This window comes from Saimiri boliviensis, chromosome 14 (genome assembly GCF_048565385.1).
Source record: "Saimiri boliviensis isolate mSaiBol1 chromosome 14, mSaiBol1.pri, whole genome shotgun sequence".
In the NCBI taxonomy this organism is placed as follows: Eukaryota; Metazoa; Chordata; class Mammalia; order Primates; family Cebidae; genus Saimiri; species Saimiri boliviensis.
Window position 1 is genome coordinate 74,533,249 of NC_133462.1, and position 240,740 is coordinate 74,773,988.

Sequence of the window (240,740 nt, forward strand, 5' to 3'; positions counted from 1 at the left end):
AAAACCCTGTCTCAGGAAAAAAGAAAAACAAAACAAAACAAAACGAAAAACAAAAAAGTACCGTAAGTTTCATTTACTTGGATAGGAGAAAGACTTGGTTCTCAAAATAATACATTTTAAAACTAATTAGATAGAATTAGAGTTCCACCTTTATTCATTGTTGAGCAGTGATTTATATTTAGTTATTATATTTAGGAATAGAAAATAGATTTAAATAATTTAACTTGATTAATCAATCAGACCAATTTTGACATCTGGAGAACTTATAAACTCAGTATGTTATATTTGTTTTTCTTGATTTAGGTGGAGAAATGAGAAAAAAGTTTAGTTCCCATTGACAATTCAGGTCAATTGTTCAATCAGCATTCCTATCTTTTAAACCAGATTTCTTTAGGGCACAATTGTTCCTGGAATCTCACTCTTGTTTTTTCACAGTAATTTAAAAATGTTTCTACTTCACTTAAGAATACATATGGGCCAGGTGTGATGGCTCATACCTGTAATCCCAGCACTTTGAGAGGCTGAGGCAGGTGGATCACCTGAGGTCAGGAGTTCGAGACCAGCCTGACCAATATGGCGAAACCCCATTTCTACTAAAAATACAAAAACCAGCTGGGCATGGTGGTGCACACCTGTAATCCCAACCACTTGGGAGGTTGAGACAGGAGAATTGCTTGAATCCAGGAGGCAGTGGTTGCAGTGAGCTGAAATCTCACCACTGCATTCCAGCCTGGGTGACAAAGCGAGACTCCATCCAAAAAAAAAAAAAAAAGAATACATATGATCTTATTATATATGCTGATGAAACAGATTTATGAGAAAAGTTTTTTTAATTATTTAATCCTAAAAAAGAAAGAAAGCCATGTGTTGACTAATAATAATGAGAGTATTATGAATCAAGGATTATAATTAATCCAATTTTGAACATTAAGAGTAAAAAAAGGAATCCCCACAGCAGGTAGAGAGGGAGGTATTTATGAGTTAAGAATCCTGCCCGAGAAGCCTCAAATCTAACAAGCCTGTTCCCACAGCATACCTGGAGGTGAAATCAGCTAGGAAGGTGGTATCCACAGCCTCTCAGTCGCTCTCCCTTGCAGTTAGACTCTATACTGCCTTTGGAAAGAGCCACATTTCCCATCCCCAGCCTCCCAATCACTAGTCCAAAGAGAACACTGAGTTCTCCACTGAGTTTCCAAAGGGGAGGCAAAGGAAAATAAAACGTTAATAGGTTCTTGTTAGACTTTCAATTTATAAGGAACTTTAGAGAAATGCCTCAAGCTGAACCTGTAGTATCCAGGTAGGAACCTGGGCAGATGGTAGCAATTTCTCCAGGTTCATTCCAAAACCCTGCTTGCAGATCCTTCCCACGGCCGCCGTTTAACCGCACGCCCTGTCCAATTGTTGTCGTAACCACCCCTTGGGTCACTTCTTTCCTCTCCATCCCCACGGCCGTGACTTAAGTACAGTTCTTCATTCCTTGTAGCCGGCAGCACAGCAAGAGCCTTCTCAATTTCTCAAATCCCTCCAGTCTCCACAGTCTGACCCTATCACTCAAGGTGCTTCAGTGCTTCTTGCTTTGCCTTAAAAATGATGGCCCAGCTCCTCCGCCCAGCACTGCGACCCTCAGCATCTGCCTGTCTCACCCTGCCACCACCACAACCCTATCTGCCCAGATCTCCTCCATGCAGAACTAACATCGGAGATGCCCCACAAACTCGCAGTGCCTTTTCACACCTCTGTGCTCTTTCTGACCGCAAGGACAGTCACTCTGGTCTCTCCCTGCTTAGGCATGACTCAATTTTCTAGATTAAGTTCAAATATCACTCCTCTAGAAAGTTTCTGAAGGTAAAGGCCAGCCTGTGTGTCTCACTGAATTGTAATCAATAGCTGGCTTCTCCCTTCCATATCTTCGCCACTACTCTCATTAAAGTTGCAATTCCTAGCATGCAGGGACTGTATTTTTCATCCTTATGTCTCTATTCCCTTTATCTCAAATTTCTCTATTTTATTGTTGTTGTTTTGGTTTGGTTTGGTTTGGTTTTGGTTTTTTGGGCTTTTTTGTTGGTTTTGTTTTTGAGATACAGTTTTGCTCTGTCTCGAAGGTTGGAATGCAGTGGCATGGCATGATCTCCACTCAATGCAACCTCCACCCCCACCCCCAAGTTTGAGCGATTCTCCTACCTCGGCCTCCTGGGTAGCTGGGATTACAGGTGCACACCATCACACTCAGCTAATTTTTGTATTTGTAGTAGAGACGGGGTTTCACCATGTTGGCCAGGCTGGTCTTGAACTCCTGATCTCAGGTGATCTGCCCACCTTGGCCTCCCAAAGTGCTGGGAGTACAGGCATGAGCCACTGCATCCACCCTATCTCAAATTTCTTTCTGTGACCTAGTACCTGGCACATAATAGGAGTTCCATACATGCTTGATGAATTAATAATTAGCTAAATGTATAAGTCATATTCAAACTTTGTGTTTCACACTCTTGGACTGGTAAGAGACAGAGTATAGGATGAGGATAATTATATGAATTAAAGTACCATGTATACTGAGGGCTCATTTCACATATGAGTCTCTGAAAATGTTTGCGAGTAAAACTTAAACCAAGACAACCTAAAGATTTTGAGAAGCGCTAAGAGTATCCAGAGAAAATAGGAACCTAGATGCAGCCAATACAAGCTCAAGACTGAGTCTACAATTCTAGATTCCAGCCTCTGCTATGCCACATTCTCGAGTGACCTGGAGAAGTCAGTTTAACCCTGGGTCTTCCTTTGCTCATCTGACACTGAGGGCATGGGAGCCTGGAGCCCAGCCCCCCGTGCACCCTGCCTTGCTACAAGCTGCTTGGCATTGAACACAGCCATCAGCCTGGGAGCTAGGCCAAGCCTCACCAGGGAACAGTGAGGGGCTCCCGGCTCCGACACCACACAGGTGCACACGCCCGCCTGCTCATCAGGCCACCGGCGGAGCCCTGTACACACACCATCTCCTGCTTTTCCAACAATGCCGTGCAAGAGCAACTATCATCAGCTATGTTCTACAGGTGAGAAAGCCGAGCTTCATCCACAGTTCCTCAGTAGCAGGAGTAGAATTGGAACCCAAGTGTGATAGCTAAAAGCCCACACGTTTATCTAATATACCATACTGACACCGTTTAAAGTGACAAACGATCACTTTATGTAGACTGCACCCAGCATATTGAACTGGTGGAGTCTGCACTCTCACCACAGACAGAGTCCCCTCTCCCCTCCACATCTCCCCTCAACCCCCAACTTAAGGACTGCTGGATTCCTCTGCTAGTCCCAGGTAAGATACTCCCTCACCTTCCAGCAGCAGGTAACAAGGACCAGGAGGCACCAGAGACAACCCCAGCTCCTCACTGCAGCCAGCAAGGGAATATGGCCTCTCAGAGCAGCTGAGATTCGAGCCAGCTGAAATTAAACTGCAAGCAGCAACAGCAGTCAGTGGTAATGCGTGTTATTTCAAGGTATCAATGCCAAGGTGTGATGGCTCCAGCACTGGTGGTCTCTGCTGCCCCCTAGACGTCTGTTTCCTCCAACAGGCCTCATAGATTAATTTAAAACTACGTGCTTGGTGTAACATTGCATAGCAACACTCTTTTCCTGCTTCATCGATCATGCATTTATCCTACCTTTCCTGTGTGGACTGTACGTAGTTGACCAGGCAATGCTCTTCTTAAGAATTGCAGCCAGCCAGGCGCAGTGGCTCACAACTGTCATCCCAGTGGAGGCCAAGGTGGGTGGATCACGAGGTCAGGAGTTCAAGACCAGCCTGGCCAAGATAGTGAAACCCTGTCTCTACTAAAAACTACAAAAAAATAGCTGGGCGCAGTGGCAGGCACCTGTAATCCCAGCTACTCGGGAGGCTGAGACCGAAGTATCACTTGAACCCAAGAGGCAGAGATTGCAGTGAGCCAAGATCATGCCACTGCACTCCAGCCTGGGCGACAGAGTAAGACTCTGTCTCAAACAAACAAACAAAAAATAATTGCAGCTAATAGGAGAACAAGTGATCGAGGAGTCACCGTCTTGCAACCCTTAATGAAATAATGAGTCTTGGTAGTCGTCACCAGTGGCTGCTAACACACTTAGATGAAAGGCTAATGGGGAAGTTGATAATAGATGGATCTGACTGAAACACTGAAGCCTGCGTATCAGTCTGTGCATCTATGCATGGGACATTACTGCCGTCTCATAGAATAGGGTGTACAACACAGGCCCATCTGTGAAGTCCTCTGTCGTCCCCCAAAAACGTAAACTGAATCCAATCAAACCTCTAGATTGCACTGCCAGTTTAGAGAAAATAAGACGTTAGGGTTTCTCTTACCTTTTTGCCTCTGCATTATTGACATTTTGGATAACCACCAAAAGGATAGTAAAAGAATATGTAACTAACCAGTCTAATGGCGAAACTAAATAATCAAAATAGTTAATCCAAAAGAAAACAAAAAGCAAGGAGAGGAAGGAAAACAGACTTGATGGGACAAATAAAAAGCCAAAAGAAGAAAGAAGGTTTAGATACAAATATACGAGTAATTCCATTCAACCTAAATGACTTCATTTTAAAAAGCAAAATTCTCAGCCTAGTTAAGGATGGCAAAGTGACGTCGCTTAACTATAAATATATAGAAAGGTTAAAAATAAAAGTACAGGAGAGATCCAAGATGGCTGATCACCAGCGGCTCGGGATTGTAGCTCCCAGTGAAAGCACAGAGAACGAGAGGACGCCACACTTTCAGACGAATTTTTGTTGCTCACGCACCAGGAGATTCCCAGCAGAGGAGCCCCTCAGGTCGCCAGCGCGACTCTTGTGACCGGCATGGCGGTTCTTCGTGCAGAGTAAACAGGACTGGGTCCCCTTTTGGTCGACGTTTGGAGCTCCAGGAAGGCAGAGTCGCCTAGTCAGCTGATTGAAAAAGGGACTCAAGAAGGAAGCCAGACCGGAGATTCCCAGGCAGAAAAGCACCACGAATCTTAACGCCGCTGTTTTGGCAGGTGCAGTGGGTTGCTGGGAATCAACAAGTTGGACGTGCACTCAGAGACCTAATTTGAAAGTCAGTCATTACAAAGACGACAAGGTGGCTAAATTTACAATGATGGGAAGAAACCAGCGTAAAAAGGCTGAGAAAACCCAAAATCAGAATGCCTCTCCCTCTACAGGGGATCACAGTTCCTCATCAACAGTGGAACAAGGCCTGATGGAGAACTAGTGCGTTCCATTAACAGATTTAGGCTTCAGAAGGTGGATAATAAGAAACTTCTGTGAGTTACAAGAACATGTTCTAGCCCAATGTAAAGAAACGAAGAACCTTGAAAAAGGGTTTGAGGCAATACTAACGAGAATAGACAATCTAGAGAGGATTATAGGTGAATTAATGGAACTAAGAATGCAATACCAGAACGCCGCAAACTATGCACAGGTTTTAACAGTCGAATTGATCAAGCAGAAGAATATCTATCTGCTGGGTGTGCGAGAAATTCGAGGAGCCTGGAGCTTCCTGGAGACACACAAGTTCCTCCACAGTCTTTGCTGCTCTTCCTTTGAATCACCCCTCTTCCTTTATAGCATTCCTCATGATTTGAGCTCTGTCATCACAAACAAACCCATTCTATAGCTAATAATGATTTATTATGTCTGATATTAATATCGTTATGCAAGCTTCCTTCTCATTAATGTTCACATAGTATATCTTTTTCCATCATTTTATTTTCAACCTTTCTATATCTGTATCTTTATGCATCATTCTGTTAATATATATCAATCAATCAGTGACTGATTTCCTGATTCCCTAATGTTAAAGCAAGCAATTCCTCTTTTTTTTTTTTTTTTTTTTGATACAGGGTCTTGCTCTGTCACCCAGGCTGGAGTGCAGTGGCACAATCATGTCTTACTGCAGCCTCAACCTCCCAGGCTCAAGTGATTAGCGTCCTAGCAGGACGCTAATCACACAGCGATCTATTAAAAATAAGAGCACAGCACACAGCGCAACTATTAAAACTAAAAATTAAGCTGTCATTTATATGAGTCATTTAAAAAACTCCCTTATCACCAGAAGTAGGCTAACACCATACATAAACTGAACATGTGGGGACATCATTCGACCTGTTTAAAACTGGCTTCAAATGGCCCAACTCTGGAGAATTAGAACTGCTTTTTATTATCTGGGGTCCTCTGGAGAGAGATCAACTTCTCAGAGTTCTAAATAGAGAAAAATATCTGAAGTTAATTAAAGCATGCCAAAACTGTCATTTTCCATGTGGGGTGGAAGCAACTACTCTGCAGTTAGGATAGCAGCAAAGGGCTAGCAGAGACACGAAGTCACTGGTAAACTGAGTGCACAGCTCCTGGGAAGTGATCAAAACGCAACCGTTTTGTATATTCCGCTGCTTGTGCATTTTGTTATTTCTGTTATATGTCTATGGTCACCTACGCAAAAAGTGAGGACCTATTTTCCTGTGAAAGGAACCTCCACAGTAAACACTCTAGCTAAAGGTAGTGGAGTAAACCAAGCCATTCCTGTTCTTAACATATTTTAGATTCAGAAAAAAATCTCCTTTTTTTTTTTTTTTTTTTTTTTGTAGAGATGGGGGTCTAGCTATGCTGGCCAGGTTGGTCTTAACCTCCTGGCCTCAAGTAATCCTTTTTCCTTGGCCTCCCAAAGTGCTAGGATTATAGGTAGGAGCCACCATGTGCCCGGCCAGATTCAAAAAGAAACTATTGAGTAGGGGGAAAAATAATTAATCCAAGAGTCTTTGTCTACAGTATTTTGACTATATCTTCTCAGAAAAGATAAAAAGAACTGTAAACAAATATTGAACCCCAGTTGGTAGTTTTAATTTTCATGGTAGTATGGGTTTGTAATTATAAAACTACTTTCTGTGTATTCTTGAATTAAATAAATTAATAAATATACTCAGAAGGATTAAAGCAATATTTCTCATTGTTGGAGAAGAGAATTACAAATATGGAAAGAGGGAAAATTACAGTAAATCACATGGTGGTCATTTGAAATTGGAGGCCAATTTAAACTCAAGTGGCTGGTATAATTTTTCTTTTTTCTTTTTTTTTTTTTTTTTTTTTTTTGAGACAGGGTCTCACTCTGTCACCCAGACTGGGGTGCAGTGGCGCAATCTCAGTTCACTGCAACCTCCACCTCCTGGGTTCAAGTGATTCTCCTGCCTCAGCCTCCTAAGTAGTTGGGACTACAGGCTCGTGCCACCACACCTGGCTAATTTTTTGTATTTAGTAGAGACGGGGTTTCACCATGTTGCCCAGGCTGGTCTTGGACTCCTGGCCTCAAGTGATCCACCCACCTGAACCTACCAAAGTGCTGGGATTACAGATGTGAGCCACCGCACCCAGCTGGGTTTTTTTTTTGTTTGTTTGTTTGTTTTTTAGATGGAGTTTCACTCACAGTTGTAATTCCCGTACTTTGGGAAGCCAAGGCAGGCGGATTGCATGAGCTCAGGGATTCAATATCAACCTGGGCAACAGGACAAAACCTGGTCTCTACAAAAAAATACAAAAATAAAAATTAGCTGGACATAGTGGTGAGTGCTTATAGTCCCAGCTCCTCAGGACTCTGAGGTGGAAGGATCACTTGAGCCTAAGGAGGTCAAGGCTGCAGTAAGATATAATCAAGCTATGGTTGTGCCACCGCACTCCAGCCTGAGTAACAGAGTGAGACCGTGTCTCAAAAAAAAAAAAGAGAAAAAGAGAGGCTGGAGCAGTGGCTCATACCTGTAATCCCAGCACTTTGGGAGGCCAAGGCAGGTGGATCACCAGGTCAGGAGTTCGAGACCAGCTTGGCCAATATGGTGAACTCCCATCTCTGCTAAAAATACAAAAATTAATCAGGCGTAGGGGTGCACACCTGTAGTCCCAGTTTCTCGGAAGGCTGAGGCAGAAGAATCACTTGAATCCGGGAGGCAGAGGTTGCAGTGAGCCAAGATTGTGCCACTGCACTCCGGCCTAGGCAACAGAGTGAGACTCTGTCTCAAAAAAAGAGAGAGAGGAAAGAGAGAAAGAAAGTTTAGTTTTCAGCTAATTTAAACAGAAAAACAATTTTTGGAAGATTCTTTGTTGTTATAAGATGGACTGTGATTGATGTAAAAATGCCAACAGACACAGTATAAAGATGTAATTCCTCTAAACGTAACTAGAAGAAACAAGAATTCAACAGTATGATCACAGCTGTGCAATACAGGACATTAGCCGGGTTCTCCCCAGTGGAGAGTCGAGTTCCTCCTGCCTTCGAGTGCCCAGGAAGCTGCCCTCTTATCAACGGTACCCAGCCACAGGAGTGAGAATCCTACTGGGTCCTCTGATAAGCTCATTTTGTCATTACTGTCTTTAATTCCCCGAGTGAGATCCCCATCCTCAAATGCTCTGGGAGGCTCGTTTCCATCCTAGCTAACATCCTGACGGGCTGACATGATCCAACCCACTGCAAACTGAGAACGTATGCAGCTTGTCCTGCGCACATTTCTGCACTCTCTCAGGAGCCAGCGTGAGCCAGTCCCGCACATTCCAGAGCAAATAGAGTGCCAGACCGAATCGATGGCCACTGTAGGCCTCTCCGGGATCCAACCATCCCACCTAGGTCTTCTTGAAGTGCTGTCCACTCAAAGATCTGGTTGAGGAAACAGACACAGAGAGACCATGCAGCCAGAACCACAGCCTAAATCATCCCGGAAGAACTAGGTGGGGAGACTGCCACTACTGCCCCCTGCTGGACACTGGGCAAACACAAGCCCTGTGTGTCAGGGCACCTGCTGTCTTCCCTGGCCTCATCTCCCATAACCATCCTCACCTAACAGTCTACACTACAGCTACCGAAACTTCTCGGTTCCCAGTCCATTACTCAATCGGTCTGGAGTCCTCTCCCCTTCCTATCCTCTCTCCATCCACCCATCCACCCTTACACAAATTGAACTCAGCTCTCAGCCTCCAGTTAATGACTTCCTCCCTTAGGGCCGGGCACAGTGGCTCACACCTGTAATCCCAGCACTTTTGGAGGCCAAGGCAGGTGGATCACTTGAGCTCAAGAGTTCAAGACCAGCCTGGGACACGTGGTAAAACCCTGTCTCTGTGAGAAATATGACAGTAGCCAAGTGTGGTGATGCACACTTGTAGTCTAGCCACTTGAGAGGCTGGGTGGGAGGATCGCTTGAGCCCAGGAGGTCGATGCTTCAGAGAGCCATGATCACACCACCGCACTCCAACTTAGATGACAGAGAGAGACACTGCCTCAAAAAAAGGCTTCCTGGACAGCCGTGGTGGCTCATGCCTATAATCTCAGCACTTTGGGAGGCCGAGGTGGGTAGATCACTTGAGGTCAGGAGTTTGAGACCACCCTGGCCAACATGGCAAAACCCCATTTCTACCACAAATACAAAAAAAAAAAAAGCCAGGCATGTTTGCATGCACCTGTAATCCCAGCTACTTGGGAGGCTGAGGCAGGAGAACCGCTTCTCCTGTGGAGAAGTGGAGGTTGCAGTAAGCCAAGATCCTGCCACTGCACTCCAGCCTGGGCGACAGAGTGAGACTCCGTCTCAAAAATTTTTTAAATAATTTAATCTAAAAAGAGTTCCTGCCAAGCACAGTGGGTCAGGCCTGAAATCCCAGCACTTTGGGAGGCTGAGGTGGGCAAGTCACCTCTAAGGTCAGGAGTTCAAAACCATCCTGGTCAACATGGTGAAACCCCATCTTAAAAAAAAATTAAAAATAAAGACTTCCTCAGTGTATGTGGTATATCCAGACAATAGAATATCATTCCACCTTAGAAAGGAAAGAAATCCTGTCACATGTTACAACATCGGTGAACCTTGTGGATATTATGCTAAGTGAAATAAGCCAAGCCTCCCCAAATCTGGGTGAGGATCCTCCGTAATTCATCTCCATAGCACTTACCACAGTGAATTGCAATGGCCTGTTGCCCATTGTCTGTGTCCTCTGTAAGGAGAGTACTGTGGCCCGTTCACTGTTGAAGTCTCAGTACCCAGCATTATGCCTGGCACACCCGTGGTTACAACTATGATAGACAGATGCATCAACAGATGGTTCCGTTCCTAAGGAACTCAGTATCAGACTCCAGAGGGCTTTGGGAGCTGGAGTCATGACTGCCTGAGAGCCGAAGCAAGACATTTTGCCAGTTTTACTTGTTTATGCTGAAAAGTGTCAAAGCCCTTTTGAAGTAGAGGTTTCCTTTTAACACGGCTAACTTAGTTTTCTTGCTTTGAAATACCAACACTGCATCTCTACATCTAGCCACATGATGGAGCCAATGCAACATCAAAGAGGCCCCGGGGTGCCATTTTACCGTCATGACCACCGTGGCTCACAGTGGAGAGCATGATTGTGGTGTAATAATTTTACTACCACAGACTTATTTTTGTTGTTCAGGAAATCTTGGTGACCTTTAAAACACACAAGACACACAAATCATTCCAATTCCACAAAAGGATGGAGTGGCCTATTTTCCCTCCAATGAGAGCCTGTCAGTCTGCTGTGTTTAATTGTGAGTGTGGGCCGGGCCCGGTGGTTCAGGCCTGTAATCCCAACACTTTGGGAGGCCGAGGCAGGTGGATCACCTAAGGTCAGGAGGTCGAGACCAGCCTGACCAATATGATGAAACTTCGTCCTTACTAAAAATACAAAAAAATTAGATGGGCGTTGTGGTGTGCACTTGTAGTCCCAGCTACTCAGGTGGCTGAGACAGAAGAATTGTTTCAACCCAGGAGGTGGAGGTTGCAGTGAGTTGAGATCAAACCACTGCACTCCAGCCTGGGCAACAGAGCAAGAATCCTCAAAAAAACATTTAAAAATGAAAATAAAAATTGTGAGTGGAAATAGACTGGGAGAAACCCCAAAAATTATTGTATCTTCATAAAGCCAAGCTCACACTTGGGAGGCTGAGGCAGGAGGATTACTTGAAGCCAGGAGTTTGAGACCAGCCTGGGCAATATAGTGAGATCCCATCTCTACTCACACACATATACATATACAAATTAGCTGGCTGTGGTGGCACATGCCTGTAGTCCTAACTACTCAGGAGGCTGAGGTAGGAGGATCACTTGAGCCCAAGAAATGGAAGCTGCAGTGAGCTATGATCATGCCTGGTGACTCTAGCCTGAGTGACAGAGCAAGGTCTTGTCTCAAAAAAAATAAAAAATAGGCCTGGTGCGGCGGCTCACGCTTGTAATCCCAGCACTTTGGGAGGCCAAGGAGAGTGGATCATGAGGTCAGGAGTTAAAGGCCAGCCTGGCCAACACAGTGAAACCCACCTCTATTAAAAATACAAAAATTAGCTGGGCTTGGTGGTGGGCACGTATAATCCCAGCTACAGAGGAGGCTGAAGCAGGAGAATCACTTGAATCCGGGAGGGCTCCAGCCTTGGCTATGCATTCCCACCAGGCCATGCCATATTCAGGGTTGAGCCCAATCTCTGTCCTCCCTGCAAAACCCCATTGCAGTGGTCCCTATACCGACTGCAATGGTCCTGCATAAAACCTTCCTAATCATACCTTAACAAGTGCCATCGAATAATTTTTTCTTTTCTTTGACACCAACCTCACATTACCACCACCACCCTCTCCCAGGACCGCACTCCCAGAACACACCCACCCACCCCCATCCCCAAGCACAGAATGCTCAGGGGGCCAAGGGAGCGTCCAGGGACTCTGTGGTTTCTAGGACTTTGTAGAGAGGCAGGGCTGTGTGCTGACGGCAGCAGTCTGGACCCAAGTAGATAGACCCTACAGAGATGTCCTTGGCCCTTCATCTCCCCTCTACACCAGCACCAGCGCCCACACCTTAGGGACAGACCAGTCAGCCCCAGAGAGAGAGAGAGAGAGAGGGAGGAGGGAGCAACAGGAAATGCTTGCACAGATTTGTCCAGCCACATTCTCATCATTCTCCTAGAGGAAATCAAGCATTCCACCCTGGGAGAGGAATCTTCTGCTTCTCTTGTGAAGAAGGAGGGTCCACTCCACCCAACCCTAACTCAGACATCTGAAGCAATCCTGGTGGATAGTAAATCTGGGGGCCTCAAAGCTCTCAATTCAGGGACCCCTTTAGCAGGACCCAGGGCCCAAGGAGCATCTCCCTCACCATAAATCAATGCTTCGGACATGGAAGGTGCCGGCGAGTTTTGCCTGGGAACGCTTTGTGCCTTTGACCCTTTGTTCAATAAACCTTTAGTAAGCACCCACCAGGTGCCAGGCACTATGCCGGGATTACAAAGGTGAGCAAGAAAGACATGGTCTCTCTGTTTCCAAAACAGACGAGCTAGCAGGGAATTGGACACATAAATATTTGTAACACCAGACGATACACGCTCTCACAGAAGTTACATAAAACGTGCTAAAATGACAGCTCTAATTAGTCACTATTGTGCTTTTCCATGTCTATTCAAGTCCACACCCCAGAATACATGTTAGAGAGCACTTATGTCCTGACATGACTTGCATTTTTGAGCAGTCCATGGACTTCTTGGGTAGGAAGAAATTCCTCTAAGACACTCCCTTCTTAGAATGAGTCAGGAAGCTGAGGTCTCCCCAGCATAGCCGGGTCAAAGGCAGGGTGACGGGGTCTCCGGCCACCCAGCATCCAGGCAGGCAGAGCAGAGCCCACAGAGCTGGCGGTGGGATGGGACCTCTCCTGAGAGTCCGGAAGCCCCAGCTGGCTCTGCCCATCCCTAGGGCTGAGGGACCCTCTCTTCTCTGGCCTCAGTTTTGTGGCTGCCTCAGTTAAACTGGACGGAGGAGACAGCCCTGCCCTCCTCTCCGTCTCTGAGCCTGTGCTCTTGTGAGTCTCATTCTTGCCATTAAGAATTGAAGAATCAGCCCGGGCACAGTGACTCATGCTTGTGATCCCAGCACTTTGGAAGGCCGAGGTGGACAGATCACGAGGTCAGTTCAAGACCAGCCTGTCTAATATGGTGAAACCTCGTTTCTACTAAAAACTACAAAACTAGAAATAAATAAATAAATAAAATACAAAAATTGGCCATGCATGGTGGCACACACCTGTAGTCCCAGCTACTCAGGAGGCTGAGGCAGGAGAATCTCTTGAACCGGAGAGGCAGAGGTTGTAGTGAGCTGAGATCACACCACTGCACTCCAGCCTGGGTGGCGACAGAGAGTCCGTCTCAAAAAAAAAAAAAAAAAAAAAAAAAAAGAATTGAAGAATCTTTGTGCTCTGAGTCAGAAGCTGTGTGGCCACTTCACTAAAATGTGACTCAAACAGACTCAGCCCTGAGGCGCCTTTCATGACATTCCCTTATTTGGTCCCAGGCAGCGTTTCCATATTATCTCTGGGGAGCTGACGGGCAGAGCCTGTCTGTGGGCGGAGGAGCTCAGGTGCCAGACACTCGGACTCTGATGGCTCTCTGACTGGCTCATCCTCAGAGAGACTGATGCAAAGGAACGAATTTCCAGAATGTTCAACTATGTGGAGAATACAAAAAAAAAAGCAAAGAAAAATATTTTTTAAAGAAAGAAACAAGGCCAAGTGCAGTGGTTCACACCTATAATCCCAGCACTTTGGGACGCGGAGGCAGGCGGATGACCTGAGGTCAGGAGTTCGAGACCAGCCTGACAAACATGGTGAGTCAATACTAAAATTACAAATATTAGCCAGGTATGGTGGTACATGCCTGTAATCCCAGCTACTCAGGAGGTTGAGGCAGGAGAATTACTTGACCCCAGGAGGAGGAGGTTGCAATGAACTGAGATTTCAGCACTGCACTCCAGCCTGGGCAACAGACTCCATCTCAAAAAAAAGGAAGGAAGGACGGATGGAGGCTCACGCCTGTAATCCAAACACTTTGGTAGGCACAGGTGGATGGATCATTTGAGGTCAGGAGTTCAAGACCAGTCTGGCCAACATGGTAAAACCCTGTCTCTACTAAAAATACAAAAATTAGCTGAGCAGTAGTGGTGCGTGCCTATAATCCCAACTAATCCGGATGCTAAGGCAGGAGAATTGCTTGAGTCTGGGAGGCAGAGGTTGCAGTGAGCCAAGATCGCACCACTGCACAGACTGAGACCCTGTCTAAAAAAAAAAGAAAGAAAAAAGAAAGAAAGAAAGGAAAATAAACTAAACTATATGGAGAATGACTTGGACACCATCAAATTTTCACTAGCTGTCCCTGAAAGCCAAAATTAAGATGCTAAAAAATGACCATCTCTAAGTCCATAGAAAAGCCTCCTCTGTATAGATATCAAGAAGAGAACAAAACAGGGCAGATAGGACATCACCCACCTCCCAGAGGGAGAAGAAGCCTCGGCCAGTGGAAGTGTCCTGGTTGTAGTCCCCAAGCACTATTACATTTACAAGTGGCCCCTGTGATTGGAAATTAGAAGCATAGGAGTTGTTGACCTAGGTAGGTTTTGAGGGAAAAAAAATCCACAAAGGTACAAACGGAGGAAGGGGAGGAAGGAGCTGGTGAAGGAGATTGAGAAAGCACAGCCAGGAAGATGGAGGAAAACCTGTCCTGACAGGGAGGTGTCCATGGCGGCGGAGGGAAGAAGGTAAGGGAACGGCAACAGTGGCAGTGGCAGCCGCGGACACAGCGGGAAGAACCGAGAATTTCCTTGAATTCCGAATCAAGGGAATCATCAAGGACTGTGGCCATTGCACTTCGCAGCCTGCTGACAATTAGGGCTCAGAATGTTCCAAACCCCATTTGCTCTGCAAACCACATTGCCCCTGTGGTTCCCAAAAGCAGTTTTGCAGATTCCACTACCCACTGGCTGTCTAACCCCGGGCAAGTCATCGGATAGGTTGGTGCCTCAGTTTGCTCAGCTGTAAATATGGAAACAATGGCAAGATCTAGCTCATAGAGTTATTCTGAGGATTAAATGAGTAAATATGTGCAAAGCATTTGATTTTTTTTTTTTTTTTTTTGAGATGGGGGTCTTCCTACGTTGCCCAGGCTGGTCTCAAACTCCCAGGTTCAAGTAACCCTCTCACCTCTGCCTCCCGATGTGCTGTGCCCTGCCATGCGCAAAGCATCTGAGATGAGGACATGTTCTCTCCGGGTTGCTCCAGCCAATGACAACACAGTAGAGGTACTGGGCTGGCCATTACTGCCCAACACAGACCTCTATTGGCCCAGCTTTGTCCCAGAATCCCCACCGGATTGGCCAAGGCTTTCTCAGACAGGCAGCGCGGTCTAAGGACCCTCCTCCCCCACTGTCTTTCCTTCCGTCCCCCTCTCTCTTCATAGGTGTAAGGCTTACGTTATCTGAAGGCTTTTCTGGCCTCCTCCTGTTCTCTCTCCCCTTTAGTTACATAGGACATACCTCGAGTAAGTCTCTTGAACTTCCAACTTTGTTTTGACATTTGCCTCCCAGAGGACTCAAGTTGACACACTTGGTTAAACAGAATTCTCTGCTACAGGACTTGTGAGAGCCTTTAATAGTAAAATATACACATTTTAACTCATCAAGAAGGAAATGGTGTAAAGCATATCCCAAATTCACTTGATCACGAAAAACCACACACTCACATCCACATACATCACAGACCCTCTCGTGAATATCTCATGAAACACATTTTGCGGGGTAATGTTTGTTAAACATTGAACTAGGCCGGCCGTGGTGCCCCATGCCTGTAATCCCAGCACTTTGGCAGATCACTTGAGGTCAGGAGTTTGAGAACAGCCTGGACAACATGGCGAAACCCCATCTCTACTAAAAATACAAAAAGTAGCAGGGCATGGCGGTGCAGGCCTATAGTCCTAGCTACTCAGGAGGTTGAGACACAAGAATCACTTAAATCCAGTGGGTGGAGTTTGCAGTGAGCCAAGATCACGCCACTGCACTCCAACCTGGGCAGCAGAGCAAGACTCCATCTCAAAAAAACACCAAAAAACATTGACCCCTAAAGTTCCTAAAATTTCATATGGATCTCAAAGTATGAAACGCCTCAGGCACCTAGGGCCTTATTCTACAGAAGGGAAGCCCAAAGGCTCATTTGAATTGTATTAGCAACTTGAGCTATATTTATAAGCCTCCTCTCATCTGAGAATGTCTTTGTCAGCACCGTTTTCCCTGTTCTACAGATGGAGAAATTGAGGTCTCGGGAGACCAAGACGCTTGTCTCAGATCCACAGTTGAGATCTTAGCTTGCCACTGGATCACGGTCAGTTTGACACAAGGATGGAAAACGCAGGGTGCACAGCTCAGGGAAGGGAAATGAGAAGGTACCTGAAATCCAGGCCCTGGAATAAGTTGGGCCACAGCAATAATGAGATGTCACCGGGCTCAGCCCTGTGCCTGGAAGGAGGGAGGCAGTCAGGAATATCAGCTAGAAAATAGTTCCTGATCCCAGGGAAAATACACCATTGCATTGAGGGGGAAACACAGAAACACATCTAGACGGTCAGAAAACAAATGTAACCAGGGCAGGGGAAATGTGGAGTTGGGTGTCTGTCACATGTCACCAAGCAGGATGGGTAGTTGGCTGCCCCAGCCCCCTCCTGCCTCTCACTGTTCCAGCACCCTGGCCCACCAGCCCCTACTCAGCAACTCTGATACTCCCCAGTTCATCCGCTGAAGGATTAATGGCTAACTCAGTGGAGACTTCCTGCCTCTGGGCCAATACCAGCTTCCCTTTCGGTGGGCCCGTGTCAGGGCTGCAGTGGTTTGGAATACTTGCACTATCACTCCCTGTTAACGACCTGTCCATGGGTTGACTGAGAAACGAAATGGAATTGGGCAAAGTAACAAAACAAAGAGGCGAGACAGAGCCAAATGTCTCCTATGGTTACCTAAATCCCGATTTAGACAAGCCCTGGTGATTCTTGCACGTAGAGCACCTCCACCGAACCAAACTGAGGAAACTGGTTTCTGCCCCAGCAGATGTGTTAGGGAAATGATACTGACCACCATGACTACGTCCTTGGAAGACTGAGCGGCAGAGTGCTATTTTGGCTTTCTTATGACGTCAACTCGGGTGTATATCTGGGTAGTTCTAGAATTTCTGCATGGGAGGAACTTAAGGATTAAAAAATGTGGATGGTAGATGGAGTTTGGACAAGGGATTGGAGGCTTGTCTTGTAGCTATTTTTGCTTAGTAAGCTCCCTGTTCTGGCTTCGAGACATATTTATGAGGGGGCTTGCTGATGGGAATTATGGATGGGGCCAACTCCTATCCCAGAACCCTGTGGTGCTGACATCTGAGGCGATCACTTCCCATGGGTGGAGAAAAGCACACTTCTCTATATTTGTTCCCTACATCAGGAAGCGTGAAGACAGGATTTGCTGCCACATGTCAAATACTCATGTGCCTTTAGAAGGGTGCCACCGCCGATGATGACAATGTAGCATCTAAGGTTTTATAGTTCCCCAAATAATTTCACATACATTGTGATTTGACACTTATTAACAACCCTGTGAACTATGCAAAGTAGATATTAGTTCCACATTTAAAGAGATGAGAGAATGGACAGTTAGTATTATTTTGAAAATTGCACGGTGGCTCACGCCTGTAATCCCAGCACTTTGGGAGGCCGAGGCGGGTGGATCATGAAGTCAAGAGATCGAGACCACCCTGGTCAACATGGTGAAACTCCGTCTCTACTAACGATACAAAAAATTAGCTGGGCATGGTGGCATGTGCCTGTAATCCCAGCTACTCAGGAGGCTGAGGCAGGAGAATTGCCTGAACCCAGGAGGCGGAGGTTGCGGTGAGCCGAGATCCCACCATTGCACTCCAGCCTGGGTAACAAGAGCGAAACTCCGTCTCAAAAATAAAAAATGAAAAAAAAAAAAAGAAAATTGCCAGGCCCTGGCTGGACGCAATAGTTCATGCCTGTAATCCCAGCACTTTGGGAGGCGGAGGCGGGTGGATCACAAGGTCAGGAGATCAAGACCATTCTGGCTAACACGGTGAAAATCCATCTCTACTAAAACACACAAAAAAATTGGCCAGGCATGGTGGTGGGCCCCTGTAGTCCTAGTTACTCGGGAGGCTAAGGTAGGAGAATCGCTTGAACCGGGGAGGTAGAGGTTATGGTGAGCTGAGATTGTGCCACTGCACTCCAGCCTCCAGCCTCCAGCCTGGGCGACAGAGCCAGACACCATCTCAAAAAAAAGAAAAGAAAAGAAAATTGCCAGACCCCACACATATAAGACTTCATGTATTATTGGTTAAGTTATTATGAGGGAACCCCAGCTATGAAAACCCCTCTAGAAAATAGCACTGGTGAGTGAGGGGCAGCAGCTTCAGCTCCAGCCTCCTGGCAAGGGCAGGATGTAATAATACCCCAAGCTGAAACCAAATAGTAAAAGAGAAAAGGGGCTTGGAAAATTGTCTGGGCTGCCAGATTTCTTTCTGGAGTTTCCCTCTCTCCTTCCACTGTCAGCACCTCCCATCTTTTGCAACACCAGGGAGCAGCCTTTCCATCTCCTCTTCAGCTCTTGGAATCCCTCCAGAAGCCCCCTCCCTGCTGAGTGGTGTCTAACAGGCCTGTCCGATACCCATGCTACAGCTATAAGGACAGAATAAACCCTGCAGCTGCCTGTTCAGAAGAGAAAGAAATCTCTTTTCAAATGATACCGTTTTTTGCAGCCCTGTGGAATTCATATTCTCTCTGATCTCCTTTGGATTCAGATCACGAATCTGAAAGAGGGAGGGGAAGAAAACTGGGGCTTTTTTCTCAGCCTCGGCCTGCTGTTCCGTCTGCCCTTTTACACTGGGCATGGACAGACCCCAGGGGACCCTGGTCTAGCTGTCGGCAGCCAGGCTCGCTCTACAACATAACATGTCAGCTGCTCCACCAGGCCTCCGTTTTCTCATCCATAAAATGAGGAGATGAGCTCTCCCTTGACTGGCTTTGACGATTAAGTGCACAGATATGTGTAAAGCACAGAGACTGACATATGGAGGTGCAAAGTTAAAAAGGAGCCGGGCGCGGTGGCTAACTAGCCAGGTGAGTTGGCACACGCCTGTGGTTACAGCTACTTGGGAGCCTAAGGCAGAAGAATCACTTGAACCTGGGAAGCAGATGTTGCAGTGAGCCAAGATCACGTCACTGCACTCCAGCCTGGGTGACAGAACAAGACTCCATCTCAAAAAGAAATGAATAAATAAATACAAAAATTAGCCGGCCATGGCAGCACGTGCCTGTAATCCCAGCTACTCAGGAGGCTGAGGCAGGAGAATTGCTTGAACCTGGGAGGCGGAGGTTGCAGTGAGCCGAGATCATGCCACTGCACTCCAGCCTGGGCAACAGAGCAAGACTCCACTGCAAAAAACAAAAACAAAAACAAAAAACATATATATATATATATATATATATATATATATATATCTCCAAAACCTGCAGATTGTGCCTCTGATACATCTCAAACATCCAGGGGCAGGGAGAAAATAATCTAGAGAAAAATGCTGCTGAAAAAGATTGCATTGCCATGGCATCTGAGAACACACATTCTCATTCTCTTATTCTATGTCTCACTCACTTAACTCACAAGGTCTGTGGTCCAGACCCAGGCGTTTTAATCCCAGCTGTTTCTGACTCACCACCACCCTCAGGGCTGGCTGACTCACTCCAGGAAGGTTTTCCACTGTGCAGTGTGTGTGTGTCCCTGTGTTCCAGTGAAAGGCATTGTGCAGTCAGAGGGAGGAGACTTCGCTGGGTCTGGTGAGATAGCATAATGTGAAAAGCTTGGGGAAGCAGAAAAAGCAACATTTACTGAGGTTTAAAAACTGGACTTCCTTCAAGTGGTTGCAGAATGTAGTCATGTGTGTGTTTGCAAATAAATTTGGGTGGCATAGGACAGCCTAAAGCCCTTTGTAAGCAGTGCACAGCAATCCCTAGAAGGCTGGCAAGGGGAGCTGCCAGGGCTGCACGGAAGAGGGTGTTGCCTAGCTGGAGAAGAAGTTCAGGGTGAGCCAGGAGACTCTTCTGTCCCCAGGCTGCACGAAGCTTCTCATTTGACTGGAATAATCGGCCTGATCTGCCCATTTGTTGCTAAAATGACTTGGGAGGGGAAACAACCTCCACCTGCCTGGGAGGAATCACTTCCTCCAAAGATGAGCTGTCTATGAGATCAGCAAGAGGAGAAGCCTGAGCTCTGCCCCACTGGGCATGGGGACAAGCTTTCTCCCAAGAACCTCGAGCCCAGAAGAAATCAGGGTGGGGCCAATGGAAATCCGACTGTGGAACAAATGAACAGCTTACGGGACAGGGCTGTCTCTTTCCTCTGTTTTCAATTGTGATGTTTTCATAAAACCCTTGCACCAGAAACCCATGAGCTACAAATGAATGCCTGTGTCCCCATCCCTGGACTCAGAGTTAAGAGTGCCAACCATTACACAATGGCACCTGTGTCCCCATCTCATTCAAGAGTACAGAAAGCAAAGCCTGGTGGTGGGCAGTGGTACCTGCCCATCAGGCAGCATGCCCAGACTTGCAAACCAGAGACGGAGAATATCAGATAAAAACAAAACCGTGAGAGGCTGAGGCAGGATAATCACTTAAACCCAGGAGGTGGAGGTTGCAGTGAGCTGAGATCGCGCCATTGCATTCCAGCCTGGGTGACAAAAGTGAAAATCCATCTCAAAAACAAGTCTAGACTTTATAAAGGGACACTTTGATAGAAAGAAAGACCATTGCAGGTTGGGTGTGGTGGCTCACACCTATAATCCCAGCACTTTGGGAGGCCAAGGCAGGTGGATCACCTGAGGTTAGGAGTTCAAGATCAGACTGACCAACATGATGAAACTCTGTCTCTACAAAAAATTAGCTGGGTATGGCAGCTGGTACCTATAATCCCAGACTCAGGAGGCTGAGGCAGGAGAATTGCTTGCACCTGGGAGGCGGAGATCATGCCACTGCACTCCAGACCGGGCAACAAGAGCGAAACTCTGTCTAAAGGAAGGAAGGAAAGAGGGAAAGAAGGAAGGGGGAGCGGGGGGCGGGAGAGAGAGAGGCTATTCCAATGTGGAGAATCTGCAAGTAGCTCAAAGTCAAACAGTAAAAGGTTCTTCTTGTCTAGGGTAAAGGAGGGCAAGTGGAGATAAGCAGACTCTGGAGGGGAAGCTGGACAAACGAGGGGAACTGACCAGTGAGGGCCGACAGGAAAAGGGTCTCGCTGTGTCCAGCCGATTCCCAGGAGATGCTGGGCAGGGAGGCGACTAGGGGGACGCTCTACTTTTTTGTGCTCGCTCAGGCTTGGGGACGAGCAGAGTTCAGGAATCTGTAGAAAAGAGAGAAGTCTGACCAAAGTTTTGTCAAGCAAAGAGAATAAGTAACGGGCGACTGTGGCCACTTGGTCAGGGACAAGAATAGATGGGGGCAGAGGAATAATAGTGACAAAAATACTGTTTTTTAAGAAAAGATAAAATCATAGCTCTCATATTGATATAAAAGATTCCATTTAACTTGATTAAACGAGGCAACCTGGTGGATGTTATAACTGGTTCAAAGGCGAAGCCAAAGCAGCACGAGTGACATGAGGTAAAGGTATTGAAACTGAGGCTGCAGCTAGACAAAACGCAGGCCTCCCTGCAGGGGGAATGCAGCGCTTCTACCCGACAGAATTCACTGGCATATCTATAGGAAAAATTATTTTGCATTGCTACAGTTATCTACAACTTTTACAGAATAACTTAAAAACAATGAAAGGGGCCTGTGCAGTGGCTCACGCCTATAATCCCAGCACTTTGGGCGGCCGAGGTGAGCAGATCACCTGGGGTCAGGAATTCGAGACCAGCTTGGCCAACATGGTGAAACCCCATCTCTACCAAAAATATAAAAACTTAGCCGGGTATGGTGGTGGGCGCCTGTAATCCCAGCTGCTTAGGAGGCTGAGGCAGGAGGATCACTTGAACCCGGGAGGTAGAGGTTGCAGTGAACCGAGATGGTGTCACTGCACTCCAGCCTGGGAGACAGGGTGAGACTCTGTCTCAAAAAACAATGAAAGGCTAGACCCAGGTCTTCTGGAAGGAGATGCTCTAAACCAAGGTTTCTCAGCCTCCGCGTGACTGATATCTTGGACTAGATCATCTTTTGGGTAGAGAATGTAAACCAAAAATAAAATTCTAAGGCCCCCACAACCATCTAAATGAATGGTTCCTTCTCAGCCAGGGCTCTTAAAATTTTATCCAGAAAGACTGGTTCAGGCCATGAAGGAAAGCAGGGGTAGGAAAGCCTCATTATACTTCTCCGGCCAGAACATCAACGCAGACTTTAGGTCTGATAAGAAACATTTTATGGCCTGTTCACTCTGAAGCCTGCTAACTAAAAGCTTCATCTATGTGATAAAGCTTTTGTCTCCACAACCTCTTATCGCAATCCAAACATTCCTTCCTATTGATCCCAGGACTTTAGACAAACTCAGCGAATTGTCAACCAGAAAATGTTTAAATATTTACCTATATCCTGGAATCCTCCCCCACTGCCCCCCACCCCCCGCCCATTTTGAGTTGTCCTGCCTTTCTGGACCAAACCAATGTATTTCTTAATGTATTTGATTGATGACTCTTGCCTCCCTAACATGTATAAAACCAAGCTGCACCCCAACCACTTTGGGCACATGTCCTCAGAACTACCTGAGCTGTGTCATAGGTATGTATCATCAACCATGGCGAAATAAACTTCCTAAATTAACTGAGACCTAGGCTGGGCGAGGTGGCTCACACCTGTAATCCCAGCACTTTGGGAGGCCAAGTCAGGCGGATCACCTGAGGTCTGGAGTTCTAGACGAGCCTGACCAACACAGAGAAACCCCATATCTACTAAAGATACAAAAAAAATTAGCCAGGTGTGGTGGCGCATGCCTATAATCCCAGCTAGTCAGGAGGCTGAGGCAGAAGAAACACCTGAACTCGGGAGGCGGAAGTTGCAGTTAGCTGAGATGGTGCCACTGCACTCCAGCCTGGGTGACACAGCAAGACTCTGTCGCAAATATATATATATAACTGAGACCTTTTTCAGATTTTCTGGGTTCACAAGAGCTTTCCTGAATATTGTAATGTTTAGCAGAATCCCTGTCTTCTACTTAGAAAAAACCGGTAGCACCTCATCTCCTAGCTGTGACAATAAAAACTATCTCCAGACATTCCCAAATGTCTCCTGGGGTGGGACAGGGGATGAAACTGCCCCCAGTTGAGAACCACTGCTGCAAACCATGCACAGTTTTCCAGTGAAACCCAAATTCTTCCCTACTACTGCAGAGAAGAGGAGGTGGTTTCTTCCCATCTGCACTTCTTGGCACGCACGCATGTCTGTGTGTGTGCTGAGAATCACACCCTATCTCCACAACAGAGTGGTCACAGCGGCCAACACAGGCACTATTTAAACGCTCTCCCAGTATTTACCCAACTAATCCTCCCAGTTAAATATGAGTTTCAGATTAACAGTGAATCGTATTTTCTTTTAGTATAAATATGTATGCCCATGCAATATTTGGGGCCTACATATACTTTAAAAGTATCTGTTGTTTACCTGAAATTCAAATTAAACATTTGGGAGGGCTGTTGTTTTATTGGCCAAATCTTTTTTTTTTTTTTTTTAATTGAGTGTGGCTCTGTCACCTAGGCTGGAGTGCAGTGGTGCGATCTCAGCTCACTGCAACTTCTGCCTCCCGGGTTCAAGCAATTCTCCTGTTTCAGCCTCCCAAGTAACTGGGATTACAGGAGCCCACCACCCGCCACCACATATTTTTAGTAGAGACGGGGTTTCACCATGTTATGTTGGCCAGGCTAGTGTCGAACTCCTGACCTCAGGTGATCCGCCCACCTAGTCTTCTGAAAGTGCCGGGATTACAGGTGTGAGCCACCGCGCCCGGCGTTACTGACCAAAGCTGACAACCCTATTTATAATCAAATAAACCGCCGAGCAGTAGTAACTGCAGCATTGTGATTACAGCAGGCCTCGGTGGCTTAGAGTCCCTATTCTGCCTGTGACTGTTGTGCCACATCGGGGACGTCATTTAGCCTCTCCAAGTCTCAATTTTCTCATCTGTAAGATGGGGGCAGTATCAGTGCCTTCTTCAGAGTTGCTGGGAGGATTCAATGAGATGATGTATGCAGAGACGGCTTTTGGCTCAAAGTTCACAGCAGCTGGTGTCGTTTCCTTGACTTCGCTACCTGACCCTCTACTAACTACCGCCACAACTACCCCAGCCTCCGGGGTCGCCCAGCCTTCCTCCCCAGGGGCTGGGAGCGTGGCCTCGGCTTCGGGTGGGAGCCCCAGCTCGTGCCCCCGCGCGATCCCGGGATTGGTCCGCAGATGGCAGCACCGGCCCCGGGCCGCAGCGGTCCGGTCCCGGCGCTCTGCAGGCCGCGGGCTGGCCTGGTCCCGGGCCGGGCTCCCAGCAGGCGGGGAGCGGCTGAGGCCACACCCCGCGGGCCGGGCCGCTTCCCTCCGGTGAATCATCGCTGGCAGCTGGGGCGCCCGCGGAGTCGCCCGGACCTTCCTCTGCGCAGTGCGGCCGCCGGGACCGCAGCATGGCGGGGATCGCGGCCAAGCTGGTGAAGGACCGGGAGGCGGCCCAGGGGCTGGGCTCGCACGAGAGGGCCGTCAAGTACCTCAACCAGGACTACGAGGCGCTGCGGGACGAGTGCCTGGAGGCCGGGGCGCTCTTCCAGGACCCCTCCTTCCCGGCCCTGCCCTCGTCCCTGGGCTTCAAGGAGCTGGGGCCCTACTCTAGCAAGACCCGGGGCATCGAGTGGAAGCGACCCACGGTAGGTAGACACGCGCGGCAGGACGCGGCCAGGGCGGCCGGGCAGGGCGGGGTGCAGCCCGGGTGCTGCAGTGGGGACCCCACCGGCCCGCGACACCTCCGCGCCGCCCGAGCCCGGGACTCCGTTCGAGCGTGGGGGGGACATCGGGGCCTGCCCTCTCTTCCACGCACCGGGCTTTCCTGGGCGGATCGGGGGGAATCACTGCTCTCAAACCCCACTAGCAGGCCCGCCAGGTGAGCCGCTTTAGGACTTAACAGAAACTCAGAGTGGCACAGGAGGCCGGGGTGAAACTTTGATTGGACTCTAGTGGAAGCTGGAAGGGGAGGGGAATCGGGTCTGCAGGGAAGGGATGGTGAGAGGCAGCACCTACCAGAGAAAGTCTCTCTAACCGGGGTTCTGTCTGCGCATGGAAAGGGACAGGACACAGCCTGGTAATTTTGTGACTAAGGATAGTCTCATGCAGCCCTGAGGTTAGATTTATTTTTCCAAAGGGCCAGGGAAACCTCCCCATAACGTTGACACTGGTAATTAACCCAGGACACGGAGGTGCTCCAAGGAGCCAGTGTCTCATGATTTCCCTGGTGGGAAGCCTCCGGGCCCCCTTATCCCGCCCCCTAGGGTCTCTGTCCTCCCTTCCCTGGGACACCTTCTGCTCCCCAATCTGTTTGTCCATTCCGTTTCCCGGACAAACCCTGTGGCTCTTCCTCCTGTGAGACACTTCCCCGGGCTTCTCCCACCACGCCTAGGGAAGCCTGCGGGGAAGTCCAACTTCTAGATTCCTGTTATGAGAACAAGTCTTCCAGCTCTGCTTCCACACCTGGCAGCTTCACAGGTCACCCTGTTACCCTAAATCCAGCCCATTGGTAGCGAGGGCTGCAGCAAGCGGGCTAGCCCAGGTTTGGGGCACTTGGGTTCTTCTTGCTAACCTGCTGGGTGACCTTGAGTGAGTCATTTAACTTCTCTGTGCCTTCACATCTTCATCTAAAAGAAATCACTCTGCCTAGATATTTTCTCTCTTCTGTAGCCCAGCAGGCCCGGCCATCCTGGCTTCCTTTCAGTCTCTCAAAGGGCCAGTTCTTTCTTGGATGAGGCCCTCTCACCAGCAAGGCATGATCCTACCTGCGTTTCTGGAGTGTGGCTCACTCTCGTTCTTTCTGACTTAGTCACATGTTCCCTTCCCAAAGAGGTCCTTTCTGACCCTTCTTAGCAGCCGCCTCCCCACCACCCGCCCCCTGCCGGGTATCCTCTCTCACCCCATGCATTTCCTTCCCAGCATTGTCACACTTGAGAAATATAATCACATGTATTTGTTCTTCCTACTGAACTGCAGGGATCATATGTACATTATTTACCAGTATATCCACAGTGCCTAGCACATAAGCATGCCTTTCACAGTATTCATTCATTCATTTGCTCATTCATTCGACAGCATTGATTGAGCACCTCTTACATGCTAGGCACTGTCCTGAGAGCTCAGGAGATATACATTGTTGAACACAAAAGAAATAACTGTAGAATGAGTGGATACAGGATTGTAATGAGCCTCAAATGAAATTATGGTTGTGAAAGCGATACACTGACTCAACGCAGTGTCTCTCACAACTGTAAGCCCAACACTATGGGGGGTCAAAGTGGGAGGATCGTTTGAGCCAGGAGTCCAAGACCAGCCTGGGCAACATAGTAAGACTTGTCTCTATAAAAAAAAGAGAGAGAGAGAGAGAGAGAGAGAGAGAGAGACAAACCAAGAGAATGTGTTCACTTTACATTCACATGGCACTTTACAGTTTACACAGTGAGTTCACACACTTATTCACTTATTCTTTTGTTCATTCAATAAGGATTTCTCTAATACCTACTATATGCCAGGCACAATGCATATAGTTCCTGCTTCTGAAGACTTACTTTTGAGGCCAGAGGGGACAGAGACAGGTCCCCCAACAGCTGGAAATGCCTGTGGGACTTCCAGATGAGGATATGGAGGTCTAGAGATGATTGAGGGCCACTGCTTAGGGCAGGCTGACTGCACAACCAAGTGAGAGCATGATTGTTACTATCCATCCCCGTTTGCCAGGTGAAGAAACTGAGGCATGGGAAGGTTAAACACTTGCCCAGAGTCAAGCTGGTGTAGGGCACGGATCCAGGGCTGCGTGAAGTCTGTACATGTTGAGCCTACGCCTCATGGCTGCACTCCCGGCCTCCATCCTACCTTCTCAAATGCTGCAGAGGTCAGGCAAGGGGAGCACAATTGTGTCCACTGGATCTGGACATTAGCAAGTCATTGGTGACTTTAGCAGAGCATTTGCAATGGAAAGGTGAGGGCAGAAGTGAAATGGTTGTAGACTCCAGAGTAGAGGAACTGGAAATGAAGAACATGGTCAACTCACTTAAGAAGGGCACCTGGGAAGACAGGAGAGGCGATAGGTAGAGCAGGACCTGGACTTTGAGAGCGTATTTGTTTTCTTTTCTCTTTCTTTTTTTTTTTTTTTTTCATGTGAGAACAACTAGAATGTATCGTATGTTGAATCACCAGGAAGAAGGGATTAAAGATAAAGGCAGGGCGGGGATGGTGAAACAGGGTCCCTGAGGAAGTGAGAATAGGGGTTTCAGGCAGGGCAGGGGAGCAGGTTGGCCTTGCAGCAGGAGCAGCTGCCCTTCCTTGGAGAGGGGATTTCACAACATTGGCAAGAGTGGCTCCATCGCCTGAAAGGGGGATGAAGCAGGAAGGGCCATGGGCCCAGGGTCCAAGGGACAGGCACGGCACAGTGAGGAGAAAGCTGGTGTGATCCGGGTGGCACATCAGATTCTCCCAGCGATCAGTCCTTTAGGAACAAGGGCAGGTGTTGTGAACCCCTGTTTTTCTCCCAAAAACACAAAACCACTGAGAGGTTTCTCACTTGCTTATCTTCAGCTGGCCAAACCCAGCTTCAAACCCCTATGTACTGTCTCCAAGTTCAGTGATCATTATCATCAACTTCTTCAACAGTAGTAATAATAGATCACATTTATGGAGTGCTTATGGCATGTTTACATCATTATCTCATTTGACACTCAGAACATCCTCTGTGGTAGGTATTTCATTGTTCCTATTTTGCAGGTGAAAAATCTGAGGCTTCCAAAGGTTAAGTAACTTCTTAGGGTCCTAGGAGCTATATAGTAAGTGCCAGAACCAGGATTCAAACCCAGGTTATCAGAATAATGCAGCAAAGCCCAAACCCTCCACCCCTTTCCACTGACTGGTAAATCCCATGTTTAACTTGATGCCTTACATGCTGTGCACAAGTTTCCATTTTCTGAAGCATCACTAAGCGCCACTCTGAACTGTGACTTCTCTAGAGAGGCTGCTAAGGCGCTAGAAAGTTTCTGAAGTATAATGGAAAAACCCTGCAGGGGTAAGTGCCTGGCACACTCAGGATTATCAGTGTGATTCTTTATAATAAACAGACTCCCAGCACCAAGCCCAATCTATTCCATCAGCTGGATGGGAGCTCACTGGCAGGCTTTGGGCCAAGCTGGCTTCCTTTCCCTCAACCTAAGAGTGTTCTGATTCTCTCTGCCATTCCCAAAACCGACAGGAGCAGAGAGCAACAAGACAGAGGCTTGAAGGGAATGTGCTTTGCGGCAGACAGTGCTCCCAGAAGAGCTCAAAATCGGAGCCAAGATGAATGGGGGCTACATCCAAGTCTCACATAGGCAAACTTCTGCTTGACAGAGGGGGCATGCTGAGGTCCACTGGGTGGAGGAAGGCATGTGCAACCCAAGCAGACGTGAGACACAGGAGCAGCTCCTCTAAGTCAAGGTTGCCCGAGCCCAGAGAGGCCTAGATTTGTGCCCCAACTTCCTCTGTGGTTTTTGGGTGGAGCTCTTCAGAATCGAAACACACTCAGAGGGCGGCTGAAAGGGCTAAGAAGTGTTCAAGCTTGGCTTCCATCAGGCTGCTCCTGACAACAGCCCCTGAGGTTTTAGCACCCTTAGAGGCTTGGTACCAAATTAATTAGAGGCAGGGCAGGAGCAGAAAAAGTTGGCGCATTTGATCAGTAAATTCCAATGCCAATGCTGTCTATTACCTGTGAGCTGCGTTAACTTTGGACACATCACTTCACCTTTTTGAGCTGTTTCCTCCCCTGTAAAAGGAAGATAACACCCATTCCTGAGAGGGCTACATGAGATAAAGCTTTGAGCACAGTCTCTGATATAAGCAGGTACAGAACATATGGATGCTCCAAGTTTCATGGCCCCGTGGAAGAATTCAAAGGGGTTAGGTACCCCCTGCCCTCAAAAGGGTATGTGTAAGGAAGACAGAGTAATGCCTAAGTCATAAATTATAGAGTACAAAGACTCTGGGACTCAGGCTTGAAGGGATGAGTGAGGATCTGACTAAGAAGGAGGATTTCATGGAGGAGGTGAGAGGGAAGAGAGTGGGAAAGGAAGGAATTTCATGCAAGCAAAACAACTTGCAGGCAGGAACAGAGGAGAGAGGGTGCTAGCCCAGTGGAGAGGGTGGCTCTGGAGTGTGGATGGTCTCAACGTCTGGCAGAAAAGCCTGAACTTGATGCTGCTGTGTGCCCTGGGAAACAGCACAATGAGGGAGGCTCCAGGCAGTCTGGAGTGTGTAGGGTCCAATGCCTGCCCTTCTCAGACAGGACTGCTCACCCACCCATCAGGGCCAGGGAGCAAGGGTGAGAGGACCTCATGACACAGAGCTCTGACTGTGATGACACACTTTCCCCAGAAGGGAGGCGGAGGGAAGAAGGGGTTGGAAGACCCCACTGAGAATGGGGGCATCCTAACTGCAGAAGCACCTGCCTGGTGGGCTAACAGCACTCTGTGGGTCTCGTTCCCAGGAGATCTGCGATGACCCCCAATTTATCATTGGAGGAGCCACCCGCACAGACATCTGCCAAGGAGCTCTGGGTAAGTGATGGTTTCAGAGCAAGCAGAGGGGTCTTGGTTGTAAAGCTGTGTGTGGAAGAGATGAGGGACAATCTGTGGCGTCTCTCCCTTCCCAATCAGCTTGGCAATTTCTATTTGCAGAAACTCTATGGAATTTCTTGGCCCTAGAGGGGCAATGTTTCTACCCTCAGCCCCATGCTGGGTCACACAAATAAGGACTCCTGTGTCCCCTGCACAATGCTAGTTGCTGAAGTTACAGAGATACTGCCACTGGGAGGGCCAGGGGGCTTCTGGATGTCAGTCACCCCTTGGTATGCACCTCCTAAAGCCGGTATTACCGGTGGTTCACCAAATAGTCTCTGGGCCGAGGACCAGGTGGTAGGACTCCCCCAGGCCAAGGACTGTACTGAGACATCAGTTCTCTGAGGTTCAGGGGCCAGGGAAAGTGACTCAGTGTGAAGGAAGAAGAAACTCTAAAGCTCGCTGCTGAAGGAAGTTAAGGTACCAGGACATTCTCAGTGTTTGCAGGACAAGCTCACCATGGTATCAAGACAGCGGGAATTGGATTGTTGTGAAGGCTGTTGTGATGCTCATTTAAGTAAAATTAACTGGAGTAGCTGTATTGTCCGAAACCTTGCTTTCTGGAGCCAAGTTCAGGTTTGTTTCTTGCTGAGAGTTTGAACCCACAGGGTTCCCCACCTTTAGTATGAAAACTCCCAAAGCTTCTAGGAAGTCCCAGCGATGTGGCCTGGGGCTGTTATTTATGATTCTCATAGAATCCACCCTCAATGATCTTTTACTCATAATAAATGTGGGCCTACAATTACTGGAGCAGATTATTTACTCTGATAAACCAAAAATCTATTTCCTGCCATCAGCCTCAGCCGGCTCCCCAGGCAAGTTCATCAGTAACAAAATCAATCAACTAGAGTTGTACTTCCTGTCCTCATCCACCTAGCAGAGGTTCTGGTACTCCTGCATTCCTAGTGCCAGCTGTTAACAGCTAACATTTAATGTGCATATACTGTGAGGTGCTGAACCATGCTTGCAAAATCTCTAAGGCTCCGTGATGATTCCCATTTTATAGATGAGGATGGAGAGGTCCTTCTATAGCTGAAGTGGGGGCTGGTACACAAATGCAGTTAGTCTGACCCCAGGGTATGTTTAAATCCTGAGCTAGACTCCCTAGGAGGGGACCTGGAAAATTTTCTAGCCCTGAGGGATGTCAAGGCATCTGTGTGAATCATTAGGACAGACTGTGAGGGAGAACATGACCTGAGTGAGAAAGCTTGTCTGAGCGTAGGCTCTGCAGATTCCTGAGATGCCAGAGTACATTCTTACCTGCAGAAAATACTCCTTTCATTTCTTTTCTTCTTGCCCCCACAAAAGACAGAAGACAGAGGTCCATGAGCAGCCAAGGCAAATGCTCCAGGAAAATCTCTTCATTAGAGAAAATAGAATTGATGGAAATTGACCAACTCTGGGGGCTTTAGAGAATCGAGAAACAGCCTGGCACAGTGTCTCACACCTGTAATTCAAGCACTTTGGGAGGTCGAGGCAGGCAGATCATCTGAGGTCAGGAGTTCGAGACCAGCCTGGCCAACATGGTAAAACCCCATCTCTACTAAAAATACAAAAAAAATTAGCTGGGCAGGGTGGCATGCACCTGTAATCCCTACTACTCAGGAGGCTGAGGCAGGAGAATTGCTTGAATCCAGGAGGCGGGGATTGCAGTGAGTGGAGATCACGCCACTGCACCCTAGCCTAGGCAACAGAGCAAGACTCCATCTCAAAAAAATAAAAAGAGAGAATCCAGAAACAAACCCAGCAACTGTCTAACATCTGCTTCAAAGTTTAATAATAGCTTAAGGGTCAAAGTGAAAGCAACGAATATGTGATTTAAGTCCTATGTAAATACCACTGGGTCATTTGGAGAGAAGACGGCAAAGCTTAACATTCCTGGGAGAAATTCCTCTCCCAGGGGAATTTTAAACCAGGTGAAATGTAAACCTTTTCAAAATTTACCGTGCCCCATCTGTAATTTCTCAGGGGGTTATGTGTGTGTGTGTGTGTGTGTGATGCAGTATTGGTTATTTTGTTCTTTTGGCCTTTTATTTTGGAGGACTCTAGCTAGATCACAGTCTGTGAAATGTGGTATTCTGTACTCTCAACCTGATTCTGCCATCTGAGCACTGGGTGGTAATGGGTATTGACCATCACCAAATCCCAACAGTCTCACAAGCACCAGGAACGGAGGCCATGACAGCAACACCCTGCAACATGGCCAGAGATACGACCCTACACTCAGCTCTGTCGGTAGCGGGGAGACTGGGCGAGTCATTACCTGGAGCTTCTATCTGGAACCTCCGTCTCTTCCAAAAACGGAGAAGGAAGGAAGAAGGGTAAATGATGTGACCTCAAAGACCCCCTAACATGTTGTATTCAGCTATTCTAAAGTCATTCCCTGGTTTCTGACCAGCTATTCCTCATTCCTTGTGCTAGAGGGCTAGAGCACCATAAAATCATCCTTTTTCTCTCTCTTTCTCCTTTTTTTTTTTTTTTTTTTTTTTGTTGTTGTTGTTGTTGTTGAGCCTGAATCTTGCTCTGTCACTCAGGCTGGAGTGCAATGGCACAATTTCGGCTCACTGCAGCCTCTGCTTCCCCGGTTCAAGCAATTCTCCTGCCTCAACCTCCCCAATAGCTTAGACTACAGGCGCGTACCATCATACCCAGCTAATTTTTTGTATTTTTAGTAGAGACAGGATTGTACCATATTGGCCAGGCTGGTATCGAACTCCTGAACTTGTGATCCACCCGCCTTGGCCTCCCAAAGTGCTGGGATTATAGGTGTGCACCACTGCACCTAGCCAAGAGCATTCTTTTATTACATATGTAAGAGTAATAACAGCAACTCTCACCTACATGACAGTGTGCAATTTATGGAGCATTTTTTCACTGCAGCATGTCACGTACTTACCCCAAATCTAAAGTAAATATTTTCACCCCACTGTACAGATAAAAACACTGAGGCACAGAGAGGGCAGAGTAAGTATAAAGCCACACAGCTAATAATTGCCAAAGGATTGAACTCTGGTCTGACTGTAAATCCTGCACTCTTGGTAACCCATGCTCCCTCCAGTTTGCCATACTGCTGTGCTGAGGAACCGTTCTCAGCAAAATTCATTTGTTCCACCTGCGCTTTCTACCCTGATCCTTACTCAATTCACCCAGGGAATTTGGGCAGGTGACATTCTTAGACCTGTGCCTCTCCCTGGCCTATTTACTGTGCTGCCCAGCAAGGGTTAATCCGTGATCACCCATCCTCCTTCTCAGAAGGCTCAGCTTCCAAGCTTTCCCAAAGCCATTCAAACCATGTTTACAGAGCTGCTCTGACCATGAGCCACCTGCATTGCAGAACGTAGTTGTACAAGAATTGACTCAGCAGAGAAAAATCTGCCCTTTCTGGGGGAAGGGCTGGAGACCCAGCCAGAGCCTCCACCGGCAGGCCCTGCAGCTAAATATGGCTCTGAAATTGTGGGGTAGTAACCACATACTTACAGGTGCTTGCCACTTGAAATGGCTCCCAAGGACCCAGGAAATTCCAAGGCTGAGCTGCTCCTACCTCTGGTGCTTTGCACTGGGTCACCACTGAGCTTTCCCCACAGCCTGCAGAGCTCACATGAAGGCAGCTACCCCAGCCAGGAACACATAGGTGAGCGTATAGACCCCTGGCTTCCTGAGGGAGAGCCCAAGGCTGCCAAGGCTGTTGAAACAGCATACCCGGCCAGTCATGATGGCTCACGCCTGTAATCCCAGCACTTTGGGAGGCCGAGGCAGGTGGATCACCTGAGGTGGAGAGTTCGAGACCAATCTGACCAACGTGGAGAAACCCCATCTCCACTAAAAATACAAAAATTGGCCGGGCAGGGTGGCACATACCTGTAATCCCAGCTACTCGGGAGGCTGAAGCAGCAGAATCTCTTGAACCTGGGAGGCGGAAGTTGTGATGAACCGAGATCAATTCATTACACTCCAGCCTGGGCAACAAGAGCAAGACTCCATCTTAAAAAAAAAAAAAAAAAAAAAAAGCACACCCTCATTTCATTGTAACCCAGCAAATGTTCCCCAGGCCCTTCAGTGGTGGGTCAACGTGCCTCCTCCTCAAGATGTCACATGGACCTCCAGAACCCACTGGGAGGTGTTCGACTGCAGGGCGCTTCACCTCACATTCTAGCTCAGCAGAGGGTGGGGGAGGGGCAAGACCAATGGGAAAGGCAAGCCAGGTGGGGCCATTTTCAGTCCGTTCCTTCTACCACTTATTAGCCGCTTATTTGGACCCAACCTCTCTGAGCCTCAGTTTCCTCCTCTGTGAAATGGGATAATGATAAGGAGGTTCCCTTCCCAGGGCTGTGGAGGAAAGTGAGATTTACACAAGCAAACACACTTGGCACACTACACTGTAGAATCCCAAACCGATTCAAGAGACCAGGGTTATTATTACTGATTCCAGTTATGTGAAAAGTCCTTTCACCAAATTGCAGAAGAAAAGCAGGAGAGCGGAGGAAGAGAAAAGGCAGAAAAGAAAAGAAGTTGGGTTGGAAACCAGATCCTTGTCCTTGAAAAGTTCGTATTCTAAGGGTGGAAATGCTGAGGAGAGACAAACGTGGCCTGTGTTGGGGTAACGCACAGATTGAAACTCAGAAGGAGAAACGTAGGGGGAGTTAATAAACACAAAGGGGTCAAATGTGTATTCTTCAATTTTAAACATGGAATTTTAAGTATTTTAAATAATTTTTTTCTTTCTTCCTTTTTTTTTTTTTTTTTTTTTTTTGAGACAGGGTCTTGCTCTGTTGCCCAGACTAGAATGCAGTAGCACAATCATAGCTCACTGTAGCCTCAGCCTCCGGGGCTCAAGTGATCCTCCCACCTCAGCCTCCAGAGTAGCCAGGAGTACAGACATGCGCCACCATACCCGGCTAATTTTTGTGTGTGTCTGTGTGGAGATGGGGTCTCACTATGTTTCCCAGGCCAGTCTCAAACTCCTGGGCTCAAGCAATCCCCCTGCCTTGTCCTCCCAAAGTGCTGGGATTACAGATGCGAGCCACCACACCTGGCAAATAGTTTTTAAGTTATAAATTTAAAAATGCATTTTTATAATAGGTACCTTTAAAAATGTTAATAGAGTTTATTTTTTAGCACAGGTTTAGGTTTACAGAAAAGCTGAGATGACAATACAGGAAGTTCCAGATACCTCACGCCCAGTTTCCCCTGTTATTAACGTGTTACATTAGTATGGTGCACATGTTACAGTGAATCAACATTGATGCAGTATTATTAAGGTTTATTTTTGTTTTTATTTAATTGCATTTTAGGTTTTGGGGTACATGTGAAGAACATGCAAGATTGTTGCATAGGTGCACACATGGCAGTGTGATGTGCTGCCTTCCTCCCCACGACCTATATCTGGCATTTCTCCCCATGCTATCTCTCCCCAACTCCCCACCCCCCGCTGTCCCTCCCCTATTTCCCCCCGACAGACGCCAGTGTGTGATGCTCCCCTCCCTGTGTCCACGTGTTCTCATTGTTCAAGACCCGCCTATGAATGAGAACATGCGGTATTTGATTTTCTGTTCTTGTGTCAGTTTGCTGAGAATGATGGTTTCCAGGTTCATCCCTGTCCCTACAAAGGACATGAACTCATCGTTTTTGATGGCTGCATAATATTCCGTGGTGTATATGTGCCACATTTTCCCTGTCCAGTCTGTCATCGATGGGCATTTGGGTTGGTTCCAGGTCTTTGCTATTGTAAACAGTGCTGCCATGAACATTTGTGTGCATGTGTCCTTATAGTAGAACGATTTATAATCCTTTGGATATATACCCAGTAATGGGATTGCTGGGTCAAATGGAATTTCTGTTTCTAGGTCCTTGAGGAATCGCCACACTGTCTTCCATAAATGGTTGAACTAATTTACACTCCCACCAACAGTGTAAAAGCATTCCTATTTCTCCACGTCCTCTCCAGCATCTGTTGTCTCCAGATTTTTTAATGATCGCTATTCTAACTGGCATGAAATGGTATCTCAGTGAAGTTTTGATTTGCATTTCTCTAATGACCAGTGATGATGATCATTTCTTCATATGTTTGTTGGCCTCATGTATGTCTTCTTTTGTAAAGTGTCTGTTCATATTCTCCGCCCATTTTTGAATGGGCTTGTTTTTTCTTGTAAATCTGGTTTAGTTCTTTGTAGATTCCGGAAATTAGCCCTTTGTCAGATGGGTAGATTGCAAAAATTTTTTCTCATTCTCTTGGTTGCCGATTCACTCTGACTGTTTCTTTTGGTGTGCAGAAGCTGTGGAGTTTGATTAGGTCCCATTTGTCTATTTTGGTTTTTGTTGCCAATGCTTTTGGTATTAAGGTTTATTCTTTATGCAGATTCTCTTAGTTTTTCCCTAAAGTCCTTCCTCTGTTCCGGGATTCCATCCAGGACCCCACATTCCATTTAGTTGTCTAGTCTCCTTTGGTTCCTCTGGGCTGTGACCGTCTCTCAGTCTTTCCTTGATATTGATGAGCTTGACAGTTTTGGGGAATATTGGTCAGAGATTTTGTAAGATGCCTGCTTATTGGACTTTGTGGTACCTTTTAAATAACTTTGCAGTGGTACATACCTGTAATCCAAGTACTTTGGGAGGCTGAAGCAAGAGGATCGCTTGAGCCCAGGAGTTTGGGACCAGCCTGGGCAACATAGCAAAACTCTGTCACTACAAAAAAATTACCTGGGCTTGTTGGCACACACCTGTAGTCCCAGCTACTCAGGAGGCTGAAGCGGGAGGATCACTTGAACCCAGACAGTGGAGGCTGCTGTGAGCCATGCACTCCAGCCTGGTTCTGGAGTCACTGCACTCCAGCCCCGGCAACAGAGTGAAAATTTATCTCAAAAAAAATAAATAAGTATGCATGTAGTTAAAATTTTTAAAGACTAGCAAATAGATGTTGGCTGGTTTCATGAAGAAAGTAAAAACATTCTTTTTCTTAAAAATGATCTCTTCGGCTGGGCAAGATGGCTCACACCGGTAATACCAGCACTTTGGAAGACCAAGGTGGGCGGATCAACTGAGGTCAGGAGTTTGAGACCAGCCTGACAAACATGGAGAAACCCCATCCCTACTAAAAATACAAAATTAGCTGGGCATGGTAGCACATGCCTATAATCCCAGCTGCTCAGGAGGCTAAGGCAGGACAATCACTTGAACCCAGGAGGCAGAGGTTGTGGTGAGCCAAGATTGCACCATTGCACTCCAGCCTGGGGCAACAAGAGTGAAACTCCATCTCAAAAAATTAAAAAAAAAAAAAATCTCTTCACCACCAGTCCAAGCACCCCCATCAGCAGCCTCCCAGGGCACTATCCATGGGTACACTGTCCATGGACCATCGTGTCCCCTCGGCTTCTCTTCTGCTTGTAAATGCTCTTGCACCACTTCTCTCCCTTGTGGCTGCTGTCCACACTCCCCGCCGCCTTCCCTGTGCATCTAGCATCTTAGAGATGAGATGAGACATCTCTTGCCTTAGTGCATCTAAGACAGCTCATAAGCAGGGCCAGGTGAACTGCTAACCCTGCTGTTTTCTTGGAGGCCCCTGCCCCAACCTGGCTGCCCCAGCTTTGGCCATGGTAAAATCTCTCCTTAGCTGTCCCTGCCCCCTCTCCAGGAATAGGAGCGGTAGGACCCCCTTTAAGAATCCCCTCTTTCCCATATACTTTCCTGCAAAGCCACAGGGCGTGCAGAGTGGGATTCCAGGGCTCTAGCCTGCTACTCATGGGCCTCTGGATCCAGGGGTGACCCTTCGCCTGTTTGGGAGCCCCCTTAGCTTTTCCACCAGCTTCCTCTGACCAGGAGCGGAGCCACGCCCCTATATGGAACTTTAAGACTGTGTGACAGAAAGGTGCCACTGGAGCCCAGGGCCTTGTGGGGTTCCTCCGTCTTCCTGGGGATCAGGATCAGAGTGAAAAAGTTTCCAACATTCTTTCTTCTTGGGCCCATTCTCAGGATGACGTTTCTCCTGTATTTTGCTACCCCAGCCCAAGCGAGACTTGAGTAGTTCAGCACTGTGAATCCCCACGGGAAGTCGGGAAAATAGATACTGTCTTTGCGGTTTCTCCAGGAGCTAGGAAGGAGAGTTCCTGAAGAGCAGGAATTTAAGATAGGAATTGGTGGTCGAGGGCAGGGTTCCACCGCCTCCTCCCTTCTTCTGTGGCGTCTGTGATGACAGCAGGGATTGGGGAGGAAGAGGGTGGGTTTGCCTGTGCCTGGGGGGAGGGCAGTCAGGAATGAGCAGCTAGCTCTGCTGCCGTACTGGACATACAACTCTGATATCAGCTAGTGACTGTGGGGGCAACAGCCCAGCAGGGTCAGGGCTGCAGGGAACAGGCATGCAAAAAAAATGAAACATGCAACAGTTCACATCCTCCTGGTCCAGGGCACGGTTGAGAAGGGCAAGGGAGAGTGAACGTCAGGTGCCGGCACCCTCGCCTCCCTCCCAGCCTCCCTTTTAGAGCCTCCCTTCCTGCAGGTAGGGCAGGGAGAAGGGAAAGGAAAGGCCTGGAGCATGTGGTTTGAATCACTCACTGTGGCTCACAGTTCTGGTGTGTGTGCAGTTTAGGGAAGGAGGCTGAAGACCTCTTGTTAATGAGGGTGGGGCGTAAGTACAATGGAGGATCTTCCCCTCTCCTGCCAGACCCTGATATAAATAAAGCGTGATTGTACATACAAGGGGAATTCCACTTTGGGGGTATCCTTTTCTGCGCTGCTGCCAGACTGTGAAATGAGTAACAAACGGATGGATGGCCCAGTGTGACTCATCAGCCACCCTCTCGCAGGCCCTGCACACTGGCAGGGTGTGCACTTCCTCTACAGAAGCCCCTCCCTGTCAGTTTCAGAGGGGTGGCCCTGAATTGGCTTTTCAGAGGTTCCTTCTCCTCCCTTCAAAGTGAAGACTCACAGCTGCCTGAAAATGGCTCTCCGCCTTCCTGGGCTGCCTAGGACCTTGAGAGATGTGTCTCTTTGGGACGGGGTGTCAAGTCTGCTGGAGATTGTTAAAATGCCATTGTCTCAGGAAGGCTGAAATTTAGCCAGGAGCAGTCTTCAGATCTCGGTCTGTTTTTCATTTATCTAGCTGTCAGCATGGGAAGCAAAGGAACAAAAGTTCTAAAGAAATAGAACACAAAACAAGTAAGATTTGAGATCCACCAGGGTTTCTCGACCTTGGCGCAACTGACTGGATAACTGTTCATTGCAGGGGCTGTCCTGTGCCTTATAGGATGTTTAGCTGCATCCTTGGCCTCTACCCACACACCCTAGGGTGGCACTCAAAAATGTCTGCAGACCTTGCCAAATGTCCCCTGGGGGTTTGGCAGGGTTGGGGGTGCATGGAATGCCCCCAATTGAGAACCACTGGCAGAGAAGGAATGAAGGGAGAGGTGCTGTGGGGGTCACTGGGCATGCAGAATGCCTTTTGTGGAGGTACAGGGAGAGACGTAGCAATAGCAGTGGTAATCAGTAGGTGAGTTGCTGAAGACAAACTAAACATACTTTCTGGCATTGCTTCAGTCAGATCTAGCCACAGTTATGAGTAAATACTGTAGGAAAGGAGAAAGCATTGCATGTACAGGGTCAGGGCAGCATTGTTGGGATAGTTGAGCTTGTGGGAGGGAAGCTCCAAGCTTCCCACTGGCACTGGGAGGAACACAGCAAAGGAGGAGAAGGGTACTCCCTGCATCTCGGAGAATGCTTCCCCTGGCAGGCCGTTTTGTCTGCTCAGCTTCCCAGCTCAGGCGACTTTCCAAAGCACACATCAGCAGGGAGACAGTGGGAACATCACAGCAACTGCAGAGCAGCTGAGTGGCCTGGCTGGCCTGACGCTGGCCTTTCTCAAGTGTTGGCTCCATTCTCTTGCTGGCATCCCCAGGTGGGAGACTCTGTTAGCAGATGTATCTTACTATCCCTGGCTCCCTGTTATGCGTTACAGTTCAGACTCCCAAGCACAAGCTCCCTGTATTATCACACCCGTATCTAGTGTGTGACAATCCACGGCAAAACAAATGGCTTGAAACACAAGGCATTTTGTTGTTCTCATGGTTCTGAAGGAGGATTGGGCTGAGCTGGGTGACTCTCTCCCGGTCTCTCAGGTGGTTGCAATCAGATGGGGCTGGGGACAGAGTCCTCTGAAGGCCCCCTAACCCGCATGTCTGGTGCCACCGAAGGGTAGATCAGCTGGGGCTCCAGGGATCTCTGTCTCTTCTGTGGTCTCCCCATCACAGGGACTTGAAGGTAGCTGAGTTACCTATCTTACAGCAGCTCATGTCCCAAGAGAAATCCCTGGGAGCTGTCTCATCTTTACAATCTAGCCTTGGAAGTCACATAGCATCACTTCTGCCATGTCCTATTTGTTGAGATCAGTGAAGGCTCACCCAGGATCAAAGGGAAGGGACACAGAGCCCACTTCTCGCTGGAGAGTGGCAGGGTTCTGGAAGAACATGTGAAACTGGAAACATTGTTGCCTCTATTTTTGGAAGACACCACAATTCCTCCCTTTGAATAATGGCCTTCATGTCCTTTACCAATAATAGCCCAAGCTGCTTGGGCATTAGCTCATTATGGTTTGGGGGGGTGGGGAGGATGTGTTTTCTGGGACTTCCCAAGGTGCACAGTAGTGAAGGACTTAATAAGCTGGGCTGATGCAGCTTCAGGACTCCACTCATCCCCAAGCGTTTCTGAGATGCTCCTGGGGCCCAGGAGCCCTGACTTACACAAGCCAGCAACTGCCTTTCTGCTTCCATTCAGCCAGCTTTATTGCGCATCTATTACAGGAAGAGTCGTGGGCTGAGACTTCAGCAAAAAAGGTAAAAGCAAAACACAATCCCTTCTCTACGCAGGGTTCTTCCCTCTCCATGTCCAGCTAGTCCCTCCGTTCTAGGCCCTTAGTTCATCACCAAGCCTCCGTTTTCTTCTGTTCCCCCGTTGTTCCAGGGCAGGCCCCAGTTCTCACCAGGACTCTGGTTCGGGATGCCTACAGGTGATCCCAGAATTGTCATGGCCTGCCATGCAGTTTTTCAGCTTTACAATGGCATGAAAGCAATACACATTCAGTAAAAACCTGAAGTATCCATACAAACCATGCTGTTGTTCACTTTCAGTACAGTATTCAATAAATTACATTGAGATACTCAACACTTTATTTTAAAACAGGCTTTGCCTCCTTAGATAATTTTGCCCAACCGTAGGCTACTGTAAGTGTTCTGGGCACAATTCAGGTAGACTAGGCTAAGCAATGGTGTTTGGTAGTGTCAACAAAAGAGTCAAATTCTGTGAGATATTTAAAGAGGTTTATTCTGAGCCAAACATGAGTGGCCACGGCCTGTGACAAAGCCCAAGGAGTTGGTTTACAGCTTGATTTTATACATTTTAGAAGCACAGAAGCTACGGGCAGACATCAATCCAGAAAGGCAAGACAACTTGAAGTGGATGCGGAAGGCACAGGGGCTGGAGGGGCTCCAAGTCACAGGGGAACTGGAATCAAGACCAGGTGCGGTAGCTCATGCCTATAATTCCAGCACTTTGGGAGGCCAAGGTGGGTGGATCACTTGAAGTCAGGAGTTCGAGATCAGCCTGGCCAACATGGTGAAACCTCATCTCTACTAAAAGTGCAAAAATTAACTGGGCATGGTGGTGCATGCCTGTAGTCCCAGCTACTCAGAGGCTGTGGCAGGAGAATGGCTTGAACTCAGGAGGTTGCAGTGAGCCAGGATTGCACCACTGCACTCCAGCCTGGGCAACAAGAGTGAGAATTCCTCAACAACAAAACAACAACAAAAGACCTGAAATCAATAGAAAGGAGTGTCTAGGTTGAGATAAGAGGTTGTGGAGACCAAATTTTTTATCATACAGATGAAGTCTCATAGATGGCTACCCTTAAAGGCAATAGACGGCAAATATTTTCTATTCAGACCTCTAAAAGGTTAGATGCTCAGCTATTCTCTTCAGGATCAGAAAAAGACCTAGAAAGGGAAGATGATTCAAAGCATCAAGCTCGTCCAACCCTCGTGCTGCCCAGGACGGCTGTGAATGCAGCCCGACACAAATTTGTAAACTTGCTCAAAACATGATGAGATTTTTTTTTTTTTTTTTTTTGCAATTTTTTTTTTTTTTCTAGCTCAGCTATCGTTAGTGTATTTTATGTGTGGCAATTCTTCTTCCAGTGTGGCCCAGGGAAGACAATAGATTGGACACCCCTGCTATAGAATGTAGATTTTCCCACAAGAGACCGCTTTGTACAGACATTTCAAAAATATGTCAGAAAGATATATTTTGGCATAAAATACTTGGATTTCTTTCAGGGCCTGTGGTCTGTCATGTGATGCTCTACTAGAGTCTGGTTGGAATTTGGTATCTCCTTCCTAGGAGGAGCCTGTTTCCTGAGTCTTAAGGTCTCTGTTTTCAGTGAATGCTGGTCAGCTGTGCCTGAATTCCTAAGGGAGGAGGATATGCCGAGGCCTGAAGGACCTCCCTTCCCATCTCGGCCTAAACTTGTCTTTCAGGTTTACTTTGGAATCCCCTTGCTAAGGGGGCATCCATTCAGTCAGTTAAGGGGCTTGGACTTTTATTTTTAGTTTATAGTATAGGCTAGCTGTATGAAATGCATTTTCGACTTAATATTTTCAACTTCTGACGGATTTGTTCAGATGTAACCCTTTGTAAGTTAAGGAGCATGTGTACTTGTATCTAATCCACTTCGGGCACTACTGCCAGAGACCCCGTCCTCAGGGAGCTCATGGAAGAAGTGGAGGCAAATGACTAAACAGATGGATTAAATCCAAGTTCAGATCATGTTAGGAGTCGGCTGGGATGCAGTATGAGGGTCTGGAGGGGAACGGTAAGGGGTTAAGAGAGATACCCCAAAGGACGATTAAGGAGGGAGAGTTGGAAGGAAGGTTTCCCACAAAGAGGAGGCAGGGAGAGATTCATTCTGAAAAATGCAGAACGTTTTATTGTGCTTGCAGGGGCTGCTGCAGAAGGGGAAAGGGAGAGAAATAAATAACTTTTAGCTTAAATTCTCTCAGGAACCAGTTCAGATTCCTAACCTGGCCTGGACGTCCAACCCCATCCTCCCCGCCGTAGCCCTCTCTACTTCCTAGCGCCCAGCCCCACCATGCCAGTCCCGCTGGCTGCCTGTTCTGGAGTCTGCACTTGACCTTCCCTCTCCCTGAAAGTGCCCCCTGCCCTTGGTCACCCAGCACCCCCCTCTAAGCCTTCCTCGCCCCTCCGTCCTCCTACGGTCTCAGTCTGCCCTGTTCAGACTCAAAGCCTCATGCTCACCACCATCATCCACAACACTGCTTCCATGTCTGTCTCCTGCTGGCTGTGAGCTCATGCCCGAGAGCCAGCCCCCGTCTCCTCTAGACCCAGCACAGGCCTGGCGCAGAGCCAGGAATGCACCAACAAGGAACCCGAGACTAGATAGAAGGGGAAAGAGACACATCCCCTCCAGAGTCGACTTGCAGGAGGCACGAGCAAGCTGGGCCCCAGCCAAGAAGCATGGGGTGGGGGATGTGTGGCCACACATAAAAATATACTAACACTAATGATAGCTGATGAGCTGGAAAAAAAATAAAGACTTCCCTACTTGGTATCAGTTGCAAAGAAAGAGCACCCCGTTGGAAAAAAAGGCAAGCGCTTTTATTCCTGACCAGGAAAAGAGAAGGAGAGGGCTCTTACTCTAAACACACCTTCACCCTGAGCCGTGGGAACTGGGGAGTTGTAAGGAGTTGTGTGGTGGGGGGAGGTGGTAAGTGTGTGCAGGGTCAGGGTGCAGGGGCGGGCATCTCTAGACGCTCAGGCGCAGGCCATAAACACGCCTCGCCACACAATGTATGACACGTGTTACCAGAAAGGGGTCCTGATCAAGACCCCAAGAGAGGGTTCTGGGATCTTGCTCCAGAATGAATTCAGGGTGAGTCGGTAAAGTGAAAGCACGTTTATTATGAAAATAAAGGAATAAAAATGACTACTTCATAGAGCAGCCCCAAGGGCTGCTGGTTACCCATTTTTATGGTTATTTCTTGAGTATGTGCTAAATAAGGGCTGGATTATTCATGCCTCCCTTTTTAGTTCACACAGTGTAACTTCCTGACATTGCCATGGCATCTGTAAACTGTCACGGTGCTGGTGGGAGTGTAGCAGTGAGGACGACCAGAGGTCACTCTCGCGGCCATCTTGGTTTTGTTTGGTTTTAGTGGCTTCTTTACTGCAACTGTTTTATCAGCAAGGTCTTTATGGCCTGTACCTTGTGCCGACCTCCTGTCTCACCCTGTGACTGAGAATGCCTTAACCCTCTGGGAATGCAGCCCAGTAGGTCTCAGCCTCATTTCCCAGCCCCTGTGCAAGATGGAGCTGCTCTGGTTCACACGCCTCCGACATATGTTCAGAAACAGTAGCGATTTTCTTCTACGGGTGAGGACATTAGCATTATAATGACATGGTAAAGTTTTAAAGGTAACAAGGGATCACCTGTTCCAGCTTGTGCCAGTTCGGGGGGTCTTATCTCCCTCTGGAATTGGGGCAGAGGTCAGGAGGCTCTGGCATCATCACGGATCAGCTTCTTTAAGCAGCTGTGCATACAAATAAGGGGACTAAAGAAAACAGTAAGAAAAAGCACTTTCCAGGTTATTTCCTCTGGGTTGCTGTGATCTCAAGTGTGTTTTACCTTACCAAGCGCACAGTCTTCCCAGCGCAGGCACTGAGTGTCACTGTGACAGCCAGCACCGCCTGCCCACACACCTCCCGGCCCGCAGGACTGTCAGCCACTGTACTCTAGTGTGACTGAGCCACAGCCAGCTCAGGTGTGCCACAGCCCCGCCTCTCCTGCGCCCCCTCCACCCCAGCTTCCCAACTCTGCCTCACCTCTGTTTGTGAAGGCAAGGTAGCAGTGGTGCAAGGGAAAGGAGAAAATCACAGCAAATATTATGCTTTCCTCTTGGAAAACCTCCAGGAGCCGCAAATATTAGTAACCCAGCTGCATCCCACCCACCCCCACCCCCAGGATGGGCTGGGCCTGTCACACAGCCAACCTTCGGTACGTGGACACCCAGGCTAGGGTGCCTCTGGAAATTTACTGACATGGCCCTGAATGAATTTATCTTTTCAGCAGAGGGCCCTGGAGTTTAAAGGAGTCATTCATTAGGGCTGTCTGGGAGTGCCTTGTCCTCAGAGGGGGTCTGGGCGGGCTGGAGTGGAGGGAAGGGCTGGGTACCTGGTGTGCTCTCCGTGGGGCCCCGCTGGGGGCAGGGAAGCCCTTACCCTGGTAGCCTGGATCTTGGAAGAGGACAGCCGCTGTGCTTAAAGGATCAAAAACCCAACTCAAACCTCCTTTCCCAAACATTGGAAGGGGTGGAGGAAGCTTGAATTCGGAGAGGGGCCCATAGGCAGAAGTGGCTTCAGTGCGCTCCGTGGGTGCCCCAGAATGGGCCAGAGAGAATGACACTAAAAAGTCGTTGAACAAATGAACAAATGGATACACGAATGCTTGTCTGCCATAGGCGCAAAAGTGGTAAGCGTCCCTGAGAGAACTGCAGCCCAGGGGTGCAGGGAGAGAAACGCCCCGGCTGCAGACTCGGGAGCAGGGAAAAGTGGGGTTGGCTGTTAAAGGCCCCCCTTTCCTTCTGTTATGCGAGGGGGAAAGCAGGGAAGGGACTGCAAGGCCTGCCTCTCCCGGGAGCTGCAGTTCTCAGCCGTGCAATCCAGCACTGCAGGGCCGGGCAGGGGAGGCTGGACTGACCTGCTGGAGACCCGCTCAGGCCTGGGCAGCCCTCCTCTCTGTAATGGCCACACTCACGTCTCTAGCAAATGCTTTTCTATCTATACCCTTCTCAGTGCTCACCTGTTTTTTAAAAAATGTACTTTCTGCCGGGCGCGGTGGCTCAAGCCTGTAATCCCAGCACTTTGGGAGGCCGAGGTGGGTGGATCACGAGGTCGAGAGATCGAGACCATCCTGGTCAACATGGTGAAACCCCGTCTCTACTAAAAATACAAAACATGAGCTGGGCATGGTGGCGCGTGCCTGTAATCCCAGCTACTCAGGAGGCTGAGGCAGGAGAATTGCCTGAACCCAGGAGGCGGAGGTTGTGGTGAGCCGAGATCGCGCCATTGCACTCCAGCCTGGGTAACAAGAGCGAAACTCCGTCTCAAAAAAAAAAAAAAAAAAAAAAAAAAGTACTTTCTTTTTTTTAAAAAAGAGATGGGTCTTGCTCTGTCACCTACACAAGATGTCACCTATACTAGAGTGTAGTCATGCTGTCTCAGCTCGCTGCAGCCTCCACCGCCTGGGCTCAAGCCGTCCTCCCACCTCAGCCTCCCAGGCAGCTGGGACCACAGGCGCACACCACGATGCCTCGCCCAGTGCTCACTATTTACCTTGATTTGTTCCTTACTCAGACACCCCTTGCTTCCAAAGAAGAGTTTTGGGAGGCTCAAGATGGTGAGACAGGCCCCATATGCACTCCTTCACTGCCCTGAAGCTCCCCTCCCTCCACATTCCCCCCTCAGCCACAACCCTCTCTCCTTGCCCCTCACCAGCCAGCACCCTGGGCAACCTTGGCACCATTTCCAGGGCAATACTGCCAAATGTGGCCAAGGTCTGGCACACAATGTACCAGTCAAGACTCCACTTCCCTCGGGTCTCAGTTCCCACTCCTATAAAATTGGCAAATAAATATAGCAAACACTTGGAGATACTTTTCTCAAAGCTTTGCATATTTTTTCCATTTAATTCTCAGCACCATGAGACAGTCTATTATTAAACCTATGTTATATATGAGGAAACTGAGGCACAGATGAAGTCATTTCCCCAGGTCACCGTGAGGATTTGAACTCCACGTTCTGGCTCTAGTGTTTCCTAACCATTTGGGGTGGGAGTGGGAGACAAACCAGACTGCTCTCCCTAGAAAAAAGCACGTGTTTGCATGTATGCCAAATTTGCACAAAACATTTGGGGTTCCAGGTCTCTGAAGCCCATCCGTGGACCCCCAGTTTCCCTTCTCTCACGTGATCCTAACAACCCACCAAGGATACACCTTTTCACTATCCTCCTTCCACAGCTGAGAACATACAGGCTCAGAGAAACTAAGAAGTGTACTCGAGCTCACACAACTTTAAGTGGCCAGATCAGGACCAAAATCCAGGTCCTCTGGCAGGTGCAGTGGCTCATGCATGTAATCCCACCTCTTTGGGGGACCAAGGCGGGGGGATCACCTGAGGTCAGAAGTTCAACACCAGTCTGGCCAACATGGGGAAACCTTGTCTCTACCAAAAATACAAAAATTAGCTGGACATGGTGTCCAGCAACTGTAATCCCAGCTACTCGGGAGGCTGAGGCAGGAGAATTGCTTGAACCCTGGAGGTGGAGGTTGCAGTGAGCTGAGATGACGCCATTGCACTGCAGCCTGGGTGACAGAGTGAGACTCTGTCTCAAAAAATAAAAAAAAAAAATCCAGTTCTTCTAACCATATATCCAGTGCCCCTCCCCCGAACCTCTGATCCGGCTTCTTAGATCTATCTAGGACATCATCTTTCTCCATCATACTCCTTCCTGGTTTGGGGACCACCTGAAGGCTCAATGTGGCTGTGGGGTGCCCTGTGGAGCCATTTGGCCTGTGCCCAGCAGTGAGGGGACAACCAGCAAAGGTACCTCTGCCCCTGCCAGCCTGCCACCTACTAGGGACCCTTCACCCAGGTGACCAGTGCCCCTGCCCAGTGTGCCCGGTTCTGTCTACCAGGCCAGCAGGGACCCCCACCTGTGGGATTGTTTGCTGGAGAGTCCTGGACAATGTAGAAAGGGCACTGCACAGCCCTGGGCAGGAAGGGAGGCAGGAAGAGAGATCCCCAGGGTCTGGGCTGGAGAAGCAAAGCCAGCCAAAGGGGAGTGAGAGGGCAGCCAAGTGAGGAACCCCAGGAGGGTGGAGCCAGGCAGGTCACTGCTGGTGCCCAGAGACAAAAAGATATGTGGGAAGGTGACAGAATCAAGCAGTGAGGTTAGTGCTTTGAGCGAGCAGGCAACCACCAGCCCCCAGTAACGCATGCCTTTCACAGGGATCCTGGAGGTCCCCATCTGGGAAGGCAGAAAATCTCAGTTCCAAGATAACCAAAAGATACAGGGGCAGGTTTGGCCTTGAGACTCTGGACCACCTCCCCTGGGTGATTTCCTTTCAACAATGCTGGCTGCAGACTCCCAGAACCCTGCTACTTCCATCTTCCGCCATAAACCTGCTTTCAGTCCTTTTCACACGAGAGCATCTAAATCCAAGGGTTCGCTTTCCCACGGGTATTTGCAGCCCATCTGATCTCTAAACGTAGAGCGAGAGCCACTTGTAGAAATTAAGACTAGGCTGCTCACAGTGGCTCACTCCTGTAATCCCAATACTTTGGGAGGCTGAGGCAGGAGGATCACTTGAGACTAGGAGTTTGAGATTAACCTGGGCAACACAGCCAGACATCTCTACAAAAAAGTATTTTTAATTAGCCAGGTATGGTGGTAGGTACTTGTAGTCCCGCTACAAGGTGAGGTGGGAGGATCACTTGAGCCCGGGAGGTCAAGGCTGCAGTAAGCTATGATTGCACCATTGCACTCTAGCCTGAGTGACAGAGCGAGACCCTATCTCAAAAAAATAAAAATAAAAATAAAGAAATTAAGACCAGATGCAGGGGAGATTTGTGGAGGAAGAGGCCAGGAAGCCCCTGAAATCCTCACCCTGTAGGCAGCCCCTGCTTGGCAATGCATGAGGCTCGTGGGGCACCCACGTGGGCTTTATCTGGAGAGGAAGCAAGGCAGAAAACTCCATCTTCCATCCCCAGCCTCTCAGGTCTGTGCCAGGACAGAAGCATGGCTGGGTGTGGGGGCAGTCTGGATGTAGGGATGGCCGGTCTGTCAAGCCCATGGTCAGGACCTTCACAGGGCAGCTTAGGAGCCTCCAGGCAGGGCCTCACCCACTGCCTTTAGTAATAAACATGGCCAGCAACAGCCAGGGCCCTGTGAGCAGGAGATGCCATTGGTAGCCACCTTCCTCCTCTGCAGAGACACCATCTGTCCCATGGATGAGCAGAGTCCCCTAGTGACCCAGCTCTGACACTTGTTCTTGCTCATGTCCAGGGTGCTGGACGGTCTGAGGCAGGTGTCAGGCAAATGAGAGATGGGAGTCGGAGCTTTACAGTGACAGGCAGAATCGCTTAGTATTTACATATGCCTTAGCTCATTCCACAGAGAAATAAGGCCTGTCAGAGAGAGAGAGAATACAATAACACCATGTATTGTAAAGAAAAGCAGTCAGTTCTAAAAGAAAAACAATCCAGAAAGAAGAGAATGTTAAAACCTGGAGAGGAAATAAAAGGGCATCCATGCTGTCAAAAGCACCTTAGGGGCTACAGATGGGCCCTCCGCTTAGTGCTGACACCCAACAGCCATAAAAGAATCTCACTGTGGCCCCCGGGGAGCACAGAGAAGGTCTGATTCTAGGGTTTTTTCTGTGCCATTTATTTATGTATATCCTCAGGCACAACTTCTATGCTGTTTTAATTACAATAGCTTTATATGTGTTTTAATATCTGATAGAGGTAAATTTTTGTATTTTTAGTAGAGACAGGGTTTCACCGTCTTGGCCAGGCTAGTCTTGAACTCCTGACCTTGTGATCCACCCACTTCAGCCTCCCAAAGTGCTGAAATTACAGGCATGAACCACCAGGCCCAGCCCATATTTAATTTTTAAATAAACTTATCAGAATCAGCTAAGTTCAAAAAAATTTTTTAATCTTATTACTTTTTTTTTTTTAAGACAGGGTCTTACTCTGTTGCCCAGGCTGGAGTACAGTAGTAAATCATAGCTCATGACCTCCCAGGTTCAAAGTGATTCTCCTGCCTCAGCCTCCTGAATAGCTGGGACTACAGGAATATGTTACCACACCTGGCTAATTTTTTTTTTTTTTTAATATTTTTTATAGAAACAGGGTCTCAGTATATTGCCCAAGTTGGTCTTGAAATCCTGGGCTCAAGCAATCCTGTTGCCCTAGTCTCCCAAGTGCTGGTAAAGGCATGAGCCACCGTGCCTAGCCCTATCCCTATTTTTGTTAGTATTACATTACATTTATAAGCTAACTTAAGAGGACATGGCATTTTTATGATAATGAGTTTTTGCAGTCAAGAACACAGGCCAGTTTTTTAATGGGGTAGATGATTGTCCCAGCCCCTCCAGGCAGGCTCCCGTGCACACCCTGGAGTCAGTGAAGAAGCTGAACCACTGACAGGGTCAGCACCCCAGCCGGAGGAGCCCTGCACACCGTTGGAGACAAACAGCTTGTGCCTGGAGTCTTCTGTGATCCGAGGAGGAAGCATGGCTGAGTCCCTCCCAGAAAAGGGTCTGGATCTATGAGTTGGGGGCATTTTTCAGGATTCCAGCACTGGGACTGGGTCGTGTACAGATGTACCCTGGAGGGAGCAGTGCCCACAGTCACAGGACACAGCCACCTGGAGCCTAGCCATGCTCTCGCAGAAGCAGTCAGGGAAGAAACACCCTCACTGCACTCCTCCCACCAGCAGCTACAGGCCCTGGACCTCCGGTGAGACCCCCATTGAGGTCAGCTCCCAGGCAGCAGGATGGAGGTTACAGACTGGAAATGAAAAGGCAGCTGGAATGTGCCTGGCATTCAACTCCAGCTCACCACCCTCCAGGCACTAAGTTCCCAAGACAACAGTTTCTGCTCTGAGATAAATGGAGTAGTTAAGGATCAAAAGATTATCAATGGTTATCAACGAATAGCCAAGCATAAACAGATTTTTTTTTTTTTTTTTTTTTTGAGACAGAGTCTCACTCTGTCCCCCAGGCTGGAGCGATTGTGCAATCTTGGCTCACTGCAACCTACACCTCCTGGGTTCAAGAGATTCTCATGCCTCAGCCTCCTGAGTAGCTGGGACTGCAGGCGTGTACCACCACACCTGCCTAATTTTTGTATTTTTAGTAAAGATTGGGTTTCGCCATGTTGGCCAAGCTAGTCTCAAACTCCTGACCTCATGTGATTCACTCACCTCAGCCTTCCAAACTGCTGGGATTACAGGTGTGAGCCACCACGCCTGGCCCATAAACAGATTTTGTACCTGAGCAGGAAGGCTAAGCGCTTATAACAACTGAACATTCCCCCAGGAGAGGATGGCAGGGGTTTTGGTTGTACCAAGCGCACCTTTCAGACAGTCCTGAAGGTACACCAAGGTCCGAGCAGCCATCCCACCCTCCCCTCTGCCAAAATTTCTTATGTGACTGGAGAGCAAAGCTCCCCCTGCTCCAAAAAAAAAAAAAAAAAAAATGAGCCCAAGGAAAATACTATTTGCAGATACATAATGTCAAAACCTATAGATCTTTATTTTTCTGGTCCCATCCATATGGCGACATTCCAGGAGAGGTCTCCGTCATTGAAGGCACCCTCTCCGGGGCTTTCCTGGCGCTAAAAACAGTTTAAGCCAAAAGCGGTTTGTAGCACTGGAGTTAGCCCGTCCCACCCTTCTTGAACTAGCTGGCTTGTTTTATGTGGACCAGGATATAACTGCCCTAAACAAGCTTTGCTGGGAGGAGACGCCATGTACTTCAACCAGGTCACCTAACCAGGAACAAATCACTGCAGGATGATCTGGAAGGAAGGTTTTTTGTATTTTACATAAGGTAGATTCTGACCTCAGTGGGGAGAGCCAAGGATCTGGACCCTCAGCTGTGAAAGAGCGACTAAGGCTACACCTGATGAGGTTGTAGAACAGGTTTCTTGTGGGGAGGAACCCTCTTGTGGACATGGGCGGTCTGGGCGGAGTGAGAACTCTGTACAGCCCAGACACTGAAACACCACTGAGTCACTTCTCAAGGACAAAAGTCCCCAAGACAATGTCCCTTGAATTAGGTGAATTTGAAGTTGACACCAGCCTCTTTGCAGAGGAGACTGTTTTGCTTATTCATAAAAGCCTGTGCTTTGCAGATAGACATGACAGCCGCTGATTAGCTAGGACCTTCAGGTGATCCACTCAACTCCTTAAACCTCAGTTTCCTCAACTATGAAATAGGATGAAAATAGTACCTACCTCAGACTCTTCTGTGACAGTGAAGTGAGATCACAGGATAATGCACAGGAGGCTTTTAGCTCAGACCCACCACATCTAAGCCTTTGTGTAACCATGTAGATCTCGTTGCTGAGAAAGTTTATACAAGCAGATATTAAAGAAGTTAGCTGGGTAAGGGAGCTTCCCAACTTGGTTCAAAATATGTTGCTGATTGGGGTGAGGAAAAGAGGGAAGGAATCAGAAGTGAGAAAGTAGGATTTCAAACGCTTCCCACCTTTTTAAAACTCAAGACATTCTTTAGTGGCCTCTAAGTCTCCCTCAACTCCAGAATTTGGAAAACTGATGAAAAACTTTTTGAATCTTTGGCTGTAAAAAATATATAATTTTTTTCTTTTATCTTTTGGGTTTTTTATTTATTTATTTGGCTGGAGTGCAATGGCGCAGTCTCATCTCACTGCAACCTCCGTTTCCCGGGTTCAAGCTATTCTCCTGCCTCAGCCTCCTGAATAGATAGGATTACAGGTGTGCGCCACTATTCCCAGCTAATTTTTGTATTTTTGGTAGAGACAGGGCTTTACCTTGCTGGCTAGACTGGTCTTGAAGTCCTGACCTCAGGCTGTCTGCCCACCTCAGCCTCCCAGATTGCTAGGATTAGAGGCGTGAGCCACCCTGGCTGGCCTCTTTTATGTTACCTTTTTCTTTTCTTTCTTTCTCTCTCACTCTTTCTCTCTTTTTCTTTCTTTCTTTCTTTTCTTTTCTGAGGCAGAGTCTTGCTTTGTCGCCCAGGCTACTGTGCAGTGGCACAATCTCAGCTCACTGCAACCTCTGCTTCCTGGGTTCAAGCTATTCTTCTGCCTCAGCCTCCTGAATAACTAGGATTACAGGTGTGCGCCACTATGCCCGGCTGATTTTTTTTTTTTTTTTTTTTTTTTTTTTGAGATGCTGTTTCGATCGTTACCCAGGCTGGAGTGCAATGGCGCGATCTCAGCTCACCGCAACCTCCGCCTCCTGGGTTCAGGCAATTCTCCTGCCTCAGCCTCCTGAGTAGCTGGGATTACAGGCACACGCCACCATGCCCAGCTAATTTTTTGTATTTTTAGTAGAGACGGGGTTTCACCATGTTGACCAGGATGGTCTCGATCTCTTGACCTCGTGATCCACCCGCCTCGGCCTCCCAAAGTGCTGGGATTACAGGCTTGAGCCACCGCGCCCGGCCGATTTTTGTATTTTTAGTAGAGACGGGGCTTCACATGTTTCCCAGACTGGTCTCGAAGTCCTGACCTCAGCCTATCTGCCCACTTCAGCCTCCCAAAGTGCTGTGATTAGAGTCCTGAGCCACCGTACCTGACCTCTTTTATCTTTATCTTTTCTTTCTTTCTTTCAGTCAGAGTCTTGCTCTGTTGCCCAGGCTAGAGTGCAGTGATGTGATCTTGGCTCACTGTAACCTCCACCCCCTGGGTTCAAGCGATTCTCCTGCCTCACCCTCCCAAGTAGCTGGGATTATAGGCACCCACCACCATGCCTGGCTAATTTTTGTATTTTTAGTAGAGACAGCATTTCACCATCTTGACCAGGCTGGTCTCAAACTCCTGACCTCGTGATCCAGCCACCTTGGCCTCCCAAAGTGCTGGGATTACAGGCATGAGCCACCATGCCCAGTTTTTTTCTTTTCTCATCTTTTTTGGGAGCACAGATTCTTGCTTTGTTGACCAGGCTAGAGTGCAGTGGTACACTCTTGGCTCACTGTAGCCTCCACCTCCCAGGTTCAAGCAGTTCTCCTGCCTCAGCCTCCCAAGTAGCTGGGATTGCAGGCATGTGCCACCAGCTACTGACTGACTGACTGAGGAGGTATGTCTCCACTTACCACAGATGTGTCATTAGCGCATACAGGCCTCCAAGAGCTGTAAGCAACCATGTCTGAGTGCTAACAGGACAAGCTAGGTCAGGAACTCTCAGGAAGCTAAGTCATCAACCAGAATTCAAAGAATTCAGTGAACTTCAGCTGGGCCTAGTGGCTCATGCCTGTAATCCCAGCACTTTGGGAAGCCGAGGCAGGTGGATCGCCTGAGGTCAGGAGTTCAAGACCAGCCTGGCCAACATGGTGAAACCCTGTCTCTACTAAAAATACAAAAAATTAGCCGGGCACGGTGGCGCGTGCCTGTAATCCCAGCTACTTGGGAGCCTGAAGCAAGAGAATCACTTGAACCCAGGAGGCGGAGGTTTCAGTGAGCCGAGATGACACCACTGTACTCCAGTCTGGGTGACAAGAGCGAGACTCTGTCTCAAAAAACAAAAGAAAACAAAACCAAAGAATTCAGGGAACTTCAATAACATATATCTATGTATATGTGTGTGTAATTGATGTATGTCAATAACAATAATGCATTAAATATATATGTAAATATATTTATTTATTTATTTTTGAGACATGGTCTTGCTCTTCTGTCACCCAGGCTGAGTGCAGTGGTATAATGATCATATCTCACTGCAGCCTCCACCTCCTGGGCTCAAACGATCCTCCCACTTCAGCCTCCCAAGCAGCTGGGAGCACAGGCGCCCACCACCACACCCAGCAAATTTCTGTATTTTTTGTCTAGATGAAATTTTGCCATGTTGCCAAGGCCAGTCTCGAACTCCGTGCTGAAACAGTCCACCGACCTTGGTCTCCCAAAGTATTGAGATTACAGGCACAAACCACTGTGCCTAGTCTTCAGTAACATTTTCAATAAACCTGTCCTTTGGTGAAAATAAATCTAACAGTGAAACTCCTTTGAGACTACTTCCCATGATTGTCATGGGAAATTGTAGGAACGTGCATTCCTTAAGAATGGAGTAAACTTCCTCTCCTCTTCCCAGCCCCATTCCACTTTGGTTTTGTTTTGTGGTGGAGGTGACCCCTCCCTGCAAACCATCTGGGTGCTGTCGCTGGCATCAGCTTGCTTCTAACTGCATGAAATGATTGTGGTGTCTGCTGTGCTGAGAACCTAGCACTTGGCGCCAAATGGGTGCCGAGTGCGTTACGCACCTGCTCTCATTATGCCTCACACTTATCCACGTCGTGGGGAAGGGTCCTGAGGCTCCGAGAGGGCCAGGCTGCCTGGCCAGCTGCTCACTTCGTTGTGTCCGTCCTCGTCTACCCCTTGAAGTGACCTCTGCCCTCTGAACAGAAACTCTTGGAGATAATCCAGCCTTCTACCTCTGTCTCAGGATTTTTCCATCTGCACTGCTCCCCACTTCCTACAATTATACTCCCCGCCGGAGCCTCTTTTCCTGTCTTGGATCCTCCTCCTAGGAGGCGTGCAACGTTTGTCCCCTTCCCGACTAGCACTACGTTTCCTTTCTCTCACTCAACTCCGCTTTATAAATGTGTGTGTGTGTGTGTGTGTGTGTGTGTGTTTAAAGATGAGGGTCTCCCTCAGTTGCCCAGGCTGGAGTGCAAATGGTGCGATCATGGCTCACGGCAGCTTTGAAATCCTGGGCTCGAGGGATGCTCCCACCTCCGCGGCCCAAGCATTCATCTTATAGCTGGGACGCCAGGCGCACACCGCCATGCCAGCTCAAGCTCCTGTCCAAAGCCTGTGTGCTCAGACGCCTCTGCAACTGCGCTGGTCTCCTTCCCTCCACGGGTGCTCACTGTGGAGCCTCTGCCGCGAATCGGGCAGGGCTGGGCTCTGAGGACACAGTTGGGCCGCCAGACTTCTGGGTCTTTGAGGAAATGGAATTTCCCATCTCTGCCCAACCACAACACAGCAAAAACATTTCTCCCTTTGCATTTCCCTCAAAAGACTAGGTTGGTGCAAAACTTGCAATTACTTTCACACCAACCTAATAGCACCCAGACCCTCTGACGCAACCCTCAGAGGGGGACTGCCTGAAATTTCACTCTGTCTGCTCAGGGGTTGTCTTAGACTTCAAGCCCCCAGACGTGGAGACAAGATTTTTAACATGCTCCTGGTTCTGAGACCCTCTAATAAACAGCTCCTTGTGCTGTGTTCACAGGTGACTGCTGGCTGCTGGCTGCCATTGCCTCCCTCACTTTGAATGAAGAAATCCTGGCTCGAGTCGTCCCCCTAAACCAGAGCTTCCAGGAGAACTATGCAGGGATCTTCCACTTCCAGGTAACTTAATGGTTGGCTCAAGTGGTTCCTCATCAGGTCCGGGGGGCTAGGAAGTCTCCTGGCTTGGCTGGGTTCATCAGTCCCCGGTGTTTGCAGACTCCCAAGACCGACGCTGTTCTACAAAGGACACTGGGTGAGACCAGGAAGCTTTCTGGCTTACCCAACGTGGGACCCTGCCAGGATGGCTCTGGGGGGCTTCTTGGGACATGGAAAAAGGAAGGTAGAGCAAAGTGTTCAGGAAATAATTCCCAAGTTAAAAAAAAAAAAAACTGTATTATTTGAAGTTGGAAACAAAACGTTAAAGTTCTCCTCCTTTTATGCTAGTAAATGAGAAATAACTGAAAAAGCTGGCTGAGTGTGGTGGCTCATGCCTGTAATCTCAGCACTTTGGGAGGCTATGTGGGTGGATCATTTGAGGTCAGGAGTTTGAGACCAGCCTGGCCAACATAACGAAACCCCATCTCAACTAAAAATACAAAAATTAGCTGGGCATAGTGGTGCACGCCTATAGTCTCAGCAGCTACTTGGGAGGCTGAGGCAGGAGAATCGCTTTAACCCAAGAGCTAAATGTTATAGTGAGCCAAGATAGTGCCACTGCACTCCAGCCTGGGCAACAGAGCAAGACTCCACCTCAAAAAAAAAAAAAAAGAAAAAGAAAAGGCAGTCCAGGTGCGGTGGCTCATACTTGTAATCTCAGCACTTTGGGAGGCCGAGGCACATGGATTGCTTGAGCTCAGGAATTCGAGATAAGCCTGGGTAATATGGGGAAAACCTGTCTCTACTTTTAAAAAAAAAAAAAAAAAGCTGGGTGTGGTGGCACGTGTCTTTAATCCCAGCTACTCAGGAGGCTGAGGCAAGAAAATCACTTGAATCCAGGAGGTGGAGATTGCAGTGAGCTGAGATCACACCACTGCACTCCAGCTTGGGCAACAGAGCAAGACGTGGTCTCAAAAAAGAAAAAAAGCCTAAGGTGCAGGGCAGAATGCTAAAGAGGCGGGCGTAGATTTGGAGGGATGGACAGGCGCCTCTGTCTTTGCTTTTTCAGTGAAGACTCGGCCTACATAGGCGAGTTAAGGGAGCACCTCGTCCCAGGACGGGCTCAGGGAAGCTATTTCAGGGGATCAGAGCGAGGGGAGCCAGAGGCAGCTGAGGGATTGGGACTCAGAGTCCCAGTACTGCCACCAGCTCCTCCTCCAGCCCACCTCTCCTCTTGTCCTGCAGTTTTGGCAATACGGCGAGTGGGTGGAGGTGGTGGTGGACGACAGGCTGCCCACCAAGGATGGGGAGCTGCTCTTCGTGCATTCAGCTGAGGGGAGCGAGTTCTGGAGCGCCCTGCTGGAGAAGGCCTACGCCAAGTAAGTTGCCGTGCCTCCCCTGGCCCCATGGCCTGCCCCTACTGTCCTGGATTCCAAAAAATAAGACCTATTCCAGGACTACTTTGAGTGGAAGTCCTTTTCTATGGAAGGACTCCTTCGGCCAAAATTCGGCTCTAAATGCGAGGGGATAGTGCATGCCGGTGCCTGGCCGCACCGCGCGCTGATAAATGACAGCTATCACCATCTTTAGCCAAATGCACAGGAACAACTTATGGTACTGGTTGTGCTGGCCTTGAGAAGGAGCTCTACTTCCTTGGCAGGACACATTTGTATCAAGTAAAAAAAAAGTTTTTGCCAATGGGCAAAACATTCATTGCAGAGGTAGGAAACTTGCCCAGAATAGATGATGTCACTGATGAGCAGTGTCTTCCCCACCTCCCCACAGCTGCTTCCCACCCCAGCTGCCCACAGTGGAGTTCGTCCAGTGCCCAGGGCTGCCCATTCTCAGTAGGAAGCCCCACACCTGCCCCTCTCCAGAATGGCCCCATGTTGGCTATGCTGCCCGACTCCTTCCATTAAAGTGACCCCACTCTAAGGCAGCAAGTGGATTTGTTTCTTACAGTCTCAATCCAGGAAGGAGGGATCCGCTGTGAGAACCTGGGGGCTGAGGGATGCTTCAGGGAAGCCACCGGGCTCCAGCATCAGGAGTCAGGAGCACTTAGCCCTTGCCAACACACTGCCTGGTTCTCGGGGACACCGCTTCCATTATTGAATTGGTGTCCCTTTTTTAAGCTATCAATGACAAACGACCCATTAGACCTCCCCTTTCTTGTCAGGATGTAGAAAGAATCAATACGGGAGTTTCATCCAGAAAATTACTAAGGTCCTTCCAACTCTAAGGTTCTGTGAGAACTTTTTTTTGATACAGAGTTTCACTCTGTTGCCCAGGCTGGAGTGCAGTGGTGCAGTCTTGGCTCACTGCAGTCTCTGCCTCCAGAGTTTCAGCAATTCTCCCGCCTCAGCCTCCTGAGCAGCTGGGACTACAGGCATGCGCCACCACACCCAGCTAATTTTTTTGTATTTTTAGTAGAGATGGGGTTTCACCATGTTGGCCAGGCTGGTCTCAAACTCCTGACCTCAAATGATCCACCCACCTCGGCCTCCCAAAGTATTGGGATTACAGGCCTGATCTATCACACCTGGCCTGACGATTTTTTTAAAAACACAAAATACCAGGGAAATGGCAACTGTGGACACCATATCTTGCCTTCCTGGGCACCCCAAGCTGGGGACAAGGCCAATGAGAATGTGAGCAGGGGGTCCCTGCAGCATCAAACCTAAGGGATACTAGGGGGTGGGGGATTATAGCATCAGTAGTGTCAAGGGTAGTGGTAGCATGTAACCCCCTCTTGTAGGATCAATGGATGTTATGAAGCGCTCTCAGGGGGCGCCACCACTGAGGGCTTTGAAGACTTCACTGGAGGCATTGCTGAGTGGTATGAGTTGAAGAAGCCCCCTCCCAACCTGTTCAAGATCATCCAGAAAGCTCTGGAAAAAGGCTCTCTCCTTGGCTGCTCCATCGACGTAAGTCCAGGCTGCCTTCCCTAGCCTCACTCCACCTGCTCTTGCTTAAGGGAGGCTCCCACAGTGCCCAAGGGAACCCACTGCTGCTGTGTACAATGTAATGCAGCCCTCATCCGCGAAGGGGCCAGAGGGAAACCTCTCTCCACCCTCTGAAGGTTTGCTGAAAATCAGCTGGCAAAAGGAAGACTAAAAAAAAAGAAATGGCATACAAATGTATTAATGTGCGTGGGGAGAATCACAAGTGATTTTCCTACCATGCATTGGGATGCAGATGGTTATACACCCTTCCTCATAGGGGAAGGGAGATGGGGAGGTGTGGATGATTTTAGGGATGTCGTAAATGATTTTTAGGGGAATTCAATGGCCTTAAAGAACATAAACAGCCTGTGGTAAAGTCTGTTGGGCCTGCAGAGCCGACAGTGGTTTGTGACAAGTCTGTCTAGGCATGTTGACAGCCTGGTCTTTCTCCTGCAGTACGAGTTCAGTTCATAAAAACTCAAGGAAAGGACCAGAGGTAACTGTTTTCGTCTTTAGCAGGTCTAGGCTTTAGGCAGGTGAGGGAACTTCAGAGAATAGCTTCCTCCTGTGCTTTGTGGGAGAGTGGATTGAGAGAAGGAAAGGGGAGGTCAGCAAGATCTTGAGGCTTCTTCAGTTCAGCATTTCAAAGTGCATCTCTTGGGGTATCGGTTTCTGAGCCTTTATTATGGTGGATGTCGACCATTATTGCTCATCACCTGGAAACCAAGGGTTGCCAGACGAAAGTGAGGCTGTCGGAGGTGCAATGCCTCGGGTGGTGGTGCCTCCAGTGCTTCCCGCTGTCAGCCTGCTCTGAGTCACCCCCACCCCTCTGATCACAGGTTCCCTGGGAGCCCCTGCCACCCGCTGCTCCTGCCACCTTCCCCTCCATCCGCAGGGCTGTGCAGCCTTGCCCTGGACTCTTGCAGAGCTCATAGGTCTGTGGGAGAATTCAGAAGGAAGAGGAGGAACCATTTCCTCATAATAGCCTTGCTGACAACCCTCACCAGGGGATGGGAGGTGGGCACTGCGCCCAGGAGTCTTGGGGCAAACGCTGTGCCCAACCTCTGAGCTTTATCCCATCCAGGTTTGGTCTCTGCCGGGGACAGAGATAAGAAGCCCTGGCTTTTGGAGCCAAAATGTCGGTCAGACACCCTAGGCAGGAATTCTCAGTGTATCAGCAGAACACGTGGGGGCAGAAGACCCTTTCTACTCCGGCCTGTCTTCCCAGGCTCAACCTCCATCAGAATAGATGGGGGAAAGGGGAGGCTGTGAGGAGTTCTTAAAACAGAAGCAAATCCTGACTCAGACTAGAGCAAAGAACCCTCCTGGTGTAAACCCTGCCGCTGGGCTGGGCCAGACCACAGAGCATGGGCTGGTGGTGGGGCGAGGACTGTGCTCAGTGCCTCTGGGCCACTCGAGGCTGTCTGGGTGTCAGCCCTGCGCTTTCGAGGACCCCCACTGGCCCTGTCTCGGCGGTGCGCTTTCCCGCCCTCCCCAGCCTGCAGAAATCTGTGGGTGCGCTATTCACGCGGGAACGCGTGTGCTCGCTCCGCCGGAGGGTTGCATCCCGCCTTTTCTCTGGTTATTCTCGGCATTCAGCATGTGAACGCGGTAGGCAGGGTTCTCCAGGTGCAAGAAAGCGCAGCCCTGAGCCCCGGGCCCCAGGCCTCGGCGCCTGCGCTAGTGCGTCCTGCGGCCCCGCCCGGCTGCGGGACCGGGGACCGGGGACCGGAGCGAGGGAGGGGGAGCGGGCGCGGCCGGGCTGACGGTTGCCGTGTTTGCAGATCACCAGCGCTGCGGACTCGGAGGCCATCACGGGTCAGAAGCTGGTGAAGGGGCACGCGTACTCGGTCACCGGAGCCGAGGAGGTAACGGCCGGCGCGGATGTGCAGGGGTCCTGCTGTCCCAACACGATGGCCACAGTTTGTGGTGATGCCCAAGGGCCCGCGCGGCCCCACGGTGGTCCCGTTTGCACTCGGGCCCCGCACCCCTGAAGTTCCGAGCCGGGGGGGAGGGGCGGGGGCGAGTCTCTTTCCAGCCCTGGCGCCGGGTGCGCCGCACTGCCCCCTGGTGGCCTCAGTGGCCGTCGCCAGGGGCCCAGGTTTTGCTTGTTTGAGATTTTACCGTTTTATAGTTACGACCTTACTATTTTGATCAGCTAAAAACAATAAAACAATGCATTGGAATAGTGTCTTATACTCTATAAGGTGCTTTCACATTTGATCTCAGAAAAGCATTCGGGCCCATATTCAAATCTGCCTCTTACCAGCTGTGTGGCCTGGGCCAGTTACTTGAACTTTCTGTCCCTTCCTTTCCTCATTTTAAAAATGGAAATGATATTAATATCCATTAATTTCAATCAAGTTAATATATGTGAAGTGCTCAGAGGTGCCTCACACATCTTATATAAGGAGGTAGCTGTCCTTGCTGTTGTGATCACTATTGTTATTGCAAATATTATGGGCTGGTAAGGTGGCTCACACATGAAATCCCAGCACTTTGGGGGGCCGAGTTGGGAGGATCGTTTGAGCCTAGGAGTTTAAGACCAGTCAGCCTGGGCTACCCAGCAAGAACCCATCTCTACCAAAAAAATGTTAGCCGGGCATGGTGACATGCAGGTGAGGTGTCATCCCAGTACTCCGGAGGTTGAGGTGGGAGGATCACTTGAGCCTGGGAGGTGGAGGCTGCAGTGAGCCATGATCATGCCACTGCACCCCAGCCTTGGTGACAAAGAAAGACCCTGTCTCAAAAAAAAAAAAAAAGCAAGTAGCTCCAGTTCACTGTTAATTACAGAACCCAGTCTAGAACCCAGGTCTTCTGCATGTTGCATGTTCTTTTATTTAAAACCTTTTATTTATTTATTTATTTTTTGAAGATGGAGTCTTGCTCTGTTGCCCAGGCTGGAGTGCAGTGGCACAATCTTGGCTCACTGCAACCTCCGCCTCCCGGGTTCAAGCAATTCTTCTGCCTCAGCCTCCTGAGGAGCTGGGACTACAGGCACGTGCCACCACGCCCGGCTAATTTTTTTGTATTTGTAGTAGAGATGGGATTTCACCGTGTTAGCCAGGATGTTCTTGATCTCCTGACCTCATGTTCCGCCCGCCTTGGCCTCCCAAAGTGCTGGGATTACAGGCGTGAGCCACCACACCCAGCCACCTTGATTTTTTTTAACTACCGCCCTCACACACACACATCTTTTTATTTGAAAATTTTCAAGTCTGCAGAAAAGTTGAAAGACTAGCATAATAACTATCCAATTGCCACTCCCCTAGATTCACCAATTGCTAGCATTTGCCACGCCTGCTTTATCTCTGTATGTGCACTTTTTTTGAGCCACATGAAAGCAAGTTGCAGACGTTATGACACTTCCCTCCTCAATACTTCAGCATTTATCCTCTATGAAGAAGTACATTCTCTCAAGTAATTCCACTACTGTTCCCACACCTAAGAAAATAAACATTAATTCAGTAATGTCATCTATTATAAAGTCCATATTAACATTTTCCCAGTTGCCCCAGATGTCCTTTCTGGCTACCCACCCCTGCCCTATCCAGGACTCAATCAGAATTCACTCGCTGCATGTGGCTGTTATCACCAACAGGTGGTCAAGCTTCCCTGAGCTCCTTTAACAAAAGCACTAGTCAGTTAAGCTGAGGCTCAGAGGTGAAGCGCCAGCAGCCCCATCTCCCAAGAGCTGGATCCTGGGAGCTTTAATTCTCATTTTCTAAAGCTGGGTAGCAGCGAGAGATCTGGGTGCCAAGCCCCCTCTAGCTTTTGTGATCCTCCCACATATGTGGACTCAACCCCCAAACCCTCCCCACCGTCCTCACCCCCATACCTCCTGGCTCATGCAGAAGGGGGTTTGGGGCCCAAGTCTTTATAGCCCCGGCTTGAACTCAACTTCCCTCTTATCTAATCCTGCAGGTTGAAAGTAACGGAAGCCTACAGAAACTGATCCGAATCCGAAATCCCTGGGGAGAAGTGGAGTGGACAGGGAGGTGGAATGACAAGTGAGGAGGGGCAGGCCTCGGGCCCGGGCCGGGGGGTGTGGTGCTGGAGGCTCTTGAAGAGGGTGAAAGAAGAAGACATGTGCATTATGCTGAGAAATACGGCCTGGAGAGCCCAGGCCACGTGGAGAGAGACCCATGGACAGGGGCCCCTCAAAGGGTCTTTTGACTAGGACACTCCTCCAGCAGCCTAAGGGCCTTCTTCCAGGCCCTAAGCTGCTCCTTGAAGTTCATTCCTTTCACTGCCTCTTGGCTCATCCCTTCCCTGGCTCAGAACCACCCTTCTATGGGGCTTTCAGGGAAAAAAAAAACACCCCACCGTCCCCTAGGAGCTTCTTCTATTCCAGGGATATGAACTTTGTACCAAAAACCAGGCAAGCATCCCCCTGCTGGTTGCCAGGGCTCACTGGTAGGCCTGTTGAAACCTCAGCTGTTTGGGGTAAACACTTGCTTGAGCGTCTGCTGTGGCAACCTCAGCCTGCTTGTTCTGCCTCAGGTTGGAGAGGTGGGCAGTGCGGAGGCCTGTGTGTAATTCCAGCCGAAGCTCAGGCAGTGGTTAGTCTATCCTGTGCACTGCCCCTGTGTACAGCGCCAGGTCCTTCTGCTCCATGGACAGAGACACACCTGCCGAGGCTTCCCAGGCCAGCTGCAGAGGCCAAGACCAGACGCTCCTCATCAGATCTTCAGTTGCCCCTAAAAGAGCTGCCAGGCCCCATCTCAACTGGGCAACTAATGCTACTCAGTCTCCCTCTAATGGACTGTGTTCATTTCTGGACTCTTCCTTCCACTGTCTTCCAGGACAACTCACCCTCTCACTTTGGTCCCTGGTGTGCATCTGAATAGTGTTCTGTAGCCTTTAAAGTTCTGTAAGAGAATTTAAATGCAGCTCTTAGCCAGATGTGGGCTGCTTTCCCGTTTCTGGAGCCTGAGCCCTCAGAGGTGGGGGCAGATGTCCCTCTTCCTCAACTCTGGGACCTGTGGGGAGAAATCATCATACACTAATGCCTCTCTCAATCCTTTGTTCCAGCTGCCCAAGCTGGAACACTATAGACCCAGAGGAGAGAGAAAGGCTGACCAGACGGCATGAAGATGGAGAATTCTGGTAAGATTCGTGGAGGCTTCAGGGAAAGCTCTGTCTGCCCCAACATTCTGTACTAGAAAACTCCTAATAAGAAAGAGTGTCGGCCAAAAGTGAGTTTACCATGTGGAGGACGCAGGAGCGTAGGATCTTGCTTTTGTTGATATTGTCAATTCACTATAAGACCCCCACTATAAGACATTCTTAAGCCCCTTCAGTGGTCCATCTTGACAATGGGGTTTATAAGCCGAGCAGCTTCGCAAAAAGGCTAAAAGGAATTCCTCTGGTAATGTTCAGATCCCAGGAGGAAACAAGGGAAAGATGGGGCCTTTCTCTTCCAGGTTCCTGGAGATTGATCCCAACCCCTTAAGAAACGGGCCCCTTAGTAAGCAGCAATGGACCCACATGTCCGTGTGTCTGTGCCACTCTAAGGACCACCTGCACCTGTACACACATGCACTTTACCAAATGGCACCCATTATTGTCATATTTGATGGGCATGGCTCCCATTTTTGCAGATGAGAGTTCTGAGCTTCAAGAAGTTTAAGTAACTTGCTCAAAGTCACCCAGCTAGAAAGTTGCAGTGCCAGGCCTGGAATCTGGGCCTTCTGATTCTGAACCTGGTTCCCACCCACTCAGCTCCAACGAGCTGCTCTGCCTGGCTTTGGGTAGCTCCTGGTCTGGTGTTGGTGGAAAGTCAAGGCTTACCAGTGTGTCTTCGTATCCCTTGCGATGGCTGTGTCTCCGCTTTTGCCAGGATGTCTTTCGGTGACTTCCTGAGGCACTATTCCCGCCTGGAAATCTGCAACCTGACCCCGGACACCCTCACCAGTGATAGCTACAAGAAGTGGAAACTCACCAAGATGGATGGGAACTGGAGGCGGGGCTCCACCGCGGGAGGCTGCAGGAACTACCCGAGTAAGGGCTGTTGCAATGTGGGGCCACCAAAGGCCAAGGCTCCCCTTACCCCACCCTGTGCGCCACCCCCCAGCAGGCAGCCGCAGGGGCAGCTCCCGCTCACCAAAACCCTCTCTGTCTTCCTTCTCCCTGAGCCTTGTTCTTTCTCAGTCCCTTACCTCCTGCATTCATCGGCTGCCCTACCCAGGCCAAACCCAAGACCTACAATTTCTGTGATGTCCTCTCCAGGCCCTAGATTCCCTGGTGCCCGTTGTGACCTGCCATGACCCTCCGCCATGCTCACAGGAGCAGTGTTCTATCCCTCTTCACAGCCGTGAGCCGCTCTATGCACCCCACACCCAGGCAGCCAGCCCGCATGGGAACCTTGCCCCGAACCAGGGAGGCCTCCACATGTCAAGCCCTGTTTGTGCCACATAATCTCTTGGATGCTCAATTCAATCCGCAAATGTTGACTGGGCCCTGCGCAGATGGGGGTGAAGACTTCTCCTCGGGTCCAGCCTTTGCTGAGCTCCTTGATTCTTCTGCCTTCAGGGCTTAGTCCGTCAGCAGTTGTCGATCATGATAACATCTGCCAGTTACGGGGCACAGCCTCAGTGCTTGGAACTGTCCTAAGTGCTTAGTACACAGCGTGAGGATCCCTCATCTGAAAATGTGAAATCTGAATGCTCCAAAATCTAAAACTTTTTGAGCCCCAACGTGACACCACAAGTGGAAAATTCCACACTTGGCTTCAGGTGACAGTCACAGTCAAAACTTTGTTTCATGCACAAAGCTGTTTTAAATATGCTATAGAATTACCTTTAGCCTGTATGTATTAGTTATATATGAAACAGAAATGAGTTTTGTCTTTAGACTTGAGTTCCATTTCCAAGACATGTTATGTTTATACAAATAGTCCAAAATCAAACACTTCTGGCCCCAAGAATTTCAGAGAAGGGATATTCAGCCTATATAATAGTCTATCTAATCTTCCCAACAAATTTCTGAGGCAGGCACTTTCCTGTCACCTCCATCTTTAAGATGAGGAAACCGAGGCTTGGAGAGGCTGGTGACTTGCCGAAGGCTGCAGGGCATGCTGGGATTTGAACCCAGGCCCCGTGACTATGGGGTCACTCTGTAAGTACAATGGCGGCAGGTCATGGTCACATAGTGATTCTCTGTTACAGATGAGGAAACTGAGGCTCGAATTAGTGTACCAGGGCCACAGAGCAAGGAGTCAGACTGGAACTAGCCGACCTACAGCTCTGGGGCTCTGACTCCTTCACCTCAAGTATGCAGCCACCAAGTGGCAGTCCCAGAGGTGCTGGGAAGGCTCTCTGCCCCCGACAAAGGACCTCTCCTACCCACCAGATCAGGAGCGGAAAACTCCCTCTAAAGGGCCAGATAGTAAATACGTTTGGCTTTGTGGGCCACTCAGGTCTCTACAGCAGCAACCCTATTGCTATAACCCAAAGGCAGCCAAACTTACGCAAACGGCTGTGGCTATGTTCCAATAAAGCGTTACTTACAAAAGCAGGTGGCAGCCTGCAGGACCACCGCTGCCAACCCCTACACAAGACAGTGCCTTTAATTTCACAGTTAGGGTTTTATCCCATTAGGTATGGAAAGGTGATTAGCATAATTCCCCTTAAACATGAATGAATCTTAAATTTTTTTAATACATGGGTTTTGGAAGTAAGGAGGGCGGGGCCCTCAGGAGGAGAGCAAGGAAATAGGCCTGAGAGGACAAGGGACGCAGAACCAGAGACTGGAATTAGACACAGGATGTTCTTGGCCTCCAGGCTCACCGAGGGGGCGGAGACTGGCTAGTTCGGGGAGCAGGGGCCTGAGTCCCCCAGGCCAGCGAGCCCCACCTCCGACCCTCCATCACAGCCCAGTGACGAGAAGGTACCATGAGGGGAAGTCACAGCCCTAACCACCCTGCCTTCCCGGGTGACACACCACTCCCCAAGACAAGCCAGCCTGAGAGCCAGAGAGAGAGAACTGTAAGGTTCTCTCTAAAGCTAATTTAGGTTCCTGTTAGATTCAGACAAGTCCAGTCTATCCTCTCTCCACAGCCACCGCCACCTGTCCCCAGCCTGGCAAGGCCTGCAGTCTGCATCCCGAGCCTGGTTCCTCTGCTTCTGTCATCTCCAGTCACCTTCCAGCCTCTCCCAACATCTCCTGCTGTCTCTGACCATCTTCTCTCATCCTCTGCCATCTCCCACCATCTCCGGTCATTTCCCTCCATGTCCCAGCATCTTCTGCCACCTCTGCCATCTCCCACTGTCTCCCGCCACCTCCTGCCTTTTCCCTCCATCTCCCTCCCTCTTCCTCCATCTCCTGCCACCTCCCGCCACCTCCCGAAATCTCCCTTCATTTCCATCCCTCTCTCAGAAGCCTCCAAGCCTGAGACCAGGGCCACCCTGCAGCTGTCCCCGCCCCCATGCATGTCTGCTCAGGGCTGGGTTCCTCTACCCTCCTCTGGCTACAGACACATTCTGGATGAACCCTCAGTACCTGATCAAGCTGGAGGAGGAGGATGAAGACCAGGAGGACGGGGAGAGCGGCTGCACCTTCCTGGTGGGGCTCATTCAGAAGCACCGGCGGCGGCAGAGGAAGATGGGCGAGGACATGCACACCATCGGCTTTGGCATCTACGAGGTACAGAGAGCAGGGTGTCCTGCCTGCCTTCCTCCTTTGCTTGTCTCAGCCCTGCATGGAAAGCTGACCCCAGAGGCAGAACTGAGGATGCGATCCCAGAGAGGGAGCTTTGCCAAGGAAAAGCAAAGCTACCAGCCTGGCCAGGCTCAGGAGAAGCCCATGCAGGGAGGCCCCTGCAGCGGGTCTAGGTTGTGGGGGGCTCCTAAGCCATTCACGGGGCCCCCACAGCCAGCCTCCAGGGAGTTCCACTCTCACATGACCCCCGTGTTCCTTCTCACGTCCTCCAGGCCTGACCTTCTGGCCGGCCCACCAATCTCCAAAGCACAGAATATGCTGGGCCACATCAGGCAATACTGTGGGGCAGGATGGAGTCCATGGGTCCAGCTGCTCAGAGCTCAGCAAAGGCCTCAGCCTGGATGGTGGAGAGCTCGGGTCAGGGGAACACTGGTCACGATGCTCCCCCGGGGCTCCGCTGGCTGGAGCCCAGATCCCTGCACAGACTCCTGCTGTCTGTGTGTTTTCCTTTCGCTCTGAGCCAAATTGAAGAAAATCCCTGCTTAGCAGCAGCCAGAGGGCAGCCGCCCTGCAGCCTCCTCTCCTGCTTCAGGCTGGGGCTGGGGCACTGTCGCAGGCCTCTGGGCTCTCCCACTTCCTTCTGCAGCCCAAGAAAGAGCTTTCCCAGCCTGCAGTTAGCAGCGGGAGAAGGGGCATGCAAGGAAGACCTGAGGGCACTGAGTGGGTTCTGTTTCGGTCTGAGGGGCTGGCTGGCTCCTCCCAGCTCCCAAATCCGATGTCTTCCCTCTGTCCCATGTCTGCTGAGGTCACCTCGGCAGCCTGAAAATGGCCCTGGCAGGGACCTGTTTACACCACGTAAAGTGGCAAATACTACCAATCAGAGCTTCCACCCTCTCCTGAGAACCAGGTTCCCGGCACACCCCTGCGAGAGTCCAGATGAGGTGCCAGGGGAGGAGGCTCCCTGTGCTCACCACTGGCAATGTGTGCCACCCACGGGACAGTGACCTCCACCTGCTCACCCACCTGAGAAAGGGAGTTGGGCAGACACCATCAGCTGTAAAAATGCACAGACCCCCAAAGCCCTCCATCTCTGAAACCGGAGCGGAGGACTTCAGATCTGGGACAGAACAGCTGCAAGGAGCATGCAGTTGGAATTCTGATACACAGTTCTCTCCCCACAACTTATGCACTTGGAGTTGCAGCCATGGGCTTTCAGAGTTGGGAAGGACCTCAGGGAGCATTTGGTCCCATTTTTGAGATAAGAAAACTGAGGCCAGAGAGGGGAGGGGACTTGCTCAAGGAAATGCAGACCGGACCACTGGACCTGGCTGACACAGGCCGGCCCTCACCTGCTGCCTCCTCCAATGGGGTCCGTCTGGGTGGGAGGTGGATACGGGCTTTGCCACCTTAGACGAGTCTCTTCACATCTCTGCGCCTCAGATTTATGCTCTGTAAATTGGGAATGAAGGTAAGGGCTTATCAACATGAGTGTTGTGTCTTAAGAGGATTTTCTTTCATGTTGGAGAGGCTGTGAGTTCCATGGAAAACAGTTACTCAGTTGAATTAGTTGATATTGCTAATGCTACAGAGAAAAGGCGGCAGCAAAAGGGAAGAGCACAGTGATGCATTTTGTTACACTGCTTTCCCGGCCTCTGAACTGTATCTCTTTTATTTTGCAGGTTCCAGAGGAGGTACGTCTGGCCCATGTTCCCAGGTGCTCAAGTCACCACAAAAACGAGAGGCTTAGACTGCTGAAGCTCAGGGAGCATCGTGAAGCCCGGGCAGGGGCTGGGGCAGTGAAGGATGAGTCCTGGTCACCCCCGGGCCTGCTGGAGTTGCCCAGGTTCTAGATCCCACCGGTCTAAGCTCTGGGCAAGGTATTCTGGGAAGTCCTCGTGGAACTCGCTGCCTCCCTGTGCCCTGGCAGAACCCGTACAGGGTTTGGTTCTGAACAGAAAATCCATGGTCCTAAGACTGCAGGAGGCTCTTCACGGAGTCTTGTGTCACTCTTAGAAGAAGACTGAGTCAGGGAAAAGATGAACCCTGCAGACGGTACTATAAGACAACACAGGAAGGCCAGGTGCGGTGGCTCACACTTGTAATCCCAGCACTTTGGGAGGCCGAGGCAGGTGGAGCATCTGAGGTCAGGAGTTCGAGACCAGCCTGGCCAACATGATGAAACCCCATCTCTACTAAAAATACAAAATTAGCCAGGCATGGTGGCGCATGCCTGTAATCCCAGCTACTTGGGAGGCTGAGGCAGGAGAATCGCTTGAACCTGGGAGATGGAGCTTGCGGTGAGCTGAGATGGCCCCATTGCACTCCAGCCTGGGCAACAAGAGTGAAACCCTGTCTCAAAAATAAAAAAAAGACAACGTGGGATCACAGAGGAGACCAGGGCCCAATTCCCAGACTGTGTGACCTTGGGAACGTTCCAGCTCCTCTCTGCATTGTTTTGTTTTGTCTAGCTCTGTTGCCCAGGCTGAAGTACAGTGGCATGATCTCAGCTCACTGCAACCTCCACCTCCTGGGTTCAAGCGATTCTCCTGCCCCAGTCTCCCAAGTAGCTGGGAATCCGGGCATGCACTAGGATGCCTGGCTAGTTTTTGTATTTTTAGTAGAGACAAGGTTTCACCAGGTTGGCCAGGCTGATCTCGAACTCCTAACCTCAAGTAATCCACCTGCTTCGGCCTCCCATGGTGCTGGCATTACAGGCATGAACCACTGAGCCTGGCTGCATTTGTTTATTTTTCAGTAAAACTAGTCAACCATCCACCTCACTAGACTACCATGGGATGAGTTACATTTTGCGAGAGCATTTGGGCCCACAGTCACTGCTGACTGAAGCAGATGGGATGCCTGGTAGCTGTTTGACTTCCAGGGTCACGACTGTTAAAACAGACACATGGGGCACTTTGACCCAGCTGTAGTACCTTTCTTTCACATTAAGGCGGTGCAGCCAGTAGCACATGGGGCTTTTCTGGATGCTGCTCCAGCCTTGGTCCAGCAGATCATACTTGGTTTGGAAGCTGGGTTGTATTTTCCATGCCCCCAGTCCTGTCTTTGCTTTAATTAGTGCATCACACACCACATAGAACCGAGCTTAGTTTCTGCCATGTGGACCCTATTCCTGACTGAGCATCTCTTAGAGGAAGGCTGGTGAACACTCTTGGAAAGGCCAGCAATTCTGCAGGCAGAGCTGAAGGGATGTGAAACCCCGTTAGCATGTGCATCCGAGCTCCTCACTAGGCATTTGTGTTTTTTGGTAGAAAGTTTGATGTTTTTTGTTTTTTTGATACAGAGTCTTATTCTGTCCCCCAGGCTAGAGTGCAGTGGCATGATCTGGGCTCACTGCAACCTCCATCTCCCGTGTTCAAGCAATTCTCTGGCCTCAGACTCCTGGGTAGCTGGGATTACAGGCGTGCGCCACCATGCCCCACTAATTTTTGTATTTTTAGTATTAGATGGGGTTTTGCCATGTTGGTCAGGCTTGTGTCGAACTCCTGACCTCGTGATCTGCCCACCTTGGCCTCCCAAAGTGCTGGGATTACAGGCATAAGCCACTGCGCCCAGCTGCTTTTTTTTTTTTTTTTTTTTTTTTTTTTTAAGATAAGGTCTCATTCTGTCACGCAGGCTAGAGTACAGTGGTGTGATCATAGCTCACTGCTGCCATCCTTGAACTCTCAGACTCAAGTGAGCCTCCTACCTCAGCCTTCTGAGTAGCTGAGACTACAGGCACATGCCACCACCCCTGGCTAATATTTTTATTTTTTGTAGAGTCAGGAGTCTCACTACTTTGCCCCTGACTCTACAAGTTGAGGCTGGTCTCAAACTGGCCTCAAGCAATCCTCTCACAGCCTCTCAAAGTGCTAGATTACAGGCATAAGCCACTGCCCCCAACAAAAGTTTGCTTTTTATCTAAAATGACTCGGGCGTTGTTACTGCATTGCTTTTGTTGTTGTCTTTTTTTTTTTTTTTTTTTTGAGACGGAGTTTTCGCTCTTGTTACCCAGACTGGAGTGCAATGGCGTGATCTCGGCTCACCGCAACCTCCGCCTCCTGGGTTCAGGCAATTCTCCTGCCTCAGCCTCCTGAGTAGCTGGGATTACAGGCACGCACCACCATGCCCAGCTAGTTTTTTTGTATTTTTAGTAGAGACGGGGTTTCACCATGTTGACCAGGATGGTCTCGATCTCTTGACCTCGTGATCCACCCGCCTCGGCCTCCCAAAGTGCTGGGATTACAGGCGTGAGCCACCGCGCCCGGCTGTTGTTGTCCTTGTTATATAGATGAGGGCTTCCTCTGTTGTCCAGGCCGGTCTCTGACACTTGGCCTCACCTCCTTATGCACCAGGACAAGACTGAGCCACCATGCTACCCAACTGCTTTTATCTCAATGAATGAATATGACACTTGCCTGGAGCCTTCCCCCGCCCCCGTGTTACCCCCTTGTTTCTCTGTTTATTCCTCAGTTAAGTGGGCAGACCAACATCCACCTCAGCAAAAAGTTCTTCTTGACGAATCGTGCCAGGGAGCGCTCCGACACCTTCATCAACCTCCGAGAGGTGCTCAACCGCTTCAAGCTGCCGCCAGGAGAGTACATCCTCGTGCCTTCCACCTTCGAACCCAACAAGGATGGGGATTTCTGTGTCCGGGTCTTTTCCGAAAAGAAAGCTGACTACCAGTAGGTGGTTTGGTCTCTTCCTCTCCTCACCCCTCCCTGTCCTTACCTGTTGGTCTGTTCCTCGGCCCCTAGGGAGCTCTCTAGTCCTCTGAATGTTAGTGACTTTTTCTGTAGCACCTGCCCACCTCGAAGGACTGGTGTGGGGATTTGATGGATTGAGGAAGTTTTAGTGTTATATCAAGGTAAACAGTGGAAAAAGCCACTGTGGATATTTTTGGTTGAGGTGGCTGTACCGTGAATTGCAGGATCTAATTTCACAAGTGTGCCTCTGAATCCTCAAGTTGGTACTTCAGTGTTAAACTGTGAATCCAGGCTCATCATTTGGAGAGAGCCGAGCAATGCTGGCGTAATCCTTGCTTTTCCAGGCCACCTGGTCTAGGAGAGCCACCAAGGGTGTAAGTGACCCTCTCAACGCTTCCCACCTCTAGAACCTCTCCGTTACAGTCGCCACGTTGCCAGCTCCCTCTCCCCTGCCTCGTGGGATCCCAGATGTCTGGGAACCCTTTGTGGCTGACATCACAATTTCCTGCCACTGTGTGGTGGCCTCAATTCACGATGGCTTCTGCCACTTTGACTTCTGCCTCAACCATATATGTTCAGCTGGGCACTTGATGGACAAAGGTACAATCTACCTTGGGTGATTTAAGCAAAAGGGAATTCACTGAAAGACCATTGAAGACTCCAGAACTGACGGGAGGTGGGGCATCAGGCTGGGAAGAACAGAAGCCAAGGATGTGTTGGAGGACCAGGGTGTGGGATGACTCCTCGAACCCTGGGTCATGCGCTCAGGTCTAAAGATCTCGTGGAGTGCGTCTGAGGCGCTGCTCTTGGGTCAGCCACTTGGCCTGCTGGTTCCTGTAGAGGAAGAAGCCATGGGAGGTAGAGGCAGGGAATTGCCCTTGCCCTAAGATAATGCATGATGCAGAAATAATTTCCCATGGGGAAGAGTGAGAAGGCAATGCCAGGCAGCTGCAAACCAATAAATGCCACGGAAATGCGGCTGCCCCTCTGCCACTGACAGGAACTCTTCATTTGCTAAAGCCACCGTGGGGAAGGGCCTTTCCTCTCAGCTCTGAGGATCCTTAGAGGAAGCCTGGTGTATTCACCTGAGTCCTCACTGACAAGACAATAGCATGACCAAGTGGCATTAGAATAACACCATCCTTTGTCAAACTCAGTACTCCCCCTGCCAGCCACAGGTCACTGTCCCAGGGAAGCCTCATCCCCTAACTCTCTCCAGGGTGGGTTCTCTATGCTGACAGGACACCCTACCTCTCAAAGGTATCCAACTTCCTTGTCCCAAGATATGAATCCTTCTGCTCCAGATTCCAATGATCAGCACCAAGAGGTCCCCTTTTCCTCTGCCAGGCATTGGCTCTGCAGATAGGATTCTTGGTCGCCTAGTTTAAGATCACAGTGGCCCAAGGAAGACCCTCCTGAGCTCAGTCACCCTCACTGTGGAGCAGAAGGACCTGACCCTGGACGCAGGGGCAGTCACAGGATAGACTCACCACGGCCTGACCTGAGCTTTGGCTGAAATGACACAGGACTCCGCATCGCCCTCGTCTCCAGCCGGAGGCAGAGCAAGTAGGCGAGGATGTGCACGGCATGACTCTCAGTGTGAACGTCTACGATAGGAAAGGATGTTTCAAGTGGAACTTAGATGTTCCTTTACGTGGGAAGGCCGTGTTATTTGATAAAGACCAAAAACTAGCAAACAAAAGTCTCCAACTGCCCACGCTGCTTTGGTCATGACACTTCCTTCAGATCACTTCTGCCTTTATTTTTGCTGTGTTAGGGTATGTGTTATCACAGAATCTTGGAATGCAGAGAAATGTTATCACAGAAACTTGGAATGCAGAAAACAATTTTGCTGTTTAGGGGAGGTGTTATCACAGAAACTTGGAATACAAAGACCTGCCCCCCAGCCCGCCTCCCCATGCTGGATTTAGCACTGCACTTCTGTGTTAGTGGTGATTCTGTGACACTTCCTTTCTGCCCTCGCCTGCCTTCCAGTAACACGTAATTTCCTTCTATTTCCAGAGCTGTCGATGATGAAATCGAAGCCAATCTTGAAGAGGTACTTATAACTCCTTGAATTTCACCCACTCTGTCCTGGACAATCCAGAGAGCAGAGGAGCAAAAAAAACTCTAAGAGTTTTTGGACTTCTCAAAGCCTGAAACTAAGGCTATAGCACAGCACTGAGAATCTAACAGTCGGCTTCCTGTACCGGCTCTGGCCTCTGTGCCAAGGGTGTGGGCCGGTCCCTGGCCTATTGCGCTGTGCTAGCCACTGTCAAAATCCATCCAGAACATTCCAGCTAGTTTTTATGCTTCCGAGTCCCCACTAGAATAGATCCTAAAAGGCCATTTTGTTTTGCTAGCGAAGATACCTCTGTGAGAAATTGGAATATTACTCCTTCTCACATAATTTACATTCCCTCTCATGTTTTAATTAGAGGAAAAAACTTTATATTCTTCACACTATACCTAATCTCAACCCCAGTAACGGTAGATTTCAGGCCCCAGACAGGGGTAGGGAAGGGGAGCCTGGCCGTGGGAGGCGGCTGCCATGGAAGGGCGGGCACTTGTCACTCCTCGCTCTGACGCATTCTCATGTCTCTGCCTCGCCTTCCAGTTCGACATTGAAGAGGATGACATTGATGACGGATTCAGGAGGCTGTTTGCCCAGTTGGCAGGGGAGGTAAATGTTCCCAAAAATGATGTTATACACTCTGGTTGATGCAAAGGAAGAGACAGTGTGTGTCCCCAGGGAGACTTCAGTTTAAAGGGGGAAAGAGAAACTGCAAATGGCACTCAGGTTCCAGCTCAGCCCTCTGGCACAGGTCCTCCCTAAGACCTCCACGTGCATTTGCATGGTCAGCCCTGACTCTGTTTCCCCTTCCCCAGGATTCCTGGGCTCACCTTGTGGCTGTTTTGTTTTCTCTATTCTACACCAACTGAGGCATGAAACTCAGCCCCTTATCCTTGATTTCCACAAAGGATTTGGGGAGGTGGAAGGGTTTCAAGTCTCAAGAATGCGAGCAACCTGCAACAGAGTATTTGAATTCGGCTTCTCTGTTTTTCTTTTTTTTTTCTTTTCTTTTTTTTTTTAGAGACAGGGTCTCTCTCTGTCACTCAAGCTATAGGTGCATACCACCATGTCTAGCTAATTTTTATTTTATTTTTATTTTGTAGAGATGGGTCTTGCCATGTTGCCCAGGCTGCTGTGGAACTCCTGGGCTCAGCAGTCCTGCAGCCTTGGCCGGCTCCAGTGTTGAGATTATAGACGCATACCACCATGCCCAGCTAATTTTTTAAATTTTTGTAGATGCAGGGTCTCACTGTGTTGCCCAGGCTAGTCTCAAAACCCTGAGCTTAAGGAATCCTCCCACTTCAGCCTCCCAAAGTGCTAGGATTACAGGTGTGAGCCACCATGCCTGGCCACTTCCCTATTCTTAAAAAAAATCTCTCAGTCATTTAGTCCCATCACAAAATTATTTAGCCCTCTTTCTTCCCAACAACTCCAAAAAAAGTCCTCTTTCTTCACTATGTGGAGGAATTCTGCAGTCAGTGAGCTCATCTGGGCCTCCCTTCACTGAGCTAAAGACCCATCAAAGTGCTAAGCTAGGCATCGTCTGTTCCATGCCTCCACCGGCCTCTCCCTCTACTCCAGATTCCCAAGGAAAGGGGCCATGAGAGTCTTCTCTTCCCACTGATTGAATCCCTCACATACACACCCCAAAAAGCCAAAAATGTCTGCAGTCAAGTTTTAAACAAAGGAATTTATCCATGAGTTACACAAATATGTATCAGTGAATAGAGACATCTGAGCCCGTGGCGGGGCGGGGGGTGGGGGTGGGGAGGGTGCCCTGGCATGCTGGGTCTAGAGGAAGGCCAGCTGGGTCTTGAAGGCAGCTGGTTTTCACCAGTTTTACAGGAAGTCTGAGCTTTGAGTTTTACAGAATGAAGAAGATATGCCAGATAAGAGGAATGGTGTAAGAGAACTAAGTTAAGACCACGAACATGGGTAGAGTATTATTTCTGTTCTCTACAGCAAAGACATGGTAAGGGAACTCTTCCCTACTGCATCTATACATGAACACACTGTATCTAGGCTGGGTGCAGTGGCTCACACCTGTAATCCCAGCACTTTGGGAGGCTGAGGCTGGAAGATCATTTGAGCCCAGGAGTTGGAGGTTTCAAAGAGCTAGGATCATACCACTGCAGTCCAGCCTGGGTGTTCTAAAAAGAGCAAAACACTAGATCTAAAACCCAGGATGGGGCAGTACTACTCACAGTGTGGCCTAGGGACAGCAGCCCCAACATGCCCCGGGAGCTTGTCAGAAATGCAAGTTCACAGACCACACCCCAGGCCTACCTAAAGCACTGGTGTTCTGCCCTGTGCTCATCCAGCTCCCACGGGGGCCAGTAACTATGCTCTGGTTGTGTCCCCACAGGATGCAGAGATCTCTGCCTTTGAGCTGCAGACCATCCTGAGAAGGGTTCTAGCAAAGCGTGAGTATCCCCTCATTGCAAACCTCGTCCTGCTCTTTCCCCTCTGGATGGGAGGGGACATGGAAATCCTTCCCCTTCCACATCTGGCTGCTGTGGCTAAACCATCTCCCTCCATTCCCTCCAAGAAGTGAATGACGGATCTGTGTGATGTGATAAAAAAGAACAAACGTTTCTAGCATCCACAGATCAAAGATCAAATCCAGATTTCCACTACATACTAGCTTTGTGTGATCTATTTTTAATCTCTACCTCCCCGATTCAAATGATTCTTCTGCCTCAGCCTCCCAAGGAGCTGGAATCACAGGCACATGCCACCACATCCAGCTGACTTTTGTATTTTTAGGAGACGGGGTTTCACCTTGTTGGCCAGGCTGGTCTCAAACTCCTGACCTCAAGTAATCCACCTGCCCTGGCCTCCCAAAGTGCTGTTACTGTAGGCACGCACACCACCACACCCGGCTAATTTTTGTATATTCATAGAGATGGGGTTTCTCCATATTGGTAAGGCTGGTCTTGAACTTTTGGCCTCAAGTGATCCACCCACCCACCTCGGCCTCCCAAAGTGTTGGGATTACAGGTGTGAGCTGCTACACCTGGCCACATCTTGTAACTTTTTTTTTTTTTTTTTTTAGGAAGCAGAGTTTTGTACATATCAGAAGTTACAATTTATATCAGAGACAAATGCAGTCATGGTCATATGCTGCATACCAGCCCTAGGGATCATCTCGAGAAGTCTCATGGACTTCAAGGGATGTCATTCCCTCTGACAAGATGGCCTCTAGCCTAACTCCATGAGATAAAATAAATTCTCCTTTCAGAGTCAAAGAAAAGTCAAGGGCCAGCTGGGTCTTCCATCCCAGTGGGAACCAAGATGGTTGGGCTGGCCAGGCTACAGTCAGTCCAGTGCAGGGCCTTCCAAGAGTGGCCCCCGTCTGCACCCACCCTCCTCTAATTTTCAGGGAAGACAGGAAGATTGTGTTTACTCTGGAGGCCACCAGGCACAAGTGAGGTCACAGAGCTCTTCGGATGTGTAGTCCTCATGAGCAGAGGAGACTAAAGCCTCATTGTTTCTGCACAAATGGAGGGTGGAGCTGGAAAGTGGGGAAGAAGCTGGCTTGCTTGGATTCAGCCTGCTCCTTGCTGGGGGAGCAGCATTCGCTCCACACGTGCCTGTGAGCTTAGTACCTTACCCCTAGCTGCCTGGTGACTCCAGCCTTCTGCAGGGCTCCATGCCAGGGTCTGCATGCACAGCTGCTAGGTCAGAGCCTCATAACCATCTAAGAAGGGGTTGCTCCCCAGAGTGGCAGCTCTAACCTCTTACAAGGACATAACAAAAAGGCTGGGCTCTTCATGAAGTCCGTGGGGAGCCAGATTCACATTGGTGACTAGGGTCTCATGCCACCTGCCAAACACCAAGTGGCTAGGACTCACTTAGTACAGTACAATAGCTCGTGGATAGATCCCAGGTCTTCAGGTTTCTCAGTCAGCTGGAGACACAGACAGTCCATAAATGTCTGCAGATGTACAGTTCAAGTAAACCTCTTTCACAGGTCACAGCCCAGAATTAACACACCTGCTCTCTGTTTTCCTTTTCCCTGCCCAGCAACTAGAGGTGACTTTATATCCTGTGGGCACCTAAGGCCCAGCCATTGATCAGTCTGTTATTTGTTCAAAAAGCACTTTGGGAAGCCCTGTTTGCTCATGGCAAATATACAGAGACATCGTGACAGTGTGGGCATCCTCTGTACTGTCCCAGTCTGGAGTCACTAGCCACGTATGGCTATTTAATATAATGGAAGTGGCTTCTGTATGTGAAGGGCACAGATAAAGAATATCCCCATGATTGTGCAAAGTTCTATTGGACATCACCGCTCTGAGAGATTTTTCCTGTCACACTGATTTTGTCTTCTAGGCCAAGATATCAAGTCAGATGGCTTCAGCATCGAGACGTGCAAAATTATGGTTGACATGCTAGATGTATCCTTTCATGTGTTCCATGGGATGGAGACTGGGAGTGTTTAAAATCTCACTCTGGAAAGATTCAAACACATGGCCTTCTCCCCTTTCAAAATGGCCAGTTGTTCCCAGCTTGCTGAGTTGCTGTCAGACAGCAGCAGGGCTGACCTCCCTTACTAGGGAGATGCGAGAATCCTCCGGTGAGGGAAAGCAGCTGCTACACACCTCACCTGCCCTGAAAGGCTTCGAATGCAGGCCCACCAGCCCATTCCCGGGGCTGCTGCAGGAGATTCCTGAAAATATGCCCATCAATCATTCTCTGCACAAAGCAGCTTGGATTTGTTTCCACAGTGGTATGTTGCCATTCCTTCCCCTAGGAAAATAGTCCCTAGCCACAGTATTTCTGATGTGAATCTCTTCTGTCTGATCAAGATGGTCTTCGTGATTTAGAGAAGGGCTACTTCAGGAGCATTCTAATTCCCTTTTGCTCTCGCTCCTTCCCAGGCCACCCACCTGTCCCCAAGGCAAACTAGTCATCCATTTCCCCCTTGTTTCCAATGTTTGGTGAGAAGTGGTGGGGCAGCCTAAGCTTCTGTGAAATTTTTTTGTTTGGTTGGTTGATTGGTTTTCTTGAGACAGGGTCTCACTGTCACCCAGGCTGGAGTGCAGTGGCATGATCTCAGCTCACTGTAACCTCTGCCTCCCAGGTTCAGGTGATTCTCCCACCTTATCCTCCCCAGTAGCTGGGACTACAGGTGCACATCACCACACCTAGTTAATTTTTGTATTTTTAGTAGAGACGGCGTTTCACCATGCTGGCCAGGCTGGTCTCGAACTCCTGACCACAGGTGATCTGCCCTCCTTGGCCTCCCAAAGTGCTGGGATTAAAGGCAAGAGCCACTATGCCTGGCCACTTCTATGAAGTTTGATCTAGTTTATTCACGGTGTGCACCTGCTAGCTCCCCTCGCCAGAGGCCTCTTGGGTATACTCCAATATTGTAAAAAAACAGCAAGGGCCCAGCCACTAGAAGCCATCCAAAGCCCTCTGCATGTCATCCGATAGCTCATTTTTAGCAGTATCTGGGGCCTCCACAGCACCCCCAGATCAAAACAGGAATGAGAATCAGCAGGGAGCCAGCAGGTCTTTCTCACCCTTCCTCTACTCCTTTAAACGGAGGTTTAGCCAGTGGGAAAAGCAGGAAAAGGATCCTTCGGCAAACCCCCTCTGCGTGTGTGCAATGTACTCAGAAGATCCAGTTGAGAAGACAAACCAGGTGACACTATGCCCAAACGGACCCACACTCAAGGGCTTTCCTTGACTGAAGGTAGTCGGACGGGAGTGGCAAGCTGGGGCTGAAGGAGTTCTACATTCTCTGGACGAAGATTCAGAAATATCAAGTAAGATCCCAGGAAGGCCAAGAAAAAGGGGTGGGTGGGCTGTGTTGGGGAACATTCTGTGCATGTGCTTTAAGACACAGCAACTCCTCCACAGCGTGGAGAAACATTTCCAAGGGGACTGGGATTTTACCCATAATGTAGCTCAGCGTTGAGTAAAGTCAGAGCTGGGGAAATGCAAACAAAAAAACCAACCAGGACTTCGCAAGTTAAGTGGCCCATCCCCTTCCTCCACCTGATTACTGGGATCATCTAAAGGCCACCATCAAGGATATCCCGAAAAGGGTTTTTGACAGTTAAAGTACAAAAATTATGTAAGACAAGAACATGGGCCTATGGGCGTTGGCTGGCTGATTTGATGGGCATATTTACACACCAGCTCATAGAGGCAGAATACTATTAGTTATTTAGGGAAGAAACATGGGTGATTCTTCCAAGGCCAAACTAGAGGCACAGAGCTGGAAAAACATCCCCACTCAGCACATACGAGGGAAGTAACTTGCCAGCTTTGGGTCATGGTTCTTACAACTAATTTATGCGTTCCAGAAAATTTACCGGGAAATCGACGTTGACAGGTCTGGTACCATGAATTCCTATGAAATGCGGAAGGCATTAGAAGAAGCAGGTAACCCTTTAAACTGCATTTTCTTTCCTATGTTTAATCTGTCTGCAGACTGTGTGAACACTCATCCTATACCATATAATACAAGGTTTGGTAAAGCTATAAAATAGGTGCTGGCTTAATACAAACACCTTTTCATTCCCCTTTCAAAGACTAACCGGTAAAATTAAATGCAGTAAGTAGGATGCTGTGCCTTCTCGAATCCAAATTTCCTTCAGAGCCGCCTGGCACAGCAACTAGGCAAAGCCAGGTCTCAACAGACTCACCCCAGGTACCTCCTTTCTGGTGCAGGGTTGGTTAGGCAGAAATGCAGTGTCTGAGCTCCGCCCTTGGGATAAGACCCTAGCAGAAATGAGTATCAATAAAAAGACACAAGTGAATGGTAGACCAGCACGCCGGAATGCAATGCTGCCAGAGAGACTCCACACAACAGTGGTTTAAACTAGGTATGTCTTTCTGTCGCACAGCAATCCCAGCTCCAGCAGTCCACGGCTAGGACAGTGCCTCCTACTCTCCTACCGTGTCACTATCTGCTCATTCTTCCCCCAGGCTCCCCTTGTCCATGATGCCCACCAGTCCTTCGAGGGTTGCCCTCATCCAAAGGACCTGGGATGGCTTGCCACCACAAACATGCCACCAACAGGTTGACAGAAGAAGGGCTCCTTGCTTTTAAGGGCACACAGGCCATTTCTGCTCACACATCCCACCAGCCAGACTGTGGTCACAAGGCCTCCATTGGCTGCAAGGAAGCTAGGACATGCAGTCTTGATGCTAGGTGGCCACAGGCTCAGTAAAAATTATTTTACTGTGGAAAGAGGGATAACTACTATTAGTTTACCAGGAACAGTTTCTGCTCACATATATCCAGGAAGAATCTGGTCTCCAAGACGATTCAGAGCTAAACAAACAAAAGGAAGCAACGTGGTTAACACCACGAAGCACCGTGACCATGAGAACAGAAGCAGGCAAGAAAAGACTGACATGTCAGCAAGGACCCAGGCAGGGGGAAGGTGGGCAGTTTGGAAACAAGGGCAACAGCAGAAGGTACTGGCTTTGCAAAATAAGACCAGTCTCACAGAAGAGCAGACGAGGGACAAAAGCAATTATATCTCATTTAAATCACCACATTAGTTCCATAGCCTGTGAGCACAGCTACATGGTACAATCTAATGCTTAGCAATCAGTTTGTTTGTTTATGTAACTTCAGGTTTCAAGCTGCCCTGTCAACTCCACCAAGTCATCGTTGCTCGGTTTGCAGATGACCAGCTCATCATTGATTTTGATAATTTTGTTCGGTGTTTGGTTCGGCTAGAAACGCTCTTCAGTAAGTGGATATTTAGGGGAAAGACTCATTTCAGTTCTCTTGGTATTCAAGTAGCCTGCCTTTCACCTCGGTGAAATCATCTAAACTAGAGACATGTCATGTCTTCCAGGAGTTGAGACTGAAATTCCCTCTTTACTAATTTGAGAGTGTATGGCAGTCAATGAAGTCAGTTGCTGAAATGAAAAGAGGATAATGCAATCTCTGTTTCAGCTCACTCACTTATGACATCCTCTTTTTCTCCCTCCACAGAAATATTTAAGCAGCTGGATCCCGAGAATACTGGAACGATAGAGCTTGACCTTATCTCTGTGAGTCAGCAGCTCATACCCCCACCTCGATCCTAAGGGGATGGGGGAGGCATGGGGCAGAAAGAGCTGTTTACTTGAGTGACCAGCGCTTTCAAGTTTTGCTTTAAAGAGCTTTTGGTCTGCTGGGACCAGGCCTGTACACGGTTCTAAGATGCACTTTTACTTGCAGTGATTTTCCAACTACCTATTCTCAAGTCCAAAAAGCACACCTGGCTCCCTCTTCCCATGAGCTTTGTCATGAGTGTAGCTCAAAGTTAAACTAAGAAGGAGGTGGCTGCAGGATCATGCTTAGAAAAATGAACTGCTGATTAGCATGCAAGGAAGAACAAGAAATCCCTTGGATTCAATTCTAGTTGGGTTTTGGAAAGATCTGTCAGTCTTAGAATGGAGCTACTTAAAATACTTTGTGAGCAAACTAGTTTTCTCTACTCCCTCCCCTTTAAGATAAAACCAACACTAGTAAATACGTTTGCCACTTACTATTATTATTGCACTCATGTGTCTGGAACCCTAGCAATGCACACCTCTGAAATGATCTGAATTAAGTAGGTATGCTAATTTCACAAAAAGCAAAGCGTAAAATGTTCTCTTGTCGTCCCAATGACAGGAAGTTGTCTCACTGAAAGAAAGAAGCCAGGTGGGGTATACTTCCATTATCACCTGGCTCCAGTCTGCATTTCCTCTATACTCAGGGAAGGCCACAGAGGGCCAGGGGAAGTGGCCAGCACTGAGTGACGATGGTACTTAAAACAGTCCCCTCCGTGTAACAGAGGAGCAAAGTGGTGAAGAGGGCAGGTCTAAGGCACTGGCAGCTCCTTTCCTTGGATTTTGAACTCTGGAGGAAGCCGGCAACTAAGTAACTCTCTCATTCTGCTATTATGTACTATATAGTACCTTTAGTGAAGTGAAAATATAGTTTATCTTGTTACAAATAACATTAACTTGCTTAAAACTTCACATATTCTAAAAAATACCTCTACTCCAAGATTGCAATATAGAGTCAACCCTGTCTCTAAAGAAATAAATAATTCGGCCGTGTGCAGTGGATCACCTGAGGTCAGGCATCCAAGACCACCCTGGCCAACGTGATGAAACCACGTCACTATTAAAAATACAAAAATTAGCTGGTGTGGTGGCACGCACCTGTAAATCTCAGCTACTCAGGAGGCTGAGGCAGGAGAATCACTTGAACCTGGAAGGCGGAGGTTGCAGTGAGCCAAGATGGCACCACTGCACTCCAGCCTGGGCAACAGTAGCAAAACTCGATCTCAAAAAAATAAATAAATAAATAAAATTAGCCAGGCATGGTGGTACGTGCCGAAAGACCCAGCTACCCAGGAGGCTAAGGTGGGAGGAACGGCTGAGTCCAGGAAGCTGAAGCTGCAGTAAGCCATATCACCCCACTGCACTCCAACCTGTGCAACAGAGTGAGGCCCTGTCTCAAAAAATTTAAAATAGAGTTGACACAACTGTGACATGAAACATGCCACATGTTAAGTTTTGGAAATTCTAGCCTGTCATTCTTGCTGGATATCCTATTCTACCCCAGCTGCCCGCCCCCACCCCAGGGTCACCCTGGCTTGCCTGCTCAATCCTCTCCCTCCGCATCTCCTCCGAGAAGCATCTTCTTACCCACTGGCTTTCCCTGCCACTCCTAAGCCTCACCTTTTGTAGGTTCCTGGAGATCCTCGCTTCTTGTAGTCTTTGCTAAGGATTAGCCATGTTCAGAAGCTCTCCCTTCAGTCTGCAGGGATTTCAACCTTGACTGCTGATTCCATCACGTGGGGAGCTTTGCCAAAGTCCTGATGTTCTGGCTGTACGTCAGACCAATTCAATCAATCTGATTTAAAGTTCTCATATCACTACAATTCAGAACCAATGCTGAACACCACTGGTTGCAGGGATATCCACATCCCAAACTACTGATGTGCTACTCTGAGGCAGAAATGTGAAAATGCTAACTTATGTTGTGTGAATTTCACTTTTCACGCGTGCAATCAACCCTGCAATATGATTCATGACCACCTGATGCAAATCACACAGACTACTGACCTGTTAAAAGCTACTCTAGAAATCAAGTAGGAAAAATATGAGTTAGTGCACTGATATCATAGCCCTCAATCAGCCTTTCCAGTACAACAGTTTTTTGAAATAATCTACAGGTACTTAAAAAGCCTTTAATTTAAAAAGTGGTCACTGAGCTGACTTGGATTTTTTTTTCCTTCCTTACAGTGGCTCTGTTTCTCAGTACTTTGAAGTTATAACTAATCTGCCTGAAGACTTCTCATGATGGAAAATCAGCCAAGGACTAAGCTTCCACAGAGAAACACTTTGTATCTGGCCTTCGAAATTATGGGAACATTTACTTAAACGGATGATCATAGCTGAAAATAATGATACTGTCAATTTGAGATAGCAGAAGTTTCACACATCAAAGTCAAAGATTTGCATATCATTATACTAAATGCAAGTGAGTCGCTTAACTCTTGACAAGCTCAAAGAAAGCTTTAAATCTGTAAACAGTATACACTTTTTACTTTTACACATTTTCCTGTTCATAGCAATATTAAATCAGGAAAAAATGCAGGAAGATATTTAACAGCTATGCAAAAACATGGAGTCACTCTCAAAGGACACGAGGCCCTCACAGGGAATATTTAAAGCAACTTCAAGTTTAAAATGCAGCAGTTTAAAATGCAGCTGTTGATTCTACCAAACAGCAGTCTAAGATTACCATTTCCCATGAGCAAACTGGGAAACATGATATATCATGAAGTAATCTTGTCAAGGCATCTAGAGAGTCCAGGTGAGAAGACTCACCTCCGTTGCTGGGTTAAGCAAAAGACAGACAGGTTTAATGTAAGATGGATTGGTAATAGTAAATCGTTCTCCTTAAACTCAAGTTCTTGACCCTATTCCACCATATACATTGGGTCTTACAAAGACCAAAGGGATTCTACGCTTCATCAACTGAACCAGTATGCCAAAACCAGGCATCTAATTTGTAAACCAATTATGATAAAGGACAAAATAAGCCGTTTGCCACCTCAAAACTTTATGAACTTCACCACCACTAGGGACTGTCCATGGAGTTAGAGGGGACGTTGCTTAGGAGTTCTTGTAGAAATGACACAAGTTTGTTTCCTGGCTTTACCTTGGGAAAAACGCTAGCAACGTTATAAAAATATTGCCTTGTTGCCTTATCTTCTTCCAAATGTACGTTAAATAAAAATAAACGGTTACCCCATGCAATCACACCATGCCATATTTTCCTTCCTGGAGGGCAGCCCCATGGGATGGTTTATGAGCACACACAATTATAGCTTGTCTCTACTTTAACAAGGTATGTGCCTCTGTAAATTCATGTATTCAGAGGAAAAGGCATCCTGCCTATAATTAAAATGTGGAGCTATAGAATTTTCTTAAATACTTTTAATACTCTTACCTCCCACTCCTGTGGCCTCTCCTTCCTCCAGAGCCGGGCTTCCACACTAGATCTCAATTCATTTTCCACCCACTTATCTGGCTCGTCACCTACCTCTCTTTGCTGCTGCTTTTTATGACCACCAGTTAACCTCCTAATGCCAAATCCTATAAACATCTACCAGCCATTATCACCTTGGACCTTTCTGCTGCCTTCAACACCATTTACTATTCTCCTGAGAACACACATTACCTTGGTTTCCTTTGGGTTTGCTTCTCTGGCTGTTTCCTTTGATGTGACACTCCCCGCATCCCCTGTGGCTCCACCGCTGTTAGAATCTGCACAGCTGGTTTGCACACTCTCCCCTTTGGCATGGTCTGTTCTCCACTTGCTTTATTCCCTTCTATTTTGTAAAAACCTAAAAACTGTGCTACCATAAAAACATGACTATAGCATCAATTATAGTACACAGATGTTCAACATTATACAAATGATTAGATAAATGATATGATGGAATATTATGAAGCCATTACAAATCATGTTAATAGGCCAGGCATGGTGGCTCACGCCTATAATCCCCGCACTTTGGGAGGCTAAGGCAGGTGGATCACTTGAGGTCAGAAGTTTGACACCAGCCTGGCCAACATGGCATAACCCTGTCTCTAATAAAAATACAAACATTAGCCGAGTGTGGTGGCTAATAACAAGTTGGGCCTGTAATCCCAACTACTCGGGGGGCTGAGATGAGGATCACTTGAACCCAGGAGGTGGAGGTTGCCATGAACCAACATCACACCACTGCACTCCAGCCTGGGTGACAGAGACGCTATCTCAAAAAAAAAAAAGTATTAATATTTATTATACAATATCAAGTATAAAACAGGGTAATATAGAATTGCTTAAACAATAAGCTCTCAACTATGTAAAGAGAAAAAATTCATATATAAGACTACAAAGAAACATGTCCAAGTGTGAATGGTACCTCTGGAGTGGTCTTTTTCCTTCCCGCCTTCATAACCTTTTTCTGTACTTGTAGCTATTTCTATAAGGTGCTTTGGTATAAGGATACTTACTTTAATAATAAATTACGAACAGAAAGACTAACAATGATGTTCTCAGTTTAGGATTAAGGAATGTAAAAGTGGGATCACAGTTCCCTAATTTTCACACGTTCTGTCTTCATACATCTGTGTAATTCTTTCGTCTGCCAAGTACCTTCATGCCCAGAACTTAGTATGGTTTTCCTCAACAACTCAGAAGCACGCCGAGGCAACAGCATTAACCTCCACAGAAGAGGAACCAAGGCTCAGGGAGGTCAAGTGTCCTGGGCAAGGTCACCTGGTGGGTTAGTAAGTACGACAGCCCAGAACTAGCATCCATGTTGTTTCCGGTAGCTGTAACATATTAACACAAACTTAGTGGCTTAAAAAACAGCCATTATCTCACAGTTCTGTAAATGCAAAGTCCAACACTGGTCTCACTGGACAAACGCATTCCTTCTGGAGACCTGGGGAGGATTCGTTTCCACCCAGGCCCACTCAGGTTGGCAGAGTTCAGTTCCATGTGGCCATAAGGACTGAAGTCCCCATCTCCTGGCCTGGGCCAGCCAGGGGTCATTCTCAGCTTCCATATTCCCTGACCCCCTAAATCAATGAGGATACAGTCTGTTAGAGGCTTTAGGTAAAATGTACAAGTAGGCTTCTATCACCATGATCTCTACAGCATTTTATTTTAAAAACCACTTACATTGAATCACTTGGCTGGTAAAGAACTCTTATTAATAATTATAATAAGTATACTTACATTAGGCATTTGTTCTTTTTCAGCTGAGTAAAATATCCCAATGGCTTGTGGCTATTAAACAAGGTCTGTTTAGGACATCAAAAACAAAAACCGGTAAATGGCTTAGCATCAAAAAGTTTATTACAATTGTTTTTAAAATTAGCTATGATCTTGACAAATATTATGGGTAAGTCTATAGCAAGTTTCTAATTTCTGAGATATAAAAGACAATAAATACAGATTAAAATTCAGCCTACAAACAAGATTCTAATTACTGGTACTGTAGCTTAGTTTCAATATTTCAAATACATGTATAATTCTTAAGATGCTACAAGAACTCATATAATAAAGTTATTGTTCACTGACAACCAACTAACAGTTCTTCACTGACAATATACAAGTGCGCAGTGCCTTCGAGCCTCCACGTGAGTCCCCCGAGGGCCTGTGAGTGCTAGGGACAATCAGAAACAGTGATGTGATGGCACTGGTCCTCTCTGGCGGAGGACTGGCTGAGGAGCAGGCGTTGAAAACACCCACTAAACAGGACAGAGAGCTGATTTCCCAACTGCCCAATAAGTGGTCCTATTGACTGGACAGGATTCTTGTAGAAAACAGGATTGTCACTGTATATTTCTCTGAGTGCTACACCGGACACCTGTGCCCCAACACAGTACGGCCTGCTGACATAGATGCTTTATTTCATCGTGCTAAATGTCCTCTAATGGTGAATTCTTCAATCCTTCATTTTCTTCTAGAGACATTCTTCATCATGTTCGCTACATTGTCATTAAAATAAGTCCTGGGAAGTTTTTGCCAAAAATAATCGTATTACTTCTTCTTAATAAGAGATTAACTCTTCATTGACTAAAATTCCATGTGAAGTTTCAGGCCAAGCTCCTTTGTCTTGGTTTAATTCTTGGATATAGCTGCAAAAGAGTTTAAGAAATATTTACATACTATATAGATGTGTGGGAATATAACAAAATTTCAAGAAATAATGAGGTTAGGGGATGGATGTCACGGGAAGGGAATCAAAGTGAGAAAAGCAATCTTGGTGGTTTGTGAAGCACCTAGAGCTTTGCGTTTAACAATGTGCTGTGCTCATCAGCTAGACTGCACAGGACGTTCAAAGATCACAAGGGCCCATCAACTGTGGCAACTCTACAAAGCAGCGATATAAAATCCCATGACAGTTCCAGATATTAACTCAATCTGCACAGCTTGTTGAGCTGTAAATCAACTGTAACCAGGAAGGCAAACCGCTATATGCTCCAGCATTTGGAGCTTCTATCAGGAAGGAAGAAAGAGATTAAATTATTTTACCTTTATTCACAATTGACATGACATTTTGTCATGGGACTTCAGACGGTCAGAAATGAAATGCCACAGACTAAAAGTCTACAAATTTAAGGAAGGTTAGGTGGAGTTTTTGCTTTAGAATTCTGTGGTTTTGTGTTTTTACAGTAAGAGCTATAAAGTTGAGTCCTAGTGAAGGCTGCAAGGCTTCCAGGCCTGAACTAGGACCAAGTCAAACTGGTAAATTCAACTAACACACCAAACAAAAGCAGTCCCATTTGACAAAAGAAAAACAAAAGGGTTTACTCAAAGAAAGTAAAATCATAGGCTTTAATTACATCCCAATTTAAAAATAAATAAATAAAAATAGTAATTTAAAAAGACTTCCAGTCAAAACTAAAAAACTGGTAGATCCATGTTACAGAAAAGATTCTTTTTCTATCTGAAAAGAAGACATTTAGCTAATACAATTTTCTAGACTTCTACTGAGCCCTGACTACCATATGCACTGCCCTTTAAAATTAAAAAAAATCAGGGAAAAAACTCAAAAGTTGTGTAGAGTATACTGCTAACAAGAAAAGATTTTCAAAGTACTAAGAAAATGTAAATTTAGGAATAAAATGAAAATCTTCAGTCCAGTCTGTTAATTTCAGAATCTTCTGAGCACCACACACATGAGATGGTATTCAATCTTTGAGCGACTGCTCCCACACTTGGGAACATGGAATGTTCCCCGTGTCATTAACCACAGGACTTCTTTGTTAGAAAATTTAAATAATTCAAAAGACCTATTGTATAACTTGGTGACTATAATTAATAATGTACTGTATACTTAAAAATCCCTAAGAAAATAGATGTTCTCACCAAAAAAAGGATGACCATGTGAGATAATGCACGTATTTAGTTCGATTTAGCCATTCTACAAGTATACATATTTCAAATCATGCTATACACCATAAATACATACAATTTTTGCCAATTTAACAAAAAGAAAATAAAATAAGTAAGCAACTACTTCTAAGAAGATACTCTTTCCCAAATAAGAAACTATACAAAACAAAAGGGCTTATTTACCACTGATGTTTATCAGAGAAGGAAAGTGGCCGCATGCAAGAGACTATACCTCTCTAGTGCTAGAGACTTTGGAGAAGCAACTGAGGGTGCTTGAAAGAGAACAACCTTTATATTTATTTCTGCTTTCCTCTCGTAATCTGAAAGCTCTTTTTTTTTTTTTTTTTTTAAGACAGGGCCCACTGGGTCGCCCAGGCTGGAGGGCAGTGGTGCGATCTCGGCTCACCACAACCTCCTCCTCCCAGGTTCAAGCAATTCTCGGCCTCAGCCTCCCAAATAGCTGGGATTAAAGGTGCCTGCCCCACGCCTGGGGAATGTTTGTATTTTCAGTAGAAACAGGGTTTCACCATGTTGGCCAGGCTGGTCTCAAACTCCTGACCTCAAGTGATCCTCCTGCCTTGGCCTCCCAAAGTGCTGGCATTGATTACAGGAGTAAGCCACCATGCTGGGCCCCTGAAAGTGTTTTTTAAGGGCTCCATAGCCTAATTTAATTTTTCACTTTCATTATTCTTTAAAGTTACATTATGATCACCCAAATGAATACTATCTAATCATCTATTCAAAACTTGTTGTGAAATGTTTATTTCATAATAAATGTTTTTGTCAGGACAGCAGCAGTCAAGGTGTGTAAGTCATTTACGCTGCATGTCAGACAAACAACAATGGGGAAGGCAGAGTCAGGGGGAAATGCTGGTCAGAATCCAGGAAGTCAGGTCCCAGCAATGAAGTCATTTCAAGGAATCCCACCAAAAGTCATGCCTAGGCAGTGGATCGTTTGCAGACAGAATCCTATTCATAGCCTAGGTGCCAGAGAAGAAGCTCCATGTGGGTAGAGGCCACCTCTGTCTGAACTTGATGAAAATACCAAGAATAGCATCTACCATTTGCTCTCTATTAGATCTCTGAGTTATCCTCCCACCAATCTTAGGAGACAGAATTCTCCATCCCTCCCCATGTTCCCTCTGCAGCCTGGATACCCAAATAATAGGTGCTGCAGGTGGATCCGAAGCAAAGTGGAGGCCAGTGCTCACGACCTACATACCATTTTCTGTGTATCACAACTGGTTCTTCCTCAACCCTTTCCTTACTTCCTCACCAACAGCAGATTTTGCAAGCACTTTAAACTTTTATCTCAATCTCTCAATTACACTGATCATTTCTCTCACTCTTTCATATACCCTCCACACCCCTTGCACATACACAACTGCTGTAAGAGAACAGCTGAATCTATGGAGCTTACTGCAAGGCCCTGGAACCTGTTATTCTCACTTTCTCTCCTCTGTCCGACCATATGCCAGCCTTCTCCTGAAAATACTCCTGGAGAATTTTACATGATGACAGCAGTCCCATTGTACTATACTACAGAAGTGGTACATATGTGCTGGCATATTATTTTCTTGCTTTTTATGAAATATAAATCAGACAGTAGAGGAAAACAAAGAATCTTGTCCTTAATGCCCTGTTGAAGATCTCTACCAAATTTGCAAATCCTGATTTAGACTAACTAAAACTTGATTTCAGATGTCACAGGCTCAATTCCGATCATATTATCCAGTTACCCTGTGGTCTATTTATAAATGTAGGCAGGACCCCTGACCTCCAGGGGCTGGCAAACATATGTTATTGATCATAATAAGAATCACTGAAAATGTAGCTTTAAGTCTAAGACTATCAAAATGTTTAAATTCCATGTCTTATTAACAAAGGGCAGTTGGGTGCATAACATACAGCAGTTTTTACAAAGCCCCTCTCCGGCACATATGAAAATACCGTAAGCGTCAAGAGTAACTTACTCCCAGCAAGTTGCGTGGAACATATCCCTCCTTATCATTAAGGCGCGCCCACCACCATTCGATTTCATCTTCGTCTTCCCTGTGGATGATTGTCATGCAGTCTCCTTCCTTCATGGGCAGCTCATCATCATTCTGAGGTTCATAATCCCACAGTGCATAAATGACTCCTTTATTCATTATGCCCATCTTCTCCTGAACTCCTAAAATCACGGCAGTAAAATAAAGCACAGAATATACAACTTGGAGTACACCACTCTTTATAACTTCTAGCTACATGAAACAAAATGGGAAGAAATGGGTACAGGCTGGAATGTTAGTACTACATTAAATATATAATAAAATGTCCTGAGGTGGGGGGGTAGAGTGCAGTGGAAGGCAAACAGTGTATAGGGAACATACAGAAGACACATGACTATATGCTATCATCTCTAAAGCAGCTCTAAAACCTAGCACTTCATAAGCATCTCTCAAAAGAGCTGCTCAGAGTACAAAAACTTCTGCAAGCTTAGGAACTAAAAAAAGAACTGTTCAAGTCTAGAATATTAAAAAAGTGAATGATATGCCTGTCCGATTTCAGCCTACTCCCAAATGTAATGATTAAGGAACTCTAGAAATATTACTTCATTCTTTACCCAAAATTCAGAGCAGACAGAAAAAAAGAAGCAAAATGGTCTCTATGAATTTCCAAATGGGGAAAGATGGAAGAAGGAGGAAAAAACATATATATATACACATATATATACGTATATGTGTGTGTGTGTGTGTGTATATATATATATCTATATATGTTAGAATGCAAAAATATGGCATTTTAGACATGATCAAAGTCTTCATATAATCAACTCTAATATAAAAAGAATCAGAATTCTAAAAGATGTTGAAACCCACAAACTAGGGAGGGGAAAAATCCTCAGAAGTCCACTTTCACCAGGGTTAGTAACGGATTTGCAAATTAACTACTACTTTAAGTTTTGCCCTTCTTCACTTATACCTTCCTATCCTAAAAGGCAATGCTAGTAAGAAGTAACAATCATCAATTGGCAGGCAACAGGAAAAAAGCAGAGAAGGAAAAGAATTAGGGTAATAAAGTTCTCAAAAATTCAGAATTATTATTTTCACTTTTACAATAATTTTTTAAAAACCAGAAAAATACTTGCTAGCTTTTGAATAGATTTTTTCAGCTTATGTAAGCACTAAACTATTGATTATTAAATCATTCCTATATCATCTAATGATACAGCACACAGTATATTTCTCTCACTCTGGGAAAAATTTAAACAAGAAATTGTTCCCTTTCTGCCAATCTAAAGAGACAAGTAAATTTTCAACTCCCCTTGTTTAAAGATGACATGCTAAGCATGACAGTCACATGGACAATCAAACTTTACAACTATAATTTCACAAAGTTTTTTAAATGGCCAGATGCACTGAGATGGGAATGGAGAAAGATATGGGAGATTGTGGATATTTTAGTATACTCAAAATAACAGCTCAAGTCTCAATTTCCAATAAATTAGGGACAGGGTCTTGCCCAGACTGGTCCAGAACTCCTGGGCTCAGGAGATCCTCCCACTTCAGCCTCCCAAAGTGCTGGGATTACAGGTGTGAGCCACTGTACCTGGCCGCCAATAAATCATTAGGAATGGAAAAAATTATCATTACTTTGCTGTTTATCAGATTAAGAATTGCAAATTACTTTTTAAAACATTTTTTGAAGGGACTAAAACATGCTCAGTGTTAGTGGTAACTTGGGAAAGGCAAACTAAAGCTACAATGAGATATCACTCCAAATCCACCAAGAGTCAGAGAACGTGGAGTAAAAGGAACCCTCTGCTAGATGTGCATCACTGTGGCCCGCCGAGTCTACGTAACAGATGAACACCACGAGACAAGTACAAACATGTTCACAGGGATGTTTATGGAGAAATGAAAGGAAGGAGGGAAACAGCACACATGTCCTTGGAAAGGAGAATTAAAAGATAAATTGTGCTGTAGTCATCAAATGGAATAGCACAGTGAAAATAAACTATAGCTACAGGCAACATGAGTGAATCTCAAAAACAACGCTGAAGGAGAAAAACAGGCCACAGAATCACCAGTATGATTTTATACAAAGGACAAAAACAAGCAAAACTGAAAATATTATAGAATTCATACACAAAAAAACAGGGAATGCTATACATGAAAGCAGTGGTCACTACAGACATGAGAAGGGGCCACATCAGGGAGGGGAGTCCAAATGGTGTCAGAGAGCGTGCTTATGTTCTGTTTCCCGAGTTGGGTGCACAGTTACTCACTGTGTATAATCTATTATCACTTAAATAGCACATCCTGGTATCTACCATATACTTCATAAATTTTAAGAATCTAACCAAATACCCCTAATGTTTTAAAAAATCATATTCCATATCTAAATACAGGTCAAAATGGTCAATAAATCTAATATGGCAAAATATATATTAACATATTATATATGTATATATGTGTGTACACACACACACACACACACACTTTTTTTTTTTTTTTTTTTTTGAGACAGAGTTTCGCTCTTGTTGCCCAAGCTGGAGTGCAATGGCGTGGTCTCAGCTCACTGCAACCTCCACCTCCAAGGTTCAAGTGGTTCTCCTGCCTCAGCCTCCTGAGTAGCTGGGATTACAGGTGCCCACCACCATGCCCAGCCTGGATTCGAACTGCCCGCCTCAGCCTCCCGAAGTGCTAGAAATACAGGCGTGAGCCACCATGCTTGGCCAACACATTATATTAACATCAGTAACCTCAAAACTTTGGAAGGCCAAGGTGCAAGGATCGCTTGAGCCTAGGAGTTCAGGGTTGTAGTGAGCTACCATCACACCACTGCACTCCAACCTGAGTAACAGAGCGAGACTGTCTCAAAAACAAAATACATATATAAATACATAAGTATTTATATATATGTAATATATATACATTTAAAAATATGTTAGTATATCAAATATTCTACAGTCTAGAGTTCAAACCATAAACAAAGGTTTATGGGCATGGTGGCTCACACCAGTAGTCTCAGCTCTGGGAGGCTGAGGCAAGAGTATTCTCTGAGGCCAGGAGTTTGAGACTAGCCTAGGCAACAGAGCAAGGCCCCGCCTCCAAGACAAATTTAAAAGGTCAGGCATGGTGGCTCACACCTGTAATCCCAGCACTTTGGGAGGCCAAGGCAGGCAGACTGCTTAAGCTCAGGAATTTGAGACCAGCCTGGACAACATGGCAATATCCAATCTCTACTAAAAATATAAATACTAGCTGCGTGTGGTGGCACATGCCTGTAGTTGCCCTGGAGGCTGAGGTGATAGGATCACCTGAGTCCTGGCAGTCAAGGCTGCAGTGAGCTGTGATTGTGCCACTGCACTCCAGCCTGAGTGACAGAACAAGGCCGTCTCAAAAAATGATAATAAAATAAAAAATTAGCCAGGTGTGGTGTGGCAGGTGCCTGTGATCCCAGCTACTTAAAAGCTGAGGCAGAAGGGTCACCCAAGCCTGGGGGCTGCAGTGAGCTATGATCATGCCACTGCACTCCAGCCTGGGTAACACAGTGAGACCTCATCTCTAAAAAAATATAATAATCACAAATAGCAATAATAAAAACTATCAGCTGAGAGAGATGAAGAAGAGAACCTGAGATCTGTGGTTCTCTGACCCCTCTCCCTTCACATCTAGAGCCTAAAGAAAGGCCTAGAGATGGGGAAAAGTGTTCAGCAGAGAGGGCAGAGGCGTATGTCTTTACCCTTAGGGATCTTCCAATCAATTGGTAAGGAGTTTTTGAGAACTTGAGCAGTATGGAGTTCTAGGGCCTCCTCATTTGTCTCTGTCTTCCCTCCTTCAATTCCTCTCAAACCCAACTAAAGAGCAAAATTAACCTCAACTTCTAAGCCTTGTAAACAACAACACCACAAAAATTTCCTTGTAAATAAAAATGCCAACAAACATATATCCATCTAAAACTTCAAGTCCATTTTCCTCTAGGTACAGATCTGATGTTAGCAATCAAATCAAGAAAATGAAAAAGAGGAAAAGAAAAAAGACAGCTCTAAAATATATGTTGCCTTTATTTCACTTTATGACAAGTTTGATTTCTAGGAAAACTTGGACCATTTGGATTCTTAAACTGATCCTGCGCTTCTCTTGATCACGTTATTAGGAGGGGGGTCTGTTTACTTATATGCAAGGATACACCATCAATCTCTAAGTACTAAAGCCTGAATAGAGAATCTTTTATGGTCAAAGCCATTAACACCACTAGGTCAGATGCTGCAGCACTGTCTTTTGTAGTTAAGAAGTCCCTGACAATAGCTGTTTCTAAGCATACAAACAGAAGCTGTATTATTATCTGTAACCAAGGCTGCCCTATCTTCAAGGCCCAGGACTATGGATAATACAAAAGACTTTTTCCAAACAAAAATACTTACTGAATTATATCCTGGAGATATAGGATAAATGAATGCAGTAATCAATACATTTAGTTCTACTTGTCACATACCATAAAGAAACTGGGAGCACTGAGTGTAGCCTTCCTCCATTTCCTCGCACTTGTCTGCAGCAGTCTGCATGTCACTGTAGGTCATGGCAAACACAGCGGCTCCGGACTCCACCAAAAACTTACACACTTGGACATTGTTACATGAGGCAGCACAATGTAATGGAGTCCTGCGAAGCAAGACACAAGGGCTAGAAATCTTTTCCTAAATTGAATGACACCTGCTGGATTAAAATATCTGGAAAGAAAGTTCTCATGTCTCTCATCTACCAAGCTGTTTCTTCTGAAAACCTCCTAAACAGTTTTTTAAAAACCAGTTCAACATAGATGAAGAATTACAGCTACAGATGAAAACTTCAGAGTGTCATGGGCAACACTGGGGCTGAGAGCTTGGTAAAGGGTGAGAAGAATCAAGGGTGTGAATAAGAAGAAATGAAATACGTATAATAGTTTAAGAAAAACAATATAAAATGGATTTAGTTCTATGTCCTGAGCACCCAGCCTAATTACAGCAATCAGAGTAGAAGACCTAATAGTCTTTAAGTTATACATCTTCACTCAAAACATTTGCCTTTAAACATCTATTTATCACCACCAATTTTGAAGAAATTAAGTTGCATATATGAACTTTTCTATTTTTTAAATCCCAAGTTAAAATAAATTTTAACTGAAAAAACTTGTCAAATCAATTAATACCAGAAAAGTAACTATAAAATACACTTTTTTTTTTTTTTTTGAGACAGAGTCTTGCTCTGTTGCCCAGGCTGGAGTGCAATGGCACGGTCTTGGCTCACTGCAATCTCCATCTCCCAGGCTCAAATAATTCTCCTACCTCAGCCTCCCGAGTAGCTGGGATTACAGGTGCACACCATCATGCCCAGCTAATTTTTGTATTTTTAGTAAAGACGAGGTTTCACCACGTTGGTCACGCTGTTCTCTTAACTCCTGACCTCAGGTGATCCACCTGCCTCAGCCTCCCAAAGTGCTGGGATTACAGGCATGAGCCACCACACCCAGCCAAATACACACATTTCAATCTACTATAGGTAACTGGTCAGCGGGAATTTATTAATACCATTAAAGAGAATCTTCTCCAGCATCTCAAATGTTTTATAATAGATTGTCAATGACCCCAGACTAATAGTAAAGATATAAGAGCCAATACTACTGCCCAAACTCAGAAGTTGAGTTTGAAAATGTTAATCAAGCACTGAATTACATAAGATTTAATTTCTTTTTTTTTTTTTTTTACAGTTTCGCTCCTGTTACCCAGGCTGGAGTGCAGTAGCCCGATCTCGGCTCACTGCAACCTCCGCCTCCTGGGTTCAAGCAATTCTCCTGCCTCAGCCTCCCGAGTAGCTGGGACTACAGGTGTGCGCCACCATGCCCAGCTAATTTTTGTATTTTTAGTAGAGACGGGGTTTCAACACGTTGACCAGGATGGTCTCAATCTCTTGACCTCGTGATCCATCCGCCTCGGCCTCCCAAAGTGCCGGGATTATAGGCGTGAGCCACCGCGCCCGGCCATAATATTTAATTTCTTTACTCTTTTCTCTCCTCTTTTAGTCTCCTTGGGTATACAGCCTTGAAAAGAAAAAAAATTTAGGCCAGGTGCAATGCCTCCCAGCACTTTGGGAGCCCAAGGAACGCAGATCATCTGAGGTCAGGAGTTTGAGACCAGTGTGACCTGGTCACGCTGCCCAACATGGTGAAATTCCTGACTCTAATAAAAATATAAAAATTACCCGGGCGTGGTAGTACACACCTATAATCCCAGCTACTTGGGAGGCTGAGGCATGAGAGTCGCCTGAAGAGGAGTCAGAGGTTGCAGTGAGCCAAGATCACACCGGTGCACACCAGGGAGACACAGCAAGACTCTTTCTCAAAACAAAACAAAAATGTTTTTTGGCCATGCAGTGACTCACCTGTAATCCCAGCACTCCGAGAGGCCAAGGAAGGCAGATCACTTGATTTCAAGAGTTTCAGACCAGCCTGGGCAATACAGCAAAACCCCATCTCTACTAAAAACACAAAAAAATAGCCAGGTGTGGTGGCACACACCTGTAGTCCCAGCTACTTGGGAGGCTCTGGTGGGAGGACTGCTTCAGCCCAGGGGGCAGAAGTTGCAGTGAGCCAAGATTGTGCCACTGCACTCCAACCTGAGCAACAGAGTAAGACCCTGTCTCAAAAAAAAAAAAATTTTTTTTAATTCCCCATTCCAGATCACTTTTTTTTTTTTTGAGGGTCTTGCTCTGTCACCTGGGCTGGAGTGCAGCAATGAAATATTGGCTCACTGCCTCTTGACCTCCAGGCTCCAGTGATCCTCTCACCTCAGACTCCCTCATAGCTGGGACTACAGGCACACACCAGCAGTGATGGAATCTTGGCTCACTGCAGTCTTGGCCTCCAGGCTCCGGTGATCCTCCCATCTCAGCCTCCCGAGTAGCTGGGACTACAGGCACAAACCAGCACACCTAGCTCATTTTTTAAATTATTTTGTAGAGACAGGGTCTCTCTATGTTGCCCAGGTTGATCTCAAACTCCTGGACTCAAGTGATCTGCTTCAGCATCCCAAAGTGCTGGGATTACAGGTATTAACTACCATGCCTGGCCAGAACACTATTATTAATAGTCTGGCAAAAATTACTACAGATTTTTTTCACTGCATGGTTTTTAATATTGAAAAATTATATACAACATAAATTCTCAACAATAGGAAAACAAGGGCATTATGACACAGTAAGAATTTGTTTTGTTTATGCTATAATGTTAAACTAAAAATATAGGCTTAAAGCATTACATATATATTAGGAGCTTAACCACATTTGTGAAAAGTACATGAAAAACAGCTTGGGCCAAGTATGGTGGTTCATACCAATAAACCCAGCACTTTGAAAGGCTGAGGCAGGAGGATCACTTGAGTCCAGGAGTTCAAGACCAGCCTGGGCAACACAGTGAGACCCTGTCTCTACAAAAATAAAAATAAAAAAAAAAGTTTTTTTAAAGAGCTTGAAGAAAATATATTAAAATATTAATGGTGTTTACCTCTACATTGCAGGGATACAGATGGCTTGTTTTTCTCTTATTTTTATTTTGCATGTTTTCCACAGTGGACACACATTACTTTTATAAATATAAATGTTTAAAAACTGCAACCAAAATGCTTCTCCAAACATTAAAACAAAACAAAACAAAATTGGAAAACAATCTCAGTGTCTAATAAAAGAGAGACTGTCACAATAAATGAGTACACAGTCATGTGGTAGAGTAATATGAGGCTAATTTAAATGTTTGGATGTGTACACAATCTATATAGGCATACATGAGAATTTTATATCGTAATATTTTCCATGTTGTAAGAAAAACAAGTTGTGAAGCTAAAATACTGGAGTAAATACAGTGTGATTACAACTTTTTAAAATCCTATATAGAAAAAAGTCAATTGTTTGTATTCTTCCACAAAAGTAACACATTATGATTTAAAAGTTTCTTTTTTTAAAATAAAATACAAAATTTGCTATCTACTCTGTTAGTTTTTGGGGGTGACAGGACCTTATTAGGACCTTTATTATTATTATTTACTGTTGACTAACATTTCCACTATCCTGCAAACAATACTCGTTACTTGTAGAACTCCCTGTGTTTTACGTACACGCTAGTTCCATGAAAAATGGATTACATCGTCAAATATATGTGGGATATGCTGCAAGTTATAATCCCCTCTTAGAGACATAGAATGGACATACTGAAGACTCTGAAGCATTTCAGGGGCTGGGGACACCTTGCTTAAATCAGCACTTCCCAACTTTGCTTAAGCATGCTAATTAACTGCATACTACTTTGTGACACTTATTTTTTATCATTAACTACTAAACATTTTAAAACTCCACCTACTTCCAGAATGGGAACGAGATAACTCTTACATGAACACATGTTAATTAACACAGATCTGAGTTGAAGCTATCAAAAATAGGTAGCACATTTCTCCAGCTAGATTACAAGCAGCTTGAGGACACACACTGACATACTTCTTTGTCTTCCAACAGCACTATGACACTGCTTATAAACTAATTACCAAAACTAAAGTTTGACTGGAGTTTAAAAGAAAATCTTACCATCCATCACTATCAGCAGCATTTACATTTACACCAAACTGTACCAGGAACTTAACGATTTCTGTGTGGCCTGCACACACAGCATTGTGAAGAGCCGTGATGCCTTCATCATTGGGCAGGCTTGGGTCATCAACCTATATCAATAAGAAGGGTGAGTATCACTCTAGTTTCTTGTCACCTGAACTGTCACTACTAACTGGCTACTTTAGGGTCAAAAGGACAGAAATAGACTGTTGTGACACTTAAAAATCATAATTAAAACCTATAGGAGCCAAGAAAACTATACCAAGAACAAGTCTAGAAATAAGACAGACAGAATAACCACATAGGCAGTCACTATAAAAAGGTTTTCTTTAAAAAAAGAAGTACCAGAAACTATATCCTTTTAGTCATTTTTGTTTATTTATCCTTCCAACTTCTCACCACAAATTAGTTTCTAAGTAGAAGTTGCATTTGCAACAAGTAACGAAAGCAAAAAAAGTCAACTAAAAATATTTTAAATAGTAGGCTTCTGAAAAGTAGAGACCACATCTCTAACCTAATACAGTATAGTAAAAATCCATACATGAACAATTTCTAAAGCGGAGTAATGATCTCTCTTAAGAAAGAAAAGTACTCTAGAGAACTCCAAGTGAAAACTGAACTTCCAAATGATGACAATTCTATAGCCACACCTTTAAAACAGCATAGCCTATTCCAAGGAGTGCCTAAGCATTCCTGAACACAATCCCACAATTCCAAAAAGAAAAACAATTTGAAAATACAATTTCTCTATAGTAGCTTTCTTGTTAGAGCTTTAAAACAAAATACAAGGTCATATTTAAGAAATTTACCAATTATAATCATACCTCATAAATAATTCTCTGTACAAGGTCAAATTCTCCCTCCAAAGAGGAATCTAGCAGTAAAGCAAGGGGGTTGAATTTCACCCTCATTCCATGAGCAATACGCTCTGAGCCGGCTTTACGCAAGTTTGTCCTTTTTCCCTGTCAAGAAAATGGGTGGAAAATTTAGGATCCTGGAAAATCTCATCCTCTAAGGATGAGAACAGCAGCAGCAAATGGGAAGGAACAACTTCTCAGCTAAATTAGTGAGAGGAACTTTAACAACAATTAGCATATTTTATTCAAGTATAACATTATTCAGAAAGTATACAAATCTAATATGCAGCATAATAAATTTTCACAAAGTGAACAAACACCATGGAACAAAGTTGGAGGAACGTAAGTTTATAAAATCTAATGCAATTACATGGGTACTACATTATAGTATGAACTAAACTAAGAGTATAATCAGAAGTGGCAAATAAGCTAGCTTTCTGTCAAGTATCAGAATTAGCCAAGACTAGTCTTTAGATTGCCTATCTAATATAGTACAGCAAACTCGACTCTCTTAAAGTGGGCAACAGCATTGCTCACAACTACAAGAGCTAACCTACATTGAACGATTAGGCTCACAAAAATCCTACGATCCCTAGTTTACAGATAAGGAAACCAGGGCATATAATCCAGTAAATAGCAGAACTGGGACTCAAATCCAGGTAAGCTGGCTTCTTTGAAGTCTGTCATCTTAACCATTTCACACCATAATGCCTCCTCAGGGGAAAGCATATAATTAAGGTAAATAATACAGATCGTTAGTCTTTCTTAGATATATCAAGGAGAAATCCTACCAGTTTAAACTTTTAATGAATCAGGCTTTAAAAAAAAAAAAAGAGGCAAAATTTTAAAGACTAGGTCTAATATCCTATAAAATAGGTGTCTTAAACACACCCAACAAAGTGGAGACATTTCCTGTTATGAGGTATGACATATGTACTCCACATAGTTCCTTCATTTTATCTCAGATTTGGAAAATTGCCAAGTTTAAAAAAACATTAAGTGACAATCAATATATTTTACAATGTGCAAATGGCTAAAATGCTGTTCTTTGAATGTTATCTGACTGTGGTTAATACAACTCATAAGCAGCACAGTGTAATGACACTTGCCAATCCTACTGTTAAAGAATGTAAGACATAATTGTTTCTATCTCACCTAAAACGAGAAGGAAAAAGAAAGCCACTTTTCTAGGAAGAGAATAGCAGAATCCTAAAAAGAAAGTAAGATACTTTTACCAATTCTAGTTTTCCTTTTTTCTCCTTGAACATGTGGATTATTTTGAGACAGCAACAAAAAGACCAGAAAATAACAAGTGGGTGTAATGTGGATTGGGTTTGGGCAATGTGGCATAAAACTTCCTTCTTTTTTTACGTTTAAAACTCAAAGAGAAGCAAGCCTTAGAACTTAGGAGGCAGCGAGTTGTTTAAAAACTGTTAACCTCTATTTAAAAATTTTTTTTCTAGTTTCAAATGTTTAGTACATTAAACTTTCAAGCAAACATTTACTGTAAATTGTTAAAAATAATTCTGGACAATCTTTGAATACTATCATATCTAAAAGATATAAGGGATCAAACATGCAAGGTACACTTAAAAAAATTTTTTTTATGTTATTTTCCTTTTGACCAGGTTTTAAGTTCATAGTTCAGTATCCTACTTCTTTCCGTGCTTACTGAAGTAAAGTGACTTCAAATTCAACTATGAAGAAGCAGACTTCATTTAGACATTCTGGGATTTTTCTTTTCTCTCATCAAAGTGAGAAAATAGAAGCTTAAATTTCAAACAAAAGCTTACTATGTGGAAGGAGTATGGAAGGTGAACTCAAGCCAAAACATACAAAGTTTTAGAATAACTTTGCATGTTAAAGTACAAAGAAATCTGAGGGATCACCAAGTTAGCCTGAGATTTTCGGACTTCATTGAAGGGAAGGAAAAGGCTTATGAGGGCCCCCCCAACCCGCCAGCCCAGTTACCCCTCCCTACCCTCATTTCATCCAGAACCCTTCCAATTTTACCACTGTTTTAAGTTTGAGGTTTCACCTAACATTTCATTTTTTAAAATTTCACTGCTAGAAAATTTGGAAAAAGACTGACATCACCAATGAGAGAGGTTATACCATCTGCCTGATTTCACACAGCTAAGCTAGTCATCAAAAGTTTCAAACCCAGGTCTTTTGAGTCCCAGTCGAATGTTGCTTCCCTAATTATGTGACATCAGCTAGAGGAGAAACAGCAAATGCAGTGTTTATAGGGATAAGAACAAAACTCTGTTTCTTTCACAAATAAATGGGTTCTCTCTAAAAAAGAAAAATGTTCTTTATGCTGAATAAATTACATTTTGATAACATTTATAAGATCCACTCTGTACCAAGAGAATTATAAAATAAAAACGCAAACTGGAGAAGAAGAATGTGGCCACCAAGAAGACCATAACAAAGTAAAAGACTCAGAAAAGGCCATGAGATTGCACATTACTTACAGGAGGCAGAGAGACCTGCCCAGTGATTTCAGGCGGGCGCATGCTCACTGAGTCTTCTCCCGGCCCTTCAGGCTCCGGGGATGGGTATGGTGGGGGTGGGTATGGAGGGTACTCCTCCAGGTACACATCAAGCAGGTGGGGAGCCTCTGGATTTGGTTCTTCCGGGTTGTTCTGGAGATTTGGGCTGTTGTCTGGGACTCCCTCGGGCACATAATCAAGGCCCTGAGAAGGAGCTGGCATGTCACTGTTCTCTGTACTGGCACTCCCCACATCCTCTGGGGACAATGGTTCAGGAACCAGAGAGACCACCTCCTTCTCGGGCTCCACATGTAAATATGGATTCTGGATTTCTACTGGGCTTTCTGAGCTGGCAGTCACAGAAGCTGACTTGGATGGGTATGATGGGACAGAGATGGTCTCCATGGCCGCTATGGTGGTCCTCTGATACAAAAGCTTCTGAATATTTGGCCCGTTAGGACCCTCTGGCTCTGTAATAGAGCTGCGTTTCTTTAGTGGCCTTGGTGCATTAGACAGTTTCTTTCGTAGGGCTTCTAAATCTGCATCACTCTGGTTTCGGTAAGGATTAGATAAGAAGGGCAGTAATTTGGTTGGGCTGAGTGGGCGAGGAATTCTTTCATTTTCATGGTTCTCCTGAACTGAAGAAACAGGCTCTGTTTCAGGTTCTGGACTGCCAGGCTTGCCCTGGTTATTGGAATAAATGTTCTCTGGGTGCTGCTGTTGATTCTGGGCAGCAGCAATTACAGGCTTACCATATACTAATTGGAAAAGAAAAAAAAGCCCTGATTAGCATTAATTAAACAAAACTGGCAAGAAACAGAAATAGCTAACAATAACTAAAGCCTCTTTTAATTTCATCGTTGTTACTACATAATGCCCTTCAAATATAATTAATTTTTAAAAATAACAAATGACAAAGCAAGGAATCCATCTTTGCATAATAAACTTATTACAGAATCAAAACCCCCACTGATTGTAACATGCACCATTATCCCATGAAACAGTAAGAAAATGTTGCCAATTTTAAGAAATCACTGACTGTAGCATCCAAATTTAAAATAACAAAATATGAAAACCATTTAGAACCGATGAAAACAGATAATCCTCTCGTGTCCAGATTAAAATTAAACATGTACTATCCCATCTTTCACTTTTCAAAAGTGAATCAATGTGAGAAATCCTATTTGGCTCATAAAATTATTAAGAACCACTTAAGAGTTACCAAAGCTATTCCCTGTTAGCATTCTGATTATATTAACATTATCTAATTCCCAAATTATTCCATTTTCATCAAAGGCCCACGAAAAGAAAACATTCTTTGCTGTCGAATTTTAATTATAACATCTTAGGTCACAATTATATAGTTATTTCATTACTACAATGCTATTTCCATTCAATTAAAACATGGTCAATTTTATTCTAGTCCTATAAACTAATAATTTACAAAGAACCCAACAAATTTCCAAACTGTGTATGTTTAACACAAACTAACCTTAATTATATTTTTACATATAGTTAATGGCTATGTCCTCATTACAATGACTTAAAATACAGTAGAGAATATTTCTAATAATATATATAGACACATACACATATATAAAGGGAGGGGTGTGTGTGTGTGTGTGTGTGTGTGTGTATGTGTGTTTGGACATGGGCAGTGGTCCAGTCCTCTATGTGACAAGAACATCTGGTCAACCTACAGTGAAGACACACACCTTCCTTCCGCACTGTAATGAACCATGTACATTTGTTTTCCACTCACCAATAAGCCCCTCCAGACTTGAGACCACACTTCATTGATCTGTTAACTTTAGTGCCTACTACTACAGGAGCAGACACTTAGCAAGCACTCTTTTAAACACCCAGTAAAGAACAGAAGTCACAGTTAAACAAAACCCTTAGCCTCAGTCAGAACAGGGATTCATTATTTTGCTGTCTGCTGAGAGATGGCAGCTCTGGTATAGAACTTAAGAACATCACCTATGAACATGAAGAACCTTACCACTTGAAAAGTGTGGCCCTCTGGTATGAGTCTTGGTCAATGCACTCTGCACAGCCTGCTGGAAGTTTTTTCCTGGAGCCTGCTGCTGTGTGTACATGGAATATATTGAACTTGCTGCCACGGTCTGGGGTTTTCTGAAGGGTGGAAGTAAGGTGTCTTTGGAAGGCTGGGGAGTAAAGGGCCGGACAGCAGCAGCTGGTGGACTTTCTTGCTTAGAACCTGGAGAAAGGGTCTGGTCTTGACCAGCTGAAGGTATGCTGGGAGACAGCAGCACTCTTGGCTGCTGACCTGCTGGTTTTGGTTTAGTTCCCATGGACGGAACAACTGTTGACAATTGCTGAGAATTTCCATCTGGCTTAATGTCTGAAGGTGGCTGATTAGTTTGTCCAAAATAAGGTAAATTAATCTGTTTTGGTTTTGTAGGAACAGGAGGTGGTACTTTAGCCACATTTTTATTTGCAGCCTGTAACATACACATTAAAAGAAGTCAGTTAAAATACTACATAACTAGGTACACAGGATGTTCTAGATAACCTAATTTAACAAATGTTAAGTATTCACTATAAAAAATTAGCTCTATTTTTTTTAATGTTAGTTTTTGTTTTGTTTTATATGTTTGTTTATCTTATTTTTGTACAGACAGGGTCTCATTTTGTTGCCCAGGCTGGCACTGAACTCCTAGTCTCAACTGATCCTCCCACCTCAGCTTCCCAGAGTGCTAGGATTACAGGTGTAAGACACCACGCCTGGCTGTTCACTAGTTTGAAATCTCTGTATTTACTCACATTGAATAACAGACTTCAATAATGTAATAAAATATCTCCCCTTTAGGATTTCCTCCTTGTTTCCACTTCCTATCTGGGCAATTTTAATACATTTAAGTGCCCACTTGAAAACTTTTATTGTCATCTTTCATATTCACAGATGGCATCCATAATGGGAAACCATTCTTGTTCACTCGAATTTCATGCAATTTAGACAACTGCCATAAAACACACCTAATTTGGAACACTCACACATAACCTGGTTATCAAAGGTTAAGACTGTAACAGTTAAAAGAAAATTCATCAAACAATCATTTTGTAATTTTGAAGAAATAAGATACTTGAACAGTACAAATACAATGTTCTTCAATGTACTTACACTTTTTTTTTTTTGAGACGGAGTTTCGCTCTTGTTACCCAGGCTGGAGTGCAATGGCACGATCTCGGCTCACCGCAACCTCCGCCTCCTGGGTTCAGACAATTCTCCTGCCTCAGCCTCCTGAGTAGCTGGGATTACAGGCACGCACCACCATGCCCAGCTAATTTTTTGTATTTTTAGTAGAGACGGGGTTTCTCCATGTTGACCAGGTTGGTCTCGATCTCTCGACCTTGTGATCCACCCGCCTCGGCCTCCCAAAGTGCTGGGATTACAGGCTTGAGTGTACTTACACTTTTTAAAGAATCACACAAAATATGACCCAGCAGCAAGTATGTCAGCCGCTGCCTCTGGTCTGAGAGCACAGACTCAGACAAAAGAAATTAAAGTAACAGAATGCTAATATATTTTCTAATCTCCTAGGTACATCCTGTTTCTTCTGTTCTCCCTCATATAATACTTTATCCCTTCTAAAAACTGCATTATAGAATCACTACTAAATTTTCAAAACCAGGATATTCATAGGTACCTGAGCATCCCGCAAAATATCTTCACTGCTCTGGTTCTTCCTCAGAGTACCGAAGGAGGGAGGGGCAGCGGACTGGTCTACTGCATCAAACATTGAGAACGGACGCACTTTCTTCTCTTTCTCCCTCAGGGGAATCTCTCCATCATCAACTAAGGAAAAAAAAATCACAATGACATTCAAACTGTTTGGAATAAAATATCTTATTCACTCGTGTCTCTCTCCTAAATCTCTCTGAAAATCTGTGTCCACAAAGCGTGTTCTTATTTTTTAATTAAATTAATAAAAGGATAACTCAAGTGCTATAATAATAGAACCTGAGTTCTCCAGCTAAATTAAGGTGTTCTGGAAATAAATACCGTTATATATTGTCCCTAGTGTTAATACACTAGAAAATGAACTATCAGCCGGGTGCAGTGGCTCACGCCTGTAATCCAAACACTTTGGAAAGTAGAAGCAGGCAGATCACTTGAGCCCGGGAGTCCAGTCTGGGCAACATGGCAAAACCTCATCTCTACAGAAATTAGCCAGGCATGGTGGCATGCACCTGTATCCCCAGCTACTAGGGAGGCTGAGGTGGGAAGATCACTTGAGTCCAGGAGGTGGAGGCTGCACCAGTGAGCCATGAGCACACATCACTGCACTCCAGCCTGGATGACAGAGTGAGATCCAGGAAGGAAGGATGGGAGGAAGGAAGGATGGGAGGAAGGAAGGATGGGAGAGAGGAAGGGAGGAAGGGAAGAAGGGAGGAAGGGAGGAAGGGAGGAAGGAAGGAAGTAAAGAAGGAAGGAAGGAGAAAAAAAGGAAGGAAGGATAGATGGATGGACAGACAGAAGGTAGGAAAAAGGAAAGAAAATGTGCTATCTAAAAAGAATACACAGCACCTTTTAGACGACCAAAATTTAATATTCAGGAGAGTAGCACAAATAAATCTCACCTTGATCCAGAGCATTCCCAGAGCTTTGAGGTGCAGAAGCAGAGCCTTGGCTCAGGAAAAGATCTGCATTTGAAGGACTCCAATCAGAGCCAACTGGATGGATTTTAGAGCCTAAAATACAGAAAAGCAGCTACAAATAACTCAGCATTCTAAAGAGATTTTTAATGGTTCTTTTTGCTAAGACTTTTAATCTCTAAAAACAGCTTTAAATTCCAGACTCACAACACCCCAATAAATTTACTTAGAAAATACTATATTAGATTTTATATTTCTAATTTTAGATTATTCCACTTTACTCAAGCAATTTAGAATTAGTCACAGCAAATAGAAAGTCTGCTTGAACCAGCAAAAACACGTTATTCTTTACTGTGCTAGAAAACATCACCCTCACACCCAGAAAGTGATTTCCAATTCAGGAGACCTCAGGGTCTAAGGTGTATTTTATAAACAATATTTTAAGATTTCCAAATCAGAAGACCTAAGGGTCTAAGATGTATTTTATAAATGATATTTTAAGTGATACATGCACAACAAAAAAGTAAGTATGTGGACTCTTAATCCAGGACTTCAACTGTAGTCTTTCACACATCAGTGTAGTCAGACTTTTTCTGCACTAATACTTAAATTTCAAAAGCCACTGCTTTCATTTTTCCTTACAGAAACAAAGCAAATATAACTCTTTCACAGTAAAACCCAGACTACATGATACTATTGCTTCACAGTAGTAATTATGGTAAAATAACAAATGATTTGAAAAACAGCTATTTTTTGCATATGATTATGATTAGAGAACAGAGACAATACTGGCTATTACTTCTTCCGTCCAGGGGTCTGAATAAGGTCATTAAAGGATGCTTTATCCCAGTTTTCCTATAATTCTCCTACACTTTCTCCTCCCATTACCAAACTCTGGCTTGCACCTCTCTATGTATCTGACATCTACACAGAATGCAAAGATCATTTTGTATTCTAACACAAGGAGCCTCTGCTATTTTCACTTTTAATCTCCCAATATGTTTAAAGTTATTCTAAAAATTAACAGCAGACAAATTCTCACATGTAAGCAGATATGAATATTTAATACCACTCATCAACATAATAGGTTCAGAACCTCACCGTCTGTAAAAATGACACCAATAACACTTACATATGTTTTTACACAAAAAGAAAAGTTCTCAAGTTACTCATATCAGATCAAAATTTCCTTAGTAGCAAGAATGAACTTTTTAAAACACTTTCCAGGTTTACAAAGATACTGTACTTTATTTCATTTTCTGAATAGAACTGTATTATTTAGGGTTAAAAAAATCATCCTTGTATAACAATGATATCCATTTTAAGTTTTTTTTAACTTATCATTACACTAGCAGAGAATACAAAAGGATTTTTAGAATTCAAACACGAACAATGAATTTTAACAAAGATTTTTTTTTAAACTCAAACTTCGGAGAAAGAATAGTGGGGACAGGAAAGAACTAGGCTGTGCAGGACTTGGAAATGACCCATTTTTACCTTTAGTTTGTGAAGCAGCCCCAGATCTCATGTTGGGCAGTGTCTGTATTTTCTCTGAAGCCTGCATGACCAAGGAACCATCCGGCAGGGCTGGCTTCACCAGCAATTCAGGCCTTGAGGGCATCCGAGGCATAGTAGATGACTGGATATAGGGGCCTACTGCAGCCACACGGCTTGGGGCTGACACGGCTTGCTGGGGCAGATTTCCATCAGACGAAACCTTAGGGAAAAAAGCACAGGTCCTCCAGCGTTAAACATCGTCTTAGATTATCAGACTTATAAAAAGATATGACATTTTCTTATTTTTTAAAATGAGCACTTTCAGAATCTAGCCATAGAGTCTACAAAAAACATCCCAAAATAAACACTCCCCAATGAACTCTCACCCACACTTTATTAAAAGATTAGACAGACAAACAGAGCTACACAGGTAGTAACATTAAGAAGTAAAAAAAGCAGCGGATTATCTTTTGAGGATCCATAAACAGCGTCTGTGTTCTCAGGGCACACTGACTAATGATTCTGAAGAAGGAGCCTATGAATAGCCTCACTGGGCTGGTCATCTTTTTGCCTCCTCCCCCAAACCATTACAAAACGGCCCACTTACTGGTAGGTTTTCTTTTTGCTGTAGAGCTGCCTTCTTCTTCCACAGCCGGTCCCTCAGCTCATTAACACGCTTATCCATGACTGCCACTTCTGAATTACGCTTATTCAAACACTCCCTCTGTTGTTGTAGCTTGGCATTCTGCTCTTGATTCAGTTTGTTTCTTAGCTGAATAAAAGAGAGGGGGAAAAAGGTAGCCAAGCAGTAGGAAGAAAATGTCTCAAACAGTTAATCACATGGTTAACTATTATATAATTTCTAAAAATATGAGGTCCCTCCACCCCTCCACACTTGTCATGTCATGGTTGAACATTAAGTGACACCTGTGCGAGACCACCAGCTGCGGTTATGAGGAATGTCTCACATCTCCTGTCTGGGGTACTAGAGTTTACTCCGGATTCTCTGGAGTTTAGGTTCTCCCCACAACCTGCTCCCTCTTTAACGAAAGGCAACTGAAATCTAGCACCTCTTGCCACTTAGATGAACAACTCTTGTTTCTGGAAAGCAGCCTGCACAGCATTTAGCAAACAACTTCGGTCTACCTGCAGCTCCTTATAGAGGCGATCAAGCTCAGCCACCGCAGACTGACTGTCATGGTGGCCGTCGATCCTGCCGTTCTTGAGCATCTCTAGCTGCCTGGTCAGTTCTTCTACTTTTGACACAGCCAGGACGAGCTCCCTCTGTTTTTGCTGGAACAAACTATTCATCTGTTCAATTTCCTCCACTAGATGAGAAAGAGAACAGCAACAACAGTTGAAAAGAAAAATAAGAATGGACGACTTCCCAGGCAACCAGCTTTACAATAAACTTTCTAATAAAAAGTAGAAAAATTTTTCAGAATGTCCTAGAAACAAGCGAAATCAACAGAGACACCTCTAAATCTCTGTGCTTCAATCTCAATGTATCTTTATTGGAATCTGCATTAAAATTATTAAACTCCAAATTTTAGAAACAATAAAAATTTCTTTAGAACTTTCAATTTTATAAGATTATGTAGATCTATTAAATCACTAACATTCTGATTAAAATTGTATTGTAATAGTTGGAGCCACTACATGAATAAAAATCGTTGCCTTCATCAAATTCTCAGTCAAAAATATTTAGAGGGGAAAAAATTCTACGTTTCCAAAAGTATCTTAGAAATCTTGTATAAAATATTCAACAGTTGAATTCAGTCAGAGGAACATGCAGCATCAAAACTGCAGTGAATTACATTTTTTCAAAAGATTCCCTTTAAAGTTATCTACAGATCAGCCATGGTAGCTTGCACCTGTAACCCCAGCTACTCAGGAAGCAGAGGTAGGAGGATCACTTGAAGCTAGGGTTCAAGACTAGTCTGGGAAACACAGTAAGACACTGTCTCAAAAAAATTAATTAATTAATTAATTAAATGTAGAAAGAAGTAAATCTACAAGGAACAACTCACCAAGTTTCCCATTGCTTAGTCTCTTCTGTTCCACATGGCCTTTAAGTGCTCTCACTTTTTTTAGCTTAGCTTCCTGATTCTCAGCTATTTCTTTTAGCCTTTTAAGCTTCTCCTGTTCAGCAGCTTGTTGCTGTTGTCGCTGATCTTGTTGTTTCAAAAACTTTAAACGCTGTTCCTAAAGATAAAAGCAATCATTAGGTATGTCATTTTAGGTAGGTATACCACTAAGCTCAAAAATAATCTATCTACTACACTTAGATGTTGAGACTGAGGTACACTGTAACCCTGGTCTGGTCTCACCTTCTTCCTAAACACTACCATTATAATCACATTGGAAGTCTGTTAAAAACAGATATTCCTGAGCCCACCTTAGAATCTTCTGGGGATAAGGTCCAGGAATCAGTTTTTTGTTTGTTTGTTGTTGTTGTTGTTGTTGTTGTTTGAAACGGAATCTTGCTCTGTCTCCCAGGCTGGAGTGCAGTGGCACAATCCTGGCTCACTGCTATCTCCACCTCCCAGGTCAAGCAATTCTCCTGCCTCAGCCTCTCGAGTAGCTGGGATTACAGGTACCCACCACCATGCCTGGCTGATTTTTGGATTTTTAGTAGAGACGGGGTTTCATCATCTTAACCAGGCTGGTCTTGAACTCCTGACCTCGTGATCCACCTGCCTCAGTCTCCCAAAGGACTTGGATTACAGGCATGAGCCACCATGCCTGGCCAGAAATCAGTATTTTTAACCCAAGTGGTTCTTATGCAGCAAGGATGCAGTGATTCTTGAACTACTTTTAATAAACTGTTGCAACAATTTTAAAAAGCAGTAGAAATGGGAAGCATTGTAAGAAAGTATTTAAATGCACAAGGTCTGGCGTACATTTAGATTCAAACCCAAGCTCTGCCACTTATTAGCTATGAGGCCTTGAATATACTACATAACCTCACTAAGTATGCAAGTCTGTGTTTCTTCATTTATTAAATGGGGATGATCAATAGTAACTACCAATGTTACTATAGTGAAGATTAAACAAAATGTGAAATGTAATCTCTGAATAGTATTTTACATAGTATATACTCAATAAATGGTCACTGAAAAGAGCTGAAGAAATATTTAACACCTTTAGAAAGCTGCAATCATGGAATCTGAAATTCTGTTTCTTCCCGCTCCCCAAGCAAAATTTCTGCTACTTTCGTTATAGCAGAAATTTTGTTTCTATTACATTAAAATTTGTATCTAAAACTGAGTAACAGAGCCACATAATTTATAATCACAGGTAAACTATTTCTTAGATTAATATGCCTAAAACATGTAAGTAGCATGGAATAATCAAAACAAAAACCCTAGATAAAGCAGGGGGATCACTTGAACCCAGGAGTTCAAATCCAGCCTAGGCAACATAGAGAGAACCCATCTCGAAAAAAAAAAAAAAAAAGCCACAAGGACTTTTTAGTCTTTGAGACTAAAACGGTTAGAAATTATCAACAATCAACCTTTTTATTTGACTATATATCCTTACTACTAAATGCAATGTGCATCAGCATCACCTGGAAGCATTTGAGAAATACAGAAGCTCAAACCCCAGCTCATACCTACTGAATCAGAATATGCATTTTCAACACCATCCCTAGCTGATTTGTATGTATCTTAAAGTTTGAGAAGCGATGATATATATGACTTTGGAAAAGCTGGAGTCTGGTATTACATACAGAAACGAATGCACAGGAACCCCAGGAAGTATGACATGGAAGTCCACAGTGCATGTTGAGAACTGCCTTAAAGAATTCCTGGCCATTATTTCAAAGCCCTACTGGGTAACTTTGCCCATGACAAGCCATCAGTTGTCTATCCCAGCTTCTGTGAACTTATAATCACTAAAGGACTGGTCAGTTGTGGAGCCCGGGTATTTAGACCAGGGGCTGGCAAACTACAGCTTGCAGGCCAAATCCAGCCTGCGATCTTGTTTGTGTAAGTAAAGTTTTACTGGGACACAGCCACACCACCTGTTTACCTATTATCCATGATCGCTTAGAACAGCAGAATTGAGTAGTTGCAACAGAGGCAGCAAAGCTTGCAAAGCCCAAAATATTTACTCTGTAGCCCTTTACAAAGAAAGGTCTGTTGGCTTTTGGTTCAGACTGGAAGTCTATGGCTGGCAGGAAACAGCAGCAGTTCTGACAATAATGGAGTGGCTTCTTATATTTTCCTTGTTTGAGGCTAGGGCTAGGGTTAGTTTGTGGATAATGAATGTCCCCAAATAAATGCATGCAGCATGTTATTGGTGCCAAGCTGCAGGAGGGAACAGTATTAGATTAATCTGATCAAGATTAACCATGCCATGTTGGAACTTTAACATTCCTCTTGCTGTGGCCCAGTGTAGGTCCTAGTAGCAAAGATGAAGGGCTCTTTCCGCCTTTTCTGTCTGACTGATACCCAACATAGCATGGTTCACCTTGATCAGAATCAGGAGTCAGGAAGATCTTGAACAACTGGGATGATATAAGGATTTCTACAAAATGCTGTAGTAAGGACTTAAAGAGAGCACCAAATGGCAGGTAGCTTTTGGGTTGATAAATGTCAACTTATATCTGTGAGGTAATTGGTTTAGTGGGGGTAAATGTAAATAGCCTTACACATACATCAGCAAGAGTGGCCTGTTAGGTCTTTTAAAAGCAGGTACTACCTTAGTTGCCAGCAATTGTTGCTGGGCTTCAATCTGTTGCTGCTGGCGAGATGCCATTTCCTGAAGTTCAGCAAGAGTCAGATCCATCCTAGGACTATTAACCTACAAGTAAAAACATAAATAAACGCAATCCCAACTTACTATAAAACTATCACGGAGATTCCACCCTCAAAGGTCTATTTAAAAGTTCATCTGAACCAACTATGACAAAATTATTTAGCCATTTTGCTCTCATAATATTAAGCAGATCATTAATTCTTACATTAATACCACACTGACTTTTTAAGATGTAAAACATACTAATACACAATAATCTTTTTTTTTTTTTTTAATAGAGATGGCATTTCACCATCTTGGCCAGGCTGGTCTTGAACTCCTGACCTCGTGATCCACCCATCTTGGCCTCCCAAAGTGCTGGGATTACAGGTGTGAGCCATCACATCCGGCCTAATAATCTTTTATTTTGAGTTTAAATAGTTTCAACAGTCTGGGATATAAGTAGAACAATTCAGAATTACCTTGTTATGTAATTTATATTACAAATGGTAGTGTTTGATCATATTAAAAATGGTATTGAGGCACTGGCAGCAAACCTAGAATTCAGTCATTGGAATATCATTTAAAAATACAACAGCACTAAAAAAATCAAGACACACTGGATTTCATCAGAAACAAAGCAAGGACATTCACTCTCACAACATCTATTCAACATTGTCCCAGAGGTTCTAGTCAATGCAATAAAACAATAAAGAGAAATAAACAGCATCCAGAACAGAAGTTAAACTGCCTTAATAGACAATATAATCATCTATGAAGAAAATGCTATGGAATCTACAAAAAAAGCTACCAGACAAATAAGTTACATAACAGGATTGCTGGATACACATACTCTCTCTCTCTCTCTCTCTCTCTCTCTCTCACACACACACACACACACACACACACACACACACACACACAGCACGTTCAAAAACTTATCCATCACAATCAAGTAGGCTTCATTCCAGGGAAGCAAGGCTGGTTCAACATATACAAATCTATAAATGTAATTCATCACATAAACAGAACCAATGACAAAAACCACGATTATCTCAACAGATGCAGAGAAGGTCTTCAACAAAATTCAACAGCCCTTTATGCTAAAAACTCTTAATAAACTAGGTATCAATGGAACATATCTCAAAATAATAAAAACTATTTATGACAAACCCACAGCCAATATCATACTGAATGGGCAAAAACTGGAAGCATTCCCTTTGAAAACTGGCACTAGACAAGGGTGCCCTCTCTCATCAATCCTATTCAACATAGTACTGGAAGTTCTAGCCAGAGCAATTGGGCAAGAAAAAGAAATAAAGGGTATTCAATCAGGAAAGGAAGAAGTCAAATAGTCTCTATTTGCAGACAACATGATTGTATATTTAGAAGACCCCATCGTCTCAGCCCAAAATCTCAAGATGATAAGCAACTTCAGCAAAGTCTCAGGATACAAAAGCAATGTGCAAAAATCACAAGCATTCCCATACACCAACAACAGACAAACGGAGAGCCAAATCATGAGTGAACTACCATTCACAATTGCTACAAAGAGAATAAAATACCTAGCAATACAATTAACAAAGGACATGAAGGACCTCTTCAAGGAGAACAACAAACCACTGCTCAAGGAAATAAGACAGGACACAAACAGATGGAAAAACATTCCATGCTCATGGTTGGGAAGAATCAATATCATGAAAATGGCCATACTGCCCAAAGTAATTTATAGGTTCAATGCTATCCCCATCAAACTACCATTGTTGACCTTCTTCACAGAACTGGAAAAAAACACCTTAAACTTCACATGGAACCAAAAAGAGCCCGCATAACCATGAAAATCCTAAGCAAAAAGAAAAAAGCTAAAGGCATCATGCTACCTGACTTCAAATTATACTACAAGGCTACAGTAATCAAAACAGCATGGCACTGATACCAAAACAACAGAGCTATAGAGCAACGGAACAGAACAGAGGCCTTCGAAGTAATGCCACACACCTATAACCATCTGATCTTTGACAAATCTGACAAAAACAAGCAACGGGGAAAGGATTCCCTGTTTAATAAATGGTGTTGGGAAAACTAGCTAGCCACGTGCAGAAAGCTGAAACTGGGCCTCTTCCTTACACCTTATACAAAAATTAACTCCAGAAGGATTAAAGATTTAAACTTAAGACCTAACACCATAAAAAAACCCTAGAAGAAAACCTAAGCAATACCATTCAGGACACAGGCATAGGCAAAGACTTCGTGACTAAAACAGCAAAAGCAATGGCAACAAAAGCCAAAATAGACAAATGGGATCTAATTAAACTTAAGAGCTTCTGCACAGCAAAAGAAACAAGTATTAGAGTGAACCAGCAACCAACAGAATAGGAAAAAAATTTTGCAAGCTACTCATCTGACAAAGGGCTAATATCCAGAATCTACAAAGAACTAAACAAATATACAAGGAAAAAACAACCCCATCAAAAAGTGGGCAAAATATATGAACAGATACTTTTCAAAAGAAGACATTTATGTGTCCAACTTTCTGGTCATTAGAGAAATGCAAATCAAAACCACACTGAGATACCGTCTCATGCCAGTTAGAAAGACGATCAATAAAAAATATGGAGACAACAGATGCTGAAGAGGATGTGGAGAAATAGGAACACTTTTACACTGTTGGTGGAAATGTAAATTAGTTCAACCATTGTGGAAGACAGTGTGGCAATTCCTCAAGAATTAGAAATAGAAATACCGTTTGACCCAGCAATCCCATTACTAAGTATATACCCAAAGGATTATATATCATTCTATTATAAAGACACATGCACACGTATGTTCATTGCAGCACTGTTTACAATAGCAAAGACTTAGAACCAACCCAAATGTCCACCAAAGATAGACTGGATAAAGCAAATGTGGCACATATACAACATGGAATACCATGCAGCCATAAAAAAGAATGAGTTCATGTCCTTTACAGGGACATGGATCAATCTGGGAAAGACCATTCTCAGCAAACTGACACAAGACTAGAAAATCAAACACCACATGTTCTCATTCATAAGTCAGTGCTGAACAGTTAGAACACATGGACACAGGGAAGGGAACATCACACACTAGGGTCTATTGGGGGATGGAGGGCTAGAGGAGGGATAGCAGGGGGTGGGGTGGGGTGACTGGGGAGGGATAACACTAGGAGAAATACCTAATGTAGGTGACAGGCGGATAGAGGTAGCAAATCACCATGGCATGTGTATACCTACGTAACAATCCTGCAAGATCTACACATGTACCCCAGAACTTAAAATAAACTAAAAAAAAAGTAAGATTGAATAAAGATAAATCAGAAAACAAACAATATGCAAAAATCAAGTGCATTTCAATATATTAGAAACAATTAGAAATTTAAAACTTTTAAATACCATTTATAGTATCAAAAATATGGGGCAAGATGTATATACTAAAAACTCAAAACACTGCTGAAAGAAAATCCAAATAAACGGAGAATTACATCATGTTCATGAATTGGAGGCTCAATATTGTCAAGACAGCAATTCTTCACAAACTGATCTATAGATTCAACAAAATCTCAACTAAAATCCCAACAGGCATTTTTGTAAAAATTGATGTTGATTCTAAAATTCATATGGAAGTATGAAGCATCTAGAACAGCCAAAACAACTCTAAGAAGAATAAAGTTGGAAAACTTACACTACCTGACTTCAAGAATTATAAACTTCCAGTGACCAATGCATGTGGTATTGACATCAAGACAGATCAGTAGTCAATGAAACAGAACAGAGAGAACAAAAACAGGCCCACATACATGTGGCAACTATTTTAGACAAAAGTGAAAAAGCAAACGAGTGAAAAAAGAATAATCTTTCCAATAAATATTGCTTATACAAATAGATATTCGTATTAAAAAGACGAACTTCAGGGCTGAGTGCAGTGGCTCACGCCTGTAATCCCAAAACTTTGGAAGGCCAAGGCAGATGGATCGCCTGAGGTCAGGAGTTTGAGACCAGCCTGACCAATATGGTGAAACCCCACCTCTACTAAAAACACAAAAATCAGCTAGGCATGGTAGTGGGCGCCCATAATCCCAGCTACTCGGGAGGCTGAGGCAGGAGAATCACTTGAACCTGGGAGGCAGACATTACAGTAAGCCAAGATTGCACCATTGCACTCCAGCCTGGGTGACAGAGTGAGACTCCGTCTCAAAAAAAAAAAAAGATGAACTTTGATTCTCATACCATATACAAACATTCACTCAAAAGAGGGCATAGATTTAAAGGTAAAACTGAAACTACAAAACTTCTAAAAGAGAACAAAGGAAGAAAAATCTCTGTGACCCGGGGTTAGGCAAAGAGTTCTTAGATACAACACTAAAAGTATGCTCCATTAAAAAAAAAAAAAAAAAAAATGGATCCAGACTATATAAAGAACTCTCAAACTCAGTAAGAGAGCAGAAAACTGGGCAAAATATTTAAACAAATAATTTCACCAAAGAAACACAGAGAGCAAATATGCACATGAAAAGATGTCCAAATCATTAGTCATTAGAGAAAAACAAAACCACAATGCAATACCCTAGACATATATTTTAATGGCTAAAATTAAAAAGACTGACCATAACAAATGTTGGCAAGGACGTGGAAGCAGTGGAACTCTGACAGGCATGTAAAATAATATGATCACTATGGAAACATCCAGCAGCATTTAAAAATATATATATATATAAAGATATATCTCTTTTTTAAATAGAGACAGAGTCTCACTTTATTGCCCAGGCTAGTCTCAAACTTCTGGCTTCAAGTGATTCTCCTGCCTTAGCCTCCCTAAGAGCTGGGATTACAGGCATGAACCACCAGCTTCTTTCTTAAACAGTTAACACATACCTACCATATGACCCAAGTATGCTACTTCTATTTACTTATAAAGAATAAAAACATAGGTCTATATAAAGACTTGTATCTAAATATCTATAGCAGCTTAACATAAAACAGTCAAAAACTGGAAACAACTCAAATGTCTATCAACAGATGAATGGACAAACAAATTGTGCTATGTTCAGATGACAGACTACATCTCAGCAATAAAAGGAATTAACTTGATATATATAACAACATGGATGAATCTCAAATTATGCTGAGTAATCAAACAAAAAATGAATCATTCCATAAGATTCCAGAAAACACAACTAATTCATAGTCACAGAAAACAGACCCACTTTGGCAAGTGAGAGTGTTGCTCCCTCAAAAAAAAGTAGCCCCACTAACAATTCCTTGAGGATGGGGAGGGAGGGAAGGAAGAGGTCACAAAAGGACATAGAAAACTTACTTTGGGGGATAATGAGTCATTTCATTATCTGTCAAATTGTACACTTTAAATTTATACAATTTATTGCAGGTCAATTATACTTCCATAAGGCTGATTTTTTTTTTTTTTTTTTTTTTTTTTAAGATGGAGTCTCACTCTATCGCCCAAGCTGGAGTGCAGTGACACGATCTCGGCTCACTCACCGCAGCCTCCGCCTCCCAGGTTCAAGTGATTCTCTGCCTCAGCCTCCTGAGTAGCTGGGATTACAAGCTTGTATCACCACACCCGGCCAATTTTTATATTTTTAGTAGAGACAGGGTTTCTTCATGTTGACCAGGCTAGTCTCAAACTCCTGGCCTCAATTGATCCACCACAGCCTTCCAAAGTGTTAGAATTTCAGCTGTGAGCCACTGCACCCAGCCAAGGCTGATTGTTTTGTTGCTTTTTTAAAAAAATTAAACTCTAGTTGGTGAAGGAGGAGACTCACTGTGTCCATATGCATTAAAACAATCCTGTTAGTGGCTAAGATCATTTTATCATCTACATATCATCCTCTCATCATTGTAAGATAACTATTAAATCAAAGAAAAGGCCGGGCGCCAAAAACAAGTAAATCAAAGAAAAGAAAAAGAAGAATCGGAAGAAAGAGATAACAGGAACAAACGGTATTTTAGATCATCTAAATTCTACTGTAAATGTACTAAAGATGGAAAAAAGGTCATTTAGCTAATCCCTAATGGCACTAAAAACAGTGATCTCTGAAAAGAAATGTCTTCAAAGTATACCAAAGATGCATGCTCAAGTACACATTTAACAACAGCAAGAGCATAAACATATAATTTTCTATTTTTAAAAAAGTGATAGCAACAAATAAAATCACCAAATACTTCCTCAAACTTGCTCAGCATTTATTTTATTCTGAATTTGTGTTACATTAAGCATACAACTTATTCCGATACTCAGCCACATAGAGAACATTAATAGTTTCTATGAAATAAATTTAAAATAACCTTTAAAAAGGGGGCCATCCTTAGCCCACTGAGTAACAAAGTAATAATGAGTAAGACTTAAAGTTTAAAAATATATATCATTGTTGTAACAACAACTTACACCATTCTCCTTTCTTCGATATTCACCAGGAACTTTCACACCATTTCTTTTTAAACTTGGATCCTGAGATCTTGGTCCACTTACTGAGGACAAAATTCAAAAACTATGCATTAAACACTCAAGTTGACAGATACTGTAAGTACCAGTTCATTTCTGAGTTCTGTCATGACTGCTGTTTGAGATTTTAAGTTTAATGTATAATTTAAACAAAATATTTTCTAATAGCAATGGACTTAAGTTCTCATAACTCAGTGTGTTTTGCAAACAATTTCATGAAACAGTGAAAAGTCAGCATTACTAATATCACATGCCACCTATTAATTAGGAAAGCTGTCTGATTCACATACCAAAAAAGGAAAAATTAACAAACTTAATGTACTTCTATTAGTAATTCATACCATTTGCTTAAAGTTGCTCTTCCTAATCATCTATTTAGCTACTCAGTAGTTAAATCAAGAAAAGCTTCACTGAAATAAATAGTTGAAAATTAAATCAATGCAACCTTGTACTAACAATATTTTTTACTTATTTTGAGAAGAAAGCACTTAAAATTGGAACAAGTAGTATCTTGGTTTATTGCAGACATTTTGTGGTAATTTTTAAGTACTATGAAGTACTTCCACATTTATTTAAGCAAAAAATTTCAGTTTAAGTTTGGGAAGGTATTCACTGGAAACACTACATATTCTGCTTTTTTGGCTAAAAAGAATTTTTAAGGCCAAAATGCATGCGTCTTTCAGTACCACTTAATGTATCATATAAGGAAAAGTCTTAATTTAATAAATTATAAGAAGCAAATATCAACAGAGAATTTTAAAAACACATTAAGCTCATATCTGTACTTTCCAGAAATTAAAAAAATTATCAAATTACTTCCCAAGAAATTTAAGATTAAAATTTCTTTTGACTCAAATGTCTATTATAACTGTCAGGAATCTTAGCACAAATTCCCACTGCTAATAAACAAATAAATAAACATGTCCACCTTCAGAGCCAAGAATCACATTTACACCTAACTCTAATGCAGTCAGCTTTATTTTTTAAATGCAGCTCAATTCTCTGACAAAATAGCTCAGGTAATCTGTCACAGTATTTCTGCAAGGAAAAAAAAGCTTCTATAATTTCTAATTGCTTTCTTTGCTGTCTTTTTTTTTTTTTCTTTTTTTTTTTTTAATGAGACGGAGTTTCTGTCTTGTTACCCAGGCTGGAGTGCAATGGCACGATCTCGGCTCACCGCAACCTCCACCTCCTGGGTTCAGACAATTCTCCTGCCTCAGCCTCCTGAGTAGCTGGGATTACAGGCACGCGCCACCATGCCCAGCTAATTTTTTGTATTTTTAGTAGAGACGGGGTTTCACCATGTTGACCAGGATGGTCTCGATCTCTTGACCTCGTGATCCACCCGCCTCGGCCTCCCAAAGTGCTGGGATTACAGGCTTGAGCCACCGCGCCCAGCTCTTTGCTGTCTTAAAGAGAGCACTTAACTAGTTTCTCTTTTGCACAATCAGCTACATAATTAAAGTAAAAAACAAGAGCTTTAAACATAATTTCACATAAATTCTGGGTCATAGGTCCTAGTTAAATTGGAAAAAGAATACGGTGACAAGTCTCCTAATCCTTATGCGAGAGGTCTAGACCAAAAAGAGTAAGTTAACACCTTAATAAAGGAGACTGAAAAACAATCCTGTTTTATCCCAATTTCAACACTATGTGGCACTGGTGTTTTGTGACAATGTGAAAACAGCTCCTTTATCTTCAGATTATATTTCTCACATTACAGACACACTGAAACTGCATATTGCACTATTGAGAGACTATTTAATAATTTATTCAGTACCATACAGCAAGATATTTGAACAGGTAGATGGATGGGTAAAATTCAACTAATTAGAAAAGGATGTATGTGACGTAAACAGAGAACAAAATAAAAATAATACGCAAATGCCAATATAAAACTACATAAAAAGAAAAAAAAAAGCCTAAGGAAAAAAATGTTTACCTAAAATAAAATTACAGACACCAGTGATACTGAAAGGCAACCAGGTAGCTTGGCTGAGGTGATTCAGGTTCCACTCCTGGCTCTGCCTCTAGGTGTGTGGCCTCTGACAAGTCACTTAACCCCTAAGTATCAGCATTCTCATCTACAGGGTAGAAGGAGCCAAACTAAGTCAATTCTGCCCCTCAACTAACCCACACTCTAAATTTAATCATTCCTAGTGGTCAGGTACCATACAGACACTTATGTTAAAGCAACAGTTAATAAAACTGTGCTTTTTTTTTTTTGGAGATGAAGTCTCACTCTGTTGCCCAGGCTGGAGTGCAAATGGTGCGATCTTGGCTCATTGCAACGTCCACCTCCGGGGATCAAGCGATTCTTCCGCCTCAGCCTCTTGAGCAGCTGGGATTACAGGTGCACGCCACCACGCCCAGCTAATTTTTGTATTTTTAATAGAGCAGTAAAGACAGGGTTTCACCATGTTGGCCAGGCTGGTCTCGAACTCCTGACCTCAAGTGATCCACTCACCTCAGCCTCCCACCGTGATGGGATCATAGGCATGAGCCACTGCACCCAGCCAAAACTGAGCTTTTATAATGTGCAATAATCGACATCTGCTATATTCTTTTTTTTCCCCTAGAGATGGAGTCTCGCTCTGTAGCCCAGGCTGGAGTGCAATGGCTTAATCTCTACTCACTGCAACCTCCACCTCCATGGTTCAAGTGATTCTGCTGCCTCAGTCTCCCAAGTAGCTGAGATGACAGGCACACACCACCATATCCAGTTAATTCTTATTCCCAAAAATTATAAACCGAGGTCAAACAAAGTAGCCTCAACTTTCCACTTTTCAATGAAATCTCAGCATTTTTAGAAATATATAGCAATCCTGCTTCAATCTTCAGCTACTCACTGAGAACAACTTCCCCACAGATCTCAGCTCTGAAGTTGCTCATTCTCCCACATCCTCCAAGACCGCTAGGTCACAGGGATGGCTGTGTCCCGAGTGTCTACTGCTGCTTCCCACCCACACTCTCCATTCTCCCCTTACAGTCATCCGTAAAGTCTGGTCACAATCCCTGGTCACCAACAATGTGACCAGTTGACTCCCTTGTTCTCTCTGCCTCCAAGTCCTGTTTCATTCTGGATGATGTTACCACCCAAATGCGAGCCTCAGTTCTATCTCCACTCGAATTCAGGCTCATTTTAGGGCCCCATCTGAAACCACAACACTAGAAGCCCTCTACCTCTGAAATTTTCAATTCAAACATTCTGCTTTTGGCCACTATTTCCTTTCAATCTGCCTGTCTACTCATTTCCTCTCACAACACCTATTCTTTCATTTAACTGGGACTAGCAGCCTCTTAACCCTTGTCTACTTTTCCTCACAGCCCCTCCTGTATTCGCTTCTTCCTCACCCAGCTGAAATATCACCCGCCAATACACTCTTCTCCCCTGTCCCACTGGCCTTCCATCAAATTTGTCTAGAAACCTTGGGTTTTCTAGACAATTGTCTAGAAAGAATTTGTCTAGAAACCTTTGTTTTCTTCTCTTCTTACAACCCACCTGGGCTACAGACCACAACCAGAGAAAAACCACACATGGTCCCAAGGTCTCTAATCTCAACTGGTCTCAAGGGTTCCCAGCAGTCTGGCTTCCCTAGTAAACCCTCTCCTAATTTCCAAAACAGCTCAAACTTCCCACCCACCTCCATCATCACTACTAGCTCAGAGGAAACAAATGTTTTTAGATGAGAAATCCCTCTACTCCCACAAAATGCACAAATTTAGCCACACTGCCACAGTTTTATTTCTGTCCTGTTATTATGGAAGAGGGATCCTTCCTCTTGTCTAAGACGACTTTCTGCCTCAGGGCTGTGGAAGTACTTAATCAGGGACCCTGCCCTAGCAAGTAATCCCTTTCTTATAGTTTCAACCTCCCACTCTAATGACTCCTTCCCACCTGCATTAAAAAACTATGGTCAAACTTCTCCCCCAGCCACAGCCTATCTCCACTGTTTCAACTTCCTAATCTCTCCTTCGCCTCTCAAATTACCTGGCTTCTCATCATGTGCCACCTACTACTCCCAGCTACTCCAGTGCACAAAATAAAACTTAAATATCTCTCATGATTCACAGAGTACCACCTACCAATGTCTCTGCCAGGAGGGCGTTCATGACGAAGGAAGAAGCGAACTTCATTCCTCTGACTTCCAAATCGTTGAAGAACATCAAACATTCGCTCATTATCCGCAACTGGACGTTCTAAAGCAAATGAGTAGAAATCACATTATTTTCAGGTAAAAGAAAGATAAACGTATGATTCACCATCTATCTTTCATGCAAACTATACATCATTACAGCTGTAAAAATGTATCTATATTTGCCCCTCTTCCAGTGAGAATACCCATGTCAGAATTTTTCCGGTAACAAAAAGAAGGGCACACCTAAATGCCTAGTAAAAATAGAAGCTTCAGGAGAAACAATGTATCTCTAGCTGTCCTAAAAAAAAATCTTCCAATCTCAAGGGATCTGGATATAAAAATGAGAAGTACTGTTTGAGGAGGTAACTGCTTAAAATCAACGAAACTCCAGTAAGGTCAACATAATTTTTAAATATAAGAATGTTGAAATAGCCTACAAAAACTCAACACATTTATCAGTAATCAAGGACACTATCTCAGCACCTTAAATAAACATGGGCAGAGAACAGGGCAGACAAGCATTCAGCAGCCAATTTGGTGAACCAACCCTGAACTTAATCTGCTTGGCTGCAACAGAGTGCAGTTCTAGTTCTACTTCCAGTAACGTAACACGCTGAGTTGACAAAGATAATCTCCTTTTATAAACTACACATATTCTAAGACCCCCCCTCCCACAAAAAGGGGTTAGAGAGAAACCCTCCAAAAGAAATTCTGAGTAGCCATTCTATCCACCCCTACAAAATACACACATACACAAGCTGTACTCAAAAGAAGTAGAATCTCCAGGTTCCAGGAGCAGAGAAAAAACTCAAGCCCACAATGGACTGCCCCAGAAAGACATGGACTTTCTCACAAACTCTAGGCTAACATTCTGATGGCCCTATGATGGCAAAAAATCAGGCATAGGGCTACATAAACTGAAACAGACCCATCAAAGGTACTCAAAGCTCCCTACTAACACCCGGGTGCCAACCACACCTACAGGCATGCACCGCACTGTGTTACAATTGCCTGTAGTATTCAATACAGTAACATGCTGTATAGCTTTGTAGCCTAGGAGCAATAGGCTACATACCATATAGCCTAGGTGTGTAGTAGGCGCTACCATCTAGATCTGTGTAAGTACACTATGATGTTCACACAACAACAAAATCACTTAATGACAAATTTCTCAGCATATATCCCCATCATTAAGTGACACATGACTGTATCTCCTTGCCAGAGCATTCCTATGTGACTCTGAACACACCATTCCTAGCATTCATCATCTCCCGCCCCCACCACCCTTTTCTCCTGCAGATGACACACATCTATTACTGCAACCACCACAATGCATTATAAACGTCTGTGGATACTCGTTTCTCTTTGTGCCCTGTAAGACACCTGAAGGCAGCTTTCATCTCTGTATCCTTCTCAATCAAGTGTGGTCCCTAGAACGTTAACAGGCATCCAAGAAATGTTCACTAAGCAAATACACAAGTGAGTAGTGAGAAAATGGAAAAGGAAATCAGAGGAGGACAGGAGAGGAGAAGAAAGGCTTAACACGTAGAGAATTAAGTAACAGGGAAAGACATTTACAGTTTTGGAATAAGGAATTTTTTTAGTAACACAAAAATAGGCCTGAAATCCCGAATAGTTTTTAAATGCCTACAAATCAAGAGGGAAGGGAAAAAGCCAGAGTAAACATGAGCAAAGGATATAAAGAAACAATTTCAAAAAATAAGAAGCCAAATGGCCAATAAACAAATGAAAAAACAGGCAACCTCACTTGAAATCAGAAATATGAAAATTTAAACAAAAGTCAAGTTTTCAGCTATCAGTTTAGTAAAAGTTAAAATAACTGTTGATGAGGAATACATCTAGAAATAACTGGAAAGGGTATGAACTGACATAACCTTTGCAGAAGAAAATCTGACAATATATATTACATTTTCCAATGTGTGAGCCTTTACGTTAATTTGGTTCATGGTAGTAACCTGTTTACTACCTATATGTATCCCATAACATCATGTTGTATACCTTAAATATACACAATTTAAGAAAAAAAAAAAAAGTGTGACCTGCACAGGCATGGTGGCACACGCCTATAATCCCAGCACTCAGGGAGGCCAAGGCTAGAGGATCACTTGAGCCCAGGAGTTCAAGACCAGCCTAGGCAACATGGCAAAACCCCATTTTTGCAAAAAATACAAAAATTAGCTGGGTGTGGTGGCACGTTATCTGTAATCCCAACTACTAAGCTGAGATGGGAGGATCATGGGGGGAGGTGGGGAGGAAAGAAGAAAGAAGAGGAGGAGGAGGAGGAGAAGGAGGAGGAGGAGGAAAAAGAACATTTTTTTTTTTTTGAAAAGTTTAAAAATGTGTGAACTTTTAACCAAAGAATTTCATTTCTACCCTCTAGAGAAATGCTTGCACAGGATCAGAAGAGGCTCTTAAAAGGATTTTTACTGTAGCACTTATTAAAACAAGATGATTAATTTAATTTAATGTTTATAAATAAAGCAATTGTTAGCTCAACTGTAGTTTATGCATACTGAGGGAAATTATGTGATAATTTAAAAATAATACAATCGCTCATGTCTGTAATCCCAGCACTTTGTGGGAGGCCGAGGCAGAAGGATCACTTCTGGTCAGGAATTCGAGACCAGCCTGGCCATCACGGTGAAACTTTGTCTTTACTAAAAATACAAAGCTCAGCCGGGTGTGGTGGTGGGTACCTGTAATTCCAACTACTCAGGGGGCTGAGGCAGCAGAATCACTTGAACCCAGGAGGCAGAGGTGGCAGTGAGTCAAGATGGAGCAACAGAGTGAGACTCCCTCTCCAAAAAAAAAAAAAAAAAAAAAAATATATATATATATATATATATATATATAGAGAGAGAGAGAGAGAGAGAGAGAGAGAGAGAGAGAGATTTACACATACTAAACTGAAAAGAAAAGATCTACAAGCTATGTTGTAAGACAAAACAGTAAACTGGAGGACGCTGATATGTATGCTACCGTTTACATAAAGAATCAGAGAAACACAAAAATATTTCTTCAGTTACTTATAAATGCACAGAAAAGATCTGACAAATTATCGGCTAAAATCGTAAGTGATTACATCAAGAGATCAGGGGACTCACTTAGGAGAGAGACACCCATTCTGTTTATATTATTTCCTTTTTTAAAAACTAGAGGTTGGGTATGGTGGCTCACGCCTATAATCCCAGCATTTTCAGAGGCCCAGGCGGGCGGATCACAAGGTCAGGAGTAGGAGACCAGTCTGGCCAACATGTGAAACCCCACCTCTACTAAAAATACAAAAAAAAAGTAGCTGGGTGTGGTAGCACATGCATGCAATCCCAGCTACTCAGGAGGCTGCGGCATGAGAACTGCTTGAACCCAGGAGGTGGAGGTTACAGAACGAGACTCCATCTCAAAAAAAAAAGAAGAAGGAGAGAGAGAAACAAACCTAGAACACATACCAGTGTCGTCATTAAATTTTGGGGGGTTATTTTTGAGACAGAGTCTTGCTCTGTTGCCCAGGCTGGAGTGCAGTGGCGCAATCTCGGCTCATTGCATCCTCCGCCTCCTGAATTCAAGGGATTCTCCTGCCTCAGCCTCCTGAGTAGCTGGGATTACAGATGCCCACCACCATGCCCAGCTAATTTTTTTATTTTATTTTAGTAGAGACAGGGTTTCACCATGTTGGCCAGGGTGGTCTCAAACTCCTAACCTCAGGTATCAACCCTCCTCAGCCTCCCAAAGTGCTCGGATTACAGGTGTGAGCCACCACGTCTGGCCCAAAATTTTTTTAATTAAAAAGTTGTAAAACAGAAAATCCTTTACATATCATCATCATGTAGTAAAGGTTATTAAATTCAAATGAGCAAGATACTAAATAGGAATAGGTGGGAACAAAAGTGTCAAGGAACAGAGTACAGCCCTGGCAAAGTAAGAACACTTCTTCCTCTATGAAAACAAGAAGAAAAGGGAGGCGCACACAGGGAATGTGAGGTACAGAGTAAGAAAACTGAGGAAGAACACAATAGAGTTTCAATTATCTCAGTGAAGGATAAAGCAAGGTAATTTGCTGAATGCAAGGGGGTTGGTTACCAGGAGCAGCTAGAAGTTCATTTCCTCATTCAGTAAATATTTATTCAGCACCTACTAAGTACAAGGCACTCCCCTTGAGCTGGAGAATACAGCAGTGAACAAGATAAACAAGGTCTCTACTCTTAAATAGTGTACATTCTAGTGCATGTGTCTGGGGCTTTCAGGATAAACGGAGCAATAAACTAATAAACACACACACACACAGTCAGAGTGACGTGCCTTCAGCAGAGAATTACATCAGGATGATATAACTGAGAACTAACTTCATGGCTACTTTTAGCAGGGCACTCAAGAAAAGCCTCTCTAAGGAGGTAACATTTTAGCTGAAACCCAGAAGGAATCAACAATGACAATAACTGGAGAGAGATCAATACAAACAGTGGGAATCGCTGTCACCAATTACTCCAAGGTGGGAATGAGCTTAGCATATTCAAGAAATACTTTTAAAGCTGCAGAAGGAGCAGAGAGGAAAATAGTACCAGCTGACAGCAAAGACAAAGAATCTACAGGACTTCACAACCTAATATTAAAAGTTTGGATTTTGACTGGGCACGGTGGCTCATTCCCGTAATCGCAGCACTTTGGGAAGACAAGGCAGGCAGATCACCTGAGGTCAGGAGTTTGAGACCAGCCTGGCCAACATGGTGAAACCCCTTCTCTACAAAAAATACAAAAATTAGCTGGGCATGGTGGCACGTACCTGTAGTCCCAGCTACTCGAGGGGCTGAGGCAGGAAAATTGCTTGAACCTGGGAGGTGGAGGTTGCAGTGAACTGAGATCATGCCACTGCACTCCAGCCTAACGAAAGAGCAAGACTGTCTCAAAAAAAAAAAAAAAAAAAAAAAAAAGTTTGGATTTTTTTCTAAGTGGAAGAGAAGTTGCTAGTTTTAAGCAGGAAAGTTAAATAATCTAATTTTCATTTTCAAAAGATCCCTTGGGCTTCTTCATGTGATTGTTCTCATCTGGTTCCTATGGAAAAAGAAAGTAATTTGGAGAGACTTCAGAAGACCTACTTTCTAGAACATCCACCTGTAGAAAAGTCAACCGAAGATGAGTAAAAGGACTTGCCTGAAAAGAAGTGGGGGCTCAGCTGATGTTAGCTATCATGAATGGCATGAACTCAATTAACACAGTGTGTAACTTGCTCTGGGGACATTTGGCATCCCCCGAGGTAAAAAAGGAAACCAGTAGGAGTTCACCCAGTCTGTGTAAGAACAAGGCAGAAATGATGAAAAATTACTCCCACATCTACCAACTCCTATGGAGCCCAAAAGAAACCAGGCTATCCCATTTTAGAGCTCCAAAGAACCATACAGAGGGATTGATTTCAAGGCTTACAATAATGCCCATGAGTTCACCACTGCTGTCTGCCACTATGGCTCCTCAACTCTGAGTACTTTTCTCTAAAAACCTACAAAAACAGAGTGGGCAAACCAATTAGGATGCCTCAAGTTTGTAACTGAGTAAAGCTTACATATACAAAGACACTGCTGAGAATCAGCCACTGGACCACAACATCCCAGATGACCATTTACATTTTATATTGTGGTGTCTCCATTTTATTGCAGAAAAAGAAAACAACAAAAAGACTTCATGTATCACACCAAAGCTGGATCAGGAACACTATATTCTGCTGGACACGCTACTCTACAGTTTCTCCTTGGAGAAACATGAGCATTCGCACAGCATCATGTCTACAAAGCAACATTAATAAAAGACAGAAGAACCAAAGCACAAGGCTGTCAGGGTCTCTCACCAGAGCCACACCATACTTCAGCCAAATGGCAATCACTCTCGCCGGGTTCTTTGCACAGATCCACCACATCTCTGCAGACTGTTTCTGGAGTAACTGGAACTTCTGTGAAGTGCTGCTCATTGTTACTGAGATACACAGTAAGAAACATCTAAAAATTAAAAGAGAAACACAGTTACTGGTACTGCCTGCATAATGTGGTATTCACCTTAAATTCCTTTCTCCAAACAAAATCTCAGTTGGAAGTGCAAACGTACAACAGAGCAGTCTGGCTGTCACCTGGCCAAAGGTGAGGTGTGGATCGGGGGTTGAGCGAGACCTGGAACCCCTACCATGGGCAGTAGAGCTCCAGAATCTTTGATGACCCTGGAATACCATTACACAGTTCAAATTAAATCTGTTTTTGCCAGTTTTATTCATGTTGATTACCAAATACTTACATATGCCAGACCCATACTACAAATATATCTTCCTGTCAGTCCTGTAAAGGTTGACTAGAGAGCCTCATCCATATATACTTATTTTTGCAGCCTCTTTTTGGAAGGACACGTAAGAACATAACATGCTGCTTCTGAAGTGGGAGGGGGATGGGAACTAGGAGACAGAGTTTGGGAGGGCTCTGTGTAAGCCTAATCTTTATACAATGTGCATCTATTACCTATTCAAAAAATTGTACTTCTAAAATGTTTTAAGCAAGTTAAATACCTACTTTGAAGTATAAGATTTCATTAGCAAAATGTAAGTAGAAATGAGCAGCTGTTATGCTAACACCTACCTGACCTTGTATATAAACGCTGAGACCAACAGAAGGTTTAAATTTAAAACTCACTAACAGGCTGGTTGTAGTAGCCTACACTTGTAATCCCAGCACTCTGAGATGCCAATGTGGGAAGATCATGTGAGTCCAGGAGTTTAAGATCAGTCTGAGCAAGACTCCATTTCTACCAAAAATTAAAAGAAAATCAGCCAGGCATGGTGGCACATCCCTGTGGTCCCTGGCTACTTGGAAAGCTGATGGGGGAAAGACTGCTTGAGCCCAGGAGGTCGCAGCTATAGTGAGAAGTGATTGCACCACTGCACTCCAGCCTGGGTAAGATCCTGACTTTAAAAAAAAAAACCTAACAATCTTAATCTTTCTTCTAGTAAAAGAAGACACTGTATCTTAAAAACACTGCTACTAAGGAATTAAAGTTTTCACACCTATTAAATTACAAAAAATATTTTGTTCATTTCCAATGCTGAAGAAACTAAGTGAAACAAGTTTTTGATGGTGATGCAAATGAGTAAGCCCCTACGTTTACTCAATTCAATGAGTACCTAACTCCATGCAAATCAACATGTATCAGGATTAAAAAATAATAATTTGAAAGTTACCTCACAGTGAGAATATATTCTGTGAAAATAATATTCCAATCAAAGAAAGAGAATGCATAAGCTATGGAACATAAACTTGATGGACAAGTTTCGTTTTTTAAAACCACTAATGAAACTATGCAAAGCACTGGGAAAAGTTTGGGTTTTAAGACTGCAAAAAAGCAAAATAATTAGGATACACAATATGACCACAACATGAGGACCTCATTCAGCAGTCAGAGAGCCTGCCAACAGTCATACAACTCCCCTTCCAGCTTAAATGTCTCTGCCCATTGCCCAAAATGGAGAAAGCTGCACTAAGATGTTATTTGCAAAAAAAGCAGCACCTGATTAGGGACTATGATTGGAAACTGGCTAAGACATCTGACTCGGTGCCTCAAGATTTGGTCAGAGTAAAAGGAGATATGCCTGACAGAAAGAATAACCCCTTGCACTCAAGCCAGTCCAAGTCTCCACATTCTGCAACGAAAGCTGTTAACTCACATGAACGCGTGTAACAGAAAAATTAAAATGGTGAACACTGCTGAAACAATTTTTTTCATGTAAGAAAAACACTGTAGACTTTCCCAGTATGAGCTCAGAAGCTTTCAAGCTAATTATCTCAGGTTTTTCACATTCTGACTACATAAAAGTACATAGTTCTAGGCTTCAACTTAGCCAACAAGGCAGCACTCAAAATTATTACACAAAAATCATAAAGCCTTGACTAAATCATTGAAAAACTAACAAAGATTAACAAAGCACAGAATTACACTCGTATGCTGCTCCCAAAGTATACAGCATATTCAGTGGAGACAAATAATGTACACTTTAGCATTAAATACTACCTCACCATACTCCCTATCGATGCCAAAACTTTCTTTGAAGTTTATCACTTCAAAAATAGTAACTTTTCATTGTAAATATGAGGCTTAGAGTTGTTAAGTTACAGAAATACTGGAAATACAGAGTATATGCTAAACACACACCCATCAGCAAATAAAGGCATATTATTTGAGATAGCAACTTATCTCTGTAAACTTCATCTTTCAGACACATTATCTCAGAAACTTACATCAACTCTCAGATAAACAGGAGGCGTCATTTTCTCTTTATAAATGAAAAAAAAGACTCGGATAAGTGATCTACTTGTCTACTGAAATGAGAAGGTCAGGGTACAGTTCTGTTCTTCTGATCTATCCTTTATTCTTTAACCTATCCTTTATAGAAAGAAAACATTAGGAAATGCTCCATTTAACCACAGTTACCCAAACTTTAACAGCAATCTCATCTTTTACTTTCCGGAAAACCAACAGCTTCATTTATTTAAAAGTATAATAAAAAATAAGAATGATGACAGATGTGTTCTATTTATGCTTACTTTTCCCACAGGGTTAACACTGTTATGAATATTAAGTGTATGATTTGACCCCATTTCTACCTGTCATGTATGGAGATTAGCTCTGTGGTGATTTTAGTAACTGTACTACAGTTCGTGATGCTGGGCCAGCAACATACTTCTGTCGATTCTCAGGCAGGAGATCTGGTTCAGACTCCAGATTTCTTCATAGTTAGACTACCTTCGGTAAGTAACGTCACATCTCAGAAACTCAGCTTCCTCATCTTCAAAATGAGTCTTTAAGTTCCCTAACAACCATGTGTTTACCTATGTAACAAACCTGCATGCCCTGCACATGTATCCTGGAACTTTAATTAAATTACTTTTTTTTTAAGGTTCCCAAAAATTTATTATTTAGTAAAGGTTTACTAGGTACCACAGTAAAAGTCAACATTTTTACAGTAGCCTACAAGGTCGCGCATGATCTGGCCCCCATTTCCTTCTAACCCCCTCACTCTATGCTCTACCCGCATCCTCTCTGCTGTTCATCAGACACACCAGGCATGTTCCCACCTGGGAGCCTCCGAACTTGCTGTTCCTCTATTTGGAATGCCCTTCTTTGTATGCCAGCGTACTCTCACTTCCTCATCTCTGTCACACCTTTACTCAGATGTCACCCTCTCAGTGAAGCCTTACCTAGCAACTCCACCTAGAATTCCAAAACCACACACATGCACACACACACACACACACACACACACACCCTAGCCCACTCTTCTGCTTACTTCCCTCCTTAGCACAGTCACTAGCATGCCATGTTATATTTATTTAACTCATTTTTATTATCTGCCTTTCCTACTAGAATGTAAGCTCCACACAAAGGTTCTGTCTTTGTTCAGTGTTGTATCCTCAGCACCTAGAACTGTGCCTGGTATGTAACAAACACACACTCAGTATTAAATCCTGTAAATGTAATTGCGTTTTACTGATGAAGACACTGAAGCACAGAGGGATTTAAGTAATTCACCCAGGTCACACAGCTATTAAATGGCAAATCCAAGATCCAACCCCTTCCTCAAGAGTATACAGGCCAAGACTCTCCTGAATCTGGACCACACAGTGCCAAGTGCGTCACTGCCTCTAGCTTTGTCTTATACAATAACATTTTGCCTACAATCCATCATCTTACCTCTGATTTATATCATGGTCAGTTTTGCTGCAGGTAAACGGTATGGCATGTAGTGCATAGCACAGCTATACTCTCAAGAGAGAGTGTGTGTCCTCTCATTTCTTCAGCTTACATCCTGCTATAGTCATTCTACTTCTGTTTCAACACTATTTTCATTCATTCAGTATCTATAGACCATCTACTGTATAGTCTCTGTTCTAATGTAGAAACAATATTTACTAAACAGCAAGTACAGAGGCTCCCAGGTGGGAACATGCCTGGTGTGTCTGATGAACAGCAAAGAGGACGCCAGTAGAGCACAGAGTGACGGAGATTAGAAGGAAATGGGGGCCAGATCATGTACAACCCTGTAGGCTGCTGTAAAAATGTTGACTTTTAACTCTGTTATCTAGTAAAAACATTTACAACACATAATACAAAATTCAAAAAGAGAGAAAGAAAGCTGTATGGAGAAGGACACAGCCCATAGGGAGGAAGCCAAAAAAATAAACCCCTCAACCTGAATCCTTCCCTCTCATGTCCACCCACTACTCCCCACTGGACAAACCCAACTACATGCCAGATGGCAAGGGAAGCAGCTGATGCAGAAGGGGGCAGAAAGGTGAAAAGTGAATGCTGAAGGGCAAACAAAAGACACCCAGCCACAGGAGCCCTCTTCTCCGTACTATGCAGTCAGAGGGCTCCTGAGCAACCCAGCAACCATCTAAAGGAAGTGAGGACACAGCCAGCTGGGAGAAGGATGTGCCAAGCAGAGGACAAGGATCCAGCAGAGAAGCCTGAGAAAGAGCCACCAAAAAAACACAGGAAGTAGCCCAGAAGACTGTGGGACACCAGAAACCAAGCGAAGAAAGTGTGTGAGACAGGAAGATGCAAAAGTGTACAGTCAGATTTATCAAGATGGAGGCTGCTGACTGCCTTGACCAGCAGCACTGAGTCATGGGGATAAGGGCCTGGCTGGAACAGGCTAGAGAACCTGAGGGAAGAAGCAGAGGCACAGTACAGACAACTAGTTCTTCCAGTGTGTTCTGCCCTAACCCAAGGCAGAGAAAATGGGGCCCTCTAGGGAAGGAGCCACAGGGTAAAAGGAGTGTTTTGTTTTTATCTCAAGATGAGAGTTTTTAAGAGATCATTTTAATTGATAGGAATGACCTAGTAGAAAGAGAAAATGGAGCTAATGAAACTAATGACGTAAGTATGTCCTCAAGTTATAAAAGTTATTTTTTCCAACATATATCAATTTCCTTTTCCTTCCTTTACTCGGAAAAACAAAAAAATATGAAATAATCAAAAGAAAGGCTGGTCTCGGCCGGGCACGGTGGCTCACGCCTGTAATCCCAGCACTTTGGGAGGCTGAGGTGGGTGGATCACGAGGTCAAGAGATCGAGACCATCCTGGTCAACATGGTGAAACCCCGTCTCTACGAAAAATACAAAAAATTAGCTGGGCACGGTGGCACGTGCCTGTAATCCCAGCTACTCAGGAGGCTGAGGCAGGAGAATTGCCTGAACCCAGGAGGCGGAGGTTGCGGTGAGCCGAGATCGCGCCATTGCACTCCAGCCTGGGTAACGAGAGCGAAACTCCGCCTCAAGAAAAAAAAAAAAAAAAAAGAAAGGCTGGTCTCCCTAACCTATCATGTTAACATGAAAAAATGCAGGCACACATGTTCTTTATATTACTACCACCCTTTTATCTGTTTTACAAATTTCCTGTATTACAAAATAAAAGAATTATTCAAAAAGTAATTGAATTTTCTGACTAATAAAAAAATGAATTCATTTGTTTCATTTTGGTGAAGCAGTTTTTATCAGCATGTTGAAATTTTTACTTAGAAAAGAAATTTTAGGCTACTCTATCAACTAAGTCCTTCAGAAAACAATTCTGGCTTAAAATCCACGATTTTTTTTTTTTTTTTTTTTTTTTTTGAGACGGAGTTTCTCTCTTGTTACCCAGGCTGGAGTGCAATGGCACGATCTCGGCTCACCGCAACCTCCGCCTCCTGGGTTCAGGCAATTCTCCTGCCTCAGCCTCCTCAGTAGCTCGGATTACAGGCACGTGCCACCATGCCCAGCTAATTTTTTGTATTTTTAGTAGAGACGGGGTTTCACCATGTTGACCAGGATGGTCTCGATCTTTTGACCTCGTGATCCACCCGCCTCAGCCTCCCAAAGTGCTGGGATTACAGGCTTGAGCCACCGCGCCCGGCCTTAAGATCCACGATTTTTAAAGATAAAAAATAAAACTGGTAAATCTAAGAAGTTTCCTGCGTTTGATACCAAAATATTTTTGAAGGCAATGAACAAAAAATGAAACTTAAAAATATTTCAGTTATACATGTTTGTTTTGTTATAAAACAGTGCTCACTGTACCCTATTATGCATACCATCTACAAGCACAGAAAAAAGCCTGAAACTATCTATATTCACCAAATTAACAGTAGTTATGCCCTGGTGGTGGGAAGACTAAGTGAATTTTTAGAAACTTATCTATGCTGGCCGGGTGTGGTGGCTCAAGCCTGTAATCCCAGCACTTTGGGAGGCCGAGGCGGGTGGATCACGAGGTCAAGAGATCGAGACCATCCTGATCAACATGATGAAACCCCATCTCTACTAAAAACACAAAAAATTAGCTGGGCATGGTGGCGCGTGCCTGTAATCCCAGCTACTCAGGAGGCTGAGGCAGGAGAATTGCCTGAACCGAGAAGGCGGAGGTTGCGGTGAGTGGAGGGAGATCGCGCCATTGCACTCCAGCCTGGGTAACAAGAGTGAAATTCCGTCTCAAAAAAAAAAAAAGAAACGTATCTATGCTTACATTTTCTAGAATGTACCACTTGCACAATAAAATTGATTTTTTAAGCAATCAATGATGAAAATAAGATAAACATTTTTATTCACACACATTGTGCCTTCCCTGGATCCTTACTGTGAGACATGGAAGGCAAATATCTGTTGTGAGTGCTTTTCTTAGTTCACTATCTTGCCTCAACTTTAGTCAGGAATGATTAAAAACAAACAATTAAGAAGTATATCTTAAAAGTCCACTACATAGGCCTGATACAGTGGCTCATGCCTTTAATTCCAGCACTCTGGGAGGCCAAGGTGGGCAGATCACAAGGTCAGGAGTTCCAGCCTGGCCAACATGATGAAACCTTGCCTCTAATAAAAAATACAAAAATTAACTGGACGTGGTGGCTTGCATCTGTAATCCCAGCTACTCAGGAGGCTGAGGCAAGAGAAACACTTCAACCCGGGAGGCAGAGGTTACAGTGAGCTGAGATTACGCCACTGCACTCCAGCCTGGGTGACACAGCATGACTCCATCTCAAAAAGAAAGAAAGAAAGTCCACTATATTAGAATGGAATATTATTCAGCCATCAAAAGGAATGAGGTACTGATACACACTACAGCATGGACAAACCTTGAAAACATTATGCTAAGTGACAGAAGCCAGACATGAAAAACCACATAGCATATAATTCCATGTATATAAACTGTCTAGAATATGTAAATCCATACAGACAAAAAGTAGATGAATATTGTCATGGGCCGAGGAGAGGGGGAATATGGAGTAACTGCTAAAAGTGTGGGGTTTCTTTCTGGGGCAATGAAAATGTTCTAGAATTAGTGGTGATAGTAGCACAACCTTGTGAATATACTAAAAACCACTGAATCGTACATTTTATATGAGTGAAATTTATGGTATTCAACACCTTTTTAAAAAATATGTAATGAATATAACACTTAAAAAAAACAAAAAGCCCACTGTATGCTTAGTATGTGAGAGATACAAAAATCTCTCAGGCCAGGCATGGTGGCTCACACCTAAAATCCCGGCACTTTGGGATGCCAAGGCAGGGGGATCACTTGAGCCCAGGAATTTGAGACCAGACCAGCCAGGGCAACATGATAAAACACTGTCTCTACAAAAAAATACAAAAAATTAGCCAAGAGTGGTGGCACACACCTATAGTCCAAGCTACCTGAGAGGCTGAAGTGGGAAGATCACTTGAGTACAGGAGGTCAAGGCTGCAGTGAGCTGTGATCCCACCACTTCATGCCAACCTGGGCATCAGAGTGAAACCCTGTCTCAAAATTTTTTTAAATATAAAAATATATATTTATATACATATAAAAATACAAAAAAGAACAATTTAATACTCTATTACATCAATGAGAATTTGGATAAAATGGAAATTCAGAAATGAAAAGGATGATCATGACCTGAGGTGGTTAAGGTTTCAGCAAACAGGCATAAATTAATTGTAAGCATAAAGAAATAATGTTGGGGTTTTTTGTTGTTGTTGTTGTTGTTTGAGACAGAATTTCGCTCTTGTTACCCAGGCTGGAGTGCAATGTCGCGATCTTGGCTCACCGCAACCTCCGCCTCCTGGGTTCAGGCAATTCTCCTGCCTCAGCCTCCTGAGTAGCTGGGACTACAGGCGCACGCCACCATGTCCAGCTAATTTTTTTGTATTTTTAGTAGAGACGGGGTTTCACCATGTTGGCCAGGATGGTCTCGATCTCTTGACCTCGTGATCCACCCGCCTCGGCCTCCCAAAGTGCTAGGATTACAGGCATGAGCCACCGTGCCCGGCCAGAAATAATGTTTTTAAATTATCTGTCATAACTTTACTTCCAAAATGCCTTTTCCTGACACTATATGTTTTTTAAATACCATATTCTCAAGAAAATAAGATGACTTCATTAGCTCCTTTCCCATAAGGAAGCAAGCAAAATGGGGTTCCCTAGAGTTAAAGCCTCTGGGAAGCTGTTGTGAGAAATCTGACTATTTTTTTTTCCTTTTTTTTTTTCTTTTTCTTTTTCTAACTATTTTCATTGAATCAAGTTATAATCCTGCCAACTTTTGAGGTAAACTGTTTTTATCATAAAGAATGCAGCAATAATCAGGTCAAAACAAAACAGTTGTTACAGATTTACCCATACTACAAGGACAACAAATTGCTGGGACATCTGAAAAGGCTCTGGCATCTTGCTTAGCTGGTAACAAGAGTATAGTTTTTCTTCCCCAGATAGAAAAATTATTAGATCAGCCTTTCTTGGTGACCACATACACATTAAAATGTCAACTTCCTTTGAACTTAGAAATCAGGAACATCATTTTTTTATAGTAGGAACCACAAAGAGAGAACATTAATCAATATAACAATAAACTCTAAAGCATATTTAAGAGCAGAAGACATAAGTGACAAATCCCACAAGACAATATAAATACAAAGACATGCAGGGAAATAAGTATTACTTAAAACAATGAAGTACCACTTAACAGCTACAGGTTTCTCATATTTCAGAACACTTCTGATTTTAGACTATTTAGATAACCAGTTGAGCATCCCTAATCCAAATATCCAAAATCCAAAACACACCAATGTGCATTTCCTTTGAGTATCATGTATACCCTCAGAAAGTTTTCAATTTTGGAGCATTTCAGATTTCAGATTTTTGGATTAGGGATGCCCAAGCTGTATTAAATTGCCTTCAAGACAAGATCCAACATAGATGAGGTTGTACAAAAGTTTTTTACTCAAAGATACTATAAACTGTTAAAAATCCTATTTGGAAAGTAAAACATAAACCATGTATCAAAAGCCACAGCATTATGTGTATCTCATGATCTTACTCCTGGGAATTTATCTTAAAAAAAAAAATTGAAATGAAGAAAAACTCTAAATGCCTGAAAATTTTCACTACAGTGTGGGGTCTATATGTAGTAAGATGAAAAACTAAATATCCAACAACATGGAAAAGTCTTGCCAGGCGCAGTGGCTCACGCCTGTAATTCCAGCACTTTGGGAGGCCAAGGCAGGCAGATCACCTGAGGTCAGGAGTTCGAAACCAGCCTGACCAACATGGAGAAACCCAGTCTCCACTAAAAATACAAAATTAGCCAGGCATGGTGGTGCATGCCTGTAATCCCAGCTACTCGGGAGGCTGAGGTAGGAGAACTGCTTGAACCCGTGAGGCAGAGGTTGCAGTAAGCCAAGATCACACCAGTGCATTCCAATCTGGGCAGTAAGAGTGAAACTCCATCCCCATCCAAACACACACAAAAAAAAAGAAAAAGAAAAATCTTTCAACAGGAAAAAAGTTAAGTAAATTAAAATCATTTGCCAGAAGGATTATGACCCAGGCATCAACTCCTGTAAGTATAAACAGAGTGTTAGAAATGTCAAGAAAAGCTTATAAAACAAAACAATACTAAGTTTTTTAAACCATAAAAATACATGTACCATCTTGGCCAGGCATGGTGGCTCCTGCCTGTAATCTCAGTACTTTGGGAGGCTGAGGTAGAAGGATCACTTCAGGCCAGGAGAAAGAGGCCAGCCTGGGCAACATTGTAAGACCCCATTTCCCCATTTCTATTTTAAAAAAAAAAAGCTGGGTATAGTGGCATGTACCTGTAGTCCTTGCTACTGAGGAGGCTGAGGTGGGAGGATCATCTGACCCCAGGAATTCAAGCTTACAGTGAGCTAAGATTGCAACACTGCACTCCAGTCTGAGCAACAGAGCAAGACACTGTCTCCAAAAAAAAAAAAAGAAAGTAAAAATGTGTGTGTGTATGTGTGTGTGTGTATACATATATATATACCAGTATATATATATATGTATGTATATACACACACACATACACACACACATTTTTGACACACACATATATATATATGTATGTATATACACACACACTGACCTGTATGAAATACACAGAAAATAAGTGACATCCGGGACAAGCTATCACTTTTAAATTTTTTAAATCTCAACAGTAAAACATTTTTACAATTTGCAATTTAAAAATATATTTAATACAAACTGGGATAAAAGAACATGAAAATACTTCATTAAAAATGGTCAATGTGATTACAACTTTCTACCTCCTACAGTCATCTATCTCAAGAGGAGGAAAGTTCAGGGAAATGTTAAAAAAAAAAACACCACTGTGTTAAATTGTGCCAGGCCACTTACAGACACACTGCACAGTAATTCATATCAGTCATAACCAAATGAACATTTGCCCTTCCAAAAATTCAAAGTCACAGATAAGTTTCATTTAAAAAGAATAGGTCGCCGGGCGCGGTGGCTCAAGCCTGTAATCCCAGCACTTTGGGAGGCCGAGGCGGGCGGATCACGAGGTCGACAGATCGAGACCATCCTGGTCAACATGGTGAAACCCCGTCTCTACTAAAAATACTAAAAATTAGCTGGGCATGGTGGCGTGTGCCTGTAATCCCAGTTACTCAGGAGGCTGAGGCAGGAGAATTGCCTGAACCCAGGAGGCGGAGGTTGCGGTGAGCCGAGATCGCGCCATTGCACTCCAGCCTGGGCAACAAGAGCAAAACTCAGTCTCAATAAAAAAAAAATAAAAATAAATAAATAAATAAATAAATAAATAAAAAATAAAAAGAATAGGTCATAGATTTAAGAGTCCTGTGTTTATAGAGCATGTATGTACTGTAACCATGATGTTATGCTATCAACATAAAAATGACTCAATTTAAAGAGGAACTATTTCAGATTAAAATTCAAAAGACTTTTCTAAAAGGAAATTTTTAAAAAATGATAGGGCATTTACAAGAAATTTACTTTGAGTCAGAGACTAATGTTTATTCATTTGATTCAGAAAATCATGTGAAGTTCCACAGAAAGAAGGAAGGAACTAAGAGTATAAGATGTTCCCTGTCACCAAAGGGAAATGAAGTTCTACAATAGCACCTTCAGAGTTTTGATTTATAAACTCAAATCCTTCAAATTTACCTAAGAGGAAAAAAGAGAAAATTATGAAATGAACAATCTGTAACAAGAGTGACACAAATCCTCCCCAAATTTTGTAACTCAAAGGAAACGCCACAGGAATAGCCAGCCAATTATGCTCTTAGAGAGATTAGGGGAAAATCCAAATGGTTTCTGTGTTTCACAATTCCTCTGTAGAGAGACAACGTGTAAACTATTACTTCAGTTTCTACATTTTGTTGTACCCCTCCTGAAGGAAGGCCAAAAACTATTTTTTGTAAGAGGAGGATGCTACTAGGCTTTCTACAAGCCAGTCAAGCAAAAACACCTCTCCCAACACTGTGATACAGAGCGGGGATTTAATTAAGACATAACCAAAGTTTCTTTCAAACTCATACACAGCCATACAGCCCAACCATGGCTTCTAACACTGGATGGGGTTTAGAAAGGAGATGCAAACCATTCCAGTCTTCTGCCTGTCTCTGCACAGACCTGGAGCTCTGCTCCACTGCTCACTGTGCCAGTTGGGACTGCACACCAAGGGCACTGGTAAGCTTGGCTCCCTAATTCAGACATGATGCACCCTAGCTGTGGGCTAGGCTGCCAGTCTTCTGCAGAAAGTGTGCTGCTCAACTACTCCAGCCTGGGCTGTCCTTCCTCATCTCCCCAATATCCAAGTAGGCAACCAATAGGAGTGTCTGTGGAATCTTCCTCAGGAGCCACAGGGACACTACATCTTTGAGTCCTTTCCACAAAGAGTATTCTCTACCTCCCTGATGATGGGTCCCAATCTTATTAGAGTTATCAGAGAATCACTGCTTACAAAGGCCTATTATGATTTTCTTAGCTGTTTCTCGAGTTTACTCTTGGAGCTATTAAACTGCTTTTAAAAATCTTCATCAAGTACTGTGAGTTATGTATACCAATGTTCTATTAAGGCTCAATGATACTAAACCTACTTCTACACTAAGTGTACCACTTTTTTTTTTTTTTTTTTGGAGGGGGACAGAGTTTCGCTCTTGTTACCCAGGCTGGAGTGCAATGGCACAATCTCGGCTCACTGCAACCTCCACCTCCTGGGTTCAGGCAGTTCTCCTGCCTCAGCCTCCTGAGTAGCTGGGATTACAGGCACACGCCACCATGCCCAGCTAATTTTTTTGTATTTTTAGTAGAGACGGGGTTTCACCATGTTGACCAGGATGGTCTCGATCTCTTGACCTCGTGATCCACCCGCCTCAGCCTCCCAAAGTGCTGGGATTACAGGCTTGAGCCACCGCACCCGGCCTAAGTGTACCACTTTTTATCATGGCATATTTTTAACATCGACCCATCAGTTGCTATCAGTTACATCTCAGTTTACTCAAAACAAAATTATAAAATCATATTCAAAGGATTCTTTTACATCATAAACTATTCCTTTGCTCACTTACAGCAAGTTAGAATTCAGAAATCAATAACATGTAAGGTCTCAATATCGATTTGAACAATATTCTGTTAAAAAAGTTAATCATGTATGGACTATCCTGACCATCCATTCAATAATATCTGGAGCACACAATCATATTCTGAAATAATCAACATTCTGGAAGAAAATGATAGAGCAAATATGAAATGGTTGATTTAAAATAATTCATAAAGTAGCCTGCTGATCATAGATGTCTGGTAAGAGAACCACTTCATATACATAAACAGGTAACAGGGACCTCTACATAGCAAGTTATAGAAGTGATATCCTATCAAAGCCAGCCATGCCAAAGAAACTCCTGGTTCTATGCCTTCCCCTCAATTCTAACTTCTTGCTGACTTCAACAAGAAGTTTCATTTATTCACCCGTTAGTACTTACTAAGCACCTACTAAGAAAGCACAGTTAAAACAAAAGGAACACAGTGATGAAAAGAGGCTTGCCTTCTTTAGGGCAGAGAAGAGAGACTGGTAACACACAAATGAGACAGTATATAAAGTGATATGATGAAGAATTATGGAAGTAATGAGGGGAAGAGGGCTAATCATGATCAAGAAAGACACCTCAGGGTGAAGGGGGCTTTTGAGCTGAGACTGAAGAAGCCACAGCCACTTAAAACATCTAAAGGAAGACATTTCATCAAAAGCCCTGAGGTGGTAATGAACTTGGACTATTCTACAACCAGAAAAAAAGGCCAGCACATCAGGAATACAGACTCGTGTCAATGAGGGCAGAGAGGGAACAGGGGCTAACTCATGCAGAGCCTCGTAGGTCAAGAATAAGGAGTGCGGACTTTGTTGCAAGAGAAAAGTCACTAGAGTAGTGATTTGCAACGTGCAATTCCCAGACAAATAGCATCAGCCTCACCTGGGAACTTGTCAGAAATATAAGTCCCAGGCCCTGCTCCATAGCTCCTGATTCACAAACCCTAGAGATGAGGCCCAGTACTCACACTTAAGTTCAAGAAGCACTGCATTAGAGGGTTTTGAGCAGGGAAGTAACATGAAGCTAGGTTTCTGAGTAATTTGCTGTAAATAATGTAGAGTATTAGTTTCACTAGCAGAAAACAGCAGTGTATATTAATCTATATAGTATATATTAATTATAATACCAGTAGTTAACCCAACAACAATATCAATACATTATGATCCACATACACTGGTATTTATTTTTGTATATTTTAAATTTCAGGGAATTCCATTTCAATTACAAGAAATAGTTAAGATCCAAAACTTATTTTAAATTATCTACTCCACAGTTACAGCCTTAAGTCACCAAATGAGAAATCTAAAATGGCCACACTTTTCCTCACTTCTCTCCCCGGAGTAGCTCACCTGATTCCTACACTGTCTTGTAGTGCCAATGTCATCCCCATCCCTCTAGAATAACTCATAGACCATAAAACTTCCTCCAATCCATCCGGCCCTACCCACACACCCACCTCCAACCAGAAGTAAATGTTCTCTTTGCTTCTCTGACAACCATTCACACTATAGTTGTTTGTATTCCTGTCTTATCTATCCTACTGGTCTATACCTTTCTTTAGGACAGGCGGCCCCAAACTACGGCCCGCGGGCCGCATGCAGCCCCCTGAGGCCATTTATCCGGCCCCTCCGCACTTCAGGAAGGGGCACCTCTTTCATTGGTGGTCAGTGAGAGGAGCACAGTATGTGGCGGCCCTCCAACGGTCTGAGGGACAGTGAACTGGCCCCCTGTGTAAAAAGTTTGGGGACGCCTGCTTTAGGACACAGGTTTTGGTTCTTAAATGCTTCCTCCCTGGTTTTTATCCTCCATTATACCCCACTCCCCAAAAAACTCTGTCAGATCTCACACAAAGCAAATCTGCAATACATGTTTGTTGGATTTAACAGACACTGTATCACAGGAATTCAAAGTTCCATGAAGATGGGAAAGTTAACAGGAGACAAGAACATGACAAGGAGTATGTTCACATCATGAAATGTTTATCTACAAATGGTTATTACTTCACAGTGAACGCTTTCAAAGACAGACGATGTCTCAAAGAATTCTGCTCAAGTTAAATTAAGAAACTTTTTCTCTTCCTTCAATTACACCTGAAGCTGAATCTAGATAGGTTTCAAATTCTCAAAGTATCCTCTACAGCAGGCGTCCCCAAACTGCGGCCCGTGCGGCTCCCTGAGGCCATTTATCCGGCCCCCCGCCGCACTTCAGGAAGGAGCACCTGCTTCATTGGTGGTCAGTGAGAGGAGCACAGTATGTGGCGGCCCTCCAACGATCTGAGGGACAGTGAACTGGCCCCCTGTGTAAAAAGTTTGGGGACGCCTGCTCTAAAGCAACTCAGGCTGCTCAGCTTCAATATCTACCATAAACAATCAACATATAAAGCAAAAGAACAAACACATTTAGTTAATTCCTCCCCAGCTCCAACTATTTATAAGTTTAGTGTTGGTATGCTTCCTTCTAAACTGAGCATTGTCGTTTGTCAGGCATTTGTCATATTTTATGTAAAGGTACTGTTACAAATTTCATTATATGTTTTACTTTTACTCACGGAGCACTACATTTTTAAGATCCATCCGTGATGATCTAACTACAACCAATCCATTGCTTCTAATTATTTCTTTCCTACCTCCCACTTTGCTATGGAAGTATAGGCAACAACTACACTCACCAAAGAAAATCCAAAATAAGAATATTCATTCATCCATTAACTCAAACAGTATTTTTTAAATCCCTACAGCATGCCAAACACTGTGCTAAGGGCTGGAAACACAAAGCTGAAAAGGCATGGTCCACGTCCTCACAGAGCTTATTGAACAATGAAGAAGCACTGCAAACAATGAAGAGTGCAATGCTGAGAAATGAGAACTTCCTGGTGAAAACACATTTAAAGCATTTAAAGTCCAGGGAGAACACAAAAATAATCACCGCAAGCAGTGGAAGAGGGCATTACTTCACACAAGTACTATTAAGCTGAAAGTGTAGGATGAACACGACAAGCAGGAAGAGGATCATCTAGGCAGACAAACATGGTGTATAAAGACACAAGAAACTGTGCACGCCCTCAGAACTATTATCCTGGAACTGCTGAAGCATGAAGGTAGGAGGCAAGGCAGAACAAATAAGAAGAGATGGGTTAATTCCCAACCCACAAGCCACGAATGTGCTGCATAAACTTTCAATGCACAAAATTTGTTTCATATACACACTGTTATGGCAAAGTCCGATAGAGTAGAACAAGTCATGGAGAGCAATATGCAACGGAGTACAGCTTGCTGTGAGCAAGAGGAAAAGCAATTCCGAAGGAAGGCCGAAGGAACCCCATGGTGACCGGATGCTCGTCGGCACAGCGCAAGGCACTCCCACTACTGTGCCACAGCCGGTGCTATGTTTTAATAGCTGACTTGGTGTTTCCAGTCTTTCAATCACTTCCATTATGCAGCTAAAAATTCTGAAATGGAAATGTATCAATGACACAAAAAGGCTGAAATCCACTGGGCTAGAAAATGAAGAAACTTTGTTTGTTTGTTTGTTTGTTTGTTTTTTAAGACGGAGTTTCGCTCTTGTTACCCAGGCTGGAGTGCAATGGCGCGATCTCAGCCCACCGCAACCTCCACCTCCTGGGTTCAGGCAATTCTCCTGCCTCAGCCTCCTGAGTAGCTGGGATTACAGGCACGCGCCACCATGCCCAGCTAATTTTTTGTATTTTTGGTAGAGACGGGGTTTCACCATGTTCACCAGGATGGTCTCGATCTCTTGACCTCGTGATCCACCCGCCTCGGCCTCCCAAAGTGCTGGGATTACAGGCTTGAGCCACCGCGCCCGGCCTGTTTGTTTGTTTTTTAAGTAGAGACGGGGTTTCACCATGTTGGCCAAGATGGTCTTCATTCCTTGATCTCATGATCCACCCGCCTCGGCCTCCCAAAGTGCTGGGATTACAAGCGTGAGCCACCACGCCCGGCAAAAATAAAGGAACTTTCTAGCTGACTAAAGAGTTTATATATTTTACACCATAAGGAACAGAGGTCAGACTTTAAGAGTTCTGGAGAGGGAAGAAACACACTGCTGTTTCTTTCACAAAGACCAGCAGGGCAGAAGTGTGTTAAATGGACTGAAGGAGCAGGAAACAGAGAAGGTAAGAAAATAGATAAGGAGAGCATTACAACAGTCCAGGCAGGAGGGGACTGAAGCCAAACAGGTGCCCCAGGGATCTGTGTGCCCTGGTGACTCAATAGCTCCAGAAGACCAAAGAGAGAAAGGAAAGCAGGATAAAGCCCAGGTCTCTGGCTACTAAAAGCAACAAGCAAAACCTACCAGAGAAAGATCCTATCTACCTTTAAAATAAAAGCATTATCCAAACTAGATGCTCCCCACCCACCTTTTCAGGAAATTAACAAAATTTTTGAAAATTACCTACATATCACAAACTAAGCAGTTATTATCTAGATCTAGTAATGCAGAAAACACTGCCATGAAGAGACCATTTCTAGAATTAAAGTCAACTCTGACTTGATTTTCCTAGATCACTGGCTACTTTATGTCAGAAAAATGAAGACACTATTTTTTTTTTAATTTAAAAAAAAAACAAAAAAAAAAACAAAAAAACAGTCAAGGACCTTCTTTTAGGTTAAAGCATCAGAAGCTTCCAGGGCACTCTGGTCATGTGGTCAAAAGTAAAGCCGTCCTGAAGCACTTTAGGACAGATTATGGCTTCCCTAAGAAACCTGATATACCCTACTCAGTTTTAAAGAAACATGGTGACAGAAGGCTTTCTCTCAAGCCTAAATTTAAACTGCTCTGTGTAGCTCGTCAGAGCTCTCTGCTGATATAAAAAGTATGGTTTCTCTTATGTCCCACAGTAAGAAGCTTGTGGATACAGAAGTGATCTTCCACTATTCCTGTCTTGTCTTTACTTCCAACCCTGGGTTAAGTGCTACTGTTTCTCCTTTCAACCCTGGGGCTTCTGAGGGTCACTAAAGCAAGTTATTACAGCAAGTGACAAACTCTTGAATGCCTTCACAACCAATTATTACTGTCAGCTGGGCCTTGTGGTAAAAAAAATAAAAACTAAAAAAAACCTTTCACGTATTTTCAGCAGCTTTCTGTCGACTTTCCTACTCTTCCCACCTTGCCCAAGTCTTACACTCTGGCACCTCTAAGATTCACTGTCCACACAGCAAGAGTGAGCTTTCCTAATCAATCAAGTTGTCATTTTTGCTAACTAAACCTCTTCTGTGGCTCCCACGTCCCTTCCCATGCCACGTCCAGCCTTCCCTCTGGCCCACGAAAACCTACATGCTGATAGGTCTTTTGCCTCAGCTCTTGCCATTCAGCCCTCTGCCCAGAAAGCCCTGCCCCACCCCACCCCACCCTCCCAGCCTCCAGTGCTTCCTCCCGGCCTCTGCACCAGCCCCTAGTAATCATGCCCACTTGAACTGTTCCACTTGCAAATTTTCACAGGACTAGCTCCTTCTTTTCATTCAAGTCTCAGCTGAAATGTCATTTCCTGACCATCCAATCTAAAGTAGCCATCGTAGTCACATTACCCTTCTTAAATCCCATTTAACTCTCATGTTTTCTGTTTATTTTCTGTCTCTCCCACTCAAATCCCCCATTAAGCACTATGAAAGAAAGGTAAGCTCCCTAAAAACTTCCTTTCCTGTGTCCGTGGCATTTACAACCGTGCCTGGAAATACAGAAGATGTTCACTAAGTATTTGTTGAGCAGATGTTATTCCAAAAAAACCATCCAAAAACAATCAAATGGTTAATGAGGGAGAATGAAGAGCAATGATTGAATGTGACTTCATTCAAAATCAGCCCCTAATTTATTTCCAACAAAGGTACCTGACTACACTGAATTCCTGCTCCTTACTACACAGACAGCCCTGAAGCTGCAAGTGGAGACACTCGACTCCCATATGGACACTTCAAAGTAGTTGTTGCACCATTCGAGCAACTGGAAATGGCTGAATGACACTGGCCATCTCAGCGTCACCCACTTCTCCCAACATGCCTATCTTACTCCGCTCCTTTTTTAGGATAGTGCAAAAAAAAATAGTCGTGGTTTTGCCATTAAAGGTGATGGCAAGAACTGCAATTACTTTTGCACCAACATAATACATCATCACCTGCAAGCTATATTTAAAGGTATCATCTCAGGAAAGACTGTTCAACACCCGTCACACGAAAGCTAATTACCACACCCCTTCTTTTTCCCTGCAGATGTGGAAGATCTGAGATCTCTATGGCGGTATTAGATAGAGGTGGGAAGAAGATGTTTCCTTTGCCCAGGAAGAGGTAACCACCTCCACATCATTTGAAATTTGATAAGAGAACTATTTACCCATCTTCTCATCCAGTATGGATTAGGGAAGATGTCTCCATTTCTCTTCTTCTACTTTCAAACTACCATAGAGTTATGCTTTGAAAAGCAATTTTTGGAGTTACCATTAGCCAAAAGAAAATCATTATGACTGTTTGTCCTGTCAAACACATAAAAATATTCTAACCCAACCATTTGCCATCCTGAACAGAGCATGTGTTTGCAGGCAGACAGTTCAAATCTCATGTCTACTAGTGATCAGAAACAAATTACTTAAACCCTTTGAGCTTCAAATTTCTTATCTGTTGAATGAGGGTGGGAAAATCAACTTCAGAGTGCAGTAAGGGGATTAGATGGAATGATCAACCTAAATCACCATACACAGCGTGAGGCATAGAAAGGAGGCTCCTCTTCATCCCTAGAGTGAAGCTTCCACTGCCCCTGCTTTTACATATAAATTGTTCACTCCCTGTGGAAGAACAGTAAATTGCCTTCATCATTTTTGTTACCACAAGTAGTTTAAACTGTTTATCTATAATAGTTTCATTACGGTTTTCTACTACTTTTCCACGCTTGTGCCTTAAGGGATTTTGGGTTGATGTGTTTGAAATTTAAATAAAGTAGTATTAAGTTATAAATTTGTATCCAGAAAAACAACCTAAGTATGTATTTCAAAAGTGAAAGTTTGGCTGGGTGCAGTGGCTCACACCTGTGTAATCCCAACACTTTGGAAGGCAGATCATTTCAGGTCAGGAGTTCAAGACCAACCTGGCTAACATAGTGAAATGCCATTTCTACTAAAAACAGAAAAAAAAAAATTTAGCTGGACGTGGTGGCGCAGTCCTGTAATACCAACTACTCAGGAGGCTGCTGCAAGAGAATCGCTTGAGTGAGCCCAGTGGGCCCAGAGGGTGGAGGCTGCAGTGAGCTGAGATTGAACTGCATTCCAGCCTGGGTGATAGAACGAGATTCTGTCTCAAAAAAAAAAAAAAAAAGTGAAAATTCAGTACTTACTGGGCAAATGAACATATTCATCAAAAATCTGGTTCTATTATCATCTAAATAAATAATTTGTTTTCGAGTATATTTTACATAAAAAAAAGTTTCTAAGTCTGTAAAACTACTTTTCCTGCCCATTATCTAACAATGCTTAAAATTTGCATTTCTTTGTTAAGATACATTTACTTTGATAAGACAGTATACAAAGTGTTTTAAGAAATCACTGACTACTTAAAACTTAATACTCCTAAAGGATCCCCGAATGACCAAACTTCTTGGCTTGCCCCAATAAGACACAGAATTTTAATGTCTCACCTACCACTCCAATATAACTATACATTTCATACACAGTCACATCACCTATGTTTTCTTTTTTCAATTACATCTGATTAAAGAGAATGTTCTGTTCAGTACCTAGCACACCATCAAAAAACAAGTATTTAAATAATGTGTAACTTAAATGGCATGAGCTCAAAAGAACACTCTGGATTCCTAAACTTTTAAATCCTATTCTTATTCTGTGAGATCCTTGAGAAAGCTGGTGAGAGGTTTATAATACAGGACGACAAATCATAAAAGCACGTATTAGTATGCAGTTATCCTATCTGAGCTAAGGAGAGGCTAAATAACATGAGCTTCAAGAATACTCAGTGTTAACTCAGCTCTAGAACGACTTTTTAAAGAGTGCCACACACTGTGGTCCATCACCAAAAGAGATAAAGGTCTACAGCCTTCTTTAAAAGCTCCGGAAAATAAAGTTTTATTTTACTGTCTGCTAGGGCAGTGGGGATAAAGAGGGAGGGAACACAGTTCTTCCTAGAAGCAGTGTATGTGAATAAATGACCCTCTATGTCTCTTCCAGATAAATTCTGTTTTAATTGTTAAATATAAGAAGGTGTATGCTTGTGTAAATTTCTTTAATAAAGTCTAATCTAGTTTCTCTGAGACAAGTATAAATACAGAAATTTTCAAACGTCTTTCAGCTTTTAATTAATATAGCTGAAGTCACGAGGCAACAAAACTAATGCAAATGAAATGTGAGATATTTTGCACATTTCTAAAAATAGATTATTTAACAGCCTTCAATAACTGTAATTCTATAAAGATAGGAACCTATTTTAGGGACCCAATCTAAACTTTATTCTGGAATAAAGCCTGATCTAAGCTAATTTACTACACTATTACTCAAGCAAAAAGAATTCTTTCAGAACATGATAAAATCATATAAATAAAATGTTCCAGGCCAGGCGCAGTGGCTCACGCCTGTAATCACAGCACGTTGGGAGGCCAAGGCCAGTGGATCACCTGAGGTTGGGAGTTCAAAGACCAGCCTGACCAACATGGTGAAACCCTGTCTCTACTAAAAACACAAAATTAGCCAGGCCTGGTGGCGGGCGTCTGTAATCCTAACTACTCGGGAGGCTGAGGCAGGAGAATCACTTGAACCCGGGAGGCAGAGGTTGCAGTGAGCCAAGATTGCGCCATTGCACTCCGGCCTGGGCAACAAGAGCGAAACTCAGTCTCAAAAAAAAAAAAACCCAAAATGTTCCAAACATAAAAGTTGTAAGATTTTTAGTTTCAAAACACAATTTAAGTTGTGTTTTGTGCAAATCTGTGCAAATAAAACCAGACCTTTGGAAATAATACAAGTATTTAAGCAAAAGTTAAGCTTAATTTAAGCAAAAGTTAAGCTACTGGTCTGTGGAGCTGCACACTTTACACAGTTATGCTCAGAAATACACAAATTCTACTGACCAGGTAGTCAAACTGCTAAAGGAAATACTGTAATATCCCATTTTTCCCCTAGACCCTGGAAATTAGAAGTTCAAATTATATTTTGCAGCATCATTAAATAACTAGAAATAATTATGCCTCGGCAACACTGAAATATAAAATGCCATAAACTTAGAAATTAAACTATGATCACTTCAACTTAGCTTTTTTAAAAGCTCAGATTTTCTTTAAAATATCTGTACAAGCCGGGCGCGGTGGCTCACGCCTGTAATCCCAGCACTTTGGGAGGCCGAGGCGGGTGGATCACGAGGTCAAGAGATCGAGACCATCCTGATCAACATGGTGAAACCTCGTCTCTACTAAAATACAAAAAATTAGCTGGGCATGGTGGCACGTGCCTGTAATCCCAGCTACTCAGGAGGCTGAGGCAGGAGAATTGCCTGAACCCAGGAGGCGGAGGTTGCGGTGAGCCGAGATCGCGCCATTGCACTCAAGCCTGGGTAACAAGAGCGAAACTCCATCTCAAAAAAAAAAAAAAAAAAAAAGGTAAAATATCTGTACAAGGGCTATATGATGACATCCGTTTGACTGCATTGTTATACAGTAGCCACCAGGCATGTGGCTATTTAAGTCTCATTAAAATTAACTTTTAAGTTCAGTTCTTCGTTCCCTTAACCACATTTGAAGCGCAGTAGCCACATGTGGCTGGTGACTGCCATGCAGGACAGCACAGATACAGAGCATTTCCACTGCAGTGGACGTATATGCCAAATACACAGCATCTCCAACTACCAGGTGACAGGCGAAGTCAAGCCTTCTGGTTTTCCAGGTGGCACTGACAAATACTGTGTAGTTTGTAAATAATTTTGTTAAATTTATCACTTAAACAGCAGGTACACACAGAAATATTTAGTAAACCATTAGCTGAAAAGAGCAGAGCATAGCTTTTAGAGTTAGCCAAGCTCCTTCTTAAAAACACATTTTTGTTTTGAGTATAACACTTCACAAAATCAAAGTAATAAATAAAAGATATCTAATGTAATTTTCAAATTACTAAGAATTTTTGCTTTTGATAACTGCCTCCCTTTATTTGATATTGAAATTCAATGAGTGGATCACTAAAAAGCCAAACTCTCAAAGTGCAAATAATCTCTTCTTTAATCAGGAAAAAGCAGATGTCAAGTATGAAAGTATAACCAGTTTCTCCTCGGCAAGTTGTGGAAATATCATAGAACTAGAGATACTAACAATGGCAGGTATCTGAAAGTGAGAGTAATTATCACTCCCATGTCTGCAGTACCCTATCATCACCTCTACTGTGATTCGCAGAGCATGCTATTTATTTTTAGTTAGCCTTCTAAAATACATCTTCTACTTTTGGTTTTGGATCCAATTATCACTTCATGTCCCACATAAAAGAAAACCACTTAATCCTGTACCATTTGGTGAGAAAACACATGAATACAATTTATTTGCACATTTTTAATATAATACAGTCTAAATAGTAAACCATTATCTTCAGAATGCCTTTAAAAGCAAATCAAGGAATGTACCTAATGCCCCAGAACTGTACACTTAAATATGGTTAAAATAGCAAATTTTATTTTATGTGTATTTTACCACAGTAAAAATACATCAAGGCAATTGTCTAAATTCTGAAACTATCCATTCTTTCACATTAAATATGCTATTCCTGATAAATTGGTTAGAATTTTTCAAAGTAATGTAACAAAATTTCATTAATGTTGGAATAAAAATCCAAGCATATTAAAAGCCAAAGATGAGAAACATATTTAAGAAAATAGGTTTAGGCCGGGTGTGGTGGCTCATGCCTGTAATCCCAGCACTTTGGAAGGCCAAGACGGGCAGATCACCTGAGGTCAGGAGTTCAAGACCAGCCTGACCAACATGGGGAAACCCCATCTCTACTAAAAATACAAAAGTAGCCAGGTGTGGTAACACACGCCTGTATTCCCAGCTACTCGGGAGGTTGAGGCAGAAGAATGCTTGAACCCAGGAGGCAGAGGTTGCTGTGAGCCCAAATCACTTCATTGCACTCCAGCCTGGGCAACAAAAGCAAAATTCCGCCTCAAAAAAAAAAAAAAAAAAAAAAAAGAATAGTTTTATTTTCAAATATCCAAAATATTACAGTATAAAGACACATATAAGATTACTAAATGAAAAATTATTTCATATTTTTATATATAACAAACCTGAGAATCTCAGTTAAACCAACACTGGAGATTCACAGGCTTTTATCTAGCCCCTACTGCAAGCTAGACACTGTACTAATGACACTTCCTTCATAAACATAACTCTAATCCTCAAAACCACCGTAAGAGCTGAGTACTATTATCCCCATTTCACAGATGATGAAACTGAGGAGCAAATTTTTTACGTGCCTACAGTCACTAAAGACAGTAGCTGAACAATATTGAAGTGTTAGTATAACTTCAAAGCTGGTGTACGTGCCACCAACCACACTGAGTCCGTGTTAGGATTCTGTTCTGACATCAGAAACGCAATCAGAGGAACCATAATTGCTAAACTGAATTTACTCTCAAGAGCCACATAACTTTTTATGAATTCGGCTACACACCGAATTCATACCTTGGTATGGTATCTCCAGATATCTTGACATAAAACAAGCAAGAAACCATATAGCAACAACTGATTCTCTTGCTCCTAGTATTAGGAAAAATTCACAATCCGTAAAAGTTATTTCAACAAAAAGAAATGTAAATCCAGGAAATAAACATCTAAACAGCAAAATCCATCACCCTTATCCATCGTCCATTATCTCAATATTGGGCATTCACACCACAACTTGACTTTATAACCAGGCATTAAGCTAAAATAAGATGCATAATGCTATTAATACTTTCAAATTCCTTGAATCCTGGCAGGACAAAATATCCTAAACCATCTAAACCCGATTACTAATTCTAGTGAATTGTTAAGTCACCCCAATAAGTGAGAGTTTAGGATGCCCTCCATGACACAAGTAGGGGGCCAGAGGACAACATATTATACTCTGCACGTGTGACTGCAAACTTATTCATCGCTCCATTCCACAGACTTTAAAGTAAAAGCTGTTTCTTTGTTTAAGCAAATGGAGCCATACGCACAGGAAGTCTGCAAGACGTCCCCGCTTCAGTGGGAGAGGTGCAAATACAACTTCCACGAAGAAACTCGCTACTGAAGATTGCAGAAACCACCGCAACCCTCCATTCCGCGATCGCTGAAGGACAGAGACATTTCAGAAATGTCTCAAACCTGCTGTTTACCTGTGGCCTGGAACAGCCTGCGGAGCTCCTAAAGAACGCACTAATCCTCTGCGGAGGTCTTGCTGAACAAGCTGTGGGAAACGAAGAGCGCCAGGCAAGCACGCTTTCCTGCGATCTAAAACTTCCCAGACTGCATCTCCCAAAACCAGTTTCCACAAAGAGACAGGAGTGACTTAGCTGCTACTGAGGATATCAGGATCGAAATTCAATTAAAAACAAAGGTACCCGTTCCAGTAACGTATGTTTCACTCCAGTAAAAAGTTAAAAGAAAAAAAAAGACAAAGCAAAGAACCAGGTTCCCAGTTCCCGTCTTCTTGACCTTCAAGAACTTAAGAAAAGTCAAGACCCAGTGAAAGACGCAAAGTTTGAGCGGCTGCTGGGCTCGCGGGCGGCTCGCCGGACTCCGGAGCAGCTGGGGAAAGCCGCTTCGCGGTCTGGGTCTCGCCGCGCCCCCACGCCGGCGGTGGGCGGGGAGCCTTGAGGATGGAACCTCCCCCTCCCGAAACCCCGGAAAGGCTCGGAACGCCCCGACCCCTCGGCGCGAGCTCCGAACCCCGGGCTCCTTCCCCGACGCGCCCGAGGACGCGGACCAGCCCCCCGCCCACAACCCCGCACGCTTCCGGGCCCGACCTCCAGGCCGCTCGCCCCCTTACCGGCATCATTTTGGACCCGAACCGCATGGAAGCGGGTGGCCAGACTGCGGCCCCGGCCGAGCGGAGGCGCCCCGGGGGTCGCGGGTGCGGGGGAGGGGAACGGAGAGCGAGGCCGCCCGAACCTGTTGCGAGGCGGCGGCGTGCGGGTCCGCAGGGCCCTCTGCGCAGCTTAGGCGCCACCGAGCCCCGGGCCCAACCCCCCCGGCCGGACCCCCTGACGCGGCTTTGTCTCCCAGACGCTCGCGACAGCCGGGGCTCCCTCCTCCGCTCCGAAACCAACTAATCCCGGGCCGGGCCCCAGCCCAGCCCGCGCCGGCTCCGCCCCCCGCGCGGACCCCGCCCGCGGCACGCCTGGAGGCCTGGGGGGAGGGGGGGCCGCGGGAACGGAGCCGCGCGCGCCTGCGCGGGCCCGGCGGCGTGGACAGGGAGCGGCGGGAGCCGGCCGCCTTTTCTTTCTTCACCTCGGTCTGAAGTGCGGCCGGGGCCGCGCGGCGGAGCGGCGGGAGCGCGCGCCTCCTAGCGGGGCCGGGGCAATTGGAAGGCGGCGCTTCGGGAAAATAGAGTGCTGGTGAAAGGCACCGAGCCTTGCCGGGGCTGCCGCCGTCCCCTCCTCGGCAGCTCCGAGTCGTGCGAGGCGGGGGACCCTTTGCCTTCAGAACCGGACCCCCGAGGCTGCGGCCGCGCGGCAGGGCCGGGCGGAGAGAGAGGCGGGCGGACCCCCGGCGAAGGCCCGAGCGTTGCGGCGGAAACAACCCAGCTCCCTGGAGGCGGCGAGGACCGACCCCGTCGCGACAAAATGGAGTTCCCCGTGTGGCTTCGGCCCGCGGCGCGTTCCCCGCGCTCCTCGGTGACCCGGCTCTCGGCTTGTCCGCCTTTCCCCTCATTTGCCGCCGTGCAAATTCTAATTTAAAACTCTTGTGTTAACTTGCTGTGATGTTCACAGACGTACACCGCAGACTGGATGAAGGGGTAACTTGTATGTGGTGTATGTTTTACCACGATGAAAATAAAAAAAGAGGCGTAAAATGTGTCAGGTAGCACTCCACGGAGCTTTGCGGGGGGGGGGGGGGGGGAGGTGCTGGGAAGACCCCGCAAGCAGCCTCCGGATACCGGGAACCCGTGGATATCCTCCTTTTCCAGGGAGGGAGGCCAAGGCCTAAGGAAATGGCAGGGCTCCCTTCCAAAGTGCAGCATGTTCAGGCTCCTCTTCCACCTTCCAGGGAGACAGACTCCGGGAACCGTAACTCCAGAAAGCTTTGTTCTAGTAAGTTGCCTGTGCAAGCTCACTCAGAATCACTTTTCTCTGCCTTTATACATGATTCTGGGACCTGAAGTGGAGTAAAGCCCCTGGATTTATCTAGTATCAAGAACAGAAAATTCTTAGTCCACCGTATCCCTTACCAGAATCTCCATCGAACTCCCTATTGAGCCATTCTAGCTGCTGTATCTGGAAACATTAAATCACAGTTAATTCAGTCAGGCACGGTGGCTCACGCCTGTAATCCCAGCATTTTGGGAGGCTGAGGCGGGCGGATCACGTGAGGTCAGGAGTTCGAGACCAGCCTGGCCAACATGGAGAAATCCCCATCTCTACTAAAAATACAAAAATTAGCCTGGCATGGTGGCAGGTGCCTATAGTCCCATATACTCGGGAGACTGAGGCAGGGGAATCACCTGAACTCGAGAGGGGGAAGCCACAGTGAGCCGAGATCGTGCCATTGCACAACACCCTGGGGGACAAGAGTGAAACTCCGTCTCAAAAAAAAAAAAAAAAAAAAAGCATTTAACATTCTCAAAAAATCTAGTTTAAAGCCTTATTTTCTAATTTTTTTTTTTTCCAAGGCCTGATACAGCCTGGCAAATTCTGGGACCATCAAGTGGGCTCAGATAGCTGGAGTAGACGATGAGGGGAGAGTAGTGGGAGATGAGATGGAATGATATGAAGGGCCAGACAAGGAGGGCCTAGTAGGCTATTCTAAGGACTTCACTTTTGCTGGGTCAAATGGGAAGTTATGGAAAGATACGATGATCCACGGTCATCCAGAATAAGAATTCTGGGGAGAGAGATCCAAGATGGCTGATCACTAGCAGCTCGGGATTGTAGCTCCCAGTGAAAACGCAAAGAGCGAGAGGACGCCACACCTTCACATGAATTCTTGTTGCTCACGCACCAGGAGATTCCCAGCGGAGGAGCCCCACGGGTCGCCAGCGCGACTCTTGTGACCGGCGAGACGGTTTTGCCGGCGCCTCAGAGTGTCGGTTCTTGGTGCAGAGTCAGAAAAGCACCATCAATCTTAACGCTGCTGATTTAGTTGGTGCAGTGGGTTGCTCAGATTTCGGCGCTGAGAATCAATAAGTTGGACGTCCACTCAGAAACCCAATTACAAAGACGGTAATTATAAAGACCACAGATGGATAAATCTACAACGAAGGGAAGAAAACAGTCAAAAAAGGCTGAGAATACCCAAGATCAGAACGCCTCTTCCTCAGCAGGGGAATCCCAGTTCCTCATCAGCAACGAAACAAGGCTTGATGGAGAACGAGTGTGTTCCAATTACAGAAGCAGGCTTCAAAACGTGGATAATAAGAAACTTCTGTGAATTAAAAGAACTTGTTCTAACACAATCTAAAGAAACTAAGAACTTTGAAAAAAGGTTTGACGAAATGTCAACAAGAATACAAAATTTAGAGAGGAAAATAAGTGAATTGATGGAGCTGAAAAACACAATACGAGAACTACGTGAAGTGTGCGCAAGTTTTAACAGCCGAATTGATCAAGCAGAAGAAAGGATATCAGAGGTCGAAGACCAACTCAATGAAATAAAACTAGAAGACAAGATTAGAGAAAAAAGGATAAAAAGGAATGAGCAAAGTCTCCAAGAAATATGGGACTATGTGAAAAGACCTAATCTACGCTTGATAGGTGTACCTGAATGTGACGAAGAGAATGAATCCAAGCTGGAAAATATGCTTCAGGATATTATTCAGGAAAATTTTCCCAACTTAGTAAGGCAGGATAATATTCAACTCCAGGTAATACAGAGAACACCACAAAGATATTCCTCGAGAAGAGCAACTCCAAGGCACATAATCGTCAGATTCACCAGGGTTGAAATGAAGGAGAAAATACTAAGGGCAGCCAGAGAGAAAGGTCAGGTTACCCACAAAGGGAAGCCTATCAGACTTACAGCAGATCTCTCAGCAGAAACCCTACAAGCCAGAAGAGACTGGGGACCAATATTCAACATCCTTAAAGAAAAGAACTTTCAACCAAGAATTTTACATCCAGCCAAACTAAGCTTCATAAGTGAAGGAAAAATAAAGTTTTTTTGTGAACAAGCAAGCACTCAGAGAATTCATCACCACCAGGCCTGCTTTACAAGAGCTTCTGAAAGAACCACTACACATAGAAAGGAGCAAACAGTATCAGCCTTTCTAAAAAAATACCAAAAAGTAAAGAACATCAATATAATGAAGAATTTACATCAACTAATAGGCAAAATAGCCAGCTAATATTAAATGGCAGTATTAAACTCACATATATCATTATTAATTCTAAATTTAAATTGACTAAATTCCCCAATTCAAAGACAGACAGGCAATTTGGACAAAAAACTAAATGTATGCTGCATCCAGACCCATCTCACGTTTAAGGATTCACAAAGACTCAAAACAAGGGATGGAGAGAGACTTACCAACCAACCAGAGAGCAAAAATAAATAAATAAAAAGCAGAAGTTACAATTTTTGCCTCTGATAAAATAGTATTTAAAGCAACAAAGATCAAAAGAAGCAAAGAAGGACATTATATAATGATAAAAGAATCAATGCAACAACAAGAAGAGTTAAAGGTCCTAAATATATACGCACCCAATACAGGAATACCCAGACATACAAGACTTATAAAGAGACTTAGACTCCCACACAATAATAGTGGGAGACTTCAACATTAATATTAGACAGATCAATGAGACAGAAAATTAACAACGATATCCAGGACTTGAACTCAGATCTGGAACAAGTAAACGTAATTAACATTTATAGAACTCTCCACTTTACACAAAATATACACTCTTATCAGTACCACATCATATCAACTTAGAAGTTTAAATGAAATGTTGGTTGGCTCCTTGTTTGTTACTCTCTTCCCTCATTTTTTTTCATGTCTCCATTATTAAGGACAATTATAGGCATACCCATATTTAGACTGCATTCTAGCCCGGGCAACAAAGCAATACCCCCATTCTCTCTCCCTCTTCCTCTTTCTCTTTCTTCCTCTACTTTATTCTTTTTCTTATTATTCTTTTTCTCTTTCTAAAAAAAAAAAAAAAAAAAAAAAGAATTCTGGATATTGGTCACTAAACCTCCAGTTCTCACCAAAAAACCATGACTCATTACCACCCTAAAACTGGTTGTGCACAATAGTAAATTATATTTAGTATGAGCATTGGCAGCCCTGGCTTATTAATAAAATGATTACAATAGAAATGGAAGCAAGGAGAGAAGAATTGCAATAAGACTGTCCAGGTCTATTTCTTTACTGTCTGTTTTCACAAATGCCCTGCCCAAGGGAAGGGAGGAGAAAAGGGACAGCAGTTGGCAATATGTCCTGAAACTCACTTCTAGCCAATTGAGAATTCCTAGCTGCCAAACAGCAGGTATGTTTATGTTGAGTGCTTTTTTTTTCCTTAAATCATACAAGCATGAAACCAAAGAAACCTTGTCTGTGCTTTGGTTTCATTCTCTCAGATTTTGTACCATTCACATATGGCTCTCAGAGGGTTTGTTTTCTACCAAGTGTCACTTTGCACTGCCACCCTCACCTGCTTATTCTCTCAAGAGCCTCTGTTTGGTTCTCCCCACTCAATAATTCTCTATTCAACTCCAAGAAAGATAAGTCAAATTACCACATTCTGAGTGGGGAGGAGCTACCTTCTCCTTTGGCTCTCACCCCACCCCTGGCGCAGTGCAGTTAATTATCTGTTTGGATTGAGTTCAAATGTTTACTTTCCCAACTTTCTTCCTGTGTTACTCTTTCTTATCTTCCACAGATTTCCAAACTTTGAGTCCCTCTCTCTTCTCAAAAAATGAACTCCCGTCTTAGCTAATGAAACAGAGACTATGGAGCTTGCACTCCTGCAATATATATTCCCTTCACCTCCAACTCATCTGGGTTCTTCTCTACCCTCTCCCTACTCCTTTTATTGATCTATTTTACTATTATTTGTGTGGCTGTATTTTGTCAGGCACTGTTCTAGACTCTAGAGGTAACAGAGAAGAGACTTGCTGTCATGGAGCTTATTTTCTAGTTGGGAGGAGCTGGACAACAAACACATGAATAAGGTAATAATAAATGCTATTAAAAAAAAAAAGAAAGAAAGAAACTAGGTAAACCTAAGAGAACAGCATCTATTTTAGATAGGGTGGCCAGAGAAGGCCTCTGAGGAATGAGGGGAGGGAGGGAATCAGACTCTAAGCAGTGGGAACAGTAAGGACAAAGAGCTTGAGACAGTCTTGTGCTTGGTATCTCAAAGACATAGCAAAAAGACCAGTGTGTCCAGGGCAGAGTGAACAAGGAGGGGAGTGATAAGAGGTGAAAGATGTAGCCAGTGCCTGGGTCATGTAGAATCATTTAATATTCTACCAGTTATTCTCCCTCTTGAAACCAGAGATACTCCATTGTTACAGGTTCCTTAACCTACAGGTTTATGCAGTTTCCTCCTACATTCACCTCAAGTTAGCAGTAATCTGAAAAAAAGATGGGGCAGAAGCTTGTGTATCAAGCCTCTTTAGATCCATCTATACTTTTTCCCTCTGCCTTAAAAACCTTCTCCTCCTTCCACCTTACCCTACATGGTTAACTTCTATTTATCTTTCAAGTCCCTACCCTAAATGCCCTAAATGTCATTTTTTTTTTTAAAGAGACAAGGGGCTGGAGTGCAGTGGCATGATTATAGCTCACTGTAACCTCAAACTCCTGAGCTCAAGCCATCCTCCCACCTCAGCCTCCCAAGTAGCTGGGATTACAAACATGTATCACCATGCCTGGCTAATTTTTAAACATTTTGTAGAGACAGTTTCTCACTGTGTTGCCCAGGCTGGTCTCGAACTCCTGGCCTCAAGCGGTCCTCCTTCCTCAGCCTCTCAAAGTGTTGGGTTTACAGGCATGAGCCACTACACTGGCGAAGTGTCACTCTTAAGGTCATGTTTGATGCTTCTCACGCAGAATTAATCAAATACTTCATATATATTCCAAAGTACCATGTTATGATATTTACAACATGACAGAAAAAAATCACATCTGTCTCCCAAACTAGCTGCAATAGCAAAAACTATCTCTTACTCATTTATTTGTATGTCTTCAGCCCTAATATTGTGTCTAGGGCATAGTAGATACTCAATGGTATAGTACCTAATAAATGCTTACCATGCTGTCTTTTCCCTTTACTAGGTACAGGAATAGTGAGATTTTGTCCTGATTACTGCAGTAGCCTCGGGCAGGTCTTTCTACATCTCCTCTTGCCCATGGCAATTCATTCTCTACCCTAGGGCTTAGCAAACTACAGCCTAAATTTGGCTCTCTGCCTGTTTTCATATTGCCTATGAGCAAAAATCATTTTTAAATTGTGAAGGAGAAAATCAAAACAAGACAAAGAATATTTTGTGACATGCAAAAACTATATGAAATTCAAATTTTAGTGTCCACACATAAGGTTTTATTGGAACACAACCACATTTACTTATTTATGTATTGTCTAGGGCAGCTTTCAAGCTACTACAAGAGTTGAGTAGTCGTAACAGAGCATGTTCGGCCAACAAAGCCAAACTCTCTGGAAATGTGCTGACTTTTGCTCTACCTAGCAGCAAGAATAATCTTTTTAACATGCGTGTAATCACATCACTCCCATGCTTAAAACTTTTCATCTAAGTAGATAGGGATATGGATGGCCTAGAACTAAAGGCTGAAGGCTGTTGGGGTCAGGTGATGAACAATACCTGGAAGTGATGAGTTACATTTTTCTCTCTTCTGTATGCTCTAAATTTTAGATAATAAAATGGCTTTAAAAAAGAAAAGCCTTCCGTTGCTTTTTATTGTTATTAGGATAAAGAATACTTCTTAACACTGCCTCTAAGCCCTCACATGGTCTATTTCATACCCACCCTCCAAGGTAGTTGGAGTAGGAAGAAAGCCCAGCAGACATATATATATCTCCTCTTATTCATGACAAAAGATTCAAAATTGGTAACTTTGTAGGATAAACTCAGTGCTTCAAAGACATATATCTATGATATATGACTCTAGCTTGATTTGGCTAAAGTAATTCCCTACTTTATTGGTAGCTTATGGAACAAGGAGCTCATGATTTCTTCTACTGTCAGTTCTTTCTCCATTACCTCACCCCCTCCTCACTCATCTAGTCTGCCTTTCAGCCTCATCCCTCCTCTGAAACAGCTCTTGCCAAAGTCACCAATGGCCTCTGTTTCACTGATTTAATAAACATCTTCAGTCTCATCGTCCTCAACCTTCTAGCACCACTTAGCTGTTGCTCATTCCTCCCTCTTGAGTTAAATGAGAAAGCTCTTACAGTTTTTCTCCTACCTCCCTGATTGCTTCGTGGTGTCTTTTGAAGGCTCATTTTTCTTCACCAGCATTTACATATTGAAGGTCCTTGAGTCTCAGTCCAAGCCGTTTCCTCTTTTCACTGACTACCTTCCCTTCTTCCCTAGAAAGTTGTCTTCACAGTCCTAAACCTCATCTACACACATGTATCTTTTTTTTTTTTTTTTGAGATGGATTCTTGCTCTGTTCCTGGGCTGGAGTGCAGTGCTGCTATCATAGTTCACTGCAGCTTCAAACTCCTGGAATCAAGCAAGACTCCTACCTCAGCCTCCTGAGTAGCTGGAACTACAGATGCACACCATCATGTATGGCTAATTATTAATTTATTTATTTTGAGATGGAGTTTCGCTCTTGTTGCCCAGGTTGGAATGAAATGGATTATCAGTTCACTGCAACCTCCACCTCCCAGGTTCAAGTGATTCTCCTGCCTCAGCTGAGTAGCTGGGATTACAGGTGCCTGCTACCATGCCCAGCTAATTTTTGTATTCTTAGTAGAGACAGGGTTTCTCCATGTTGGTCAGGCTGGTCTTGAACTCCCAACCTCAGGTGATCCACCTGCCTCAGCCTCCCAAAGTGCTGGGATTACAGGCATGAGCCACCATGCCCAGCCTATTTTTATATATTTTTTTTCATAGCTGCAGGATCTCACTGTTGTCCAAGCTGGTCTCAAACTCCTGGCCTCAAGCAGTCCTCCTGGCTTGCCCTCTCAAAGTGCCGAGATTACAAGTATAAGCCACCCGACCTGGCTAATTTTTTTTTTTTTTTTTTTTTTTTTTTTTTTTTTTTTTTTTTTGAGACGGAGTTTCGCTCTTGTTGCCCAGGCTGGAGTGCAATGGCGCGATCTCGGCTCACCGCAACCTCCGCCTCCTGGGCTCAGGCAATTCTCCTGCCTCAGCCTCCTAAGTAGCTGGGATTACAGGCACGTGCCACCATGCCCAGCTAGTTTTTTGTATTTTTAGTAGAGACGGGGTTTCACCATGTTGACCAGAATGGTCTCGATCTCTCGACCTCGTGATCCACCCGCCTCGGCCTCCCAAAGTGCTGGGATTACAGGCTTGAGCCACCGCGCCCGGCGACCTGGCTAATTTTTTATATTTTCAACCTAGGCTGCTTCTCTAGGCTCTAGAACTGCACTGTCCAATGCAAAAATCACTAGCCACATATAGCTCTTGGGCACTTGAAATGTGGCTAGTACAACCGAGAAACTAAATCTTTTATTTTAACTTAAATGTAAATGGCCACAGGTGAATAATGGCTAAAATACTCAGTAGTATAGATACAGAACACTTCCATCATCACAGAAAGCTCTGTTGAATAGTGCTGGATTTCCCTATCAATGTGTCTCAGCTCAGCATGTCTAAAACCAAGGGATAGTCTTTATTCCCAATCCTGGTTCTCTTCTAGCATTTCCTGTCTCAGTGTATGCCACTAGTGTTCTTTCTTTTTCTCAAGCCACAAACTTGAGAATCATGTTTGACCTTATTTCTCCCTAATCTCTAAGATCTATTCAGTCATCGAGTTCTACTCATTTCATCTCCTAAATATCTCATCAAACTGCCTTTCTTCCTTTACTACCACCGTGCTATTCAAGCTACCATCATTTCTCATAAATCTGATCACAAGATAGCCCTGCTTAATGTCCTTCCTTAGCTCTGCCTCCAAGCCCTTGAATGTCTATCCCTACCCATCCTTCAGCCTTACTAGGTACCACAGTCCTCTCCCTCTGTGAGACTCAGCCACACCATCATTTTTAGTCCCCATTTTGCCCTTCATGCTTCCTCTAGCACATGCTGTAGCATAGTTCCAAGGAGCTAACCTTCACACCATGTGTCACCACTGAATATTTACACTGGTTTGTGTTACTCAATTAATGTTAGTCTTTCCCACATTACTGTAACCCACAGGTAGGGACCTCTACTCATCCTTGTTTAGCATGAATTCTTCAGTACTTAAAACAGGGCTCAGTCCATAGTAGTAGAATTAATTAATGAATTAAAGAGTGAATAAATGAATGAGTTATTCATTTGTCTTTAGCTTACATAATTCGAGTCAGTGTTTTGTACATTTCCCAGTTATATGGCCACAGATTCTATTTGTCACCCCAAATAGCCATCTCCTAAGTGCCTACAAGAAGTTCTGATTGAATGAGAGTGACAGGATATATGGAATGTAAATCCCTTGCTGGAGTACAAACCTAAGTGCTTGCCCTTCTGATGATTGGCCAATGCTGTTGTCATTCATAAAGAACTGTATTTATGAGGCCAGGTGGTGGCTTGCACCTGTAATCCCAGCACTTTGGGAGGCCAGGGCAGGAGGATCATTTGAGGTTAGCTTGGCCAACATGGTGAAACCCCATCTCTGCTAAAGATACACTGGTCAGGCACAGTGGCTCATGCCTGTAAGGCAGGAGGATCACCTGAAGTCAAGAGTTCAAGATGAGCCTGGCCAACAAGTCGAAAAAACCTCATCTCTACTAAAAATACAAAAATTAGCTGGGCATGGTGGTGGTTGCCTGTAATCCCAGCTACTCGGGAGGCTGAGGCAGGAGAATCGCTTGAACCCAAGAGGCAGAGGTTGCAGTGAGCCAAGATCGCACCACTGCACTCCAGTCTGGGCAACACAGCAAGACTCTGTCTCAAAATAAATAAGTTAAATAAATAAATAAATAAAATATATACAAATTAGCCTGACATGGTGACACGCATCTGTTATCTTGGCTACTCTGGTGGCTGAGCCAGAAGAATTGCTTGAACCTAGAAGGTGGAGACTGCAGTGAGCCAAGATGGTGCCACTGCACTCCAGCCTGGGCAACAGAGTGAAACTCTGTCTCAAGAAATAAAAATAAAATAAAAACGATATTTGTAATTATCATGTTACCATGCAACATCTGAAAACAAATAAAATCTAAGTGATGAGATTTCAGAAAGAAAAATTAAGGGTTCTCTATTGACAAGCAAGAGCATTTTAGCCTGGAATACTGAAAATAGGCTTCCAAGTGCCAAGGACTCACAAAAGCCCATTGGCCACCAATAGTCTGTCGCAGCTTATCCTACTATATGGAATGTACATGTATTTCTTCTTGGTCTTCACTTAAACACACAGTGTTAGATGAGAATGAACAGCATTTTAATCATTTTTAAATCATTTTAAACTTGGGAGTCATTCAAGTATTTTTCAAGAATACCTATGAAAAGCACACTGGTTTTACAGATACATGGCCTAAGTGCCTTGGAGGAAAGGACCAATTCTTCAAGTTCTTGGCATTCCCTTTAGCCTAGCACACAGTGTCTGACTCTCAATTACTAAATGAATGGAATCCTGTTGCTGCCACAAAAGTTTTTCTCTGAATAGCTAAAGATAAACAATTAGAAAAGGAAAAACAAACCAGATGATTTTATATCACCATTTAAATCCCATTTATGACTAATCCATAACTCACTTCTAATAACTGTCATGTGTAACATTTAAGTTAGTTATTAATTGACAGTTGAGAATACTTTGCCCTACTCGCTATTGTTGCCCAGGGTAGATTAATTCAGGAAGAGTAACATCTTTTTGTATTTTATTGGGCAATCTCTGAACCCCAGAACAGATTCAGAGAGACTCCCAAGACTAACATTTCCAAAAGTCTTGGCCAAGCTAATTTTTTATTGGTCTAATTAAGGCTCAGAGGGAGCTTTTAAAAGGTCCGCTGAGAAAGTAAATTTAGACTACAAAACTGAAAAAGGACAGTGTCTGCTGAGAGAGAATTTTCACCTCAAACTGGTGAGTCCTCAAACTGTAGTCACTGAAGATTTTTTTTCTTAAAGTAATTGTTTTCTGAAATATATTTTCAAACATACATCACATTTACCACATCTAATAGAATAAATACGAAATTGAAAAAACAAAGCATGCTTATACAAAAGAACCAACTATAGCAAGCTCTCCCTGTCCACTTAAATATGCATTTAGCCCAGCATGGTGGCATGCGCCTATAGTCCCAGCTACGAAAATAAATAAATAAACATGCTTTTCTTTTACCCCGAATATAAATTTACATTAAAGTTTTCAATTTAATTCAATAAACATGACTGGATGTCTATCATAAGCCAGTCACTGTCTGGGGCACATCTGTGTAAAATGAAATACACATAAAATTGAAGGCACTTGGCCAGGTGTGGTGGCTAACGCCTGTAATCCCGGAACTTTGGGAGGCCGAGGTGGGTGGATCACCTGAGGTCAGGAGTTCGAGACCAGCCTGGCCAACATGGTGAAACCCTATCTCTACTAAAAATACAAAAATTAGCCAGGTGTGGTGGCACACACCTGTAGTCTCAGCTACTCGGGAGGCTGAGGCAGGAGAATTGCTTGAACCTGGGAGGTGGAGGTTGCAATGAGTTGAGATCGCCTGGGCAACAAAGTGAGACTCTGTCTCAAAAAAAAAAAAGAAAAGAAAAGAAAAAAAAAAGAAAGCATTATTTTAAGAAGCCTATTATAAAAAGATTTCCTATAGGTAGGAAATCTTTTCATTGCCATAATAGTTGTGCGATTGGTACTTTTGTTCTCCTCATTTTATGAATTTTAGGAACTTGAGGCACACAGAGAGGTTAAGTAACTTGTCTGAAGCTTCCCAGCTGGAAAGTGGCAGAAGCTAGGATTTGAACCCAGATGCTTTGAGTCCAGAGTCTACATTCTTAACTTCTGTGCTATTTTTCCTTTATCATTGTTCTATTCGTCGATACTTCTCTACCGAGTACAAGAAGGCAAGGGGCCAGCCAGTGGGGATACAAAGGTAAGTAATTCAAAGCACATGCAATCTAGCAGAGGAAAACGTACCTAAGAGCACATGAGTGAAATCAAATGCACTGGTGCTCTGGTTGAAGCCCACACAGGGATAGTTACCTTATCCCCTGACCCTCCCAGGATCAGACAGTCAGGAAAGCCCTCATTGGGAGGAGGGCTCATTAACTGAGTTCAAAAGATGAGCCCACCATCTTAGGTTGGTTCAGTTGGTGTATTTTCTGTTTTGCTTATTTGAAGCCTTGAGTTACTAGGAAGAAATTTTATTTCATAGAAACTAAGTTTTATTGTCTACTATATGCATAGCAATATGAAATATGTAAATAAGACATCATCTATGCTCTAGAGGAACTTATATACTCAGGAGAGGGGAAATGCAGGCAGAAATAATAATAACTATGTCCACCATTTATAGCACAATTACTGTATGTCAGGCATCATGCTAAGCCCTTTACAAACATTTCCTCATATTATCTTCATTACCCTATAGGAAAGTACTATTATCTCCATTTTACAGATAGAGAGAAACTGAAGCTTAGAGATGCTAACTTACTGATTGATTCAATAGATAACTTTCTAAAAACCTGATATGTATGTGCTGGGTACAATTCTAAACTTTAGGGATACGGTGGTAAAAAAGACAGATAAGTTCCTCCTGCCCTGCCCTGCTCTCTATATGTTTTTATTCTTTTTTTTTTTTTTTTTTTTGACAGGATCTCACTCCATCACCTAGGCTGGAGTGAAGTGGCATGATCACAGCTCACTGCAGCCTCACCCTCCCCTGGTTTAGGTGATCCTCCCACCTCAACCTCCGGAGTAGCTGGGACTACAAGTGCATGCCGCCATGCCCAGTTAATATTTTGGTAATTTTTATAGAGATAAGGTTTAGCCACGTTGCCCAGGCTGGTCTCAAACTCCAGGGCCCAAGGTGTCCATGTGCCTTGGCCTAAAGTACTAGGATTACAGGCGTGAGCCACCGTGCCTAGCTTAGTTTTTATTCTAACTGGGGATGACAGATGATAAACAGATGATAAAGTAAATACGATAAACGCTACGAAGACACTAAAATAAGATGGTGCAATAGTGACTGAGGTGAGGCATTTTAGAAATAATGGTGAGAAAAGTTCTATCCAAAGTTATGACATTTGAACTGAGATCTGAGTGACAAGAAGAAACTATTCTCAGGCTGGGCGTGGTGGCTTACGCCTATAATCTCAGCACTTTGGGAGGCCGAGGCAGGCAGACCACAAGGTCAAGAGATCAAGACCATCCTGGCTAACACAGTGAAACCCTGTCTCTGCTTAAAATACCAAAATCAGCCAGGTGTGGTGGTATGCCTGTAGTCCCAGCTGCTCGGGAGGCTGAGGCAGGAGAATTGCTTGAACCCAGGAAGTGCAGGTTGCAGTGAGCCAAGATCCAGCCTGGGCGACACTGCACTAAAGCCTGGGTGACAGAGCAAGACTCGACTTAAAAAAAAAAAAAAAATCCTCAATTATCCTCAGAATACCTGGATGAAAAGGGTCTCCAGCAGAGAGAAGAACAAATGCAAAGACCCTGAAAAAGTGAGCTTGGCCTGCTGGAGAGGCAGAAGAAAGGCCAGAACAGCTAGAGCAGAGGGCCTCACCCAAATCACACATCATAAATAGCAGAGATGATTCAAATCTATGCCTGCCTTAGGTGAAAACCACTATGCAATATTGCCTAAAGAAACAAAGAGCCCTGTGTGTTGTCATCGCGGGGTGTGTTTTTAAGTTAACTTGAGCAATATCCAAAGGCAAGCGAACATATGGAATCAAAAGAGAAGGAAAAGAAAGGAAACTCTTGCAAACAGAAAGAGCTTCCTCTAAAACAGGAGATACAAAGACGAGTAAGGCACTGTACTGCACGAGCTGTATCAAACCCCGCTTCATCAAGCCCTAGTCTTAATCTCAACCCATTATGCATCCTCAATTCTTGTCTTAGACTGGAATCTCCTGCAGGGGTGGTGGAACGCAGCTCTGATACTTCAGATTAGAAGTTCAGATAAGCTTAATCTAAAAAATTCTTCCAGCTTCTCCCAGGTGCCAGCAGGTGTACAAGTACAGTCTGAAGGGCTCACACTTCTGGTGGCTCCAAGAGAAGAGCCATCTGGGCGAGAAGGTAGCAGCCATCTGGGCAAGAAGTTCTGCAGGAGGCGGTGCAGAGCTGGCTAGTCAGGCTGTGATTAAACCGGTGTGTGAGTGTTCAGACAGGAGCTGTACTGAGATAGTAATCATAAGGTAAGTGGCAGAGAACCAAATTGTGGGCAGAGCAGGCTCAAATTGCCAAGCAAGCTGTCATAGACAAGAAGGGCAGAAAACCTTAATGAAACATAACACCACAGATGAATCTAAGACAGACCTGTTGTTCTGACACCTAACTGGGTCAGATGAGCCCATTTTTACTTGAGTCAGCCTGGATTTAACTGTGTAGCTCTGCTCCAAAGAAATCTCAATTTGTATTAAAAGGCTGGGTCCCTCCCTGCATCCAGGCACACAGTGTCATACCCTAGCTCAGCTGAGAGAGGAAGTGTAGCCCAAGTTCCCTGCTGACAGTTGGCATTAAAGAAGGTGCTCTTCCAGAGTGTGGTCTGTAATGTTCTGCCTGCCTGATCTGTGGGTGGTGGGCAAAGGTGCACGTCTACGCTGAGATTTATAAAGGCAGCTCCTCTGACAAATGGGCTGAATTATGAACTGCATTCTTTCATGACGTGATTAGGAAAAAACCATGTGTATGTAGTAGTAATAGGAACTACCTTTGATTTTTAGTTCCATGACAGATCTTGAAAGTATGCAACATATAATATCTTATTATATTTCTTTTTTTTTTCTTTTTTCTTTTTTTTTTTTTTTTTTGAGACGGAGTTTTGCTCTTGTTACCCAGGCTAGAGTGCAATGGCGCAATCTTGGCTCACCGCAACCTCCGCCTCCTGGGTTCAGGCAATTCTCCTGCCTCAGTCTCCTGAGTAGCTGGGATTACAGGCATGTGCCACCATGCCCAGCTAATTTTTTGTATTTTTAGTAGAGACAGGGTTTCACCATGTTGACCAGGATGGTCTCGATCTCTTGACCTCATGATCCACCCGCCTCAGCCTCCTAAAGTGCTGAGATTACAGGCGTGAGCCACCGCGCCCGGCATATCTTATTATATTTCACAATGACCGTATGAAATCGATACTATTAATATTCCCAGTTGATGGATAAAGAAATTTGAACTTAGATAAGTAATTTATACAAGGGGTACAAGTGTGAAGTAGTAACAGGTCACTCTAATGCAAAAGCCTGTGTTCTTCATTTTTTAAATCAACTTTATTGAGGTGTAGTTTATATACCGGGTAATGCATACATTGTAAATATATACTTATATTTACAGTTTTGACCCTTCCAAATACAAACAGATCAAGCTATATAACATTTCTTTCATCCTCCGACCCCTTGGTATTAGTCTTCCCTACACTGGTAACTGTCGATCTGCTTTCTGATGCCAGAGGGTAGTTTTGCATGTTCCAGAATGTCATATGAATAAAATGAAATAGTACATACTCTTTTGTGTTGGACTTCTTTTGCTCAGCATACTGTTTTTGTTGTTGTTATATTTTGGGGGGAATTATAATTTGAAATACTTGTACTCTACAGAGATAAATATCTGTTTCTCAAAGAGAGATTTCAATTTTCAGTCTTTTTTTTTTTTTTTCTGAGGCAGAGTTTTGCTTTTGTTGCCCAGGCTGGAGAGCTATGGCATGATCTCAGCTCACCACAACTTCTGCCTCCCAGGTTTAAGCGATTCTCTTGCCTCAGCCTCCCGAGTAGTTGGGATTACAGGCATGCGCCACCACGCCTGGCTACTTTTGTATTTTTAGTGGAGACTGGGTTTCTCCATGTTGGTCAGGCTGGTCTCGAACTCCCGACCTCAGGTGATCTGCCTACCTCAGCCTCCCAAAATGCTGGAATTACAGGCGTGAACCACCGCTCCCAGCCTTAGTCTCATTTTTATATACAACTTTAAAAGGCATACAAATAAAATGAAATCTTGCTTGTATTGTGCAAAGCAGGATTGCCATCTGTTTGCCTCTTAACGGTGTTATATTTTTTAAGTGTATAAAGGTTTTCTCAAGCTTTATTGAGGTATAGCTGACAAATACAATTATATATATTTAAGGTATACAACATGATGCTTTGATATACATATAAAAGATAAACTGATTACCATGATCAAGTTAGTTAACACACCCATTACCTCACATAATTATCATTTGTGCATGTGTAGTGAGAACATTACAACCTACTCTCTTAGCAAATTTCAGTAGTCAGCATAGTATTTTGAGGTCAGCATAGTATTTTGAGATTCATTCATGTTATTGCATATATCAGTAATTCATTTCTTATTATGGCTAAGTAATTTTCCATTATTTATATGCACCACGATTTTTGTACCCATTCACCAACAGAGAGATATTTGGGTTGTTTCCTATTTCTCTGGCTATTGTGAATAAACCTACTATAAACATTTATGTACAAGCCTTTCTGTCAAATATATGTTTTCATTTTTTTTTTTTTTTTGAGACAGGGTCTTACTCTGTGACCCATGCCAGAATGCAGTGACATGATCTCAGCTCACTGCAACCTCCACCTCCTGGGTTCAAGCAATTCTCTGACCTCTGCCTCCCCAGTAGCTGAGACTACAGGTACCCCCCCCAACCATGCCCAGCTAATTTTTGTATTTTTGTGATAGAGTTGGGGGTTTTACCATGTTGGCCAGGCTGGCTTCAAACTCCTGACCTCAAGTGATCCATCTGCCTTGGCTTCCCAAAGTACTGGAAGCCACTGCACCTGGCCTGTTTTCACTTTTCTTTGATACATATCTAGTAATAGAATTGGTGAGTGTATGTTTACCTTTATTTTTAAAATTGGCAGACTTTTCCAAGACAATTGTACTGTTTCACATTCCCACCAGCAATGTACAAAAGAGTTTCAGTTGCTTCACATATTTGAGAACAGTTGACATTGTCTAATAACTTGTGAGAAGCATCTTTTCATTTGCTTATTGGCCATCATACTTTTTTGTGAAGTATCTCTCCAAGTTTTAAGCCCATCTTTTATTGAGTTATTTATGTTATTATTGAGTTGTAAGAATTTTTTTTATAGATTCTGGAAAAATGTCCTTTAATAGACATGTGTATTGAGAACATTTTCTCCCAAAAGTGCATTGCTTTCATTTTCTTTTTTTATTTTTAAATTATTTTTTAAATTTTTTAAATTTTACGGGCCGGGCGCAGTGGCTCAAGCCTGTAATCCCAGCACTTTGGGAGGCTGAGGCGGGCAGATCACAAGGTCAAGAGATCGAGACCATCCTGGTCAACATGGTGAAACCCCGTCTCTACTAAAAACACAAAAAATTAGCTGGGCATGGTGGCGCATGCCTGTAATCCCAGCTACTCAGGAGGCTGAGGCAGGAGAATTGCCTGAACCCAGGAGGCGGAGGTTGCGGTGAGCCGAGATCGCGCCATTGCACTCTAGCCTGGGTAACAAGAGCGAAACTCCGTCTCAAAAAAAAAATTTTTTTTACTTTACGTTTTGGGATACATGTGCAAAACATGCAGGTTTGTTACATAAGTACACATGTGCCATGGTGGTTTACTGCACCTATCAACCTATCATCTAGGTTTTAAGTCCCGCATGCATTAGGTATTTGTCCTAATGCTCTCCCTCCCATTGTCCCCTACCCCCAACAGACCCAGTGTGTGATGTTCCCCTCCCTGTGCCCATATGTTCTCCTTGTTCTACTCACACTTACGAGTGAGAAGATGTGGTGTTTAGTTTTCTGTTCCTGTGTTAGTTTGCTGAGAATGATGGTTTCCATCTTCATCCATGTCCCTGCAAAGGACATGAACACGAAGCAACATTTGAGGAGATGCAGGTGCCTTGATCTTGGTAGCCTCTAGAACTATGAGAAATAAATTTCTGTTGTTTATAAACAATTCAGTCTCAGTCTCAGCTATTGTGTTATAGCAGCACAAACAAAGACTCTTTGACTCTTTTGAATCTGGGGAGATGCTGGTTGTTGAGTTGAGTTAACCATTTTGGAAAAGAGTAAAAGGATATCGTTCGGCAAAGAGCAAGCAAGTGAGCAAAATTCAGGGAGGAGGCTGGCCACCTGCCACAGCACTGGAAGAAGAAAAGAAAAGGCAACCTAGGTACCAACTATCAAAATGGTCTAAGACCAAGACAGGGTGCAGAGCATGTGGTCAACTCTGTTTCTAGAACCCAAGCAGTTAACTAGAAGGCTGGGAAATGAGATCACCCAGCTGCTCACTCACTGTCCTTCAAAGAAGTGGTGTTTTCCACAACAGAAGGGCTGCAAAGAGGGCAGACAGAATCTCTGGGTGTAGGTGTTCTAACTGCAAACAAAATGCCACCCAGATGCTTCAAGCAGCAGTAGCAGCACGACATATCGAAATAATCTGGGGGGAACGAGGGCACCCATGGAGTGGCTGCTAAGAAGCATATCAGGATGTGTAGGAAGTGGAGCTTTGTAAGACAGCCCCAGGGAATAACAGACTTATTATTACATCACAGGTATTAAATACCTGCTACATATGCAAAAACACTGCAAATTGTATGCATTTATACATATAGTTGCAATAAAGTTATGAACAACTGAATTAACAATTAAATTATAACAATAAAGCATTTGCAAAAATAAACTTTCAGTGGATTAAAAACTGGCATGTTATATGACATTTGTTTTTACATTTTAACATCATTGTTTTGTAAATCTGAATAAGGTTTTTCCAATGACAAAGTATACATGGTTCCTCAGCTTTCCCAGTAAGCCTGTATTTATCATTATCACATGCACAAAAATTGTCACATATGCAACTTGGAGGTGAAATTATTTACCCCTCTTCTGAGTGTCTGATGTTAGCTAAAGAAAAAAAAAGTCATAAAGATCTCTTCATGAAAATTGTTTCCCCAAAAAAGATCATATGAGGCCAGGTGTGGTAGCTCACGCCTATAATCCCAGCATATTGGGAGGCTGCAGTGGGTGTATCACTTGAGCCCAGGAGTTTGAGACCAGCCTGGATAACATGGTAAAACTTCATCTCTACAAAAAATACAAAAATTAGCCAGGCATGGTGGCGGGCGCCTGTAGTCCCAGGTACTCAGGGGGCTGAAGTAGTAGGATCACTTGAGCATGGGAGGTCAAAGCTGCAGTGAGCTGAGATGGCACCACTACACTCCCGCCTGAGACTCTGTCTCAAAAATAAATAAATAGATAGATAGATAGATAGATAGATAGATAGATAGATAGATTAGATGCTCAATCAATAGGAGTAAGTCGTTGAATAGTTAACGATATTATGAAATTATTGTAAAAGTAGAGTAATAATATTGTGGTTACTTTTTAATTTCTCTTCTAGTCATACATGCAGAAATATATGTGGATAAAATTATATGAGATCTGGGATTTGCTTCAAAATAATAAAGGATGGAAGCAGTCGATGAGGGTATAAATGAAATGAGATTGGTCTAGAGTTGATAATTGTTGAAGATGAGAAATGGGCATAAAGGGGTTCATTATATTGTTCTATTTTTGCATGTATTTCCATTTATCCATAATAAAATGATTTTTTTAAAGTAAGGACATGTCTTCAAATATTTAAGAAGCTGCAGCATAGAAAAGGGCTTAGATTCAATGAGTAGAAATCTCAGGAGGAAGTTTGGTTGAACTAACCAAGAAAGAAATGTTGTGCCTTGAGAGGCCGTCACTAGGAAGTGATGATGACTTAATGGTTCTAGGCAATAATCTAGGCAACTGATGGTAGCTAACATCACAGATAGAAAAACAGACTTTATATGCCTCCCAACAGAAGTATGCAACACTGTCTATGAAGTGCTATTTTAAAAATAGATTCATTGTAAAAAAAATGGCTTTATTGAGCATATTAATTCGCTGCTGTAACAAATGTCCATAAACTTAATGTCTTGAGACAACACAAACTTATTATTTTGCAGTTTTGTGGATTCGAAGTCCAGTATGAGTTTCATTGGACTAAAATTAAGGTGTCAGCATGCTATGCCCTTTTCTGGAAGTTCTAGGGGAGAATCCACTTCCTTGCTGCTGGCAGAATTCAGTTCCTTTCAGATGCAGAGCCAACATCCCCATTTTCTTGCTGACTGAAACTTGACGGCTGTTCCTAGCTTCTAGAAACTGTTGCTTCCCTTTACTCACGGCCTCCACCTTCAAAGCCAACTCAGATCCCTCTCCAGTGGCATCATCCTTCTGACCAACTTTTCTGCCTCCTCTTCCACTTTTAAGGGCACTTGTGATTACACTGGGCCCACTCAGATAATCCAGGATAATCTCTCTATTTTAAGGTTAGCCGATTAACAACCTTAATTCCATCTGTAACCTTAATTCCTTTTGGCCTTATAGGTAACATATTCATTCACAGGTTCTGGGGATTAAGACTTGAACTTCTTTTGGGGACCATTATTCTGCCAACCACATTGAGGTATGATTGACACATAAAAATTGCACTATTTAAAGTGACAACTTTAACACATGCACAAGCCTGTGAAAAGACGTCACAACAAGATAATGAACACATCCATCACACCCTAAAGTTTCCTGGTGCCCCTTTGTCTTAGTTTATTCAGGCTGCTATAATAAAATACCTTAGATGGGATGATTTACAAACAATAGAAATTTATTACTTACAGTTCCAGAGGCTGGGAAGTCCAAAATCAAGACACCAGCAGGTTTGGTGTCTGGTGAGGGCTCTCTGCTTCATACATGGCACGTTTTTGCAGTGTCCTCACATGGCAGAAGCTCCCTTGGGCCTCTTTTATAAGGGCACTCATCCCTTCATGAGGACAGAGACCTCACTACCTAATCGCCTCCCAAAGACCACACCTCTTAATATTAATGCATTAAGGATTAGGTTTCAGCCTAACATTCAGCACCCTTTGAAATCCCTACCTCTTTTTCCTTCCTCCCTGACTCCGTCCTCAGGTAGCCAGCATCTGATTTCTCTCACTATAGACTATGTTACATATTCTAGAATTTTCTATAAATGAAATCATACAGTATATACATGGAAGAGCTGGCTTTTTGCACTTATTTTGAGATTCATCTATGTTTTTATGTATCTCAATATTTAATTTCTTTTTTGTTGTTATTGTGACTGTTAAGTAGTATTTCATTGTCTGGATGTACCACAGTTTGTTTGTCCATTAGTCTGTTGATTAACCTTTGAGTTGTTCTCAGGTTTGAGGTATTTCCAATAAAGCTGTTAGCCCAGGCCCAGTGGCTCATGCCTGTAATCTCAGCATTTTGAGAGTCCAAGGCAGGCGGATCACTTGAGGTCAGGAGTTCAAGACCAGCCCGGCCAACATGGTGAAACCCCATCTCTACTAAAAATACAAATATGAGCCAGGTGTGGTAGCATGCACCTGTAATCCCAGCTACTTGGGAGGCTGAGGTGAGAGAATTGCTTGAACCCAGGAGGCAGAGGTTGCAGTGAGCCAAAATCACACCACTGCACTCTACCTGGTCAAAACGATCAAAACTCTGTCTCAAAAAACAAACAAATAAAACTGTTATGAACATATTAGTGTATAGGTCTGCCTAGACACATGTTCTCATTACTTTTGGGTAGATAACTAGGAGTGGTCATATAGTAGGTATACATTTAACTTTTTTAAAAACTTTCAAACTATTTTCCAAAGTATTCGCACCATCTTATGTTCCACCAGCAGTGTATGAGAATTCCAGTTCCTTCACATCCTGGCCAACACTAGGTATGGTCAGTCTTTTTTTATTATAGCCATTCTAATTAGACTACCAATCAGACAGTGATGTTTCATTGTGCTGTTAATTTGTATTTAACATAAAAATTTAAATACATTAATACAAGTAATTTTCATAATTAATTTCATAATCATTTTTAGTAATGCAATAATCATATTAGTTGATTTTTATTAATGAATTCATTTAAATAATTAAAATTAAAGTATTTACTAATAACTAATGATGTAGATCTTTTCAGGTGTTTAATTGCCACCTATATATCTTCTTTGGTGAAATATATCTATTTATATCTTTTACGTATTTTTTAAATTGGGTTGCTTGTTTCTGTATTATTGAGTTTTGAGAGTTATTTATATATACTGGATATAAACCCTTGCCAAAAGGTATCAAACCTGAAGGATTAAGCCTCTGATCTAACTACTGGCTTACGGGAAACAGAGAACAAAACAACAGGTTAGATCAGCGGTCCCCAACTTTTGTGGCATGAGGGACCAGTTTTATGGAAGACGATTTTTCCACGGACACAGGCAGGGAGGGGGGATGGTTTCAGGATGAAACTGTTCCACCTCAGATCATCAAGCGTTAGATTCTCATACAAAGCATGCAATCCCTCACGTGTGCAGCTCACAATAGAGTTTATGCTCCTGTAAGAATCTAATGCTGCCACTAATCTGACAGGAGGCAGAGCTCAGGCAGTAATGCTCACTCACCCACCACTCACCTCCTGCTGTGTGGCCCCGTTCCTAACAGGGCCATGGACCCCTGGGTAAGATGACACCCAGGAGACACAATTAGAAAAATCCAAAAGATGAGAAACTCTATAGGTCATAGGGTCTTATTTCTTCAAAAGTACATAGCAAAGGAAAGAGGAGTGAGAGAAGGACATAGGGAGAGCACACAGATCAAGACTTCAGAGACGCACCAACAATTTCCATGTATGCACTTTATTTGACTCCTGATTTGAATATTAAACTATGGAGAGAGGGAGAAAGAAGATAATTGAATTGGGGAAATGTAAACACTGACTGCATATTTGATGATAGTAAGGAATTATTATTTGTTGTCACTGCAACAATAATGTGAAATTTCTTCAAAATAATCAACAGACAGCGGGAGTGAGTAGAAGTAAGAGTACAGATGGAAAGATGTCCATGTGCTGGTAGCTGAAGCTGTGATGCATACATGAAAGATCATGATACATTTACTTTTGGATATATTTGAATTTTATGTTATTAAAGTACTTTAAAATAAAATAAATTTAAAAAGTAACTCATTTAACTCCAGCAGACTAGCATAGACAAGCTGAAAATCAATAAGCCAATGAGAATGCATCTATCTTGTTATATAAAAACAGCAAAATAAACTCAAATAAAGCAGAAGGAAAGAAATTAAAAAGTACATAAATTGTAAACAAATATACAAGACAGAACAACAAAGTCAAACTTGGCCCCTTTGAAAACCCCAATCAAATGATGAACCTCTGATGATAATGATCAAGAATAAAAAGTGATGCATTTGACCCAGCAATCCCATTACTGGGTATATATCCAAAGGATTATAAATTGTTCTATTATAAGGATACATGCACAAGTACATTCACTGCAGTACTGCTTACAATAGCAAAGACCTGGAACCAACCCAAATGCTCATCAATGATAGACTGGACAGGGAAAATGTGGCATATACACCATGGAATATTACGCAGCCATAAAAAACAATGAGTTCATGCCCTTTGGATGAACCTGGAAACCATCATTCTGAGCAAACTGACACAGGAACAGAGATCAAGCACCACACATTCTCACTCATAGGCGGGTGTTGAACAATGAGAACACACGAGCACAGGGAGGGAAGCATCACACACTGATGTCTGTGGAGGGGAACTAGGACTGGGGGGTGGGGAGTTGGGAAGGGATAACATGGGGAGAAATGCCAGATATTGGTGATGGGGATGGAGACAGCAAACCACATTGCCATGTATGTACCTATTCAACAATCCTGCATGTTCTTTACATGTACCCCAGTACCTAAAATGCAATAAAATATATATTTTTTTTAAAAAAGAATATAAAGCGAATGTTCAAAGAATTGATATGAAAAGGGAAACATCTTAACAGAAACTGAAGACATAAAAAATATTTTAAAAGAATGCTTTGAACAAGTTTACGTCAATGAATTTTCAAACTTAGGTGAACTTGGCTAATTCCCAGTAAAGTACAATTTACCAAGCTAACTGATGAATAATTGGAAAACTAATAGGGTTCTAAGATGTACAACACCCCTACAAAGAAAAGTATAAGCCATTATTGAGAAAAATTAAGAATGATGTAATAAATGAAAGGATAAACTTGTAAGACTGAACATTTAAAATACAGTAATTTCTCCCAAATTGTTCTATATATTCAATACTGTCTCAACCAAAATCCTAACAAGTATTTGTGCACATGTGTGTACATGCACAAGTGTGTGTGTGAACTGACAAACTGGTTCTAAAATTTATCTGGAAATACAAAGTGACACAAATAGCCAAAACAAATTTTAAAAGAAATACAACTTTTTCTTTTTTTTTTTTTGAGACAGAGTTTCGCTCTTGTTACCCAGGCTGGAGTGCAATGGCGCGATCTCGGCTCACCGCAACCTCCGCCTCCTGGGTTCAGGCAATTCTCCTGCCTCAGCCTCCTGAGTAGCTGAGATTACAGGCACGTGCCACCATGCCCAGCTAATTTTTTGTATTTTTAGTAGAGACGGGGTTTCACTATGTTGACCAGGATGGTCTCGATCTCTTGACCCCGTGATCCACCCGCCTCGGCCTCCCAAAGTGCTGGGATTACAGGCTTGAGCCACCACGCCCGGCTAAAAGAAATACAACTTTAAAATGCATATTGCTAAGTAAAAAAAAAAAAACAATATGAAAAGGCTACATACTATACGATTCTAACTATATGACATTCTGGAAAAGGCAAAACTATAGAGACAGTAAAAAAATCAGAGGTTGCCAGGGGTTGATGAGGAGGGATCAATAGGAAGGGGGAAAAAAGTAAATTATTTTAAAATGATAATGACTTAGAATATTTACTGCCCAAATACTCTCACTGAAAAATCACCAAAGGATAGAAATGAGTAAGGAAGCTGGGCATGGTGGCTCACGTCTGTAATCCCAGCACTTTCGGAGGCCAAGGCATGTGGATCACTGAAGGCCAGGGGTTCGAGACCAGCCTGGCCAATATGGCAAAACCTCATCTCTACAAGGAATACAAAAAGTAGCCAGGTGGGGTGGCATGCGTCTGTAATCTCAGCTACTTGGGAGGCTGACGTGGGAGCATTGCTTGAGCCCAGGAGGGCAAGGCTGTAGTGCCATGATCACACCACTGCATGCCAACCTGGGCAACAGAGTAAGACTCAGTCAAAAAAAAATACAATAAAATAAAGGAAGGAAGGAAAGAAAGAAAGAAAGAAAGGGGAAATAGAATATGAAAAATAAGAATGAACCGAAATATTGATAATACAGTAATGCAACACATAATGACATTTCAATCAGTGATGGACTGAAACACAACAGGGGTCCCATAAAATTGTAATGAAGCATTTATAGAAATCTGACATGTGGCATTTGATATTGGCATTGCAGATCAAGTATGCAACGATTCAGTATGGTGCTGGGACATTTGATTTTCCAGATTTAAAAATACAAATACATTTAAAATAACCACTTAGGTTTTCATAAGTACACTCTTTGATGTTCGCACAATGACAAAATCACCTAATGACTAATTTCTCAGAACACATCCCTGTCATTAAGTGATGCATGACCGTATAGCTAAATATAAAAATGTATTGACCAGGTGCGGTGGCTCACACCTGTAACCCCAGCACTTTGAGAGGCCAAGGTGGGTGGATCACGAGGTCAGGAATTTGAGATCAGCCTTACCAACATGGTGAAACCCTGTCTCTATGAAAAATATAAAAAATTAGCCAGGCATGTGCTATTACAGGCACGTGCCTGTAATCCCTGATACTCAGGAGGCTGAGGCAGGAGAATTGCTTGAACCTGGGAGGTGGAGGTTGCAGTGAGCCAAGATCACACAATTGCACCCCAACCTGGGTGACAGAGCAAGACTCCATCTCAAAAAAAAATTTTTTTAGTTAACCACTAACAAGGTGTATGTCTTATAAAGATCACTTAGGCTGGGCGTGGTGGCTCACGCCTGTAATCCCAACACTTTGCGGGGCTGAGGTGAGTGAATCACTTGAGATCAGGCGTTTGAGACCAGCAGGGGCAACATGGTGAAACCCCATCTCTACTAAAAATACAAAAAAAAATTAGCCAGGCGTTGTTGCACACACCTGTAGTCCCAGCTGCTTGCGAGTCTGAGGTATGGGAATCTCTTGAACCTGGGAGGCAGAGGTTGCAGTGAGCCGAGATCAGACCACTGCACTCCAGCCTGGGTGATACAGTGAGACTCTGTCTCAAAAAATGAAAAATAGTAATAATAATAATGGCTGTTGTAGGTTTAAAAACAAACTGAACCAAATACCAATATCAGACTAAGTATGGGAGTGCAGTTTGAAAGGAAGTTGAAATGCACTGCATTACTGCCTCATTCAGGAAGAAGATATAAATACTGATGAACTTTAAACTTTGTTAGAAAAGAAGGGTACTGATGTTAAAAATTTAAGGAAATGACCAAAATATTGCACCTAGAATTATAATAAGAAAAAAATTTTCTATTCAGTAGAAGTCGGAAAAGTAGGGGAAAACAGCAACAAAAAAGCATAAGAGAAAGAAAACACAAAATTAGATAGTAGTGCCAAGCCTAGATACATTAATGGTCACTATAAATGTAAATAGTAAACATGCTCATTAGAAGATAGACTCTTAGATTGGATTTTAAAGTTCCAGTTAAATGATCTTTTTATTTATTTATTTACTTTGAGACAGAGTCTCACTCTGTTGCCAGGCTGGAGTGCACTGGCATGATCTTGGCTCACTGCAATCTCCACCTCCTGGGTTCAAGCAATTCTCCTGCCTCAGCCTCCTGAGTAGCTAGGACTACAGGCACGAACCACCACGCCCAGCTAATTTTTGTGGTTTTAGTAGAGACAAGGTTTTACCATGTTGGCCAGGATGGTCTCGATCTCTTGACCTCATGATCTGCCCACCTTGGTCTCCCAAAGTGCTGGGATTACAGGTGTGAGCCACCACACCCAGCCTAAGTGATCTTTGTAAGACATAAACCTTACCACTTATAAAAAGAGAGTAATACCACAATAAAACAATCACAGAATTTAAAGAAATAGCAATAAAAGAAATAAAGAAGGATATTTCATACTTAACCCACCAAGAAGATACAACAAAAAATATCATGAAAAATATTTATAAAAATGGGATTCAAGAACTTTCTCTCCCCTAGAACTTCACTTATTTCATTGCTCTGTACATTTCTTTTTTTCTTCTTTTCTTTTTTTTTTTTTTTTTTTTTTTGAAACAGAGTTTCGCTCTTGTTACCCAGGCTGGAGTGCAATGGCGTGATCTCAGCTCACTGCAACCTCCGCCTCCTGGGTTCAGGCAATTCTCCTGCCTCAGCCTCCTGAGTAGCTGGGATTACAGGCACTCGCCACCACGCCCAGCTAATTTTTTTGTATTTTTAGTAGAGACGGGGTTTCGCCATGTTGACCAGGATGGTCTTGATCTCTCGACCTCGTGACCCACCCGCCTCAGCCTCCCAAAGTGCTGGGATTACAGGCTTGAGCCACTGAGCCCGGCTGTACATTTCTTTTAACAGTGAGATTTTGTCCTTCATGTGTCTCTCTATATTTAAATATAGTACAGTACCAAAATATATTTTGGCATAAAAATGATTCAGGAACTTTGAGGAATCAATACTAAGAAAGATGAATGGAAGATAAGCAAAGCCAGTGGCCTCTTAATCCCTGCAGAGAGAGGAGACTGGATCACAGCAACTCCAAGCACAATGTTTTCGTTAGTGTAGCAACGGGATGCAGGGGAAGGAGCCAACTCTCATTAGAAGGGATCAGAAAAGGGCTTTCTGGAAGACGTGGTATGGTAGGCAGAATTCTAAGAATAACTCCTGCCCCCAATGTCTACTCACCCTCGTCAGGAATCCTCTCCTCTTTGAGTATGGACAGACTCTGTGGATATGAGGAGCTATCACTCTCACGATAGTGTTGCCTTACATGGCAAAGTGAGGGCTTATCCAGGTGGGCCCAATCTAATCAGATGAATCCTTTTAAAAGCAGAGTTTTCTTCAGCTGGTGGTAGAAGAAGTCAAGGAAATTCAGTGTGAGGGGGGATTTGGCTTGAGGAAGGTCCTTTATTGCTGAGATGGAAAAGGACCCTGGAAAGACCTGCCCAACAGCCAGCGAGGAGACAGAGACTTCACATCTACTGCATCTGGCCAACAACCCGGAAGAGCTTGGAAGCTGACTCTTGCCCTGAGTCTCGATAATAGCACAACCCAACTGACGTCTTGATTTCTACCTCATGAGACCCTGAGCAGAGAACCCAGTAGAGCCTGCTATGACTTCTGACCTCTAGAACTGAAAGGTAATAAATGGCTGTTGGTTTAAGCCACTACCCCAGTCCTCTTGTGCTGCAATAAACAGAATACCAGAGACTGGGCATTTCATAATGAACAGATGCTTTTTGGCTCACAGTTCTGGAGGCTGGAAAGGTACGGTCAAGGTGCCAGCAGGTTTGGCATCCGGTGAACCCATTCTCCTCTTCCAAGATGGTGCCTTTTCCACTGGAGGGGAGGAAGCCTAGATCTTCACATGGTGAAAGTGGAAGGGCCAGGAGAGTGAGCCCACTCCCCAAAACCCTTTTATTAAGACATTAAACCCACCCATATGTGTGAAGCCCTCATGGTCTAATCACCTCTTAAGGCCTTACCTCCTAATACCATTACAATGGCCATTTCAACACGCATTTCAGAGGGGACAAACATTCAAACGACAGCAGCCACTATATTTATGGTAATTTGTTACACAGCAATAGAAACTAGCACAGGTGATAATTGAACTGTCCCTTCAGGGATGGATTGCATTTCAAAGTATAGAGAACAAGAGGAAGAAGCTCTTTAGACAGAGCTCCATTTGGGCATTGTTCAGTCCCCTCGATAAAGAAGCCTTGATTTATTGAGTGCCTTTTTTTTTTTGAGACAGAGTCTCAAAATTTATAGAGCATATCTATAATATCATTTTACTCACTTCTCACAACTCTGTGAAGTAGGTATTATATCTCCACTTTACAGAGGGAAAAAATCAACAGTCAAAAGGTAAAGTAGGCCTGGCACTGTGGCTCATGCCTGTAATCCCAGCACTTTGGGAGGCTGAGGTGGATGGATCACCTGAGGTCAGGAGTTCAAGACCAGCCTGACCAACATGGAGAAACCACGTCTCTACAAAAAATACAAATTAGCCAGGCATGGTGGCACATACCTGTAATCCCAGCTACTCAGGAGGTTGAGGCAGAAGAATCACTTGTACTCGGAAGGTGGAGGTTGCGGTGAGCCAAGATCGCACCGTTGCACTCCAGCCTGAGCAACAAGAGCGGGGGAAAAAAAAAGGTAAAGTAGCCTGAGCCAAGTAAGTGGAGGGGCTATAATTAAAACCAGGTCTGTTTCACTCCAAATCTCACCCTTTTTACTACATAAGCCTGACCTACCTGGGGGCTTGGTGGCTGAAGAGTGACATGCCACCCAGGAGACAGGTCAGCACTGTTTCCTTAGGGTCAGTGGCCCTTAATCTCTGACCTCAACCTCGTGATTACGTGGGGTTTTTCATGTTTGTTTTCCAGAACAGAGTCAAATGGTTCGCTTAAATAATTGCAGATCAATAAACATGTTAACTCTAAAACAAGGGCGCACAGTGTGACATTCACTCCCATCTTCACTTGTGTACTGTGTTTCCCAGGGATGACTCACCCTAGCTTGCCTTCACCCGTGTATCAGCCTGCCGGCAACCCTGAGGGCATTCATTCACCCTGAGCCATACCTATTCCATCCTCTGAGGTTTCCGCTTGAAAGACCTTCTGCCTCCATGTCCACACATGGCAGGCTCGCTTTCTGGTGCCTGTGAGGGGTTTGCAGTGGGACTGAAAGGGGATCTCCACCATGTGATTGTCTTCTTTTTTTTTTTAGACAGAGTCTCGCTCTGTCACCTTGGCTGGAGTGCAGTGGCACTATTTTGGCTCTCTATAACTTCTGCCTCCACAGTTCAAGCAATTCTCCTGGCTGAGCCTCCTGAGTAGCTGGGACTACAGGTGTGCGCCACCATGCCTGACTCATTTTTGTATTTTTAGTAGAGAGTTTTGCCATGTTGTCCAGGCTGGTCTCGAACTACTGAGCTCAAATGATCCTCCCACCTTGGGCTCCCAAAGTGCTGGGATTACAGGTGTGAGTCACCATGCCCAGCCTACCACGTGATTTCCTAAGATGTTCTTAGGGAAACATATTCTCACACACACACACACACACACACACTCCTGCAACATGGTGTATGTAGTGCTGGAAGTAGCATCAGAGATTAGGCATTCATGGTCACTGAGCAAGACCAGAGAAATGTGAGCTAAAGATTCACAATGGAAGCAATGGTCAATAGCAATGACCTGGCCCACTCTTTGTAGCAAAGCTACCTACTCCTTTTGTGAATGAAGCAACTAGAAATCAACAGAAGGAAATACAGGTATGTTGTAGGAGTTTGTGTATTCTCTAGACTGTTTCTCTACAATGACTTGCCCTTCTTCACTGTGGCTGCAGAGAAGACCATAATTAGAGCTTCTGGGAAAGGGGGTCATGTTGATTTCCCAACATAAATTACAGACTAGTCAACTTAGGAAAATGCAGGGAAGCTGAAATCCCTCCCAAGCTCCTGATTTAATAAACAGTATTAGCTGAGACAGTAATCCACCCCTCAAATTCTGCAACATTTGACTGCATCATCTTCCAGGCCAACAGAAATAGCTCTTGACTGTAGCATTAATCAGTGGCACTAAACCCATCTAAAGAATGTGTCCAAGAGGAGCTAAGCTAGGACGAAAAAATAGAGCAAGGAGACAAAAGTTGTCAAAAGCATCTAGTCCTCTCGGCGACCCTGCATCTAGGGTCACTGAGCAAACAGCCTCGTCACTAGACAAGTACTCTCTGCTGAGAAGAGATTTTCCATCAGGCTTTACAGGAACGCGGGTGACGTATATGCTACGGCGATGGTGCTTTCCTTTCCGGTTCCATGCTTAGCAAAGAGCCCTCTGATTAATGATGCGTCACCCAAGAGCCCGTCCACTAGAAATGATGGCAGTGCTCCTCCTAAGGGCATGGATTGGTGACCCAGGCAATCTGTCACTGTAAGGGGAAGTCCCTGTTGCAAATCCTTCTGCTGGAATTCTGATGAACAACAGTCTGCGGTGAGCTCAGCACACAGCAGGGTGGATGAAGGAAATCCAGGCTCTGAACCTAAAAATCCAAGGACTTAGCCAAGCCCGTCAGAGGTATCACTTGGGGCCGTGTGTGTGACCCATTAGTAACGACCCCACCCCTTTAAAAAACCCCTTTTCAAGTCAGGATGCTTAGAAGTCACACCTGTGTCATAATGATACTGTTTGTAAAGACCTTGCTTGGAAATAACTTGTAAGTATTTGGTTGCCCACAAAAACATCTGAATTTTTTTCTTCTACCCACAATAAACTTAGTCCATAACACATACAAATACACACACATTTTCCCTCTACCTCCTGCTTTACCATTTTACACATCTCTGCATCAGGACCCAAATGAATCCTCAGGATATCAACCACAGTCTCCACCACAACTCATATGTACAGGCAGTAGTAAAAAGTTAAAGACAAGTCCCAGACTGTCCAAGTGAGACCTCACATAGGTCTGCCCTAGTCTCAACTCCGAAGGCCACTGATGTCTAGAGCAGGGCCCTGTTCCATCCTCAGCTCACCCTTTGAAGTTGTTGTGCCTCAATTAGCTCCCTGGCTGTGCTTTTGTTTCCTCTATGAGGCTGCCTGCCCATTCCAGGAACACATCCTGTTGCCTTCTGGCTCAACCAGGATGTGACTCAAACCCTTCCTAGCTCAAGCTCTATTCCCTGCTCCCAGGAAATCTCCCAACCCCTCCTCTTTCTCACCTTGGCCTTGGGAATGGGAACACAGTGAGAAACTACAAAACATGACACTGTCCTTTCTAAGAGGACGATGGTAATAAACAGTGACTACAATGAGTAGTTTTGACCTCAAGGACCTTCTAAAGCAGCCCAAAGCATGGAGATTGGGTTCGTTGTTGCACAGCTGCCAGAGTGATCTTCCTGGCACAGATCAGATATACCTTTAAAAGAATATTATTGCCTTCAGAAAAAAAAAAATGTCCAGAGCACTTTGCCTGGTGATCAAGGTCCTACATGGTCTCACCCAAACTATCATCCACATCACGTGTCTCCCGGTTCCCTTCACACCATTGCTGACCCAACGGAGCCACACTGTTGACAGTTTCCTAAACATATCCCAGAGAGCCCTTTCTCAGATCTTTAGTCATAAATTCCCTTCCCCTGGCATAGTCAGGCAGCATTTTGCATATGAAGTTCACGCCTTTAAGGTACCTACTATGCACCAAAAGACAGCAGAGGTGAGAGCCACAAACAGCCTCCAGAATCCTGTTTCCCAGTGGGCAGTCACACCTGGGACCACACTGTCAGGCACCCTTTAAGAGCACACTCCAGATATCCCCCAGCCACTACCAAGACTTTGTAGAAGACTTTTTAGTTCTTAGTTTGGGCTCTGCCTTTGTTATTTTTCTCTTCTACTGTGCCCATCTGAGCTTCGGTTTCAGATACTCCCAGCCCCCCAGCACTGAGAGTTATGATAAGAATTCCTTCCCCTCAGTTCCACAGGGCTGCCTCCCCCCATCCTTCCAGGCCCTGCTCAAATCCCACCTCCCCCATAATTTTTTCCAAATTCCTCAGGCTACAAGAACCTCCCTCTCATCTGGACCCCTGGCACACTTGATTATTTTCCTCTTGGCACTTGAAATTTCTTTTCAAGTTTTCTGTGCACTCGGCCTAACCCCTTTCTAGATATGAAAGTTCCAGTTTGGTAAATCTAAGTTTTACTCTTAGTTTGTCTTTGTTTTCACAGTACATGAGCCATCATATATATTTTTTCACAAGATATTTTAAATATTTTGTTGAATAGATGAATAAGTGAATGATCCTTGCATGGGAGCCAATTTTCAAGTCTTTACATCTATTTTCCAGTCAGAGCAGCGTATCTCAGCCTTTCAGAAAATAAGCCCATGAACAGTCATCCGTTTATCCAGTTACTTCCATCCAATTTACTCACCAAAACATCTAGGCTGCCTCTGTTAGGTGAGCCCACTAGACTGGTGTTTTGTAATCTCATAATTAGAAAAGACAGAATGACAATCTAAAACTTCTTTGTTTTTTCTTTGGCAGATATCAGCTGTCAGTATAAGTAAGCACTCTAAATACCAGAGGAAATGAAATGCTCACATAAGTAAGATAGATCATGTGCACACTTCCATGTAGAGCCCTACGTAATACACATGTGTGGTCTGACAAATGATGAAGGGGCCATGGGTCCTTTTCAGTGGCCAGCATCCAAATCAGCAAAAAAGCATTACACTGATCTCTAAAATAAAGGTTGCTACAGTGGTTAGGGAGGAGTGCTGGAGGGGAGGTGGGGTTTGGAGCTATATTTCCTTGCAAATGCCCACTTCGAGGAATTGTAGAACCAAATTCCACCTTCCCTCCAGCACTCCTCCCTAACCTTCAGCACAGCCCCTCCTCTCCAACACTTCCCTCCCCTCCAGCACTCCCCTCCCTTCCAACACTCCCCTCCCTTCCAACACTCCCCCCTCCCCTCTAACACTCCCCCATCAGTCCAGCACACCCCCTCCCGTCCAACATTCCCCCTCCTCCAATACTCCCCCTCCCCTCTAACACTCCCCCCACCCCTGCAGCAAACCCTCTTCCCTTCCAACACTTCCCCCTCCCCTCTAATACTCCTCCCACTTCTCCAGCACACTCTCCTCTCCTCCAACACTTCCCCCCTCCCCTCCAGTGCACCCCTCCCATCCAACACACCCCCTTCCCCTCCAACACTCCCCCTCCCTTCCAGGATACCCCCTTTCCTTCCAACACTCCCTTCCCTTCCAGGACACCCCCCTTCCTTCCAACACTCTCCTCGCCCACCAACACCACTCTACCCTCCCCCACCAGCCCCCCACCAGCACTCCCCCTCCCCAAAGCACCCCCTTCCCCACCAGCACCCCTCTCCCCCACCAGCACTCCCTGCTCCCCACCAGTCCCCTCACCAGCACCCACCTCGTCACCAACACCCCCTCCCCCACCAGCACTCCTCCCCCATCAGCACTCCCCTTCCCCAAAGTACCCTCCTTCACCAGCACTTCCCCCCTCCACACCAGCAACCCCCTCCCCACCAGCACTTCCCCTCTTCCCACCAGCACCGCACCCCCCACCCCCCGCCACCAGCACTCCCCAGTCCCCCATTTGATGAAGCTCCACTTCCCCATTTGAAGAAGCTATGTAGGCTTCATCAAATCCATAAAATGAAAAGGCAAAAACCATGTTTTTGGGAGGTGGGGTGAGGAAGATGTTCAATACTAAATTCAGGCTTAATTTCCTCAATAGCTGGCCAGGAATGAATCCAGGAGATTGACGCTATTAACTGGAGTGTCCTTTGGTGGCCGTAACCCAGTTTCACAGCACATGAGAAAGTGAGCAAGATCCCAAGGTTCTAAGCCAAAGAACAATGACAAAGTGGTTTTCACTTAGAATGTTTTTTAAAAAGGGTTCCAGTAAAACATTTGGTTTTGAGCAACCTAATTTTCAGAGTGTCTATCATTATGAGTTCGGTGAAAAATTCACATTTGTAGACATAACCACCTTGGAAAACCTTTGGCAATTTCTTCCAAATCTGAACACATGCCTACCCAATAACTGAGCATTTACACTCCTAGGCATATATCCAATAGAAATGCAAACATATATTCACAAAAGACATGTACAAGAATATTCATAGCAGCACTATTTATAATCAAACACTGGAAAGAACCCAAATTCTCAGCAACAGTAGAACGGGAGAGAAACACTGGGAAAGGCAGGCACAAGCATAACCAACTACTGCCACATGCCACAGCATAATGTTGCATAAAGGCCTCAAGACACAGAACATACATACTGCATGGTTCATTTACATAAAGTTCAAAACAGGCAAAGCTCACCTATGGTGATACAAATTGCAAGAGGAGTCAGTGTAGGGGCAGAAAAGAGCAAGGAAGGAGCATGAGGGACACCTCCAGAGAGAGCTAATATTCTCTCTGATCCAGGTACCACACAGAGGTACACTTATGATTTGTATAGTTTCTTTTTTTTTTTTCTTTTTTTTTGTAGGGGGCAGAGTCTTACTCTGTTGCCCAGACTGGAGAGCAGTGGCGTGATCTTGGCTCACTGCAACCTCCACCTCCTGGGTTCAAGTGATTCTCCTACCTCAGCCTCTCCAGTAGCTGGGACTACAGGCGCCTGCCACCACGCCCTGCTAATTCTTGTATTTTTAGTAGAGACAGGGTTTCACTATATTGACCAGGCTGGTCTTGAATTCCTGCCCCTGTGATCCGCCTGCCTCAGCCTCCCAAAGTACTGGGATTACAGGCATGAGCCACCATACCTGGCCTGATTTGTATGGTTTCTGCAGGTGTTACACTTCAATAAAAATTTAACTACCACACACACACACACACACACACACACACACACACACACACACATGCACACACATCCCTAAGTAACAACTGAGCTACTGAATGGCTATCATAACAACTGCCTATCTAAAATATCCACAAATAATTTAAAATATGAAGTCTCCATCCTTCTTTCTGACAATAATCACATCACAGAATAAAATGCTCAAGAGACCACTTCTGGCTCAAGACAATAAAACCACACCATTGGCTGGGCTCAGTGGCTCATGCCTGTAATCCCAGCACTTTGGGAGCCCAAGGTGGAAGGATCACTTGAGACTGGGATTTCAAGACCAGCCTGGGCAACAGAGTGAGACTCTCATCTCTAAAATATATTTTAAAATTAGCCACACCACTAGCATCCTTGATAAGGGGAATGGGAGTAACTGAAGCATCTGAATCTAGTTTCTCGTCATTAAATCTCTTAAACCATGGTATTAAAATCTCCTGCCAGAGGACCTGTTTCCCCAAGCTCCAAAACCAGTCTGTGTTCAGACAGGGGAATCGGGGCACGTGGAACAACTGGGATGAGCATTAAGTGACACAGCTGTTGGGCCCCAAGGCCTTAAGGAGGTCATGGGCCTCCGATCCATTCCTGGGACACAGCCCGTCCCTGTGCACCTGCTCCCAGCAGTGGGAATTTGCCTGCTCCCACGTCTCCAGATGCCTGCTCTGTTAATGCCACCACTATCCTGGTTCTCCCAAGACTAGAGCCCTGCCTTGTTTGTACATTTTCTGTAGTTTTTGGTGGTTTTAAAAAAATTCTCTTTTCCTCTATAACTCATCTATTCAATTGTGTACTCCTTGCTTCAGTTGAATGTAAAAATAAAAATGTTAAGGTACTTAAAGAAACATGGGGAAAGTTCGGCATAATCTTAATAGGGAAAGCTGTTCTAAGTATACACAAAATCCAGATGCCATTTCTTGAAAACTGATAAAATTAATTACATTTTAAATTGATTCCATAACTACGCAAAGGAAATTTATTTCAATAAATTACTAATATAATGCACCATTAGCAAGATATATTATAAGGACACAAAGAACTGAGGAAGAGATTTCATACTAACTCCAGGCTTAATTTTCTCAATAGCTAGCAGGAATGGGTCGAGGAGACCAGTGCTATTAAATGGAGACTCCTTTGGTGGCCATAACCAGAGAGAAATATTGAGCTTTACTTAGCAGGTGTATTGGCAGTAGTGGCATTGGTGATGCAGCCTGCAGCTCTGGTATGTATTATAAGATAGAACAACGAGCAAAGTGAGTGACATTTCAGGAAACAAGATTTTCTGTGGGAGAAGGGAGATACAATAGTGAACAGGAGGAGGTGAGGAAGAAGCTTGTGATGTCATATTTGGATAGGAATATAAATTCATGATATGTATTTATGTATGCATATACATTTAATTCAAGTGGTCCTTGACTTAATTTTTTAACTTTATGATGTTGTAAAAGTGATACGCATCCAATAGAAACTGTGCTTTGAGCACCCATACAACCATACTGTTTTTCACTTTTTGTACAGTATTCAATAAATTACATGAGATATTCAACACTGTATTATATTATGAACACTTTATTATAAAATGTATTAGATTATTTTGCCCAACTGTAGGCTAATATCAATGTTCTGATCACATTCAAAGGTAGGCTAAGATAAGCTATGATGTTTGGTAGATGAAGTGTATTAAATACATTTTTGACTTAACAATATTTTCAGTTTACCCTGGATCTATCAAGATGTAATCTCGTCATAAGTCAAGGAACATCAGTATGTGCTTTAATTGCACATATTTAATTTTACATGTTTTTTAATTCTGCAGGAAAATGCAATGAACAAAGACAAGCTGTATGTGAAAATGGCAGAAAACATTTATAACACATATGACAAAGGGCTAATTTCCTTAATATATAAAGGATCACTTATAAATCAATTTTTAAAACTCAGCAAAGCAGGAAGAACATGAATAGATATTTCTCAAGAGAAAAAATAGATGGCTTCTTGGCTGGGTGCAGTGGCTCCTGCCTGTAATCCCAGTACTTTGGGAGGCTGAGGCAGGTGGATCACTTGAGGCCAGGCATTTGAGACTACCCTGACCAACATGGCAAAACGCTGTCTTTACCAAAAATACAAAAATTAGCCAAGTCTGGTGGCACACACCTGTAATCCCAGCTACTCAGAGGCTGAGGCACAAGAATTGCTTAAACCAGAAGGCAGAGATTGGGGAAGTGAGTCAAAATCACACCACTGCACTCCAGCCTGGGCAACAGAGCAAGACTCTGTTTCCAAAAAAAAAAAAAAAAAAAAAAAAGATGGCTTCTTATATCAAAAAAATGCTTAACCTCAAAACAGCAAGATACTCTGCACATCTATTCAGTTGGCCAAAATGCAGAACACTGACAACATCAAATGCTGGTGAGAATATGGAGCAACAGGAACTCTTGTTCATTGCTGATGGAAATGCATAATGGTACAACTACTGTGGAAAACAATTTGGTGGTTTCTTTTGTTTGTTTAATTTTTTTCTAAAAAGCCATCACAGCGTTAGACAGTTTGGTGGTTTCTTACACAACTAAACATGGTTTTACCACATGATCCAGCAATTACACTCCTTGGTATTTACCCAAAGGAGTTTAAAACTTATGTCCACACAAAAACCCATATACCAATGTTTACAGCAGCTTTATTCATAGTTGTCAAAACTTGAAAGTAACCAAGATTTTACTGAGTAAAAGAAGCCAGCGAGAAAAGGCCGCATACTGTGATTCCAACTATGTAAGCTCTGGAAGGGCAAAACTATGACGATAGTAAAAAGATCAATGGTTGTCAGGAGTTAGGAGGAGAGAGGGATGAACAGGTGGAGCACAGAGGATTTTTTGGGTAGTGACGCTATTATATATGATGCTATAATAGTGGATACATGTCATTATACATTTGTCCAAACCCATAGAATGTGCAACATGGGCAGTAAACTCAAAGGTAAACTATGGACTCTGGGTGATAATGATGAGTGAATGTAGGTTCAACGATTGTAATACATGTACCACTCTGGTGGGGAATGTTGACAATGGGGAAGGCTATGCACGTGTGGAGTAGTGGACATACTGGAAATCTCTATACTTCCTGCTCAATTTTTCTGTAAACTTAAAACTGCTCTAAGAAATAAAGGCAACTTAAAAAATATTCCTGACTTTACTTAAAATGTTTAAAATGCAAACAAAAAAAAAATTCAATGGGGAGAAAATGGCAATAGCTACCAAATTTTAAATTCAGATACTTTTGACCCATAATTTCTCTTCTAAACATTTATCCTACAGACACACACAGACGGATGCAAAAATGTGCACACAAGGATATTGACTACACTACTATTTGTGGTAACAGAAATTTCCAGATACCCCTCCTGCCCATCCAAAAGAAATGGTTTACTAAATTACAGCATAGCCATCCATGCAATGAAATACTACTCAGCTGTTAAAACAATAAGATAGCTCACACATCTTGATATGGAAACATATTCAAGATACATTATTACATTTTTTAAAAGGCAAGATACTAAAATGATGTATTTGTAGCTACTCTGAGTGTTTAAAATCAAAAGGACAAATATGTAGTTTATATATACCAAATATATCTAGAAGAACCTGAAAACAAAAACCAAAACAGTGGCTGCTTCTGAGGAAGGAAGCTGGAAGACTTGGTGGGGGTATGGTGGGTTGATGTTGAAACAATTTTTCACTTATGGTCTCTTAAACTTTTTGGGTTTTTTTTTTTTTGTTTTTGTTTTTGTTTTTTTTTGAGACGAAGTCTTGCTCTGTTACCCAGGCTAGAGTACAATGGCACAATCTCAGCTCACTGCAACCTCTGCCTCCTGGGTTCAAGCAATTCTCCTGAGTTCAAGTGATTCTCCTGACTCAGCCTCCCGAGTAGCTGGGATGACAGGCACACGCCACCACGCCCAGCTAATTTTTGTATTTTTAGTAGAGACGGGGTTTCACAATGTTGGCCAGGCAGGTCTTGAACTCCTGACTTTGTGATTCACCCGCCGAGGCCTTCCAAAGTGCTGGGATTACAGGCATGAGCCACTGCACCCGGCACTTTTTGGATTTTTATTAAACTACTTAAACATAAGTAATTATTCAAGTAAGCAGCTTCTTCACTAGAAAAATGTAACTTAGGCTGGGCGCGGTGGCTCAAGCCTGTAATCCCAGCACTTTGGGAGGCTGAGGCGGGTGGATCACGAGGTCAAGAGATCAAGACCATCATGGTCAACATGGTGAAACCCCGTCTCTACTAAAAATACAAAAAATTAGCTGGGCATGGTGGTGCGTGCCTATAATCCCAGCTACTCAGGAGGCTGAGGCAGGAGAATTGCCTGAACCCAGGAGGCGGAGGCTGCGGTGAGCCGAGATCGCGCCGTTGCACTCCAGCCTGGGTAACAAGAGCGAAACTCCGTCTCAAAAAAAAAAAAAAAAAAAAAAAAAAAAAAAAAGAAGAAAAATGTAACTTAAAGATTTTAATGAAAATTTAAAACTGGAAAAACACACGTGAAAAACATAACTTACCAACATAGTATTAAAATACTGATAACATTAGTGCTCAGATTTCCCTTGATGAGTGGTCAGAGTTGTTAAGTGGTTTCAGACAAGAAAATACAGGTTCATTTCTGGGGAGGGCTGAGCCTTGTTACTACTGAAACACAGATTTGGGCAACATCAAGAAGTATTATGCTATCAATAATGAAAACCAATAAAACTGGAGCTTTTCAGATGGTTCCACTCATTTGAATGATTTGTGCGTACCTTTTTCCAAATAGTGCTGATACACATCTGCTCAAATACATTAAAATTCCCATCCTGCCTACTCTGGAAGGAGCAAGTTTGCATGTCAGCTGCACAGAAAAGAGGGCGAGTGGTAAGAAGAGGAGATGGGGAGGGAGGCATCTTACAACTTTTCAAGATACCATCACCAGCAACTTACTTGTTTATTGTGGGTTAGAGGCTTTAGGAAAAAGTGGCAATTAAATCAAATTTTTTATTTCTGTAAGGCAACTTGGGAATATATAAGAATTATAAAGTCATTCTTTGATCGTCTAGTTCTACTTTGGTTCTAAAGCTCCCATGTTCATATCAATGCTACTTATGTTAATGAACAAAATGAGAAGCATAATGAAACATGACTTGACTTTCTTTTCTTTTTCTTTTTTTTCTTTTTTTTTTTTTTGAGATGGAGGTTTGCGCTTGTTGCTCGGGCTGGAGTGCAATGTCAAGATCTCAGCTCACTGCAACCTCTACCTCCTGGGTTCAAGCAATTCTCCTGCTCAGCCTCCTGAGTAGCTGGGATTACAGGCATACGCCACCACACTGGACTAATTTTTGTATTTTTAATAGAGATGGAGTTTCATCATGTTGGCCAAGCTGGTCTTGAACTCCTGACCTTGTGATCTGCCCACCTCAACCTCCCAAAGTGCTGGGATTACAGGCATGAGCCACTGCCCCCAGCCACGATTTTACTTTCTAAAATGTAAGTATGTAGATAGACTAATTCTAACATGTTAGATAATATTGAATTAAAAGCAGAATATCACGTAATGGATAAACAATTGTTACAATTATATAAGGTCTATGCAGAGACACGATCAAAGGTAGAAAATTAATTCGGAGGAACAGAAATGGTTTATAATGAAGTATTCGTTAGGTTGTGTAAATGCTTGTCTAAATTCACAGAAGACAGCCTATCCATCTGGCAGGCAGTCCAACATAACAAGGAGGACCAGATGGGCACAGTAATAGGTCAGCACTGGCAGAAGAAAGAATATCCAGGACAGGATTAATTACTGATGCCCCCACCCGCCTTGGGACCCGGGTCAGGCCGATTGGCCAGCTAAACTGGTCCTGCAAGCACCCAAGGGAATTAAAGGCCACCTGGTGGCTATATCCGAAAATTACAGCTGAGATGAGGGCAGCTGCAGCAAGACAAACTAAATAGGACCAAGAGTGACCACAATGTATTGGTTAGCTTCACGTACACACAGATGCGTCTTAACAGATCATCACTATTTCCTGGAAGTTCTGTTACTTCCTCTTCATCTTTGCCAGGGTCCTCAGTGATGCCTTCTCTCACCTTCAATCAACATGATACAGGTTGAACATCCCTAATCCAAAAATCCAAAATTCAAAATGCTCCTAAATCTGAAACTTTTTGAAAGCTGACCTGACGCCACAAGTAGAAAATTCCACACCTGCCCTCATGTGACAGGTCACAGTCGAAACGGTCAAAACTTTGTTTCGTGCACAAAATTATTTAAAATATTGTATAAAACAGACCAGGCCTACTGGCTCAAGCCTGTAATTCCAGCACTTTGGGAGGCCAAGGCAGGCAGGTCACTTGAGCTCAGGAGTTTGAGACCAGCCTGGGCAACATAGCAAAACCTCGTCTCTACTAAAAATACAAAAAATTAGCCAGGCTCTCCAGGAGCAGTGGGTCACACTTATAATCCCAGCGCTTTGGGAAGTCGAGGTGGATGGATCACCTGAGGTCAGGAGTTCAAGACCAGCCTGGCCAACATGGTGAAACCCCGTCTCTACTAAAAACACAAAAATTAGCCGGGCGTGGTGGTGGATGTCTGTAATCCCGCTACTCAGGAGGCTGAGGCAGGAGAATCACTTGAACCCTAAAGGAGGTTGCAATGAGCCAAGATCATGCCATTGCACTCTAGCCTAGGTGACAATAGCAAAACTTCATCTCAAAAGATAAATAAATAAAACTTAAACATTATCTGGGCATAGTGGTGTACACCTGCAGATACTCAGGACACTAAGGTGGGAGGATCCCTTAAGCCCGGGAGGTGGAGGTTGCAGGGAGGTGGAGACTACAGGGAGGTAGAGGTTGCAGGGTGCCAAGATTGCACCACTGCACTCCAGCCTGGGCAACAGAGCAAGACCCTATCTCAATAAATTAACAAAATACTGTATAAAATTACCTCCAGGCCATGTATATAAGATGTGTATAAAACAAATTAATTTCGTGCTTAGAGTTGGGTTCCATCTCCAAGATATCTCATTATGTTTATGCAAATATTCCAAAATCTGAAAAGTTCCAAAATCTGAAACACTTCTGGTCCAAAACATTTCCAATAAAGGATACTCAATCTATATTTCCATCTTTTTTCCTCTGAAAATGCCATGGGCGTTTCATTACTATTGCATGTGAATGATCAAGATTTAGCACATAAATAGTCAAAACCATCCCTTTGCTTCAGCACATCCTCTAATTCTTCTCCAGAAAAGTGGCAATATACATATTTCGTTGTTAAACAATAACAATGATAACTGTTTGATTCACAAAGACAAATATACATTATGTTTCACTATCTTTTTTTAGTGGCTCATTCATTATTGAACACTATTCCCATCATTCAGTCAATTCTTGAATATCCTTTGAGACAGTTTGAGTAATTAAAATAGCAGCATTTAATTTTAGGTCTATTTTTGATAGAATTATTATTAGTATTCTCAGCAGAGGTCTCTGGCTGAAAGACAGCTCCCCCTCCCCACCACCAAGTGACAATTTCTGATATGACATTACAAAAAGCATGAATCCCAGCTACTCAGGAGGCTGAGGTGAGAGAATCACTTAAGCCTAGAAGATAGAGGCTGCAGTCAGCTATGGTCACGCCACTGCACTCCAGCCTGGGCAACAGTGCTATATCCTGTCTCTAAATAATAATAATAATAATAGTAGTAATAGGTAAAAAGCATTTTAAAAGGTAGGGAGAGTCTCTTTCAAAAGGAACTTCTGGATACTGACACATGACTCTCAGTTTTTGTTTGATTCCCTTTCCCACTGAGCTCTGCTTCCTGATTACTCAGCTGACCATTCCTCACCTGTCATGAAGGTGAGTGTATCACAGCAGAAGCTCAAAAAACATGAGTCCCTTCTCTTCCCATCCATTTGTACCAGCATGCCTGTGTGAAACCTGAAGTGTGAAACAGGATGGCAAGCCCCAGTTGTATATTAGAACACAGAATGTGAATGAAAGAAGGCATTAAGCGGGGATCAGGCCCCTCCTTCCAATCTTTGGGTCCAGCTGTAGCCTTGGTAAGTCCCAGGACCAGAGTAGGCCCTTCATGACCCCATCCACTGTAACACCTGCCTACTCAAAGATGAGGAGCCCACCAGCCCTTCAGTCCATCTTCTCCAGCCTGGGCCTGCCTGGCCTTAGTCAGGAGATGTTTCAAATCCTCCTTCCTTAAATCCATCTTGCCACAGTACTACCATTATTTACTTTTCCCAAACAAACTGAAAATGAGAAGGTGTGCACAAAAGGAAACTTGGAAACCTAGACACTAAAAAAAAAAAAAAAAATTCAGGAAATTCATGGCACTCATCTAGGAAATCCTTCCGCTTAACTGGATTCTAACACATTGGTTATTCTTTGTTCCCCTGGTTCTTATTCTGCTTGTCAGTGATCAAAATCTCAGAACATAGTTAACATCATCAACGGCAGAACAAACTGACAGTTATGAGTTTCCTGATGTACTGGCCCAGGAAGGATGAACCACCACTTCTGGCTGTTCTCAGCATGTTCTCATGTACAGGCTGAATCTCATCATAAGAAAACACGAAACGAACCCAAACGGAGAGACGTTCTATACAACTACCAGCCTACACCCTTAACGGCAAGATCATGAAAAATAAACAAAAGCTGAGGAGTTGTTCCCCATTAAAGGAGACTAAAGAGTCATCTCAAGGAGATTATTAAGTCAAGTGGTAAAATTTGAACATGGACCGTATGTTAGATAACAATATTATATCAAGGTTGAATTTATTGAATTTCCTAATTGAACCATGGTGATAGGGTTTGGCTGTATATCCCCACCCAAATCTCATGTCAAATTGTAATCCCCACATGCTGGAGAAGGGGCCTGGTGGGAAGTGATTGGATCCCCATTTAGGGGGATGGACATCCCCCTTGCTGTTCTCGTGACAGAGTAGTCACAAGATCACAAGGTCCGGCTGTTTGAACGTGTGCAGCCCTTTCCCCTTTACTCTCTCTCTCTCTCCTGCTCCGCCAATGGTAAGGCACACTTGCTTCCCCTTCACCCTCCTCCCTGATTGTAAGTTTCCTGAAGCCTCCTAGTCATGCTTCCTGTACAGCCTGCAGAACTGTGAGTCAATTAAACCTTTTTTCTTCACAAATTACCCAGTCTCAGGTAATCCTTTATAGCAGCCTGAGAACAGACTAATACATATGGTTATGCAGGAGAATGTTCCTAGGAGATTTCTGCTAAAGTATTTTGAAGTAAAAGGGCACCAATCATTTAGGAAAAAAGTAATATAAATACATAGAGAGTGATAACATAAGGAGTGATAGGCAAACGTGGCAAAATGTTAAGCATTGGGGTATAGCAAATGTGGACTTTTTTGTACTATTGTAAGTCTGCTGTATGTTTGGAATTATTTCTAGAAAGAAAAAAAGAGAAAACACAAAAATAGAACATCCAACTAAAATTGGCCAGGGCCTGGTGGCTTACACCTGCAATCCCAGCACTTTGGGAGGCCAAGGTGGGTAGATCACCTGCAGTCAGGAGTTCAAGACCAGCCTGGCCAACATGACGAAACCCTGTCTCTACTAAAAATATAAAAATTAGCTGGGCATTGTGGCACATGCCTATAGTCCCACCCGGCTACTTGGGAGGTTGAGGCAAGAGAATCACTTAAACCCAGGAGGCGGTGGTTGCAGTGAGCCGAGATTGCACCGCTGCACTCCAGCCAGGGTGACAGTGCAGACTCTGTCTCAAAAAAATAAATAAATAAATAAAAATAAAAAATTAACTAAAATTAAATTCAATTAAAAGTGCAGTCCCTCATTCACACTAGCCACACAGTATATTATATTGGATGTGTAGGTTAAGAACTTTCTAACAGAACATTCTATTAGGCTGCGCTCATCTAGATTCTTTTGTTCTCTGCCCTGCACGCCCCTGAAGCCATTTGAGTTTGTAACTATTGTCTAGGCGGAAGATAGATCTACAGATGCAAGTATATGGGAGACTGCAGGCCAGTTAAAGGAGTTATATCTGCCAATCAGGATTAATAGAAAGCAAGATTAGAAAAGGAACAGAGCAGTTCCAGTTACCTAGGACTACGTACCAAACCACCTCAAAACATATGTATTGTACAATAACCATTTTATTTGACTTACAAACCCTGTGGGATAGAAACTCTGACAGGTGTGGGGAAGGGCTTGCCTCTACTCCGTAATGTCCAGGGCCTCCATGGAAAGATTCAGTGACTGGGGCTTGGATCATCTGAAATCATCTCTACACACATGCCAGGCAGTTAAGGTTGGCTGTTGGCCGGGACCTTGGCTGGAACCCTCAGCTGGAACATCTAAGGATGGTCTCTCTGTGTGGCCTGGGTTTCTTCATTACATGGTGGCTAGGTCCAAGAGACAGGAAGTAGAAGCTGCCAGGTTCTGAAGACCTGGGCCTGGAGACTGGAACTATTCACTTCCACTATATTTCACTGGCCAAGTAGGCACAGAACCCAGATTCAAGAAGAGGGGACATAGACCCAACTTCTCAATGAGAAGAGTGTCACAGAATTTGGGGGCCATATTTTAAAATGACCACAGCTCAAAACTCCCTTTCTTCCTTATTAATGCCCACTTTTCAAGGAAAGAATTTTTTTTTAACAAAACAAATTTTACAAAACCTATGTAAAGACAGAGTCTTCACAACTTGCATGCCTTTACTATTCTACAAATATAAAGTAGCCTACTACATGTCAAATGCTGTGTAGACTACAACTCTTTCAAGTAATGACGTAAAGAAGGAAATAGAGAAATGCAATATGGAGAAAGTTTTCTTCTTTTTACTTTATTTTTTTTTTTAACATTTTTCCTAAAAACTTCACTGAAGTGAGAAAGCTTCTTTTTAATGGGAGAAATTTCTTTTTCTTTCTTTCTTTTTTTTTTTTTTTTTTTTTTTTAAGACGGGGTTTCACCATGTTGGTCAGGCTGGTCTTGAACTCCTGACCTCAAGTGATCCACCAGCCTTGGCCTCCAAAGTGCTTGGATTACAGGTGTGAGCCACTGGGCCTGGCCTAGATGGGAGAAATTTTGAGAAAATATGTTTATAGACAGGAGAAAAAGGGTGTTGCCAATATAGAAAAAGACTGTAAGTGTTGGCAGAAAAGGAAGGACTTGGATAAAGAGTACCAGGAAAGGTGAAGCTGATTTCCAGATTTTTTTTTTAAAGGCCAGGTGCAGTGGCTCATGCCTGTTATCTCAGCACTTCGGGAGGCCAACATGGGTGAATTGCTTGAGCACAAGAGTTCAAGACAGCCTGGGTAACATGGGAAACCAGTCTCTACTAAAAATACAAAAATTAGCCAGGTATGGTAGTATGTGCCTGTAATCCCAGCTACTCAGGCGGCTGAGGCAGGAGAATCACTTGAACCCAGGAGGCAGAGGTTGCAGTGAGCCAAGACCACGCCACTGCACTCTAGCCTGGCTGACAGAGTGAGACTCCATCTCAAAAAATAAAATAAAATAATTAAAAATTGAGGCCAGGCGGGGTAGCTCACACCTGTAATCCCAGCACTTTGGGAGACCGAGGCGGGCAGGTCACGAGGTCAAGAGATCGAGATCATCCTGGCCAACATGGTGAAACCCTGTCTCTACTAAAATACAAAAATTAGCTGGATGTGGTGGCACATGCCTGTAGTCCCAGCTACTTGGGAGGCTGAGGCAGGAGAACTGCTTGAACCCGGGAGGTGGAGGTTGCAGTGAGCCGAGATTGCACCACTGCACTCTGGTGCCTGGTGACAAAGCGAGACTCTGTCTCAAAAAAAAAAAAAAATTTAAAAAACAGTACCAGGTAAGGAATTTACATCAGGCCACAGGGGGCTACTAATCCTTTGTCCCTTCCAGAAATTTTACTTTTTTCTTTCAATGAGGCTGTATCATTCTCCCCAGGAACATTAAAAAGCGCATTTGCACAGAACACCGTGTGGCCCACCAATACTCCAATTCTAAAGGCGTCATAGCCTTCAATTTCATTTTTTCTACCACTACCTTGCCCCACTTAGAAGAGGGTGAGCATGTCAGTGTTAAATGCTGCTCCTCCAACAGTTCTTCCAAGAAGCAAAGAAACAGGCTGCTGCAATGGGATCTCTGAGCAATTCTGATTTCCTGGGAATTGTAAAGGTTTTCTTTTATTCAGTGTTCGTGAGGTTTGGCTTCCATTTTTGAGAAAAGAACCTTTTACCACTCCAAATTCTTCACCTAGAGAGACACTTGCCAGTCCACAGACACAAACATGGCATTTATTAAACATCTAAATCACCTATAGGGTAATTATCAGATAAATACAGTATCAGGTGGCATTATTATCATCATTATGCTTGACATTTTCATAAAGCCATTTTATTCTGCAGTTTAAGAGAAATGATTACTAATAAAGCATTTTTATTGAATCTTGTCAGTGATTGAGCTTTGGAATGTTTTTAAATGGGTCATGTGATTTTCTAAAACTCTGAGTTCCTATTTTCTGATTTGAGAAATACATATGACGTTTATAGGTATAACATCTAGTTACCAAGGGGGAACAAAATCCAAAAACCTTGCGAAATCAGATGGGTGAGGCCGTGACTTATGCATTTGCCATGCTCCTCTCACGCGTCTCCTGCCGTCTCTCAGATTACAGCTGTCAACAGCCCATAGGTAATAAACTCATGCTGTTCCAGCTTTCTGACTTCATTTTTTATTCAAATCTCAACACATATTTACAAAGCATCTATTATACAGTAACACTGCACAGGAGGCCAGTCCAAATATGAGGAAGCCAGTGGCAAATTGTAAGATGGAGTGAGAACTACAATTAAAAAATCCAAGAGGATATCTCTTGTAAATCCAGAGACATGAGAAGGAAAATTAAAAAACTCTTATTCGATGTAGGAGTCAAGGAGCTTACATAGGCAAAAATGGACAAGCCAAGAACAGAATAGAATAAAGAAACCAAGTTAAGATAGTAAATTTTAGCCAGGTGCAGTGGCTCACACCTGTAATCCCAGAACTTTGGGAGGCCAAGGCAGGTGGATCACAAGATCAGGAGTTCAAGACCAACCTAGTCAATATGGTGAAACCCCGTCTCTACTAAAAATACAAAGATCAGCTGGGCATGGAGGCACATGCCTGTAGTCCCAGCTACTCAGGAGATTGAGGCAGAAGAATCACTTGCCCTGGAAGTGGAGGTTGTGGTAAGCCAAGATTGCGTCACTACACTCTAGCCTGGGTGACAGAGGGAGACTCTGTCTCAAAAATAATAAAAATAAAAAACATAGTGAATTCTGAGCCAAATCTTTTCTTTCTTTCTCTGTCTCTCCCTGCCCCCCACCCCCTCCCCCTTTTTTTTTTAGCTCCTGATCTCTGGTTGAAGAGCCAGATCTTTTTGAAAGAGTCGTCCTCTGGAGGGCTCATTGTGCACCTGCTAGGGAAACAATGGGAGGGATGAAAACGAAGAAGAAAAAGAAAGTGGATCCAGGGTTCCCACCTCCCTGGCTGAACCCAACTATCAATGCCCACATTAGACACAAGGAGGGGAAAAGATGTTTTCCTGCGCTCCTGGTTTGTGTTATTTGAGGCCTTCCTTTTTCAAACAATCTAACCTAATGTATCAGGTATCTGATTCAAGAGGCACATTCATTGACATTCATAGTTAATTTACTGACTTATGGCTGCTAATATTTGTTGGCTGTTACAAAACTTTATCCACAGCTCATAAAGATTTGTGAGCAATAGCGATTTACATCTTTTCTTTTTTAACAGGGTAGATTCGTTTTTTCGTTTAGTTTTTGCAAGATTATTACAGTAATAGGACTTTGGCACTTTTACTAAGGGAAGGGAATCTTGAAGGATTTCAAAGCCAGCTGTGTTTTCTAGTAAGCTCAGACACCCGAAACCCTAGGAAAGAGGTCCCGAAAACATGAGATGTAAGGTGAGGTTTGGCATAGAGTTTGAATGAAGAATAGCAAAGGCTGGCATCTTCATTCCAGAGTACCCACTAGCATACAGCATTTGCTAAGCAATTTACCAAGACAACAGGGGTAGCTTCCTTGGCTTTTTATTTATAAAAGCATGCTAGACACAGCTAAGAACACTTTCTGGGAAGTCTGTCTGATATTGTTGTTGTTATTATCACTTTTATGACAATAACAATTTTCGAGTTTTTTGAACTCTGATAATGTGCCATGCAGAAGACAAACTAAGAGGCCAGGCATGGTGACTCACACCTATAATCCCAGAACTGTGAGAGGCTGAGAGCAGGAGTTTGAGACCAGCCTGAGCAGCATGGTGAGACTTCTGTCTCTACTAAAAATACAAAAATTAGCCAGGTGCATTGGCGGGTGCCTGTAATCCCAGCTACTTGGGAGGCTGAGGCAAGAGAATCACTTGAACCCAAGGGGCAGAGGTTGCAGTGAGCTGAGATTGCGCCACTGCACTCCAGCCTGGGCAACAGAGACTCCAACTCAAAAAGGAAGAAGAAGAAGAAGAGGAGGAGGAGGAGGAGGAGGAGGAGGAGGAGGAGGAGGAGGAGGAGAAGAAGAAGAAGAGGAAAAAGAAGAAGAAGAGGAAGAGGAAGAGGAGGAAGAGGAAGAAGAGGAAGAGGAAGAAGAAGAAGAAAAAGGAGGAGAAGGAGGAGGGAAAGAGGAAGAGGAGGAGGGGAGGAGGAAGAAGATGATGACATACTAAGATACAAAGGAAAGAAGAAACTTTTCAGGAAATCTATTTTTTAAGCTCTTGATTCATGAAATACAAAATGATACTGGTCTAGCAATTGCTTCAGAATTCTAACCCTAAAGAAAATCTTATCACCTTCTGTAAGAACAGATTGCCAAAGCAAACAGTGAGTATGTTCTCACTGCCCAGGAAGGCCCCACCTGTCACCTTTCTGGCAGGATAGTGAAGGGAAGTAAAAGATGAAGGTACATACGGAAGTTGCAACCTAAGTGAACCATGAAACCACCCCCACAGCCAGGCAGTTGGTATATGAAAATTCCATTGCTATTTGATCTTTTTTTCCCTCCCTTTTTGAGAAGTTTTGCTCTTGTTGCCCAGGCTGGAGTGCAACGGTACGATCTCGGCTCACCACAACCTCTGCCTCGCAGGTTCAAGTGATTCTCCTGCCTCAGCCTCCCAAGTAGCTGGAATTACAGGCATGCTCCACCATGCCCGGCTAATTTTGTATTTTTAGTAGAGATGAGGTTTCTCCATGTTGGTCAGGCTGGTCTTGAACTCTTGACCTCAGGTGATCCTCATGCCTTGACCTCCCAAAGTGCTGGGATTACAGGCATGAGCCACCATGCCCAGCCGCTATTTGATCGTTTTTAAGAATAATTTTCATAACTGTTTTTACTTAAATTTTTTCAAAATCAGTTATAAACTTTCCTTACGGGCCAGGCACCATGGCTCACGCCTATAATCCCAGCACTTTGGGAGGCCAGGAAGGAGGATTGTGTGAGCCCAGGAGGTAGGACCAGCCTGGGTAATAGAGTAAGACCCCCGTCTCTATAAAAGAAAATAAAATAATTAGTTGGCATCAAGGGGCACGCCTATAGTCCCAGCTACTTGGGAGGTCATGGCAAGAGAATCACTTGAACCCAGGAGGTTGAGGCTGCAGTGAGCCATGATCATGCCACTGCACTCTAGCCTAGGCAACAGAGTAAGACCCTGTCTCAAAAAAAAAAAATGAGAACAAAACTTTTCTCATGAAAAATTTCCTGAAATATAAAAATTTATTCCAAGGCCGGGTGCAGTAGCTCACGCCTGTAATCCCAGCACTTTGGGAGGCCAAGGCAGGCAGATCACTTGAGGTCAGGAGTTTAAGACCAGCCTGGCCAACATGGTGAAACCTTGTATCCACTAAAAATACAACAATTAGCTGGGTGTGGTGGCAGGTACTTGTAATCCCACCTACTAAGGAGGCTGAGGCAGAAGAACTGCTTGAACCCAGGAGACAGAGGTTACAGTGAGTCAAGGTCACGCCACTGCACTCCAGCCTGGGCCACAGAGTGAGACTTTGTCTCAAAAAAAAGAGAGAAAGAAAAAAAATTACTCCAAGCAACAGCACACATACAAAGCCTCACAAATCACCACCAGCTTTACATTTTAGGTTCTGATCATATGGAGCAGACAACAGGCTGAGGGCTCTGCCGGAACTCATTTTCCAACTGCAGAAACTACCATCTGGATAAATCTTTACCCTGAAAAGAAGCATCTTTGTCCAAAAGATGGTCTATTAGTGTACCAGGTCTCTCTGTACCTCAGTTTCCTCATCTGTAATTGCCTTATGCAGTTGTATGAATGCCCTAGTACTGTTTCTTTTTTTAACTTTTTTTCTTGCCTCAGTAACTTTGCACTTAGTACTGGTTTTAAAACTGTTCTACCAGTATTAAGATGAGATCCAAAGGAAAATTTGAGTGGAGCTTGAGAATACAATCTGTAGCTTCCCTCTTTAAGATTTTTTTTTTTTCTTGAAACAGAGTCTCACTCTCTCGCCCAGGCTGAAGTGCACAATCTCAGCTCATTGCAACCTCCGCCTCCCAGGTTCAAGCAAGTCCTTTGCCTCAGATTCCCAAGTAGCTGGGATTACAGGCATGCACCACCACACCTGGCTAATTTTTGTATTTTTTTTAGTAGAGACGAGATTTTGCCATGTTGGCCAGGCTGATCTCAAACTCCTGGCCTCAAGTGATCTGCCCACCTCAGCCTCCCAAAGTGCTGGGATTACAGATGTGAGCCACCGTGCCCCGCCCCCTTTTAGAATCAATTTTCCCTGTTGAATAATCCAAAACCAGAAAGGCTCTGTAGATTATCACCGGGTTTAATCCTTTCTAGAAGCAAGAAACATCAGGGTGAATTTAGCTGAAACTCAATTCCTAAGTACTTGCCTAAGTATCTAGGATGGTTATGAGTGTTTTCCTAGACTCTTCAAGCAAATTCAGTTTCCTGAAGTAGTTGAGCCTTCAAGTAAAACTGTTGTTCAGGAGAGTTAAATTAAATAACCTCTAAAAGTTTTTTTTCCAACCATGGCTTTTATTTTTAATTGTCTTACATTTCTCCCTCTCTCTCATTTCAAAGGTAATCAGGAAGTCTCCTGGGATAAGGTGATTATATTCAAGTCCTGCCAAAAAAATGTAAGAAAAGCAGCTCCTATTTGAGTGGACCAAAAAGAGCAATTATACTTCCTAAAAATAAAATGAGCCTAAGCTAAGAAAATGAAAAGGTTTCTAAAGAAGAAGGTCAGTACTTCTTTTCTGGTCTCCTTTCATCACTGTGTGATTTACTTTAACAGTAGCCTGTCATTTCAAACTAGATGACTCAGTGGCCTCGTCATAGTCTGTGGTCACTCATCCTGCCTATGAAGAAATGGACATGTAGTCACTACAGAGAAATGCTGCTCACCAATTGTTTACCACTATAACCTCCTAATCCTTGCCTAATCAAAGAGAGATGCTACTCTGCTTTTGCCTACACAGAAAAAGAAAGAAGATAAAACGATGTTAGGGGGGTGTGGCTCATTGGCGGTCAGATGTGAAAAGCTGCTTCAAATATTTCCCATCAGTTCCAAAAACTGCAGCATGAAAATGCATCATTGTAACTGCCCTTTACCTGTCTCCCAAGAATGAAATTGTTTTCCCCAATAAAAGTTTAAGGCAATGAAGAAATTGGGGCTTGGGGCAGGCATATTATGAGTATTACCATACAGTTTTTTCCTTAAATGGTTAATTAGAAGGAAGTATGGCATGCTTAGAGCTATTTTTTAATTAAGTCAGCAGACTCTACCAAGAATCTGATCCCTCTCTAAGCAGATAATTATGGCGACAAGTGACTTTCAAGTTCATGCCCATGTACTCCTGGATTTCTGATGTGCCCCAGAAGGAGGTTACCATTCCAGTGTTCTGAGCACCAGCCTCTGAGCCTGATCCCCTGTCTGCCTGGATTTGGAACTTTGCCTTCCCTTAACTTGTGACTTGCCCCTGCTAGATTCTGGCCTGTCCTTGACCTCTGGCAACAGCAAGCTCCTTAACACTTGCTCTGCGTGCATAAATCCTTGCCTTCTGCCAATCCTTAATTCTGATTTTTGGACTTCTGGACCAGGCTAATCTTTACAGTCCAGGGAAAATGAAAACATTGTTAGACTGAAATAGCTAAGCCCAGAGTTTATGATTAATGAGGACAGAAAGCTCAAGAAGTCAGTAACCATACAAATGTTCACAAATGATTTGCCGTAAGGTCTTAGATTTTACGTATTATATATGTGAGGTTCATGTATTATAGCTAGTTTCAGGACACTAACAAGTGAAAGACTTTTCAAACCCAGATCAGGGAACATAAAGTGTAGCCCTCAAAACGCACCTCGGGGTACAGGGCAAAAATATGCAGTCACACTATTCACTGTTGCTGAGCTGACAGTGTCACCCATACTCCGAGGACAAGTTTGGTACACTATTGAAGACATGAGCATTGAGAGGCTGTAAGAGGTGCATAAATTCTGGGAAAGTCTTCATCCTTTGCAAACATAAATGCATGGTGTTTAAAATTACATGCATTTCTTCAAGGAAACTCTCATACTAAATGTTCAAATATAGTAGGGTCTTTAAAATAACAAAAGGAGTTTGGTGCAGAAGACCAAAAGGAATGCACAGTGGAGAGTTAGAAGGCTTGGTTGGAGAACTTGCTCAGGTACCGATCTGCTGGCTCTCAATTTCTTTGTTAAAAAAATGAGGAAGATATTTCTAAATCACAGTTACAGCCCTTCCAGCTCTGAATGATTCTTTGACCTTGACATAGAATAATAGGACTGGAAAGGACCTTAGTTACTTAATTCAATAACTAATCCTTCAGGGACAGAGACAGCAGCATCTCCTGGGCCAGCCTATGCCCTTTCCTAAGAGTTCTTATCAGAAGAAAGGTCTTTTTTATCTTGAACTGGCACCTTTCTCTCTGTATTTTCTATCATTAGTTCAAATTCTGGCCTCCTGGAAAACATAATCCAAATTTAATCTTTAACCCACATGACAGCTTTTCACATTCCCCTCTCAAATTCTGTCTCAAGCAAAGCACTGTTACTTGCTTCACACATTTCTCATATGTTGAAGGTTTTAAACCCTATCTCCAACCATTCGCTTTTTCTTTCAGAGATGGAGTCTTATTATGTTGCCAAGATTCCTAAACTCAAGGGATCCTCTTGCCTCAGCCTCCTGGAGTAGCTGGGAATACAAATGCACAGCACCATACCACACCCCACTCATTCACTTTTGTCTGTTTCTGTTATATGTTGTCACTGTACTTCTTGAAGTATGGGGTGGGGGACAACAGAGCATCCAGAAGCAAACATTAAGACAAGGAGTATCACCTTCTCTCCCCTGTCCTGAGCATTATTCTTCATTAATGCAGCCCACTTGTGAATTAGCATTTGAAGAACAGTCATATCACATCATTGAATTACTATATGTTTATCTTACAGTTTTTTCTACGTGTGGACATTAAGCAATACCTCTTCTATTCTGGGTTGATTAATAAGGGCTTTTATTCCAAGTACAAAACCTTATAGTTTATCCCTGTTGGATTTCATCTTGTTAATGTTGAAAGATCCTATAAGAAAAGTCCAAGGCAAAAGGAAATCAGTAATGGATCTTCAAGGAAAAAGAAATAGGAACTAGTCCCAGAAACACAAGGAGTTAACTGGGAAGCCTAGCTGAGGGAATACTAAATTAAGAGGGCAGATGGAACCATGTGTTTATTTTTGCTTCCTCCTAAAACCCCGGTAAGTCAACAGGACAGAATTCTTTCTAAGGCACAAACTCACAAAGAAGGATGGAAAAGCCATAACAGCAATAAATTTTGGAATCTGAAAAGCTGGTGACCAAGTGGTAACTAACTAGCACATCTAGGAAAGTTCTTAAGCTAGAAACCGGGAAAGCCAAAAAGCAATTTGATATTCACCCCTGAAGTTCTAAAAGGCTCAGGAATTGGTGGCATGAGGTTCTACTGGAAGTGAGGGGGAGGGTGAGCTAAAAACAGATTGACTGGATGAAGGTTGTTTTAAGAACACATAAGATTCCTGGAGCTTCTTCTCCACCTCATCAGTAGAAGACATATTATCTGGACAATAAGGCACTAATGAAGGTTGGCATACTGTTTCTAGATTAAAGGGAGTATTTTCAGCTCAGTCTTCTTTTCTTTTCTTTTCTTTTCTTTTCTTTTCTTTTTTTGAGACAGGTTCTCACTCTGTTAACCAGGCTGGAATACAGAGGTAGAATTTGGGCTCCTCTGTCTCCCCAGCTCAACCCATCCTCCCACCTCAGCCTCCTGAGTGGCTGGAACCACAGGTGCACACCACCATCCCTGGCTAATTTTTTGTATTTTTTGTTGTTGTTGAGATGAGGTCCCGCTATGTTGCCCAGGCTGGTCTCAAACTCCTAGGCTCAAGCAATCCACCCACCTTTGTCTCCCAAAGTACTGATTGTAGGCATGAGCCACCACGGCTGGCCAGCTCAGCTTTTCTTTTTCTTTTTCTTTTTCTTTTTTTTACAGACAAACTATTGAGCAACTTCTCTACAAAATCCAACCAGTCCAAGAGAAAAGACCAAAGAATTTCAACGTTAAGGGTTCCTCAGTGACATTCCTCAGCCAGATAAGCATAAAATGAAGCCCACAAATAAGCCCTAGCCACGTGCTCAGACCTTCCAAACAGCCTGCAAGAGTGCCTCTCTTGAATATAAGTAGCTATCTAAGACTCACCAAGCATCTGAGGCAAACCTCCAGTATGATAAACAGATCACAACAAACAGAAAACAAAACTCCCAACTTGGAGGAAACAGACTGCAGAGAAAAATCAGACGTCGACAAACTGTAATTAAAAACCTTAGAAAGATAAGAAGATATTCCATTCAAGAAATAAGCATATTTAGAGATTATTAGCAGAAACAAAAATCTCAGTGAAAGATTTGCAAGATACAGTTGAAGAAGTTTCCCAGAAAGTGGAGCAATATGACAAAAAAGGATGGAAAATAGGAATGAAAAGATTTAAAGAAAATAAAAAGATCATTCAAGAATATCTAGCACTTCAATAGCAAGAATTCTATAAGACAGCAGTCCCAAACATTTTTCGCACCAGGAGGACCAGTTTTGTGAAAGTCAATTTTTCGATGGACAGGGGTTGGGGAGGAGGGATGGTTTCAGGATGAAACTGTTCTGCCTCAGATCATCAGACATTAGATTCTCATAAGGAGCACACACCTAGATCCCTCACATGCACAGTTCACAGTAGGGTTCACATGTCTATGAGAATCTAATGCTCCTGCTGATCTGACAAGAGGTGGAGCTCAGGCAATAACGCTCACTTGCTCGCTGCTCACCTCCTACTGTGCAGCCCAGTTCCTAACAGGCCATGGACCAGTACCAGGCCACCGACCAGAATTAGTCCACAGCCCAGGGGTTTGGAAACCCCTGCTATAAGAGAAGAGTCAGGAAAAAAAAGAAAATGGAAGGGAGGAAATTATCCAAGACATCATTCAAGAAAACTTCTCAGAACCGAAAGGCATAAGAAAGGGCCCATCTAATGCTAGCACAATATGTGAAAATAGAACCACAGAAAAAACACATGTATATGACATTTAAGAACACTGAAGACCAAAAGAAGTTTGTAAAACACTCCAGAAAAGAAAACAGGCCATATATAAAGAGTAAAGAGTCAGAATATCTAGAATCCAGAAGAAAATGTAGCAGTGCTCTCAAAATTCTGCGGAAAAAGTATTTCCAACCCCAAATTCACATATCAATTAAGCATAAAGGCAAAATGAAGACATCTTCAGACATAAACTTTCTAAAAATTACCTCCTATTTACAATTTCTTAGCAAGCCACTGAAGGATGTATACCACCCAAACAAAGGAGATACTGAAAGGAGAGAAAGATATAAGAAATAGAAGCTCCAACTCAAGAGAAAAGCATAAAGCATCCCTGGGAGAATGGTGAAGAGATATCCTGAGACGATAATTGTGCAGCAGGCACAGAGAACAGCCAAGTCAAATGCAGCAAGTTGGAACGCTCAGGGGAAGACTTCTCCAAAAAGATGAAAATGATAGAATATGTGATGAGCTTGAACCTGTTGAGAGATTTAGACAACTGGGGAGAGATTGTGGTTAAATTAGTTATAACTACAGAAAAAACCAAGGGGATGGAGGAAAATAAGACAATTATTAACCTCAGAGAAATTAAAAAGTTGTGCAAGAAAGAATAAATAATCACAATATACTATGTAGTTCATCTGCAAATGGTGGTTATTATAATGAAAACTTGGAATTGTGCTCCAACCAGCATAGAATGGGCCAAGGGAAAGTGTACATAGATATGGTAGTGGTGTGGTGGCAGGGTCAGTGGTAAAAGAGAATTCAATCTTTTTCTGTCATGGTAGGAAGTCAATAGATAATGTCTAACACTGAAATACCAAGAAATAAAATATGAGCATGTTATTTAGAAATAGGAAGATAAAGGGCCGGGCGCGGTGGCTCACGCCTATAATCCCAGCACTTTGGGAGGCCGAGACGGGTGGATCATGAGGTCAAGAGATCGAGACCATCCTGGTCAACATGGTGAAACCCCGTCTCTACTAAAAATACAAAAAAAAAAAAAAAATTAGCTGGGCATGGTGGCACACGCCTGTATTCCCAGCTACTCGGGAGGCTGAGGCAGGAGAACTGCTTGAACTCAGGAGATGGAGGATGTGGTGAGCCGAGATCACGCCATTGCACTCCAGACTGGGTAACAAGAGAGAAACTCTGTCTCAAAAAAAAAAAAGAAAAAGAAAAAAGAAATAGGAAGACAAAAATCAAAAAAGTAATGTATGCATTTGAAAATTGTTGCCTCTGAAGAAAGAAACAGGATGCAGGGTAAAGCAATATTTTTGTAGCAAGACTTGCAGAATTATTCATCTCTTTAAACTATGAGCACAATAACAGCAATATAGTTAAAACATTTGTCCCCTCCAAATCTCATGTTGAAATGTAATCTCCAGTGCTGCAAGTGGGACCTGGTGGGAGGTGTTTGGATCATGGAGGCAGATCCCTCATGAATGTCTTGGTGCTGTCTTTGTGATAGTGAGTGAGTTCTCACAAGATCTGGCTGTTTAAAAGAGTGGGACACCTCCCTGCCCCTCTCTTGCCATGTGATACTTCAGCTCCCCCTTTGACTACTGCCATGATTGGAAGTTTCCTGAGGCCTCACCAGGAGCCAAGCAGATGCTGGCACCATGCTTCCTGTACAGTCAGCAGAACCACAAGCCAATTGAACCTCTTTTCTTTGTAAATTACCCAGTCTCAGGTACTTCTTTATGGCAACACAAATGGACTAACACAAACAGTAATAGAAATAAAAACTAATTTGAAACAAGAATGAATAAATGATTGAAGAAAGCAAGTAGGAAAGCCATGTACCCTCACCAAGAAAATACTTTGATGATGAATAAAGAGAAAATAGAACTCATCTAACACATCAAAGCCAAGTGGGAAAGGGACCAGAAGTGAAGCCAGAGAAGAAAGACCACTGCTTGAACTATAATTAGATTTGTGAAAAAGAAGCATGGGTCCTTCACCAAGGACTGTCAGTTTCACCTTCTGGATGTTTCTTGATTTTATTCACTTTCCTCCAACTTTATTCCTGCTATCTCAATTAAAGCAACCAGCATCATGATTCCTCTAATAAAATACTTTCATGGTTTTTCATTGCTCTTAGCATAAGACCAAGTAGATTATATTTCTTTTTTTTTTTTTTGAAATCCACTCTCACTCTGTCACTCAGGGTGGAATGCAGTGGTGTGATTTCGGCTTACTGCAACCTCCGCCTCTTGTGTTCAAGCAATTCTCTTGCCTCAGCCTCCTGAGTAGCTTGTATTACAGGCACATGCCACCACACCCAGCTAATTTTTGTATTTTTAGTAGAGACAGAATTTTGCCATGTTGGTCAGGCTGGTCTGAAACTCCTCACCTCAAGTGATCCACCCACCTCAGCCTCCCAAGATTTCTATTTTAGAAAGGGCGGTCTGGCTGCTGTGGAGACTGGATTGAAAGAACAAAGCTAGAGCAGGGTGGCTGTGGCAGTAACACAGGAGAGGGCCACACTCACCTCATGTACTCAGAATCCAGTAAGTGGCTGACATGGCAGATGTTCAATGACTGTTTGTGGATCAAAGCTGCTTATGCCCCGAGTGCATGATACGATGTCTGTTGCTGGGAATAATTTAGTAAAAATATATGATTGCTATAGCCAATTAGTCAGAAGAAAATAATGATAATAATTGCAAACACGTTAACTTTTTATGACACTACACTAAGGATTTTATGTACATTAATTCAATCTTCACTAAAACTCTATGAGGTAAATACTATTTTTCACATTGTTGAAATTGGGATTGTATTTAAAGCATTTCATCTGGAGAGACTAGCGACAACATATGCTAACTGGTAACTTAGATGCTGTAGAGGCGAGACACCTGTTGACACCAAAACTAAGTCTCACCGAAGAACTGACTGTCTTTAGTAGCTACACTGTCCCGGGGAGCTTCTAAGAGGGTAATAACTGCTAAAACCATGGCCATGACATACCAGGACCTCGCTTCATAGAAACAATGTCCCCACCTTCTTGAGAATGATATTCTTATTATTCCCTTATTATTCCCTGTCTTGACAAACACTTTGCTCTGAGTTACAGAGGAGCTGCAGATAAGGGTTCCTCAAACTAAACCCCTCTCCACTCTCCTTACCCAGATCATAGAAAAAGTCGAGACAGACCCACAAACGAGGAGAGGGAGATTAGGATAAATAGTGGGCCAGACATGGTGGCTCACTCCTATAATCCCAGTACTTTGGGAGGCTGAAGCAGGCAGATCACTTAAGTTCAGGAGTTTGAGACTAGCCTGGCCAATATGGTGAAACCTCGTCTCTACCAAAAAATATAAAAATTAACCAGTTGTAGTGGCAGGTGCCTGTAATCCCAGCTGCTTGGGAGGCTGAGGCAGGAGAATCGCTTGAACTCAGGAGGCAGAGGTTGCAGAGAGCCAAGATCACGCCATTGCACTCCAGCCTGGGCAACAGAGTAAGACGTCATGATAAAAAAAAAAAAAAATTAGTGAATGAGAATAAACCAACTACATTCCATTTATCATTATGACCAACAGACACCATTATTTTATTCATTCTTGCAACAAATATCTATTCACCATATGCAGGCACTGAAACGGGCCCTAGTGAAACAATGGCGAAGTAGCGCTGTCCTCAATAAACCCAATCTGTTGGGAGTTTGCTGACTTCATTTTATTTTTCTTCAAAATACAGCTCTTTTAGAAATGGGGAACAAAGAGATGGGTGCAGGATGGATTGCCAGAATGCCTAGGGTGCTCTGCTGGCTTCCACGAAACTCCGCTGAACTTTGCTTTGGCAGCTTATCAGGTATACTACTACATGTACATGATAACTACAGGAACACTACGATGCTAATTTAGATGCTTACTACAGGTACACTACTCTGTGTGCCTGTAGTTTCTAGCACATCACCTTTTAAGCCATACTCAAATGACTAGTGCTAAAATGTAGCACAGTATAACCCCAAGCTGGGACCAGGGACAGCCAAAAGCCAACCTGAGAGATTCTAGTTCCAAGAACATTTGGGGGAATTCCCGATCATGTTAAGGGAAAAAGAAACAATTCCTGAAAATAAAGAGAAAATAAAAGCCCAAAATCAATATGAAATAGGGGAAACATAATTTCAGTAACTGCCTAAGCACAGAACCAAACCTTTCATTGGCTTGTAATACCATAGCTCTAGGCTTACTCAGAAGTAGAATGATGACATGTTCCTATGAGTTCCTTGAGGAGTTCATTCTTTCACGTAATTAGTTTGCTTATTTGTTTGAGTGTACATTTAAAGCCTGTCTTATTCTAAAAAAGGTTTGAGGTAACGTGCTACTATAATATCTTCAAAAATAAATTGAGCAATCTATGTGGTTTTCTTTACCCTCATAAAAAGAGATTTCTACTAACTAGAGAAAAAGATTATCTAAGTAGTAAAAAAGTTATTTAAGTAGTACAATATTCTGGTATGTCAAAATAACACTAAGAAATTCTCTGCATAGAAACAATGACATAAAAAGATTATCTACGTAGTACAATATTCTGATATGCCAAGTAACATTAAGAAATTCTCTCCATCTGGCCAGGCGTGGTGGCTCACGCCTGTAATCCAAGCACTTTGGAGGCCAAGGTGGGCGGATCACCTGAGGTCGGGAGTTCAAGACCAGCCTGACCAACATGGTAAAACCCTGTCTTAAAAAAAAGAAAATGGAAAGAAAAGAAAGAAAGAAATTATCTGCATTTGGCCAGGTGCATTGGCTCACGCCTGTAATCTCAGCATTTTGGGAGGCCGAGGAGGTCAGGAGTTTGCAACCAGCCTGGTCAACGTAGCAAAATCCCAGCTAAAAATACAAAAATTCGCCAGGCATCTTGGCGTGCACCTACAATCCCAGCTACTCAGGAGGCTGAGGCAGGAGAATCACTTGAACCCAGGAGGTGGAGGTTGCAGTGAGCTGAGATCGCACTACTGCACTCCAGCCTGGACGACAGAGCGAGAGACTCCATTTCAAAAACAAAAGAAACAATGACATTCAAAATGTGCATTTTGAAGCCACTATTTCTCAGAGGAAAGGATATTATACACTATGTAAATACTTAGAGGAGTCAGATTATTATTATTGTAAGCTACAGAGATGAAGGTGATATTGTCAAAGATGCCTTTTTGGTATAATGACGTGTGAAGCTTTGTGGTGGGAGCTATTTATTGCAAGAGTTTAGAATGTGGTCATAAAATAACCCACGAATGGCAAACTGTAGATATGTCAAGAAGACATTATTTTTCACTAGAAAGAAAAAGATGAGCCCTTTCTAACCTGTTAAGTGTGTTGACAGCTTTTTGGCAGAATTTTATTACTGTGAATCTCTTTCACTTGAAAAGCGTATTTCTGACATTTGTCACCTTGACTCCTTGGGGAGATTATTACACTGGTGGATTCTTAACCTTGCTTTATAGAATATAAAAGTGTAGAGGATTAAACCATTTTTCCTTGGTCACTGCTAGGGGACAGGCTAGGAACCAAGAATTTGGATGGCAGCAGCCCTTTGCTGCCACCTCAAATTTCAAGCTTCAATGACATTTCAGAAAGCCTAGTAAGCTTTTAAATGTAAATGGGAAGAAAAAAAGGTTTTGGCTTTCCTAAGCCTATAGCAGGTCCTTCTAGATTCTGATAAAAATCTCAATTTCAATTTTCAACACTTTGGATTTGTTCAAAACTAACACTGCATGTATTTCCACTAATCATTAGTATGAGCAAGGTTTGGTGGAGAGCAAGCGGCCTCCACCAACTTGTACAGGTGGAAATGGCCCTGAGGATCATTCAGCCAGTCCAGAGCAACAGTTGTGTAGCGCCCTCCTAAATGCCAGCATAACCAAGTCCCAGCTGTTAAGGAGCCTTCAGGCCAGTGGGGAGATAAGATAATCACATTCACAAAACTAAGTAACAACATAGGGCTGTGCATTCTTAAATGATAAATGAATGGGGCAGGCATTAAGTAGCCACAAACTTGTTAATTCTTTTTTAATTCTCCCAGGCTGGAGAGCAATGGCACGATCTTGGCTCACAGCAACCTCCACCTCCTGAGTTCAAGTGATTGTCCTGCCTCAGCCTCCCGAGTAGTTGGGATTACAGGCACCCGCCACCATGCCTGGCTAATTTTTGTATTTTTAGTAGAGACGGGGTTTCACCATGTTGGCTAGGCTGGTCTTGATCTCCTGACCTCAGGTGATCCACCCACCTTAGCCTCTCACTTTTTTTTGAGACAGCGTCTCGTTCTAACACCCAGGCTGGAGTGCAGTGGTGGTATCATGGCTCACTGCAGCCTCAACCTCCCATCCTCAAGCGATCTTCCTGCCTCAGCCTCCTGAGTAGCTGGGACTACAGGTGCACACCACCATGTCCAGCTTTTTGTTTTTTTTTTTTTTTTGGGTTGAGATATAATCTCCATATGTTGCCAAGGCTGAGCCACTAACTTTCTGAGAAGGGAGGTATCATTAGAGGTTAGAGAGGTATTGTTACTCAATGGAGCCCAGCATCCTGTATTCAAACCTTGGCTCAGTCATTTGCCAGCCCTATGACCTGAAGCAAGTTACTTTACCTAACCTCTGCCCTGGATTCCTGATCTGTAAAGAGCCGAGGTGAGGGTGAGGGATAATGTAGAAGCAAAAACTGACACTTTGCATTGTCTCTAATGTGATCAATGTCTTACATTCCATAGTCAGGAAAAAAAAAAAACAAAAAACTCTCTGAATCCAAGAGATAAATCAAAAATAAGTCACCAGACTCATTCTGATCCCCAAAATAAAATCTTGAATATTTCCTACAAGCTCCTTAAAAAATTTCTCTCTCGATTTTGTTATGTTGGTATCTAAAGATGTGTCATGACTTTCATGAATAGAATGGTCATGTGAGAAAGTTGCTTTCCCACCGTGAGCAGATTATGTAAACTTTGTACCTTTGTTAATTTTGTAGGTTTTATTTCTTTAAATGCCTGTGTTTTATATTTTTGGTAAGCCCAAACTTCTGAAGTCTCAAAGTCTCACTCTGTTGTATTCTTTGCAAGTAAACTTTTTCTCTTCTTCTTTTTTTTTTTTTTTTTTTTTTGAGACGGAGTTTCGCTCTTGTTACCCAGGCTGGAGTGCAATGGCTCGATCTCAGCTCACCGCAACCTCCCGCCTCCTGGGTTCAGGCAATTCTCCTGCCTCAGCCTCCTGAGTAGCTGGGATTACAGGCACGCGCCACCATGCCCAGCTAATTTTTTGTATTTTTAGTAGAGACGGGGTTTCACCATGTTGACCAGGATGGTCTCGATCTCTCGACCTCGTGATCCACCCGCCTCGGCCTCCCAAAGTGCGGGGATTACAGGCTTGAGCCACCGCGCCCGGCCCTTTTTTTTTTTTTTTAAATTATTTACTTATTTATTGAGACAGAGTCTCACTCTTGTCACCCAGGCTGGAGTGCAATGGCACGATCTAGGCTCACTACTACAACTTCTGCCTCCCGGGTTCAAGCGATTCTCCTGTCTCAGCCTCCCAAGTAGCTGTGCTTAGAGGTGCCCACCCCACACCTGGTTGGTTTTTGTATTTTTAGTAGAGATGGGTTTTTGCCATGTTGGCCAGGCTGGTCTTGAACTCCTGACCTCGGGTGATCTGCCTGCCTTGGCCTCCCAAAGTGCTGGGATTACAGGCGTGAGTTGTCACGCCCAGCCTTTTTTCCCCCTTTTTAAAGTGCTTCCGCCTCTGAGTCTTCCTTTAGGTTATGACAGTACTTACCTCCTAAAGCTATTGCAAGGATTGAATGAGTAAACATTTATAAAACACACAGCACAGTGCAAGGCTTTTGTTAAATAATTAAGTAGAGTAGAGAGAATGAGAAGGCTTCCCAGAGAAGAGTAGACTTTACTTGGTCCAGAAAAATGAGTAAGATTTAGATGGAATGAGGGAATGGCGTGACACGTGACTAAGGAACACTGAGTAACTTCGTTGGAATGGAACAAAGGACTCACTTTGAGTGTGATGAGAGAGATACCATTGATGGGAGTTTCCAGTTTTGAATTACACACTGAAGGGCCTGTTCTTGTTGGTGAAGATAATAGGGAGTCACAAAACATATTTGGACTCAGTGACATGACTTGGCCACGAATCTGCTGTAAGCAGTCTTTTCTTCTGCAAATGCCTCTGGAAGCCAGAGCTTCCAGAAATCACAGAAATTTAACTCCATTTTGCACGCCGCCTGCTGCCTTTGCTGAAGATGAAGCACAGCACTTCTTCCTGCCTTCTCCCTCCAGCCCTGTAATGTCAGTGGCTGCTGTTTCCTGCATTCTACTTAGAGGCCACAATTGAAGTTATTTTGTAAACTAATTAGAGAAGCCACAATTAGCTTCTTGCGTATGTTCTAGCAGCATTTTTTTCTGCCCATTGTATTTGAGATCAAACCACTTCAGCTCATCATACGATTTCTATTAGCACATTGAGTGCTGTGCAGTCTTCGCTGAGAACTAGTTCCAGAACTCTACTGCCACTGATGACAGCACTAACCAAGAAGAGAAATTCATTTGTGGACCAGTCTAGAGAGCATTGCTAATTCTCTGTAAATTATTGATGTGAAGCTTGCTTCCATCTTGCTTCTTCACTTCGTTTTCTAGCATCTGAAATTCTATACTTCCTTTTTGATTGTCTAATTTTTAATAAAAATCGTCCAGACGTGGTAGCTCATGCCTGTAATCCCAGCACTATGGGATGCTGAGGTGGGAGAATCATTTGAAATCAGGATTTTGAGACCAGCCTGGGCAACATAGCAAGATCTTGCCTCTACTAAAAATTAGTAAAGTACAAAAACAAGAAATTTTAAAATTCAATGCAAGAGTAGACAAAGAGCTTTTCCCAATATTTTCTGCCAGTTAAAATATTTCCCTGCCAAAATCTTTGACCCTACCTGAATCTTCTAATCCTTGATGTTTTTCTGTCTCTGCAAGGGAGTCCATAAGCTCTATGGGTGTGTTTCAGGGAATGTAGCTACTCACCTGTAGCAGTTCCAATTTACTTGGTAACTAGATTAAATCATTTAGTCAGCATGGTATTGGGAAAAGAGCACTGGGTTCTTGTCCTGACCATGATACTGGGTCACTGTACATTCTCAAACAATACACCCATATTCACTAACCCTAATTTTTCTCATCTGTAAAACAAGAGGGTTGAACTAGACTAGACAACACCTAACGTCCTTTCCACTATTAAAATTCTGCAATCCATGATCTCATGTGTATTAATTAATCAAGATTACCTAAGTCAAGTCATCACACTCTGTGGGATACACTGATTGTGATAGAAAGCTTCTGACATGGCTCCCAGTGTTCCATAACTCCTGATGTTCATTCCCTTATGTAATTCCCTGTCCTTCAGTGTGGGCTGGACCTGGCAACTTACTTCCAATCAATAGAATACAGCACAGATAATGTGATATCACTTTCATGATTAAGTGCAATACTGCAATGCCAACAGATGCTAATCTGATGCTAACTACCTGGGGTTACAGCAGACTCCACAGATGTAAGGGCACAGTCCCCAGCAAGACTGCCTGCATGTCAGACACCAGCTACAAGTTTAGGGGTCTCCAGGCCACCATCACTTTTGAACAACAAGTTACAAGTTTGGGGAGTTTTCACTCTCCTCACCATCAGGTACAATAATTTACTAGAGCAACTCACAGAACTCAGGAAAGTGCTACACTTAAAATTACAATTTTGTTACAAAGAATACAAATCAGAACCAGCCAAATGAGGAGACACACAGAGCAAGGTCAGGCAAGGATCCACACAGAGTTCCTGTGTCTGCTCTCTGTGGGATCAGGACACATCACCTTTCTGGTACATCAGTGTGTTCACCAGCCAGGAAGCATACCAAAACTTCTGTGTCCAGAGTTCTTGTTGGCATTTCATTATGTAGGCACGGTTAACTGAATCACTGGTCATGTGACGTGATTAAACTCAACCTCCAACCTTCTCTGCTCCCTGGGGTTTACACTGAAATTTCCAACTCTCTGATAACATAGTTGGTCACGCTGGAATGGCCAATCCCTATGCTGAAACTATATGGGGACCCATCACGAGTTATCTCATTAGCATAAATTCAGGTGTGATTGAGGGGCCCGAGTAACAAACACGTTCCTATAACTCAGGAAATTCCAAGGATTTAGTCTATCTCCCAGAAACCAGGAGCAAAGACTAGACTAATTTTTTATTATACAATAACAGGTTACAAAATATTGTGACTTTCGTCTTGCTAGTAGAACAACTCTTTAACTGGCTTTGATGAGGCAAAAAGCAAGGTATTGAGGGAAGCCGCCTCACTCAGTGATGCTGGTGAGAATGAATCTCATCAACTGTGTGGGTGAGGTCGGGAGTGTATCCTTCCCTAGCTGAGCCTTCAGATGCGGCCCTTATAAACGAAAAATAAAATGTTAAGCCCACCAAATGACTGAATGGACCCCTCTTTTCAGCCAAGGAGATTTCAAATAAACCTTTAAAAAATTAGTTTGGGCCATGACGGGATGTGAAGTAGAGGGTCAGATATGCCTCATTATACTCTCCTCTCTTTCGAATTCAGGCACAACTGACCATTATTAACATTGAAACAGAGATCTTAAGATTGACAAAACAGACTCTTTATAGCAATAAGATGCCAAATTCCAACCTGACTCTAGGATAGCATCATGGCAGTTAGCTGACCCTAGGATAGCATCATGGCAGTTAGCAGACCCTGGCAGTTAGCAAAACCCCAAAGTGTTTTACCCCAAAATATATTTCCCTGAATTCTTTTTTTTTTTTTTTTTTTTTTTAAGAGATGGAGTCTCATTCTATGGCCCAAGCTGGAGTGCAATGGTGTGATCTCAGCTCACTGCAACCTACACCCCCTGGATTCAAGTATTTTTCCTGCCTCAGCCTCCTGAGTAGCTAGGATTACAGGTACGTACCACCATGCCAAACTAATTTTTGTATTTTTTTAGTAGAGACAGTTTCACCATGTTGGCCAGGCAAGTCTCAAACTCCTGACCTCATGATCTGCCCACTTCAAAAAAAAAAAAAAAAAAAAAAGAAAAGAAAAGAAATAATAAATACGTGGCCGGGCACAGTGGCTCATGCCTGTAATCCCAGCACTTTGGGAGGCCGAGGCAGGCAGATCTCAAGGTCAGGAGTTTGAGACCAGCCTGGCCAATATGGTGAAACCTGTCTCTACTAAAAATACAAAAATTAGCTGGGCATGGTGGCAGATGCCTGTAGTCCCAGCTAATCGGAGGCTGAGGCAGGATAATTGCTTGAACCTGGGAGGCGGAGGTTACAGTGAGCCAAGATCGTGTCACTACACTCCAGACTGGGTGACAGAGCCAGACTCGGTCTCAAAGAAAAAAAGAAATGATAAATACATGCTGTTTTAGTCTGCCAAATTTTGAAATAATTTGTTATACAACAATACACATAACTACTACAGTGGCTGTAGTGACTAAACGCCAGTGATGTCCTGAACACAGAGAGCAGGAAGATTAAATTAAAGAAACTGATCTTCCCTGGTAATGCTAAGTGAATGATAAGATGAGATGGATTTGTTTAAGCAGAAAACTATAAGAATTCTGAACTTCTTATCTTAGAAACAAAGTTGGAAAAGCTTGGCAATAAATCCTAATGTTAACAATGTTCATCTTAAACTGTATAAACTGTATGCCAGCCATGGTTCTAAGTACTTTATAGTAATTATCTCATTTAATTCTCACAATAATTCTATGAGGAAGTTATATTTATTATTCCTATTATAGACAGGAAAATTGAGGCACAGAGAGACTGAATGACTTACCTTAGATCAAACAGGAAATAAGCTGTAGAGTGAAGATTTGAACCTCTAGTAGCCAGAATTCGAAACAATTGCACTAAAACACTGTATACACTGCCTCCATTAAAAACTCAAACTGGGCCGGGCACGGTGGCTCAAGCCTGTAATCCCAGCACTTTGGGAGGCCGAGGCGGGTGGATCACGAGGTCGAGAGATCGAGACCATCCTGGTCAACATGGTGAAACCCCGTCTCTACTAAAAGTGCAAAAAATTAGCTGGGCATGGTGGCGCGTGCCTGTAATCCCAGCTACTCAGGAGGCTGAGGCAGGAGAATTGCCTGAACCCAGGAGGCGGAGGTTGCGGTGAGCCGAGATCGCGCCATTGCACTCCAGCCTGGGTAACAAGGGCGAAACTCAGTCTCAAAAAAAAAAAAAAAAAAAAAAAACTCAAACTGCAGGCTGGGCCCATGGCTCACACATGTAATCACAGTATTTTGGGAGGCCAAGGTAAGTGGATTGCCTGAGCTCAGGAGTTCAAGACCAGCCAGAGAAACATGGTGAAACCCCAGCTCTACGAAAAATACAAAAATTAGTCAAGTGTGGTGGTGCGCACTTGTAGTCTCAGCTACTCAGGAGGCTGAGGCGGGAGGATGGCTTAAGCCTGGAAAGTCAAGGCTGCAGTGATCTGAGATCACAGCACTGCACTCCAGCCTCAGAGTGGGACCCCACCTCTTAAAAAAAAAAAAAACAAAACTCACACTCCAAAGCCTCACGTTAACTTCCCAAAGTTCCACTAATCAAAGAGTTGCTTCCCCCAAGGCTTAACTACTATTTATATGTCATTGTTACAAAAGAGGATATAAAGTATCTTAATAACTGTACAGCATATCATAATTTTTTAAAAAATCAAGTGAATAAATTGGAACAAGACGATTATAAAAATTTTTAAAATAGATGAAGCTCAGAGCAAAATAAAAGCCATGAGGGCTTATTCACCAGAGACAGAAGCCACAAATTTAACTCTGAATGTTCAAGATTCCAGGCAAAAATATATAAGTATGATCAATTGCATAGTCCACAGTGCTCTCAGAAGACAAGTAGTTGCACAGGAAAAAAAAAAATATATTATTCCTAGCTGAAACCAGAAAAAAATTTTTCCGTAGGCTCCCACAAAGGAAACACTGTGTAACACAGTCATCAGCCACCTCAAAAATGTCTGTAGGATGCTGAAACAATGCTATCCAGCTTCCTGTTGGTGGCCCAACACATACACAGATTTTAGAATCATTAGAAAAATTGATAAAATGCGTAACCTCTCTTTCGCATCCTTTTGAAATTTTATTTCTCAAGAATTTTTTATTCCTCCTACTCTCTGATACCTGCTCTTTAGTGATTTGAACATTAATGGAAAACCTATAAAATTAGGGGCTGAAAATGAAGACCAGATGTAAAATCACTATAGCCACTAAAACGGCTATAACAAAGCAGAAAAGGAGGGGTAATAAAAGGAGGATGTGGTTCCCTCAACAAAGAAACCGCTTCCTTCATGCTGACAAACTAACCCTCCTCTATAGATGTATGTTTTGTATCCTTCTATCCCACCAGTCAAATTTATAATTGTTATCATTATTATTACCATTAATTAGAGACAGGGACGGCTGGGCACAGTGGCTCACGCCTGTAATCCCAGCACTTTGGGAGGCCAAGGCAAGTGGATCACCTGAGATCAGGAGTTTGAGACCAGCCTGACAACATGGTAAAACCCGTCTCTACTAAAAAAAATAAAAAATTAAAAAAATTTAAAAATTAGCTGGCATGAGCCGGGCGCGGTGGCTTATGCCTGTAATCATAGCACTTTGGGAGGCTGAGGTGGGTGGATTACCTGAGGTCAGGAGTTCAAAAAGCCAGCCTGGCCATCATGGTGAAACCCCATCTTAAAAATAAAATAAAATAAATAAAAATTTTAAAAAGTTAGCTGGCATGGTGGCATGTGTCTGCAGTCCCAGCTACTCTGGAGGCTGAGACAGGAGAATTGCTTGAACCCGGGAGATGGAAGTTGCAATGAGCCAAGACCATGCCATTGCACTGCAGCCTGGGTGACAGAGGGAGACTCCTTCTCAAAAAAAAAAAAAGAGAGACAGAGAGAGGGAGAGAGAGGGAGAGAGAGAGAGAGAGAGAGAGAGAGAGAGAGAGAGAGAGGATCTCACTTTACTGCACAGACTGGAGTGCACTGTTGCCATCACAGCTCACTACAGCCTTGAACTCCCAGCCTCAAGTGATCCTCCCACCTTATCCTCTCAAGTAGTTGGGGCTACAGATGTGTGCCGGTGCACCTGGCTAATTTTTGTATTTTTCGTAGAGGTAGGGTTCTTACCGTGTAGCCCAGTCTGCCTCAAACTCGTTGGCTTCAAGTGATCCTCCCTTCCTGACCTCCCAAAGGGCTGGATTACAGGCACAATTGCACCTGGCCATAGTCAAATTTTAAATATGCTATTCGGACACACCAGATTCAAACACTTACAGCTTCTCTTTTTGAAGTTGCAATATGATACTTATTCTTTGCTGTGAAATAGAAGTCGTCCGACACCACCCTCAACAGCCCATCAGGAGAAAGTCCTGCCCCACGTAGCTATTTGAAGTCTCTGGCTTGCCTGTTTGAATGCTCATTATCTCCTAGATTCAAAGGGCCTTATAAATGAAGGCATTTTGTGATTATGGAGGAACTATTAAAAATAATTCAGGAAGCCAAAAGTTATAAAACAAAGATGTGAGTAATTGTTTTGGTCTGTGATCATTAAAGGGCATCTATAAAAGGCCAAGCACTTAAAGTGGGGCAGGATAAGGCAAAACACAGCACAACGTCTTCCCAGAATGTCCTTTAGCAGATCGATGCTTATGGCTAGCCATCTAATTTCATGTGATTATTACAATAGGCAAGTAAAGGCGAGGCGCTGTGGCTCATGCCTGTAATCCCAGCACTTTAAGGAGGCTGGAGGAGGCAAATTCCTTGAGCTCAGGAGACCAGCCTCGCAACATGGTGAAACCCCTTCTCTACTAAAAATACAAAAAGTTAGCTAGGTATGATGGCATGCACCTGTAGTCCTGGCTACTCAGGAGGCTGAGGTGGGAGAATCACCTGAGCCCAGGAGGTCAAACCTACAGTGAGCTGAGATTATACCACTGCATTCCTGCCTGGGCAACTGGAGTGAGACCCTGTTTCCAAAAAAAAAAAAAAAAAAAAAAAAGACAAGTGAGTCTCAAAGGCAAGGACTAACCCCTACCATGATGGGGGCTTCTCAGAACCTGGAGAAGTGAATTATATAAATTGAAATCACATTATAATGTTATACTATTATTTATATTGGTAAAAGGAAAAAATACATATTTTCATTGTAAAAACTTTTTTTTTTTTTTTTAAGGATGGAGGGAGTCTCCCTCTGTAGCCCAGGCTGGAGGGCAGTGGTGCAATCTTGGCTCACTGCGACCTCCGCCTCCCAGGTTCAAGCGATTCTCCTGCCTCAGTCTCCCAAATAGCTGGGATTACAGGTGTGCAGCACCATGCCCGGCTAATTTTTGTATTTTCAGTAGATACAGGGTTTCACCATATTGATCAGGCTAGTCTTAAATTCCTGAGCTCAAGTAATCTGCCTGCCTTGGCTTCCCAAAGCACTGGGATTACAGGCATGAGCCACGGTGCCTGGCCTTGTAAAAACTTCCCAAAGTAACATTTGCAAAAAAATAATCTTGGCTGCAGAGAATACAGAGAAACAGCGGTTCTCAGAGTCATAAGAAAGCAGGGGAAAGGAGGGTGTGCCTCTCTGTGGATACACTCAGCAACTCAGAACAGGACTTGAGATATCGATGATTATAAAAATGGGGGCCGTGCATAGTGGCTCATGCTGTAATTCCAAGAATTTGAGAGGCCAAGGCAGGAGGATCACTTGAGCCCAGGAGTTCAAGACCAGTTTGAGCAACATCGAAAGACTTTATTTCTGTTTTTTAAAAAATTAAGTTAACCGGGCTTGGTGGTGTGCACCTGTAGTCCCAACTACTACAGAGGCTGAGGCGGGAGAATTGCTTGAGCCCAGGAGTTTGAGGCTACACTGAGCTATGATCACAACACTGCACTCCAGCCTCTGACACCATGGATGACAGAGTGCAACCTTATCTCAAAAAAAAAAAAAAAAAAAATGAAGATATAAAAGAAGACACATTTTACCAGACAGCGGGCCATGTCTAACTCATCTTCCTTTCCCCCATGCCTATAATTCCATTAAATAAAACTCTAGGACAAATTAATCTATGGTGATGGAGTGAGTATCAGTGGCTGCTTGGGGCAGGGGGTGTGGGAAATGGAAACCGATTGGAAAGGGGCACAAGAAAACGTTTTGGGGTGATGAAAATGTTCTATATCTTGATTGTGGTGGCTGTTGTATGAGTCTATATATTTATTAATTATTCATCAAACTGTACCATTAAGTGTGTACACTTTATTACATGCAAGTTACACCACTATTAAGGTTTTTTTTTTTTTAAGACAATGTTGCCCAAGTTGAACTTGAACTCCTGAACTCAAACAATCCTCCAGCCTCACCCTCCAGAGGAGCTGGGACTACAGGCACACGCCACCACACCCAGCTATTAAGTTGATTTGAAAAGGAAACACAACATGTTCAAAAGAGAACCCTCACCCCAAACCTGCTCCTCAAGTCTTCCCCATTTCAGGACATGCTAACTCCATTCTTTCGTTTGTTTAGATGTTGGAGTCACCTTTGACTGCTCTGTTTATTTTCTCGTCTGCATTTGAAGGATATCCAGAATCTGGATCTCTTCTTAGAAATTTTCCCTCTTCCATCCTGGTTCAAGGCACTATCATTTCACTGAGGGAAGAAGCTCTGAACTGGTCCCCTGCTTTCATGCCCGCCTGGCTTCTCCATTGTTCTCCCTGCCATGGCCAGAGTGATCCATTTGCAGTATTTTCGCTCACATGACTCCTCTGCTCAACACCCACCACAGTTTCCTTTCTAATTCAGTATAAATTCCAGAGTGCTTACATGGCCTGCAAAAGACCCTACATGATCTGTCCCCAACCCTCTCCCTCACATTCACATATTGTCTCCCACCCTCAACACCCACACCTCCGCACTTCTCACTACACTTCTCTTCACTCACTAGGCTCCAGCCACTGTACTCCCTGCTGCTTTTCAAACACACCAAGCACACTTCCACCTCAGGACCTTTGACTTGTGCCTTTGCCTTCAACAACATTGGCATCCTTCCAGATAGCCCAAGGCCTCATCAGAGAAACCATCACTGACTGCCCCATATGATAGCATTCCCTGTCTCTCTCTATCCCTCAATCCTGCTTTATTTTTCTTCATTGCACTTATCTTACATATTGTATGTGTTTTTTTCTCTCCCCTAACTAGAATGTATTTTGTATGTTTTGTTTGCTGCTGTATCCCAAGAGCTAGAGCAATCCCTGGCACATTAAAGATGATCGATACATTTTTGCTAAATGAATTGATGAGTCTCTTTTCCTTTCCTTTCGAGTCCTGACCATGAATATCCTAAAACTCTTCGCTGGGCGCTGTGGCTCATGCCTGTAATCCCAGCACTTTGGGAAGGCAACGCCAGTGGATCACCTGAGGTCCGGAGTTCGAGACCAGTATGACCAATATGGTGAAACCCCATCTCTACTAAAACTACAATAATTACCCAGGCATGGTGGTAGGCGCCTGTAGTCCCAGCTACTCCAGAGGCTGAAGCAGGAAAATCGCTTGAACCCAGGAGGTAGAGATTGCAGTGAGCCGAGATTGTGCCACTGCGCTTCAGCATGGGTGACAGAGTGAGATGCTCTCAAAAAAATCAAACATAAAATAAAAAAGAGAAATAAAATGTAACTCTTGATTTCTCTCACTGTGCTGAACCCTGTGCCTCCATTAGTCTCTTCTTCCCATTTAATAATGGTCTCGGCCTTCACCTTGCTGCTCAAAAACCTAGAAATCACCTTGATTTCTCTCTTCACCTTATCTACCACATTCAGTCCATCAAAGATCCTTTTATTAATAAATCCATCACCACAATATATCCTAATCCATCTATTTCCTTATATCCCCATGGCCACCCACCATCCTAGTGCAAGCCAACATTATCTCTGCCCTGGATTGTTAAAATAGATTCCTGACTATTCTACCTATATCCTCTTCTAATTCAGTATCCACACAGAAGCTGGTGACATTTTCTTTTTTTTGTTGTTGTTTTGGTTTTCTTTTTTGAGACAGAGTGTTTCTCTGTTGCCCAGGCTGGAGTGAAATGGCATAATCTCAGCTCACTGCAACTCCTGCCTCCCAGGTTCAAGCGATTCTCCTGCCTCAGCCTCTTCAGTAGCTGGGATTACAGATGTGTGCCACCACATCCAGCTAATTTTTGTATTTTTAGTAGAGACAGGGTTTCACCATGGTGACCAGGCTGGTCGCAAACTCCTGACCTCAGGTGATCCGCCCACCTCAGCCTCCTAAAGTGCTGGGATTACAGGTATGAGCCACCATGCCCAGTTGCTGGTGACATTTTCGAACCGGAATATGTTATTTCCTGATGAAAAGACCACAAACTTCAGTGTCCAGAGTTTTTACTGGCATTTTGTTATGTAGGCATGACTGACTGAATCATGGGTCATGTGCTGTGATGAAACTCAATCTCCAAACTGATCTGCTCCCTGGAAGTTGAGCTGGAAGTTCCAACCCTCTAATCACATAGTTGGTCATTCCAGCATGGCCAACCCCTATACTAAAACTACATAGGGGTCCATCATGAGTCATCTCATTAGCATACATTTAGATGTGGCTGAGGGGTCCACTGTGAGTAACGAAGACACTGGTATAACTCAGGAAATTCCAAGGATTTAGAGGTTATCTCTCAGGAACCAGGACCAAAGACCAGACAAATTCTGTATTATACAACGTACCAACTGTCCTGGTCTGAATGTTTAGCTTCCTTGAGCCTCTCAAAGTGCTGGGATTACAGATGTGAGCCACCTCACCCAGCCTAAACATTTAACATAGTAATTACCAACTGCTATGGTCTGAATGTCTATGTTCCCCAAAAATTCTTATGTTGAAACCTATTCCCTAATGTGATAGTATTAAGAGGTGGGGGTTTGGGCAGGTGATTAGGTTATGAGAATGGAGCCCTTATGAATGAAATTAGTGCCCTATAAAAGAGGTCCAAGGAAACTTATTCATCCCTTCCACCAGGTGAGAACACAGCAAGAAGGCATCCTCTACAAAACAGAATGAGCCCTCATTAGACATGAAGTCTGATGGCACTTTGATCTTGGACTTTGCAGCCTCTAGAGCTGTGAGAAATAAATTTCTGTTGTTTATAAGCTGCCTAGTTTATGCTATTTTTGTTACAGCAGTTTGAATGAACTAAGTCACCAATCTTATACAATGTCAAGGAAAAAATATTTCTAATAGGTTATGTAAAAAGAAACCAACAAAATGTATTTATTTATTTACTTTCTTTTAGACAGGGTCTTGCTCTGTCTGTCGCCCAGGCTGAAGTACACTGGTACAACCATGGCTCACTGCAGCTTCAGCCTCCTGGACTTCACCAATCCTCCTGCGTCAGCCTCCCAAATAACTTGGACCACAGGTGCTCGCCACCATGCCTAGTTAATTTTTTATTTTATTTTTTAGAAGAGACAAGGTCTTGGCTATGTTTCTCAGGCTGATCTGGAACTCCCAGGCCCAAGCAATTCTCCACCTCAGTCTCCCAACATACGAAGTTTAAATTTGTAAATTTTTAGCCAGGCGCACTGGCTCACATCTGTATTCCCAGCACTTTGGGAGGCCGAGGCAGGTAGATTGCTTGAGCTCAGGAGTTCAAGACTAGTGTGGTCAACATGGTGAAACCCTGTCTCTGCAAAAAATACAAAAATGATGGCATGCATCTGTAGCCCCAGCTACTCAGGAGGCTGAGGCAGAGAATTGCTGGAACTTGGGAAGCAAAGGTTGCAGTGAGCCGAGATTGTGCCACTGCACTCCAGCCTGGGTGACAGAGTGAGACCTTGTCTCAAAAATAAATAAGTAAATTTGTAAATGTTTGTTAAAAATATGTTAAAGTATAGTAAAGAAGGAATTACAGAGAAGTAAAACTATTGTATTAGAATGGCAAAAATAGAGATTGTTTTATGTTTTTGAAATTTTTCTTTAATGCTGGTTCAACAAATTTTTTTTTTTTTTTTTTTTTGAGACGGAGTTTCGCTCTTGTTACCCAGGCTAGAGTGCAATGGCGCGATCTCGGCTCACTGCAACCTCCACCTCCTGGGTTCAGGCAATTCTCCTGCCTCAGCCTCCTGAGTAGCTGGGATTACAGGCACGCACCACCATGCCCAGCTAATTTTTTGTATTTTTAGTAGAGACAGGGTTTCACCATGTTGACCATGGTTGGTCTCGATCTCTCGACCTCGTGATCCACCCGCCTCGGCCTCCCAAAGTGCTGGGATTACAGGCTTGAGCCACCGCGCCCGGCCCAACAAATTTTTAAAAGAAAAATTGTATACAAAACAAAATGATGTTTACTCTCAGATCTTGTGGGTACTATTCAGCAATGTATGGCCTGAAGACTGGACCTTCTGGATCTAAGAACTTCTTGAAGTTCTTATTAATATAGGTTCCAGACCTGCTGGATCTAAGAACTTCTTGAAGTTCTTATTAATATAGGTTCCAGACCTGCTGGATCTAAGAACTTCTTGAAGTTCTTATTAATATAGGTTCCCTGGATCCACCCTAGATGCATCAAATCCACATCTCCAGAAAAGGTACCCAAGAATCTTTGTTTTTAATAAGCACTGATGATTTGGCAACCACTAATTTACAACAGCAAATGGCATCATTGTGACTTGAAAGAGCCAGTGTCCACCAACTGACTTGCACCCATAAGTATATGTTTCTCATGCCTCCTTATTCCCTCTTATTAAAGAAGCTCAACCTTTTTCTTCTATGAGCTCAAAGGACAGCAATGTTCTCAAGTAATACATGCTAACAGAAAAAAAAAAAAAATTACAGCCTGCCTTGGGTTACTCAGTGAATTACAGGTAGAGAGCAGACCAAGATGCTGTTTATGCAATCTGCAGGCAGAAAGAAAGAAGCTATTTTTTTGGTAGCATTAAAACAATTGTAATGATAGATTGGGAAGAGGGTAATAACAGAAGGAAGTAGATAGGAACACAAAAATCAAGCTTCCTATAGTCAGAGGGAAAGATGGCCCTGTTCCATCATTTTCCTTCGCACCCTCAGACCAAGTTAAGGATAAGTGGCTACATAGTCAGAGTCTGCCCAGGAACCCAGCTCAAGTTTTGTTAGGCTAAATGCTGTGAAGAAGTTCCCAGGGGGAAATGGTGGCCACATATTCATTCCCAACGCATGACAAGGTGGAAGGGTGTTTCCAGAACCTGTCAAATGAACTGTGAAGATATGTACTGGGAGAGTTAAGAGAAAGAACAAAGTACAAAACAGGTCAAGTGACTCAGTGGTTTGGTTCTTGACTGCATGCCCCCTTTTATAGGCAACAGCCAAACTAATGGGGAGGGGAGCAAATTACTTAGTGCCCTTATATTAGTATGTTCTCACACTGCTGTAAAGAACTGCCTGAGTCAGGCACAGTGGCTCACACCTGTAATCTCAGCACTTTGGGAGGCTGAAGCAGGCAGCAGGCAGATCACCTGAGGTTAGGAGTTTGAGACCAGCCTGGAGAAACCCCATCTCTACAAAAAACAAAACAAAACAAAACAAAACAAACAAACAAAAAAAAAGGTGCAATTTATAAAAGAGACTGGGTAATTTATAAAAGAAAGAGCTTTAATTGACTCATAGTTCCGCATGGCTGGGAGGCCTCAGGAAACTTAAATCATGGCGGAAGGGGAAACAAATACATTCTTCTTCATACAGAAGCAGGAGAGCGAATGAGAACCAAGCAAAGGGGGAAGCCCCTTGTGAAATCATCAGATCTTGTGAGAGCTTACTATCACAGAATAGCTTGGGGGAAACCACCCCCATGATTCCATTACCGCCCCCAGGGTCCTTCCCACCACACATGGGGATTATGGGAACAACCACTCAAGATGAGATTTGGGTAGGGATGCGGCCAAACCATATCAGCCCTCCACTGTACTGCACAAGAGCCTCCCCCTACTATGCATCTTGCTGGTCCAGTCCATAGATTAGGAACCTGCCTGCCCTGGTTTTCCACTTAACTCTGCAAGTTCACACTTAGTCCAGCCCAGAACATTACTAGCTCACCTAGGAATTCTCATACACTCCTTTTTCTCATCAGCCCCTCCCCATTCACCTCCTGCTCTCTGAGATGATTTCTTAAACCATAGTTCTGCCAAGTATTGCTTCAATCCACCAGACAAAATGTCCTTTGATAAGAATATCATGGTCTATTGCCACTGCACCCCAGCCTGGGCAACAGAGTAAGACACTGTCTAAAAATAAATAAATAAATAAAATAAAATAAATTTTAAAAAATCATTGTCCAGTTTGTGAAACCCCTTGGGTTAATGGACTGCTGACTCCTTCATCCTAAGGAGCAGTTTCTCCTTCTCATAAGAGATGACTAATACACAAAGGACATCAGAATGATGCTCAATGACCGTAGCTACATGCACACATCTGAAATTTTGTAATAGTGCTGAGGATAAAGACACTTTTACAAGGTAACAATTGTTTATTTTCTTCGGAGACAAACAATGCCTCAAGAAGTTCAGAACCTGAGCAGAAAGGCAGGCATGTAGCTCTTTAAAAGTTCTTCTTTCCTGTTCACCTATTTTCTGAGATGAATTCAAATCTGGTGAATGGGGTCTGAACCACAATTATTAGTTCAGAACCCATCACTTACATTCAGAAATATTCACGACACCCCTAAGTCTTCAGCCCTTGCCATGCAGTTTTCTCCTGTATTAGTTCTCCTATTCCATGCCCCCAAATCTGTAATCCAGCCTTCTCAGCTCTTGGCATCTTCTGTTCTGACATTCGACAAGTTGGCTTTACCCCTTGACGCTGTCCTCACTCCCTAATCTGGCTCTGATGAACTTCTGCTGCACCTGCTTCCACTACTGATACCCTAAAACATGCCCCCTCCATTGGGCACAAGACAATGACTAGGGGACAATAAAGGCATCAGAAATGCTGTGTGGTGTGCTTCTACCAAAAGTTTGCCAACTTTTCTTCTTTTGAAAGCTGCAGAATCATTCTGGCTTATTTTTTATGGCTTAGGACTCCAAACCATGGTGTCACATTTAAATGAAACCTAGAAAAAAAATGAAGCAGTTATTAATGAGGGTTGTCATCTCCAGGACCATACTTGTGTCAAACACTCCATAGACAGGAGTCTCCAGTTAGTCTTAAATGAGAAACACCTGATCCTGAAGCTGCGTAGGTTGGAATTCAACTTGTGGAAGAGAGTCCTTCACAGCGCATATGGCCTGTGGCTCACATAGCTGATAGCTCCTCTATCCACAAATGCCCAACCCCTGAAGACAGCAGGCAGTGACTCTGAACCCTCATTGTTAAAGAGCTGAACTTCACCCCCATTCCAGACCAATGGCTAGTTAACTTTGAATACTACCCATTGTGCATCATTATAGTTTTATCTAATTCATTAGATGTTTGCAAGCCTCTACGATGCCAATGTACCATGCCAGGTACTTCAGCCATACAAAGATAAATGAGACAAGTTATTATCTGCTGGGTGCAGTGGCTCACGCCTGTAATCTCAACACTTTGAGAGGCAGGAGGATCACTTGAGGTCAGGAGTTCAAGACCAGCCTGGCCAACATAATGTGATGAAACCCGCCTCTATTAAAAATACAAAAATTAGCCAGGTGTGGTGGTGGGCACCTATTCAGGAGCAGAGGCAGAAGAATCACTTGAACTTGGGAGGCAGAGGTTGCAATGAACTGAGACTGCACCACTGCACCCCAGCCTGGGCAAACTCCATCTCAAGACAAGTTCTGTCTTGAGAAGAATTACAAATTCAAATCTAGATTTAAAAAATCAAACATATTTATGTATTAGAAAAAGTCAAAAGATGAGCTATCCACCACAAAGCTTTATGAAAATCACTTAAGTAGAGGCCAGTGTCTGAGAGTAAGAGGAAAATGGCAAAAAAATAAAAATAAAAAGAGTTCTTAAATAGTTACTGCTCAGAAAATCTGAATTATAATGGTACTGTGAATTTTAGTACATAATTACAGCAGATTTTTACAGATTTGGGGAAAAAACACAAATACAGACAGAGCCTACAGTATGGCTAAGAAACAGGTGTGGAGCTTGTTTACAACGAGATTCTTAGAGTTTCTGATTTGGTAGATCTTGGATAGGGTATGAAAACTTTAATTTTTTTTTTAAAGGTCTTGCTGTGTTGGTCAGGCTTGCCTCAAACTCCTGCACTCAACAGTTCCTCCTGCCTCAACCTCTTGAGTAGTTGGGACCACAGGTGTGTGTCACTGCATCTGGCTAGAACCTTATTTATTATTATTATTATTATTGTTATTGTATTTTCTATAGAGACAGGGTTTCACCATATGGGCCAGACTGGTCTTGAACCCCTGTCCTCAAGTGATTGCCCACTTCAGCCTCCCAAAGTGCTGAGATTACAGGCAAGAGCCACCAAACCCAGCATAGAATCTTAATTTTTAATAAATGCTCCATATGTTTCCTATCCATTTCCTGCCAGAATTTTGAGAAGTACTGACCTTTAGCAACAAGAGATGGACAGATAATGCCTAGTTTGTTCAAGACTAAATTGGGATATTGAGATTCAAATATCCAAATGTACTGCTGTCTATCAACCCCTCTTCCCTCATTATTTTTCATTAAAATGTTCTCTGAGTAAAAGTCATTACCCTAAGTGAAATAAATCAGAAACAGAAAGTCAAATACTACCTGTTCTTACTTCTAAGTAGCAGCTAAATAATGGGTACACATGGACATACAGAGTAGAATAATGGGCACTGGAGACTCCACAAGGTGGCAAGGTGGAGGGGGAATGAGGGTTGAAAAATAACATTGCGTGCAATGATTTTTTCTATTTGAATGCAACGTTCTCTATTTGGGTGATGGGTACACTAAAAGCCAGAGTTCACCACTATACAATACATGCATGTAAGAAATCAGCACTTGTATCCCCTAAACCTATAAAAAATTAAAAAGTTAAAAAATAGTTAATTAAACTTTTTTAAATAAAATGTTCTCTGGCCGGGTGTGGTGGCTCAAACCTGTAATCCCAGCACTTTGGGAGGCCGAGGCGGGTGGATCACAAGGTCAAAAGATCGAGACCATCCTGGTCAACATGGTGAAACCCCGTCTCTACTAAAAATACAAAAAATTAGCTGGGCATGGTGGCGTGTGCCTGCAATCCCAGCTACTCAGGAGGCTGAGGCAGGAGAATTGCCTGAACCCAGGAGGCGGAGGTTGCAGTGAGCCGAGATCGCGCCATTGCACTCCAGCCTGGGTAACAAGAGCAAAACTCCATCTCAAAAAAAAAAAAAAAATGTTCTCTGAAAGTGAGAGAAGGGTCCTGTAGCAAGTGAAAGATGCCAACGCTCAAGATTCATTTGCTTTATGAAGCTGGGCATGGTGGCTCATGCCTGTAATCCCAGCACTTTGGGAGGCTGAGGCAGGTGGATTGCTTGAGCTCAGGAGTTCGAGACCTAGCCTAGGAAACATGGCAAAACCCAGTATCTACAAAAAAACACAAAAATCAGTCAAGCATGTGGCATGCACCTGTAGTCCCAGCTATTTGGGAGGCTGAGGTGGGAAGAGGATGGCTTGAGCCTGGGAGATAGAGATTGCAGTGAGCCAAGATCACACCACTGCTCTCCAGCCTGTGCAACAAAGCCAGACCCTGTCAAAAAAAAAAAAAAAAAAAAAAATTCGTTTGCTTTATGGGAAATCCAATTCTGTAAAAAACCAAGCCATGGAAATATCTGGGTAAAGGACTTTCCAGGCCAAATGAATTATGCTAAGGAGGGAGAAAGTTGGGTGTAAGAAGGAAAGAAGGACAGTGAGATTGAAGCAAAAGAGAGAGATAAGTAGTAAATTATGAGGTCAGAGGAAACCCAGAAGACAGACCTTGTCAAGTCTTATGGGTCTTTGTGAGGACTTTGGGTTTTTATTGAGT

General features: G+C 43.8%; 2 protein-coding genes across 4 annotated transcripts; one reads left to right on the forward strand and one right to left on the reverse strand.

Annotated features, from left to right (window-relative positions):
- Positions 1-24,406: 24,406 nt before the first annotated feature.
- CAPN2 (calpain 2) lies at positions 24,407-85,503 on the forward strand. The gene is made up of 21 exons (XM_003930314.4): positions 24,407-24,724; positions 29,566-29,635; positions 55,749-55,867; positions 57,089-57,222; positions 58,599-58,767; positions 60,570-60,653; positions 62,710-62,795; positions 63,820-63,894; positions 64,628-64,788; positions 67,262-67,431; positions 69,126-69,137; positions 71,917-72,128; positions 74,172-74,208; positions 74,767-74,832; positions 76,589-76,646; positions 78,559-78,623; positions 79,932-80,000; positions 80,544-80,622; positions 81,827-81,943; positions 82,193-82,251; positions 84,484-85,503. The coding sequence occupies exons 1-21, from the start codon at positions 24,488-24,490 to the stop codon at positions 84,505-84,507; spliced, it is 2,103 nt and encodes a 700-aa protein (XP_003930363.1). The 5' UTR covers positions 24,407-24,487; the 3' UTR covers positions 84,508-85,503.
- Positions 85,504-87,735: 2,232 nt separating this feature from the next.
- TP53BP2 (tumor protein p53 binding protein 2) lies at positions 87,736-157,312 on the reverse strand. Of its 3 annotated transcripts, none has more exons than XM_003930313.4 (18): positions 157,009-157,311; positions 130,949-131,096; positions 125,042-125,155; positions 120,899-120,981; positions 114,440-114,541; positions 111,763-111,937; positions 110,879-111,060; positions 110,340-110,504; positions 109,733-109,952; positions 108,221-108,331; positions 107,287-107,435; positions 105,618-106,080; positions 103,598-104,373; positions 101,088-101,225; positions 100,240-100,373; positions 96,128-96,294; positions 91,618-91,817; positions 87,736-88,383 (listed from the first exon to the last, which is right to left on the reverse strand). In XM_003930313.4, exons 1-18 carry the CDS (start codon positions 157,033-157,035, stop codon positions 88,342-88,344), a joined length of 3,396 nt encoding a protein of 1,131 aa, XP_003930362.1. In that variant the 5' UTR covers positions 157,036-157,311; the 3' UTR covers positions 87,736-88,341. The 3 variants fall into 3 exon arrangements, with proteins under 3 accessions (XP_003930362.1, XP_010339213.1, XP_074241344.1); XM_010340911.3 differs by lacking the exon at positions 157,009-157,311 and adding an exon at positions 156,356-156,785; XM_074385243.1 differs by lacking the exon at positions 114,440-114,541 and having other exon boundaries at positions 157,009-157,312.
- Between the last annotated feature and the right edge of the window lie 83,428 nt (positions 157,313-240,740).

Bases quoted from the DNA above. Each gene is read 5' to 3' on its own strand.
- CAPN2 (XM_003930314.4), top strand. From the start codon at position 24,488: ATGGCGGGGATCGCGGCCAAGCTGGTGAAGGACCGGGAGGCGGCCCAG. The intron at 24,725-29,565 runs GTAGGTAGACAC...TCTCGTTCCCAG, and splicing joins TCGAGTGGAAGCGACCCACG to GAGATCTGCGATGACCCCCA. The intron at 72,129-74,171 runs GTAGGTGGTTTG...TTCTATTTCCAG, and splicing joins GAAAAGAAAGCTGACTACCA to AGCTGTCGATGATGAAATCG.
- TP53BP2 (XM_003930313.4), bottom strand. From the start codon at position 157,035: ATGCGGTTCGGGTCCAAAATGATGCCG. The intron at 114,542-120,898 runs GTAAGTTGTTGT...TTTTACTTGTAG, and splicing joins ATCGAAGAAAGGAGAATGGT to GTTAATAGTCCTAGGATGGA. The intron at 108,332-109,732 runs GTAAAAATGGGT...TCTGTATTTTAG, and splicing joins GGCTGCTTCACAAACTAAAG to GCTCTAAAATCCATCCAGTT.